General features: G+C 38.3%; 3 protein-coding genes, 12 long non-coding RNA genes and 2 pseudogenes across 34 annotated transcripts; 10 read left to right on the top strand and 7 right to left on the bottom strand.

The window, feature by feature from the left end:
- Positions 1-23,727: 23,727 nt before the first annotated feature.
- On the bottom strand, positions 23,728-64,106 carry LOC125384865 (A disintegrin and metalloproteinase with thrombospondin motifs 14-like). 14 transcript variants are annotated; one of them, XR_007223686.1, is made up of 7 exons: positions 63,946-64,097; positions 40,275-42,646; positions 39,141-39,603; positions 35,397-35,925; positions 34,618-34,742; positions 33,188-33,423; positions 23,951-23,986 (listed from the first exon to the last, which is right to left on the bottom strand). XR_007223686.1 is itself a non-coding variant. In XM_048404936.1 (6 exons), the coding sequence occupies exons 3-6, from the start codon at positions 34,132-34,134 to the stop codon at positions 23,771-23,773; spliced, it is 591 nt and encodes a 196-aa protein (XP_048260893.1). In that variant the 5' UTR covers positions 34,135-34,149; positions 34,618-34,742; positions 35,397-35,621; the 3' UTR covers positions 23,728-23,770. The 14 variants fall into 14 exon arrangements, 10 of the variants coding, with proteins under 10 accessions (XP_048260893.1, XP_048260901.1, XP_048260892.1 ...); XM_048404936.1 differs by lacking the exons at positions 39,141-39,603; positions 40,275-42,646; positions 63,946-64,097 and adding exons at positions 24,261-24,321; positions 34,057-34,149 and having other exon boundaries at positions 23,728-23,986; positions 35,397-35,621; XM_048404944.1 differs by lacking the exons at positions 39,141-39,603; positions 40,275-42,646; positions 63,946-64,097 and adding an exon at positions 34,057-34,149 and having other exon boundaries at positions 23,728-23,986; positions 35,397-35,617.
- LOC125384903 lies at positions 26,742-95,787 on the top strand. Its single transcript, XR_007223753.1, has 2 exons — positions 26,742-27,658; positions 95,280-95,787. It is a non-coding gene; the product is annotated as an uncharacterized LOC125384903 (long non-coding RNA).
- On the top strand, positions 57,529-58,796 carry LOC125384889. Of its 2 annotated transcripts, XR_007223733.1 has the most exons (3): positions 57,539-57,739; positions 57,932-58,570; positions 58,738-58,796. It is a non-coding gene; the product is annotated as an uncharacterized LOC125384889 (long non-coding RNA). The 2 variants fall into 2 exon arrangements; XR_007223732.1 differs by lacking the exon at positions 58,738-58,796 and having other exon boundaries at positions 57,529-57,739; positions 57,921-58,465.
- Positions 60,405-63,504, top strand: LOC125384884. The gene is made up of 4 exons (XR_007223726.1): positions 60,405-60,464; positions 60,543-60,851; positions 62,975-63,114; positions 63,230-63,504. It is a non-coding gene; the product is annotated as an uncharacterized LOC125384884 (long non-coding RNA).
- Positions 95,788-120,181: 24,394 nt separating the features above from the next.
- LOC125384867 lies at positions 120,182-122,618 on the top strand. Its single transcript, XM_048404946.1, has 3 exons — positions 120,182-120,695; positions 122,025-122,085; positions 122,360-122,618. The coding sequence occupies exons 1-3, from the start codon at positions 120,334-120,336 to the stop codon at positions 122,573-122,575; spliced, it is 639 nt and encodes a 212-aa protein (XP_048260903.1). The 5' UTR covers positions 120,182-120,333; the 3' UTR covers positions 122,576-122,618.
- Positions 122,619-148,237: 25,619 nt separating this feature from the next.
- Positions 148,238-168,861, top strand: LOC125385014 (annotated as a pseudogene).
- LOC125384898 lies at positions 154,179-154,694 on the top strand. Its single transcript, XR_007223748.1, has 2 exons — positions 154,179-154,436; positions 154,517-154,694. It is a non-coding gene; the product is annotated as an uncharacterized LOC125384898 (long non-coding RNA).
- Positions 168,862-170,836: 1,975 nt separating the features above from the next.
- On the bottom strand, positions 170,837-182,543 carry LOC125384882. Its single transcript, XR_007223724.1, has 3 exons — positions 182,495-182,543; positions 182,185-182,266; positions 170,837-171,316 (listed from the first exon to the last, which is right to left on the bottom strand). It is a non-coding gene; the product is annotated as an uncharacterized LOC125384882 (long non-coding RNA).
- Positions 182,544-198,390: 15,847 nt separating this feature from the next.
- On the bottom strand, positions 198,391-224,851 carry LOC125384894. 2 transcript variants are annotated; one of them, XR_007223742.1, is made up of 4 exons: positions 224,595-224,851; positions 224,302-224,455; positions 203,818-203,864; positions 198,391-198,443 (listed from the first exon to the last, which is right to left on the bottom strand). It is a non-coding gene; the product is annotated as an uncharacterized LOC125384894 (long non-coding RNA). The 2 variants fall into 2 exon arrangements; XR_007223743.1 differs by lacking the exon at positions 198,391-198,443 and adding an exon at positions 203,134-203,158.
- Positions 224,852-224,856: 5 nt separating this feature from the next.
- On the top strand, positions 224,857-258,431 carry LOC125384871. Of its 5 annotated transcripts, none has more exons than XR_007223706.1 (4): positions 224,868-225,027; positions 254,458-254,556; positions 254,762-255,365; positions 256,631-256,922. XR_007223706.1 is itself a non-coding variant. In XM_048404957.1 (4 exons), exons 2-4 carry the CDS (start codon positions 255,318-255,320, stop codon positions 257,945-257,947), a joined length of 498 nt encoding a protein of 165 aa, XP_048260914.1. In that variant the 5' UTR covers positions 224,887-225,027; positions 254,762-255,317; the 3' UTR covers positions 257,948-258,431. The 5 variants fall into 5 exon arrangements, 4 of the variants coding, with proteins under 4 accessions (XP_048260916.1, XP_048260914.1, XP_048260917.1 ...); XM_048404957.1 differs by lacking the exon at positions 254,458-254,556 and adding an exon at positions 257,678-258,431 and having other exon boundaries at positions 224,887-225,027; positions 254,762-255,378; positions 256,631-256,797; XM_048404958.1 differs by lacking the exons at positions 224,868-225,027; positions 254,458-254,556 and adding an exon at positions 257,678-258,431 and having other exon boundaries at positions 254,762-254,935; positions 255,024-255,378; positions 256,631-256,797.
- On the bottom strand, positions 225,579-234,409 carry LOC125384875. The gene is made up of 4 exons (XR_007223712.1): positions 234,350-234,409; positions 233,963-234,271; positions 225,859-225,992; positions 225,579-225,743 (listed from the first exon to the last, which is right to left on the bottom strand). It is a non-coding gene; the product is annotated as an uncharacterized LOC125384875 (long non-coding RNA).
- Positions 242,689-243,432, bottom strand: LOC125384900. The gene is made up of 3 exons (XR_007223750.1): positions 243,279-243,432; positions 242,915-243,202; positions 242,689-242,747 (listed from the first exon to the last, which is right to left on the bottom strand). It is a non-coding gene; the product is annotated as an uncharacterized LOC125384900 (long non-coding RNA).
- On the bottom strand, positions 243,503-243,964 carry LOC125384901. The gene is made up of 2 exons (XR_007223751.1): positions 243,748-243,964; positions 243,503-243,553 (listed from the first exon to the last, which is right to left on the bottom strand). It is a non-coding gene; the product is annotated as an uncharacterized LOC125384901 (long non-coding RNA).
- Positions 258,432-259,656: 1,225 nt separating the features above from the next.
- Positions 259,657-262,809, top strand: LOC125384883. Its single transcript, XR_007223725.1, has 2 exons — positions 259,657-261,317; positions 262,212-262,809. It is a non-coding gene; the product is annotated as an uncharacterized LOC125384883 (long non-coding RNA).
- On the bottom strand, positions 260,978-263,239 carry LOC125384885. The gene is made up of 2 exons (XR_007223727.1): positions 262,753-263,239; positions 260,978-262,668 (listed from the first exon to the last, which is right to left on the bottom strand). It is a non-coding gene; the product is annotated as an uncharacterized LOC125384885 (long non-coding RNA).
- A 6,303-nt stretch (positions 263,240-269,542) lies between these two features.
- On the top strand, positions 269,543-288,035 carry LOC125385013 (annotated as a pseudogene).
- On the top strand, positions 272,809-273,336 carry LOC125384897. The gene is made up of 2 exons (XR_007223747.1): positions 272,809-273,078; positions 273,159-273,336. It is a non-coding gene; the product is annotated as an uncharacterized LOC125384897 (long non-coding RNA).
- Positions 288,036-288,358: the final 323 nt, after the last annotated feature.

The raw sequence follows: 288,358 nt of genomic DNA, 5'->3' as shown, positions 1-288,358 counted from the left end.
TCAAAGAAGTGAGCAGTATGAAAGACCGTTGCATGGAGCAAGATTTATTGCTAAAAGCAATAAAGGTAGAAAAAATCGTAGGAAAAGCAGCTCAAAGTATCCGCAACATCCCCATTGAGTGCTACAGTGATCTGTACAACGCACTGAGGAACAATGTGGCAGCTCAAGTGACTTCGGAAGAATATCGGGAACAATTAAAAGAGTTGAGACAGGGACGGGAAGAATCGGTGCAGAGTTTTAATATTCGGTTCAGAAGAATACTCAACCGTTTACTGTACGCAGTAACCAACGAGTACCCACAACCACTGCTACGCAAGCTAATGATCGAAGAAACTACAAAGAAGATTGTCCGTGTGTACCTAAAGGGACTCAGGCGCGACATAGGCCGAACATTATTAATCATTGAACCCGTGAATCTTGAAGAAGCTGAAAAGAAAGCAGCCGACTTAGAACGCTACTCACGAGAAGAACGGCAAGCCAATTGGTCAAGTAGTCGCTTGCCTTCCGCTAGTAATCGCCTCAACAATCAATCAATGCAGGTTTTTTTTTCTTTTTTTTTTTTTTTATTTATTAGAATATTTACAATCAATTCTCGTTGAGAATTTTCAGTAACTTAATTTGGCGTGGTACAATGACATGGATTATAATAGCTTTATATTGTTGATTCTAGTAGAACTAAGGATTTAATCTAGAGGGTATTTTCTTTTTAGTCTGCGGATCTGGTCCGTCGTGTCCAGTAGTTGGGTGACTAGTGGGTTGTGGTGGTTGTTGACTCTTGTATTATATCTGCTTCTGGACTTGTGTATTTCATCTTTGACTGTAGGTATCTTGAGGTCACGGTGGATTGTTTCGTTGGTAACATACCAGGGTGCATTTAATAGGGATCTTAGCGTTTTCGATTGGAAGAGTGGGAGCATTTCAATGTTGGAGTTACTTGCTGTTTCCCATAGTTGGATTCCGTAGGTCCAGACAGGTTTTATTACGGCCTTGTAGAGGGTTATTTTGTTCTGTATGTTTAGTTTGGAGCGTCAGCCCGTGAGCCAACAGAATTTTCTTAGTTTTTCCTTTAGTTGCTTTGTTTTTTCCGAGATATGTTTTTTCCAAGTTAGCCTTCTGTCCAGGGTCATGCCCAGGTATCTTATGGAGTCCTTGCTTGGGATTATTGTGTTGTTAATGGTGACCTGGGGGCAGGTTTGTTTTCGGAGCGTGAAGGTTATATGGGAGGATTTTTTTCGTTTATTTTAAAACCCCATTTTTGGAACCACTTTTCCATGGCGTCGAGACTTCGCTGGAGAGTGGATGAGGCAATTGCCGGGTCTGCGTGGGTAGCTAATAGTGCTGTGTCGTCGGCAAATGTTGCTATTGTTACCTCGTTTGATATGGGTAAGTCGGCAGTGTAGATGGAGAATAGTAGGGGTCCGAGGACACTACCATGCGGTATGCCGGATTCTATTGGGAATGTTGCGGAAGTGGCATCTAGACATTTAACTATGAATTGTCTGTTGGTTAGGTAGGATTTTAGGATGGAGTAGTATGGGTGGGGTAGGATTTTTGTAAGCTTGTAGGGTAGCCCTTCATGCCATACTTTATCGAATGCCTGTTGGATGTCTAGGAATACCGCTGAGCAGTATTTTTTCTTTTCAAGGGTTTGGCTGATCATGTGGGTTATGCGGTGGATTTGCTCTACTGTTGAGTGTTGTTTTTGGAAGCCGAATTGGTGATCTGGGAGTATTTTCAATTCTTCTAGGAGTGGAAGGAGACGATTCGTGAGCATCCTCTCGAATAGTTTAGACAGGGTAGGTAAGAGACTGATTGGGCGATAAGAGGTGGTTTCATATATTGGTTTACCGGGTTTAGGGATGAGGGTGATTAGGAGGATGAGTGCAATCCCTTTTATGGGAAGTTCATTGATTGCTTTATTTCCTATTAGGTCGTGACCTGCTGCTTTCTTGGGGTTTAGGCGACTGATTGCTTCTATGATCTCTGCAGAAGTGAAGGGTTCAATAGGAGGGGACATTTGGAAGGGAGTGTGCAGGTATTCGGTGACGTCCGCTGCAGCTATGGAGGAATGGGGTTGGAATACTTCAGTCAAGTGTTTGGCAAATAGGTTGGCTTTTTCTATAGGGCTACGCGCCCATCCACCCTGCGGACGGCGGATTGGAGGTATTATTTGTGGGGGGCGCGTGAGTTTCCTGGAGGCTTTCCATAGTGAGTAGTTAGAGTCGGCTGTGGGGGGGATCAAATGATGGCGGCAAGCAGAACGGACACGTGCCCGTCGCTCCGTAGGCATAACCGAAATATCTGGGTATATTAAAGAATTCGGGCGGAAAGTGCACGCAAGTGAAGTTTCTAGTGCTCCGGAATGAGTGGGAACACAAGAGATAGGTGAGCTCGCTGGTATAAAAGCGAGAGAAACGATTGAAAGTGCTGTGTGTGAAAAGTGAGGTTAGGGGCAGAGCGGAGGCCATCTTGGGTCGCGCGACGGAAGCGCCACCGTGCGGGCTATCTGGGTAACCAAGGAGTGGTGGAGAGCGCCCCCGTGGAGGGCCAATCAAAACTCCCCGCGTCGAACAGTGATAGTGACATTGCGAATTTTAGAAATATCCGGTCATCAGTCATACGTCTGGCGATTTTACGACGACATCGGCAAGTTTATTTAGGAGACGAATCGCATACACGCGGAAGGATACAGTGGGATTATACGACGACCGGCTACGTCGAAGGTCATCCATTTCAAACATACATACATATATATGTCGGAGATGAAAGAACGCCGGAGCTCCTCCTTGGATTCGCGGGAATACCGCAACTCTGTAACTTAGATTAAACAAATGCCGCTCCGATTGTTCGAGATTTATGATCATGAGCTTGGGCTCGAGGCGACAATCAGTCGCCGAACGTAGCCGCGGTCAAAGGGATGAACGTTTTATCTAACAAAGGCACAGAGTAACTCTATACCTCTCCTTAAAAGAAATAGTCGTAGCGATACGTGGCAGTAAATACTTCAATAGTTTCTATGCCGCGGCCCGCCACACGCAGATTTTGTCCTGCGGGTAAGATGATCGCCGGGTGTCGGCATGCCTTTGTGGGGTATGTTTAGCTAACGTGAGGACCCGCTATAGATCTTAAGATTTAGTCAAGCGAAGTCCATCAAATAGACTTTGTTGCAACTACGGGAAGATAGGAGAACCCTATCCTCCACGAGCGTTGCCCCCCCGTCAACAACCTCCCCTCAAGGGCGGCCAGCATCTCTTTCAAAACGCCGATATGGAGATCGACCAATTAGCAACAGCGCTAATTTCCCTCACCTTTGGAACGAAAGCTTTCTTTGACGAATCCGAGGATCTCATGTCCTTAGACCCACCCATTATAGTTTTCCTCGACGACATCGTCGAGACGGAGAGTCATTCTTTCCTACGATCTCATCGACGAATGACAGTGCCACCTTACAACCAGTGAATACCTCACATCTAGTTAACAAAGAGTTAGACTTGAGCTGTGCGAGAACATACGTTTACCATCCCGTGACCGCGGATTCGTTTCGAACCTAAGGTCATTATCACTAGTGCTACGAGTGCTTAATCTTGTTAATAAGCCCGTGCTAATAAACTCTCCGTTGTATCACGACAATGGTTAATTCTAATGAAAATTCATTAAACGCCCATCTCCATAATCCTGACTCTAATCCGACATATATATATATATATATGTATATTAAAGATACAAATACAATATGGACAAGTACTATAAGGTAAGTAAACTTACGGCTCAGGGGGTTTCGGAGTTTCCAGGCCCCGTCGGGGATTCGAGTACCGTCCCAGGCTCGACCTGACGGTCACCCAGCGACTGGATGAACGGCGAGGGGAAGGTCGATCCCAGGGCCTCCCCTCGTTCGGTAAACACGACCGGGGACCAAGAAACACCTGTAGTTGTCACAGAGGAAAAGATGTGCAAGAAAAGCACAAGAAGATACCTCGAATTTGATGAAGACATCGCGGGAATCATCGAGGATGTCGAGATGCCAATGCAGGCACTCAAGGAAAAGACACCACCCACCGAAAAGGCGACCCGAATCGCCAAGGAGAAAATCTTGAAAGGTGACAAGATCACCAGATATATGAGAAAGTCCCCAGTGGAGGGGAGCGCGTGCAAGACAACGAGAAGCCTGGCCAGGAGCCAGCCGATGGCAACGAGGGACGAAGCGGCCAGCACCTCGGAGCTAGACACACCGGCGGAAATGTCGGACAGTGGCAGCGAAGCGGCGGCACCAAGGGAATGTCTCAGGAGGAAGGCCATGGCGAACAGAGCAACGGCCGAGACCAAATGCAATGACGAGGACAGTATCGTCATCAAAATGAGCGAATGGAAGGCGATGACGGAAATCATCACAGAAGTCTTCCGCGAAATCCAATGCATAGGTAGCAGACTCTACCTCATGAGCAAGAAGGATACCGACATCAAGAAAAGGAGGGACGCTATCAGTAAAAAAGCGATCAAGCTCCACTCGATGTTGGACGAGATGAGGCTCAAGAGGAACGCTAGGACAGTCACGGCCACCAGGATGACCACCCCTCCGGGGAGGAGTGAGGAGAAGGAAGGAAAGTGGAAGGAGATATCGCCCGTCGAGGGGAAGGGCGACACCAAGAGAAAGAGACCAACGACCGTGGAGGCCTCCTACGCAGGAGCCTGTGCCGGCAACAGCTCGGCAAAACTGACTACGGACTGCACGGACAGCGATGTAAAGGAAGACTGGATCCCTGTCCGCGGAAGGAGAGGAAAAAGAACGGACACCCCGACGGTGGTCAGGAAGGCGAACGCAGAAAGGGCGGCATTGGATAAGCCAAAGAGGCCGGAGGGACCGAAGAGGATACGTAACAGACCCGAAGCCATCCTCGTCAAAGTAGGGCAAGACAAGGAATGGATCCAGGTCTACAAAGACTTGATGGGGGCAAGGGAGACCCTAAAAGAGAGCTGTGGAATAAGGAGGACCAGAACAGGTGACATTCTGATCGAGCTGAAGGCAGGTAGCAACCCCAAAAGGACCGCGGCGGATATGAACACGGCGATAAGAGGCAAGGTGAGAGCGCTACCAATGCGCGACAAGACCTCCGTAGAAATCAGGGATATAGACCCGCTCGTAGGCAAGGAAGAACTAGCCAGGGAGATAGTAATGCAACTGGGCATAAGCGACATCACTGAGGTCGAAGTAAAGACCCTAAAAATGGCGCCGTGGGGCACCCAATCGGCAATAGTGACGATACCGAAAGCCTATCTGGCTAAAGAGGGGGCGAGCCGAAAGATCAGAACCGGCTTGACGATAGCCTCGATAAAGGCACTACCCAATGTGGTAAAGTGCTTCAGATGTCACATGTTCGGGCATATCGCGAACAAATGCACGGCGATAAGCCCTGGAAGGGAGATTTGCAGGAAGTGCGGAGCCAAAGACCACACGATAGCTGCCTGCGTCGACGCACCCTGCTGCTCCATCTGCAGCAAGGAGAAAGGAGTGAAATTTGACCACGTAACCGGATCCCTGGCTTGTCCAGAATATAGAAGGCGGTTGAAAGCGAATAAATGAGGATACTGCAGATAAACCTCAACAGATGCAAGCTGGCGCAGGACATGATGCACCAATGCGCGATCGAACTTAGGCCGGATATAATAATAATTTCCGAGCCGAACAGACAGCTACCGCACTGGTTTAATGACACCAAAGGAGACGCCTCGATATGGGACACACTCCTCAATGGCAAACTGCCTGATGAAACAACAGAGGTCAAGAGCGACGGGATAGTGGGCGTCCGCGTTGGCGACGTCTTCTGCTTCAGCGGATACTGTTCGCCCAACATAAATAAGCTAGCATACTCCAAATACATAGACACGCTGTCGACTATGACGAAGAGCGTTGCTAGAAGACACGACAAGGTCGTCGTGGCCGGAGACTTCAACGCAAAGTCAACCTGTTGGGGAGGATCGACCACAGACAAGAGAGAGAGAGTCTTAATGGAGGCACTCAGCGGCCACCGGGTGTTTCCATTGAGGCTCTAGGAAAAGTACACCTTCTTCATGAACGGGAAGACGAGCTTCCCCGACATAATAAGCGTATCCAACAAGGTCAGCGAGATACACGCCGAAAGCGCGGTCTTGGACAAATACTCGGCCTCGGACCATCTGTACGTGCTCCACAGGTTTAAGGCGAGGAAGACCCGAACCGTATCGAAGTTCTACAGGTACGTGACCAAGGACATGTCGCCGGAGGAGTTCCTGAGCAGATTCGACGACACACTGAAGAAGGAGGACTTCAACGCGGCTATGGAGAGGATGGGGCCGAGCCCTTGCAAAAGAGCATCGAAGGTAAGTGCGAAGGGATGCTAAGGAATCGAACGGTGCGGCGTGCTGCAAGTACGCGAACTACTGGTGGAACCCGATGATCGCGGAACTGAGAGCGCAGGCGCACAAAGCGCTCAGGAAGGTGACGAGAGAAAGAAAGAAGAATGCCGGCAACACCGAGCCCCTCGTCAGCGCCTTCAAAGAGATCCGTAGGCAGTTAAAAAAGGAGATCGCCTGTAGCAAAAAAACAGCTTGGGCAGAATACTGCAAGATACTGGAGAGCGACCCTTGGGGCAAACCCTATCGCACGGTCATGAAGAAATGTAAAAGCAAGGGACCAACAAACGACATGCCGATCGACATGGTGAAGGCAGTCCTACAGAGGCTATTCACCCTGGGACACGGACCCCCCCCCCCCCATTATGAGGGCCGCGAAGAGGCAGAGACCGGAGAAGAAGGAGATATTAGCCTCAGCGTCGCCATCGGCGAAGGCGATGTCGTCGATGCCGCCGGAAGAATGAACTCCAAGAAGGCTGCAGGAGTCGATAGTGTGCCGGGCGAGATCGCGAAGCTGGTAGCGAGTCACAGGAGCGAGCTCGTGACAAGGGCGTTCAACGGCATCACCGAATCAGGAAGGATCCCAGACTGCTGGAAGACGGCCAGAGTAATACTGATAAGGAAACCAGTCTCCCTAACGCGTACCGGCCGATAAGCATACTCCCAACCATGAGCAAGATCTGGGAAAAATGCTTTAAGAAGATCATCGAGAGATGCATCGGAATGGACCCGTTCCATCGGAGTCCATCGTAACTTACGGAGCACCGGTGTGGGCTAGAGCAGCGAATACAGATAAGAACAGGAAAAAGCTGAAACGAGCACAACGAACGGCCCATAACAACGACGGCATACCGTACCGTCTCCCAAGCGGCACTTTGCGTGTTGACCGGGAATCTCCCGATTTACATAAAGATAAAGATGCTCGGAGAGACCTACGAGAGGAACAAGATCCATGGGTCCAGGATTGGCACGGATGACGGCTCCAAGCTGAAGGAGGAACTGGAGGCGATTCGCAAGAAGGCCCAAGAGGACTGGCAGAAGGAGTGGAACAACTACAAAAAGGAAAATATCACAAAGAAGCCAATACCGAGTGCGCTGTTATTTACCAAAAAGAAGATGGACATCGATCACCACACCATGCAGCTGCTAACCGGGCATGGGAGCTTCGGTGTCTATAGGAAAAGGATTGGCAGGGACAGCGACAGCAACTGTCTCGACTGTGGAGACCCGAACGACGATGCAGAGCACGCCCTCTTCGCGTGCCCGAAGTGGACGGACAGAAGGATCGAGCTGGAGAACGCTCTGGGCGGGAAGATAGACGTGGGCAATCTGATCGCCACGGTGACTGCCAAGGACGAGAGCTGGAATAAATTCAGGCAATTCTGCAAGACCGTCATGTGTCACAGGAGGGCGACAGCGAGGGCCTGGGAAGAGGCAAGGAGGAGAACGAGTGAAACAACAACTACGCGGAGCAATGAGGGCAAGAACATGAAACAACGGAAAACCGCAGAAGGAGACCAGCCCAGTATCCTGAACTGGCTGAGAGGACGACATGAGCAGTAACTGCCCGAAGAAGTAGATACAACGGGGCACGAAAGGACAACCCTGACGACTGCCGACTGGTTTTACCGGGGTTGTCTGCCCTCTAAGCGGAGGAAGAAGGAGGAGGAGTTTTTAGTGGTTATGGCAACGACATCCGACCGACTCCCACTTAACCCAGTGATGCGGGTCACTGGGCATGCGTAATAGCATTTTCCCCTCCCCACACAAAAAAAAAAAAAAACAGTCGTCTGTGGGGGACATGCTGGCGAGATATTTGTGAAAACGGTCATTATTGTAGTTTTTTATGGTTTTGGATAGTTTTCTAGTTGCGTTGTTTAGTTTGCGTTTGTCCTCCGGTGTTCTATGGGTCTGCCATATCCTTCTTAGGATATGGCAGACCTACGTTTTTCGGATCTACGTTTTTCTGCTATTTTTTTTAATATGTACTGGGGGTATTCGTGATTGCTGATGGACGTTATTGCCGGTGTGGAGAAGCGGATAGCGTTTATTATGCTCGTGTTTAGGTATTCCATGGCTGCTTCGATTTCTTCATTGGTTTTTAGTGAAGTTGAGGCTGAAGTTGTGTGTGTGAAGATTTCTCTAAAGAGCTGCCAGTTGGTGTGTTGGTTATGAGTGGAGCCATTAGGTGTATTCTCGATGATAGTTGAACTGATTGTTACTATCACGGGGGAATGGTCAGAGGAGAGATCAGCCGAGGAATTGATTTGGACGTGTCTTGACGAGATATTTTTAGTTATGAGGATATCAAGGAGATCGGGTATTTTGTTTGTGTCGGTGGGCCAGTGTGTGGGTTCGTATGTGGTAAGGTAGTTGAGGTTGTTGGTTATTATGCTGTTGAGGAGGTTTTTGCCTCTTACTGTAACCAGTCTGCTACCCCATTGGGTGTGTTTAGCGTTGTAGTCTCCTCCGGCTATAAATCTGTTGCCCAGGGTGTCCAGGAAGTAGTCGAAGTCTTCTTTGGCGATGGAGTGTCTGGGAGGGCAGTATACAGCTGAAGTGGTGATTGTACCATGACAGTCTTCTATTGCTACGTTTGTTGCTTGGAGGTGGTCTTTCTGGAATGGTGGAAGTTCGTAGTGCTTCATGTTTGATTTGATTATGATTCCGGTGCCGCCGTGGGCCTTTCCGCTGGGGTGTTGGGTATGGTAGAACTTGTATCCGTTTATGTTCAGGTAGTTTTTGTCGGTGAAGTGGGTTTCAGATATGAGCATTATATCGATTAGCTGGTGTTTTAGGAAGAGTTCTAGCTCAAGTGTGCGTTGCGCTAGACCGTTGGCATTCCACAGAGCTATGCGTCTTGGTTTTATTTTGTGTCGGGGCGTATTAATTTATCCATGATGAGTGTTAATAGCGATAGCAAATTGTTTATTTGCTCTGATTGTTTCTCTATTAGCTTTTCAAGTCTAGAGACGTTGTCTGTATTAGGTGAGGTGGGGGCACTATTATGGGGAGGATCCCTGTGGCTATTTGGTGTATTTTTAGTGCCTTGTACCGCTTGGGCATAGGAGTTTGAGGGAGTGGTGAGTTTGACAGGGCTGGGTGTTTGATTGGTTGGGGGGATTGGGGTAAAGATGAATTTCGGCGAGCTGGGTGTTTGGTGATTTACCTCTTTTGGTCTAAGTTTGGGGTATTTGTTTGAGTACAGAGTTTTGTAGGCTGCGCAGCCTTTGAGGTTGGCAGGATGGTGACCTTGACAGTCGATGCACTTCGCTGGGGTTTCCGGTGATTTCCTGCACTGGTCGGTGGGGTGTGTACCTGCACATTTGACGCAGCGGAAGGTATGGTTGCAGTATTTCTGCGTGTGCCCGTATCTTTGGCACCTTTTGCATTGCACTATCTCCTTTTTGATTTGCGGTGATTCGAATTTTACGATGGCGTTCATTAGGCGACTGATGTTGTAGATTTTCTTGTTGTTGGGTTTCTGTTTTAAAGCGATGAAGAATAGGGATAGCGGGTCTTTCGTGACTCTATGCCTTATGTTGCTGACATTGGTGACTTCGTGGCCGAGTTTCGATAGTTCTATTTTTAGTTCGTCGATGTCTGCGAAGTGGTGGATGTTTCGTAGCACCACCCGAAAAGGTCTTTCTTTTTTGAGTTGGTAGGTGTGGAAATTGGCGTTCGGGGCCCTAAGTGTCTTGGTGAGCTTCCTGTAGGCTTCTGGATTCGTCGGCAGGATTTTTACCTGGTTGTTGGTTATCTTCAGGTTGTAGTCCTCCTTGGAGATATCTCTCTCTAAAGACTTGGTCATTGTCTGGATGTTGATGACATCATTAATAAATATTTGTGGGGGAGGGGGGCTTCTCTGTGCATGGTGGTTAGGTGGCGAGCCTGCGGTTTCCATGGTGTCGTTTGTGGATTCCAAAATTGCGAACCTGTTGTGGGTGTTAATTTGCGTTGATGGCTGTTCGTTCGAGTTTGTGTCTGATGGTTTGGTTTTGCGTTTTTTCGCCTTATTGGCGTCGTTGGCACGGTGGGATCTGCTGAACTTCTGCCACGGGGGGAGTAGCGCGGGTTAGTGATGGGTTTGCACAGGCGAGCCTGGTCGTGATTGTTGGGCCATCATCGAGCTAGCTATTTCAATATGAATAACTAGTCGTGAGGCTATGGGGCAGGGATCGGGTTGGGGTTAGGTGCGTAGGCTTTTCTTCTCTCTGGCGGATAGGAAACACTTGGGAAGATAGGAGCACGTTGTGTTCACTTTCGACGGTTGGGTGACACGTGTTACTTTCGAACTTCACTGGGCACTAGAGACACGTCTGCACGCTTCGGCACTCGACAGCGAACTGAATCAATGCAGGCAAGACGATCTAATACACTATCTAGATCGCCTAACGCACCAGTAGCTCAGAAACCTACCACATTCGACCGAGTAGAGAATGGGCCACCCGCTAAACGCGCGCAAATGAAGTGTTTCAAATGCGGAAAGCTGGGACACATGGCTAGCAAATGCCAAAATTTTCTACAACCGAGCCAGTACGACCGACCACCCGCAAGAATTCAAGCAGTCCAGGAAAGGGACGAAACACGAGAAGTAACATCGAACCAGAGTATAGACGAACCGCGCGAAACATACGAGTCAACATCACCACAGGAAGATTACTCACGATACCTTTGTCAACCCGAACCACAGAGCGAGTATTTCTGGTCGACATAGGAGCAGGGATAAACCTAGTGAAACGTAACAAAACTGTCAACGCGATACAAATAGGGCCTAGACAAAAATTTTCTATGGGACGAGAAAAATACGAAACGAACGAATTTTTGGACAAGACCACATCTTTCACATAGTACCGGACAACTTCCCAATCATCGAAGACGGAATCATTGGGCTACCATGTTTAGAGAAATATAACTACTCAATATCCAATGACAGAATCCGACTAAATGACAAAACCATTTTATTTCAGAAACCAATACAATTAACTCCCGGAGAAAACAGAGTTCAAACAATCTATCTGGAAGGCAAACCAACTAAAGTATGTTTTGTCAACACTGGTGAGCAAAACATTGAAATTTCTAATAATATTCAAAATTCCCATGATGTTTCCAACGTATCAAAACTAAAAAGCCTAGTGAGAACAGATCACATTGAAAAGCCAATCCGCGGAATCCATAGAAAAGATGATTCTCCACTACGTTGACATCTTTAATTTAGAAACCGACCTTTTGCCCTGTACTAATTTAACCCAGCACACAATTTCATTAACCAAAGATAAAATCATTAACACACGATCGTATAGACCACCGGAATGTCATTGAGACGAAATTTCGCGACAAATAGGAGACATGTTAAAGAAAAATATCATAGAAGAATCCGATTCCCCTTATAACTCTCCGGTATGGGTGGTTCCGAAAAAATTAGACGCCTCAGGAAAACAGAAATGGAGAATAGTCATTGATTTTAGGAAACTAAATGAACTCACGGAACAAGACGCTTATCTTTTACCTGACATAGACGACATTTTGACACAACTAGGAAACGCGAAGTTCTTTTCGGCGCTTGATTTATCCTCAGGATTTCATCAAATTCCAATGAACGAGAAATCCAAAAAATATATCGCTTTTTCGACAGCGCAAGGCCACTTTCAGTTCAATCGAATGCCATTTGATCTTAAAAACGCACCCGCTCCTTTTCAAAGATTAATGGACAGAGCCTTAACTGGACTTGCAGGAAAATATTGCCTTGTTTATTTGGACGACATAGTGATATTCGGAAAAACGATTCAAGAACATAATGAAAACCTCACGATAGTATTTCAGAGACCCAGAGAATTAGGACTTAAATTGCAACCGGATAAGTGCGAATTCGTAAAACCGGAACTAGAATACTTAGGCCACGTAGTTTCAGCCGAAGGAGTTAAACCAAACTCCAAGAAATTAGACGCTGTAAAAAACTTTCGATTACCCCGCAATGCCACGGACGTTAAATCATTCTTAGGTTTAGCAGGTTATTACCGCAAATTTATTCGGAATTTTTCTAAAATCGCGAAAAGCCTTACAGACTTAACAAAAAAGGACACATCATTCCATTGGACTGACAAACACCAGACTAGCTTTGATACTTTAAAGGACAAACTCTGTAATTTCCCAATACTAGCTTATCCGGACTTTAACAAAACCTTTACCCTAACCACCGACGCAAGTAACGAAGGACTAGGAGCAATACTGTCACAAGACGGTCATCCTTGCTGTTACATTTCAAGGACACTAAACCCACCCGAACGAAACTATACCACGACGGAAAAGGAACTCTTGGCCATCGTATGGGCCGTGAAAAGACTTAGGCAATACTTGTTAGGACGACGCTTCATTATTCGAACCGACCACCAAGCCTTTAAGTGGCTACACAATTGCAAAGACCCCTCTAGTCGACTGATTCGTTGGAGACTTAGACTCGAAGAATACAACTATGAAATCGAATACACAAAGGGTAAAGATAATACAGCTGCAGACGCCTTATCTAGGGTTCACGCGGTAACTCGCAACGAAATAGTTAATCTCGATCTATTAATTGACCACATTAATTCATTCAACGAATGGAAAAACAACAACGAAAACCCGAAACTCTTAGAAATTAAACCGAATGATCAAACATTTTACCAATTAACTCGAAACGATTTAAGAGAATACGACGAGACACTTTGGATCAGAAAACTTTACAAAATTCTTAAAAATACAACAAAAATCGACATAGGAAATAACGATTTCACTGAATTAGAGAACAGTTCGCTGTTGAGTGCCGAAGCGTGCAGACGTGTCTCTAGTGCCCAGTGAAGTTCGAAAGCAACACGTGTCACCCAACCGTCGAAAGTGAACACAACGTGCTCCTATCCTCCCAAGTGTTTCCTATCCGCCAGAGAGAAGAAAAGCCTACGCACCTAATCCCTACCCGAACCTTGCCTCATAGCCTCACGACTAGTTATTTATATTGAAATAGCTAGCTCGATGATGGCCCAGCTATCACCACCAGGCTCGCCTACACAAACTTACAACTACCCCGCACTACTCCCCCCGTGGCAGAAGTGCAGCAGATCCCCACGCGCCAACGACGCCAATAAGGAGAAAAAACGTAAAATTGAATCACCAAATACAAACTCAAACCAACAGCAAACAACACAATTCAACACCCACAACAGGTTCGCAATACTAGAATCCTCAAACGACGCCATAGAAATCGCAGGCCCGCCACCAAACCAACAAGCACAGAGAAGCCCCCCTCCCCCACCAATATTTGTTAATGATGTCATCGACATCCAGACAATGATCAAGTCCTTAGAGAGAGATATCTCCAAGGAGGACTACAACCTGAAGATTACCAACAACCAAGTCAAAATCCTGCCGACAAATCCAGAAGCCTACAGGAAACTCACCAAAACACTTAGGGCCCTGAACGCCAACTTCCACACCTACCAACTCAAAGAAGAAAGACCTTTTCGGGTGGTGCTACGAAACATCCACCACTCCGCAGACATCGACGACCTAAAATCCGAATTATCTAAACTCGGCCATGAAGTCATAAATGTCAGCAACATAAGGCATAGAGTCACGAAAGACCCGTTATCCCTCTTCTTTATTGACCTAAAGCAGAAACCCAACAACAAGGAAATATACAACACCAGCCGCCTAATGAACGCCATCGTAAAATTCGAACCACCGCAAATCAAAAAGGAGATAGTGCAATGCAAAAGGTGTCAAAGATACGTTCACACGCAGAAATACTGCAACCATACCTTCCGCTGCGTCAAATGTGCAGGAACACACCCCACCGATCAATGCAGGAAATCACCGGAAACCCCAGCGAAGTGCATCCACTGTCAAGGTGACCATCCTGCCAACTACAAAGGCTGCTCAGCCTACAAAACCCTGTACTCCAACAAGTATCCCAAACTTAGAACAAAAGAGGTAAATTACCAAACACCCAGCTCGCCGAAATTCACCTTTACCCCAATCCCCCCAACCAACCAAACACCCAGCCCTGTCAAACTCACCACTCCCTCAAACTCCTATGCCCAAGCGGTACAAGGCACTAAAAATACACCAAATAGCCACAGGGATCCTCCCCATAATAGTGCCCCCACCTCACCTAATACAGACAACGTCTCTAGACTTGAAAAGCTAATAGAGAAACAATCAGAGCAAATAAACAATTTGCTATCGCTATTAACACTCATCATGGATAAATTAATACGCCCCGACACAAAATAAAACCAAGACGCATAGCTCTGTGGAATGCCAACGGTCTAGCGCAACGCACACTTGAGCTAGAACTCTTCCTAAAACACCAGCTAATCGATATAATGCTCATATCTGAAACCCACTTCACCGACAAAAACTACCTGAACATAAACGGATACAAGTTCTACCATACCCAACACCCCAGCGGAAAGGCCCACGGCGGCACTGGAATCATAATCAAATCAAACATTAAGCACTACGAACTTCCACCATTCCAGAAAGACTACCTCCAAGCAACAAACGTAGCAATAGAAGACTGTCATGGTACAATCACCACTTCAGCTGTATACTGCCCTCCCAGACACTCCATCGCCAAAGAAGACTTCGACTACTTCCTGGACACCCTGGGCAACAGATTTATAGCCGGAGGAGACTACAACGCTAAACACACCCAATGGGGTAGCAGACTGATTACAGTAAGAGGCAAAAACCTCCTCAACAGCATAATAACCAACAACCTCAACATACGAACCCACACACTGGCCCACCGACAAAAACAAAATACCCGATCTCCATGATTTCCTCATAACTAAAAATATCTCGTCAAGACACGTCAAAATCAATTCCTCGGCTGATCTCTCCTCTGATCATTCCCCCGTGATAGTATCAGTCAGTTCAACTATCATCGAGAATACACTTAATGGCTCCATTCATAACCAACACACCAACTGGCAGCTCTTTAGAGAAGTCTTTACCCACACAACTTCAGCCTCAACCTCACTAAAAACCAATGAAGAAATCGAAGCCGCCACGGAATACCTAAACACGATTATAATAAACGCTATCCGCTTCTCCACACCGGCAATAACGTCCATCAGCAATCACGAATACCCCCAGTACATATTAAAAAAAATAGCAGAAAAACGTAGACTAAGAAGGATATGGCAGACCCATAGAACACCGGAGGACAAACGCAAACTAAACAACGCAACTAGAAAACTATCCAAAACCATAAAAAACTACAATAATGACCGTTTTCACGAATATCTCGCCAGCCTGTCCCCCACAGCCGACTCTAACTACTCACTATGGAAAGCCTCCAGGAAACTCACGCGCCCCCCACAAATAATACCTCCAATCCGCCGCCCGCAAGGCGGATGGGCGCGTAGCCCTATAGAAAAAGCCAACCTATTTGCCAAACATTTGTCTGAAGTATTCAAACCCCATTCCTCCGTAGCTGCTGCAGACGTTACCGAATACCTGCACACTCCCTTCCAAATGTCCCCTCCTATTGAACCCTTCACTTCTGCAGAGCTTATAGAAGCAATCAGTCGCCTAAACCCCAAGAAAGCAGCAGGTCACGACCTAATAGGAAATAAAGCAATCAAGGAACTTCCCATAAAAGGGATTGCACTCGTCGCATCAATCTTTAACGCTATCCTCCGCCTTCAACACTTTCCCAAGACTTGGAAAATCTCACTAATCACCCTCATCCCTAAACCCGGTAAACCAATATATGAAACCACCTCTTATCGCCCAATCAGTCTCTTACCTACCCTGTCTAAACTATTCGAGAGGATGTTCACGAATCGTCTCCTCCCACTCCTAGAAGAATTGAAAACACTCCCTGACCACCAATTCGGCTTCCGAAAACAACACTCAACAGTAGAGCAAATCCACCGCATAACCCACATGATCAGCCAAACCCTTGAAAAGAAAAAATACTGCTCAGCGGTATTCCTAGACATCCAACAGGCATTCGATAAAGTATGGCATGAAGGGCTACTCTACAAGCTTAAAAAAATCCTACCCCACCCATATTACTCCATCTTAAAATCCTACCTAACCAACAGACAATTCATAGTTAAATGTCTAGACGCCATTTCCGCAACATTCCCAATAGAATCCGGCATACCACAAGGTAGTGTCCTCGGACCCCTACTGTTCTCCATCTACACTGCCGACTTACCCATATCAAACGAGGTAACAATAGCAACATTTGCCGACGACACAGCACTATTAGCCATGGAAAAGTGGTTCCAAAAATGGGGTTTTAAAATAAACGAAAAAAAATCCTCCCATATAACCTTCACGCTCCGAAAACAAACCTGCCCCCAGGTCACCATTAACAACACAATAATCCCAAGCAAGGACTCCATAAGATACCTGGGCATGACCCTGGACAGAAGGCTAACTTGGAAAAAACATATCTCGGAAAAAACAAAGCAACTAAAGGAAAAACTAAGAAAATTCTGTTGGCTCACGGGCTGACGCTCCAAACTAAACATACAGAACAAAATAACCCTCTACAAGGCCGTAATAAAACCTGTCTGGACCTACGGAATCCAACTATGGGGAACAGCAAGTAACTCCAACATTGAAATACTCCAACGCTTCCAATCGAAAACGCTAAGATCCCTATTAAATGCACCCTGGTATGTTACCAACGAAACAATCCACCGTGACCTCAAGATACCTACAGTCAAAGATGAAATACACAAGTCCAGAAGCAGATATAACACAAGAGTCAACAACCACCACAATCCACTAGTCACCCAACTACTGGAAACGACGGACCAGATCCGCAGACTAGAAAGAAAATACCCTCTAGATTAAATCCTTAGTTTCTGCTAGAACCAACAATATAAAACTATTATAATCCATGTCATTGTATCACGCCAAACTAAGTTACTGAAAATTCTCAACGAGAATAGATTGTAAATATTCTGATAAATAGAAAAAAAAAGTGATACATGTTTCGATGATTGAGCCGTTAAGCGTGACAAAGCGATGGAATTGTTTTGCACAGAAATTCTGGTTCTAAAATTATGTTAGGGATTCTAGGGCGTAATAACATCTTGGAACGCAAAGTTATCGATGTGTCGATGAAAGTTAAGCGAGCTTTATCGAAGCACACGTTCGAGACTTTGGGCGATTGCTAGGAATACGCGTAATGTTCTTTTCTGTGAGCTGAAAAGTTGGACGACTATAAAATGCGTTTGTAGAGGATTTCAAAGCGGAAGAAGAGGCAGATTATTTAATACATAATATCTTGCTTTATAATATATCTAATATCCTAATAATTAGATGAACGTAATACAAATGTTTAGAATCAGAAATTATCTGTTTATATAGAGATCTGTTTGATGCAAGATCTAAAATCAATCAAATCGGATTGTATGGATTGTGTATTTGTCTGTGTTAATCCTTTGACGTCGATACCAACGATGTATATAGCGAATGGCGGTTATCAGCCAAGATTATGAGCACGTACGCAAATAGACTAGAATATTTTGCAAGAATGAAATGTCTTGGTATGGTACGCTTGAATCTATCTATCCAAGTCAAAATAAGTATAAAAATCGCGTGGCAATCAACATATTAGAAAAAAAAAAAGAGGAGAAACAGATGCTTCTGATTGTTTTTTAGTGCATTTTCATAAAATCTTCTAAATGTTTAATTCTCATAGAATAAAAGGGAGAGTATACGTTTGAATCTCAGCAGATTTTATTAATTCTTTGAAACCATAAATACAATATGAGTATTACATCAATTTTAGTTCATACATGTAACAACATATTATTCTGCACGTAACAGTTACATTTAATGAAACATTTACTTATAAATAAATCCATATTCTCTACTAAACGTTCGTTTATTAATAAAACTGCCATAATCGTCCACGCATTGTTCGCTTCCTTAATTATTTTTCAAAGTATAACGATAATCAATGATGCAACAGAAATATCACATAACATCCCAACAATCTTACATGAGATTTTAGCTGTTTTTACTATACAAATTAAGTCATTATTAAAATAAGTCATTATAATAATATATATATGTCGGAGATGAAAGAACACCGGAACGTTCCCTTTGGAACTTTGGGAAGACCCCTAGTATTGAAATTTAGATTTCACCATAGCCGTATTAAGAAACTGTTGTCATTCGATCCGACTGTATTTATTTGAGATTTAGGATAATGAGCTCGGGCTCGAGGCGACAATCAGTCGCCGAACGTAGCCGCGGTCAAAGGGATGAACATTTTGTCTAACAAAGGCATGAAATAATTCTATAGCTCTTCTTAAAAGAAATACTTGGGACAGGGCACGACGGTAAACGTTTCAATGGTTTCTGCCCCGTGGCTCGCCACACGCAGACTTTGTCCTTCGGGTAAGATGATTGCCAGATGCCAACGCATCTTCACAGTATATGTTTAGCTGGGCGAGGACCGGTTACGAATATTAAGTTTCAATTATACAAAGTCTTTCAAATAGACAAATAGCCTGTGCCCCAACTACTGGAAGATAAGAGAAATCTATCCTTCCACGAACGACGCTTCCCGCTAGCAAATTTTTCCAAGGACAGCTAATATCTTTCTCTAACCACCAACATGGAAATTGACCAATTAACAGCAACGTCAATTTCCCTCACCCTTCGAACGGAGACTTTTCTCCGCGAATTCGATGATCTCGTGCCCTTTTTTTTGCGTGGGGAGGGGAAAATGCTATTACGCATGCCCAGTGACCCGCATCACTGGGTTATGTGGGAGTCGGTCGGTTGTCGTTGCCATACCCACTAAAAACCCCTCCTCCTTCTTCCTCCGCTTAGAGGGCAGACAACCCCGGTAAAACCTGTCGGCAGTCATCAGGGTTGTCCTTTCGTGCCCCGTTGTATCTACTTCTTCGGGCAGTTACTGCTCATGTCGTCCTCTTAGCCAGTTCAGAATACTGGACTGGTCTCCTTCTGCGGTTTTTCGTTGTTTCGTGTTCTTGCCCTCATTGCTCCGCGTAGTTGTTGTTTCGCTCGTTCTCCTCCTTGCCTCTTCCCAGGCCCTCGCTGTCACCCTCCTGTGACACATGACGGTCTTGCAGAATTGCCTGAATTTATTCCACCTCTCGTCCTTGGCGGTCACCGTGGCGATCAGATTGCCCACGTCTATCTTCCCGCCCAGAGCGTTCTCCAGCTCGATCCTTCTGTCCGTCCACTTCGGGCACCCGAAGAGGGCGTGCTCTGCATCGTCGTTCGGGTCTCCACAGTCGAGACAGTTGCTGTCGCTGTCCCTGCCAATCCATTTCCTATAGACACCGAAGCTCCCATGCCCGGTTAGCAGCTGCATGGTGTGGTGATCGATGTCCATCTTCTTTTTGGTAAATAGCAGCGCACTCGGTATTGGCTTCTTTGTGATATTTTCCTTTTTGTAGTTGTTCCACTCCTTCTGCCAGTCCTCTTGGGCCTTCTTGAGAATCGCCTCCAGTTCCTCCTTCAGCTTGCAGCCGTCATCCGTGCCAATCCTGGACCCATGGATCTTGTTCCTCTCGTAGGTCTCTCCGAGCATCTTTATCTTTATGTAAATCGGGAGATTCCCGGTCAACACGCAAAGTGCCGCGTGGGAGACGGTACGGTATGCCGTCGTTGTTATGCACAGGGCCGTTCGTTGTGCTCGTTTCAGCTTTTTCCTGTTCTTATCGGTATTCGCTGCTCTAGCCCACACCGGTGCTCCGTAAGTTACGATGGACTTCCACACATTGTAGTAGAGCCTACGAGCCAAGCTGGGCGGCCCGTTGATGTTGGGTAGAATTCCCCTAAGGGCTCCTATTAACTTGTCGGTTCTATTACACACCATCTCGATATGCGCACCGAACCTCCGACTGGAGTCGATGACGACTCCGAGATCTCGTGCCCTTAGGCACACCCATCATAGATTTCTTCGACAGCGTCACCGCGACGGAGAGCCACTCTCTCTAGTGCGATCTCATCGGCAATCGACCTGTCTTTCGTATACGTAATAATTGCCCCTTGCTCTAACATACAGTGTAACTTAGACGCTAACGAAGGGTAAAGTTCGTCATCCCGTTGACCGCGGATTCGTTATTGAGCCTAGGATCATTGTCATTTGCTTCTCGAGTATCTAATTATCGCGATTACTTGTCCAATTCCATCATAGTCATATTTGCACTAGTAAATATCTCCTCTATTGCATAACGATCACGTCTAGCGCCAATAGGGATTCGTTTCACGCCCTTAAATCTAACTCTAATCTTAACGCCAACCCGACATATATATATATATATACATACATATATATATTTTATACATACATACATATATCAATTTTTATACACACAATTATACATATTCATTTTCATTTAATATTTTCATTTAATAATTTAATAAACCTTCGTCCCGCAAAGGCAAATAAATTCACGCATAACATTTCTCTTCAGCGGCATTGTTCTAGGATTGTATTTGTTGAAAGAAGGATAGCATTAAGCGCTGGAATAAAGAATGACGAATCGTTATTCTTTAACCATCGTACTTAGACACATATTTATTGAGCTACTTCTATTTTAATCGAAGTCTAACATCCTCCATCTGTAGGCGTAAATATTACTGCCGTTGTTAATGTTATTTAAGTTTTACTACTGGAAAGGACATTTAAGTTTGAAGGCAGGCAAGTCTACTGTTCTTAAAGCTGACATTTAGACATCTAAGATTTTTTGTGTCTTTATTGACAAAAATATATTTGACTTTGCATATCCAAAATAAAGGATTTGCGTTATCTAAAATAAATAGATCATCTTTCTTTAGAAAATTCAATGTGGTGAAATTAGAATATGAGATAAAAGAAATACTATGCATACTTATTGTTCTTCTTAAAAATTAAAGGAATACTCATAATCCTAAAACATCCTTTCTATGTTGTACTAGATATATATACAATTAAAATGTGTAATAATGTGAATGATAAACTAGTTCGAATAATTATTTTGCTTAAACGTAAGTTAATTGAAATCAGATGAATGTTATACACGCATTATACCGTGCATTATGAACTATTGATTGATTGATGCTCATATTTAATTATTAACGAGAAAATTAGAAAAATCAAATTGAATTTAATCTGTCCTTCTTATATTTATTAAGATGAGTTCTGGGGCTTGAAACACTCGAGATTAGAAATTTTGATTAATATTTCACATTATGACTGGACGCTTGTTGTAATATCTTTTGTACGAGATACACTATACATACACAAGATCAAAATGGAATTTCGAAACGGTCGTATCGTTCAACAAAAATCTCTTTTATCTTTGATCCTCTTCATAAAAATGCAATTCTCCTTTACAGAACATCATATAACATTTATTGTACGATATATTGTTCAATTATATTTCGAAATTTTCAGCTTCGAATCTTTGTTTAATTATACTGTAGAATTAAATATCATGCGTTATTTAAATATAGAGATAGACTAAACTTTTGTCCACATTTATTAAAGCTGTATCAACTGAGATGTTTAAATTTGCGAAATTTCATGGACTTTTATATTTAATTTTTCATCATGAATCCCGCTTTGCGATACAATACATATTAGATTTATAATATCTTAAATTTACAGTACCAATGCTGATTTTATCTGAAACTACTTGTTTGCAAATGATATCTTTCTTCGTTGGAATTACCCTTCACTTATAAATTAATAATTATTAACATTGAACAGTATTGTTAAACTTCAATAAAAATAGGATCGATAACTAAATGTTAGTTAAAGAAACTTCCTATTACAGGTATAACAAATCATATTGAATTTTGTTTAGAAAACAATAATAAAAATGGGTGTCTTTTTGTGAAAATAATTTACAGCATATCACTCGACTTATTCATATAAGAGATATTAGTTTGTTTAAATACCCTGTTGCACCCTTTTATTCATTTTCAACCCAATTTTTTCACAACATTAAAAAATATTTTAAGCCTGAAGAAAAACACGAAAAACTTCTTATTAGCATGATTTCATGCTAAACATCCTCTTAAGATATTATAAATCTTTCTTGTTTACTAAAACCAGAGCCTAACTGAAATATACGAGTATCGCAACAGGATTAATCGTAATACATGATTAAATACAAGCAATATGTAAGCTATATTTTTACTTTTTACTTCAGAAATAAATATTTCACCAGCATCGTCTTTAGCTTAAGGAAAATAAACTTGTGAAATTTAATTTAAAGCTTCGTAAAACATGGAAATGTTGCAGGATAACAAATCAGAAAAGATATATTAAATAAATCACAGTTCAGGTATCTATAACATGTGATTCTCTTAACAAATCTGTTTCATTCATCAAGCAACTGCAAAATTTCCGTAAAATCAGAAGCGGTTTCACAAATTATAGGCATTCGTAAACATGATAGATAAGAGTTAGTATCGCGGCGTTTTAGAGTATCTATGAGCGTAATATGGAAAGTAAAAAGATGTATAATAAAAATAGTTCACTTTCCAAGCTATCACTAACATTGTAACGAATTATTATACATATAACGGCTCACGAAAGTACTCGGACGCTTACAGAAACTTTCCATGAATATTTTGTTGAAGTTTTTCATGAATTTCAAGATGCATTAGGCTGTCTAAAAAGTTTCTTTCGTTTTGTTCTATTACTACAAAATAGATCATACATAAATCGATAAAATAATATAAAACAAAAAGTGTCGTGCATCTATTATTTCCTTATGAAACGAAAGAAACTTTTGAAACAAATGTAAATAGGAATTATAAGATGCTTATTGATTACCATCGGTATTTGGACAGTTAATTATGTATTGTATAAATAAGTCACAATATTTTTAGTAGGAGCATTTTTATCCCTAATCAATCATATGTTTAAAAATACTCTTTACATTGTACATTAGTTTTTTGCTATGTGTACGTCTGGAATAAGCATCTTCTAGCTTCCATATATATATTTCCAAATTAGTCTCAATTTTTACCGGTGTAATCATGATAGACACGTCTCGTTACATTGAAGTGAAGTGAAGAAAAACACTAACAAACATAATATATATTCGCAAAAATCTTCTATCTAATATTTTCGTCAACTACTGTATACACATTTATTAGATATTTGTGTGAGATTAAAATCGACAGATACGATAAAAGAATATTGTAGAGGTATAGCAATAAGAAAGTACAAGGAAAGTATAGCTCGTTAATTTGAATTACACCAGATTGTCAGTCATCTATTAGGTCGTGTTAATCTCTGAATAAATTCTTAAATAAATAAGTGTTAATAAAGATAAAGATAAAGAAGTGTTAATGAAACTAGAGACACTTAACATTTATTAGCATTTGTTCTTCCCCATTAATTGTTGAATAGGTCCTTTAGGGAAGAACAGAGAGACGGTTCGCTGGATTCCGTCTGATTCCGATTTTGATTCTTGGTATTTGAAAACCAATTTGTCGCTTTGCCTGACATTGGTTTGTTCGGAGATACCGAGGGCTTTCCGCTCGACCCGGAAGCCCCCGTATCGTTTCCCTTTTGCGCCGTTAACATCTTCTCAATTGCGCTACCAAATACCTACGGACAAAATTGTTCTTATAAATTTATGAATATTATGTGTTTACGTATTTGAATGAAAATTTTTATGAAACGAGATTTCGCGTTAAAATACGTAATAGTAAATACGATAATTTACACGTTCTTTTTACCAAGATGAAAATGTATATATAAATGTACTTGATGTATATGTAAATAGAAATATTTATATGTAATATTTATATGCTTGTATTTAAAATATTTTCATGCTTAAAGAATAAAGGTCATAATGTTATAAATATTTAAATCCTTGCACCTCTCCTTTATCGCGTAAGAAAGAGAAACTAAAAGTTTCACTCCAGAGAATGAGCTTCGTTCTAAAACAAATCAAATAACATATATTTCAGTATTTAACTGTTATTTAATATTCCTAATATTCCTAATAATATTTAATATTCCTATATTATTAATATAGATGAGAAGTGGATAAGATAGTTTACAATCATTAAGTACAGTATCGCAGATCCACCATCAGAGATCAGTAATATTAAAATAAAATTCATGTTGGATTAAAAGTGTGGTTAAGTTGGGGCTAACCCCAAATTTGCAAATTTTGACCTAAGTCAAAAAGTGGCCATTTTTGCACCTCCTCGCGAACGAAAAATTCTTGTGCGACGTTTAAGAGAATTTATCAAAAAAAAAAAAAACAAAGAATTATTAGCATTTATACGAAATGTGACATGGAAGTTGAAAAAGATGAGTGTAGAGATGAAAAAATTAAGCAGAGGTCAAACTTAGGCGCTACACTTGATCTTCATTTTCTTTAAATTTTGATCCAGCTGATAAATCAGTAATTAAACCAAGGGAACTAAGTTTGAAATCAAGCGAATCTGAAATACTATCAGACTGTTGCTACGTGAGAACAATAGCCATCTTGTACTTCGTATTTGCTCGATTCCAAACTCTAATCGATATACCAACAGAATTTACCAGCAAAATAATTATTCAGAGATTCTGTCGGTAAAACAATTGAAGTTTAAAATCGAACGAATCCGAATTACTGCGAGATCGTTGGTGGCTATTGTTCTCGTAGCAACAAACTGATGGTACTTCAGATTCGTTTGATTTCAAACTACAATTGATTTATCAATAGAGTTGTCGAAGAATTATTTTGTCGATATCGGTGTAGAACAATAATCAACAACGATCTCGCTGTACTTCATATTTCCTCTATTACAATCGTCGATTCATTTACCAGCAGAGCATCTGAAGAATTATTTCACATGGATCATGTAGAAAAAAAACGAACACGAAAATGGAACTGTAATAACATTTTCTATTCCTTGCTGAGAGCCGTTCTTAAACATTTTTCCCTTCGCAAGAAGATCGGAAAATAACCACTTTTGACGCTCTGTTTTTATCCCATATGAATTTTATCTTTAATATTACCGATTGATAATAATGTCACTGCGATATTGTCCGCAATGATTGCAAATTATCTTCTCCACGTTTCACCTATATCGATAATACAGAATATCAATCAACAATTATTTAATTTCACGTTGTTGTTGACTTTATTAATTTTTACGATAAAGTGCATTCTCTGGAAGAGATTTTACGATTTACGATTTTCTTTTTCATTCCTCCTTTCACCTACGATGGCTCTTAAACAAGAAACGATATCGTAACGAGAAATACAACTTACCTGAGCGTCCACTTTGGTTCCACTAGTGTTGTCCCATACGACTTTGTGTTTGTCCCATACGACTTCACCGCCTTCACTACCTTCGATTTATCCAACTTGAGACTTAAACTGGCCGTTACCAAATCTTCCGGCTTCTTCGACATCGGTTGGTGTCTCTTCGTGAACCAATTCGACGGTGCCATAAAGGTCGAAATAGCGGCTTTCGAGGATCCGCTAAGCTTACTTTTAGCTCCGTGCAATGTCGACACGTCGAAGCTGTTGGAACGGAAGCTCTTCGATCGACTTCCTTTCTGTTCGGTCGTTTTTCCGGGCCAGTTTGAAGAAATTCCCTTCAGATCTCCGGTTACCGTTATCCACTTCATATATAGAGTTTGAAATCTTTCTCAAAATTTTGAAAGGTCCTTTCCTAATTTCTTCCAGCTTATTTCTATTCATTCTGTTTCCGTTGTGGGTGAAGACCGTATCACCAATTTTAAACTCGTGTTCTCGTCTTTTTTTGCCGTACTTTTGTTTGTTGATTTCGAAATTTCTTGCTGAGTTTTTAAATGCTTCTTCTCTGTCTCTTTTTAAGTTTATCTTGTTCTCTGTTATTCCCTTAGGGATGATTTCGATCATTTTCCCATACAGTAAGTGATTTGGGGCAAATCCCGTTACACTGTGTCTGGTGTGATTGTATTCTTCTACGCTTTTTTCTGCGATCTTTGTCCAGTTTCTTTTTTTTTCGAATTGATCTTGCATCTGATTCTGTTTACTAATGTTTGATTTACCCTCTCGTTTAGTCCATTGGAGGATGGACAGTCTGTCGAGGTGAAAATTAATTTAATGTTTTTCTCTCTCGCGTACTCTTGAATTTCCTTGGATGTCATCGCAGGGTATCGGTCTGCAAGGATAATTTTTATGGAGTCAGTTTCTCCTGTCGAGTTTATAAGTTTTATGATATCTTCCGCGCGTTGTGTTTTCGATGTGGACATAAAAACAGCCCTTGAAAAGTGATTTATGAGTATATGCATATACTTCTTTGGTGAGTTGTTGTTGGAAAAACCTCGGACCGTATCGAATGACATTATTTCAAACGGTTTCCTCGCTGGTCCTAGTCTCGACATAAGCCCGATCGGTCTTCTCGTTCTGCTTTTATTCCTAATGCAAGTTTCGCATTGTTTGCAGAATTTGTCGACAATTCGGTCCATATTTTTGAAATAATAAAAGGATCGGATTTTTTTCAATATGTGATTCCTTCCAACATGGCCAAAGAAATCATGCACCGTCTTTATGATATGGTCGCCAAACTCTTGTGAGACGAATATACGTTGGCGTCCTTTAATATTTTAAAAAAAAATCTCTGATTTTTTTATAAGGTCTTTCGTATTTTTAATATCTTCTCTGTTTTCTTTCTGATCTCGGATTATATCTTGCTTTTTATAATATTCGCTACTTTCAAAACCTCTTCTTCGTTCTCAAAACTTTCTAAGACGGGGTTCCTGGATAGTGCGACTGCCTCTATGTTGTGTTTTCCTGGTGAGTAGATGATTTTGAAGTCGTACTGCGATAAGTAGTGCATCAGGTCTCCAAAAGTTTCATCGGTTCTTGCTTTGATTCTCATTGATTCCAACGGTTTATGGTCTGAAAGGACAGTGAAGTATCTACCGATTAACTAATGCTGCCAGTACTGAATCGCCTCTTTGATAGCAAGATATTCAAGGTGGATTGCTTTGGTAAGCGATTAGTATCTGCGAATTCGTAGAATTCGTGGATAATTCTCGAGCTGTTTCGTGCGTACGCGATTTTAAGTGGCACGCAAACAGGTGCACCTATTCGCGTAGCGCAAGAAATGTATCACGGAGGTCGTTGCAGGTAATATCCATCGACAGACGGGACAATTCGGGTGCACAATCTATGCCTATGACTGTGCAGTAGGGCATACTCTTCTCGACCACTTGTCTGGCGCCAACCACCACTATTGTCTCGCGAAGGCCAAGCTGTAAATCTTCGTTGCTTATACCGTTTTCTTGGTGAGTGTTAATTTTTTTCTTATTCGATGGTATAATAATACCGTTATTACGAGGTAAAAGTTTTTGGATGTGTGATTTCTTGATTGAAGAGACGCTATCATTATTAAAAGTTTGAATATCCCGCCACTAGCGAGGGAAACATAATACAGAATGATTCTTTCATTTGCTTACATTCGATTTCTTAATTTTACTCCTATTCTCCTTTTTAATTCGTAATTTAATTGTGAGGACATATGCTATGGAGCAATTTTTGTTACATTTAGCATCGTTGCTTTATTTGTTAAGACTGTTGAGCAATACGATCGTTTACTTTATTTACTGCCTTGTTTGCTATTATTTTACTTTTAAAGACAGGTATTTTGGAAATATAAACTTCTACATATTGGTATAATATTGATATACTTAAAAATGTCGTTTAGTGAATAGGAAAATAGGACACTGAAGGTTTAACTAATTGAAAACGATTTAGTTATTGAAGATAGTACTTGCTGAGCAAATGGATCGCGAAGTTGTCATAATGCTACAAATGATACACGCTTCAAAGAGAATTCAAAGTTTCCTTAAATTGTGATAACTTTTTGACAGTGAAGTACAGTTGTTACCTTGTGTGAGATAGAAAACTGCATAATCGACTGGAAGTTTCTGTACGAGATATTGAAACATCGATTATGTTTTACGAGTTTTCCAAACAATATCGAATCGTTACATATTTCGTATAATTTCTGCTCGTCGTAAATTCGTAATAAAACGAATAATTTGATAACGATCGCAAATTTCTTCTTTTTTATTTCAAACTTATCTTTCTTATTTTCCCTGGCATAAAAATTAAAGTAATATTAACATATACATACTAACACGATATATACAAGGCGAGTTACTTGAGAGTTTGAAACGAAATATTTTTTATATTTTTAAATATATCGAAAAATGTTTCGGATAAAAGCTGAACTGAAATTCTGCGTGCAAAAATTATTAATTCACTTACGTCGAAGAAATATTAGTTTAACAGATATTTTAATTTTTATTTAGTGAAATTTATCGTACGAAAGACAAGCACGAAGACAAATACGAAAGTAGCGTCTTGTGTCTTTCCTTGTCTCTTATACCTAAAATATTTACTAAACTAATGGTTTTTCGATGCAAGTAGGTTAATAAATAACATTTTATAGAGAATTTTGAGCTGCATCGATTAATGTATTAAGAACTGTGTGATTCCATTTGAAGATTCCATTTGAAACTTGTACAGGAGCGACGGGAAGCATAATATCGCCGACAGCCTCAAAATATTTATAACAGCCACAATGTGATCAAATCGCGAGTTTAAACGAATGATCCGTTAATAAATATCAGACGAAGCAGGGAATTGTTTTGACGGAAAAGTAATAAAAATTGGTTCAAGTTCGTGGAATTTTCCTTCCGATGCCAAAATACCTGATGGAAATATCTACGTTAAATTTTTGAGATTCGAAGCTTAGCGAAAGAAATAATTTGATTCTAACGACAAGTTCTTCGTGTATCATAATCTTTCATAAGCAGATTAAAACGAGTATTATTTAACAAATTGTATATTCGATGATATACATTTGATTTGTATAAATCGGTTTCGTTCGACAACTTAAATTCCAATATACAGGATTCTTTATTTTCGAGAAGATCGCGTTTGAAAATTTACCAAGCGTACTAGAACATGGCTAATTCTGGACTGGCTAATTCTACGTGTGAAAATAAACTGAGAATGTGGAACAAAATTTATTCGCAAGACGCTTTGTTTTCAAGAAAAATACATTTTTTTAATTTATCACGTAATGAGCCAAGTTCAAGTATACTTGGTAGGCAAATTTTCAATCTTGGAATCTCTTGAATACGAAGCGTCCTACGAACAAATTTTCCTCTATATTTCCCTGCCATTTTCTCTTTTCTCTTTATAATAAATATATTTCGATAAATTTATAATTATCGTTTCTTACTTTTACAGCGTGTCATACGAACGATACATAAACATAACAATCTATAATTTTCTGACCATCTAACAAGTCCACCTGCTATTTGTTTCTATTAAATTTCTATATATACATATTATTATAAATTTTCAAATTATTTAATTATGCAAGAGCAAGGTAAAGGATGATCTTGAAAAAAATTAATCGAAAATGTAAGACGGAGCATCCGCGTGCCAATGCTCATTCTTGAGAAAATCGATTTCGAAGATATATTGGCTATGCGAAGATTTGCCAAGGGTTTGAGCCGTAATATTTTCGACACTATTCATTATATCGAAAAATGCTTCGGATAAAAGTTTGATGGTTGTAAGGAGGACATATTTAGACGTTGCTAGCTTTTCTATAGGTGGTGGCGCAACCATCGTACTAAGGTCGACTTTGTTTCTTCAAATGGAATCACACAGTTCTTAATACATTAATCGATGCAGCTCAAAATTCTCTATAAAATGTTATTTATTAACCTACTTGCATCGAAAAACCATTAGTTTAGTAAATATTTTAGGTATAAGAGACAAGGAAAGACACAAGACGCTACTTTCGTATTTGTCTTCGTGCTTGTCTTTCGTACGATAAATTTCACTAAATAAAAATTAAAATATCTGTTAAACTAATATTTCTTCGACGTAAGTGAATTAATAATTTTTGCACGCAGAATTTCAGTTCAGCTTTTATCCGAAACATTTTTCGATATATTTAAAAATATAAAAAATATTTCGTTTCAAACTCTCAAGTAACTCGCCTTGTATATATCGTGTTAGTATGTATATGTTAATATTACTTTAATTTTTATGCAAGGGAAAATAAGAAAGATAAGTTTGAAATAAAAAAGAAGAAATTTGCGATCGTTATCAAATTATTCGTTTTATTACGAATTTACGACGAGCAGAAATTATACGAAATATGTAACGATTCGATATTGTTTGGAAAACTCGTAAAACATAATCGATGTTTCAATATCTCGTACAGAAACTTCCAGTCGATTATGCAGTTTTCTATCTCACACAAGGTAACAACTGTACTTCACTGTCAAAAAGTTATCACAATTTAAGGAAACTTTGAATTCTCTTTGAAGCGTGTATCATTTGTAGCATTATGACAACTTCGCGATCCATTTGCTCAGCAAGTACTATCTTCAATAACTAAATCGTTTTCAATTAGTTAAACCTTCAGTGTCCTATTTTCCTATTCACTAAACGACATTTTTAAGTATATCAATATTATACCAATATGTAGAAGTTTATATTTCCAAAATACCTGTCTTTAAAAGTAAAATAATAGCAAACAAGGCAGTAAATAAAGTAAACGATCGTATTGCTCAACAGTCTTAACAAATAAAGCAACGATGCTAAATGTAACAAAAATTGCTCCATAGCATATGTCCTCACAATTAAATTACGAATTAAAAAGGAGAATAGGAGTAAAATTAAGAAATCGAATGTAAGCAAATGAAAGAATCATTCTGTATTATGTTTCCCTCGCTAGTGGCGGGATATTCAAACTTTTAATAATGATAGCGTCTCTTCAATCAAGAAATCACACATCCAAAAACTTTTACCTCGTAATAACGGTATTATTATACCATCGAATAAGTAAAAAATTAACATTCACCAAGAAAACGGTATAAGCAACGAAGATTTACAGCTTGGCCTTCGCGAGACAATAGTGGTGGTTGGCGCCAGACAAGTGGTCGAGAAGAGTATGCCCTACTGCACAGTCATAGGCATAGATCGTGCACCCTAATTGTCCCGTCTGTCGATGGATATTACCTGCAACGACCTCCGTGATACATTTCTTGCGCTACGCGAATAGGTGCACCTCTTTGCGTGCCACTTAAAATCGCGTACGCACGAAACAGCTCGAGAATTATCCACGAATTCTACGAATTCGCAGATACTAATCGTTTACCAAAGCAATCCACCTTGAATGTCTTGCTATCAAAGAGGCGATTCAGTACTGGCAGCATTAGTTAATCGGTAGATACTTCACTGTCCTTTCAGACCATAAACCGTTGGAATCAATGAGAATCAAAGCAAGAACCGATGAAACTTTTGGAGACCTGATGCACTACTTATCGCAGTACGACTTCAAAATCATCTACTCACCAGGAAAACACAACATAGAGGCAGTCGCACTATCCAGGAACCCCGTCTTAGAAAGTTTTGAGAACGAAGAAGAGGTTTTGAAAGTAGCGAATATTATAAAAAGCAAGATATAATCCGAGATCAGAAAGAAAACAGAGAAGATATTAAAAATACGAAAGACCTTATAAAAAAATTAGAGATTTTTTTTTAAAATATTAAAGGACGCCAACGTATATTCGTCTCACAAGAGTTTGGCGACCATATCATAAAGACGGTGCATGATTTCTTTGGCCATGTTGGAAGGAATCACATATTGAAAAAAATCCGATCCTTTTATTATTTCAAAAATATGGACCGAATTGTCGACAAATTCTGCAAACAATGCGAAACTTGCATTAGGAATAAAAGCAGAACGAGAAGACCGATCGGGCTTATGTCGAGACTAGGACCAGCGAGGAAACCGTTTGAAATAATGTCATTCGATACGGTCCGAGGTTTTTCCAACAACAACTCACCAAAGAAGTATATGCATATACTTATAAATCACTTTTCAGGGGCTGTTTTTATATCCACATCGAAAACACAACGCGCGGAAGATATCATAAAACTTATAAACTCGACAGGAGAAACTGACCCCATAAAAATTATCCTTGCAGACCGATACCCAGCGATGACATCCAAGGAAATTCAAGAGTACGCGAGAGAGAAGAACATTAAATTAATTTTCACCTCGACAGACTGTCCATCCTCCAATGGACTAAACGAGAGGGTAAATCAAACATTAGTAAACAGAATCAGATGCAAGATCAATTCGAAAAAAAAAAAGAAACTGGACAAAGATCGCAGAAAAAAGCGTAGAAGAATACAATCACACCAGACACAGTGTAACGGGATTTGCACCAAATCACTTACTGTATGGGAAAATGATCGAAAACATCCCTAAGGGAATAACAGAGAAGAATTGGTTCACGAAGAGACACCAACCGATGTCGAAGAAGCCGGAAGATTTAGTAACGGCCAGTTTAAGTCTCAAGTTCGATAAATCGAAGGTAGTGAAGGCGGTGAAGGAAACGTTGGGTAAAAAGTACCCTAATAGCGAGGTCAAACACAAAGTCGTATGGGACAACACTAGTGGAACCAAAGTGGACGCTCAGCTAAGTTGTATTTCTCGTTACGATATCGTTTCTTGTTTAAGAGCCATCGTAGGTGAAAGGAGGAATGCAAGAACGCACATAATACGCAAAAATCTATGGCAGATTCAAAGTACAGTACTCGTTGTGATATTCGGTAAAGATAATAAGTTCTCCTATGGAGATTTCATTTTTCAAATTATTCTCGTAAAAGTACGTATTTGCATAAATAAATAGCACACGGTCTCTACGTAAATACCCAGGCCAGTTATAAATATTTCAGTTTGCCAACGATATCCCAACATGTAGGACACTCACATGTGTGCTACTTCGTGAGCGATGATAAAGGCGCTGGTCGAGCCTTCGTCTCGATTTAACGCGCACGATCTCGCGGGATAGCATACTCCTGACACAGGTGCGTAACCGGAAGGACCTCGTATATCTAATGGCGTCAACCATACAGCAACATCGTGATTTACGTCTTTCGAGGACAGCATCTTTCTGTTCCATTTGTTCACGTTCTCGAGAGATCGTCTGGCATCGCCACGGCGGACCTACGACAACGTTTAATATTTTCTTAATAAAAGCTAGCAAATATTACCAATATATTATATTTATTATTACATCATACATTATATACTATATATAAATATTCGTCAATGATAATAAATATATGTGCAAGTAATCGTGTTGTTGATTGTAATCAAATGTAACTTGTAACGCTATTAGTATTTTAATCTTCCTGAAAAATGTTGAAATGTTGATTCAACAGCAGAGAAGAATAGCAGAAAAAGAAAAGTAAAAGGAATCGCAAGTGTCGTATGTCAATGATATTATCATAGGTCTATAACATTAAATTAAGATTCTTAAGAGATGAAAAAGGTTTAATAGTCGATTATACAGATATTTCGGATACACGATAAATGCGAGGTTTGTCAATGATCCGTGAAAATTGTTTGTTTGGAAATTTGTTTCCAAGGGATCGTTCACGGTTGTCCAATTTAACAAAATGGAACTCGTTGCATTTTATCGATCTAAAACGTCATGCGCAGATATTTTAACCTATATAATTTATATACCATACACTGTACAGATAAGTAGAAAATAAAATAATTGACACTCGCATATGCGTATCTCAGATAGTTACTACTTTAGTTAAATGATTTAATTTAATGGAAATCGCTTACCATAACGTCTCGTTTTTCCGCGTATAAAATCATTCGTACGATCACTAGAATCATGTTGGATTCGAGCGACGGGTCCATGTAAATTGCACTGACCTAGGATTAAAATACGTACGAAAATGTAACAGGCGTTAAAACAGTATTACAGCCTTACAAATAAATTATTATTCAAAACTCTCGTAAATACATCGTATCTTATATAATTTTCCTAAAAAATTAATTTTATTCGTTACATTTATCTTAGGAAATGTACGTTATTAATCTCAACAGCATTGGAAAACCAATTACCGAATGGCTGAAATTAATCGATTACAAAATTCTATTACGGATAAATTATTCGCTGAACTTTTTAAAAGATACGTGTAAGCTTTGAACAGTGTAAACAGAAAATACAGAGCTTCCATCCGAGTATACGATCGAGATGTTTGAAAGCAAGTAGCGTACCTTGAAAATACAGAGATACGCATAACTCTGCCCTATGTTTCCCGGTTGCTTGCGTACATGTGTAGGAGGAGGTATTCTATATCTAAGTATAATAACAGAATTTCGTTTGGTATTACTTACGATGTTTAAAGGAGCCAAGGTATATTGCTGTACTCGAATTCCATGAAAATCTACCACGGAGTAATCAGCAGCTATTCCAAGCTCTAATCATCGTGGCGGCGAATCCTTAGCAGTTGGTGTTTTCTCTAGAAATGTCTTATCTTAGAAATCGACTTATCTTCCACGAAATTAGAAAGTCTACTCGACTCGACTTGATAGCTTAAACGCATGATTATTAAAAGCATAAATTAATATCTACGAGCAAGTATTCGTGGAATAATTATTATGATATAAATAATTATTTCAAAAGTATAATTTCAAAAATATCAATTCGGTATCACCGTGAATTTCATCCTGCAAATTTCTTTAAAATTCTTGACAAATTTTGGTAAACGTATTCCTCCAGCAAATTTGTCTATTTTTCTATTTTTTTACATTAAATTAGGCAAGATAGATAAAGATTCGTGCAATGGACAATATACATATGTGTAATAGACAGGGAATAATAAAATAAATTAAAAACAGCGAAATATAGATGAACGTGTAGAAGATCAAGCGAGAGTGGAACGCAATAGGGAGAATAATTGTAAACCGAGTTCCTTTTAAGGCTGAAGATAAGCTATTCTTATATTACATGCTGTTATTATTACTTTTGTACACGATAGATTGGAATATCAGTACAATTTCTTTCTTTCAGTAATATTCGATGATTCGTTAATTTATTAACCGCTATATTGTACATGGTAAGTAGAAAAGCAACGATTGTACAAGAATGGCATTTGGAAAAATATTTGACTTACTTGATAATCTGTTCCTTTGCCATTTAGGACCAGAGAAGTATCCAATTTCCTCGGGATTTGTTATTTTATATAGGTTGGGGTTGATAATCAATCTCGGATCCACTCGGATTGGTTATCACACCTTTTATTTTCTCTCTTATACAAAACACCAAATCACACGGCAAACGTCTAAACTCTCCCAATGCGTCTTAGCAATTGAGGCGTGGTCGACTCCTATGACAAAAGAGCGTAGTTAGGAGTCGTACCAACATAACCCTAGTAACCTTTTAGTAACTAGCGGTCATACCAACTGAGCATTTCTCAACAGTATTTACGTCGATCGATAATTCTTCCACTATTGTATCGTTGTATTCTGTGGAGACATCGTCTTTTTCATCGTACAGAATCAATTTCTCAGCTTCTGGGTATTCCACGTCGAAGACGTCACCGGAAAGATTATAAAATCCCTGAACATCGTGGCATAAGGAATCGCGTTTTCTTCGTTTCGACTTTCTCTTACTTTCTTCAACTTCAAATTTATTCGATTTCCCTGTAACCGAATTATCAACGTTTTACCACGTTTGCCTGTCTTATCTTCGCTATTCTCGTTACGGATAAAATGAAAAAATAGTTGCAAAATTTCTGAAATTGTAAATACGACCAGACTGGAACGTATCGACGACATATACGGTGTCACAAAATTGTGACAAGTCAATATTCCAGTTGTTAGTTTGTTGAATTTACGCCGCCGCTGATTAAACGTATCACGCTTTAATAGAAAATTCAATTTCCCAGCGGGGAAAATGGAATTTTGCGCTAATTAAAGTATTGCGCTTTTGTACAAAATTCCATTGTTTTCTGTTACCCGCGAAAATGCAATTTTACGACGGACATTTCAGACAAATTTCCATCAGACGGCTTTCCATCCGTAAAAAAGAATGCTATCTACAAAAGTGTCAATGGAAATTGATCAAAGTAACGTCAAGCAAACCCGTTTAAACAGCGAGGTAAATAGACCAATTGCTTTTAACAAAACCTGTATCGTTGCTCTTAACCGTTTCACTTTTAAATATCTATCGGCGCTGTTCCTCATTAAAATTTCGATTTAAATCGAACGAGAAATACAGCGTAACACTTGGAATTTTCTATCGTTTCTCAACCATACTTCGAACATTTACGTCGCATTCTTCGATTCATAGGATCGCGATGTTGGATTCTTCGATTTCGATACAAAAACGTTTCACAGCTTTCGACGCGGGCAATTTAATTAAGAGAACAAATAATTTGTTTATAAACTGCCAATTACGTGCCTTGAATTTCCGATATATGCAATAAATTTCATTGCTACTTGACCTAAGTGGGTCATAAAGTTGCAACCGTGTAAACCGTGCCACGTAATTTTATTGCATTCAATTTTCTACGTTTCCAACAATTTATCAAATTAGAATTTATCCGCGCATCGTCCGAAATTTTTCATAAAAATTGATTAATAATAGTAGATATATAGCTCCTCGTATTCGTAAAACAGATTTTTAATCTGTAAACAACGAGTCGTGGTAATTACAATACGATCGATTTTCAACTTAGCAAAATTTGTTTACATTTCACATTCACATCCAGATTGTATTTCCTTTGTAATAAATTAATTATATAATTAAATAAATTTATTATTCGAACCGATATTCAGATACAGTTCGAGTATACTTGATAAATTTTCAGACTCGATTCTCCAAGTCGAAAATGAGAACGTTTTATCCTATACTTTTTCTTCATTTTTCCACAAGGATTCGCGTTGTTCTCGATTTCAGACGTTGTTCCGTTGCATCCTGTATATACGGGGTGTGCCAAATTTAAACCGTCAAATTGTAAGGAGTTGATTTACAGACAAGAAGAAGAAGAAGAAGAAGGAAGAACTTTATATAATGTTCGTCAACGGACGTTTCTTTACAGAATTACAAACGAGTATCGTTCGTACGAAACAGGTAACGACGCGTTTTCCATCGCAGCGTGCAAAAGTACGCTGTATTATCGTGTCAGCGCAGTTGCATGCTTTTTATCATGCGACAACAAGCCCGTCTCGTTAATAGCTACAATAATGATACAATGAAAAATTATTATCTGGTATGTTTGATTGGTCGTTGGAGAACGTTGTCCGTGTGCTCGGATAGAAGCCTGACATCGATCAACGATGGGAGTAATACGATCTCGTACACACAGTTGCTAACAATTCGATCGAGTTGCAAAAACCGCGTGTTTTTACTCGTTGCGCTAGTTGTTCACGCGAACTCGCATCTCCAGAATAAACCTTCCGTTTTACAGTTACGAAACCATAAATACAGAAAAGAAAACGCAGTTCTTGAAACTCTGACGAAACGCTGATAATACGGTCAATTGTCGCGTACCGTGGAATGGAAAATTCGTCGTTACTTGTTTCATACGTACGATACTTGTTTGTAACTGTGGAAAAACGCGTTTATTGCCCAGCTTCGTACGACATGTTTTTCGGTAAATATTTACAAAGCGGACAATCTCGCCATATTCAACGGCTTTGAAATATGTTTGCCAAGGCTAATATTCCGAACAACTTTTTCCTGTAATACTCTTTACCGTCGCTCTGCTTTCCGCGATATTCGCAGCAATTTCTGTCTCGACGACAGCGATGATTTCGTAGTTTCGCTTTTCTCGATATCACTGCTAAAGCTTTTCCTACCTCGAATAACGACGCAAAGCTTCGTATGAATCGTATCTATCCTGTTACTTGATACGCGAATTTAATTCGCGGTAGCCTCAGTGATGTTTCTTCCCTGTGCGAGTTGAAAATGATTATCAGAAATGCATATATATGTAGTATCGTGGACAAAAGGCCTAAGATATCTGCCGAATCGTAAACAATGTCGCGAGAACCGCGGCATCGTCGGGTACATCAAGGTGTCGTCGGTCCTTTTTAAGTGGATAGTTTCGTGGAAAGTGCCCGCGTGACCCTGGCCACGGGCGTTTCGGAACACGTGTCTCGAACGGCGGGAAAAGACAAAGAAACGTTAAAGTCAGTATTAGTTGAGAAGCCGGAGAGGACGGATGCAAAAGGTGTGCAGAGTGTGAATTGAGAAGCGAGAGCATGGGAGTGTAGAAGCCGAAGAGTGTGAATCGGGAAGTCGAAAGCCGCGTCTGAAAATAAGACGTACGACAGCATTGTAATTATTTCCTTGCTTCGAATATTATTAATTAAATCAAAACATCATTACTTGTCCTTTCCTCTAAGACCCATTAAGATACTACATATATATATAAATGTACGGACATCAACGTCCGAGACGTTCGTCCATGCCAAACGGTAACGCGTACAGGAAACATTTGTTCAAAATGACTTTGACTTTAGCTAAATTTTCAAATTGGAATTAGCTAATGGTCGTTCGCTTTGTAAATGATTATTTCTTTTTCTTCTTTTTGCCTGCAGATTAAGCCCTCCCTGTTTGACGGTTTAAATTTATTAAATTAAATTTATTAAACCGAATATATATATATATATTCGTTTGTACTACGATTACTCTCATACTCTATGTATGGTATTATCATATCGACGCTATCAGTTCTTACAGTATCACGATCAGAGTCAATTTTAGAATAGAAGGAGCAATTAACGGCGGATCGCAAAGTAAGAAGCTTATAACATAATTGGCAAGGAAGTCGGTAAATCGATCAACCAATCACCTACATCCAACCGTCTAACGAAAGATGAAAACCCATCGCGATAACGATCCTTCTCACCTGCAGGATTTTCCGGATTCACAGACACGAAGCTCGAATTATTCCTGATCGACCACCACTTTTCGTTTTTCGGCTGAAACATCACATGCTGGCCATTCGTCAGCGGCTGAACGAAGAACGATCTCTGCCCGATCAACATCAAGGCGTACACTTCTTCTTTGCATATCGTCACGACGACGAAGGAACTCGCGTCTCCTTCCAAGCTGCCTTATCGAAGATCGCAGTTCGCCTTGGCGTTACGTCGCTCGGACTTGGTTTTACCCTGGCGCACCCAATTCACGGTGAAATTCGACGACAGTATCAATCGATCGTTGGCCATGGTCCTTAAGGTCCAGTTGCTGATCTCGAGGAACACCGCCTCTTGGTGGAGATACTCGCGCCAAGTTTCTCGGTCTTCGTGGGTCGATCTTCTGTTCCGCGCGCTCTCATTCGGGATCACTCGAGGGTAAACGATCTCGTACTCCTGCAAGCAGGTGGTAACTCGCGTCGATTAACGATTCACCACCAGTAAAGTAACCGGGAATGCAGCAAACTAGTAGTCGGTAGAACGAAGCGGAACGTAAGTGGAGCGAGCGATAAGAGCGATCGCGACAATCGCACGCCTCGCCGTGCGATTCCCACGCGAACGAATCATCAAATTCGAGCCAAAGATTCTCACTAACTCGAAGATTCGCGCCAGTATTTTCCACGCGCGCGTCACAGAAATTCGAACGACTTTCGCGAAAAGGACGGAAGGATAAGACGATCGATCGGATCTCGGGTCGATCGCGATACCCCCGGACAGAAGGTTTCGAGGAAAAAGTGGAGTAGACGCGACGAAGGAGCGTCGTGCAGCAACTGGTGGCCAATTTTTCCACCACGTGGCACCACGTGGAAATTTAAACGTTTCCCATGAAAATGATGCACCATCGGTGAAAGTAAAATACGATAATTAATCGGTCGTCGAGTCGAACGTGATATTCCGGATAAAATTTTTCGATGAAAAAAGTGGAGTAAACGCGACGAACGAGCTTCGCGTTACGACTGGCAGCCACATGGACGGATGAACGCGGCTGGAAACGCACGCGAGTGCAGCGGCGAATTGTGCGTAAGAGTAAACGCGAACGCGAGACTGGAAAAAGCACCAGCGCTTACCGCCCGCTGAAGTTCTAATAATGGCAGCTTTATGTGCAATCACCGAGAAACGAGGATGCTGGCGAACGCATTGTTCGACCCCGACCGAGACGATTTAACAAGGGCCGAGGATTTCATCTTGAACGTTGCTCTCGTCCCCACCAGAATTCTTCGCTTTCCCTTGAACCGCGAACTCGAGAATATCGTATTCAGTAAGGCGACGAATCTAATGAACGGGAATTAAATCTGTTCCGACAGCTTCCTTTGCCTGGATGAAAGAATAAGTACGAGAGATAAATTATGTCAGATAATGCACAGTGAGTGACTGGCAGAAAAGTCATATCTACTTACGTGTATGAATTCTAAGTAAAATTTATATTAAACATTTCTTTTTTTGCCTATTACACACTTTTTTTTCTATTCTACGATATCTGTCACACGTTTACTCGTCTCGTCGATTAGAATTCAGTTTTATAAAATTACAGCATTTCTTCTTCAAATTTTCTTCAGGGCTTTCGATATTTGCGATGCTGAGTGCGTGGTGGCTGTGCAGCTACAGCTAACAATATCCTGTATATCAGTATCTTTTATAATCTTATACAGTGGCTGTGAAAAGGTATTTATATGCGTTAGGTTGTCCCAAAAGTTTCTTTAGTTTTATAAGGAAATATAATGTTATTATTAATGAATTCTGTACGAATAAAATAAAATGGATTCTATTACTACAAAATAGATCATACATAATTCAATACAATAATATGATACAAGAAATGTACATTTATTATTTCCTCACAAAACGAAAGAAACTTTTATGCCAACCTAATGCTAATACTTACGTATCTCTATCTTTTTCAATTTTTTTTCATCAGCCGTTACATTTCACTTTCAACTAGTGTCAATAGTTCATAGTCATACGATAGTACTATCAAGTGACGCGAAATTTATCTGTCCATCTGCATAGTGGATGGTTTTCGACCAGTGACTTTAAGCGATTTTCCACTTTCTTCGTATTTTTGCTTAGATTCCGCTTCGCTTAAAAAGATTCACATGTATCGATATGAAAATTATTGGAAGATATTCTAACAACTTGCAAGAGTATTCAAGAATTTTTGAGCACACTTTTTAAAACACGAGAACGTAAACAGATATTGCATGATCCTAAACGATCCAGCGTGTAAATGTCGGTAAGGCTTTTGCAGACAGAGGACAATTAATATGTTTCAATTAATATAATTGATTAGCACGCTGGGATAAACAGAATAGTAGAAATAATACAGAAATACTTTTTGTAGCCACTGTAAGTAGCTGTTGGGTACAGTATTGTTCAAAAGTAGACAGACGCTCGATTACTTTTGGCAAAATGTACTTTACTCGCAAGATTATGCGTAAATGGACTGCAAAATTTCATAACAGTTAAACGTAAAACGGACAATAGCCTACGTTTTGTAAAATGGTTTATCGAAATTAGGAGATAAAGAATTTCAGATAAGTAAGAGTGTAAAAAAGAAGAGAAAGATGGTTTTAATATTAATTTGAAAAATATTAAAAGGGACATTTCTGATTTTCTTATCCGTTGATAAATTGTTGTTTGAATAATTGCTTCTTGGAATAAAAAATATTTCTTTCCATTTTATTTGCGTTTTACACGACGAGATGAATGGCAACGAACGAGATGCAAAATGAGAGATGCTTAGCATCGAGGCATTACGCGTGGGCGATAGATTAGTACTGACTCTTCAGAAAGAAATTACATTACGCTTAACGACGATCGTTATTCTTTCCTGGAATGGTTTTATTTCCTCTTAACAAGGCGATGTCGTCTCACGTTTTCTACGAAAAACAAAAAATTCCATTCTTTGCCTTAGTTTTCATTATATGCTATCGCACGATAAATCATATCCCTTTGTTCACGGATGTGGAAATTTAATTAAAACCGATTCCTAGAAACGAATATGCGTTTTCCATTGGAACAAAACCCTATATCCCGTTAGAACCTTCCAGGAATTCAAGAACTTTGTAATTTTCCGTTTGACGATGTCGGATCTACATTCAACCTAAGCTCTCTCGATTTCTACGAAAATGATAACACGCAGATTTCCAGGATGCTGTTGAAAGAACAGAATGCACGAGTATAAACTGAATGCTTTCATTTAGGCAGTGTAATTACGTTAATTGGTTACAGCTGTAAACGCGCTGGTATAAACTATATAGTTTAAGCGATTTAGTAGATACCTGATCTCGCGTTTCCCTGTTTCCAGCGAAATTTTAGTATTATAAACGGAATGCGGATGTTTGTGCGTTTGAGAGAAATGTGGGTGTGTATAAACGTCCAGGTTGTACACTCGTGTTCACGAGTATCGAAAAATATGCCGATCGTTAAAATTGTTCGCTTCCTGCAAAATAATCAAAATAATTGGAAACCAATCGGAGGATACTTAAAAATTAAAGTAAAATAAAAAGAAAATTAAGGTATAATTAATAAAAGAATATTGTACAGAGATCGTACGAAGGAATTTAAATAAAAGTTGTGTACAATTTTCTAATGTTATGTGTCCACGAGAAAATTCCCATTCTATTGGGTTTTCCCAAAAATTTCTTTCCTTTTATAAGGAAGTGACAGATGCACATCATTTTTTGTTTTACATTATGATCCATTTTGTTCTATTAGTAGAAAACGGATCATACAAAATTCAATAAAATAATATAAAAGAAAAAATGTTGTGCATCTATTATTTTCTTATAAAACAGACAGAGACTTTTGGAACAACCTAATATGTTTCTCATTGACATCCTTGGGAATTAAGTAGAGGATAATGGAAAAATGGAAATCGATAAAAAGTATTTATTATTATATTATTTATAGAGTTTTAATGAGTATTTTTCTTTTTAGGAAAGTTTGTTACTTTATACAATTTATTGGTAGTGTATTGCTATAACAATTTTTCTAAAATTTACAATTTAAATTACATTGGTTCGTTGAACGATCGAGTAATAACTTAGCAGTGTTTTAAATCTCATTCTCGTAGATTTGATTGTATTCGTAATTATTATAATTATGAGCATCGTATTCTTAAGAACATCCCCTTTTTATATTATCAATTGTTCTTTGATTTATCGACATCATTAGAACGAGAACATCATTATTATTTTCTTATTTCTGAGCTTCGTATTATCGATATCGTCGTAATTTTATTGACTTATTAATCAATATTCATCGTAATATTATTATGAAACACATAATGAATGAAACTCCATGTACACATTTATAAAATGAAAACAGCATTTTCATTGGTAATGCGACAAATCTTATGTATCGTGTTGTTGTGTAATATTACAGTGTATGTTACAATGTACGTATAAACGCGTTAATGGAACCAATTATTCTCGTCGGCGACTAAATGTGATTCACGATCGTGTGTTACTTCGTCTGCAATGTCAGGACGGATACATGATAATTGTTAATGTAATTTGTAATACTAAAGCTAGAAACAGATCGATCCCTCTTATCGTCAGATCGTTCGCAGCACCGGTACCGATATTGCAAAACGATTTCTCGCAGCAAGTGGTGCAAGCGGAGAGTTTTGTTCGTTCACCGACCACTATACATCCGGAGTCGCATTTGTCAGTACACTTTCTCTCCACCGACCAAGTTTGTGGACTAGACATTGAATCTCCGGTGCTGGTAGTGTAAGAAAATCGCTTTACCTGAAGAGAAAGAAGCAAACGTGAAAGGAATATTTGCAGATTTTAAACTTCGGATCGCAAGAGACACTCGTACGCTAAAATATAGTATTTCTTTTAATTTTGTCCGAGTACGAGCTCATTTTGGGCAGCATTAAACCACGAACTTGAAAGTATCGAGCGAAAAGAGAAAAAAGAAGACTGAAAAGGAAAGATGAGAAAGAATTCTACATGTACGTAGAATGATTCTTGATACTAAAATTAAATTAATATTTGCAACAATTCCTTGTTTCACTCTGTATGACATTTCACATTGGAACTTGTAACGAACACGAGTGAGTGTGAACGTAACATATTTTTAGTCGAGGGAATATCAATTTTCCAGAATATCTCGCATCATTTCCAGAGAATACGGTTCGTTCATTGTTAATTCGGTCGGCTAATATCGATTGCGGATTTCGTAATATTTTTGCCGTGTATGTGCAAACTGTACAATTATATCATATCCAACATCATTGTTGATTACCAATAAATAAGAAGAACAAATAAAAAATTGCATTTGCATATTCCCTCAAATGTGCACACCATGTACATATGTTCCTATAAAGCGGATTCAATTTCAATAAAGTACGTAATTATTATGAAACTGAATTGATCGACTATATTGAACATTTGCAAACACTAATCGCGTTATGAACGAAATGAAACTGTGTCTCTATCTTGAACAGCCTTCTCTCGCTCTCGTGTTGACGATAACTAATATCGCTTTTAGCTAGCTGTTTGCTATATTCTGTTTGCTTTAAAAGCACGCGATCAAAGCAAAATATCAAACATCTGCTGAAACACGTGCGTGACCTGTGTATAATCAACAAGCGTTCGAATCGCTGTTATCATTTGTCATTACCATACAGGTCCTTTTATCACCAGTGCACTTGTGCCCGAAAGTGGTGAAGTTTCCGGTCAGATTGGCGCATCTCTCTCCATCTTCCATTGTATCACACTGATGACACCATAAATCGTTTGCTCGTTCCGACGCTGCGTGAGTTCGATGTTCCGTAGTTAACAGTTGGCCTGATCATCGGACTCAATCAACCGACAAATACGTATTAATTAATAGAAATCGTGATTTATCCTAGATTTCTAAAGATTATTAAAATCGACGTAGGAATCGGACGTAAGACGTTGGGCAAATCGTTGTCTACTTTATAAGTAGCTTCGCATCTTTCTCTCTTTTATTTCTTAGAAATTACTTCCTTCTACTTCTTCCTTTCTTTCATTTTTCAAACAAATGTGTCGTGCTTTCATTAACGTCAGATTTTTGTACATTTTTGTAAAAATAAATAGATATTAGTCTTGACATTTACAGACACATCGGCGATATGCGTAAGATGAAATTTCGTCGCGTTCGTTGACAAGATTGCTAGGAAGCTTATCACGGAAGAAAAGTGAATTAAATGCACCGTGTACGATGATCGTTGTTTACACGATTCGTAACACAAATGGCTAACACCTACGAGTGATGGCTTCAACAGGTGCACTTTCCTCTATATGCAGTTTATATGTAGAGGAAGATCTTCGCTATAAATAGACGAAACATCGTTCCTTCAGACATCTAGTGAAAACTCCCTCAACGAAACGCGCTCCTAAAACGCAACTTGCTCGTAAAACAAATAGGGTCATGTAACTGAAAGGAACCTCGAGAAAGAAAGAGAAAAATGGGAAGAAACAGAAACTTCCATTTTCCATTACAGAAACGCTCTTTGTTGAAAGAAAAATTCCTCAAATTAAAAATTCTCAAAGACGAAATACCGCCATTGTCTATCCTGGCAAATTATCTTCCGTCTTAACCAGTTACCTACTCTTGACGAGTATACTCGTCACGCGTAAAAAGCAGTTTTTGCTGTTTAAACTGCAATTTCAGCGAAAACTAAAATATATTCGTAAATTTGAAGACGTTTCGACCATTTGGAAGCCAGGACCAGGTAAAACGAACAAATGAAGAGATATAAATAATTATTATGAAAAAAGTATAATACAGCGTGAACAAAGTAGTTGTTCTGTCCTTTCTAACGCATTTTAGTCGCATTAGTCGCAACGGCTAACTGGTCAATACATTGTCGAGTCGATCAACTTTGGTATTCCGATCGTATCGACGTGAAAATCGGCGTGACGAATAAGGCGCAAGAATCGCTTTCTTCTCTCGTAAATACCGAAGATGGACAACGCGTATCGGCGAATTTTTAATTTCAGAAAAATGTAATTTGATTCGTGGCGAAACGTGTGAGAAACGCGTCGAATTAAAGAGGCGAAATGCGAGGCTTATCATTGATGCTTACGACCATGGAGATAGACGCGACGATCAGGAAGTACGTGACAGGGTACATGTATCGGCCATGTTGATAACGTCTAGCGCGTCACATTCGAAAATAAATTCGGCTGTTTAAATTGCGATCGGCTGATGTCCTTGGCGCATTGATCGCATGCTGGTGTATGGCGGCGAGCGCGTTGCAACGCAAAACGAGCGGATTTGGGTACAATAGACAGCCATATTGAGAATAGCCAGAGTCTGCGCTGGATGGGTACAGCTGCTCCAGAAACCTTGAAGCCCATGGAAAATCAATATCCATGGCAGCCGGAAGGTCCTGTTCGTTCAGCGGGAACGTTTGACGTCAAAGTTTCTGCGCATTCGCATCACACCCAGAAAAAAGAAAATTCACTGTCACTGAATCAATGATTTGTCGACACCGCAACTAAAATTCAACTTACAATGCCTCGAAAGCTAAAATAGTCCGACACTCGCCGTAAAAATATCTTTCGTTTCGTACGTTCATTCGAACGAAATAACTCGTCTGCAACTGTGGACCGAACCATTTGAATTTTGCTCGACGAGTTAGAGGAAATCTTCGAAATGTGTTATTTAAATCTTCGTTACAGGTCCAGCTAGAAAAGTTGTAAAAAGCTACCTTTACTTTCTTCTTCGCTATTCCGACTAATTGTACTTCTTTCAACATTTCTTTACACGTAACCTATTGTTTCAATAAAATTGTACAAAATGCACGTGATACGAAGGAAAATATAAAATATACAAAATACTCTTTACTTCTCTTTTTTTTTTTCTTTTCAATTATATTCTCAAAAATATGAATTTGCATCAAAATCTACAGTCTAATTAGAATATTAGAAATAATATTCAGACAGACGATGTATATAAAGGAGATACAAATTACGACGATGAGAGAACTCGCAAGATATTTGTATCTGTGAAATTGCAACTGTTGCGTCGATAAATATCTACGCCGATTAAATTTTTGATACACTTCGGATTCTCATCGGAAAACCAGTAATAACATATTTCTATTTCGTAATATATTTCTGATATACAGAGGATGCTCTCAGAAAAATATACACCCACTTTAATTAAATGGTATCGTGAAATTGCTGCATCGTATTATTACAATTTTTATACAAATCTTCCTTTCCTTCAATTTTGTGTACATTTCGGATGTATTCCTTTCTTTTAATCCTATTAATGGATCGATAGATTTAATTTTATAAAATTGATTTTTTGAATATTTATACATTCCATATCTTTTTAAGCACCACGTCACATGATTCTTTCGGTAGAAATAACTGCGTAAAATTACATTTTCTCTGTACCTGAGAGCTTTTGCGCGGTGAATTTTATACGATCGAAGCCCCTTTTTCGAGTGGCATGGGTGCTTCGGCATGGGAAAGTGCCTCTCCATTATCGTTTTAGCTGGCTGTTTCCATTTGTATAAAATCGTCGTTATTATCGTCTTTATCACAACGAAACCATCCCATTACATCAGTGTATTTAAGGTTTCCCCACAGTTACCCCATCATTCGAGCAATCCACGTGCTTTACATAATTCTCAATATCACGTTTCCATTTTCTAACATCTGTAGCTTTTCCTATAGTTTTTCCAACGTCACGTACTCTTGATGAATTCTATCGCCGATTCTTACACCACCTCCCACGTTTTTAATTAAATTGTATTTTCTTTCTGTAGGACTGGAACGTTGTTAGTTTCATACCAAATTCTTATTTATCGGAATTCTATTCTATCGAACAGAGAAAAGAATGTGTAGATTTTTTAAAAAGAAACTTATCCGTCACTGAGAAATGTTAGGTTCGACTGATAAAACGTACAGACACCAGAGTATTCGTGGGAGCAGTCGAACGTCAACGATTCTACGATCTCGGCATATTCCACCTCAAACGCGATTCCGTAAAATTCAAACTAATCGTCCAGCGAGCTATTCCATGTTTTCCAAACTGAACAGATCGTGAGCATCGGCCAGCGATATGGGAAATGAAGATAATTTCCAATTGTTCGTAACATCTGACGATCATTCGACTTAAAACATAGTTCTCGCGGTCGCGGCAAACAAGTTACGCAGGCAATTTGTCAGCTGTCGAACGAGAGAGCTGGCTGGTTGTACTGCGTTGAAGCAGAGCGATTCGAAGAACGGGAGAGACGCGAAAGGGAAGCGTTCGCCGAGAATACATCCGTTTCGTCTTTCTCGTTAGACGGTGGAAATGAATTGGCGATTTCACCATGAATACTACAAAGGAAGTTAACGCTGTAACTGGCGCGAGTTTCGCGCGCGATCGACCAACGTGTAATTAAAATGATAATCTTAATAGATCCTCATGGACAAAGATAGCGAGGCTGGCAGTTGGCGAAGCGAGCTAAGCAAATAGCGAATTATATCGCGTGTTATAACTGGATCGTGGAAGTTTGCGCATATTTTTACACTGATAAATTAACCCTGCTGCTGATCCTCTAATATTTCTCGTTCCATCTCATCTATTACAAATAACAGATACGTAAGACAACATAGGAAAATATATAAGTAAATAGTATCGCGAATAATTACGAATAATTGCGTTCATTTTCGTTAAAGGTAAATTATATTGTATTTACGTGCCAAGGATAGAACTGAAATTGCCGCTGATATTGATTTATTCTTGTTAAATTTCAATGTCAGAATAAAAAAGTTTAGCAGTTAGCCGTTGCGACCTCTTTGAAAAGCGTGTACCTAAAAGTGTGTCGCGAACAGTAAGCGATGGCGAGTATACTCGTCGAACACGGAGTACGGGTGGCTGTTATAATATAGAATTAAGTTGTTACGAAACGACTGTTTTATTTTTCAATTTAGTACTGACGGGGCTCGTCGTAACGTAAAATACTGCCATCTCTTCGTGACGAGTATACTCGTGGAAAACAACCAATTGGTTAAACCAGGACCAAATCACGATACCGTTTAAAGATGAAATTTGTAGAATGGTTAGAGTTAGAGAATATCGGAACTTTGTATTATTATAACGTTTACCATCGCTGCGCTCTCGATATTAACCCTTAACTGCTGCTCTGGGACTCCCAGACGATATAAACATCCGCGTAACTTCGCTCTCGAGCAACGCGTGATGTCAAGTGTCTTGGTAATTTTCAATTAAGTCGCCCCTTATCACTATAACTTATAACTTCTGATCTTTGTTCCGTATAGGAGTAATTGAGAACGTACAACTTTCCTTTCGCTTTGTTTCGTCTTGTCCATTATGGATGAAAATGCGATTATAGTTACGAAACGAATCATTCTTCGTTGATCGCGATACAATGGAAATGTTTACAGCGAACGTTCCCGAGTGCTTCGAATAAAGAAAGAACGATGCAATACGATATTCTTTGACTTATAAATAACTTTCCTTTGAGACCAATCCGTGGATCAATTTTCTGGCTCCGCAGACGCAATGTTACACGTAATCCTAGGAATCGTGAAGTTTTCAGTCTTTTCTAATATTATTTTTCAACTTGAAATTCAATCTATTGGACGTAGGAATATTTTTACTGTAAACTATTAGAAAAATGTCCATCGTTTAATCGACGAGCATCGCGAGAGTAATATCCAGGCTTTAAATTCTAAAGGCTCGTTACCGTACAACTGTAGTAGGCAACGTCGTTGCTCTAAACACGTACGTAATTTTGTTCACATTGTATAACCGATAACTATTTTCTTTTTATTATTTCTTTTTATTCGAATGTCCTTCAGCTTTCGCTTTACCACCGTACATCATCCCTACGTCATGCACCGATACTATTTTTCTTTTACACAGTGACACTTACTTCTCTGCTTGACCATGCGATCCTGATCATCATGCAAATGGTCTAAGACTGTTGTCGTGATACTCTACGGAATAACTAAAATTGTTGTATCGTTCTAACACGTTATAGATTTTATTAGAGAGGAACGTTTACTCGATAGAAGACTCAGATTCATGAAATAAGACACCGGTTTTCCCTGACGCCACTTTACGATATAAATAATTAAACTTTTTCTCCCTCGTATATGGAAAACTTAAAATACTTTTCCTGTATTATCTATGCCAACTCTCCTGTCAATTTCGTTACTAAAATAAATGTTACAGTTATCAGCAATAATCGCCTGCACTCGACTATACGTTTCTTTAATTAAAAATTTATCAAAGCGAAGTCTTCGATTCTTTAAATTCTGCAAAATTTGATGAAACGCGCAATGACTCGAAACTTCTGACGAGTAATGTACGCGAAAGACTCTGTATACTCGTTAGGTCGTTCCTCAAACGAGAAACAGATCGAACTGTTCGCGTTCGAGTCAAACGTAAAGGGAAAAGATTAAATTTCCTAACTTTCCGTCGATAGGATCCTCATCGACGTTTATGACAGTTGACTTTTCTTAATTAGCGAAGCTTCAAGCTTTCGATATTTCCAAGTTTCAATAATTCTCATTCTCCGTTCGCCTTTCAATGACCGTTATTAGCGTGAGCGTGTGTCAATAATGAAAGCGAACGATGCTCTTTTGAACCTTCCTTTCCTCTTCCATTCGTCTTCCTTTTCAGAACGGAATAATGGCTAGATCTACTTTACTCGTTGCGCTGATTTAACGAGTGCGTGTTTATTCTCTCTTTATTCTTCGTCTGCTTCTGCCCTCGCATCTGTTGAACATCGATTCGATTGCTGAACTCGACTGTGTGATTCTCCTATCAGGAACGACATTTGCGTCGGAATATACATGTTACGGTCGTTCTTTAAAATTCTTCTAAATTAAAAGTTCCTTAAAACTCTCCTAGCTGCAAAGTTCTTCTCCTGAAAGAGTCGCGGTAAACGTGGATATCTGACGTTACGCGTTCGTTAACGAGCATCTCTTATGTCAAATATTACAAAGCAACGATTTACCCAAAATATAGAAATATCTTCCGAAATAGCGGACTCATCGTTAGATTATTAGATCGCGGATGTTCGTGCATTTGTGGGAATTTTAAAAATGCAAAAGTCCATGAAACGTTTAGGAAACGTAGAGGATGAAATAAATCTTATCTATATATATCTTGAATATGTTTGTGTATGAATATCTTATGATTTGTGTGTATGAATATCTATATCTTTGTGTATGAATATGAATATCTTTGTGTATTTGCTACGATATAATTATTAAAAAGAAGAAGAAACTTTCAATCATGAGAAAGATGGAATATAATGAAATATATTCAGACATTGAATAAAAATTTTTATTTTCATTTCGGAAGATGGAACGAACACGAAATATGCAGCAAATTTTGCGAATATTTCAAAATGAAGGAACTGCGCAATTATAAATATTTGCAAGTTAATTGCACTTAATATGGAACACCTGACTTTAAAAGCTTCCCAAAAACAGAAACATGCTTTTCTTTTCAATTGCTTTCGAGAAATTAATAAGTCCTTTCTGTGTCGCTTTATAAATTCTTTTAACATCGATATTACGTTTTTTCCTAATATTAAATTCTAACAATTTCTTACAATTTTTCAGCTGAAAGTTGTATTAAAATAATTTTGGCAACCGCTGAAAATTGTTGAAATTGTTGCACCAAGAGCGTAATTTCTGGGAAAAAAGGGTCGATGAGAACTCAAATCCTTCCGGGACTGTTTTACTCGCTCTATTAAACAAACATGTTTAATGATAAATCATGCAAAAAGTAATATTTTTTACGTTCATTATTTAACACGACTCTCAGAAAAATTTTATAGGCTGTCAAACGTAACAATCAACTGCATTCGAACAACATGCTTTCATTTTTAAGGAAATGTTTCATTTATTATTTGCGTTATTACTTTAATAAACGTTTGCTATACCGTTAACGTTCATATCTATAAACCAACGTTTACTTACAGCTTTACCCTTACATAACGTCAATCTTCGAAAGAATTACGGATTTTTATTATACAATATATTAATCTTAGTTATTATAACGTTAAGTTATTAGCAAAATTACAAGATTGAAGTTACCAGAAGAAAAAAAGCGAGGTGTTCGTTTCCTCTTTTACAAATATAGAAGAGGAAGGTTGCTTAAGAATGATTAAAACGTAAAATGAAATTCTAATTAAATAAACGCCGTATTACCATTTTTCTACTATAGTTTCGAGTAAATTCCGCGCACTAATCGTATTTCTCTACGGCACAATAACAACATTCTGTTAATCAGCCTTTGAAATGTCACCGCAAATGTTCCATGTGCAACGTGATTCCGTGTATTCCGTGATAATTTTCTTAAACTATATGAAGTTAACGTTTATAACATTCTATAAAGTAATAAGCAAACTAAATGAATAGCCTTCATCACGCTGTATATCCTGTTTGCATATTTAATATCAATATCAAAGCTTCCATGCAAAAAGATGTTGTATTTTGCAAGCGTATTTTATTACCGAGTGCATAATAATTCATTAACAATCCCCACGATTTATCGTCACAGTACGAAAGTACGTTCAATAATTTACATTCTGTTTTTAAACAGGCTGTTGTAGCTATACTTTGTTTTCACGTATTTCAAGTAAACATATCATCGATAAATACACCAGTACAAACGCTATTATATCGATGCAAACGTTAAAACATTTTCATCCTGGTGAAATGTATTTGGTACATCAATTTTAGCGAATTCAATTAATGTATGACGAATGTTAAGCATTTACTTTGATTCGTTGAGTTTTAAGAATGAAATTAATTAAAATTTCCTTCAATCAAGGTAGATGTAATTTTAACAGAAAATTCCATTAAATTTCTATAAGTATTTCTAATGGTTACTCTTATGCCTATAGATAAAAATTAAAAAGCAAACTATCCTATAAAAATTAACAGATAAGATTATTTTTTCCTGTTAATTTCTATGCCATAATTGCCTCTTCGATTCCCTATTTCTCTACGATTTATTCGTCTCGTACACAATTTTAACGTAATATTTCTAACAACAGACAGAGATACTTAGTTAGATTTAACACGATTCTTTTTTTCGCTTTTGTTAAAAAATTATTCGCAGACCGCAGCTCCTCCTTCGATAAATTTTAATTCTCATTACGTATACGTACATAAAACGTAGCGAGTACGAAACAATCACAGAATAACGTGATGTTTTAATAAGTTCTGATAATAGATGCATCATTAAATATGTAATTGGAAATGGTTGTTAATCGCGAGCATTAAATAATAATGTAATTTGAAAATAAATTAAATTCGATATATTTATACCGAATATATTAAAGACGTTTTAACATCGACATATTCAACATTTACTACTATTTCCCAGGCACAATATCTTCTTGTCGTTACGTATTTGAAACCTCCGTAATATCTGAATTTATTTTAGCGGACACAGCAGTATGTAAAAGTTACATTAATGAATAAAAAAATAAAAAAAACAACAAATCGCGAGTATCTTCGTTAACTTACAAGATACATATTATTAAATATCCAAAGAACAATTCTAAACAATTTTGCAGAAATAACATTCCAAACAAATATAATACTTATTAATTGATATATTAAATTCGTCGGATGCAATTTTTTAATCGCACATGAAACAAACGTATATTTCTCATTTCGTTGAATTGTTTTCTACATTTAAATTATTCCTGGATAGATGAGAATTATACGAAACTCACGAAATAAGGAAATAAGCAAAATAAAAAGAAAAAAAGAAGAAAAAAGAGAAGAAACTGGTAGATTTCACTTATCGTTAAACTTATATTCTTAAACCAAGTTAAACTTAGTTCGCCATCTTCGTGATATCACGCAATTCAACAAACTGTCAGATGCAAATACAACGTTAACATAGAATTGTAACGATAAAAGTTATATTCGAAGTTATGGTGATCTCTTCTGCTATGACTCATCATTGTGCAACTGTAACTTATACCATTAACAAATCTGTATTTTCAGCCACGTTTCTAACTATAATCGTACATTCCATGTACATAAGTAATGTCCACATTGAGGAACGTATAACGCTTAGTTAATAAATTCGAAACCACATCGTTCGCGTGTAGTCCACGTGAACTATATTTGAATTGTGTTAAAATGGCAATTTGTAAATTTTATACGTCATATCGAAGGGATTAAGGATATTGAAGGAGAATACATAAATATTCGAGTCGCGTACATAAGTCTTAATATTATAATAATAAATAATAAGTCATAAATAAATCATAAATTTTCATAATCTTAGTACGTTATTGATCTACGATATAGTAAAAGTTCTATACAATAAGTAATAAGCTTTATACAATAGCTCGTGGTTGATAACTCCGCGTTAAATACAATTTATGGCAACAAAATTTTATCCTATTCTAACAGTTCGTGGAAATAAAAATCGACGGACTTATGCAACTTCCAGTTGGCGAACAAATTAACGCAAGTTTCCAACGAATGAAACGCGAATAATGAAATTACACGAATACCGAGGAACGAACTTTAAAATTCCTCGTATCGATCGAATCGACTGTTATTCATTGAATTTTCCAGGATCGCTAAAATAGGCTAAATCTCACGGACCAACGAATTTCCGACGATATGAAGGAATTAGGTAACGTTGTCGGAGAAGAGTGCGCGAATGTAATACAATACCTTGGAAAAGTAAAACGTTTCTTTTAATAATGTAAATGGGCTGAAAAATATTGCGGCAGAAGCGAGCAATTACTGATTCTACGTGAAAAACCGAGTGGAAAATGTGGAATAAAATTTGTAAAAATTTCAGTACACCGGTCAAATCCTCAATTTCGATCCTCGGATGAAAAAAAATTAATTGTGATAAATCATACCAGGTGTTTTTCCTATCTTTCTTATTTTTCACGTAGAATCACAGTCTGTGTTTCTATTCGATCTATTGGCCAAAATCTATAAAATTCACGTGGCGATCAACGTATCGATGCATTCTGTCAATTAAAAAAAGAAGATATAGCATAACGTAGAATAATCTTTTTTATTGCGATAGTGATGGAAATTTCATTATCGAGATTAATCGTGACCTTGTTGAAAGTGTGATCGGCGCTATAACGAAAGAGTAGTTAGGCGAGCGGAATCACGGCGTGGAATGGAAAAGCGTGAGAAAGTAGTCTCATAATCGAAATTCTGTCGTATTTTACAGCGAGGATAAGAACTACTCAAGCGACAATCGAATGTCACTTAAGCGCTCTGGAGATGGAATCAATTAGTACTTGAGTGGCGTTAATTCTTGCGCAAAGATCAATTCTCGCAAATTATTCGAAAAATAAGGATTAAAAGGTTTTTACATAGGGAAGCGTAGGATTGAAGCTTAGGATTTAATTTTGACGCGAATAAATGAAAGTTTAAGAATCGAGATTTAATTGAAATAAAAGTAGGATCGTTAAATTAAAAAACGTGAATAATTCTCAATTTTTGTCGCATATGAAGTATAGACACAAGTCTTTCAAATAATAAAATATTTAACCAACGTTGAATATTTAACTATAACGTGAAAGTAATATAAATGTAAATGAATATCGAACATTCTGAATTATAACACCAATTAATCGCATGCTAATTAATATTTATGAATCATAAGCGAAACACGATGGAAAATCGAAATTCGATATATATATTTCGAACCGTAAAAATAAGATCAGTAGAATGAACATGAGTTGGTGTACACTAGTTTTTTATTAATTGAAAAATAATAGATACGAATAGTAATAATAATGGAATATTTCTTAATTAACTTTTTCATTAATAGATATTATGTTTACATATATACAAATAAATATATAATATAACAAATAATATATATGTTATCAATTTAGGATATGAGTATAAAATTTCTCACCATGTCACAAATTTTCCCGAACGTTATTTTTCGCATTTGAACTTGCAGTTGGATACTACGACTATATTTCTTATATCTATTTACAAGTTTAATAAAACTATTTTACGCTATGGCTTCGCTTGTTACTTACGGCTTCTTCAAACCAAGCGATTAAGAGATGGAATAAAGCTGAAATTACGTGATATAATATGCGCGTATACTTGGTGTGCCTGACATTGCGAGCATCACACTACTTACAAAGGAGATTTTACCTTGTATAAATCATACTTTTATTTTGGCAGCATAATAAATTTTATCCGATTACTTGAAAGCTGTTTGTATTCCGAGTTATTAAGCATCGTTATAACAACGAATGGTGTTGATAATTCTCTAATTTATTTAAATTTCCAAATTAACATAAAGTGTTACGTAATTATTTTATAAATGTCTTAAAACGTTATGAATATTAGTTTATATATAATCTTCCATTAGAGAACGTGGGCAGATGAATATTAAACTTTGATGGAACGCATCTAACGATGAAATATTACATATCTATGAAATTCATCTAAATGATTAAATATCAGATATCTATGGTATTCATCAAACGATTGAATATCAAATAATATAAAGTAAATATAAAATAACAGTTAGCAACATTTAGATATTATGGATTAATTGAATTAACTTTTAAATCGAAACACAAACGTGTTAACTACAACCTGCGGATTAAAGCGATTAAAACTTTTTCCTTTTTTTTTACTTTTTTTTTGATAGGAAAACTTCAATCAATACTTTTGTGTAAGCCTGTGAGGTAAGCCTCGACTTCTAAACTAACTTCGTAAGCTATAGAACTAAAAGAGCATAATCGTAATGTGATACGAATAGTCGGAAGAAATTTAACATTTATTTAAAAACTATATATATGTATTTAAAAACCGCTATATTACAAAGTCTTTAACTATATTTTTATGAATCTGTATAGTTTTTTAGAATTTTAAAAGGATACATATATATATGCAAGCTCCCTAGATTTCATGTAGGATAGGGATTCTTTTTGTTTCGCGGGTAGCACGACAGGCTGTGTTTCACGGACAGACCGATCTTCCCTTGTTTTACGGACGACCATTTTAAGAAGCACGTTTTTCCCGAACGGACGGACAGAGAGTTACATTAGAGACAAACAAGGTTACGGAATAGTTATTTAAGATTTTAAAGACTGAAGAAGAAAGATCGGTAGCTGAGGACGTTGAAAATCGATTCTCAATTTTCAGGTAAATATTGTACTAAAGACTTGTTATTTCCCGTTTATATAATTATTGTTATTTATTGTTATAAACGCATATTAATTGTCGTTTATTTTTGTATTTTATTATTTACTTCATAATAAAAACTCGATTTTCAGACTACAGAATCGATCCCTGAATTATCACCAAATTACGATCTTACAAATCGATTTTCACTACGCCATGCCGTTAGAAGTGAAGCTACGTATCGCCATGAACGAGAACGCAAGGGGGGGGGGGGGAAATAGAATGCATAAGAATCCATAAGAAAACCAAAAGATGAAGTATGTGATGTCTTTCCTCCAGAATATCAAGCAAGAGATCATCATCCGCGGTTATTCAGTTTATCGATAGTGAAGAAAGCCGCAAACAACTTAACCAAGGTAAGCCATTACAGAAACATTGCACTCACGATGGATGACGCAACGGCAGCGTCATACATCGGTACAAGTTTAAACTTCGTGTTTCGAGATATTTACTTAAAAGAATCGGAGATCATCCCCCCCACAAGGAAAATAAAGACCGAAATCGAAAAGCCCAATCTTCAAATAGAAACATTATTAGAGATCTTCCAGAAACAAAACATGCATGAGAGAGAAGGCACAGACTTTGTCATAAAACAATTTGATGGAACGCAAAAAGCCACAGATTGGAGTATGAAATATTCATATTTCACATAAGCATCCCTTCCATACTCTAATATGAGTATGAAACCGAATACGAAAAATACAAAATCCAAACTGATGAAAAAAGGATCAAGAATTTGAAGAAATATTTGGGAAAAATAGCATCAGAATGGTACCAAGCAAATCTGCTGAAGGATGAAGAATACAACTGGGAAAATTGGAAGGTGGCAGTTCAAAAAGCTTGTGGCAATAAAGGTTGGTCTGCAGTACGATACACTTATAACTTTAAATACATTTCAGGTTCATTCACTGAATATGTCATAAAAAAGGAATGATTAATATTGGAAGTAAGGAGGAAGACTTCTGAAGAGACATGGATAAATCTAATTGTTATTGGATTACCCATACACATTCAAGATAAAATCGATAAAGAAACAGTACAATCAACAAATGGCTTAATCAGATTCTTGGGGCAATATCAGACAAAGGGAAGAAAAACACAAGGGAGTAACACAAGATTGGACAGAAAGCCAGAGCCACTGCCCAAGAAACAACCTTGTGTGATTTATGAAGCACTGAATTTCCCAGGTCTATTTCACCCAATAACAACTCACCAAAGAAATACATGCACATACTCATCGATCATTTTTCAAGGGCTGTTTTTATGTCCACATTGAAAACACAACACACAGAAGATATCATAAAACTTATAGACTCAACAGGAGAAACTGATTCCATAAAAATTATCCTTGCAGACCGATACCCAGTAATGACATCCAAAGAAATTCAAGAGTATACGAGGAAAAGGAACATTAAATTAATTTTCACCTCGACAGACTGCCCATCCTCCAACGGACTGAACAAAAGGGTAAATCAAACATTAGTAAACAGGATCAGATGTAATTCAGACAAAAATAAGAGAAACTGGACAAAAATCACAGAAGAAAGCATAGAAGAAAACAATAACACCAGACACAGTGTAACGGGGTTTGCCCCAAATCATTTACTGAATGGAAAAATGATTGAAATCGTCCCTAAGGAAATAATGGAGAATAAGATAAACCTAAAAAGAGACAGAGAAGAAGCATTCAAAAACTCAACAAGAAATTTCGAAATGAACAAACAAAAATACGATAAAAAAAGAAGAGAACATGAATTTAAAATCGGTGATATGGTCTTCACCCATAACGGAAAAAAAATGAATAGAAATAAGTTGGAAGAAATTAGGAAAGGACCTTTCATAATTCTAAGAAGGATTTCAAACTCCATATATGAAGTGGATAACGGTAATCGGGGATCTGAAGGGAATCTGTTCCACTCCCCATTCGAGGGGCGGTGTAAACTCCCTAGAGTTCATGTAGGATAGGGATTCTTTTTGTTTTACGGGTAGCACGACAGGCTGTGTTTCACGGACAGACCTTCTTTTGTTTTATGGACGATCATTTTAAGAAGCAAATTTTTCGCGAACGGACGGACAGAGAGTTACATTAGCGACAGACAAGGTTACAGAATAGTTATTTAAAACTTTAAAGACTGAAGAAGAAAGATCGCTAGCTCAGGACGTTGAAAAGCGATTCTCGATTTTCAGGTAAACATTGTACTAAAGACTTGTTATTTCCCGTTTATATAATTATTGTTATTTATTGTTATAGACGCATATTAATTGTTTATTTTTGTATTTTATTATTTACTCCATAATAAAAACTCGATTTTCAGACTACAGAATAGATCCCTGAATTATCCCCGGATTACTATCTCACATATATGTACATATTTGTATATTAATATATATATATATAGAGAGAGAGAGAGAATGTTACAAGGAAGTAATCTAAAACTTTGTAAATTTGTAGTACATGTTTAATGAGAGAAGTATAAAATATCTGATAAGCGTAGATCCAAAAATTAATCCTATTTATTTGATATACCGTACTTTTTATTTAACATTTAAATCGAACCCTCGATAGAATAGATAGAATAAACGTGTCCAATAAAATAATCTCCTCCATCATCTGATTTGAATTCAACGAATTTTTTTTTATGAATACACATAGAGAGAAATCTACCTATTGTGGACACACGTACAAATCAATAAATAATGCATGTCGTGGAATATCGGCTACAGAAGGAATAAATAGAGAATTATGTATTATCCACAGATGGCAGTTATACAGTGACTACGAAAGGTATTTAAATAATATGAATATAAATACATGATACATGTATTAAACTTGGTATTATTTAATGGTACTTTCATACGATTATAAGGATTTGATTTGAAATATAAAAGCTGATAGGAAAACGGTTCATTGGAAAATATGGACACGCGCAAATATTTTCTCGTGCCCGCAGTATATTAAAACAGAAAGTCAAATGAAATATTTCTTATCAATGGCGAAGGATATTTTTCTCTTCTTCTTGACCCAGCAATTGGATTTCATCAATATTATATAACGTTGATTAAAATTTCCTTTTCTCTCGAGTGAGTACTATAAGATCACAAAATGACATAGATCTTTTCTTTGCAACTTGCTGAATATAAAACTGCGTCCTTTTACAGGCAACCATGTATATTCCAAGCGTGATGAAGGGATTAGATCATCGTATCGTAAATTATGCTTACTTCCAACCCCAAAGGCAGACTTTCTATGTGCTTGTCTCTTTGCTTCGAGGGCCAGCGAACTCTTCACTCTATATGACAGAAACAGCCTAGAATCCAGGGGGAAATTTGAAAGTCAATCAAGGAAGGAACTGCAAGATGGACAGAGCAAGGTCTCGTAGAAATGTATGAGATTCGTTTCTCGCAAATTACGAGATACGGAAACGTTTAAAGTCATCTACAGGCGGAAATCTGTTCAAGACAGTCGCGGTAATGTTTCGACGTTATATGTCATTCGTTAAGCCAGCTATTATTTAAATATGTTCTTTGAAATTAAGTAAAATCAAAGTAGCTGAAAAAGTACAGCTGATAAAATTACGTTCAAAACGTGAATGAACAATAATTTTTACTTTCGTTACGCTGTTATTATCGATTATCCATTATTTCTTATGGCAAGAAATGGGAACGTGCTTAATTTACGATAAAAACGAGAAACAATACGTAAAATATTTTTCACGATAAATTATTTTCATATTGTTTGAAATAATTTTACGCTTCCGCGATATAAGTGGCGAATGTAATTGAACAAGAATCATTTTTGATAAATGTAACAGATATATACCGTATATATATATGCAAAATATATTGTAACGTGTTAATTCATAAAGTTACGTAAAATTATTGGAAATCTATGTGGTATGTTTAAATGTAGGTATGTTTAAATATTTCATTCATGTTTTTATTCCATTGAATTGCAAGTTATATAAAATCATTTCATTAATAGTATAGTTCAATGATATAAGAATTGCGAATTAAGAATATTGTTTATTAGTGATATAAATAATTAAATTAGTAATAATGTATACTTAACACGTTCTTGTATTTTGTTATTAAGGTAGAGTTAAATGGTTAAAGAATTAAAATTATTTCAATCTCAATCTCATGTTTTAGAAGGGAAAACTATAATTTTTGTTCTTAAAACATATCATCCCCTAATAGTCTGCGTTCGAATCATGATTATTCTAAAAACCACTATGATTGTGTTATTGAAACAACGTCATCAACTAGTTTCTTAAAGTACGTAGATGCTATTGAAACAAACTACGTACATGCATAGTAAGTTTATATGAATATTAAACATAAGAAACTTGGTTTGACTTGATTTGGCTGAAATCAGCTTGTCGACGTGCATCATAGAAATAAGTCACGTCGATCAAAGTTGTAGCACAATATCTATTAGACTGTCATTAAAGTCATCCTTGGTACATTAATAGATGGTATCATACAGTTAAACGACATGTCATAATATTCTTTCATCTAAACCATAGTAGCAACAGACTGTTTCCTACAGACTAGAGGTATTTCATGGGACGATCATATAAATTCTTAAATACAATAATGTATAATACACATACATGAACCAAGTATAATACATACATGAACCAAGTCTGTAAGCATAATCTATAGACTATAATAAATAAGTGAAACATTTTGAATTCTGTATTAGATTTGAAGAAATCTCGAATAAATCAAAAGATATTAAATACTACAAAACTGTGAGCATTATTAAGGATTAGGATGTGATTTTTTGAAAGATATAAATATAATTTATGAATAGTTTCAAAGATGAAGGTGAAAGAAATCTGTAACAAGAATTAGTCCCTTAAGGAAACGTTAATTACTTTGTTACTGTGGAAACACTTGTGGATTCTTCGTTATAAAACTAACAATTATCTTTTATCTAAAGGATATGTTATAATACAAAGATTCTTAAAATTATTCGATGGAATATCCTATTGATATTAATGCTGATTACCTACTTTTTAACCTATCATTTACAAAGAACAGTTTATTTATCGAAGCTATAAACTTTTTTGTCCACTTCTGAGCTTTCATCGAAGATTTATGACGTACATGGTGCAATAATGCCTAATGCGATTCTCTTTAATATCCCATATTTCATACATTCTCGTACCGATTACACAAATTGTTTGAATTCAAGAAACATGAGATCACTATACCGGTATAAATTTGTTATTTACTTGATCTGAAATATCCTTTCAAGTTTGAAGTGAAAATGAAATTCTTTCAAATAATCTTTGACTTAAAGATGTTATTTATAGTTTCGCGTTTATCGATATTGATTCCCTAAATTTAACTGATTTTATATGTATATTTATTTTACGATTTAAGCATTACATGTTAGTTTAAGTATCCTTTACATACCAGCTACTTGAAATCCATTTAATTTCATGTAACTTAACTAATTACAGAACAAGGTTTAACTTTTACGTTAACTAAGCTCAAAATGTCCATGAAGCATGACTTGTTTCTGGAAAGTCATTTAACTATTTTAACTAACGAAATGTATAACGAAACCTATCGATTTTCAGAACTTTATAATATAATGGAATCGTTTTACATATTTGCGGACAAACAACACAACACAGTTTTCGTCTATGAATATGAAATAAAAAATTTAAATAAAAATTATATTAATCCTTTCGGTACGAGTTGTTTTTTAACATCGATGGTACGAATAAAGCAGTAAAGCATGTGCGTGACCTGAAAACATTTCCGGTCTTTTTATAACGATTGTGAACAAATAATGTACAAATAACCTTCAAAACTATAACGTATGTTTCCAGATAAAGAAAATAATCACAGACTTCGCTGGATGCATAAGCATTCATAGACAACATCAATGGAATTTTTTCTGATGAATATGTACTTCTCCTGTAGGAAAGTATGAGATGACTCGTTTGTTTGTAAGAAATGTTCAAGAGCAGTTATGAAATCGTTTACGGATTTCACTACGTTTTACATATTCGAAACTTTCCATCTTTGCATTTCTTTTCTGTCTCCCCTTTCTCATGAATACTTGAATACATGATTTTTTCAAATGTAATAAAAAAAAAAAAAAGAAAAAAAATGCTAATTCGTATATTACAAAACTTCACAAAAATAATCGTAAGAATCTGTTCTATTTTTTCTCGTATATTTCCTTGTTTGGAAAAAGGAATAATTTATGACTTGTAATTTGTAAAATTACGCTAATAATATCAGTTTACTTGTACAAGATGGCCACCATACACATATTTGTCACATTAGAAAATATAGACCTAACCAAACAGGAATATTACACATTACAAGTTAACGTACATATATATGTAGTATCTATTTACAAGTATCGCAGATTACCTCTTGAAAAGTAAGAAAACATAAAGACTAAAGTAAAGTTGTAAATCTAAACTACAGTTCAAATTATACAAGACATGTAAAGCTTCTCTTGAAACGTTAGGTGCGTACTTCGATATACAATATAAAGAAACATAGCCCGCGAAAAAAGTTATATAGTACATACCATACAGATCCCTCGCCATAACTTTGTCAATATGCGCAACGAAATCGGTAATTTTCGCGCCATCACTCAAACACCGTTTCTCTCGCTTTGGATAATTGAATCAAATCCAGATCGTCCATGTTTACAGCGAAGCAACATGTGATACCGCCAAAAGTGCTTTCCACCCCCTCGCATAACTGACATCGGCCGTCCGTGGAATCAACGGAAGGATTTTGAACGTTGGAGAATGCGTAACGCTGATTGGCTATTGAGCTCCGGGGGTCGATCGTAGAAGGGGACGCCGGGTCGCAACGAGCCTCACAGTTCGACTGTGCCACCACTTCGACTGTGAACGCGATAGGAATTGGATCGTCTATTCTACAAAGCTCCTTTATCTTTTGCAACAATTACATTCGAATGTCTTTTCAAGCGCTAACGACATAATCGACGTTTGGTAAGCGATTAGTAACTGCGAATTCGTAGAATTCGTGGATAATTCTCGAGCTGTTTCGTGCGTACGCGATTTTAAGTGGCACGCAAACAGGTGCACCTATTCGCGTAGCGCAAGAAATGTATCACGGAGGTCGTTGCAGGTAATATCCATCGGCATACTCTTCTCGACCACTTGTCTGGCGCCAACCACCACTATTGTCTCGCGAAGGCCAAGCTGTAAACCTTCGTTGCTTATACCGTTTTCTTGGTGAGTGTTAATTTTTTACTTATTCCGTGGTATAATAATACCGTTATTACGAGGTAAAAGTTTTTGGATGTATGATTTCTTGATTGAAGAGACGCTATCATTATTAAAAGTTTGAATATCCCGCCACTAGCGAGGGAAACATAATACAGAATGATTCTTTCATTTGCTTACATTCGATTTGTTAATTTTACTCCTATTCTCCTTTTTAATTCGTAATTTAATTGTGAGGACATATGCTATGGAGCAATTTTTGTTACTTTTAGCATCGTTGCTTTATTTGTTAAGACTGTTGAGCAATACGATCGTTTACTTTATTTACTGCCTTGTTTGCTATTATTTTACTTTTAAAGACAGGTATTTTGGAAATATAAACTTCTACATATTGGTATAATATTGATATACTTAAAAATGTCGTTTAGTGAATAGGAAAATAGGACACTGAAGGTTTAACTAATTGAAAACGATTTAGTTATTGAAGATAGTACTTGCTGAGCAAATGGATCGCGAAGTTGTCATAATGCTACAAATGATACACGCTTCAAAGAGAATTCAAAGTTTCCCTAAATTGTGATAACTTTTTGACAGTGAAGTACAGTTGTTACCTTGTGTGAGATAGAAAACTGCATAATCGACTGGAAGTTTCTGTACGAGATATTGAAACATCGATTATGTTTTACGAGTTTTCCAAACAATATCGAATCGTTACATATTTCGTATAATTTCTGCTCGTCGTAAATTCGTAATAAAACGAATAATTTGATAACGATCGCAAATTTCTTCTTTTTTATTTCAAACTTATCTTTCTTATTTTCCCTTGCATAAAAATTAAAGTAATATTAACATATACATACTAACACGATATATACAAGGCGAGTTACTTGAGAGTTTGAAACGAAATATTTTTTATATTTTTAAATATATCGAAAAATGTTTCGGATAAAAGCTGAACTGAAATTCTGCGTGCAAAAATTATTAATTCACTTACGTCGAAGAAATATTAGTTTAACAGATATTTTAATTTTTATTTAGTGAAATTTATCGTACGAAAGACAAGCACGAAGACAAATACGAAAGTAGCGTCTTGTGTCTTTCCTTGTCTCTTATACCTAAAATATTTACTAAACTAATGGTTTTTCGATGCAAGTAGGTTAATAAATAACATTTTATAGAGAATTTTGAGCTGCATCGATTAATGTATTAAGAACTGTGTGATTCCATTTGAAGAAACAAAGTCGACCTTAGTACGATGGTTGCGCCACCACCTATAGAAAAGCTAGCAACGTCTAAATATGTCCTCCTTACAACCATCAAACTTTTATCCGAAGCATTTTTCGATATAATGAATAGTGTCGAAAATATTACGGCTCAAACCCTTGGCAAATCTTCGCATAGCCAATATATCTTCGAAATCGATTTCCTCAAGAATGAGCATTGGCACGCGGATGCTCCGTCTTATATTTTCGATTAATTTTTTTCAAGATCATCCTTTACCTTGCTCTTGCATAATTAAATAATTTGAAAATTTATAATAATATATATATATAGAAATTTAATAGAAACAAATAGCAGGTGGACTTGTTAGATGGTCAGAAAATTATAGATTGTTATGTTTATGTATCGTTCGTATGACACGCTGTAAAAGTAAGAAACGATAATTATAAATTTATCGAAATATATTTATTATAAAGAGAAAAGAGAAAATGGCAGGGAAATATAGAGGAAAATTTGTTCGTAGGACGCTTCGTATTCAAGAGATTCCAAGATTGAAAATTTGCCTACCAAGTATACTTGAACTTGGCTCATTACGTGATAAATTAAAAAAATGTATTTTTCTTGAAAACAAAGCGTCTTGCGAATAAATTTTGTTCCGCATTCTCAGTTTATTTTCACACGTAGAATAGCGTCCTGTCGATTGTTTACTCCTCTTCGGTCCAGAATTAGCCATGTTCTAGTACGCTTGGTAAATTTTCAAACGCGATCTTCTCGAAAATAAAGAATCCTGTATTTTCGAATTTAAGTTGTCGAACGAAACCGATTTATACAAATCAAATGTATATCATCGAATATACAATTTGTTAAATAATACTCGTTTTAATCTGCTTATGAAAGATTATGATACACGTAGAACTTGTCGTTAGAATCAAATTATTTCTTTCGCTAAGCTTCGAATCTCAAAAATTTAACGTAGATATTTCCATCAGGTATTTTGGCATCGGAAGGAAAATTCCACGAACTTGAACCAATTTTTATTACTTTTCCGTCAAAACAATTCCCTGCTTCGTCTGATATTTATTAACGGATCATTCGTTTAAACTCGCGATTTGATCACATTGTGGCTGTTATAAATATTTTGAGGCTGTCGGCGATATTATGCTTCCCGTCGCTCCTGTACAAGTTTCATTCGTACCCGAATAAAGTTCCCAATTACACGACGTACAAGATCTCGTAAAGTTTTCTTAATTCGTTATCAGCCAACGTCGTACTTTTCGCGAGAAGAACTCGCAAGACTATTATTTCCGCTTTGCGAATCTATTTATCCGACGTGGGAATGTCTAAACTCTAAGTAAAGCGAGAAAGCTTTCTTCACCGTATCCGTAGTCGTACAACGAACAATTTTATTTATGAATATCCGCCTTGACAGTTTGTCTAAAAGATGTTCGTCCTTCAATTTTGTTACAAACGCAAAACGTTTCTTTCTTCGCTTCTTTTCCTAATATTCCGCTCGTGCTTATATACTTTAAGATAGCAGTTGCAGCAGTTAATGAAAAAAGTTGTTTGCAACTATACCTCGATTAAAATCGCTCGAGATATCGTAAGGTTCTTCTTGCATACGATAAATATTGGGTTGGCATCTATGTGATTGCGAATTTTGTCAATACCACCTAATGACAAAATTCACAATCGCTAAGTTGCCAACCCAATAATAGGCAAGCGTCTAATATTAAAAATAACAACTTATAACGTTGTTTTCTTGCAAATTCCGTTCGTTTTTCATTACCAATTTTCATGGTAGGCGGATCGTACACGATGAGGCGTGTATGGCGTTAGGTTGTCGTCGGTGATAGTAGTAGTTGCCGGCTGTAGATGTCGCTGCTGGAACGCTGCTAATTATTCTTTTTATTTTGATGCGTGGTAGGAAAATAGGATCACGGGCGCCGGGAATCGAACCCGGGTCCCGAACGTTCGAAACCTAGAGCGCTAACCACTTCTTTTTTTTTTTTTTTTTTATCTCTGTTTATTTGTTCCAGGTTATTTACATATTTTTTTACATCATTTTTTTCCAGAATAAACGCTGAATTCTAATTGTAGGGTGGTACAGGCAAGAGTACCGATACGCGGCGGTACGACGTAGCCATGCATTATTACATTCTTTTCTCTTTTTTTTTTTTTAAGATTATTATTGTTAAATAAAATAAAATTAAGCCGCTGTTGCGCTGTGCCTATGTACGATATTTTAATTTATGTCCTGAAAGCCTGGACGCAAAAACAGGACAGTTCGCTAGCCTATTAGGGAGGGGTTGGGAGGGGATGGACTGGGAGGAGCGGGGAGGGGTGTTCTGTGGGATTAGTATAATATTTGTTTATCTATTTACATATTTACATATTTACACTTTGATTCGGTGAGCGTTGCCGTTCTGTGGCTCTTTATCTTGTTGTTTTTGTTGAGAATTCCGTATCCACCAGTATTTTTTTGTGTTTTTTCTGTGTTTGTCTTCTGTATCCTTTTGGGGGAGGGCCATGTTGTATCTCCACCTAGTGTCTGCCGTGCGGCCATCTAGGTTTTCCTCGTATTGAATAGATTTCATTCCTATTTTCCTTTGCATATGATAAATTATGGGTATGTTGTTTTGGTCTTGGAGATAGTTTTTTTCGTCTAGGTATAGAAAGGCTTCGGGGGGGATGTAGCCTGTTAACAGAGTGTTTTTGAAGTATGCGTCGTTTGGGTATAAGCAGCCGAAGATTAGGCTGTTTTCTTTGATCTTCGCGGCTTGCGAGAAGTGATTTCTCGTTAGTTTTAGGATGTGACAGTCGATGCGGTGGATGTTGGCTAAGTCGTATATTTTTTTATTTTTTACGTATTTTCTGTATCCGCTGTGTTCTGATCTGTAAATGCTCAGGCAAGCTCTGATGCATTTTCTTTCAAATATGCGAATTTTTTCCATTATTGACGCAGGTATGTTGTACCATATTGGGCAGTCGTAGGTTATAATGGGTCTTATTAGCGATTGGTAGCACATGATTTTTACTTTGCTATCGAGAAGTCTGGAGTAAAACAGCCTTTTTGTATTCCAAAAAGCTTTGCTGGCTTTGGAGAGTTGGATTTCGATGTGTTGCTTATAATTTAGTTTTTCATCTATGTTTATTCCTAGGTATTTTACGCAGTTTTTGTGTGGTATGAGGTTCTCTTCGTTTGCTTTTTCTTTTAGGCGGAATTTCCTGACTTGTTCCCTTTCTGCTGGGCCGATTTTGCTTGTTCTGGGTCTGAATAGTATGGTTTCGCATTTGCTTGCGTTAATTTTTAGTTTCCATGTATGATAGTAATCGCTGATTTTGTTGAAGAGTTCTTGCAATTCCGTTCTTATCGTTTTGGTTTTGCGGCCTGTTACGTAGATGATTAGGTCATCCGCGAAGGCTATGGAGCGTTTGTGTGTGGATGTGTTGAGGTTAAAGAGGTTTAGTAAGTCGTTATTGTAGATGCTGAAGAGTAGCGGGGAATTTACTGTTCCTTGTTGCAGGCCGTTCTCTATGGAGAATTCTTTGCTTGAAGTGTGCGGGCCGTCGGTCATTATGAAAGTTTTGTTTGTTACCATGTCCCATACTATTTTGATTAGGTATTCGGGGAAATTCTTTTTAATCATTTTATAAATGAGCCCTGGGATCCAGACGGTGTCGAAGGCTTTTTCGATGTCTATTAGGCAGGCGGCTACTCGCTGGTTTGCGTTAAGTGCCCAGCAGATATCAGACGTAAGTTTGTTTATTGCGTGGATTGTGGAGTGTTTGTGGCGGAAGCCGAATTGGTTTTCCGGGATTATCTTATTTTTTGAGCAGAAGGCTGCTAGGGGGTTGTTTATGATCATTTCGTATACTTTGCTTATGTTGGGGAGGAGGCTTATGGGTCGTAGGTTTGCAGGTGATGAGCCGTCTTTATTTTTTTTTTGTAATGGCTATGAGTTTGGTTTTTTTCCATTTTTTGGGGAAGTACGTGTTGTTTAGTGCATTATTAAACAGTACTGTGTAGTACCATTTTATTTTGTTTGGTAAGCGTTTGAGCGAGATGTTTGGGATGCCATCGAAGCCGGCGGATTTTTTGTTGTTTAGCGTGGAGAAGATTGTGCTTAGTTGATTGAAGTTTGTGAAGTAGTTTATTTCTGGGTCGGGCTGTTTGGGGTCGTCCGATGTGTTTTCGTTTGAGAATGTGCAGACTGTTTTATTTAGCGCTATGTCTTGTTTTATTTTATTTTTTAGTATGTTTGTTTCGGCGATGATAATTCTGTTTAATTGTTCTCGGCCCATGTGTTCGTTTTGTGTGTGAGTTTTGGCGAAGTGGGTGCCGATAATGTCTAGTTTTTCCGTTGTTTTTGATATTATGAAGTTGCCCTCTGCGTCTTTGTTGGTGTTGTGTATCTCGATGCCTGCTTCTTGGATTTTTTTTTTTTTTTTTTTTTTTTTTATTTATTAGAATATTTACAATCAATTCTCGTTGAGAATTTTCAGTAACTTAATTTGGCGTGATACAATGACATGGATTATAATAGCTTTATATTGTTGATTCTAGTAGGACTAAGGATTTAATCTAGTGGGTATTTTCTTTTTAGTCTGCGGATCTGGTCCGTCGTGTCCAGTAGTTGGGTGACTAGTGGGTTGTGGTGGTTGTTGACTCTTGTGTTATATCTGCTTCTGGACTTGTGTATTTCGTCTTTGACTGTAGGTATCTTGAGGTCTCGGTGTATTGTTTCGTTGGTAACATACCAGGGTGCATTTAATAGGGATCTTAGCGTTTTCGATTGGAAGCGTTGGAGTATTTCAGTGTTGGAGTTACTTGCTGTTCCCCATAGTTGGATTCCGTAGGTCCAGACAGGTTTTATTACGGCCTTGTAGAGGGTTATTTTGTTCTGTATGTTTAGTTTGGAGCGTCGGCCCGTGAGCCAATAGAATTTTCTTAGTTTTTCCTTTAGTTGCTTTGTTTTTTCCGAGATATGTTTTTTCCAGGTTAGCCTCCTGTCCAGGGTCATGCCCAGGTATCTTACGGAGTCCTTGCTTGGGATTTTAAAGCCCCATTTTTGGAACCACTTTTCCATGGAGTCGAGACTTCGCTGGAGAGTGGATGAGGCAATTGCCGGGTCTGCGTGGGTAGCTAATAGTGCTGTGTCGTCGGCAAATGTTGCTATTGTTACCTCGTTTGATATGGGTAAGTCGGCAGTGTAGATGGAGAATAGTAGGGGTCCGAGGACACTACCTTGCGGTATGCCGGATTCTATTGGGAATGTTGCGGAAGTGGCGCCTAGACATTTGACTATGAATTGTCTGTTGGTTAGGTAGGATTTTAAGATGGAGTAGTATGAGTGGGGTAGGATTTTTTTAAGCTTGTAGAGTAGCCCTTCATGCCATACTTTATCGAATGCCTGTTGGATGTCTAGGAATACGGCTGAGCAGTATTTTTCCTTTTCAAGGGTTTGGCTGATCATGTGGGTAATGCGGTGGATTTGCTCTACTGTTGAGTGTTGTTTTCGGAAGCCGAATTGGTGATCTGGGAGAGTTTTCAATTCTTCTAGGAGTGGAAGGAGACGGTTCGTGAGCATCCTCTCGAATAGTTTAGATAGGGTAGGTAAAAGACTGATTGGGCGATAGGAGCTGGCTTCATATATTGGTTTACCGGGTTTGGGGATGAGGGTGATTAGTGAGATTTTCCACGCCTTAGGAAAGTGTTCAAGGCGGAGGATGGCGTTAAAGATTGATGCGATGAGTGCAATCCCTTTTATGGGGAGTTCCTTGATTGCTTTATTTCCTATTAGGTCGTGACCTGCTGCTTTCTTGGGGTTTAGGCGACTGATTGCTTCTATGATCTCTGCAGAAGTGAAGGGTTGGATAGGAGGGGACATTTGGAAGGGAGTGTGCAGGTATTCGGTGACGTCCGCTGCGGCTATGGAGGAATGGGGTTGGAATACTTCAGTCAAGTATTTGGCAAATAGGTTGGCTTTTTCTATAGGGCTACGCGCCCATCCACCCTGCGGGCGGCGGATTGGAGGTATTATTTGTGGGGGGCGCGTGAGTTTCCTGGAGGCTTTCCATAGTGAGTAGTTTGAGTCGGCTGTGGGGGACAGGCTGGCGAGATATTTGTGAAAACGGTCATTATTGTAGTTCTTTATGGTTTTGGATAGTTTTCTAGTTGCGTTGTTTAGTTTGCGTTTGTCCTCCGGTGTTCTATGGGTCTGCCATATCCTTCTTAGTCTACGTTTTTCTGCTATTTTTTTTAGTATGTACTGGGGGTATTCGTGATTGCTGATGGACGTTTTTGCCGGTGTGGAGACGCGGATAGCGTTTATTATGCTCTCATTTAGGTATTCCGTGGCTGCTTCGATTTCGTCATTGGTTTTTAGTGAGGTTGAGGCTGAAGTTGTGTGGGTAAAGACTTCTCTAAAGAGCTGCCAGTTGGTGTGTTGGTTATGAATGGAGCCATTAGGTGTATTCTCGATGATAGTTGAACTGACTGTTACTATCACGGGGGAATGATCAGAGGAGAGATCAGCCGAGGAATTGATTTGGACGTGTCTTGGCGAGATATTTTTAGTTATGAAGAAATCAAGGAGATCGGGTATTTTGTTTGTGTCGGTGGGCCAGTATGTGGGTTCGTATGTGGTAAGGTAGTTGAGGTTGTTGGATATTATGCTGTTGAGGAGGTTTTTGCCTCTTACTGTAACCAGTCTGCTACCCCATTGGGTGTGTTTAGCGTTGTAGTCTCCTCCGGCTATGCATCTGTTGCCCAGGGTGTCCAGGAAGTGGTCGAAGTCTTCTTTGGCGATGGAGTGTCTGGGAGGGCAGTATACAGCTGAGGTGGTGATTGTACCATGATAGTCTTCTATTGCTACGTTTGTTGCTTGGAGGTAGTCTTTCTGGAATGGTGGAAGTTCGTAGTGTTTGATATTTGCTTTGATTATGATTCCGGTGCCGCCGTGGGCCTTTCCGCTGGGGTGTTGGGTATGGTAGAACTTGTATCCGTTTATGTTCAGGTAGTTTTTGTCGGTGAAGTGAGTTTCAGATATGAGCATTATGTCGATTAGCTGGTGTTTTAGGAAGAGTTCTAGCTCAAGTTTGCGTTGCGCTAGACCATTGGCATTCCAGAGAGCTATGCGTCTTGGTTTTATTTTGTGTCTGGGCGTATTAATTTGTCCATGATGAATGTTAATAGCGATAGCAAATTGTTTATTTGCTCTGATTGTTTCTCTATTAGCTTTTCTGGTCTAGAGACGTTGTCTGTGTTAGGTGAGGTGGGGGCACTATTTTGGGGAGGATCCCTGTGGCTATTTGGTGTATTTTGAGTGCCTTGTACCGCTTGGGCATAGGAGTTTGAGGGAGTGGTGAGTTTGATAGGGCTGGGTGTTTGATTGATTGGGGGGATTGGGATAACTGTGGATTTCGGCGAGCTGGGTGTTTGGTGATTTTCCTCTTTTGTTCTAAGTTTGGGGTATTTGCTTGAGTACAGACTTTTGTAGGCTGAGCAGCCTTTGTAGTTGGCAGGATGGTCACCTTGACAGTGGATGCACTTCGCTGGGGTTTCCGGTGATTTCCTGCACTGGTCGGTGGGGTGTGTACCTGCACATTTGACGCAGCGGAAGGTGTGGTTGCAGTATTTCTGCGTGTGCCCATATCTTTGGCACCTTTTGCATTGGACTATCTCCTTTTTGGTTTGCGGTGGTTCGAATTTAACGATGGCGTTCATTAGACGACTGATATTGTAGATTTCCTTGTTGTTTGGTTTCTGTTTTAAGTCGATGAAAAATAGGGATAGCGGGTCTTTTGTGACTCTATGCCTTATGTTGCTGACATTTGTGACTTCGTGGCCGAGTTTCGATAGTTCTATTTTTAGTTCGTCGATGTCTGCGGAGTGGTGGATGTTTCGTAGCACCACCCGAAAAGGTCTTTCTTCCTTGAGTTGGTAGGTGTGGAAGTTGGCATTCAGGGCCCTGAGTGTCTTGGTGAGCTTCCTGTAAGCTTCTGGGTTCGTCGGCAGGATTTTTACTTGATTGTTGGTTATTTTCAGGTTATAGTCCTCCTTGGAGATATCTCTCTCTAAGGACTTGGTCATTGTCTGGATGTCTATGACATCATTAACAAATATTGGCGGTGGTGGGTGGCTTCTCTGTGCGTGATGGTTTGACGGCGGGTCTGCGATTTCCATGGCGTCGTTTGAGGATTCCAATACTGCAAACCTGTTGTGAGTGTTAATTTGTGTTGATGGGTGTTCGTTCGAGTTAGTGTTTGATGGTCCAATTTTGCGTTTTTTCGCCTTATTGGCGTCGTTGGCACGGGGGGATCTGCTGAGCTGCTGCCACGGGGGGAGTAGCGCGGGGTAGTGGTGGGTTTGCACAGGCGAGCCTGGTCGTGATTGTTGGGCCATCATCGAGCTAGCTATTTCAATATGAATAACTAGTCGTGAGGCTATGCGGCAGGGATCGGGTTGGGGTTAGTTGCGTAGGCTTTTCTTCTCTCTGGCGGATATGAAACACTTGGGAAGATAGGAGCACGTTGTGTTCACTTTCGACGGTTGGGTAACACGTGTTGCTTTCGAACTTCACTGGGCACTAGAGACACGTCTGCACGCTTCGGCACTCGACAGCGAACTGCTTCTTGGATGAGGGAGGCTTTTTCTGGAGGCAGTTTGAGGGGCGGGATGGAGTTTTGTTCCTTTGGTCTGAAAATTTGATTTATCTGCGGGAACATGCTAGCAGAGTCTTTTTTGGAGATATTTTTTATTTTGTTTGTCCAGTATTGATTTATAGAGTTTGCGAATTCTTGTTTTAGTTGTGATTTTATTTCGTGTAGCAGGTACTTTAGGAATTCTATGTCTTCTCTTTTGTCGTAAGAGTAGTTGTGTCTTAGGTAGTTTAATTTCGATAGTATGTAGCTTTTATCTCGTTGTAGTTTTTTTATTTTATAGTTTATATATGGCTCGCAGGAGTCTTTTTTTTTAAATGTCGGTACGGATTCTTGTAGGGCGATTTGTATATGTTTTTCTATTTCGTCTATGAACGAGTCGATTTGTCTGTCTGTTAGGTTGACATTGTTGTAGATTTTTAGGTCACAGTTCTGTTCGAGCAGGTTTTGGAACTTTTTCCAGTCTGTCTTTTTGTAGTTGTACCTGGGTGTTTCGGTCTGCGTTTCGAGTGTTAGGTAATCGGATGTGTTTTTGCTTATCTGAAATACTATGGCGTTATGGTCGCTGTCGTAGTCTATGGTTTTGAGAGTGTTATTTGGTCGTAAGTTTTGGAATTTTATTCGGGCGTCTGCTAGGCATATGTCTAGGTAGGAGCGTCCTTTTGGGTAAGAGGGTAGCTCGGAGCCATAAAGGTTTGTTTTGTAGAAGATGCTTTTATTGTCTAGCCAGGTTCTGACGGAGTTTCCTCTCGTGTTGTTTATTTCGTTTTTCCAGCTGGTATGTTTGGCGTTAAGGTCACCGGCTATTATGTAGTAGTTTTCCTGTTTGTCGAGCTGTAAAAGTTGGAAGAGATTGTCGAATTCGTCGTTAAATTGTTTCTGGTTTCCGTAGGCTGCGTAGGCTGCAGAGATAAATAAGTTTTCCTTATTGTTTATTTTTATTTTTATGATCGTCGTCTCTAGGATTTTGAAGTTTGTTATTTTGTCGTTTTGTATTGTTTTGAACTTCAGGGGGTTTTTTATGAGGATTGCCGTTCCTCCTCCTTGGGTGGCGTTTGGTCTGTCGTGTCTTATTATAGAGTAGTTTTTGTATTGCACCTTATGTCTATAGTTCAGTTTGGTTTCTGAGATAAGTACTATGTCGGGGGTTTCTTTCTTAATTAGAGTTAGTAGGCTGTATCTTTTTTGGTTTGAGATTAGAGAGTTGGCGTTTATTGATATGATTTTCAGATGTTTAACTTTTATCTGGTTTGTTTTCTGCTGTGATTGGTGGGCGGGTGTGTTTTGGCTAATCTTCGTCTATATTTTCGATGATGTTGAAGATGGAATCGATTCTTTCTTCATGCGTATTTAATGCTTTTTTGATTTCGTTTAGTTGGGTTTGTTGGTCGTTTAGTGCTTTTAAGATGCTTTTTTTGAAGTCTTCAATGACATTTATTATGCTTATTTGGGGTGCGTCTATTGTTGGGTTTGGGTTTTGTTTGGCTTGTGCCGCTAAGTTTGTTACTAGCGGGCTTGTCTCGTTTATACTTGTTTTTTGTTTTACTATATCCGCGAACTTTAGCTCGGGGACGTACTTACGGCTTATTTTGGCGATTCTTTCGGTTTTTGATGTTTTTGCTTTGGTGATTTTTTCATTAATCTTTTTCCGGAGTTCGACGAGTTTTGGACATCCTTTGTAAGATGCAGGATGTCCGTAGTTTTTGCAGTTTATGCAGTAGATTTTTTCTTTGCTGACTACTGCTTCTTTTTTTATTTTGCACTCACCTGGCCCGTGCGGTTCAGTGCATTTTACACAGCGATAATTTAGGTTACAGTTTTGTGCAGTGTGGCCTATTCGCTGGCATTTGTAGCACTGCGTGATATCGTTGTTTTTTTTTATTTTTTCCCATGCTATTTTTAGATAGTTGAGTCTGTTTATTTTTAATAGGTTCCCAATATTGCTATCGGGGGAGACTTGAATTATATAGATTGGGAGCAATGTGTTGTTCTCCCTTGATTTTCTTGTTGTGAATCGGGTCACTTTGGTGAAGTTGACTTCTTCGATATTCAGGGCTTTCAGATCTTCTAGTATTTCCGCTTCTGTGTAGCTGTTACCTAGACCTTTTAGTAGATACGTATGGGGTTTTTGAGATTTTGGAGTGTATGTGAAGTAGGCCGTGTTGGCTGCAGTCAGTATTTTTTTTGCATTTGTGTAGTCATTTATGTTTTGGAGGTAAAGCACATGCTTACCTGAGTGGATTCTTTTGATGTGGAAATTCTTGATTTTGAGTGAAGTTTCCATGAGTGCTATTGTATCTTTTGGGTCTTGTAATGTTATTTTGATGGGGGGTGGCCTAGCCCCTTTTGCCGATGTGGGGGGGTCTGCCTGTTCTTCAGCGGGGTGGCTGGGTGGCAGGCCTTTATAATTTTGGTTTTTCAGTAATGTTGAATGTTGAGGTGTTGTTGTTTTTTTTGGCGGAGCGGCGGGGGAGGTACTTGTCCGGGCGGCATTGTTTTTGTTCGTGGTTATCGGTGATGTGACCAGGGGTGTGGGCTGTCTGGTTGCTTTTTTCCTTAGTAAGTCGTTTTTTTTTTTTAATGTTTCGATGATAGTTTCCTGCGACTGCGGTGCGCAGGGGTCTTGAGCTTGGAGGGCTTCAAATCTATTTTTTATTGGGATTGCCATTGGTTGGGGGCTTCTTTTTTGTTTCATGTTTTCGTTTTTTTCGTGACACTCTTCTTGAGAATCGCTTTCTTTTTCTTTTAAATTTTCTTGTCTGATTTCTTTTTTGTTCCTGCTTATCAGGTTTGGAGGCGGATTGAGTTTCCGCGTCTTTTGTGCAGCGGGTCTTATGCTGCTATCTTTAATTATCTGTTGCTTTTCTATCTTCCTTTTGACCCCCTTTTTTGTCGGACTTATGGCGGATTCCGCCTCCTTGGTTTCAGTCTCATTCCTTTCCTCTTCTATTTTTGTATTGTTTGTAGTGTGGGTGATGTTATCACTATTTTTTCACTGCTTAGCACTCTTTTTGCTTTTTTTTTTTCACCGCTCTCTCACAGTATACTGTACACTGAATAGCTTGCTGCGCTCACTGTTTGGGCCTACGCCTGGTAGTCCCTTAGGGCCGAGAGGTCCGGCCTGCTCGGAGGATCACGGTCGACTGCCGACGCTAACCACTTCGCTACCGTGTCCGTGTTAGTTAGTGTCGTGTAGCGGTATTTGTTGTCGAGTGCCGCTACAACGATAATAACGTGGAGAAAACGTGAAGGGTAATCGTTTTACTAACTCGTTGCCTTAATTGGTTTACCTTAACTATGTTGGCTGTGTCAACCGATGATACGGGTTACGCTTATTTCATTGTTCACGCAACACGGTATAACGGTACATATCTGGAATCTGCATAGATGATTAGGGATGAATGTTATGGAAATTTCCAATCTAAACAACCCAGTCTTCAATGAGCATCGATCGATCGCATTTTAATGTCGTTAATTACGCGCAATTATATTAATGAAACTATCGTAAACCTTGTACAAATAAAAACAAAAAAGGATCAAGAAATTAATATTATTGTTACGATCGTTGCGCGCAAATATTACGTACAGTGGGTATTTTATCGTAAGAAGGAACATATTACTTTGTCCCAAAAGTTTCTTTCCTTTTATAAGGAAATTATTTAATTGTTAGTACATACGCATCTTCTAACGAATGGGAACAACTTCGAGTCACCGTAATCATCATATCGAATGGAGAAAAAAAAAGATCGAAAAATATATATATTGGAAACTTTGCATCTAAAATCTGATATTTATACGAACGTTGTAGCACGAAATTTAATTTCTCTTCTTTTTCCGGCTTCCGTAAAACGACTGCGTCTAAAGGACTTTCGAAACTTAATTATCCCGGTTGAATCTTTAAAGTAATATACATGGACTAACTTTTCATTGAAGACACCGGTAAGGAAGAAAATCGCCAGGAACTGGTAATTATTGAGCGCTTTCACAATGAGTAGACGGTCAGTTTGTCTAACTCCTTCATTCAAGGATAGCGGATACTCGAAGTGTTTCCTACTCCGGGGACTGTTATTGAAATGCTTGGAATTGCACGTATAGTTGCGCAGTTATGCGTTTAAGGGCCATTTCTGTCATCTCGATTTTTTTATTATCGTTGCACACCACCTTGCATGATTTTAATAATATTTAGACAGAAGAAAAAATATGAATAAGTATTCTTGTTATTATTTGCGTTATTAAGTCAAAATGGAAAATACCTTCGGTTCGAACAGTTGATTTTAATCAACTTTAGTTGAAATTCGATTTGTACTTTGGAAATTTTAATCGGTTGCAGAATATATAATATTAGAATATATAATAACGGATATAATATGCAAAGTTAAATGTATTCTACGTCATTGTCATTATTGTTATCGTGATCGGAGAATAATATTTCAAAAGACATGACGAATATATGGCATAGAATTTGTATTATGAGAGCGAAATGGAAAATACTTTTAGTTCGAAGGTTTGATTAAAATTCAAATTTCATTATGCTTGACGAATTTCCATCGATCGTAGAATATACAGCTAAAACAGATGTAACATCGAAAGTCAAGCAATATTCTACTTTCTCGTTTCGCTTGTTATCGTCATGTACAGCCTGGTAATATTTTTAAAACCATAGGACACATATAAATGAGATATAAATACGTAAGTGCGTTATTAAATCGAAATGGCAAGTACTTTCGGCTCGGATATCGATCAAAATAATATTGAGAGTGAAATGCAAGCTATGTGTATCACGCGTTATTTCAGCGCCAAGTTTCGGTGAAGTTGAACCGAAAAATTTGATTTCAACGCAAATCAAACGCTGGTTGGCCGTGTCAAACACATATCGCCGTATCCACTGTTTTGATCCGGTTATTTCATGCGTGATGACACACATGCAAAATTGAAAGTCCTTTACAACGTACGTACACAAGTGTCCCGTGTGCTTCTTATCTCTCCTTACGCATAAAACGCTATGTGTATATTTCGAAATATGAGAAACGGTTGATTTGTTGTGCAAAGTGCAACGTCACGTGATTTTTATCGAAAGGTATAACCATACCAGATATGACGTTACAGAATAAAATACGTCGCGAAATACCATTACAGCGTGCTTGGTTTTATTTTCTAATCTTTTTATCCTAACTTATCCTAACTAACAAGCTCGTGCGTGTGCCTAGTAACGTAACGGTAGTAATACAGTTTTTACGTTCACTCGCATACGTAGCTTGCAACGTAGTATGCCTGAACTTTATGTTCAGACTGCTGGCCATAAACTCGATTTACAATAATTATCCTCCCTCTTGCCTTGTATTCTCGCTTAATCATACACACACACACACACACGCAAAACCTTATTTTTATTATTCTTTTATTTTATTCTTTTTTTGTTATTTTACTCTCAGTTTGCGATACGTAAAAGATTCTTGTAATTACGCTCCATCTAAGTGTTAGCCTTATACCTCTAACGTTATAAATAAATTCTTAATATCGAATCGATATCGCAGAAAAGGTAAAATATGGAACAGTCACATCGATTAACAGAACAGAAATTCAGTTGTTCGTAATTATCGAGATCCGAGCATCAAATTGTTTGACTACTTGATGATCTTATTTGCGTAAATATACAAAGAAAGACAGACGTCTGTCTCAGTGTGGTTCCGATCGTTCGGGATCTAAATCCAGACCTAAAACTGTAGGTTCATTCTTCGCCATGAGTTTCATAAGACAGTCGCTAACGAGCTCGCTAACCGAAAGGTCTGCGACTGCGACCAAATGTTCTGGAACCGTACGACTTTTAAAACGATAAGGATCGACGACGACGAAGACTGAAAATGCGAAATATATATGTCGGCTGGACGATAGGATTGGGGGTGGAGGTGTTGGATGAATCTTGGTTGATATTGGCCATCGATGCGGTGTAACAATGGTAGAGTTTATTGGCACAAGTGAGTGGTATTACAGCGTTGGTAATTAATCACAATGTTAGATACTCGCGGCGCTATGACAATGGCCTCGGGTCCGGTATCGAATCCGCGGTCAACGGGATGTCGAACGTGTATACTTCGTGGAAGTCTAAGTTATATTCAGGTCGCCACAGAACAAGCACTACGTACCGGAGAATTACTTGTATCGTCGTTAAAATCGTACGATAGAGTGTCTCTCCATCACGGTGACGCTGTCGAGGAAAACTACGATGGGTGTGTCTAAGGGCACGAGATCATCGGATTCGTGGAGAAAAGTCTTCATTCAGAAAGTGAGGGAAATTGGAGTTACTTAGTTGGAGGAAATAGGGGAAGGGTGCTAGCCGCCCTTAAGAGAAAGTCGCCATCGGGCCGCGTCGTTCGTGAGAAAAATAGACTTCTCCAATTTTCCCGTAGTTGGAACAAAGGTTGTTTGTCGGTTTGAAGGACTTTCGTTAAATAGATCTAAAGATTTATAGCGGGTCCTCGGGCTAGCCGAACATGTACTGTGGAGACGCACCAACATCTGGTAATCGTCTTACTCGAAGCATAGTCTGCGTGTGGCGAGCCACGGGACAGAAACCATTGAAACGTTTACCATCGTTACCATCGTTTACCATCGTATAGAGTTACTTCCTGCCTTGGTTAAACAAAACGTTCATCCCCTTGACCGCGACTACGTTCGGCGACTGGTTGTCGCCTCGAGCCCGAGCTCATTATCATAAATCTCGAATAAGTACAGTCGGATCGAATGACAACGGCTTTCTTAATACGGCTATGGTGAAATCTAAATTACGGTACTAGGTGTCTTCACAAAGTTCCGAGGGGAAGGCTCCGGTGCTCTTTCATCTCCGACATATATATAATGCGTTCGTTTAATAACGCACGCACATTCGTACGGTAAATACGTGAGGTTATTTGGTGCAGGATGTGTAGATGTTTAATAGTATATTTATTAACAATTCTCGTTTTTCCGACTCTTTACGTACAACTCTTGATTCAACAAATGTTTTCTTAATCCGATTCGTTTCTTTTTGTCGCCCTTTAATATCCCCACGACGCACGCGATTGGTGGGCGTCCGTGACCGTTGTCACGTAACAACGGTCGCGGACGCCTACCAACCGTGTGCGTAGTGGGGATTTTGAGAGGCGACAAAAAGAAAAGAATTTTAGTTTTCAAACTTTATTTTCGTCCACGACCATTGTTACACGACAACGGTCACGGACGCCCACCAACCGTGTGCGTAGTGAGGATATTGAGAGACGACAAAAAGAAAGGAATTTAATTTTTGCAACGTCATTTTCGTGCGTGACCGTTTACACGTGGCAATGGTAGCGGACGCCTACCAACCGCGTGCGCAGTGGAGATATTGAGAGACGACAAAGAGAAACAAATTTTACTTTTCCAACGTCCTTTCGTCCTTGACCGTTGACACGTGGCAACGGTAGCGGACGCCTACCAACCGCGTGCGCAGTGGGGATATTGAGAGACGACAAAAAGAAACGAATTTAATTTTTCCAACGTCATTTTCATCCGTGACCGTTTACACGTGGCAATGGTAGCGGACGCCCACCAACCGTGTGCGCAGTGGAGATATTGAGAGGCGACAAAAAGAAACGAATTTTATTTTTCCAACGTCCTTTCGTCCTTGACCGTTTACACGTGGCAATGGTAGCGGACGCCCACCAACCGCGTGCGTAGTGGGGATATTGAGAGACGACAAAAGGAAACGTATTTTCGTTTTCGAACGTCATTTTCGTCACGCCTTTTTCCAAATATTCGGCGGAGGGATTGTAGGGATATCAATGACTGGTTAGGCCTATTGGCACTTACGCTTCGATGTTATACTTGTATCGACGAAACCGTTGGAAAGTTTTGTTATCGCAGCTACATACGTAAGTGTTTAACACAGATTAACGATCGTACCTGATTAACACTAACTCTTACCAAATCTGACAGAGTCAAATGACGAGTTTGAAGGTTTCGTTTAAGTTTCATTTAAAATTGTACATTAGTCGTTATTTTTTCTTCTTCTTTTTTTGTTCATTCAACTTTATGTAAATTCTCGTATTGACAAAAATTGAGAAATCGAAAAATATAAGAATGTGCATAAAGTTAGACGAACGAAATGAATAAGGGCAAATGCACAATTTTAAATAAAATTTTCTATGTCGTTTCACCGGGCTTGGTAAGATTAGCGTTGAACAAGGACAAAAGTCGCCTTTATCCGTCTAACACGGCATTCTCTTCCCATTCTCATATCGCATCCATTTACACAGTAACGTACGACTCTCGTACTCTGTATCTCTATATCTTTATGGTTATTCCAGACTATGCCAACAATAGAAAGAAAGATTGGTTGCTGACGGCTCGTAACGTATAGCTGGAAAAGTTAGAATTGCAGAGAGCAACTTGTTAGAGTAGCGGCAATATGGAAGTTGTACTCGCGCAGGTAAACTTGGCCATGTAGAAGTCTGGGCTGGGTTATATCGTGTTCTAAACTCGAGTTACAGAGCTAAAATAACGTATCCGGACGTGTAGATGATTCGAGTTAAAGCAAGCTTTATTTTCACTTATAGGAGGCAGCGAAACGAAAGGAATCAAAGAAAATTGTTGCAGCCTCGTGCAGGTTTTTGAAGTCATAGGGGCTCGATCGTAAAACAAAATTCGTCGAACGAGCGGGTATTCTATTTACCTGATAAAGTTAAATATTATCGCCCGCGCTACAAAAGAAAAAATCTATTATCCATTTGTTCCTATCTCCACCATTTACATACACCGTTTTTGCAACGGTAAAATTCCTTTGCAAACCATTTTTGAACGAAAACTACGAACAATGTTTTCCGCGTTACTCTGACGCGCTTTTAATTCGCCTTTGTCGCTTTTGTCGCAGCCGCTAGCATTGAAATACGTGTCGCGGAAAGGTCGTAGTTGAAGCTGCGCAATAGTAAACGAAAAAAGGCGCGATATCGGTTCATGTTGTAGGCGATTCGGCGTAAACGCGTGGGAGAGATACCCTGCAACGATTGCCGTGCTTTATTAACTAGCGTAGAGAAGTTGAAAGCGAGAGAAAATTTCAGTGACATCGATGAACACCAGGCGGTATGGAATACGGGTCACGCTTATCCCGGGCATCGATTGGAATTACTCGCACGAGATACGACCACGGATAAACGTTTCGAGGAACTTTTCCGTTGTTCCCAGCGTCGTCTCCTCCGACTTGCGAAATCTTTCGTACTTTTTCCGTCGATGTAACGAGCGTAGTTTCGGTCCAATTGGAACAAGGGTCAAAGAAAGGAAGCGAAATTGCTTTTTGACTCTCGATGGCTCGCTAAATCGCGACCTAGCAAACAACGAATCAGCTTACGCGGAAATGCTGCATTTATGCATAAGAAGCGCGCAAGCCAATTTTTTCGAAGATAACTACGTTCAATTAGCATAGAATTAATATCGTAAGGTCGGAATTTTTTTCCTTTTTATATAAAATGAAAACTGGTATTTTTAACGAGACTTTTTACTCGAGCAGAAAGAACGAGATTGGTTGTTGGTTGAAGTAGCAATAACGATGTGACGATATCATCATTCGTTCGTTTCACTATTAATTTGGTGACGTTTTAACGACCAGGTATACCGGTTTCATGTTCTGTGCGAAACAATCAGATTGTGACGCGTATACGTGTGGGAAATGTTTAAAGATTCGGAAGATAAAAGAAGCGAGTAATAGAATTTAAGGATGCATAGAATTCACAGAATATGCAACGATATATAGGACATTCAAAGTATAATCTTCGTTAGGATATTTAAAAAGTACGACAAATATCTGTCCGGGTTTTAACACTTTAGTGTGACCGTAAAAATATAAATATTCGTATATCCACAATGTAAATATAAAAATTTCAAATAATATTTCTAAGTGATGTGGAATAATCGACTAGGAAGTAACAGTCGAAGACTGTTTGATGTACCCTTCTTGCGTGTCAGTATTGTTTCATAAAAATGAATTTAAAGGAAACTATTTGGAAATTGAGGTGGAAGATACCCTAAACTACGATAAAAAATACACACGTACACACTATTTATACATACGTACTGAGAGTGTTCCAAGGATGAAATGTTAAACAGCGTTGAATATTAAAACTATTTTAAAAATTAGAGGAAAATTAAGCCAGCTTACTGCTATTACTATTAGGACCGAGTATTAAGAACCAGATGTTACTAATCAGATGAATAATGAATGAACGAACAACGCAACGACAAGAACAAATTCTTTTTTTCGAATAAAGTCATCACACACACGCGCGCTTGTACGTTCACCTGAAGTATATAATAATTTATTATATTAATTAATAAGCCTATATACTCTACAATGATATAATTAGTTAATCGTTGAGCGTGGTATCGCAGGAAATGCGTGGACGAAACGTGCAAGTGCATGTTTATGCTCGAACGAGAAACTAAGTTTATCGAATAGTTGAAAATATTCCGCGAACCTATTCCATAGAATTAAATAAAACGTGGCTTTAAACGTTATAAAATTCCTTCTTCTTCTCGTCTATTCGATTTAAACCCGACTTTTTCGCGCCTTCTTCTCGAACGACAGTAAATTAGAGTTGGAAATATTTAACGTCTCAAATAAATAAATAAATAAAAACTAATCGAAATTCTGGATTGCGTGATTGTGGGAATAATTTTCCCAAGTATTGAAAATTCAGGCAACATAAAGAGCTTAATACGTAAAGATCGAAAGAATGATCGAAAAGTAAAATAGAATTACCTGTCTGTATTATTTATTCCCGAAACTAATGAACTAAATAGAAAGCGAATGAAGGTGAATTTCCTTTTGAAATTTTATCTCGCATGGGCAAATTACTCTATACTTTGTAGTACGTATACAGGAAATTCAATTTTCTTTTAAATGCAGTGCACGTAACCTCTGGTCTATCGAAAGGAAAAACCTACCTGAAGAGTTCAATTCTGCCATGTGATATTTAGACTCATTCTTCTTTCATACATTTTTTCTATATTTCCATTTTAACCTCGTTTCTCCTTTCTCCGCTACCGATAATTTCGCGTTTCTGTCTCCTCCAATGTTTCATCTGTCCACGATCTGTGCAGTGTACGGGTGTCTCGTAGAATTTGAATTTCAATGCGCCGACAATGAGTTACCTACCTGCGGCTTGGAAATTATTTTTCATCGTCCTATTCGAGAGAGTTTACGCAATAGGTAAATTTCGTTTGTTTCGATAAGTCGGTTAAATTAGAAGCGATGCATAATAAAATACGGGTAAAATGTTTCGGGCGAGAAAGACTCCGTGGAACAGCGATTAACCTTTCGCGATTGCATGTAGATTCGATGACGAACTCGAAGATTCTTTATATCGAATAACTTTTGAAGCCACCATCTATGTTTATTTGTTAAGATTCAGATTCAAGTGATCGACCATTTCTGATTTCAAAGAGATGGCTTGGCTTTCTTATTTAGAAGTTTTACATTCGATCTTATGTACGAAGGGAACGTGAATCTTTATATTACTGCAGGGAAAGCTTGAAAGTTGGGGAAAAGGTAATTTCGTATTCTACATTCACCTTTGTTCAATTCATTTCTATGTAAATCATTCCGCGACACAGATAATCGCAATAGAAAAGGACTGAAACTTCGATAAAAACAATGTCCCGACAATCCGATAAAAATTGTCTATGCAAAGATATTTAATGTTTTCCACGCCTTTCCTCGATCTAATGTTTGTTATCTAATTTTCTATTCGTGCATTTATTCTTCAGACTCGACGAAAAGATTCGCGGACATATATACACGTGGTTTCACGAAATTCTCGGGAAACCGTCCAATTTTCCAATCGTCAGAAAGATTCAGTCATTGATATGAAAATTGGTTTTGTTCCGCTTTCGAAATTTTTCAATTCGTCGTACTCGGGTTTATGAATCCGATTGGTCTGCCCCCAACAACCTTACGACGAATCGCTCGCTAGGAGACGCCTCCATAGATGTCGGTAGAATTCGTCCAAGTCAAAAATATCGGTGGATCGTCTACCCCCTGCGGAGCAAAACAGATTTCAAGAAAATTTTCTCCGCCCATTATCCAGCAGCGTTTCGTCTTAATGAACAGTTCAAAAGACTATTAATCAGAGGATACGCCGCACGAAATCCTTTTTACGATCCGTCTCACAGTTTGCTAACCGTCGCCAGTAACAAACTCCAATCTGTTCCACAATTAACTCTAATTTCAAGGTAATCTCCACGCTAATTTCATTTTGGCATTCTAAATCGTATCTCGAAATGGAAATCACGTCCGAATACCCGGAAGATATAGTTCGCGGATCATCTCCGCGGGAAACATCGACTTTCTTTATTAATTCGTGATTGAGACTGATTTGTGTGGTTCGCGTGCTGTAATTCTCCGTATGTGCGTATAGCGCACGCGTGTGTGCGAGATACGTGACGGGGGAAAAAATGTGTGGGCGAATGGGAAAGACAGGGGTGGTAAAGAAATGTAGACGCCCAGTGGTTGCAAACAGTATCCGTACGTCGGTGTATTTACTGCTTCATCTACGTTGGCGGATAAGGTGAGGCAGCTTCAAATTGATACATCACGAATTTTATTAAGTTTTCTTCTTTCTAAAATTTGTTCAAAATCGTCGACGATAGTCGTCTATTCTGTGGCACGTACGTGCCGGTGGCTGTGAAATTGCAGCAAGTCGTATACGATGGAGGACGAGAGGAAGTTTAAAAAAAAAAAAAAGGATAAAAGAAACGCGACAGTTTTAGAAAAAAAGAAAAGTTGTAATTGATAAGAAGAATTGGATTGCGAACAAGCTTGATACGGATGACTGTCTTCAACGTTGTTGGTGATGAAAGTCGCAATTAGTACGTAAGGTGCAGTTATCGTACACAGTTTTGTGAATTTTAAACTTCCCTTCGATCGCCGCTGTATCTCGTTTTTAGACGCGTTTCGACGTTCGACGTTCGGCGTTCGAGCGCGTTAAAAAGTATTTTTCCGACACGCAATAAAACGTTTCGTAAAATATACGATCTTCTAAAGTGAGATTTACGCGTCGTACAATTTTACGAGCAGTTTGTTCGAAAATGTGCCTCTTAAATGCTTAAATCACTTGCACTATTTTTAGAATTAATCGTATATTCTAGCTGCCGACTTACGATAATAAAAGATAATGGATTTTGTTGAAAAGACAACTGAGAAACGAACAGATTTATTCTTTTTATGTCGCATATATGTATTGTAATTTTGCATCATTACATTGTTACATTCTCATCTTCTTCGATAATGAAATTTTCTGTTCCGTACGCTTCAAAGGCTCCAAGGTATTTCGTGGTTCGATGAAACGTAGAATATAGCAGATCCATCGTGTCTTTACATTTTATCTTTTATCACTGACCTCTCACCTGCATATAATGTGGATTATAACGTTATTTTAGCATCCGCCTTTTCAGCGAAAGGTATAAAGCGCGAAACTCCTCTTCGAGATCCATCAATGTTTCCATAAAATATTTTGTATGGGGTATTACCATACACGACACTTTAAGCTTTATAAACAACGTTTTCTCACTCAGTTACATCATACGAGTTGCGCCATTGCCAAATGTTAGGCCGACATTAATAAAATTACAAGATAAAACAGTCGTTTCGTTGCAATTTCATTCTACGTTATAACAGCCACACGTACTCCGTGTTTGACGAGTATACTCGTCACCGTTTACCTTTTGCGACACATTCTAGGCACACGCTTTCAAAGAGATCTGGAAGAGCTGATTAATCGTATCATAAATTCACTTATCACTCTTTTATCGCTTTTTATCGAGCAATTATCACAATTTATTAATCACTGACAATTAGTCGGCTAAATGGTAACATGGACCGTTAGCATGGAAACGTAGAAGCATTTCAGCGTTCGCTGCGTACACGGGATTTATCGAGAAAAATACAAGTAGAGTAGAAATGCGTTTATTGAAACAAAACTTTAATTAACGCCCAATTAACGGAACGTTTGCTGGTATTATTCGAGCAAAGAGCGATACGTAGCGAGAAAAATTGGTAAGCTTCCATTATACGAACTCCAATTATATAAACTGTTCTCGTTTCCTGACAACTTTAGATAAATCGTCTTCCGCCGTATTTGTCGAACGCGGTTTAACATCCGCAGCGGTCTCTCTGAATCCCGTAAAAACTGTGAAATGGAAGAAACGCATTTTGATCGTTCGCCTGTGCAACAGAACGAACGTTTCTACGTCGCTTTTCTTATTAAATGGTTTCGTAGAAAGTATTACGTGTTTCGTAGTATAGAGCCTTTTAATACAGTGAAAATACGGTCAGTTTGAAAAATCTGCGTACATCTCTTGGATAGAAAAAATATTTTCTACGTAAAGACGCAGGCAGAGAGGCGTGTGCAGTTGTTTAAGCTGTAAGCTGTTTGATAAATGTATTTTTAATATCTTTCTCGATAAATCCTCGTACATAGAAATACTCCGAAATGCTTTCAAGTTTCTCTGCTAACGATTGATATTACATTTAGCCGACTAAAAGATTATGACGCGTCAGAACGCCTAGCGTTGCAGCGCGTGAAGTAGATGCGACAGGAACACGTTTACGCGTATACGGTAATAACTCTTAGTTAAATATCAACGTTTTCCTGACTTATCGCTCGTACGCAGAGACGAGCTCTGTCACGAAGCTGATCCTCGCTTTAAATTCTTACGTACTTCGACGATATGATTATTTAACGGGGTGTCCTGAATTAGAATGTTCTAAAACAGCGTCTTTTTGTGATTTTTTTTAGAAGGGAAAGAAAGAAACGAAGTTATTGAATTTTGAGGTGTGGCTTTATATATATTTAACGAATACAACAAATTTTTTTTAATGTTAACAAAAGAATTATATCAGATTTCTAATCGTCTTCAGTCGGCGTGAAAGATTCACCTTGAAGTAATTCTTGACTGAAATTTTTTCTTCTCGATGAACTAAAAAAGTTTGTCAAAAAGTTGATTTAAATAATTGTTATAGCACCTTGAAGTTTATTCTTTCTTCTTAAAAAACACATTTTTTTATTTTCCGCCTTTTTTTTTTAGTCCATCGAGAAGAAAAATATATAATAATTTAATCCTTTTTTGGTTCTTCGTTTCAGTGGAGGATCACGCCGATTGAAAAATGCAGCCCATGAAATAGGCTTAGAAATAATTTTACGCTGTTATAATTTTTCTTTTACTTTAAAAAGAAATTTTTTGTATTCGTTAAATATATATAAAAATATACCTCAAAATTCAATAACTTCGTTTCTTTCTTTTCCTTCTAAAAAAAAAAAATCACAAAAAGACGCTGTTTTAGAAGTGATTAACTTGCGATTTATCGTATATTTCATCTGTTGAAGTAACTTCATGAAAAATTCTACATCTTCATTTATGTATATCCATGGCCTGGAGACTGCTATTACGCAGATATATTGCAAATAAGGAGCGGCGCATAATATCCTACCCTTGAATGTATATTATGTTCTGGGTTGCAAGGTCTAGGAACAAAGAAACTAATAAACAGATTTCTCTTTATGTTCCCTGTAGCCTCTAGCCAAAGCCAGAAGCTTACCTTTTTTGGTAATATTCTTTTGCCATAAATTTATGAACGTGCTCCCTATCCTTCCATTTTCTAGTAATACTAAAAGATTAAGGATCTGAATCAGTATTATATTATATTTATACCTTTAATTTATACCTTATATTTATACCTTTAATCATTTCAGTATACTTTTCTATTACAAATTCATCCACTCGTTCTTCGATCAGTCAACGTCAAACTCAACATCATTCAAAACACGAATTAAACGACGAACGAGAAACGCCAGTTCTACGAAACATAGAAAAATAGAAACATTCCAATTTTTCTGATGAAACGTTATCGTTTCGAGTCAGGTGTTTCCGCTCGATGCGTAACATTTTTTACAATTGAAAGTGAAATTGTCGAGCATCGTTGAAAAAAAATTCCACGTCGCAGTATGTACGAGCAATTTCAGATAAACGCAGTTTATATTTTAATCGATGAACGGAGGCTCGATCTCGAGAACGTTTGTCGAAATTAATATTTGTAATCGTGGATTTCGATAATCCGAGAATTAGCTTTTACCTGATAGAAAAGAACTTAGTGGTAAAATATTGTTTTGTCAAACGAGAGGCTCTCTTTAAGTTTCAATCATATCGGCTACTTCGATTTCTTTATGTGACTTTGATATTAACCCTTTCCACTCTGAATTTTATTTCAATTTCGTTACCAGCAGCTCGCAACGCTTTTAAATTCAATTTGAAATTTACTTTAACTAAAAAAGAAGACAATTTAAATAAACAAAGGAAGAAACAAATTCATTTAAATACCAGTTTTATTCACACTAATGTCGTACCTTGTAATTTTTAAGTGTATGGTATATCTTGGAACAACTTCCAGGATGCAATCCTGGCTTTTTTTTCGCGCGTTTCACAAGAAAAGGTGGGTCTGAAAGAATGTCTAGTGGGACTCGACAAAGGAGTTTCTGAGATAAAAACTGATGTCGAGTCACACTCCACACAGTTACAATACAAAGGGTTAAATATGCCATGTATCGTTCGTGTACATACATAATTTTCTAATGTAATTTGATTAAATCCGCATGTTGCACGGTTGCACTTGATTGTCCGTGCGTTAAACCACCAAGATCAATTTACTGCCGGTATCGACATTAGTATTGACATTGCTAGTATTACGCTTGACGCTTTACGCGAGATCAAGATCATGATCAAGATCATGAAAATCTATTTCGTCTATTTTTTCACATATGCCATGCAATTTCACTCCTTATCGATATATTTCAATTTAACTTTATTCCAACTTGATCGTGGTGTTTGAAATTAGAGAAAAACGTAAAATAATAAACGGAAAATAATTCTAGTAGTTTCTTACAGTAATTTTCTAAAACGATGCTACGCAATTGATAAAAATATATAAAATAACGCGTAGGGCAACTGCTGTATCATTTTACCGTGTTGCTGATTTTATCGATATAGACGTAAATTCGAAATATCAAATACCTTGACAGGATATTCGACCGGTGATCAAGCTCCTATAAACTCGATGGTATAAACTCTTGGTAAATTATATCGTAAGCATTAAGAATTTGCTATAAATCGTTCGTCGTGCCGTAAAACGTATCAGTTACAGAGCTGATAAAATTTTTCCATCGACGAACGAAATAGACACGCGAATATTTATTCACTTGACCGTGTAACGCTGGCAATTTGCAAGTCGTGCCAAATCCGCCGACACGGTTTTGCCTCTTTCTCGCCATAAAACGCACGTGTCAAGAGATTCGTGTGACAATCGATTGCGTTGCTCTTGCTTGGTGATGTTAATCGTAATTAGAAATATGTGCGCACGAATAAATTTGCAAATAAAGCCAAGAGCAGCTTGCAGCTTGCAATTTCCGTTCCGTCGGCCGATACTGCGCGAACAAATCAAAGAGGACAACAGAGTCTCATAAACAAGCGAATCTGCTAAACAAGATCTAAAATGTTAAAAACACGTCGCTGATGGCCACGAGTGGTTTACTGTATATCGAAACTTTAAACTACGTTTCTAATTCGCGAGATGCGCGGGTTACTCGTGAGATAAACGAGATATAGTGGAAACTCATTGTCTAACTCGCTACAAGTTGCAAAGAAGAAGCCACTGATCATTACTACGACGTCGTGCACTGTGCACATTGATTCGTTTGAAACGAGGTCTCTTTATTTTTAAGCGAACTCTATTTATTACCGAACCGAGGTTTTACCAATCTACGCAATTAAATTTTTCCGTTTGCACGCGAAAATTTTATCCGTCGCTCGACCCTTGACCCAGACTAGTCGACCAAACTCGCGTTTCCGCAGGGAGAGACTTAGTCAAATTTCTCATCGACCGCTCAATCGACCCGTTTGTACCGTAACTACCCTTAGGTAACACGAAAACAGAGGTCCTTGTGCCCCGGAGTACCACAGCACAGCTATGTGCCTGACGATATACGCGTTAATAAGCCATGACCCATGCGCATTCTTGAACCCGATAACAGGATAGTTGCGTTCATGCGTAACATTAACATTCGTCATTTTTTCGATCAATTTACTTTATCCAATTCTATGGTATTCACGTTGCAACTATGAAAAGAATTTGCGACTGTTTAGTCGGTATTTTTCTTCTTGCTATTTATTACTCTTCCACCTTTTTTTTTCTTTTTGTACGTGAAGAAATCCTCATGAACACTCCGCTGCTGCTAATAATCGGTAACAGTAGAGTACGACAGGAGTGCTCCAGGAACCTTTCATGAATTGTCTTCAGTTGCACCCTTTTCCGTCGTCCTCTTGTTCGAGCCAATCCTAATAATTCTCCGACTGTTGAATTTGATGCTAGGGAGGAGGGGCATTGCCCCTAGCGTTATCCCCTGTTTTAGTCGTGGGTCCGTTGGGACGGCGATGAAGCGGTTCTAGGGCCGCCTGACCGCCATCCCCCTGCATGCGTTATCCTACAAGGGTGAGAGTTCTTCTTTCTCTCCCTTTCTGCTCGCTCGCAAAAGAGGCGGACAGCCTCGTATTCCTATGGTTCGCTCTCAACATCGTTTCTAGAATCGCCGAGGGTGTGTCAATCTTTCACCTATGACGTGCCGCAGGGAGTAGCTGTGTAGCTCCCACGCCGGACAAAGCTCCAACGCGTGCTGCGCCGTGTCCCTGCCCTCCCTGCTTTTTAAAATTCGCGATTTAAGATTTATATTAATTTATATTATATTTAAAATTTTCAACGTTCAAATTGAAATCTTTTTCGTTCTTCATTAAGTTTAGATTACTAGAAAATAATCGTAAATGCTGCTTTATAATCATATAATTCAAGTTGGAAGTGTGCACATACCTTACTATTATATATAGAATGAGCAAATACTGTTTACTAATATCTTCTACACGTTTCAACGATATATTCTGGACGTTTTGCTTGCGACGAAATAACGAATGCGACTGGTTTGTTGAAATAAACGAAGCCTTGTTATAATGCGTCGCTATCAATTGCGCCACAGTGGCCTCCCCTGACCACCAATAAGATAAATGGTCCATTGGGGAAAAATGTTGTCTTACATCGTCATTTTATTATTATTTTGCCATTATATGCTTGGAACAATAAAAATATTCCCGTGGCGTGCTGAGTGAAACATGTGATTTCGGCTTGTCAGTCAAAGTGTTAAGGAAATTGAGCTACTTCGTAGTAATACGTCGAACTATTTTCTTTTAATTACAAAAATTCCGTTTGTGTCTTGAAGTTTCGTAATAGACCTCCGTGGCCTGTCCGTGGTCCGTTGTGTTGATACGTCTTTTGCATATTCTCACACTGAGTTTCACATCTTGTACGTCTGTACGTTGTCAGAGTTTAGGCGCAGCGATAGTACAAGTAGTTAGAGGTACGTTCGAAGGTGAAGTTCAAGTTTCAAGCTTCGAGCTTAGATGTTCAGTAGGAGAGACGCGAAGGTCGTTGGTTGAAAGAGTAGACCATTGACGTAAACCAAGGAGAAACGTAACTGAAATTCTGTGCTACCCAGGAGAGCGAGGATGATGAGAAGGGAATATAAAACAAACATATAGGTTGCTGGCAAACTCGAGGGAACAATAACTCGCCTCGTTCGCGTCAATGTCGCCATTGGTACGCGGTTATTCCGCTTTTTGATCCTCGAATTGAATTAACGCGAAATAGCAGCCGAAAGCCTTTGTGATTGACGTGACTTTGAATAACAGCGAATAACAAAAATTCGATGCGACGCTCGAGCGCGTGGCAATGGGAGCAGAGGACGCAAGTACGTCAACAGCGGTGCAATTTAACAATTCGAATGTGGTGAAGTGCATGGAAACCTTTAATCCGAATAATAGCAAAGAAATAACTGCTGCTTCTTGCACGATTCTTGAGCGGCGTCATCGACCGTTAGCTCTATCGATAGCGTCCGTCGCGAAACAACAGTTTGCGTATTGTTCGTTAATAAAATAGCCGAGTATCGATTATCGTTCAACCCGGCGCGGCAATCTTTGACCCGCGGCCGGCATTATTGTCCAATTATTGGAGGAATTCGAGAATCGACGCAGCTTCCTATTGGCTTTGTTCGAATTTACATCCAATTCGCGGAATTAATTGGATTCATTCCTTCAAACGTATCTTCATTTATCTTCGATGTGCGAACGAGTTTCGCAACGTGATGGAGCGTACCTTGTGCTACTTCGTTTACCCCAACAGACACAAAACAGAACGATTCTATCGATCAACGAGGATGAGGTGCCTTTATTTCTTTTTTTTTTTTCCTCCTCGGTTTGAGCAGAGTAAAAACAGTGCGCGTAGAGTGCGTTTTGGCACTCGGTTCGGGGATCGGCAATCCATTAACGCTTCTCTGGCTCGTGTTGTTGCAGTTGTTTGCGATTCAAAGTGATTCGAGTTATCAAGCGACGTATAGTTTGGCGGCGTAGCCTGTACAGCTCTTAACGTACCAAGCTAAGAGTTCTCATAGAAATCACCTCGAGTGCCAAGAAACAAGTTTTTTCGCCAGCAGGAGAAAACTTGATGTAGTTCAGCCTTAACATAACATCCAGATTCACGAACGAGGGAAGCGTACGGGTAGAGAGGCGTGTGTGTGTGTCGGCTGTTACTTGCAAAGGAAATTCTATTCGTCGAGATCGATGGCATAGACGAAAGCTAAGAAACGATCGACCAATGTTTATTGAAATTTATATTCTTTTTTTACAGAAACGACGTTGCGACACAATCTTCCAGTGTGAGTGGTAGCTTATTCGGTAAGGGAAATCACAGTTAAATTTCATAATACGGTATTTTTATCGGTACGTAGAACGTTCTCCGGTAAAACATCAAAATTATTCAATTTTGCAATTTACAATGTTTTCTTCGCGCAAGTACCCTTCAAGTAAATTTATTAATTTACTGCAGAGATTACTCGCGTGTTTTTATTCTTCGAAAGAATTGCAAATTAAGCGTCTAACGCAATTTTACGTCGTGCATATTTATGCGCAACTGTGATACGAATTCAGAGGTTCGATAAGGAAAAAAAAGAAAAATGAAAAAATAATGTGTATTCTGTGCAACCACGGAGAAAGGAATATCCGTTGAACAACCAGTTTGTGAAATATCGATTGAATTTTTTACCGAATAACTTGCTGAAAATAACGTCAATTGTTTTAAAATTAATAAAATTTGTATTCCATGCAAAGATATTAAACCGATAGAAATGCCGATTTTATCTTGACGTTTTCCATTATTTTCAAAACAACTTTCTCAACAATTGTAGCCTGACCTTTTACGGTACACAGTTTAACCTTTATACGGTAACGCACTGTCGTAGAACGTATTTCGCGTCGTATAAGAAACAACAGAGAATAGATTTTCTGTTCGAAAACAATGAAAGAGATTTAATAAAAACAGTTTTATTATCGTGCAGGTACGAGAGACTTCTATCGTGAAAGCTATTTCACGAACATATTTACCATGGTGTACAAAACGGTGGAAAATTCAGGAGATAATTTTCACGAAAAAGAGATATATCACGTAGAAACGTATCATCGAGAAATATATATTAATTATCGTTTGTTCTAATAAATAATTAATAATTCAATTACGATACGCTTATGGTCGATTACAACTCATTCGAATATCTCGTAATGATTTAAACGAAGACGTTTAAAAGACATGCATTGCTCCTTCTATCAATTCGACCATCGTTAAGATTCTCTGAAAAAGATCATTCCGCGAGTATAAAAAATTACCTTCGTTAAGTTCACACCGTTCATCAAGTCCGTTAAGAAGTTCATCCTCCGAGGAAATGTTTAAGACAGGGGATCGAGGCAAAGCGTTCGATGAAAGGACAATTAAAGCGAACGCGTCCAATGAAAACATATCAAATCGAATTCGTTGTTAACTAATTTCTCGAATTATCGAAAAACATCGCTTTAATTGATTTTCGAACGAAATACATCGGTTCGAGGGTTTCAGGGTTTCAATTAGATTGCCGATGTTTAGATATTTATGGAAATTCGCGTAGCATGAAAAAAAAAAGTATACGCGAAACGTGAGAAGCGGAAAACACATTGTAGATGTGGCAATATCGATAGTGGACGAAACAAATTTTTATTTGGCTCGCATATTTTTATGGAAATTCGTAATTCCATCGATCCGAAATTTTATTAAAAAATATTTTTTATCGCTTCGATGAAGGTACGAATGAATTTACGCGTGAACACCCCTCTTAACGGGACCCAGAACTTGGCAGATTTGTCATCTATTTTAAAAAACCTTCCATCGTTCGATTTGATAGGCTGTTTCCCTTTTTGATCTGGTATTGAAATATTCCCTTTGCTCAGCCTGGAAGTGATCTCCAAGTCACGGAAATAAAACGATAAAAGAAAAACAGAGCGCAGATAAAATTTTCCACGAAACGTTGGACATGTCTTATGCCGTTAAAATTACTGAACCTGCTCGAACGAGCTGAATAGCTTTTTTCGCAGCTGTACGACAAGTTGCACATCGTTGCACGCCATTTGTCGCGATTAGCTGCCGCCGACTAATCTGGAGAATTTCGTACAAGTCGTTGACTCGCTGCTAATTAAGAAGGCAAAGTTGCCGAGTAAGACGTCCGAATTATCTCCCTTTCTTTTTTCCCTTTTTCTATCCAAACGAAACTGACAGTATCAAAAATGAACGTTTTGGCGGCGAATAAAAAAGCTGAAACTGCGTTCTTACTAACGCGATTCTTGTCGTGATAACAAAACGCAATTACTATGCACGCCGATTTATTTAATTTTGCTTCTCGTTGGAATTTCTGAGAGAAATTTTTAGTGATAGTGAAAGTAGCGCAGGATGACAGCTAAAACAACTTAAGGAAACTTCGACGAGTTAAAAAAAGGGCAGAAGTTTATTCTACGTCGAAGATAATACCGAGCTTAAGCGGGCTTTATCGCGATATCGTTTCGCGTCAAAATATTTTTCTCAATAACGTCAAAGTCTTACGTTCGTTTTTAAAATCCTACAATTTCGATTTTCTTAACGTTTCGGAAGATCGCAGAGGAGAAAAAGCGCAACAAGAATATTTTCATTGACCTTTCCGCTTTGTGACCACCTTGTAATTAAACGGAAAGATTTTAATACTCCATTTATTCCATTCCTAGGATTCCTGAATTCCATTCATAGGAAATTCGAAATGGAACACGAAAAAATATTTAAAATATATAAAGTAGCGTTTTTCTACAGCAATTGGTTGGTGAGGCAATTTTCAACCGAGATTCTACCTTTTTACATTCTCCAAAATATGGATCCGCGGTTTAATTAGAATTTATTGGGAAGAATATGCAGAAACACGATGCAAGGACGAGATACAAGTTACGAAAGGATTTGCGAGTAACTTACGAGTAGCTTAGCAGCTACGATCTGTGAAATTTCAACTTAGTAAATCTTCTACACGAGGAATAGCGAGAGACAGGAATTTTGCGGAATTGGTCTTATCGAACTTCGGCTTGGATTATTCGATAGAAAGAGTGACGATCTGTCGTGTGTAGCGGAAAAGCGTGTGAAGCTTTTCACAGAATCGTCGCAAAAGGAAACGATTATCGCGTGAATCGCTTCTCCGAGAAATCGAAAGCTGCATCAGACCTGTTTCGAAGAAAAAGAATTTAACATACCGTGTCCCTTATCGATCCGGAGCTTTCACGGGCATTTATCCGCCAACAAGAGAAAGCTTTCGCTTTCGATATTTCTATCGGGCGCGGTGTGCGTTGTCCTGGAAAACGGCCACGAGTTTAAAGCGTCGTTGAAATGCGTATTCGCAAGAATTGTAAAGATCAGATCGCAAGCCGAAGGCAACGGGAAGCCGATGCTGACAAATGATGTTCACCGTAATATCGTAACACGACGTATTGTACGGGATATCGACGACGTTGTGTTCGCTACCGATGTTTTCCACTTAGCTGTAATTAAATAAAAGCGGGGATGATCTGAAAGATCAACGACGACAGTCAGTGGCTCGTTCTTCAACGTTACAAGTTCTTGCGATTGTCGTTCATTTTCAAAAAACGAGATGCATAGAACAGTCGTCGCGTACGTTTTCTCTGCGTTTATGAGAAATTCGAAAACGAGTACACAGAGTGTACGAAATAATGCAGAAGCGTATAAAATATTCAAAACAGATATGAGACGCGTACAGGACATTCTTTCGCTGTCCAAAGTTGCTCTAAGGGGATGAAATTCACCGAGAATCGACCTACTTTCCGATTTTCCCTTATAGCTTTCAAGCCACAAGTATAGATAGAAAGAAACTTTTCGGACGAGAGTTACATCTTTCGATCAGCGCCTATCGTTCGATAAAAGTATCCGTCAATGTTACAGCAATAGCGGGAAATTTTCAGAGATAGATTTCACTCTCCGAGGGTGAATTGTGGCAGAAAATAAAAATTGCGCCATACGCATCCACGTATTCTCTGCGTGCAATTTCAAAGTTCCACAATTTGTTGAATTTACGCGTTGACGTGTGCCTGGTTAATGAAGCGCGTTTTTATTTATTTTCGTTGGAATATGTATATCGTGGTCGTTTTATACGTTCAAGAGAAATCTGAAATCATGCAGAAATGGATACAACGTGCTCATAACGTGTAAAAACGTATCGGATGTCGTATACGTAAACGTATAAAATATCTAAAGTAGAGTACCTGTTGCTTGTAACACCAGCAGGTTGTCCCCTAATCGTCTTTGTTTTACGAACATATCTTTTACGACAACGCATCTTTATACAAACACGAAAATTCAGTCAAACAATGCGATCTTCATCTTAATAGGACAAAATGGATCGTACGTAATTCGATAAAATAATAGAAAACAGATAAATGTTGCGCGTCTATGATTTCCTTATAGAACGAAAGAAACTTTTGCCACGATCTAATATAATATTTAACAAATAACGGCAACTTCCGGTTCAAGTGTCTCTCTTAATTATTTTCGTGGAAATATGAGCGCGCAATAAATATTCACAGTCTAGTTAGACATAGTACTGTGAGAAGAAAGTAATAGAATTTTTATCGCTATAAATAATAGATGCATATCCTTTATCACTGGTGGCATCCTAAATCATGCTAGTGGCTTTTGTCGTGTGACACAGCCTGGATATTTCTCTTCGGTTATTATCTGTTAGTCTGTATGTCCGGAGCAAGCTACATATAAAAATGTACGTACATATATACATACATACATACATACATACATAGTATATAGCAACGACAGGAAAAAGACTCGCAGCGATTATTTTTCGTTTGCCACGAGTCTATGAATCATTGGCGTTAGTCTGCTTATTCGACTGCATTTTCCGTGGTAGTTCGATGTGATTAGGATAGCTCGTTACATGGTCGAAACATTGTTGAAACTGCTATATGACCATGATATTACACAATGAGTGTGTAAAGATGAGAGAAAAGAGAGCGCGATAGGGAGAAATTTTGGATCTTTGTTGAAACGACCTTTTTCGTTTAAATAATATGTAAGTTTTTTATTTATTCAAAGATAGCTACGCATCTTTCCATTTACGTAAATCGATCTCTTCCATCTTCGTGAGTTAGATCTGTCGAAAGTTCTTTCGCTTTCTCGAGTTGGCAAGTTGGAAAAAAAAGAATCCCTGACATCGACGCGAAAAAATAATCGATTTGCCATAGAATGGTCATGTACAGTGAACGGCAATACTATCGCAACATCCTTCGCAATTGAATAATTTCTTCGTAAGGTCAGATCAAACGACTTGAGTTTTTGCGAGGTTTATTGTTATTGCGAGTTATTGCGAGGTAGAGGTTTATTTTTCAAACTTTCTTTATCTGGGTTTAGAGCAACGGAAATTGGAACATCTTTCGAAGATTCGCACACGTACAGAACGTTAAAAAAATAATTTATCCCGAAATCTTTCAACTTTCGATTCGCCTTTCATCTCTTCGATTCGCCATCTGAACAAATATTTCGAAAAATTCAAATCAATTTATATGCTCGTCCTTGCTTCTTTCATAACACGGATTACTATCATTTTGAATGAACATGTGCTTTTTTCGTGATTCGAATTAAAAGAATTAAACAAATCGGAACGTTGTTTTCCTTGTTGTAGCATTAACATTTTTATTGCGCTCGTAATTCACGATACTTAGGTTGCAACATACCGAAGCTCTTCTCATACTTGTATCGCATTAGGGGCAAATGTTACATGGTTGCAGAACCGTACAAGCAATATGCTGGAGACAAAGTGGGGTGGGATTTTATGTACCAAGTTAATGCTACATTCCGTTCTCGTTCACCCTAATGGGACGGCTTAATAAATATCATTCGATATATCTTGAAGGTTCCGCCATTTCTATCTGAAAGTTGTTCACCAAGGGTGGAAGGTAAATTATCGTTGACATTCCCTTCAATCTGACATAAGAGACACGAAGGGGACGAAAAGATTGAGAATTAATGGTCAATATGATCTTGTAGATGATTTCTAAAATGTTCTGAAAGGGAGATAGCGACTGAACCTATACTGAAGCTATACAATCTTTACATTTTTTTCGTGTTTAAAATTACCAATTTCTACATTTTACGTTTCCTTCATAAAATTAGAAACTTTCTTGACGAAGTTGCTAATAATCTACTTGGCCAGTCGACTGTTGCCACCTGTTTGGAAGACGTTTTCCTAAAAAGCGATGACGAGTATATTCAAACACAGGGTATGTGCAACTGTGTAGTATGGAATTAAGTTGTCAAATAAACTAAACCAGAATAACTAGTGAAATTGACTGGTTTTACAATTTTATTTTAAAATTCCTACTTCATGTTATATTTTTTTCCGCAATGATGTAATGACTTTTGCAACGATAACTAAAAGAATAATATAATGAATCTTGTTTTGTTTTTTATGTATTCAAACTCAAAATAATGTATCAAGGCTACCTATACCAATATCAGTTAAAATACCCGGTACTTGTCAAGGTGTAAAAGGGTAAAAGGGTCCCACAATCTGTTTCTCACAATCTGAATCCCAATTAACCAGTTTCCTCGTTTTGTACAACTTGCCACGCGTTCTTAAAATTTTTACTGCGTGTCATTCGATATAATGATAACATTTATCAGGAAGTGTATCAATCCTATTATAAGTGTATCAATCTTAGTTCAGGGATGATGGTCCCAGATGGATTAATAATCCCAAAAATGCACTACATAACATGGAATTCCTTCTGTAAGAAAGTAATAAATCACTAAATATAAAAATATTCCATTGTTACGTATTTTTTAAAGACCAGTCATTTTCGCTGGTTTTAGTAGAAATAGCTTCGTGTTAACTATCGGTAGTTCTAGCGTTAAGTTGTAACGAAACGACTTTTTTATTTTTCAACTTTATTGCCGAAAGTTATCGCAATTGAAAACAGCAAGTTTTAACTATTTTTTACGCACGACGAGTATACTCGTCAAAGACAATTGACTGATTAAGATATTCTGTATGAATTTACCATAGAATCTAAGCGGACTGACATCGATGATAAACGTACTGTCTTTTTCACCTTAAAAATATCTTCTTATTAGGTCTAAAATAATGAAAAGGGCAGGAAACTTTGTGAAACTGCTTCCCAGGTATAAAAAGAAGAAGATATAGGTGGGGGGGCGTCAAAGGTTTTTAGCAGGGAGCGTTTCAAAGTCGCCAAATAAAAACTTCGAATGTGGTAATTTTTTTTTAATAATAAAAGTTTTATCGATGCTATATCGTTTCTCCCTGGTGTCTTCTGTACGCTTTGAGACATTTATGACCATTCGTAGGTGAGAGTGAAAGTTAATGATATCTCGCTTACATCGGAACAGCGACTTTATCCCTTCAAATTTACAATTTCGATCTTTTATTTTATCTTGTGAAGTTTTATGCTTCCAGCGTGTAGAGAGGTGTCTTTGCATCTTCGACTTTGCTTCGATCAACGATCGAGAATTTTATCTTCTGCAATCAAGTTTATTAAGTTGGACCAACAGAAGAGTTGCTCCAGTATTACTGTTCCTTTGCAAAATATTCTAGATTTACTTATTCGTTTATTTTTATAATTATTATTTATCGATTATGTCTTATTTATCAAAATATTTCTTTGTAGTCAACAAGCGACACGAAGGTCATCGAATGAACAAACACGAACTTATCGTATTTGTGGTTTTCAAATATGCCGCTAATATTTATACGTTTGTTAGAAAATTTGTGCGTAGCACGGCGAAAATATGTGAATTATCAGAGGCAAAGTACTTTATTTAAGCTCCGTTCCGCCAATAATATTTACAATTATATTAATCTGTACGACAATCTGCGGTTTATTGATAAATTCTCGTTTGATAGATTTTGTATAATCGGACAGAAAGCTGGCAAAGGCAACGGAGAATTCGCAGAAGCGTTCAAAAGGGAATGTTACCCTCGTTCGTCAGTCTGCTTGTTAGCACCCCCTGTAAAATTAATGAGGAGATCGCCCAATAAGAAATAACTGCAAATTTACAGATAGGGTTCCACCCACGCAGTGTTTACCTTCTAATGAAATTTCCAAGAGATAATGCTTTCTTCAGACAATTCCTCGGACTATTCGCGCGTTCAATTTGTATAATTGCTTCCTATCAGCCAGGACAATTTATTACGACGCAGTTTGCTAGCGATTAGCTATCAAACTTAAACGAAACTATTCAGATCGACGCTTTGGTAATGACATTATCGATGATATATCATTCCATGATACGTGATATAATTAATTTATACGTTATATCAACGTATTATATTATTTTCATCGCGTTTCTCTACCTATTATGGTTGTCGGAGCATCCCATAAATAATTCGATTGATCGAGGAGCGAAATTTGCGACAATGGAACTCGTCTCCGTAGAAATTTTATAAGAGGAAAGTAGAACATTTCATAGGAAGACAGCAGGCAGCTGTGGAAAATGATAAGAACATTAAACGGATAGACTTAACCAGTTAGCCGTCTTCGACGAGTATAGTCGTCACGAAGAACTGGCAATATTTTGCATTACGACGAGCCCTGTTGGTAATAACATTAAAAAATGAAACGGTCGTTTTATTACAATTTAATTCTGTATTGTAGCAGTCACTTTGTGTTTGACGAATATACTTGTCGTTTCAAACAGATTGCAACAGCCTAATGTAACAACATCCCTGTAAGTGAAAACTTATAAGCGACTATTATTATTATTATTATTGTTGTTGTTGTTGTTATTATTATTATTATTATTATTATTATTATTATTGTTGTTGTTGTTGTTGTTGTTGTTGTTGTTACTATTACTGTTACTATTATTGTTATTATTATTATTGTTGTTATTATTATTATTATTATTATTATTATTATTATTATTATTATTATTATTATTATTATTATTATTATTATTATTATTATTATTATTATTATTATTATTATTATTATTATTATTATTATTGTTGTTGTTGTTGTTGTTGTTGTTGTTGTTGTTGTTGTTGTTGTTGTTGTTGTTGTTGTTATTTTTATTATTATTATTTTTATTATTATTACTATTATTATTATTATTATTATTATTATTATTATTATTATTATTATTATTATTATTATTACTATTATTATTATTACTATTATTATTACTATTACTGTTACTATTATTGTCTCAATTATTGTTTCTTGAAAATTTTTAAAAATTCAAATTTTCAAATTTTCAAAAATTTGAATTTTTGAATTTTTAAAAATTTGATAATTTGAATTTTTGAAAAATTGAAGTTTTAAAAATTTGAAAATTTGAATTTTTGAAAATTCGGATATTTGAATTTTTGAATATTTGAAAATTTGATTTTTTGAAAATTTGGAAATTTGAATTTTTGAATATTTGAAAATTTGAATTTTTGAAAATTCGAATATTTGAATTTTTGAAAATTTGAATTTTTGAATATTTGAAAATTTGAAAATTTGAATTTTTAAAAATTTGAAAATTTGAAAATTTGATTTATTGAAAATTTGATAACTTGAATTTTTAAAAATTTGAAAATTTGAATTTCTATTTTTGTTTCTATTATTGTTTCTATTTTTGTTTCTATTTTTGTTTTTATTTTTGTTCCTATTATTGTTTCTATTTTTGTTTCTATTATTGTTTCTATTTTTGTTTCTATTATTGTTACTATTATTGTTTCTATTATTGTTTCTATTATTGTTTCTATTATTGTTACTATTATTACTATTATTATTATTACCTTATTTCACGCATATTTATGTGCAACATAATATGAACAAAAGAAAGAAAGTTTAAAAACATTATTACCATTGCCAGTGCGTTATGGTTATAGCGTCATAAGAAGCAAAAAAGGGGAATAAAAAGCGTTAAAACGTCCTAACTTCAATTTCCACGGCAAATGAAATTGTTTACTAAAAGGTATAATTTACATCTCATGGCTAACATATGTACATGCTCGTTAATGAACGTTGCAACACCTGCTGGTTTTCTATAACATTAGAAAATAATTGATCAGGATTACTAGATAAATGATATGATAAAATAGAATTTTTCGGTATTCGTACGAACCAAGGATAGACGAAACGCTGAGTGAATGTTCTGAGTGATAATTTCATTTATTGTAATTTCTGTTTCATAAAAATCAATCTCTGCGTTTACTCGTTAAGTTTTTCCTTTTAAATTCGGACGTACATGAACGTTAAAGATTCTAAAGTTCTCCGTTATACCGTGATAACCGAAATGAAAATTCAGATTTCAATTTCAGAATCGAATGGCCTCTACTGTGTCTATTTATTGAAGGGTTAAAAATATGTTGACGATTTGTTCGGTTTATTTCGTATTTGTAAAATTAAATTTCCCTTTATCGAAATGGTTTGTGATTACGTGTAATTGCAATTGAAATGATCAAATGTCAATTCTCTTCTTTCCTGAAATTCATTTATCTTACATCGATCGACAACGTAAATGTCAGAGACTGTCGTTATAAATATCTATAAAACGTCAATGTAATGTAACGAGCGACGGATATATAGAAATTTAATTCCCTGTTATTTCTAGTTTTCCGAAACAACTGATAATAGCGACAGCGTGTAACGGCAATAAATAAAATAGCAGGCTATTGTATTTCGTTCTAAATTAAAAAAAAAAAAAGGATCAATGCAGCGGAGAGTATCGTTGAATTATTAATAAGTTGAAATGTTAATTTAACACATGCATCGAATTTAAGCTTGGCTCAAGTACGTTGTTGATTGGATTTTTAATTTGGTCCTTTATGGAACTAGGCTAATTAACCTGCTCAGTTTTTAATTATCATTCCTGATTACATTGCAACAGATTAGCTCTGACGATTTATGAAAGTTGTTCGTGTACTAAAATTAAAACGTTGAACGAAGATATAAAATATGCGGAAGGCGGCGAAGCTATAAGAAGTAAACAAGCGATGCTCTTTAATATTGATAATCGTTAGATTGTATTCTAATGATTAACCGATTACTTTAACGAAAGTGAATATAATACCTTTACTTTCGTTGCATTCATTATTACGTTTATATATAAAATTTGCTGCTATTAAATTCATTATGATAGTGAAAGAATAATTCCGCCGGAATATTATATCGAATTTCAACGTTAAATGATTATTAAATTATAAACGATGATAAACCATAATAATAAATTATGTCTACCACGTAGTAGGTACGAGAAACGTATAAAATTCTGTTCAACATACACATAATAAAATAATAGAATAAACGAATTGCTAGCTAATTGTTTCATTATAATTCGATGAATAATATCGTAAGTTAATTTCGCGTATATTCAATTACTGAAACACATTGTGTATAATAAGAAATTTTAACATCAAATTACCAAGTAATTTAATTTCTGATCTCGAGATAATCCGCGTGATATCCTCTTTATCCTATCGATATTAAATTTTCACGAAGAAGTTAATTTCAAGCGAATGGTAATATTAATCGAATGTTAAGCACGTATTCTTTGCTACGCTGTCGCAACGCTATGTTAATTTATCAAGTCGATAAACTTTTCGACCGGAACACGTAATACGCAAACTTTCACCAACTAATACGAGTTGCAAATTATTAACGCGCTATTCGTTTCTCTAACGTTATTAACTAAGAACTTGCAAATTTCTATTCAATTTCGAGCAATATACGCTGGAATAACGTTTGAGACGTTGTTAAAATTGGAAATTGCGATAAACGAATCGTTGACTTTTATCGCTTTTCTACTTACGTGTTACGGGTTTGTATTTGTCGAAAATTTCGACAATGTTCTGTCTATTAAAGAGAAATTACATTCGTCGTTCTCACATGTAAAGTTACTTCACCAATTAACATGGAACGCGCGTGTTTCGTAACACAGACAGCACTATCCTTTAAACCTTGCTGCGATAAATAGGTAATAATAATAATAATAATAAACCGATAATTAATACAATGTTTATGCTGTATAGAGTGTACTATATATCTATATAATAATCTATGTTTAATCTGTGCATTGAGGTTGAATGATAACTCCGACAAATGTGAATGAGAACTCCACGTGTGTAAATGAATTTCATTTTGTAGCCGACAGATGAAATTTAATAAATTATATATATAATTATATATATACTGACAAAATGTTATTTTCTATCTACTTTCTATTATCTAATTTTTATTTTAAAAATAACATTTTGCTAGTTTTAACTCGACTTAGTTCGCGAAAAAATCGAATTTGCAAATTTATCAAGTATTCTTAAACGACGGTATGTTCCGGAATAAGTAGGACTAGATAATCGACAGGAGGTGGTTTCACGTGTGAAAATAAGTCGAAAACGTAAAATAACATTTCTTCGTAGAACGCTTTGTTTCCCAGAAAAATAAATTTGAAAATTTCTCATTTATTCGTTAACATTTATTATCTCGAAAATGAAGCCTTAAACGGGAACATGTTACTCCACATTTTCGACTTGTTTTCACACGTAAAATGACCTCCATGTCGATTATTCAGTCCCGTCCAGTCCGGAATTACCCACGTTCCGGTATGCTTGATAAATTTTCAAACTCAATTTTCTCGACAACCACGTCGAGAATGCAAAAATTTTTATGCTATATATATTTCATTTATATTTCCACGAAGAATCACGCGGTGCTTGCTTCTTCGTATCACTCGGCCCGGGCTCCGTACATCAAACTTGCACGTTGAACTATCTCCGCTATTTTTGTCTTTCTCATATCTATCTACATATTAAAACTACGCTGAGACAACTTCTTTTTCGTCTTTTCGAGTTTCCTTTGAAACAAGAAATGGAGATAATTTTTATTACGAAAGTCGATAACGTCGCTACGTTGTATTTGGCGTTTAATATCGAGTACTTATTACGAAGAAACTTGCTCGAGTCCTAAATGAGTCGTGTTGTTTTTCATTGGGGAAATTGATAAACGACGATGTGGAAGTAAAATAGTCGACAGTTCTCGTTCGTGCAACATCGCGACGGTCGTTCAAACCACGCTGTTCTCGATACTGCAAACAACACGTGACGTCAAAAATGCATCGACGGTGTGACGTAGAATGTACACGTACGAGAGGTTGCATGCTTGGTGTGGGATGCAACACATGATGTGTAACGATAGCAACCTCTACGCTATACATGCTCGTATAAGTAAAACAACAAACAAACAAAAAAAAAAAAAAAAAGAAAGAAAGAAGAAGAAAGAAGCGGTCCGACATTGTAACTCCCTGTACGCTTTAACTTTGTACCTGTAAGGGTTGAACCGTGGTTGCGAGGCGATCGATAGACTATCTGAAGCTGCACTCACCAGGTCTTTGCTTTATTGGATATCACTCGATATCTTTCAAGAAATCGCATTCGAGTGTAGTCGATTGATTGGAGCGGAGGCCTGGCTCAAATCGCGTCTTCCTTCCGGCTGAATTTTGCGATACTACGCTTCGTCCGAATCTTTGATCGGTCCCTTTAACGCGCAACTTTCTAACTTTTATTTGCCTTCATTTTTCCCCACCTTTATTTAAGGATTTTTACTTAACGATTCCCTTCACGCAGCACGTGCTATCGCTTTTTTTTTCTTTTTCTTTTGTTTTTACTTATTACGTATATTTATTGCTCTTTTATCTCTTTCTTTGCCTGCTCGTTTCATTTCTTTATCTTTTATTTCTTCGTTTCTTTATTTCCCTTATTTCGAATATTCGCTGTGAACTCCTTCTTCTGACATTTTTTCCATCTTTTTATTCATTCTCGTTATTTTACATTATTTCGTTATACGTTGCCACGTCTCTTTCTTTCTGTTTTCACAGATTCCGCGTATCTTTCTGTTACCTGCTTGTCAATATCTATCGCCCCCGTGTTCATCGCATCATCTAAATCGCGTACAGTCTCGAGGCCTTTTCTTTCCGCTCAACGTAACTTGCTCCTTCTGCTGTCATCCAATTTTTTATATTCCTTTGCCGAGGATGACTCTATCGCTCTATTATCTGCGAACGACGTGTCTAAAGACAGTTCACGTGCAAGTCTCGTTCTTTCCTGCTTTTAAATGCGAAATTTTCAGATCCAAATGTTTGTGTTTAATATTATTACAGTGATCTTTTAGCGTGGCGTTAATTTGTTGTAGGAGCAAATTAAATTTCCTAGATAAGGGTTAATATCTGTTAATAATAATTTTCATTGACAATCTGACTAACAGACGACGGTAATTTTTTATCAATTTTCTGACGTTATCAATTTCCAGATATCGAGGCACAGGAAGACAAATTACTCGTCCGATTTAGCGCAATTAATTATTCGTCTTACTCTGATACAATAATTTACAACGTACAGTAATCGGAAATCGATCGTAATTTTCGTCGGTATAAAAACCGGGGCTGCTTGCAGCCTGTCGTTTAATGCACAAAAATATTTAATATTTCTGGAACTTTTGAAAATCATGAAAGTTTTACGACGCGAGAAATTGATGATGTTCGTAGTTGAATCGAGAACTTCAACCGCGATTTATGATTGTACACGTAGCTGCAAAGAGTTGGAAATAATTCACCAAGTTCAGTCAGAACAAATTGATCAAAATATAATTCTAGACGTATATAAACGGTAATATAAATTTCTTGACAGAAATTCGTTTTAAGAATTATAAATTCCAGAGAATGAAATTAAGAACTTTCGGGAACTTTGAATAATCGGAATGCAGCGTAAAATTCAAGTACGTCGAAGCATCGAAAGTTATTTTGATCACACGTCACCGTTTTATTAATCTTGACACCTTAAATCTTTGTATTCGTTATTTTACATATCGTAATTAAAGTACAATAATTAATTCTTAATTAATTTAATATATATCATAATTTATTAACATTTAATTCTTTTCCTTAATCATTGATGGAACACAGATCCATTTTTTTACTAAATAACAAAGAAATATTAATTTACTTTGGAAAAATTTATGAAACTATCCACCTTAGTAATAAGAAACATCGAACGATCATTGAAATACTCGCGTCTGACTAGTTACTGTCTAATACTACTTTTCAGGCTACACTGTATCTTCATTTGCTATACTTATACACTGTACAATTGTTATTATATATAATTTATATATATATATATATATATATATATATATATATATGTGTGTGTGTGTGTAGTAAACAAATTCTATCAACAATACAGGAGTAATATTATTTAATATAAACAACGTATATAATTTAACAGAGACATTGATCTTTTTTCGTAAGTTTGATTAATTTCTTATTTCTTAATTTCTTCTCACTTTTTAATTCTACTTATTCAAAACATATATATTTAATATAATCGATGCAGCTGCATAATGCGAAGCTTCATTAATTAATATCAAAAACGTTCATCGTTTTCAAACGTCAACTGTAAAAACAATAATAATATATAACAAATTATTAAAAAACAAAGTAGAATTGTAATTGACCATTGTTATAAAATTGATAGAAAACAAAATAAGTATGCGGGGAATTGAGAATTAGAATTAAAAAAATAATAAGATTAGTAACAATTAATTGTATCTTTCCATATATAACTTCTGCAGAGTCCTCTTCAACTTCGTCCCTGTAATTGAAAGCTCTGACTGACGTAGCCCATTTCTTTTGACCATTTTAGCACCGTCACTTAGAGGAGGATATTACTTTCTGTAAATACGTGAATTTCAATTTAACTTCGCAGCTGCGTAAAATGAACATGCAGATAATGCCGGACGTCATCTTCCATTTTACCGTACTTCACATTTATACACCGTTGCCTGCTAAAATGCTTTATGACTATCGGCAATTTTCTTTTACGATCAATACTTTATTAATTATTAAGAAGACAAAATGTCAGTGAAATCTTATTTCCAACGTACGTTGTCGGAAGTTTTGTCTCATTGTCTAATTTGTATTAATAATCAGCTATGTTTTCTTCTTCGTTATCAACCAAACAAAATATCATTGAAATTAATTTACAAGCACGTATTAATAAAGAAGTATGTTCGCTTTTATAGGCAATATCATATTAATTATTAACGGAACGAAATATCAATGAAATTTATTTCCAATTATTATTTGGCTGATTCGTTATGGTTGATGAACAGATACATATATAATACATTATTGTTAAACTTTTCAACAGGTAGTTCAAACTTCGTCAATCAACGTGTTGATTTACTCGTTTTGATGAAATTCCTATATTATTACGAGAAATTCGTTACATTATCCAATGAAACAAGCGATAATGTATTTTATATTCAATTAAAATTTTAACTAAATTCAATACGCGCGTATTCGAATCTGATAATGAAAACCGTATATATATCATTTTTAAGTGCTGTGCCAGGGAATAAATGTTTCAACTATGAAACTATCGCATGCAGGTTGTATTAAGAAGGTTAAAATTATTAAAACGACAACTGCTGGAAAAGCAAGAACTAAAACTCTCGTTCTACTCGCAGAATTTCCACCCGAAATACTTAAATCATTTTTCTCTTCAGAACCTAAAAACAGCATAAAGCTGGAAAGCGCACTACTCGAACATAGTTGGCGTAATTTTAACTTGAGAACGTTCGACTACATCGAAGTTCTTCGTTTAAAGAGGAATTCTCGAAGCATTAGCCGCCTTGCGGTTCAAACTTTTTCGAACGTTGTTGTTGTTGTATCCTCGTCATTTTTCACTGCCGGACGTGTATCAAATGCACTGCATTGGAACTATCGTTGCTGTAATATTGTAATATCGGGGAAAACCTTGATTAATTAAGAAAGTCTACTTGACCATGGGTCATCCACCTCTGTGGAACGTGTGTATACCGGAGCCATGGTACAAGAGGTTGCCAGTGTCACGTCGGAGACGCAAGAAATCACGAAACCGATAGATCGCCGGTGATCTTGTGACAACGACCATAGCCAAATAAAATAAATAAATAAAAAAATCCTACAATGTTAATATTTATAATCTAATATTAAGATTATTATATTATATCGTATTAATTGTTATATTACAATAGGAAAATTAGAAATCAATCTGGGAATTTACGTGGAAGTTACAAGCGAAGCTCCAAAATAACAACTACGTTAAATATTTTTACTACTAATATTTTACTACGTTAAAAGCCAGTTTTCAATTTCTCCAAAAGCGATACGATTCAAGAATTTTAATCGTTAATAATTCTGATTACGAATAATCATTACGAACGATTCGATTTGTTCCTCGGTCGCTCGATAATAATTTTAGATCATGGGAATTTAATTTGAAACAGTAATCAATGGAAGTGACCTGAATTTTTGTTCGGTTATCGAACAGTGACCATTATCAAGGAAAACCGAATTTTGCTTTGGTTACCGATAACCATTATCGATGGCGAAATTGATTTTCGATTATCGCCAAGCAATATCGATGAAAAAAATATTTTCTAGTCACATTCGACTATCGTCGATATTTATTGACATTGCTGATAATCGGTTTTCACTGGCAACGTAAAGAAGCCTAATTATAAAACTGATATGTTTTATTAAGCAAAGAAAAAGATACGAAAATGTACGAAACAAAGCATAAGATAAAAGATATCACGGTGCAACTGTTAATAAAAATATTCTACTGCGATATCATTCATCCTATTCGTTTCATATATTTTCATATCTTTTTGTTTGCTCGATAAAACACACAAGTTTTATGAATAACTGCGAACACACGTACTATTGGCTTGTTAACTAGGTGATTGCGGGTTTTGTCATTAGATGATATTGACAAAATTCGCAATCACCTAGTTTCCAACCCAATAATTATCAGTGACGTTAATAACGATTGATAATATAGCCAGTGATAATTGACAATGTAGAGCAAATTTTTGCCATCGATAATGGTCATCGATAACCAAAATAAAATTTTCTCGCCACGGATAACAGTTACTCGTAACAAAAAAAAAATATTTTAAAAATCCGGTCATTTATGTTGGTTATTGGTAACCAAACTGAAATTTCTCTCGTCGATAACGATTACCGGCAATCAAAAAAACTTTAATCCGTTTTAACGGTTATTCGCGATCAAAAATTTTTTAATTAAAAACATCAACCTTCATATCGCAACTCTACAAACTTCTCCTGTAACAGTTATGATGTCTTGTAATTGTAACATTTATGGCAAATATACATTTAGCGAAAAATTAGTATAAAGCGTGAATAGAAGTAGTCTTAAACATTACAACTGGTGATAAAGATCGTTTCGCTAAATATCGTGGCTTAACACAGCGAATAATTGACTGCTCAAATATTTTCATCGTCTTTGCGCGACGAATATTTTATGTAACTTCTGGATACGGTTTTGCAGAGAAATTAGAAATTTTAGAAATTTCACAATCATGTATAATCGTGGCTCGTCGTGCTGTTAATGAAGTTTCTAAATATTTCGTGTAATATAGGAAAAGTGAAAAGTTTCTAAGAGTCTTCGAGTATCTTCGTGCGTCTCTGTGTGCGTATAATCGAACGTCTTTAGATCGCGAACGTAGATCGAGGAAGAAATTGCCCGTCTTTGACCTGTTAGGCGGAGCAAAATTGTACGTTAAGAGATTAAAGACTGACACTTTCCAGGGTTACGAGTCATCTCACTCCTGCTCGGACAGTCGAGGAGGACGGACGTGTCTAGACGGTCATCCTCTCCAGGTATAAGTGAATAGTGAAAAAGTGCTCCAAAGTAATAGTGCTGCAAAGTGATAGTGAGGAGGAAATAAAATAACAATGCAGATACCAACTATAAACATAGCAACAAAAGGAGAAACATATTATATAAAAACCAAACAAATTAACATGGAGACAGAAGAAACAAAAGAGCATCGGGGAAGATAGCAATTCAGAACATGAAAGATACTACCAGGATGAAAGCTGGAAGCCAGTGAAGGCTAGCAAAAAACGTAAAACAACCACAGACACAAGTGCCATAGGAAACCCAGTCACAGAAAAGCAGCGATGGCTGCAAGAATTACCATTAAGTAACTCCTTCAACTCACTAACTGAAGAAATAGACGCTGACCCCGTAAGTAAAACCACTATCCAAACAAACCATATTACAAAACCACCACCAATCTTTGTCGAGGCCCAAATAATAGACCCGCTCATTGATCTACTAAATAATCTAGATGAGAAAAACAATTACACAATAAAGCAAACAAAATTGGATCAAGTAAAAATTCAAACAAACACACCAGAATCATTTAGGAAAGTTATAAAAGCATTAAAAGAAAAAAATGCTATCTACCACACGTATCAGCTTAAAACCGAAAGGAGCTATAAAATTGTCATAAGAGGATTGCATCCTAAAACCAACGTACATAAACTAAGCGATGAGTTAGCTAAAATTGGACATCAAACAAGAACAATAAACAATATAACAAGATTCGACACAAAGCAACCACTACCACTATTCTTAATAAAACTTGAACCCAGAATCAATAACAAGGAAATATATGATATCAAACAAATACTAAACACAATAGTAACAGTCGAACCACCACGACACAAAAAAGATATACCTCAATGCATGCGGTGTCAACAATACGGACACACTAAAAACTACTGCAACAGAAGCCCAGCCTGCGTCAAGTGCGCAAAAAATCACTTAACTGCACACTGCCCATATTCAGGAAAAATAGAAAAAGTTAAATGCTTCAACTGTAACGGAAACCACCCAGCCAGCTATAAAGGCTGTGAAGTAAGAAAACAACTACAACGAAAACTGTTCCCGCCCCTACGAAGCAGGACAAGCACTAACACACAAGCCCATCATGACAGCACAAAACCTGAAATATTACCAAATACAGAGCAAGCAATAAACACCAAACCTATCAGCACCAACACCATTGGTGGTCTAAGCTATGCTCAAGTAACCAGCCAACCAACACACACACATAACCAATACCACAGCAATAGTAACAACGACACTGCAGAAATCAAAGAACTGCTCAAACAATCCATAAAGAACACCGAAATGCTAACCAGAATGATAAGCGAACAAAACGCAGTACTCAAACAGCAAACCCAACAAATCACAGTCATGCTACAACTAATTACAAACGTGCTAAGCAAAAAATAAAAACGGACACTCTAAAAATAGCAGCCTGGAACTCAAACGGCCTACAACAACGGGCCCTCGAAACTAAAACATTCATATACAATAATAATATAGACATACTACTTGTCTCAGAAACACACTTCACTACAAAAAGCTATTTGAAAATACCATACTACACCATATATGATACCAAACACCACTCAGGAAAAGCTCACGGAGGGACAGCAGTGATAGTCAGAAACGATATCAAACATTATCTTCACAGCCAAGTTAACAAAGAATATTTACAAGCAACCACTGTTACAGTTCAAACTAGCAGCAACTACTTCCATTTGTCAGCAGTATACGTGCCTCCGCGACACAAAATAACAACACAAATGTGGGAAGAATACTTCCAAGATCTAGGGGACAAGTACATCGCAGCGGGAGACTACAACTCAAAGCACACGCTTTGGGGATCAATAAACATTACACCTCGAGGTAGAACACTGGAAAAATACATTAGAAATAATAACCTCAATATATTATCCACAGGAACACCGACACATTGGCCGACTGACCTGAACAAAAAACCAGATCTTCTGGACTTTGCAGTTACAAGGGGACTAAACACAAATAAACTAAAAATAACACCCAACCTCGAGCTCAGCTCTGATCATACACCCATAATAATTGAATACAGAAACAAACCAATTCACTATAGCAAACCAGAAACACTATGCAATAAAACCACCAAATGGCAAACTTTCAAAGAAATAATAGAAAGCAAAATAAACTGCAACATCCCGTTAAAAACTCCTGAACACATAGAACAGGCAGTAGCAACATTGACAGCAACTATTCAGGAAGCAGCAAGGACAACCACTACTCCCGAACCAACCAGCAGACAAACAATAACAATCCCGCAAGAAATACTCGACAAAATCAAAGAAAAAAGAAAAGCAAAAGCAAAATGGCAAAAATACAGAACCCGAGAAAACAAAAAACACTTAAACAAACTTGCAAAGGAAATAAAAAACAAAATAAAGGAGCACAACGATAACGAATTCGCAAAGTTCATAGGGACACTCTCCACACACGAGAACACCAACTATTCACTATGGAAAGCCACGAAAAAAATAAGGAAGCCAATAATACCCGTCCCGGCAATCAGAAAAGCAGATAACACATGGGCAAGAAGCAACGAAGAACAAGCTGAAGAATTCTCCAACCACCTCTGCAACACATTCACACCACACATTACCAACAACAGCAACCTCAAAAGTCATACGGAGGAGGATCCACAAACCACTGCTACCACAGCCGACAAGGAATACACCATACCTAAAACATCGGCACAAGAAATTAGAAACATAATTGATAAAACAAAAAACAACAAAGCGCCAGGAATCGACCTAATTAATGGTAAAATCTTAAAAAACCTTCCGCCAAAAGCAATAAGACTAATAACAGTAATATTCAATGCAATTCTAAGAATTCAATACTTCCCCAAACCATGGAAATTAGCACAGATCAAAATGTTACATAAACCAGGCAAAGACCCGCACCAAACTGCATCTTACAGACCAATATCACTGCTTCCAGTATTTTCCAAAATACTGGAAAAGATAATATACGACCGCATAAAACCAATAATAGAGACAAAAAAACTAATACCGGATCACCAATTTGGTTTCAGAAACAAACACTCCACGATAGAGCAAATGCACAGGCTTATAAACGAAATAATAGTAGCACTAGAAAACAAGGAATACTGCATAGCCCTTTTTATAGACATAGAGAAAGCATTCGATAAAATTAACCATGAAAGTCTACTACAAACAATTAGGAAACAATTCCCGGAGCAAATACACCACTTAATAAAATCCAACCTAAGCTGCAGAACCTTCGTAATAAAAATCAAGGACACACATTCTCAAGTTAAAGACATCAAGGCCGGGGTACCACAAGGAAGCGTCCTAGGCCCAATACTATACACATTATACACGGCGAACATACCAACAACTACCAACAGCACAGTATTGATATTCGCGGACGACACAGCTATACTAGTCAGGCATACTAACCCAGAAACGGCAGTCAAAATACTACAAGAACACATCGTAAAAATAGAAAATTGGCTACAAGAAAAACAAATAATAGCAAACCCCAATAAATGCAACCATATTACATTCACGCTACGGAAAAAGACACCACCAAACATCCTATTGAACGGCACGCATATAACGCAAACAAAGCATGTCAAATACCTAGGACTCCACTTAGATCAAACACTCACCTGGAAACTACACATCAAATCAATAGTAGAAAAAATACAGAAAACAAGAAGACAAATGCATTGGCTAACAAGCCGAAAATCCAAACTAAGCACAGAAAACAAGTTAAAAATATATAAAACGATCATAAAACCAATCTGGACGTACGGAATACCACTATGGGGGACGGCAGCAATGAGCCATATAAACAAAATAGAGGTAATACAGGCTAAAATCCTGAGGACAATAGTAAACGGACCTTGGTACGTCAGAAACGAACATATACGAAGGGACCTGGGAATGCCAACGGTCAAGGAAGAAATCAACAGATACTCCGAGAAATACAAATTAAGAATAGCAACACACATAAACCGGCTAGCTGCGGAAACATACAAAATCACAAATATGGACAGAAGACTAAAAAGGAAGCACCCAGCAGACCTTATAAAGGACATAACCTAAGAAACACGAGGATGGTATTACGCTGGGGGTAGCCACCAACATGCTAATTTAACCGTTAAAAAATTCCACCAAATGTCCAAATTGGACAAATTGTGAATTTTAATAAATAAATTAAAAAAAAAAAAAATTGCTGCCGTCCCCCATAACGGTATTCCGTACGTCCAGATTGGTTTTATGATCGTTTTATTTATTTTTAATTTATTTTCTATGCTTAGTTTGGATTTTCGGCTTGTTAGCCAATGCATTTGTCTCCTTGTTTTCTGTATTTTTTCTACTATTGATTTGATGTGTAGTTTCCATGTGAGTTGTGTATCTAAGTGGAGTCCTAGGTATTTGACACGCTTTGTTTGCGTTATATGCGTGCCGTTCAATAGGATGTTTGGTGGTATCTTTTTTCGTAGCGTGAATGTAATATGGTTGCATTTATTGGGGTTTGCTTTTATTTGTTTTTCTTGTAGCCAATTTTCTATTTTTACGATATGTTCTTGTAGTATTTTGACTGCCGTTTCTGGGTTAGTATGCCTGACTAGTATAGCTGTGTCGTCCGCGAATGTCAATACTGTGCTGTTGGTAGTTGTTGGTATGTTCGCCGTGTATAATGTGTATAGTATTGGGCCTAGGACACTTCCTTGTGGTACCCCGGCCTTGATGTCTTTAACTTGAGATTGTGTGTCCTTGATTTTTATTACGAAGGTTCTGCTGCTTAGGTAGGATTTTATTAATTGGTGTATTTGCTCCGGGAATTGTTTCCTAATTGTTTGTAGTAGACTTTCATGGTTAATTTTATCGAATGCTTTCCCTATGTCTATAAAGAGGGCTGTGCAGTATTCCTTGTTTTCTAGTGCTACTATTATTTCGTTTATAAGCCTGTACATTTGCTCTATCGTGGAGTGTTTGTTTCCGAAACCAAAGTTCCCAGTTGTGTCCTCCAGCTTTCAGTAGATTTGTTTGGTACCTCCTTTTTGCTGTTTTTCCTAGGTACTTTCTCAAACCTTTGACTTTTTCCTCATCGCTTTTTATTTTGTATTTTTTGCATTCCTCTTCATACTCTGATATCCAGTTTACAGCTTTCTCAGTACCTTCAAATCGTTCTATATTAAAGTTTATTTCCTCTATTTCCCTCTTATCTCGTCTTTGAAGGGACTCTAGAAGTTTTTCCATGTTCAGGTTGAGTTTCTCGATTTGCGTCTTTGTTTCTCTTGTGGGGGTTATTTATGTTCCCGTTAAGCAGTGTCTCGGAATTCGAAGTTTGAATCCGTATCGATATACAGTGTTGCTGGCTCGTCGTCTATTGTGAGTTTAATATTTCTATTGATGATATAATAATATATAACAAATAACAATAACAATAATAATATATAACAAATTATTAAAAAACAAAGTATGCGGGGAATCGATTCTCGATTTTCAGGTAAGCATTGCACCAAAGACTTATAATTTCCCGTTTAGATAATCATCGTTATTGATTGTTATAGACGCATATTAATTGTTGTTCATTTTTGTATTTTATCAAATCATTTCATAATAAAAAAAACTCGATTTTCAGACTTCAGCATCGATCCCAACCAAGATAGGCCAATATGGAAATATTAAATTCACAATAGACGATGAGACAGCAGCACTGATACCGATACGGATTCAAACTTCGTTTTCCGAGACATTGTCTTAGAGGAAACATAAAGAACACCCACAAGAAAAACAAGGACTGAAATCGAGGAACTCAACGTGGAAATGGAAAAACTTCTAGAGACCCTTTAAAGACGAGATAAGAGGGAAATAGTGGAAATAAACTTTAATATAGAACGATTTGAAGGTACTGAGAAAGCTACAAACTGGATATCAGAGTATGAAGAGGAATGCAAAAAATACAAAATAAAAAGCGATGAGGAAAAGTCAAAGGTTTGAGAAAGTACCTAGGAAAAACAGCAAGAAGGTGGTGCCAAACAAATCTACTGAAAGCTGGAGGACACAACTGGGAAGATTGGAAAGAAGCATTTCTCAAAGCCTTTAAGAATAAAGGTTGGCCGGCAATACGATATGCTTACAACTTTAAATACCTTTCAGGTTCGTTCGTAGAATATGCAATAGAGAAAGAACGACTAATATTGGAAGTAAAAAGGGAAATGGATGAAGAGGTGAGGATACACCTGATTGTCATTGGATTACCTATCGAAGTCCAGGACAAAATCGAAAGGAAAAATCACCTTCACAAAGGTGGGGACAAATCACTTACTGTATGGGAAAATGATCGAAATCATCCCTAAGGGAAAAACAGAGAAGAAGATAAACTTAAAAAGAGACAGAGAAGAAGCATTTAAAAACTCAGCAAGAAATTTCGAAATCAACAAACAATAGTACGGCAAAAAAAGACGAGAACACGAGTTTAAAATTGGTGATACGGTCTTCACCCACAACGGAAACAGAATGAATAGAAATAAGCTGGAAGAAATTAGGAAAGGACCTTTCAAAATTTTGAGAAAGATTTCAAACTCTATATATGAAGTGGATAACGGTAACCGGAGATCTGAAGGGAATTTCTTCAAACTGGCCCGGAAAAACGACCGAACAGAAAGGAAGTCGATCGAAGAGCTTCCGTTCCAACAGCTTCGACGTGTCGACATTGCACGGAGCTAAAAGTAAGCTTAGCGGATCCTCGAAAGCCGCTATTTCGACCTTTATGGCACCGTCGAATTGGTTCACGAAGAGACACCAACCGATGTCGAAGAAGCCGGAAGATTTGGTAACGGCCAGTTTAAGTCTCAAGTTGGATAAATCGAAGGTAGTGAAGGCGGTGAAGTCGTATGGGACAAACACAAAGTCGTATGGGACAACACTAGTGGAACCAAAGTGGACGCTCAGGTAAGTTGTATTTCTCGTTACGATATCGTTTCTTGTTTAAGAGCCATCGTAGGTGAAAGGAGGAATGAAAAAGAAAATCGTAAATCGAAAAATCTCTTCCAGAGAATGCACTTTATCGTAAAAATTAATAAAGTCAACAACAACGTGAAATTAAATAATTGTTGATTGATATTCTGTATTATCGATATAGGTGAAACGTGGAGAAGATAATTTGCAATCATTGCGGACAATATCGCAGTGACATTATTATCAATCGGTAATATTAAAGATAAAATTCATATGGGATAAAAACAGAGCGTCAAAAGTGGTTATTTTCCGATCTTCTTGCGAAGGGAAAAATGTTTAAGAACGGCTCTCAGCAAGGAATAGAAAATGTTATTACAGTTCCATTTTCGTGTTCGTTTTTTTTCTACATGATCCATGTGAAATAATTCTTCAGATGCTCTGCTGGTAAATGAATCGACGATTGTAATAGAGGAAATATGAAGTACAGCGAGATCGTTGTTGATTATTGTTCTACACCGATATCGACAAAATAATTCTTCGACAACTCTATTGATAAATCAATTGTAGTTTGAAATCAAACGAATCTGAAGTACCATCAGTTTGTTGCTACGAGAACAATAGCCACCAACGATCTCGCAGTAATTCGGATTCGTTCGATTTTAAACTTCAATTGTTTTACCGACAGAATCTCTGAATAATTATTTTGCTGGTAAATTCTGTTGGTATATCGATTAGAGTTTGGAATCGAGCAAATACGAAGTACAAGATGGCTATTGTTCTCACGTAGCAACAGTCTGATAGTATTTCAGATTCGCTTGATTTCAAACTTAGTTCCCTTGGTTTAATTACTGATTTATCAGCTGGATCAAAATTTAAAGAAAATGAAGATCAAGTGTAGCGCCTAAGTTTGACCTCTGCTTAATTTTTTCATCTCTACACTCATCTTTTTCAACTTCCATGTCACATTTCGTATAAATGCTAATAATTCTTTGTTTTTTTTTTTTTTTGATAAATTCTCTTAAACGTCGCACAAGAATTTTTCGTTCGCGAGGAGGTGCAAAAATGGCCACTTTTTGACTTAGGTCAAAATTTGCAAATTTGGGGTTAGCCCCAACTTAACCACACTTTTAATCCAACATGAATTTTATTTTAATATTACTGATCTCTGATGGTGGATCTGCGATACTGTACTTAATGATTGTAAACTATCTTATCCACTTCTCATCTATATTAATAATATAGGAATATTAAATATTATTAGGAATATTAGGAATATTAAATAACAGTTAAATACTGAAATATATGTTATTTGATTTGTTTTAGAACGAAGCTCATTCTCTGGAGTGAAACTTTTAGTTTCTCTTTCTTACGCGATAAAGGAGAGGTGCAAGGATTTAAATATTTATAACATTATGACCTTTATTCTTTAAGCATGAAAATATTTTAAATACAAGCATATAAATATTACATATAAATATTTCTATTTACATATACATCAAGTACATTTATATATACATTTTCATCTTGGTAAAAAGAACGTGTAAATTATCGTATTTACTATTACGTATTTTAACGCGAAATCTCGTTTCATAAAAATTTTCATTCAAATACGTAAACACATAATATTCATAAATTTATAAGAACAATTTTGTCCGTAGGTATTTGGTAGCGCAATTGAGAAGATGTTAACGGCGCAAAAGGGAAACGATACGGGGGCTTCCGGGTCGAGCGGAAAGCCCTCGGTATCTCCGAACAAACCAATGTCAGGCAAAGCGACAAATTGGTTTTCAAATACCAAGAATCAAAATCGGAATCAGACGGAATCCAGCGAACCGTCTCTCTGTTCTTCCCTAAAGGACCTATTCAACAATTAATGGGGAAGAACAAATGCTAATAAATGTTAAGTGTCTCTAGTTTCATTAACACTTCTTTATCTTTATCTTTATTAACACTTATTTATTTAAGAATTTATTCAGAGATTAACACGACCTAATAGATGACTGACAATCTGGTGTAATTCAAATTAACGAGCTATACTTTCCTTGTACTTTCTTATTGCTATACCTCTACAATATTCTTTTATCGTATCTGTCGATTTTAATCTCACACAAATATCTAATAAATGTGTATACAGTAGTTGACGAAAATATTAGATAGAAGATTTTTGCGAATATATATTATGTTTGTTAGTGTTTTTCTTCACTTCACTTCAATGTAACGAGACGTGTCTATCATGATTACACCGGTAAAAATTGAGACTAATTTGGAAATATATATATGGAAGCTAGAAGATGCTTATTCCAGACGTACACATAGCAAAAAACTAATGTACAATGTAAAGAGTATTTTTAAACATATGATTGATTAGGGATAAAAATGCTCCTACTAAAAATATTGTGACTTATTTATACAATACATAATTAACTGTCCAAATACCGATGGTAATCAATAAGCATCTTATAATTCCTATTTACATTTGTTTCAAAAGTTTCTTTCGTTTCATAAGGAAATAATAGATGCACGACACTTTTTGTTTTATATTATTTTATCGATTTATGTATGATCTATTTTGTAGTAATAGAACAAAACGAAAGAAACTTTTTAGACAGCCTAATGCATCTTGAAATTCATGAAAAACTTCAACAAAATATTCATGGAAAGTTTCTGTAAGCGTCCGAGTACTTTCGTGAGCCGTTATATGTATAATAATTCGTTACAATGTTAGTGATAGCTTGGAAAGTGAACTATTTTTATTATACATCTTTTTACTTTCCATATTACGCTCATAGATACTCTAAAACGCCGCGATACTAACTCTTATCTATCATGTTTACGAATGCCTATAATTTGTGAAACCGCTTCTGATTTTACGGAAATTTTGCAGTTGCTTGATGAATGAAACAGATTTGTTAAGAGAATCACATGTTATAGATACCTGAACTGTGATTTATTTAATATATCTTTTCTGATTTGTTATCCTGCAACATTTCCATGTTTTACGAAGCTTTAAATTAAATTTCACAAGTTTATTTTCCTTAAGCTAAAGACGATGCTGGTGAAATATTTATTTCTGAAGTAAAAAGTAAAAATATAGCTTACATATTGCTTGTATTTAATCATGTATTACGATTAATCCTGTTGCGATACTCGTATATTTCAGTTAGGCTCTGGTTTTAGTAAACAAGAAAGATTTATAATATCTTAAGAGGATGTTTAGCATGAAATCATGCTAATAAGAAGTTTTTCGTGTTTTTCTTCAGGCTTAAAATATTTTTTAATGTTGTGAAAAAATTGGGTTGAAAATGAATAAAAGGGTGCAACAGGGTATTTAAACAAACTAATATCTCTTATATGAATAAGTCGAGTGATATGCTGTAAATTATTTTCACAAAAAGACACCCATTTTTATTATTGTTTTCTAAACAAAATTCAATATGATTTGTTATACCTGTAATAGGAAGTTTCTTTAACTAACATTTAGTTATCGATCCTATTTTTATTGAAGTTTAACAATACTGTTCAATGTTAATAATTATTAATTTATAAGTGAAGGGTAATTCCAACGAAGAAAGATATCATTTGCAAACAAGTAGTTTCAGATAAAATCAGCATTGGTACTGTAAATTTAAGATATTATAAATCTAATATGTATTGTATCGCAAAGCGGGATTCATGATGAAAAATTAAATATAAAAGTCCATGAAATTTCGCAAATTTAAACATCTCAGTTGATACAGCTTTAATAAATGTGGACAAAAGTTTAGTCTATCTCTATATTTAAATAACGCATGATATTTAATTCTACAGTATAATTAAACAAAGATTCGAAGCTGAAAATTTCGAAATATAATTGAACAATATATCGTACAATAAATGTTATATGATGTTCTGTAAAGGAGAATTGCATTTTTATGAAGAGGATCAAAGATAAAAGAGATTTTTGTTGAACGATACGACCGTTTCGAAATTCCATTTTGATCTTGTGTATGTATAGTGTATCTCGTACAAAAGATATTACAACAAGCGTCCAGTCATAATGTGAAATATTAATCAAAATTTCTAATCTCGAGTGTTTCAAGCCCCAGAACTCATCTTAATAAATATAAGAAGGACAGATTAAATTCAATTTGATTTTTCTAATTTTCTCGTTAATAATTAAATATGAGCATCAATCAATCAATAGTTCATAATGCACGGTATAATGCGTGTATAACATTCATCTGATTTCAATTAACTTACGTTTAAGCAAAATAATTATTCGAACTAGTTTATCATTCACATTATTACACATTTTAATTGTATATATATCTAGTACAACATAGAAAGGATGTTTTAGGATTATGAGTATTCCTTTAATTTTTAAGAAGAACAATAAGTATGCATAGTATTTCTTTTATCTCATATTCTAATTTCACCACATTGAATTTTCTAAAGAAAGATGATCTATTTATTTTAGATAACGCAAATCCTTTATTTTAGATATGCAAAGTCAAATATATTTTTGTCAATAAAGACACAAAAAATCTTAGATGTCTAAATGTCAGCTTTAAGCACAGTAGACTTGCCTGCCTTCAAACTTAAATGTCCTTTCCAGTAGTAAAACTTAAATAACACTAACAACGGCAGTAATATTTACGCCTACAGATGGAGGATATTAGACTTCGATTAAAATAGAAGTAGCTCAATAAATATGTGTCTAAGTACGATGGTTAAAGAATAACGATTCGTCATTCTTTATTCCAGCGCTTAATGCTATCCTTCTTTCAACAAATACAATCCTAGAACAATGCCGCTGAAGAGAAATGTTATGCGTGAATTTATTTGCCTTTGCGGGACGAAGGTTTATTAAATTATTAAATGAAAATATTAAATGAAAATGAATATGTATAATTGTGTGTATAAAAATTGATATATGTATGTATGTATAAAATATATATATGTATGTATATATATATATATATATATATATATATATATATATATATATATATATGTCGGGTTGGCGTTAAGATTAGAGTTAGATTTAAGGGCGTGAAACGAATCCCTATTGGCGCTAGACGTGATCGTTATGCAATAGAGGAGATATTTACTAGTGCAAATATGACTATGATGGAATTGGACAAGTAATCGCGATAATTAGATACTCGAGAAGCAAATGACAATGATCCTAGGCTCAATAACGAATCCGCGGTCAACGGGATGACGAACTTTACCCTTCGTTAGCGTCTAAGTTACACTGTATGTTAGAGCAAGGGGCAATTATTACGTATACGAAAGACAGGTCGATTGCCGATGAGATCGCACTAGAGAGAGTGGCTCTCCGTCGCGGTGACGCTGTCGAAGAAATCTATGATGGGTGTGCCTAAGGGCACGAGATCTCGGAGTCGTCATCGACTCCAGTCGGAGGTTCGGTGCGCATATCGAGATGGTGTGTAATAGAACCGACAAGTTAATAGGAGCCCTTAGGGGAATTCTACCCAACATCAACGGGCCGCCCAGCTTGGCTCGTAGGCTCTACTACAATGTGTGGAAGTCCATCGTAACTTACGGAGCACCGGTGTGGGCTAGAGCAGCGAATACCGATAAGAACAGGAAAAAGCTGAAACGAGCACAACGAACGGCCCTGTGCATAACAACGACGGCATACCGTACCGTCTCCCACGCGGCACTTTGCGTGTTGACCGGGAATCTCCCGATTTACATAAAGATAAAGATGCTCGGAGAGACCTACGAGAGGAACAAGATCCATGGGTCCAGGATTGGCACGGATGACGGCTGCAAGCTGAAGGAGGAACTGGAGGCGATTCTCAAGAAGGCCCAAGAGGACTGGCAGAAGGAGTGGAACAACTACAAAAAGGAAAATATCACAAAGAAGCCAATACCGAGTGCGCTGCTATTTAACAAAAGGAAGATGGACATCGATCACCACACCATGCAGCTGCTAACCGGGCATGGGAGCTTCGGTGTCTATAGGAAATGGATTGGCAGGGACAGCGACAGCAACTGTCTCGACTGTGGAGACCCGAACGACGATGCAGAGCACGCCCTCTTCGGGTGCCCGAAGTGGACGGACAGAAGGATCGAGCTGGAGAACGCTCTGGGCGGGAAGATAGACGTGGGCAATCTGATCGCCACGGTGACCGCCAAGGACGAGAGGTGGAATAAATTCAGGCAATTCTGCAAGACCGTCATGTGTCACAGGAGGGTGACAGCGAGGGCCTGGGAAGAGGCAAGGAGGAGAACGAGCGAAACAACAACTACGCGGAGCAATGAGGGCAAGAACACGAAACAACGAAAAACCGCAGAAGGAGACCAGTCCAGTATTCTGAACTGGCTAAGAGGACGACATGAGCAGTAACTGCCCGAAGAAGTAGATACAACGGGGCACGAAAGGACAACCCTGATGACTGCCGACAGGTTTTACCGGGGTTGCCTGCCCTCTAAGCGGAGGAAGAAGGTGGAGGGGTTTTTAGTGGGTATGGCAACGACAACCGACCGACTCCCACATAACTCAGTGATGCGGGTCACTGGGCATGCGTAATAGCATTTTCCCCTCCCCACGCAAAAAAAAGGGCACGAGATCATCGAATTCGCGGAGAAAAGTCTCCGTTCGAAAGGTGAGGGAAATTGACGTTGCTGTTAATTGGTCAATTTCCATGTTGGTGGTTAGAGAAAGATATTAGCTGTCCTTGGGAAAAGTTGCTAGCGGGAAGCGTCGTTCGTGGAAGGATAGATTTCTCTTATCTTCCAGTAGTTGGGGCACAGGCTATTTGTCTATTTGAAAGACTTTGTGTAATTGAAACTTAATATTCGTAGCCGGTCCTCGCCCAGCTAAACATATACTGTGAAGATGCGTTGGCATCTGGCAATCATCTTACCCGAAGGACAAAGTCTGCGTGTGGCGAGCCACGGGGCAGAAACCATTGAAACGTTTACCGTCCTGCCCTGTCCCAAGTATTTCTTTTAAGAAGAGCTATAGAATTACTTCATGCCTTTGTTAGACAAAACGTTCATCCCTTTGACCGCGGCTACGTTCGGCGACTGATTGTCGCCTCGAGCCCGAGCTCATTATCATAAATCTCAAATAAATACAGTCGGATCGAATGACAACAGTTTCTTAATACGGCTATGGTGAAATCTAAATTTCAATACTAGGGGTCTTCCCAAAGTTCCAAAGGGAAGGTTCCGGTGTTCTTTCATCTCCGACATATATATACTATTATAATGACTTATTTTAATAATGACTTAATTTGTATAGTAAAAACAGCTAAAATCTCATGTAAGATTGTCGGGATGTTACGTGATATTTATGTTGCATCATTGATTATCGTTATACTTTGAAAAATAATTAAGGAAGCGAACAATACGTGGACGATTATGGCAGTTTTATTAATAAACGAACGTTTAATAGAGAATATGGATTTACTGGATAAATAAATGTTTCATTAAATGTAACTGTTACGTGCAGAATAATATGTTGTTACATGTATGAAGTAAAGTTGATGTAATACTCATATTGTATTTATGGTTTCAAAGAATTAATAAAATCTGCTGAGATTCAAACGTATACTCTCCCTTTTATTCTATGAGAATTAAACATTTAGAAGATTTTATGAAAATGCACTAAAAAACAATCAGACAAGATATAAGAACAATTTTGTCCGTAGGTATTTGGTAGCGCAATTGAGAAGATGTTTTTTTTTTTTTATTTATTAGAATATTTACAATCAATTCTCGTTGAGAATTTTCAGTAACTTAGTTTGGCGTGATACAATGACATGGATTATAATAGTTTTATATTGTTGGTTCTAGTAGAACTAAGGATTTAATCTAGAGGGTATTTTCTTTTTAGTCTGCGGATCTGGTCCGTCGTGTCCAGTAGTTGGGTGACTAGTGGGTTGTGGTGGTTGTTGACTCTTGTATTATATCTGCTTCTGGACTTGTGTATTTCATCTTTGACTGTAGGTATCTTGAGGTCACGGTGGATTGTTTCGTTGGTAACATACCAGGGTGCATTTAATAGGGATCTTAGCGTTTTCGATTGGAAGCGTTGGAGTATTTCAATGTTTGAGTTACTTGCTGTTTCCCATAGTTGGATTCCGTAGGTCCAGACAGGTTTTATTACGGCCTTGTAGAGGGTTATTTTGTTCTGTATGTTTAGTTTGGAGCGTCGGCCCGTGAGCCAAGAGAATTTTCTTAGTTTTTCCTTTAGTTGCTTTGTTTTTTCCGAGATATGTTTTTTCCAAGTTAGCCTTACGGAGTCCTTGCTTGGGATTATTGTGTTGTTAATGGTGACTTGGGGGCAGGTTTGTTTTCGGATCGTGAAGGTTATATGGGAGGATTTTTTTTCGTTTATTTTAAAACCCCATTTTTGGAACCACTTTTCCATGGCGTCGAGACTTCGCTGGAGAGTGGATGAGGCAATTGCCGGGTCTGCGTGGGTAGCTAATAGTGCTGTGTCGTCGGCAAATGCTGCTATTGTTACCTCGTTTGATATGGGTAAGTCGGCAGTGTAGATGGAGAATAGTAGGGGTCCGAGGACACTACCATGCGGTATGCCGGATTCTATTGGGAATGTTGCGGAAGTGGCATCCAGACATTTAACTATGAATTGTCTGTTGGTTAGGTAGGATTTTAAGATGGAGTAGTATGGGTGGGGTAAGATTTTTTTAAGCTTGTAGAGTAGCCCTTCATGCCATACTTTATCGAATGCCTGTTGGATGTCTAGGAATACCGCTGAGCAGTATTTTTTCTTTTCAAGGGTTTGGCTGATCATGTGGGTTATGCGGTGGATTTGCTCTACTGTTGAGTGTTGTTTTTGGAAGCCGAATTGGTGGTCAGGGAATGTTTTCAATTCTTCTAGGAGTGGGAGGAGACGATTCGTGAGCATCCTCTCGAATAGTTTAGACAGGGTAGGTAAGAGACTGATTGGGCGATAGGAGGTGGTTTCATATATTGGTTTACCGGGTTTGGGGATGAGGGTGATTAGTGAGATTCTCCACGCCTTAGGAAAGTGTTCAAGGCGGAGGATGTCGTTAAAGATTGATGCGATGAGTGCAATCCCTTTTATGGGATGTTCATTGATTGCTTTATTTCCTATTAGGTCGTGACCTGCTGCTTTCTTGGGGTTTAGGCGACTGATTGCTTCTATGATCTCTGCAGAAGTGAGGGTTGAATAGCAGGGGACATTTGGAAGGGAGTGTGCAGGTATTCGGTGACGTCCGCTGCAGCTATGGAGGAATGGGGTTGGAATACTTCAGTCAAGTGTTTGGCAAATAGGTTGGCTTTTTCTATAGGGCTACGCGCCCATCCACCCTGCGGACGGCGGATTGGTGGTATTATTTGTGGGGGGCGCGTGAGTTTCCTGGAGGCCTTCCATAGTGAGTAGTTGCAGTCGGCTGTAGGAGACAAGCTGGCGAGATATTTGTGAAAACAGTCATTATTGTAGTTTTTTATGGTTTTGGATAGTTTTCTAGTTGCGTTGTATAGTTTGCGTTTGTCCTCCGGTGCTCTATGGGTCTGCCATATCCTTCTTAGTCTACGTTTTTCTGCTATTTTTTTTAATATGTACTGGGGGTATTCGTGATTGCTGATGGACGTTATTGCTGGTGTGGAGAAGCGGATAGCGTTTATTATGCTCGTGTTTAGGTATTCCGTGGCGGCTTCGATTTCTTCATTGGTTTTTAGTGAGGTTGAGGCTGAAGTTGTGTGGGTAAAGACTTCTCTAAAGAGCTGCCAGTTGGTGTGTTGGTTATGAATGGAGCCGTTAAGTGTATTCTCGATGATAGTTGAACTGACTGTTACTATCACGGGGGAATGATCAGAGGAGAGATCAGCCGAGGAATTGATTTGGACGTGTCTTGACGAGATATTTTTAGTTATGAGGATATCAAGGAGATCGGGTATTTTGTTTGTGTCGGTGGGTTAGTGTGTGAGTTCGTATGTGGTAAGGTAGTCGAGGTTGTTGGTTATTATGCTGTTGAGGAGGTTTTTGCCTCTTACTGTAATCAGTCTGCTACCCCATTGGGTGTGTTTAGCGTTGTAGTCTCCTCCGGCTATAAATCTGTTGCCCAGGGTGTCCAGGAAGTAGTCGAAGTCTTCTTTGGCGAAGATCAGCCGAGGAATTGATTTGGACGTGTCTTGACGAGATATTTTTAGTTATGAGGAAATCAAAGAGATCGGGTCTTTCTGGAATGGTGGAAGTTCGTAGTGCTGAATGTTTGATTTGATTATGATTCCGGTGCCGCCGTGGGCCTTTCCGCTGGGGTGTTGGGTATGGTAGAACTTGTATCCGTTTATGTTCAGGTAGTTTTTGTCGGTGAAGTGGGTTTCAGATATGAGCATTATATCGATTAGCTGGTGTTTTAGGAAGAGTTCTAGCTCAAGTTTGCGTTGCGCTAGACCGTTGGCATTCCACAGAGCTATGCGTCTTGGTTTTATTTTGTGTCGGAGCGTATTAATTTATCCATGATGAGTGTTAATAGTGATAGCAAATTGTTTATTTGCTCTGATTGTTTCTCTATTAGCTTTCCAAGTCTAGAGACTTTGTCTGTATTAGGTGGGGTGGGGGCACTATTTTGGGGAGGATCCCTGTGGCTATTTGGTGTATATCGAGTGCCTTGTACCGCTTGGGCATAGGAGTTTGAGGGAGTGGTGAGTTTGATAGGGCTGGGTGTTTGATTGGTTGGGGGGATTGGGGTAAAGATGAATTTCGGCGAGCTGGGTAATTTACCTCTTTTGTTCTAAGTTTGGGATACTTGTTTGAGTACAGGGTTTTGTAGGCTGAGCAGCCTTTGTAGTTGGCGGGATGGTCACCTTGACAGTGGATGCACTTCGCTGGGGTTTCCGGTGATTTCCTGCATTGATCGGTGGGGTGTGTTCCTGCACATTTGACGCAGCGGAAGGTATGGTTGCAGTATTTCTGCGTGTGCCCGTATCTTTGGCACCTTTTGCATTGCACTATCTCCTTTTTGATTTGCGGTGGTTCGAATTTTACGATGGCGTTCATTAGGCGGCTGGTGTTGTATATTTCCTTGTTGTTGGGTTTCTGTTTTAGGTCAATAAAGAAGAGGGATAACGGGTCTTTCGTGACTCTATGCCTTATGTTGCTGACATTTATGACTTCATGGCCGAGTTTAGATAATTCCTATTTTAGGTCGTCGATGTCTGCGGAGTGGTGGATGTTTCGTAGCACCACCCGAAAAGGTCTTTCTTCTTTGAGTTGGTAGGTGTGGAAGTTGGCGTTCAGGGCCCTAAGTGTTTTGGTGAGTTTCCTGTAGGCTTCTGGATTTGTCGGCAGGATTTTGACTTGGTTGTTCGTAATCTTCAGGTTGTAGTCCTCCTTGGAGATATCTCTCTCTAAGGACTTGATCATTGTCTGGATGTCGATGACATCATTAACAAATATTGTTGGGGGAGGGGGGCTTCTCTGTGCTTGTTGGTTTGGTGGCGGGCCTGCGATTTCTATGGCGTCGTTTGAGGATTCTAGTATTGCGAACCTGTTGTGGGTGTTGAATTGTGTTGTTTGCTGTTGATTAGAGTTTGTATTTGGTGATTCAATTTTACGTTTTTTCGCCTTATTGGCGTCGTTGGCGCGTGGGGATCTGCTGCACTTCTGCCACGGGGGGAGTAGTGCGGGGTAGTTGTAAGTTTGTGTGGGCGAGCCTGGTGGTGACAGCTGGGCCATCATCGAGCTAGCTATTTCAATATAAAGAACTAGTCGTGAGGCTATGAGGCAAGGTTCGGGTAGGGATTAGGTGCGTAGGCTTTTCTTCTCTCTGGCGGATCGGAAACACTTGGGAGGATAGGAGCACGTTGTGTTCACTTTCGACGGTTGGGTGACACGTGTTGCTTTCGAACTTCACTGGGCACTAGAGACACGTCTGCACGCTTCGGCACTCAACAGCGAACTGTTCTCTAATTCAGTGAAATCGTTATTTCCTATGCCGATTTTTGTTGTATTTTTAAGAATTTTGTAAAGTTTTCTGATCCAAAGTGTCTCGTCGTATTCTCCTACATCGTTTCGAGTTAATTGGTAAAATGTTTGATCATTCGGTTTAATTTCTAAGAGTTTCGGGTTTTCGTTGTTGTTTTTCCATTCGTTGAATGAATTAATGTGGTCAATTAATAGATCGAGATTAACTATTTCGTTGCGAGTTACCGCGTGAACCCTAGATAAGGCGTCTGCAGCTGTATTATCTTAACCCTTTGTGTATTCGATTTCATAGTTGTATTCTTCGAGTCTAAGTCTCCAACGAATCAGTCGACTAGAGGGGCCTTTGCAATTGTGTAGCCACTTAAGGGCTTGGTGGTCGGTTCGAATAATGAAGCGTCGTCCTAACAAGTATTGCCTAAGTCTTTTCACGGCCCATACGATGGCCAAGAGTTCCTTTTCTGTCGTGGTATAGTTTCGTTCGGGTGGGTTTAGTGTCCTTGAAATGTAACAGCAAGGATGACCGTCTTGTGACAGTATTGCTCCTAGTCCTTCGTTACTTGCGTCGGTGGTAAGGGTAAAGGTTTTGTTAAAGTCCGGATAAGCTAGTATTGGGGAATTACAGAGTTTGTCCTTTAAAATATCAAAGCTAGTCTGGTGTTTGTCAGTCCAATGGAATGATGTGTCCTTTTTTGTTAAGTCTGTAAGGCTTTTCGCGATTTTAGAAAAATTCCGAATAAATTTGCGGTAATAACCTGCTAAACCTAAGAATGATTTAACGTCCGTGGCATTGCGGGGTAATCGAAAGTTTTTTACAGCGTCTAATTTCTTGGAGTTTGGTTTAACTCCTTCGGCTGAAACTACGTGGCCTAAGTATTCTAGTTCCGGTTTTACGAATTCGCACTTATCCGGTTGCAATTTAAGTCCTAATTCTCTGAGTCTCTGAAATACTATCGCGAGGTTTTCATTATGTTCTTGAATCGTTTTTCCGAATATCACTATGTCGTCCAAATAAACAAGGCAATATTTTCCTACAAGTCCAGTTAAGGCTCTGTCCATTAATCTTTGAAAAGTAGCGGGTGCGTTTTTAAGATCAAATGGCATTCGATTGAACTGAAAGTGGCCTTGCGGTGTCGAAAAAGCGGTATATTTTTTGGATTTCTCGTTCATTGGAATTTGATGAAATCCTGAGGATAAATCAAGCGCCGAAAAGAACTTCGCGTTTCCTAGTTGTGTCAAAATGTCGTCTATGTCAGGTAAAAGATAAGTGTCTTGTTCCGTGAGTTCATTTAGTTTCCTAAAATCAATGACTATCCTCCATTTCTGTTTTCCTGAGGCGTCTAATTTTTTCGGAACTACCCATACCGGAGAGTTATAAGGGGAATCGGATTCTTCTATGATATTTTTCTTTAACATGTCTCCTATTTCTCGCGAAATTTCGTCTCGATGACATTCCGGTGGTCTATACGATCGTGTGTTAATGATTTTATTTTTGGTTAATGAAATTGTGTGCTGGGTTAAATTAGTACAGGGCAAAAGGTCGGTTTCTAAATTAAAGATGTCAACGTAGTGGAGAATAATCTTTTCTATGGATTCGCGGATTGGCTTTTCAATGTGATCTGTTCTCACTAGGCTTTTTAGTTTTGATACGTTGGAAACATAATGGGAATTTTGAATATTATTAGAAATTTTAATGTTTTGCTCACCAGTGTTGATAAAACATACTTTAGTTGGTTTGCCTTCCAGATAGATTGTTTGAACTCTGTTTTCTCCAGGAGTTAATTGTATTGGTTTCTGAAATAAAATGGTTTTGTCATTTAGTCGGATTCTGTCATTGGATATTGAATAGTTATATTTCTCTAAACATGGTAGCCCAATGATTCCGTCTTCGCTGATTGGGAAGTTGTCCCGTACTATGTGAAAGATGTGGTCTTGTCCAAAAATTCGTTTCGTTACGTATTCGTTCGTTTCGTATTTTTCTCGTCCCATAGAAAATTTTTGTCTAGGCCCTATTAGTATCGCGTTGACAGTTTTGTTACGTTTCACTAGGTTTATTCCGGCTCCTGTGTCGACCAGAAATACTCGCCCTGTGGTTCGGGTTGACAAAGGTATCGTGAGTAATCTTCCTGTGGTGATGTTGACTCGCGTCGTTTCGCGCGGTTCGTCTACACTCTGGTTCGATGTTACTTCTCGTGTTTCGTCCCTTTCCTGGACTGCTTGAATTCTTGCGGGTGGTCGGTCGTACTGGCTCGGTTGTAGAAAATTTTGGCATTTGCTAGCCATGTGTCCCAGCTTTCCGCATTTGAAACACTTCATTTGCGCGCGTTTAGCGGGTGGCCCATTCTCTACTCGGTCGAATGTGGTAGGTTTCTGAGCTACTGGTGCGTTAGGCGATTCAGATAGTGTATTAGATCGTCTTACCTGCATTGATTCAGTTCGCTGTCGAGTGCCGAAGCGTGCAGACGTGTCTCTAGTGCCCAGTGAAGTTCGAAAGTAACACGTGTCACCCAACCGTCGAAAGTGAACACAACGTGCTCCTATCTTCCCAAGTGTTTCCTATCCGCCAGAGAGAAGAAAAGCCTACGCACCTAACCCCAACCCGATCCCTGCCGCATAGCCTCACGACTAGTTATTCATATTGAAATAGCTAGCTCGATGATGGCCCAACAATCACGACCAGGCTCGCCTGTGCAAACCCATCACTAACCCGCGCTACTCCCCCCGTGGCAGAAGTTCAGCAGATCCCCCCGTGCCAACGACGCCAATAAGGCGAAAAAACGCAAAACCGAACCATCAGACACAAACTCGAACGAACAGCCATCAACGCAAATTAACACCCACAACAGGTTCGCAATTTTGGAATCCACAAACGACACCATGGAAACCGCAGGCTCGCCACCTAACCACCATGCACAGAGAAACCCCCCTCCCCCACCAATATTTATTAATGATGTCATCAACATCCAGACAATGACCAAGTCCTTAGAGAGAGATATCTCCAAGGAGGACTACAACCTGAAGATAACCAACAACCAGGTAAAAATCCTGCCGACGAATCCAGAAGCCTACAGGAAGCTCACCAAGACACTTAGGGCCCCGAACGCCAATTTCCACACCTACCAACTCAAAGAAGAAAGACCTTTTCGGGTGGTGCTACGAAACATCCACCACTTCGCAGACATCGACGACCTAAAATCCGAATTATCTAAACTCGGCCATGAAGTCATAAATGTCAGCAACATAAGGCATAGAGTCACGAAAGACCCGTTATCCCTCTTCTTTATTGACCTAAAACAGAAACCCAACAACAAGGAAAGCTACAACATCAGTCGCCTAATGAACGCCATCGTAAAATTCGAATCACCGCAAATCAAAAAGGAGATATTGCAATGGAAAAGGTGCCAAAGATACGGGCACACGCAGAAATACTGCAACCATACCTTCCGCTGCGTCAAATCTGCAGGTACACACCCCACCGACCAGTGCAGGAAATCACCGGAAACCCCAGCGAAGTGCATCCACTGTCAAGGTCACCATCCTGCCAACCACAAAGGCTGCGCAGCCTACAAAACTCTGTACTCAAACAAATACCCCCAACTTAGACCAAAAGAGGTAAATCACCAAACACCCAGCTCGCCGAAATTCATCTTTACCCCAATCCCCCCAACCAATCAAACACCCAGCCCTATCAAACTCACCACTCCCTCAAACTCCTATGCCCAAGCGGTACAAGGCACTCGATATACACCAAATAGCCACAGGGATCGTCCCCAAAATAGTGCCCCCACCCCACCTAATACAGACAACGTCTCTAGACTTGGAGAGCTAATAGAGAAACAATCAGAGCAAATAAACAATTTGCTATCATTATTAACACTCATCATGGATAAATTAATACGCCCCGACACAAAATAAAACCAAGACGCATAGCTCTGTGGAATGCCAACGGTCTAGCGCAACGCAAACTTGAGCTATAACTCTTCATAAAACACCAGCTAATCGACATAATGCTCATATCTGAAACCCACTTCACCGACAAAGACTACCTGAACATAATCGGATACAAGTTCTACCATACCCAACACCCCAGCGGAAAGGCCCACGGCGGCACCGGAATCATAATCAAATCAAACATTAAGCACTACGAACTTCCACCATTCCAAAAAGACTACCTCCAAGCAACAAACGTAGCAATTGAAGACTGTCATGGTACAATCACCACTTCAGCTGTATACTGCCCTCCCAGACACTCCATCGCTAAAGAAGACTTCGACTACTTCCTGGACACCCTGGGCAACAGATTTATAGCCGGAGGAGACTACAACGCTAAACACACCCAATGGGGTAGCAGACTGGTTACAGTACGAGGCAAAAACCTCCTCAACAGCATAATAACCAACAACCTCAACTACCTTACCACATACGAACCCACACACTGGCCCACCGACACAAACAAAATACCCGATCTCCTTGATTTCCTCATAACTAAAAATATCTCGTCAAGACACGTCCAAATCAATTCCTCGGCTGATCTCTCCTCTGATCATTCCCCCGTGATAGTAACAGTCAGTTCAACTATCATCGAGAATACACCTAATGGCTCCATTCATAACCAACACACCAACTGGCAGTTCTTTAGAGAAGTCTTTACCCACTTAACTTCAGCCTCAACCTCACTAAAAACCAATGAAGAAATCGAAGCAGCCACGGAATACCTAAATGCGAGCATAATAAACGCTATCCGCGTCTCCACACCGGCAAAAAAGTCCATCAGCAATCACGAATACCCCCAGTACATATTAAAAAAAATAGCAGAAAAACGTAAACTAAGAAGGATATGGCAGACACATAGAACACCGGAGGACAAACGCAAACTAAACAACGCAACTAGAAAACTATCCAAAACCATATAAAACTACAATAATGACCGTTTTCACAAATATCTCGCCAGCCTGTCCCCCACAGCCGGCTCTTTTTTTTTGCGTGGGGAGGGGAAAATGCTATTACGCATGCCCAGTGACCCGCATCCCTGGGTCATGTGGGAGTCGGTCGGATGTCGTTGCCATACCCACTAAAAACCCCTCCTCCTTCTTCCTCCGCTTGGAGGGCAGACAACCCCGGTAAAACCAGTCGGCAGTCGTCAGGGTTGTCCTTTCGTGCCCCGTTGTATCTACTTCTTCGGGCAGTTACTGCTCATGTCGTCCTCTCAGCCAATTCAGAATACTGGGCTGGTCTCCTTCTGCGGTTTTCCGTTGTTTCATGTTCTTGCCCTCATTGCTCCGCGTAGTTGTTGTTTCACTCGTTCTCCTCCTTGCCTCTTCCCAGGCCCTCGCTGTCGCCCTCCTGTGACACATGACGGTCTTGCAGAATTGCCTGAATTTATTCCAGCTCTCGTCCTTGGCGGTCACCGTGGCGATCAGATTGCCCACGTCTATCTTCCCGCCCAGAGCGTTCTCCAGCTCGATCCTTCTGTCCGTCCTCTTCGGGCACGCGAAGAGGGCGTGCTCTGCATCGTTGTTCGGGTCTCCACAGTCGAGACAGTTGCTGTCGCTGTCCCTGCCAATCCTTTTCCTATAGACACCGAAGCTCCCATGCCCGGTTAGCAGCTGCATGGTGTGGTGATCGATGTCCATCTTCTTTTTGGTAAATAACAGCGCACTCGGTATTGGCTTCTTTGTGATATTTTCCTTTTTGTAGTTGTTCCACTCCTTCTGCCAGTCCTCTTGGGCCTTCTTGCGAATCGCCTCCAGTTCCTCCTTCAGCTTGGAGCCGTCATCCGTGCCAATCCTGGACCCATGGATCTTGTTCCTCTCGTAGGTCTCTCCGAGCATCTTTATCTTTATGTAAATCGGGAGATTCCCGGTCAACACGCAAAGTGCCGCGTGGGAGACGGTACGGTATGCCGTCGTTGTTATGGGCCGTTCGTTGTGCTCGTTTCAGCTTTTTCCTGTACTTATCTGTATTCGCTGCTCTAGCCCACACCGGTGCTCCGTAAGTTACAATGGACTCCCACACATTGTAGTAGAGCCTACGAGCCAAGCTGGGCGGCCCGTTGATGTTGGGTAGAATTCCCCTAAGGGCTCCTATTAACTTATCGGCTCTCTTACACACCATCTCGATATGCGCACCGAACCTCCGACTGGAGTCGATGACGACTCCGAGATACCTGATGCGATCGACCGTTTCGATGTCCGAGGAGCCCAACCTGAGTTTCACCACTCTCGGCACTCGCAAGCTTGTGATGAGCATGACCTCTGTCTTTTCTCTCGCCAGGGTGAGCCCGACACTCGTGCACCAATCGTTGGCGATCCTTAGCATCGTGTTGATCTTGGCGGAGGCCTCTTCGTTCCTCCCGACGGAACATGTGATGGCTAGCTCATCCGCGAAGGAGGTTGCTCTGACCATTGTCATGTTGTCGAGTCTCTCGAGCAACCGGTCGTATACCAAGTTCCACAGGAATGGTCCGAGGATGGATCCCTGCGGAACTCCCGCCGCCACCTCGTGATCCACCGTGCCGTGCTGGTTGCTCACGATGATTCTCCTTCCGGATAGGTAGGATGGATTTTTGACCATCCATGGCAGCTTCCTCTTGTCAAATTCCTCGTATATGCTCTTCCAGCTGAGCGAATTGAAGGCATTGCTAATATCCAGGGTGATCATCACGCAAATTACCTTCTTCTGTTTGCAGATGTTGGCAAACTTCATCTCCTGCGTGATGGCATCTACCATGGGGGGGGGGGTCCGTGTCCCTGGGTGAATAGCCTCTGTAGGACTGCCTTCACCATGTCGATCGGCATGTCGTTTGTTGGTCCCTTGCTTTTACATTTCTTCATGACCGTGCGATAGGGTTTGCCCCAAGGGTCGCTCTCCAGTATCTTGCAGTATTCTGCCCAAGCTGTTTTTTTGCTACAGGCGATCTCCTTTTTTAACTGCCTACGGATCTCCTTGAAGGCGTTGACGAGGGGCTCGGTGTTGCCGGCATTCTTCTTTCTTTCTCTCGTCACCTTCCTGAGCGCTTTGTGCGCCTGCGCTCTCAGTTCCGCGATCATCGGGTTCCACCAGTAGTTCGCGTACTTGCGGCACGCCGCACCGTTCGATTCCTTAGCATCCCTTCGCACGTATCTTCGATGCTCTTTTGCAAGGGCTCGGCCCCATCCTCTCCGACAGCCGCGTTGAAGTCCTCCTTCTTCAGTGTGTCGTCGAATCTGCTCAGGAACTCCTCCGGCGACATGTCCTTGGTCACGTACCTGTAGAACTTCGATACGGTTCGGGTCTTCCTCGCCTTAAACCTGTGGAGCACGTACAGATGGTCCGAGGCCGAGTATTTGTCCAAGACCGCGCTTCCGGCGTGTATCTCGCTGACCTTGTTGGATACGCTTATTATGTCGGGGAAGCTCGTCTTCCCGTTCATGAAGAAGGTGTACTTTTCCTTGAGCCTCAATGGAAACACCCGGTGGCCGCTTAGTGCCTCCATTAAGACTCTCCCTCTCTTGTCTGTGGTCGATCCTCCCCAACAGGTTGACTTTGCGTTGAAGTCTCCGGCCACGACGACCTTGTCGTGTCTTCTAGCAACGCTCTTCGTCATAGTCGACAGCGTGTCTATGTATTTGGAGTATGCTAGCTTATTTATGTTGGGCGAACAGTATCCGCTGAAGCAGAAGACGTCGCCGACGCGGACGCCCACTATCCCGTCGCTCTTGACCTCTGTTGTTTCATCAGGCAGTTTGCCATTGAGGAGTGTGACCCATATCGAGGCGCCTCCTTTGGTGTCATTAAACCAGTGCGGTAGCTGTCTGTTCGGCTCGGAAATTATTATTATATCCGGCCTAAGTTCGATCGCGCATTGGTGCATCATGTCCTGCGCCAGCTTGCATCTGTTGAGGTTTATCTGCAGTATCCTCTTTTATTCGCTTTCAACCGCCTTCTATATTCTGGACAAGCCAGGGATCCGGTTACGTGGTCAAATTTCACTCCTTTCTCCTTGCTACAGATGGAGCAGCAGGGTGCGTTGACGCAGGCAGCTATCGTGTGGTCTTTGGCTCCGCACTTCCTGCAAATCTCCTTTCCAGGGCTTATCGCCGTGCATTTGTTCGCGATATGCCCGAACATGTGACATCTGAAGCACTTTACCACATTGGGTAGTGCCTTTATCGAGGCTATCGTCAAGCCGGTTCTGATCTTCCGGCTCGCCCCCTCTTTGGCCAGATAGGCTTTCGGCATCGTCACTATTGCCGATTGGGTGCCCCACGGCGCCACTTTTAGGGTCTTTACTTCGACCTCCGTGATGTCGCTTATGCCCAGTTGCATTACTATCTCCCTGGCTAGTTCTTCCTTGCCTACGAGCGGGTCTATATCCCTGATCTCTACGGAGGTCTTGTCGCGCATTGGTAGCGCTCTCACCTTGCCTCTTAGCGCCGTGTTCATAACCGCCGCGGTCTTTTTGGCGTTGCTACCTGCCTTCAGCTCGATCAGAATGTCACCTGTTCTGATCCTCCTTATTCCACAGCTCTCTTTTAGGGTCTCCCTTGCCCCCATCAAGTCTTTGTAGACCTGGATCCACTCCTTGTCTTGCCCTACTTTGACGAGGATGGCTTCGGGTCTGTTACGTATCCTCTTCGGTCCCTCCGGCCTCTTTGGCTTGTCCAATGCCGCCCTTTCTGCGTTCGCCTTCCTGACCACCGTCGGGGTGTCCGTTCTTTTTCCTCTCCTTCCGCGGACAGGGATCCAGTCTTCCTTTACATCGCTGTCCGTGCAGTCCGTAGTCTGTTTTGCCGAGCTGTTGCCGGCACAGGCTCCTGCGTAGGAGGCCTCCACGGTCGTTGGTCTCTTTCTCTTGGTGTCGCCCTTCCCCTCGACGGGCGATATCTCCTTCCTTTTTCCTTCCTTCTCCTCACTCCTACCCGGAGGGGTGGTCATCCTGGTGGCCGTGACTGTCCTAGCGTTCCTCTTGAGCCTCATCTCGTCCAACATCGAGTGGAGCTTGATCGCTTTTTTACTGATAGCGTCCCTCCTTTTCTTGATGTCGGTATCCTTTTTGCTCATGAGGTAGAGTCTGCTACCTATGCATTGGATTTCGCGGAAGACTTCTGTGATGATTTCCGTCATCGCCTTCCATTCGCTCATTTTGATAACGATACTGTCCTCGTCATTGCATTTGGTCTCGGCCGTTGCTCTGTTCGCCATGGCCTTCCTCCTGAGACATTCCCTTGGTGCCGCCGCTTCGCTGCCACTGTCCGACATTTCCGCCGGTGTGTCTAGCTCCGAGGTGCTGGCCGCTTCGTCCCTCGTTGCCATCGGCTGACTCCTGGCCAGGCTTCTCGTTGTCTTGCACGCGCACCCTCCACTGGGGACTTTCTCATATATCTGGTGATCTTGTCACCTTTCAACATTTTTTCCTTGGCGATTCGGGTCGCCTTTTCGGTGGGTGGTGTCTTTTCCTTGAGTATCTGCATTGGCATCTCGACATCCTCGATGATTCCCGCGATATCTTCATCAAATTCGAGGTATCTTCTTGTGCTTTTCTTGCACATCTTTTCCTCTGTGACAACTGCAGGTGTTTCTTGGTCCCCGGTCGTGTTTACCGAACGAGGGGAGGCCCTGGGATCGACCTTCCCCTCGCCGTTCGTCCAGTCGCTGGGTGACCGTCAGGTCGAGCCTGGGACGCTACTCGAATCCCCGACGGGGCCTGGAAACTCCGAAACCCCCTGAGCCGTAAGTTTACTTACCTTATAGTACTTGTCCATATTGTATTTGTATCTTTAATATACATATATATGTCGGATGCACGTCAGGATTGTGGGTGGGGGTGTTCGGTGTATCTTCATTGGAATTAGCCATAGGTGCGGTGTAACAATGGTTGAGTTTATTGACACAAATTAGAGAGATTTGCAGCGTCGATAGATAATCGCAAGGTTTCGATATTCGCGGCACTATGACAATGGTCTCGGCTCCGGCAACGTTTCCGCGGTCAACGGATACTGGACTTTACCCTTCGTTTGCGTCTAAGTTACACTATATGTTAGAGCACGGGGCAATTATTTCGTATACGAAAAGACAGGTCGATTACTGATGAGATCGCGCTAGAGAGTGTCTCTCCGTCGCGGTGATGCTGTCGAAGAAAACTATGATGGGTGTGCCTAAGGGCACGAGATCATCGGATTCGCGGAGAGAAGTCTTCGCTCGAAGGGTGAGGGAAATTGACGTTGCTGTTAATTGGTCAATTTCCATGTTGGTGGTTAGAGAAAGATATTAGCTGTCCTTGGGGAAAGTTGCTAGCGAGAAGCGTCGTTCGTGGAAGGATAGATTTCTCTTATCTTCCCGTAGTTGGGGCACGTGCCATTTGTCTATTTGAGAGACTTTGTGTAATTGAAATTTAATATTCGTAGCGGGTCCTCGCCCAGCTAAACATATACTGTGAAGATGCGTTGGCATCTGGCAATCGTCTTACCCGAAGGACAAAGTCTGCGTGTGGCAAGCCACGGGACAGAAATCGTTGAAATGTTTACCGTCGTGCCCCGTCCCAAGTATTTCTTTTAAGGAGAGCTATAGAATTACTTCATGCCTTTGTTAGACAAAACGTTCATCCCTTGACCGCGACTACGTTCGGCGACCGGTTGTCACCTCGAGCCCGAGCTCACTATCATAAATTTCGAATAAGTACAGTCGGATCGAATTACAACAGTTTCTTAGTGCGGCTATGATGAAATCTGGGTTACAGCGCTAAAGGGGTCCTCCCACCGCTCCAAAGGGGAGGCTCCGGTGTTCTTTCATCTCCGACATATATATATATATGTCGGATTAGAGTCAGGATTATGGAGATGGGCGTTTAATGAATTTTCATTAGAATTAACCATTGTCGTGATACAACGGAGAGTTTATTAGCACGGGCTTATTAACAAGATTAAGCACTCGTAGCACTAGTGATAATGACCTTAGGTTCGAAACGAATCCGCGGTCACGGGATGGTAAACGTGTGTTCTCGCACAGCTCAAGTCTAACTCTTTGTTAACTAGATGTGAGGTATTCACTGGTTGTAAGGTGGCACTGTCATTCGTCGATGAGATCGTAGGAAAGAATGACTCTCCGTCTCGACGATGTCGTCGAGGAAAACTATAATGGGTGGGTCTAAGGACATGAGATCCTCGGATTCGTCAAAGAAAGCTTTCGTTCCAAAGGTGAGGGAAATTAGCGCTGTTGCTAATTGGTCGATCTCCATATCGGCGTTTTGAAAGAGATGCTGGCCGCCCTTGAGGGGAGGTTGTTCACGGGGGGGCAACGCTCGTGGAGGATAGGGTTCTCCTATCTTCCCGTAGTTGCAACAAAGTCTATTTGACGGACTTCGCTTGACTAAATCTTAAGATCTATAGCGGGTCCTCACGTTAGCTAAACATACGCCACAAAGACATGCCGACACCCGGCGATCATCTTACCCGGAGGACAAAATCTGCGTGTGGCGGGCCGCGGGATAGAAACTATTGAAGTATTTACTGCCACGTATCGCTACGACTATTTCTTTTAAGGAGAGGTATAGAGTTACTCTGTGCCTTTGTTAGATAAAACGTTCATCCCTTTGACCGCGGCTACGTTCGGCGACTGATTGTCGCCTCGAGCCCAAGCTCATGATCATAAATCTCGAACAATCGGAGCGGCATTTGTTTAATCTAAGTTACAGAGTTGCGGTATTCCCGCGAATCCAACGAGGAGCTCCGGCGTTCTTTCATCTCCGACATATATATGTATGTATGTTTGAAATGGATGACCTTCGACGTAGCCGGTCGTCGTATAATCCCACTGTATCCTTCCGCGTGTATGCGATTCGTGTCCTAAATAAACTTGCCGATGTCGTCGTAAAATCGCCAGTCGTATGACTGATGACCGGATATTTCTAAAATTCGCAATGTCACTATCACTGTTCGACGCGGGGAGTTTTGATTGGCCCTCCACGGGGGCGCTCTCCACCACTCCTTGGTTACCCAGATAGCCCGCACGGTGGAGCTTCGGTCGCGCGACCCAAGATGGCCTCCGCTCTGCCCCTAACCTCACTTTTCACACACAGCACTTTCAATCGTTTCTCTCGCTTTTATACCAGCGAGCTCACCTATCTCTTGTGTTCCCACTCATTCCGGAGCACTAGAAACTTCACTTGCGTGCACTTTCCGCCCGAATTCTTTAATATACCCAGATATTTCGGTTATGCCTACGGAGCGACGTGCACGTGTCCGTTCTGCTTGCCGCCATCATTTGATCCCCCCCCACAGCCGACTCTAACTACTCACTATGGAAAGCCTCCAGGAAACTCACGCGCCCCCCACAAATAATACCTCCAATCCGCCGTCCGCAGGGTGGATGGGCGCGTAGCCCTATAGAAAAAGCCAACCTATTTGCCAAACACTTGACTGAAGTATTCCAAACCCATTCCTCCATAGCTGCAGCGGACGTCACCGAATACCTGCACACTCCCTTCCAAATGTCCCCTCCTATTGAACCCTTCACTTCTGCAGAGATCATAGAAGCAATCAGTCGCCTAAACCCCAAGAAAGCAGCAGGTCACGACCTAATAGGAAATAAAGCAATCAATGAACTTCCCATAAAAGGGATTGCACTCATCCTCCTAATCACCCTCATCCCCAAACCCGGTAAACCAATATATGAAACCAGCTCCTATCGCCCAATCAGTCTTTTACCTACCCTGTCTAAACTATTCGACAGAATGCTCACGAATCGTCTCCTTCCACTCCTAGAAGAATTGAAAATACTCCCAGATCACCAATTCGGCTTCCAAAAACAACACTCAACAGTAGAGCAAATCCACCGCATAACCCACATGATCAGCCAAACCCTTGAAAAGAAAAAATACTGCTCAGCGGTATTCCTAGACATCCAACAGGCATTCGATAAAGTATGGCATGAAGGGCTACTCTACAAGCTTAAAAAAATCCTACCCCACCAATACTACTCCATCCTAAAATCCTACCTAACCAACAGACAATTCATAGTTAAATGTCTAGATGCCACTTCCGCAACATTCCCAATAGAATCCGGCATACCGCATGGTAGTGTCCTCGGACCCCTACTATTCTCCATCTACACTGCCGACATACCCATATCAAACGAGGTAACAATAGCAACATTTGCCGACGACACAGCACTATTAGCTACCCACGCAGACCCGGCAATTGCCTCATCCACTCTCCAGCGAAGTCTCGACGCCATGGAAAAGTGGTTCCAAAAATGGGGTTTTAAAATAAACGAAAAAAAATCCTCCCATATAACCTTCACGCTCCGAAAACAAACCTGCCCCCAAGTCACCATTAACAACACAATAATCCCAAGCAAGGACTCCGTAAGATACCTGGGCATGACCCTGGACAGGAGGCTAACTTGGAAAAAACATATATCGGAAAAAACAAAGCAACTAAAGGAAAAACTAAGAAAATTCTCTTGGCTCACGGGCCGACGCTCCAAACTAAACATACAGAACAAAATAACCCTCTACAAGGCCGTAATAAAACCTGTCTGGACCTACGGAATCCAACTATGGGAAACAGCAAGTAACTCCAACATTGAAATGCTCCCACTCTTCCAATCGAAAACGCTAAGATCCCTATTAAATGCACCCTGGTATGTTACCAACGAAACAATCCACCGTGACCTCAAGATACCTACAGTCAAAGATGAAATACACAAGTCCAGAAGCAGATATAATACAAGAGTCAACAACCACCCCAACCCACTAGTCACCCAACTACTGGACACGACGGACCAGATCCGCAGACTAAAAAGAAAATACCCTCTAGATTAAATCCTTAGTTCTACTAGAATCAACAATATAAAGCTATTATAATCCATGTCATTGTACCACGCCAAATTAAGTTACTGAAAATTCTCAACGAGAATTGATTGTAAATATTCTAATAAATAAAAAAAAAAAAAAGAAAAAAAAACCTGCATTGATTGATTGTTGAGGCGATTACTAGCGGAAGGCAAGCGACTACTTGACCAATTGGCTTGCCGTTCTTCTCGTGAGTAGCGTTCTAAGTCGGCTGCTTTCTTTTCAGCTTCTTCAAGATTCACGGGTTCAATGATTAATAATGTTCGGCCTATGTCGCGCCTGTCCCTTTAGGTACACACGGACAATCTTCTTTGTAGTTTCTTCGATCATTTGCTTGCGTAGAAGTGGTTGTGGCTACTCGTTGGTTACTGCGTACAGTAAACGGTTGAGTATTCTTCTGAACCGAATATTAAAACTCTGCACTGATTCTTCCCGTCCCTGTCTCAACTCTTTTAATTGTTCCCGATATTCTTCCGAAGTCACTTGACCTGCCACATTGTTCCTCAGTGCGTTGTACAGATCACTGTAGCACTCAATGGGGATGTTGCGGATACTTTGAGCTGCTTTTCCTACGATTTTTTCTGCCTTTATTGCTTTTAGCAATAAATCTTGCTCCATGCAACGGTCTTTCATACTGCTTACTTCTTTGATGAATTCTTCCACACCTACGTCATCGTCTCCGTTGAGACATTGGAATACAACGTATTGCATCCTTAACTCGTAGAGTGGAAAGAGTGGGTGGAAAATAGCCTCTTTCTTCAACCTCGGGTTGTTCGGTGTCGATGTGCGCAGGTGGGATGCTTGGAATCGTTAACCCGGTCGGTTCGCGTGCCCTAACCGTACTCCCGGTGCGATTAATCGCCGTCGATTCACTTTCGTTGCCTTCAGTAATGATGGAACCAGAATCATCGGTCGCAAGGGATCCGAACCCAGTCCGTAGCTCTGCGACGGTTCTCCTAATATTTCCGATTTCTGCTACCCAGCATCTATTTGTTTCGTCACTTTGCATAGACAAACGTAACATATCCTCTTGTAAACGGGCAATACTCTCTTGCTGTTTTTGAATGCTATCCAATATTGTTCGCAACGTTGGATCCGTTGAGGTAGAAGTTTGAGATTCGTTTGTCTTAGACATCTTCCTGCTTTCGGGCGAAGATGAGTCTTGGCTACTGAAGCTAGATTTTCTTTCACGGTAACGTACGAAGGAATCCAGTTTACCTTCCTTTGTCACTTCACTCGGTTCGTGATAGTTACTTCGTTGTTGCGGATGACCGTAGTCCCAAATAATTCTATCTTCCGTAGATGATGAATGTCTTTTGGTTTCCGAACAAACACTTTTCACTATCCTGGCAGTAATCGCCAAAAATGTCACGTAAAATAAAAAGCAGGAGGCTCGAACGAAAAGAAAAAATTAAGATAACAAAAAAACAAGAGAATTTATTTCTGAATTTACACTGACTGCGATTTTGTTCTGAGCTCCAGCCGTGACTTTCCAAGACTGAAGCTCTTACAATTTGACTTTCGGTAACATCTGTTTCTTCTTTGTTTGTCATCCCTCAATATCCCCACTACCCTGTAGGCGTACGTGACCGTTGTCACACTTCTAGGACATTCGGTGGAAGGACCGTTAGGATACAGGTGACTCATTAGGCACTTCGGCGATATACATTGTCGCCAAGGCCGCCACATCTCTATCTCCATCATCGGTCTATCGGATTTGAAGTATGCCGGTCGTGACAAGAGCAACGTTCAAGATGAAATCCTCGGCCCTTGTTAAATCGTGTCGGTCGGGGTCGAACAATGCGTTCGCCAGCATCCTCTTTTCTCGGTGATTGCACATAAAGCTGCCATTATTAGAACTTCAGCGGGCGGTAAGCGCTGGTGCTTTTTCCAGTCTCGCGTTCGCGTTTACTCTTACGCACAATTCGCCGCTGCACTCGCGTGCGTTTCCAGCCACGTTCATCCGTCCATGTGGCTGCCAGTCGTAACGCGAAGCTCGTTCGTCGCGTTTACTCCACTTTTTTCATCGAAAAATTTTATCCGGAATATCACGTTCGACTCGACGACCGATTAATTATCGTATTTTACTTTCACCGATGGTGCATCATTTTCATGGGAAACGTTTAAATTTCCACGTGGTGCCACGTGGTGGAAAAATTGGCCACCGGTTGCTGCACGACGCTCCTTCGTCGCGTTTATTCCACCTCTTCGGCGAAACGTTCCATCCGGAACGTCGCAATCGACACGAGATCGAAATTAATTATATTCTACTTTCTCCGATGGTGGATCGTTGTTGCGCGAAAGAAAATTAAATTCCTACGGCACGTGGTGAATAAATTGGCCACCAGTTGCTGCACGACGCTCCTTCGTCGCGTCTACTCCACTTTTTCGTCGAAACCTTCTGTCCGGGGGTATCGCGATCGACCCGAGATCCGATCGATCGTCTTATCCTTCCGTCCTTTTCGCGAAAGTCGTTCGAATTTCTGTGACGCGCGCGTGGAAAATACTGGCGCGAATCTTCGAGTTAGTGAGAATCTTTGGCTCGAATTTGATGATTCGTTCGCGTGGGAATCGCACGGCGAGGCGTGCGATTGTCGCGATCGCTCTTATCGCTCGCTCCACTTACGTTCCGCTTCGTTCTACCGACTACTAGTTTGCTGCATTCCCGGTTACTTTACTGGTGGTGAATCGTTAATCGACGCGAGTTACCGCCTGCTTGCAGGAGTACGAGATCGTTTACCCTCGAGTGATCCCGAATGAGAGCGCGCGGAACAGAAGATCGACCCACGAAGACCGAGAAACTTGGCGCGAGTATCTCCACCAAGAGCCGGTGTTCCTCGAGATCAGCAACTGGACCTTAAGGACCATGGCCAACGATCGATTGATACTGTCGTCGAATTTCACCGTGAATTGGGTGCGCCAGGGTAAAACCAAGTCCGAGCGACGTAACGCCAAGGCGAACTGCGATCTTCGACAAGGCAGCTTGGAAGGAGACGCGAGTTCCTTCGTCGTCGTGACGATATGCCAAGAAGAAGTGTACGCCTTGATGTTGATCGGGCAGAGATCGTTCTTCGTTCAGCCGCTGACGAATGGCCAGCATGTGATGTTTCAGCCGAAAAACGAAAAGTGGTGGTCGATCAGGAATAATTCGAGCTTCGTGTCTGTGAATCCGGAAAATCCTGCAGGTGAGAAGGATCGTTATCGCGATGGCTTTTCATCTTTCGTTAGACGGTTGGATGTAGGTGATTGGTTGATCGATTTACCGACTTCCTTGCCAATTATGTTATAAGCTTCTTACTTTGCGATCCGCCGTTAATTGCTCCTTCTATTCTAAAATTGACTCTGATCGTGATACTGTAAGAACTGATAGCGTCGATATGATAATACCATACATAGAGTATGAGAGTAATCGTAGTACAAACGAATATATATATATATTCGGTTTAATAAATTTAATTTAATAAATTTAAACCGTCAAACAGGGAGGGCTTAATCTGCAGGCAAAAAGAAGAAAAAGAAATAATCATTTACAAAGCGAACGACCATTAGCTAATTCCAATTTGAAAATTTAGCTAAAGTCAAAGTCATTTTGAACAAATGTTTCCTGTACGCGTTACCGTTTGGCATGGACGAACGTCTCGGACGTTGATGTCCGTACATTTATATATATATGTAGTATCTTAATGGGTCTTAGAGGAAAGGACAAGTAATGATGTTTTGATTTAATTAATAATATTCGAAGCAAGGAAATAATTACAATGCTGTCGTACGTCTTATTTTCAGACGCGGCTTTCGACTTCCCGATTCACACTCTTCGGCTTCTACACTCCCACGCTCTCGCTTCTCAATTCACACTCTGCACACCTTTTGCATCCGTCCTCTCCGGCTTCTCAACTAATACTGACTTTAACGTTTCTTTGCCTTTTCCCGCCGTTCGAGACACGTGTTCCGAAACGCCCGTGGCCAGGGTCACGCGGGCACTTTCCACGAAACTATCCACTTAAAAAGGATCGACGACACCTTGATGTACCCGACGATGCCGCGGTTCTCGCGACATTGTTTACGATTCGGCAGATATCTTAGGCCTTTTGTCCACGATACTACATATATATGCATTTCTGATAATCATTTTCAACTCGCACAGGGAAGAAACATCACTGAGGCTACCGCGAATTAAATTCGCGTATCAAGTAACAGGATAGATACGATTCATACGAAGCCTTGCGTCGTTATTCGAGGTAGGAAAAGCTTTAGCAGTGATATCGAGAAAAGCGAAACTACGAAATCATCGCTGTCGTCGAGACAGAAATTGCTGCGAATATCGCGGAAAGCAGAGCGACGGTAAAGAGTATTACAGGAAAAAATATTAGCCTTGGCAAACATATTTCAAAGCCGTTGAATATGGCGAGATTGTCCGCTTTGTAAATATTTACCGAAAAACATGTCGTACGAAGCTGGGCAATAAACGCGTTTTTCCACAGTTACAAACAAGTATCGTACGTATGAAACAAGTAACGACGAATTTTCCATTCCACGGCACGCGACAATTGACCGTATTATCAGCGTTTCGTCAGAGTTTCAAGAACTGCGTTTTCTTTTCTGTATTTATGGTTTCGCAACTGTAAAACGGAAGGTTTATTCTGGAGATGCGAGTTCGCGTGAACAACTAGCGCAACGAGTAAAAACACGCGGTTTTTGCAACTCGATCGAATTGTTAGCAACTGTGTGTACGAGATCGTATTACTCCCATCGTTGATCGATGTCAGACTTCTATCCGAGCACACGGGCAACGTTCTCCAACGACCAATCAAACATACCAGATAATAATTTTTCATTGTATCATTATTGTAGCTATTAACGACACGGGCTTGTTGTCGCATGATAAAAAGCATGCAACTGCGCTGACACGATAATACAGCGTACTTTTGCACGCTGCGATGGAAAACGCGTCGTTACCTGTTTCGTACGAACGATACTCGTTTGTAATTCTGTAAAGAAACGTCCGTTGACGAACATTATATAAAGTTCTTCCTTCTTCTTCTTCTTCTTCTTGTCTGTAAATCAACTCCTTACAATTTGACGGTTTAAATTTGGCACACCCCGTATATACAGGATGCAACGGAACAACGTCTGAAAGCGAGAACAACGCGAATCCTTGTGGAAAAATGAAGAAAAAGTATAGGATAAAACGTTCTCATTTTCGACTTGGAGAATCGAGTCTGAAAATTTATCAAGTATACTCGAACTGTATCTGAATATCGGTTCGAATAATAAATTTATTTAATTATATAATTAATTTATTACAAAGGAAATACAATCTGGATGTGAATGTCAAATGGAAATAAATTTTGCTAAGTTGAAAATCGATCGTATCGTAATCACCACGACTCGTTGTTTACAGATTAAAAATCTGTTTTACGAATACGAGGAGCTATATATCTACTATTATTAATCAATTTTTATGAAAAATTTCGTACGATGCGCGGATAAATTCTAATTTGATAAATTGTTGGAAACGTGGAAAATTGAATGCAATAAAATTACGTGGCACGGTTTACACGGTTGCAACTTTATGACCCACTTAGGTCAAGTAGCAATGAAATTTATTGCATATATCGGAAATTCAAGGCACGTAATTGGCAGTTTATAAACAAATTATTTGTTCTCTTAATTAAATTGCCCGCGTCGAAAGCTGTGAAACGTTTTTGTATCGAAATCGAAGAATCCAACATCGCGATCCTATGAATCGAAGAATGCGACGTAAATGTTCGAAGTATGGTTGAGAAACGATAGAAAATTCCAAGTGTTACGCTGTATTTCTCGTTCGATTTAAATCGAAATTTTAATGAGGAACAGCGCCGATTGATATTTAAAAGTGAAACGGTTAAGAGCAACGATACAGGTTTTGTTAAAAGCAATTGGTCTATTTACCTCGTTGTTTAAACGGGTTTGCTTGACGTTACTTTGATCAATTTCCATTGACACTTTTATAGATAGCATTCTTTTTTACGGATGGAAAGCCGTCTGATGGAAATTTGTCTGAAATGTCCGTCGTAAAATTGCATTTTCGCGGGCAACAGAAAACAATGGAATTTTGTACAAAAGCGTAATACTTTAATTAGCGCAAAATTCCATTTTCCCCGCTGGGAAATTGAATTTTCTATTAAAGCGTGATACGTTTAATCAGCGGTGTCGTAAATTCAACAAACTAACAACTGGAATATTGACTTGTCACAATTTTGTGACACCGTATATGTCGTCGATACGTTCCAGTCTGGTCGTATTTACAATTTCAGAAATTTTGCAACTATTTGTTCATTTTATCCGTAACGAGAATAGCGAAGATAAGACAGGCAAACGTGGTAAAACGTTGATAATTCGGTTACAGGGAAATCGAATAAATTTGAAGTTGAAGAAAGTAAGAGAAAGTCGAAACGAAGCAAACGCGATTCCTTAAGCCACGATGTTCAGGGATTTTATAATCTTTCCGGTGACGTCTTCGACGTGGAATACCCAGAAGCTGAGAAATTGATTCTGTACGATGAAAAAGACGATGTCTCCACAGAATACAACGATACAATAGTGGAAGAATTATCGATCGACATAAATACTGTTGAGAAATGCTCAGTTGGTATGACCGCTAGTTACTAAAAGGTTACTAGGGTTATGTTGGTACGACTCCTAACTACGCTCTTTTGTCATAGGAGTCAACCACGCCTCAATTGCTAAGACGCATTGGGAGAGTTTAGACGTTTGCTGTGTGATTTGGTGTTTTGTATAAGAGAGAAAATAAAAGGTGTGATAACCAATCCGAGTGGATCCGAGATTGATTATCAACCCCAACCTATATAAAATAACAAATCCCGAGGAAATTGGTTACTCCTCTGGTCCTAAATGGCAAAGGAACAGATTATCAAGTAAGTCAAATATTTTTCCAAATGCCATTCTTGTACAATCGTTGCTTTTCTACTTACCACGTACAATATAGCGGTTAATAAATTAACGAATCATCGAATATTACTGAAAGAAAGAAATTGTACTGATATTCCAATCTATCGTGTACAAAAGTAATAATAACAGCATGTAATATAAGAATAGCTTATCTTCAGCCTTAAAAGGAACTCGGTTTACAATTATTCTCCCTATTGCGTTCCACTCTCGCTTGATCTTCTACACGTTCATCTATATTTCGCTGTTTTTAATTTATTTTATTATTCCCTGTCTATTACACATATGTATATTGTCCATTGCACGAATCTTTATCTATCTTGCCTAATTTAATGTAAAAAAATAGAAAAATAGACAAATTTGCTGGAGGAATACGTTTACCAAAATTTGTCAAGAATTTTAAAGAAATTTGCAGGATGAAATTCACGGTGATACCGAATTGATATTTTTGAAATTATACTTTTGAAATAATTATTTATATCATAATAATTATTCCACGAATACTTGCTCGTAGATATTAATTTATGCTTTTAATAATCATGCGTTTAAGCTATCAAGTCGAGTCGAGTAGACTTTCTAATTTCGTGGAAGATAAGTCGATTTCTAAGATAAGTCATTTCTAGAGAAAAGACCAACTGCTAAGGATTCGCCGCCACGATGGTTAGAGCTTGGAATAGCTGCTGATTACTCCGTGGTAGATTTTCATGGAATTCGAGTACAGCAATATACCTTGGCTCCTTTAAACATCGTAAGTAATACGAAACGAAATTCTGTTATTATTCTTAGATATAGAATACCTCCTCCTACACATGTACGCAAGCAACCGGGAAACATAGGGCAGAGTTATGCGTATCTCTGTATTTTCAAGGTACGCTACTTGCTTTCAAACATCTCGATCGTATACTCGGATGGAAGCTCTGTATTTTCTGTTTACACTGTTCAAAGCTTACACGTATCTTTTAAAAAGTTCAGCGAATAATTTATCCGTAATGGAATTTTGTAATCGATTAATTTCAGCCATTCGGTAATTGGTTTTCCAATGCTGTTGAGATTAATAACGTACATTTCCTAAGATAAATGTAACGAATAAAATTAATTTTTTAGGAAAATTATATAAGATACGATGTATTTACGAGAGTTTTGAATAATAATTTATTTGTAAGGCTGTAATACTGTTTTAACGCCTGTTACATTTTCGTACGTATTTTAATCCTAGGTCAGTGCAATTTACATGGACCCGTCGCTCGAATCCAACATGATTCTAGTGATCGTACGAATGATTTTATACGCGGAAAAACGAGACGTTATGGTAAGCGATTTCCATTAAATTAAATCATTTAACTAAAGTAGTAACTATCTGAGATACGCATATGCGAGTGCCAATTATTTTATTTTCTACTTATCTGTACAGTGTATGGTATATAAATTATATAGGTCAAAATATCTGCGCATGACGTTTTAGATCGATAAAATGCAACGAGTTCCATTTTGTTAAATTGGACAACCGTGAACGATCCCTTGGAAACAAATTTCCAAACAAACAATTTTCACGGATCATTGACAAACCTCGCATTTATCGTGTATCCGAAATATCTGTATAATCGACTATTAAACCTTTTTCATCTCTTAAGAATCTTAATTTAATGTTATAGACCTATGATAATATCATTGATATACGACACTTGCGATTCCTTTTACTTTTCTTTTTCTGCTATTCTTCTCTGCTGTTGAATCAACATTTCAACATTTTTCAGGAAGATTAAAATACTAATAGCGTTACAAGTTACATTTGATTACAATCAACAACACGATTACTTGCACATATATTTATTATCATTGACGAATATTTATATATAGTATATAATGCATGATGTAATAATAAATATAATATATTCGTAATATTTGCTAGCTTTTATTAAGAAAATATTAAACGTTGTCGTAGGTCCGCCGTGGCGATGCCAGACGATCTCTCGAGAACGTGAACAAATGGAACAGAAAGATGCTGTCCTCGAAGGACGTAAATCACGATGTTGCTGTATGGTTGACGCGATTAGATATAGGAGGTCCTTCCGGTTACGCACCTGTGTCAGGAGTATGCTATCCCGCGAGATCGTGCGCGTTAAATCGAGACGAAGGCTTGACCAGCGCCTTTATCATCGCTCACGAAGTAGCACACATGTGAGTGTCCTACATGTTGGGATATCGTTGGCAAACTGAAATATTTATAACTGGCCTGGGTATTTACGCAGAGACCGTGTGCTATTTATTTTTGCAAATACGTACTTTTACGAGAATAATTTGAAAAATGAAATCTCCATAGGAGAACTTATTATCTTTACCGAATATCACAACGAGTACTGTACTTTGAATCTGCCATAGATTTTTGCGTATTATGTGCGTTCTTGCATTCCTCCTTTCACCTACGATGGCTCTCAAACAAGAAACGATATCGTAACGAGAAATACAACTTAGCTGAGCGTCCACTTTGGTTCCACTAGTGTTGTCCCATACGACTTTGTGTTTGTCCCATACGACTTCACCGCCTTCACTACCTTCGATTTATCCAACTTGAGACTTAAACTGGCCGTTACCAAATGTTCCGGCTTCTTCGACATCGGTTGGTGTCTCTTCGTGAACCAATTCGACGGTGCCATAAAGGTCGAAATAGCGGCTTTCGAGGATCCGCTAAGCTTACTTTTAGCTCCGTGCAATGTCGACACGTCGAAGCTGTTGGAACGGAAGCTCTTCGATCGACTTCCTTTCTGTTCGGTCGTTTTTCCGGGCCAGTTTGATTTGCTATCGTCCCGCGAACTCGGCGCTTCCTCGCCGCATCGGTTGATGTCCGTCGCGGAAGACGCTAACGAGCTTAGGATCGATATCAGATCCGTATTAGAGCAGACAATGCCCGCAGCACCGGAAACGGATGCACTCGCGGCTCTTGGCAGTTCCGAGACGCGCTTTCGGAGAGAAGACGTCGGCGAAACCGACGGAGTAGGCATTCCAGAGAATCGTTGTTTCGGCTGTTGAGTGTAACGTTGAGCGGAACTGTTACCCTCCAGCGGCTGTATTTCGTACACTTGCTCCGTCGACGTCCTGTACATCCTTAAGCGCACCTGGCAAACGGATTGCTTTTATTCGAAAGACAGTTTCTTTTTTATCATAATTCGTGCGTTATGATACATGTTTCGATGATTGAGCCGTTAAGCGTGACAAAGCGATGGAATTGTTTTGCACAGAAATTCTGGTTCTAAAATTATGTTAGGGATTCTAGGGCGTAATAACATCTTGGAACGCATAGTTATCGATGTGTCGATGAAAGTTAAGCGAGCTTTATCGAAGCACACGTTCGAGTCTTTGGGCGATTGCTAGGAATACGCGTAATGTTCTTTTCTGTGAGCTGAAAAGTTGAACGACTATAAAAGGCGTTTGTAGAGGATTTCAAAGCGGAAGAAGAGGCAGATTATTTAATACATAATATCTTGCTTTATAATATATCTAATATCCTAATAATTAGATGAACGTAATACAAATGTTTAGAATCAGAAATTATCTGTTTATATAGAGCTCTGTTTGATGCAAGATCTAAAATCAATCAAATCGGATTGTATGGATTGTGTATTTGTCTGTGTTAATCCTTTGACGTCCATACCAACGATGTATATAGCGAATGGCGGTTATCAGCCAAGATTATGAGCACGTACGCAAATAGACTAGAATATTTTGCAAGAATGAAATGTCTTGGTATGGTACGCTTGAATCTATCTATCCAAGTCAAAATAAGTATAAAAATCGCGTGGCAATCAACATATTTAAAAAAAAAAAAAAGAAAAGGAGAAACAGATGCTTCTGATTGTTTAGTGCATTTTCATAAAATCTTCTAAATGTTTAATTCTCATAGAATAAAAGGGAGAGCATACGTTTGAATCTCAGCAGATTTTATTAATTCTTTGAAACCGTAGCCGTATGATAACTGATAGCCGTATTAAGAAACTGCTGTCATTCGATCCGACTGTATTTATTTGAGATTTATGAAAGTGAGCTTGGGCTCGAGGCGACAATCAGTCGCCGAACGTAGCCGCGGTCAAAGGGATGAACGTTTTGTCTAACAAAGACATGAAGTAATTCTATAGCTCTTCTTAAAAGAAATACTTGGGACAGGGCACGACGGTAAACGTTTCAATGGTTTCTGCCCCGTGGCTCGCCACACGCAGACTTTGTCCTTCGGGTAAGATGATTGCCAGATGCCAACGCATCTTCACAGTATATGTTTAGCTGGGCGAGGACCTGCTACGAATATTAAGTTTCAATTATACAAAGTCTTTCAAATAGACAAATAGCCTGTGCCCCAACTACGGGAAAATAAGAGAAATCTATCCTTCCACGAACGACGCTTCCCGCTAGCAACTTTTCCCAAGGACAGCTAATATCTTTCTCTAACCACCAACATGGAAATTGACCAATTAACAGCAACGTCAATTTCCCTCACCCTTCGAACGAAGACTTTTCTCCGCGAATCCGGTGATCTCTTGGCACTCTCATGATCGTGCCCTTAGGCACACCCATCATAGATTTCTTCAGCGACAGCGTCACCGCGACGGAGAGCCACTCTCTCTAGTGCGATCTCATCGGCAATCGACCTGTCTTTCGTATACGTAATAATTGCCCCTTGCTCTAACATACAGTGTAACTTAGACGTTAACGAAGGGTAAAGTTCGTCATCCCGTTGACCGCGGATTCGTTATTGAGCCTAGGATCATTGTCATTTGCTTCTCGAGTATCTAATTATCGCGATTATTTGTCCAATTCCATCATAGTCATATTTGCACTAGTAAATATCTCTATTGCATGACGATCACGTCTAGCGCCAATAGGGATTCGTTTCACGCCCTTAAATCTAACTCTAATCTTAACGCCAACCCGACATATATATATGTCGGAGATGGAAAAGCACCGGAACCTCTCCTTGGATTCTCGGGAATACCGTAATATCGTAATTTAGATTAAACAAATGTCGCTCCGATTGTTCGAGGTTTATGATAGTGAGCTTGGGCTCGAGGCGACAACCAGTCGCCGAACGTAGCCGCGGTCAAGGGATGAACGTTTTATCTAACAAAGGCACAGAGTAACTCTACACCTCTCCTTTAAAGAAATAGCCGTAGCGACACGTGGCAGTAAATATTTCAAAGGTTTCTGTTCCGTGGCTCGCCACACGCAGATCCTATCCTTCGGGTAAGATGATCTCCAGATGTCAATATACCTCCGCAGTATGTTTAGCTAACTTGAGGACCCGCAATAAATCTTAAGATTTAGTCAAGCAAAGTTCTTCATTTAGACGAACAGTCCTTGTTGCAACTACGGGACGATAGGAGAAGCCTATCTTCCACGAACGATGCCCCCGTCAACAACCTCCCCTCAAGGGCGGCCAGCAGCATCTCTTTCAAAACGCCGATATGGAGATCGACCAATTAGCAACAGCGCTAATTTCCCTCACCTTTGGAACGAAAGCTTTCTTTGACGAATCCGAGGATCTCATGTCCTTAGACCCACCCATTATAGTTTTCCTCGACTGCATCGTCGAGACGGAGAGTTACTCTCCGGTACGATCTCGACGACGATTCAAGTAACTCTCGGATACGTAGTGATTGCCCCACGCATTAACATTGAGTACAACTTAGACGCTAAAGAAGAGTAGAGTTCGTCATCCCGTTGACCGTGGATTCGTTATTGAGCCTAGGATCATTGTCATTAGCTTCTCGAGTATCAATTTATCGCGATTACTTGTCCAATTCCAACATGGTCATGTTTGCACTAGTAAATATCTCCTCTATTGCATAGTGATCACGTCTAGTGTCAATAGGATTCGTTTACGCCCTTAACCCTAACTCTAATCGTAACGCCAACCCGACATATATATACATACATATATATATTTTATACATACATACATATATCAATTTTTATACACACAATTATACATATTCATTTTCATTTAATATTTTCATTTAATAATTTAATAAACCTTCGTCCCGCAAAGCAAATAAATTCACGCATAACATTTCTCTTCAGCGGCATTGTTCTAGGATTGTATTTGTTGAAAGAAGGATAGCATTAAGCGCTGGAATAAAGAATGACGAATCGTTATTCTTTAACCATCGTACTTAGACACATATTTATTGAGCTACTTGTATTTTAATCGAAGTCTAATATCCTCCATCTGTAGGCGTAAATATTACTGCCGTTGTTAATGTCATTTTAAGTTTTACTACTGGAAAGGACATTTAAGTTTGAAAGCAGGCAAGTCTACTGTTCTTAAAGCTGACATTTAGACATCTAAGATTTTTTGTGTCTTTATTGACAAAAATATATTTGACTTTGCATATGTAAAATAAAGGATTTGCGTTATCTAAAATAAATAGATCATCTTTCTTTAGAAAATTCAATGTGGTGAAATTAGAATATGAGATAAAAGAAATACTATGCATACTTATTGTTCTTCATAAAAATTAAAGGAATACTCATAATCCTAAAATATCCTTTCTATGTTGTACTAGATATATATACAATTAAAATGTGTAATAATGTGAATGATAAACTAGTTCGAATAATTATTTTGCTTAAACGTAAGTTAATTGAAATCAGATGAATGTTATACACGCATTATACCGTGCATTATGAACTATTGATTGATTGATGCTCATATTTAATTATTAACGAGAAAATTAGAAAAATCAAATTGAATTTAATCTGTCCTTCTTATATTTATTAAGATGAGTTCTGGGGCTTGAAACACTCGAGATTAGAAATTTTGATTAATGTTTCACATTATGACTGGACGCTTGTTGTAATATCTTTTGTACGAGATACACTATACATACACAAGATCAAAATGGAATTTCGAAACGGTCGTATCGTTCAACAAAAATCTCTTTTATCTTTGATCCTCTTCATAAAAATGCAATTCTCCTTTACAGAACATCATATAACATTTATTGTACGATATATTGTTCAATTATATTTCGAAATTTTCAGCTTCGAATCTCTGTTTAATTATACTGTAGAATTGAATATCATGCGTTATTTAAATATAGAGATAGACTAAACTTTTGTTCACATTTATTAAAGCTGTATCAACTGAGATGCTTAAATTTGCGAAATTTCATGGACTTTTATATTTAATTTTTCATCATGAATCCCGCTTTGCGATACAATACATATTAGATTTATAATATCTTAAATTTACAGTACCAATGCTGATTTTATCTGAAACTATTTGTTTGCAAATGATATCTTTCTTCGTTGGAATTACCCTTCACTTATAAATTAATAATTATTAACATTGAACAGTATTGTTAAACTTCAATAAAAATAGGATCGATAACTAAATGTTAGTTAAAGAAACTTCCTATTACAGGTATAACAAATCATATTGAATTTTGTTTAGAAAACAATAATAAAAATGGGTGTCTTTTTGTGAAAATAATTTACAGCATATCACTCGACTTATTCATATAAGAGATATTAGTTTGTTTAAATACCCTGTTGCACCCTTTTATTCATTTTCAACCCAATTTTTTCACAACATTAAAAAATATTTTAAGCCTGAAGAAAAACACGAAAAACTTCTTATTAGCATGATTTCATGCTAAACATCCTCTTAAGATATTATAAATCTTTCTTGTTTACTAAAACCAGAGCCTAACTGAAATATACGAGTATCGCAACAGGATTAATCGTAATACATGATTAAATACAAGCAATATGTAAGCTATATTTTTACTTTTTACTTCAGAAATAAATATTTCACCAGCATCGTCTTTGGCTTAAGGAAAATAAACTTGTGAAATTTAATTTAAAGCTTCGTAAAACATGGAAATGTTGCAGGATAACAAATCAGAAAAGATATATTAAATAAATCACAGTTCAGGTATCTATAACATGTGATTCTCTTAACAAATCTGTTTCATTCATCAAGCAACTGCAAAATTTCCGTAAAATCAGAAGCGGTTTCACAAATTATAGGCATTCGTAAACATGATAGATAAGAGTTAGTATCGCGGCGTTTTAGAGTATCTATGAGCGTAATATGGAAAGTAAAAAGATGTATAATAAAAATAGTTCACTTTCCAAGCTATCACTAACATTGTAACGAATTATTATACGTATAACGGCTCACGAAAGTACTCGGACGCTTACAGAAACTTTCCATGAATATTTTGTTGAAGCTTTTCATGAATTTCAAGATGCATTAGGCTGTCTCAAAAGTTTCTTTCGTTTTGTTCTATTACTACAAAATAGATCATACGTAAATCGATAAAATAATATAAAACAAAAAGTGTCGTGCATCTATTATTTCCTTATGAAACGAAAGAAACTTTTGAAACAAATGTAAATAGGAATTATAAGATGCTTATTGATTACCATCGGTATTTGGACAGTTAATTATGTATTGTATAAATAAGTCCCAATATTTTTAGTACGGGCATTTTTACCCCTAATCAATCATATGTTTAAAAATACTCTTTACATTGTACATTAGTTTTTTGCTATGTGTACGTCTGCAATAAGCATCTTCTAGCTTCCATATATATATTTCCAAATTAGTTTCAATTTTTACCGGTGTAATCATGATAGACACGTCTCGTTACATTGAAGTGAAGGGAAGAAAAACACTTTTCATTCAAATACGTAAACACATAATATTCATAAATTTATAAGAACAATTTTGTCCGTAGGTATTTGGTAGCGCAATTGAGAAGATGTTTTTTTTTTATTTATTAGAATATTTACAATCAATTCTCGTTGAGAATTTTCAGTAACTTAGTTTGGCGTGATACAATGACATGGATTATAATAGTTTTATATTGTTGGTTCTAGTAGAAACTAAGGATTTAATCTAGAGGGTATTTTCTTTTTAGTCTGCGGATCTGGTCTGTCGTGTCCGGTAGTTGGGTGACTAGTGGGTTGTGGTGGTTGTTGACTCTTGTGTTATATCTGCTTCTGGACTTGTGTATTTCATCTTTGACTGTAGGTATCTTGAGGTCACGGTGGATTGTTTCGTTGGTAACATACCAGGGTGCATTTAATAGGGATCTTAGCGTTTTCGATTGGAAGCGTTGGAGTATTTCAATGTTGGAGTTACTTGCTGTTTCCCATAGTTGGATTCCGTAGGTCCAGACAGGTTTTATTACGGCCTTGTAGAGGGTTATTTTGTTCTGTATGTTTAGTTTGGAGCGTCGGCCCGTGAGCCAAGAGAATTTTCTTAGTTTTTCCTTTAGTTGCTTTGTTTTTTCCGAGATATGTTTTTTCCAAGTTAGCCTCCTGTCCAGGGTCATGCCCAGGTATCTTACGGAGTCCTTGCTTGGGATTATTGTGTTGTTAATGGTGACTTGGGGGCAGGTTTGTTTTCGGATCGTGAAGGTTATATGGGAGGATTTTTTTTCGTTTATTTTAAAACCCCATTTTTGGAACCACTTTTCCATGGCGTCGAGACTTCGCTGGAGAGTGGATGAGGCAATTGCCGGGTCTGCGTGGGTAGCTAATAGTGCTGTGTCGTCGGCAAATGTTGCTATTGTTACCTCGTTTGATATAGGTAAGTCGGCAGTGTAGATGGAGAACAGTAGGGGTCCGAGGACATTACCTTGGGGTATGCCGGATTCTATTGGGAATGTTGGGGAAGAGGCGCCTAGGCATTTAACTATGAATTGTCTGTTGGTTAGGTAGGATTTTAAGATGGAGTAGTATGGATGGGGTAGGATCTTTTCGATCTTGTAGAGTAGCCCTTCATGCCATACTTTGTCCAATGCCTGTTGGATGTCTAAGAATACCGCTGAACAGAATTTTTTCTTTTCAAGGGTTTGGCTGATCATGTGGGTTATGCGGTGGATTTGCTCTACTGTTGAGTGTTGTTTTCGGAAGCCGAATTGGTGGTCAGGGAGTGGTTTCAATTCTTCTAGGAGTGGGAGGAGACGATTCGTGAGCATCCTCTCGAATAGTTTAGACAGGGTAGGTAAGAGACTGATTGGGCGATAAGAGGTGGTTTCATATATTGGTTTACCGGGTTTAGGGATGAGGGTGATTAGTGAGATTTTCCAAGCCTTGGGAAAGTGTTGAAGGCGGAGGATAGCGCTAAAGATTGATGCGACGAGTGCAATCCCTTTTATGGGAAGTTCCTTGATTGCTTTATTTCCTATTAGGTCGTGACCTGCTGCTTTCTTGGGGTTTTGGCGACTGATTGCTTCTTTAATCTCTGCAGAAGTGAAGGGCTCAATAGGAGGGGACATTTGGAAGGGAGTGTGCAGGTATTCGGTAACGTCTGCAGCAGCTACGGAGGAATGGGGTTTGAATACTTCAGACAAGTGTTTGGCGAATAGGTTGGCTTTTTCTATAGGGCTACGCGCCCATCCGCCTTGCAGGCGGCGGATTGGAGGTATTATTTGTGGGGGGCGCGTGAGTTTCCTGGAGGCTTTTCATAGTGAGTAGTTGGAGTCGGCTGTGGGGGACAAGCTGGCGAGATATTTGTGAAAACAGTCATTATTGTAGTTTTTTATGGTTTTGATAGTTTTCGAGTTGCCTTGTTTAGTTTGCGTTTGTCCTCCGGTGTTCTATGGGTCTGCCATACTCTTCTTAGTCTACGTTTTTCTGCTACTTTTTTTAATATGTACTGGGGATATTCGTGTTTGCTGATGGACGTTATTGCCGGTGTGCAGAAACGGATAGCGTTTATTATGCTCGTGTTTAGGTATTCCGTGGCTGCTTCGATTTCTTCATTGGTTTTTAGTGAGGTTGAGGCTGAAGTTGTGTGTGTGAAGATTTCTCTAAAGAGCTGCCAGTTGGTGTGTTGGTTATGAATGGAGCCATTAGGTGTATTCTCGATGATAGTTGAACTGATTGTTACTATCACGGGGGAATGATCAGAGAAGAGATCAGCCGAGGAATTGATTTGGACGTGTCTTGGCGAGATATTTTTAGTTATAAAGAAATCAAGGAGATCGGGTATTTTGTTTGTGTCGGTGGGCCAGTGTGTGGGTTCGTATGTGGTAAGGTAGTTGAGGTTGTTGGATATTATGCTGTTGAGGAGGTTTTTGCCTCTTACTGTAACCAGTCTGCTACCCCATTGGGTGTGTTTAGCGTTGTAGTCTCCTCCGGCTATGCATCTGTTGCCCAGGGTGTCCAGGAAGTGGTCGAAGTCTTCTTTGGCGATGGAGTGTCTGGGAGGGCAGTATACAGCTGAGGTGGTGATTGTACCATGACAGTCTTCTATTGCTACGTTTGTTGCTTGGAGGTAGTCTTTCTGGAATGGTGGAAGTTCGTGGTGCTTGATGATTGACTTGATTATGATTCCGGTGCCGCCGTGAGCCTTTCCGCTGGGGTGTTGGGTGTGGTAGAAGTTGTAGCCGTGTATTTTGAGGTAGTTTTTGTCGGTGAAATGGGTTTCGGATATGAGCATCACATCGATTTGCTGTTGTTTTAAGAATAGTTCTAGCTCAGATTTGTGCTGAGCTAGACCGTTGGCGTTCCACAGAGCTATTCGCATTGGTTTTATTTTGCTTGTGTGTTTATGAATTTGTCCATGAAGAGTGTGAGTAGTGACAGCAAGTTGTTAATTTGCTCAGTTTGCTTCTCGATAAGTTTTTCGAGTCTGGTAAAGTTGTCTGTGTTTTGTGGGGTGGGAATTCTATTTTCTGTGTGTACACTGTGTGTTTTCGAGTTGTTTACGTTTCCTTGCGTTGCCTGCGCATAGGATACTGTTGGAGTGGTGAGTTTTTGGGGTTTAGGTTCTTGTATGGTTATGTCCTTGGGTCTCAGTTTTGGATACTTTATATTATGTAGTGTTTTGTAGGCTGAGCATCCTTTGTAGTTCGCAGGATGCTCTCCTTGACAGTGGATACACTTGGCGGGGATTTCCGGGGATTTAGTGCATTGGTCAGTGGGGTGATTACCTGCACATTTTACGCACCGGAAGTTATGATTGCAGTATTTCTGCGTGTGGCCGTATCTTTGGCACCTTTTGCATTGTCTTATTTCTTTCTTTACAAGAGGTGGCTCGAACTTAACTATGGAGTTCATCAGCCGATTGATGTTGTAGATTTCTTTGTTGTTTGTTTTTTGTTTTAAGTCTATAAAAAATAAGGATAGTGTAAATTAAAAATAAGGATAGGAAAATAATAAACATGACTAATCTGAATAGTTTAATTGTCATCTTTATCCAAGACTCGCATAGTCAATCGAGCCATTCGGAAATCACATTGACCAATTCCAAAATTGAAAAGTAGAGAAAAGTAATTACAAGTATCGCAAGTGGTGAGACAATATGCGATAAAAGTGAAAAGATGAGCGTGGCGTTAAGCTCTAAGGAACTAGAGGTTTTGTGAGAATCAATCGTGTACTTGGACGATGAAATTGCGAAATTATGAGATTGTCCAAAGATGAAGTTGGTCAATTTGACTTTCGCCAGGCTCGATCGTCACTACGACAGTTCTCGCGTATCGAAACTATCTTGATGTTTGTGTCGACAGGTGAGACGAATGAGCGATCGTGGCGGAGAAGGATCAGGACCATCGCTGAGGGAAGCTACTTTCCTGTCCACCCTCTCTCAAACATCGGCTCCTCAGCTAGGTGGCTAAAGACATTCGGTCGTTACGATTGAAAGAGTGTCACCGACTTTGTTTGGCCGTAATCGTCGCGAATCAATCGCCGGTTTTCCTCTTGGAGGCGTGACCAGAATATTGCCGAGTCGTCGAGATCCAGAGTCTCTAGAATGTCCGCACCACCGAGCGGTAGAGGAAGTACGCACAATCTTCAGTTGGACATTATGGACGACATCGCAGACCTAAAAGCGAGGAAGGTAAGGATCTTTCGTTCATTTTAGCCGCTCTATCTCCGCTAGTTTGCAGACTAAGAAAAACCGAGTTTAAAGTTGACGAACTTCTATACGATCGTGCAAAGTTAAGATTTGAAAGAACCAAATATTCGTTGCTTTACAAATATACGTCCGTACAATCCGATTTGATTGATTTTAGATCTTGCATCAAATAGATCTCTATATAAACAGATAATTTCTGATTCTAAACATTTGTATCGCTTCTTCTTCCGCTTTGAAATCCTCTACAAACGCCTTTTATAGTCGTTCAACTTTTCAGCTCACAGAAAAGAACATTACGCGTATTCCTAGCAATCGCCCAAAGACTCGAACGTGTGCTTCGATAAAGCTCGCTTAACTTTCATCGACACATCGATAACTTTGCGTTCCAAAATGTTATTACGCCCTAGAATCCCTAACATAATTTTAGAACCAGAATTTCTGTGCAAAACAATTCCATCGCTTTGTCACGCTTAACGGCTCAATCATCGAAACATGTATCATAACGCACGAATTATGATAAAAAAGAAACTGTCTTTCGAATAAAAGCAATCCGTTTGCCAGGTGCGCTTAAGGATGTACAGGACGTCGACGGAGCAAGTGTACGAAATACAGCCGCTGGAGGGTAACAGTTCCGCTCAACGTTACACTCAACAGCCGAAACAACGATTCTCTGAAATGCCTACTCCGTCGGTTTCGCCGACGTCTTCTCTCCGAAAGCGCGTCTCGGAACTGCCAAGAGCCGCGAGTGCATCCGTTTCCGGTGCTGCGGGCATTGTCTGCTCTAATACGGATCTGATATCGATCCTAAGCTCGTTAGCGTCTTCCGCGACGGAAATCAACCGATGCGGCGAGGAAGCGGCGAGTTCCCGGGACGATAGCAAATCAAACTGGCCCGGAAAAACGACCGAACAGAAAGGAAGTCGATCGAAGAGCTTCCGTTCCAACAGCTTCGACGTGTCGACATTGCACGGAGCTAAAAGTAAGCTTGGCGGATCCTCGAAAGCCGCTATTTCGACCTTTATGGCACCGTCGAATTGGTTCACGAAGAGACACCAACCGATGTCGAAGAAGCCGGAAGATTTGGTAACGGCCAGTTTAAGTCTCAAGTTGGATAAATCGAAGGTAGTGAAGGCGGTGAAGTCGTATGGGACAAACACAAAGTCGTATGGGACAACACTAGTGGAACCAAAGTGGACGCTCAGGTAAGTTGTATTTCTCGTTACGATATCGTTTCTTGTTTAAGAGCCACCGTAGGTGAAACGAGGAATGAAAAAGAAAATCGTAAATCGTAAAATCTCTTCCAGAGAATGCACTTTATCGTAAAAATTAATAAAGTCAACAACAACGTGAAATTAAATAATTGTTGTTTAATATTCTGTATTATCGATATAGGTGAAACGTGGAGAAGATAATTTGCAATCATTGCGGACAATATCGCAGTGACATTATTATCAATCGGTAACATTAAAGATAAAATTCATATGGGATGAAAACAGAGCGTCAAAAGTGGTTATTTTTCGATCTTCTTGCGAAGGGAAAATTCCTGCAAAATGTTTAAGAACGGCTCTCAACAAGGAATAAAAAATGTTATTACAGTTCCATTTTCGTGTTCGTTTTTTTTTTTTCTACATGATCCATGTGAAATAATTCTTCAGATGCTCTGCTGGTAAATGAATCGACGTTTGTAATAGAGGAAATATGAAGTACAGCGAGATCGTTGTTGGCTATTGTTCTACACCGATATCGACAAAATAATTCTTCGACAACTCTATTGATAAATCAATTGTAGTTTGAAATCAAACGAATCTGAAGTACCATCAGTTTGTTGCTACGAGAACAATAGCCACCAACGATCTCGCAGTAATTCGGATTCGTTCGATTTTAAACTTCAATTGTTTTACCGACAGAATCTCTGAATAATTATTTTGCTGGTAAATTCTGTTGGTATATCGATTAGAGTTTGGAATCGAGCAAATACGACGTACAAGATGGCTATTGTTCTCACGTAGCAACAGTCTGATAGTATTTCAGATTCGCTTGATTTCAAACTTAGTTCTCTTGGTTTAATTACTGATTTATCAGCTGGATCAAAATTTAAAGAAAATGAAGATCAAGTGTAGCGCGTAAGTTTGACCTCTGCTTGATTTTTTCATCTCTACACTCATCTTATCTTCCTCGCTTTTAGGTCTGCGATGTCGTCCATAATGTCCAACTGAAGATTGTGCGTACTTCCTCTACCGCTCGGTGGTGCGGACATTCTAGACTCTGGGTCTCGACGATTCGGTAATATTCTCGTGACGCCTCCAAGAGGAAACCCGGCGATTGAATCGCGACGATTACGGCCAAACAAAGTCGGTGACACTGTTTCAATCGTAACGACCGAATGTCTTTAGCCACCTAGCTGAGGAGCCGATGTTTGAGAGAGGGTGGACAGGAAAGTAGCTTCCCTCGGCGATGGTCCTTGTATTTTCGAGCTATCGCGGGGAGACGCGGTCGTTAGAATACGCGTCAACGGGAGTCGTAAATTCTCGTTACGATTAGAATAATCGACACCACGAATAGTTCGATCCCCGTATTTCGGTTAGGATAATCGGGGTGGTTGATGCGGTATAACACTGGTAGTCACTGAGTTATAATAATGTATATTTCCAACACTTTATACAATCACACAAAGTAGTAACACCGTTGATTAAGATACAGATAACGAGAGAAGGGTTAGTCTTGGATGAGAGAAGGAGAGCTTTAGGCGCTCTAGGCCCTTGAGAGTTATAGGAACTGTCGGAGTTCTGGATAATGTGAGAGCCTTAGGAGACTCTAGGCCGTGTAGGCACGTTGAGAAATGATGAAGGAACTCTGAAAGATATAGGAACGGTGAGAGTTATAGGGATTATGGGAACTCTAGACACCGTGAGAGACGATCAAACTCTAAAGTTTTATTCTAATGTGAATGCGGAGGAAAGCTCGGTATGGGTGTGCCCTTTGACCGAAGAACGCGGATTCGTTGCTTACATTTTCAGTTAGGAAAGTGAGGGCAATGATCCGCGATGCTGATTGGTTATGACCAATGTTGGGAAGGAAGATAGGAGGAAAAAGCCTCCTACTAACTTGGGTCCTAGGCGACATTGTTTATGGGGAGACTCGGATTTTCCGTTAGGGAGATCTCCGCCTTTTTCGTTAGGCCACTACCCGCTTTCTCCGCAATTCTTAAGAGCACGTAATAAACCCAAGGACCCTTCTAAAGAACCAGCTGAAAACACTTCTGGAATTAGAAAGTCTTTTCTGGCAGACAGATTGACTCAAACCATGTGTGCGAACAATGCAGTTAGGATTTCACTTTATGGTGGGTCCTTAGGCCTAAGGAAGGTTCGAAGGACGGCACGTAGACCGTTGGCTGTCACGCCGCGCGGGATGGACTGCGGATGTGTTGCGCGGCGTAACAGTCCTGATCCTTCTCCGCCACGATTGCTCATTCGTCTCACCTGTCGACACAAACATCAAGATAGTTTCGATACGCGAGAACTGTCGTAGTGACGATCGAGCCTGGCGAAAGTCAAATTGACCAACTTCATCTTTGGACAATCTCATAATTTCGCAATTTCATCGTCCAAGTACACGATTGATTCTCACAAAACCTCTAGTTCCTTAGAGGTTAACGCCACGCTCATCTTTTCACTTTTATCGCATATTGTCTCGCCACTTGCGATACTTGTAATTACTTTTCTCTACTTTTCAATTTTGGAGTTGGTCAATGTGATTTCCGAATGGCTCGATTGACTATGCGAGTCTTGGATAAAGATGACAATTAAACTATTCAGATTAGTCATGTTGCTTCGTCAAACGATTTGAATTCAAGCAATTCGAAACCATTTTGTCAATGTGAACCTATTATTTTACCAATGTGAATCTGTAATTTTGCTTGAAATATCCTTCCAAGTTTTTATGATGATTCAGACTGGTCAAGTTACCTGAATCAAGCAACTATTTTCAAGTTACTTGAAACTATTTTGTTAACGTGTACAGTTGCTTGAATCAAGCAACTATTTTCAAGTAAGTTAGAATCATTTTGCCAATGTGAACCTGTAATTTTGTCTGAAATATCCTTCCAAGTTTTTATGATGATTCAGATTGGTCAAGTTACCTCAATCAAGCAACTATTTTCAAGTAACTTGAAACTATTTTATTAATGTGTGCAGTTGAGTGAAGCAAGTATTTTCAAATAACTCGAAGCTATTTTGTTAACGCGTACAGTTGCTTGAATCAAGCAACTATTTTCAAGTAACTCGAAACTATTTTGTCAGTGTGAAACTATATAGACACTAGTTAATTCCCATACACATATATAATGTATAATATATAATAAACAGAGCTATTTTTTCAGATCAGAAGGTACGATCAATCTTTTTCTTTAAATATATTATGCTGAAAAGATATAGAATGGATTCGGAAATACAAATAATTCCCTTTATTTAGCACACAACTGTTATACATATATCTTATACTCTTAAGACCTCAAAAACCTACTCGCACGCACGCTTGTTGTCAACCGACTCTTCCAGATACTTCTAACGACTGGCTCTTGTCTTTTGTCTCAACCAAGACCCGGACGTCCTCTGACGCTTACACACACATTCACATGTACAGTGTAAATGTATCATATTCCCAACATATGCAAACGTTGGACAACGTTATGTTTTGTTAAGCTAACAGGATACACTAAAAGTACATTATCAAGAAAGGGGATGTGGCCCGTAAGCAAGTATGTTCTTCTAGATATGACCATCAGACAGTACCTGTGATGCGGTTATCCCGGAAGTACATTGCGGAGTCGGTAGAGAGCGTTTCCTGACCTCTTGCCAGGGAGACAATAGATGAGGATTTAAGGGTGTCGAATCGGGATCCATGCAACGCGGAGGCGACTCGTTCCTTCGCCCTTCCTCTTCCTCTTCGCCCGATGTGCTTTCCTCTATGACGGTTTGAAGCTCGCCATAGTTTGCCTTCACATTCACATTCGGGCTTCTCATCTTGATTTAGGCAAATTCTCACTTGAACATAAATAAAACGTTTCTTCGTTGAAACCGTATCATAGTGGAGAACGATCGAACAGTACAAAAGAATGAATAAAAATAAGTCACATTTTTATTAATTTTCTTTTGTATCTAAAAACAAATCTGATAGATTCAAAGATACAAGATCTTTGAAAATATCGTATGGAATTTAATACTAATTTAGTGTGCAATTAAAAAATTACTATACTATTTTATTTCTCCTATATACATGTTGGAGATAAAAGGACATCGGGGCCTTTCTTTTGGAATTTTTGGGAAGACCCCCAATACTTTAGTCTAGACTTTTTATTATAGCTGCACTTAAATAATAAAACTCAGAAGTAGTTATTTATGATTTAATCCGACTATGTTTACCCGAGATTTATGACAGTAGGCTTGGGCTCGAAGTGACACAACTGGTCGCTAAACGTAGCCACGGTCATGGCATGGACGTTTTTGCCTAACAAAGCTATGGAGTAATTGTATAGATCTCCTTAAAAATATAGTTGACCCGAGGGGTACAGAGACGAGTATATAAGTGCAGTTCCATTTGGACTGAGGGAGTTCTACTTATACTGTAGACAAGTAAGTTGAGTTCTACTTATATCGTAGACAAGTAAGTTGAGTTACACTTGAATTGTGGACAAGTAAGCTCAGTACGACTTAGACTTTGGAAGAAGACGTATTTGTTATCCCTTTGACCGTGGATTCGTTATTGAACCTAAGATCATTGTCATTGGCATCTCGAGTATCTAACTGCCACGGTTACTTGTCAAACTCTGTACCATATCGGTACCAGTAAATATCATCCATATCGTATAACAACAATGGTTCATCCAAATGAAGATTCGTTACACGCCCCTAATCCCAATGAGAACTCGGGATATATGTATTTTTCTTTTCTTTTTGCTTAAAAGATTTCCTGTTTATTGTCACATTAGAATGTCAGATTCTTTTGGCACACGAAGGCTTCGTAAATATCAGAAAGAATATAGCGTGGAAAAATGTTGTTTTATTTTTAAAGTTCTACGCTTCGCTACTTTTTTCCTAGTACGTTCGCTTTAGCAATAACACTGACTTTTTCGCCCGTTAAAAACGGATTACGCAGACGCGCTCACGCAGCACGTGCCCAGAACGAATGTTGCGAGTCGATATTTTCTTTTGCGAATCGCTCTCGTTATTTCGTTGGAAATGTTACCGTGCGGATATCAGACAGCCATTGGAAGTTATTAGACGTTAAAATTTGGCGACAGCTTCGCGTATTCCACCAGTTTCTCGATATTCCCCTTCGAACCTACAAATTGCTTCCGTATCTCGCCAACAGCTAGTCCTCGTATCTTACGCAGACGTCGATTAGAAGTAGAATTTTCGATAAAATTTAAATTTCCCTTTTCAGTTCGTACTTCGATTTATGGACTCGTACATATGTTTTTCTCTTATATATTACGTGCATTTGCATATATATCTGTTTCTCTATCCCATGCGTCGTAGTTTTTGGATGAAACCAACAGCTTGTACACACGTGCAAGATTTTATTTTTCGTGATAAATCGAACAAGAATATATTCTTTCGTGCTTCTTAATTGAGTGACATTACACCAGGTGAATAATGTACTCGAATAAACGATTTTTCTTAATACTTATAAATTACGCGACGCGTTAACATTCAATTAATTCATAAAGGAAAGCATGATAATTATATGAATCAACTTTAAGAAAATAAGTGTAACTTTTAATATTAAATAACGAATAATAGAAAAGATGGAATAAATAAGTTAACAATAAAATGATAAACAATACGCGTTTGCTTATTTACAAAAATCAAAATATAAGCAGCTTAAGTAACTCAATATTTTATGGAACGTTCTTCAAAATCAATAACTACATTGTGTTCTTTCCATTCGAAAAAATTCTGTAACGTAATTTCCGCACTAAAGGACCTTCTATCGTAGCATTTTCGTCAGAGAATTTCAAATAATCTAGTTCTGCTTCGAAATCTTTTTATTACCTTTTTTTATTACGCCTTTGAATCCATCGAAAGATTTACATTAAAATTTTTACTTTGCCACTACTTTCTTTATGTCGCTGCATATCAATCATTTATTGAAGCTACTTCGTTCTAACGTGGCAATCATTCACCAGTTCAGCACAGGCTAGCGCACATTTTACGAGACGGATTTTCCATGCGTCGAAGTCGCAAATGTCGTTACACGTGTACCGGGGTGTATCGACAAATATCAAAGTCATACGAGTAGCATTGAATCGGTGGAAATATCGAATTTCGAAAGTTTGATTCGACGTGTCCAAGATACGAGATTCCAAGGAGAAAGTTCGCTCTCAGGTCGACGATATCGATTTAATATTACATGCGATTTATTTTCGTTCGCTGAATCAGTGAACTTTTACATTTCACGCGGTTCATCGGGCCGAATGATTTTTCTGCACACAAAGGGCTGGAAATTTGAAACATACTGTAGCCTAAACCGGTCGCCGGATTAAACTCGACGAAGCTTCGAATCGAGAAAAACGTGCAATCGTAATCTGGCTTTTACGAAAATGGACACAACGACGTTACCGGACAAATAACGAAATTCTTGTCCATTATTGAAATTCTATTGAAATTCTATTAAATCGCCAACTACGTTCTTATTGAAATTTTCATTTATTTCTTTTTAAACGCACGATCGAATTTATCGCACGCGTACTCTTCTGATTATATTCTATCGTTGATATTATTACGACGAACATTGTACATAAAAATTTAGAGAGTTACTATGCACAATATTTGATTTTTCCTCAATTTTACTTTAACGAATTTCGAGTTTTAGTTTACGTTACTTAGAAAGTTCGAATTTTCTCCGTTTATGGCAATACGAAACTATTAGGTCGTCCGAAAAGTTTCTTTCGTTCTATAAGGAAATAATGGATGCACATTTTCCGTTTTATATTATTTTATCGAATTACCTATGATCCATTTTGTTTTATCAAACTAAAGATCACAATGTTCGACAGATTAGGTTTTATGTTTGTATAAAAATGCGTCGTTGAAAAAGACGTCTCTTTGAAAGAAAGACACTTTCCGGACAACCCAATATACAGGGTGGTTGGTAACTGGTGGTACAAGCGGGAAGGGGGTGATTCTACGCGAAAAAAGAAGTCGAAAATATAGAATAAAAATTGTTCGTTCGAGGTTTTATTTTCGAGCAATTGAAAGAAAAGATTATTGTAGCCTTTCATACTTTAAAACAAACGAATGCGTTAGAAAGTGTTCATAGAAATTTAATTAGAAGAGCAGAAGTATGTGTTGGACAGAATGGGCAACACTTTCAGCAATTTTTGTAATAATAAACTTTATGATTACTTCATGTTATTTCATTATGTATTCCTAATTTTCCGTTACGGCAAAAACAAACTTAAACTGCGATAATATCCATCGAGACAACGATGTACAGTGAGGTCCGTTATAACGAGACGTGATAAAGTGCACGCGTACCGAGCGAAAATTCAAAGTCGATTTTCTCGAAAACGAAGCCTCAAACGAAAAATTTTTATTCTATATTTTCGACTTCTTTTTTCGCGTAGAATCACCCCCTTTCCGTTTGTACCACCAGTTACCAACCAACCTGTATAATATTACTGGAAACATTGTACTCGGACACAAGGTTTAATACGATGCTTTAAATAATAGAAGTTTCAGATGGAACGATAATATTGGTGTGGCAACTAAGTGATTGCGGATTTTGTCAGTGCCACCTAATGATAAAATCCGCAACCACTTAGTTGCCAACCCAATATAAAATATTAGGAGGAAAAAGTCCGAAATAGTAAAAGTTCGTGGTCGACTAAGTGCAGACCAGCATTTTCATGGCGATAAATTAAGTTGAAGCACAATATCATTAATTCTCGATGCTGCAGCGCTCGCCAAGTTTTATACCCCAATTTCGTCCTCGTTTCGACAAATGAAAATACTCCTGATGCTTTAAGAAAATTTCGAACTTTTAACGTTCGAAGAAAGAAACTTGCATATCAAGTAACGGTTCTCTCATATTTTCCTCAAACTCGAGAAAGTTTGTTAACGAAAGGAAGATACGACCGAGTGGAAACTGTGGACAGAATGAAAAATATCTAAACACCCAGAATAACAATCAATTACGAAATTACGAAGAAAAAGTCACACAAATATAAGTCGTGTAATAAATAAATTTCGTAAAACATCGATAAACATTGCTTTGTTTGCTGTTGGTTTGTTATCAACTAAACTGTACATGTAAATGATACTATATCGCGTTAATTTGAATCCAAATGTTCAAAGTTTGAAGAGAAATCGTAAGAAATTTCTACGTGCAACGTATTTTTCAGTTTTTACTTTTCCACCTTTTTATTTCCTTTTGCAATGCTTTGTTACGTTACGCGAGATTATAAAAGTTGAGAATCGCGCGGAATAAAACGAACAACAGTACATTTTACTTTCTCGTATAATCTCTATGAGAAAAACAAAATTGTAGCGTATATCGAAAAACAAATTTTCGTTCTGCGTAAAATCTCGAGAAATTCTTCCTTTCTTCGTCCGTGTCAGATGATAGACGAATGACGCATCAGATGACTCGTACGATTCCTTAGCATAGAAGAGTGAATTGAAATATTCACGAAGCGCGATGTACTGTTAACCAGTTAACCGTGGAATTTAGTTTTAGAAATCAACGTGAATAAAATGCAAATAAAAATAAACGACGACGAGTATACACGTCGAACACAAAGAAAATGTGTTACGTGTTCCTGTTATAAGTTTTACGACGACGTTAAACCAAAATGACGATGGCTTACATTTTTCTTCGAAAAAATGAATTATTTCCCACATAAAATGTTAAAATTGTAACAAAATAACAAAATTCGTAAACAAGAAAAATGTGAAAAGATAGAAGAAATTCAGTGGATCCTCCCAGTGTGGTATTTCTCGAAACAGAATATCGCACAAAGTGGCACTTGGCAAATCTAACACCAGCAACGTGAAGTGGATTCGATCAATGATATAACTGGTATAAAATTGGGGAAATGTTTTTTGATAGGAAGCGTAGGTTTTACGGTCGAACTCGTAGATGGTGGAGTAACTTTCGAAGCTCGTGTTCGTGGAATTGCATATTCGATAATTTATTCAACACACATTCGACCAAAAAACTGAATCGCATTATGTTTTCTGTATTATATTTCGATCGTTATCGGGGAATACCGGACACACGCAGTAAAACATCCACTCAATTTGCAAGCAGACAAAATTGCGTAAACAATTCGGGCATAGCCGATATATCGGTGAAAATAATCAACTGAGTTTATAAAAAGGAATACGTTGTACAGGGAATAACCGATATAACAAAGGAACAAATCCAATTTTTCAGTTTTACTGACAAAGCGAACCACTAAATAACATTCTTAGCGCTTCTTACTAAAATTTGGAATTTTTATGGTAAATGGTAATGTTTTATATTATACGACAGATGAAACACACCGAGATTAACATTTTTCTCGACCTGTTTAATTCATGAAACGCGGTTAACTGTTTAAAAACGCTATCGACGATAGCTTTTCGAAAGATGTATAAATAAAAGGAGGAGATAGAGCGAAATGAAATAACAACGAGTCGTTCGATTTCTCGTTATGTCGTGTTGTTAAGAAGCAACAGAAATGAAATTTCAATTTTCCATTAGAATCGACGGAAGGATCAAACGACGATACGGTAAGAGAAATCGCATGATTCCACTCAAGTGGCACCGTTTTGTCAACGCAGGCTAACGCGTGACCTTTCGTCGTTTCGATCAACATGGTTCAACATGGGTCATACCGCCTGTGCTGTCAGATGTTCAGCCAAATGGTTCTATTTTTTTTATTTATTTATTAAAATTCGCAATTTGTCCAATTTGGACATTTGGTGGAATTTTTTAACGGTTAAATTAGCATGTTGGTGGCTACCCCCAGCGGGGTACCATCCTCGTGTTTCTTAGGTTATGTCCTTTATAAGGTCTGCTGGGTGCTTCCGTTTTAGTCTTCTGTCCATATTTATGGTTTTGTATGTTTCCGCAGCTAGCCGGTTTATGTGTGTTGCTATTCTTAATTTGTATTTCTCGGAGTATCTGCTAATTTCTTCCTTGACCGTTGGCATTCCCAGGTCCCTTCGTATATCTTCGTTTCTGACGTTCCAAGGTCCGTTTACTATTGTTCTGAGGATTTTAGCCTGTATTACCTCTATTTTATTTATATGGCTCATTGCTGCCGTCCCCCATAGTGGTATTCCGTACGTCCAGATTGGTTTTATGATCGTTTTATATATTTTTAATTTATTTTCTGTGCTTAGTTTGGATTTTCGGCTTGTTAGCCAATGCATTTGTCCCCTTGTTTTCTGTATTTTTTCTACTATTGATTTGATGTGTAGTTTCCAGGTGAGTTTTTGATCTAAGTGGAGTCCTAGGTATTTGACATGCTTTGTTTGCGTTATATGCGTGCCGTTCAATAGGATGTTTGGTGGTATCTTTTTCCGTAGCGTGAATGTAATATGGTTGCATTTATAGGGGTTTGCTTTTATTTGTTTTTCTTGTAGCCAATTTTCTATTTTTACGATATGTTCTTGTAGTATTTTGACTGCCGTTTCTGGGTTAGTATGCCTGACTAGTATAGCTGTGTCGTCCGCGAATGTCAATACTGTGCTGTTGGTAGTTGTTGGTATGTTCGCCGTGTATAATGTGTATAGTATTGGGCCTAGGACGCTTCCTTGTGGTACCCCGGCCTTGATGTCTTTAACTTGAGAATGTGTGTCCTTGATTTTTATTACGAAGGTTCTGCTGCTTAGGTAGGATTTTATTAAGTGGTGTATTTGCTCTGGGAATTGTTTCCTAATTGTTTGTAGTAAACTTTCATGGTTAATTTTATCGAATGCTTTCTCTATGTCTATAAAGAGGGCTGTGCAGTATTCCTTGTTTTCTAGTGCTACTATTATTTCGTTTATAAGCCTGTGCATTTGCTCTATCGTGGAGTGTTTGTTTCTGAAACCAAATTGGTGATCCGGTATTAGTTTTTTTGTCTCTATTATTGGTTTTATGCGGTCGTATATTATCTTTTCCAGTATTTTGGAAAATACTGGAAGCAGTGATATTGGTCTGTAAGATGCAGTTTGGTGCGGGTCTTTGCCTGCTTTATGTAACATTTTGATCTGTGCTAATTTCCATGGTTTGGGGAAGTATTGAATTCTTAGAATTGCGTTGAATATTACTGTTATTAGTCTTATTGCTTTTGGCGGAAGGTTTTTTAAGATTTTACCATTAATTAGGTCGATTCCTGGCGCTTTGTTGTTTTTTGTTTTATCAATTATGTTTCTAATTTCTTGTGCCGATGTTTTAGGTATGGTGTATTCCTTGTCGGCTGTGGTAGCAGTGGTTTGTGGATCCTCCTCCGTATGACTTTTGAGGTTGCTGTTGTTGGTAATGTGTGGTGTGAATGTGTTGTAGAGGTGGTTGGAGAATTCTTCAGCTTGTTCTTCGTTGCTTCTTGCCCATGTGTTATCTGCTTTTCTGATTGCCGGGACGGGTATTATTGGCTTCCTTATTTTTTTCGTGGCTTTCCATAGTGAATAGTTGGTGTTCTCGTGTGTGGAGAGTGTCCCTATGAACTTTGAGAATTCGTTATCGTTGTGCTCCTTTATTTTGTTTTTTATTTCCTTTGCAAGTTTGTTTAAGTGTTTTTTGTTTTCTCGGGTTCTGTATTTTTGCCATTTTGCTTTTGCTTTTCTTTTTTCTTTGATTTTGTCGAGTATTTCTTGCGGGATTGTTATTGTTTGTCTGCTGGTTGGTTCGGGAGTAGTGGTTGTCCTTGCTGCTTCCTGAATAGTTGCTGTCAATGTTGCTACTGCCTGTTCTATGTGTTCAGGAGTTTTTAACGGGATGTTGCAGTTTATTTTGCTTTCTATTATTTCTTTGAAAGTTTGCCATTTGGTGGTTTTATTGCATAGTGTTTCTGGTTTGCTATAGTGAATTGGTTTGTTTCTGTATTCAATTATTATGGGTGTATGATCGGAGCTGAGCTCGAGGTTGGGTGTTATTTTTAGTTTATTTGTGTTTAGTCCCCTTGTAACTGCAAAGTCCAGAAGATCTGGTTTTTTGTTCAGGTCAGTCGGCCAATGTGTCGGTGTTCCTGTGGATAATATATTGAGATTATTATTTCTAATGTATTTTTCCAGTGTTCTGCCTCGAGGTGTAATGTTTCTTGACCCCCAAAGCGTGTGCTTTGAGTTGTAGTCTCCCGCTGCGATGTACTTGTCCCCTAGGTCCTGGAAGTATTCTTCCCACATTTGTGTTGTTATTTTGTGTCGCGGAGGCACATATACTGCTGACAACTGGAAGTAGTTGCTGCTTGTTTGAACTGCAACAGTTGTTGCTTGTAAATATTCTTTATTAACTTGGCTGTGTAGATAATGTTTGATATCGTTTCTGACTATCACTGCTGTCCCTCCGTGAGCTTTTCCTGAGGGGTGTTTGGTATCATATATGGTGTAGTATGGTATTTTCAAGTAGCTTTTTATAGTGAAGTGTGTTTCTGAGACAAGTATGTCTATATTATTATTGTATATGAATGTTTTAATTTCGAGGGCCCATTGTTGTAGGCCGTTTGAGTTCCAGGCTGCTATTTTTAGAGTGTTCGTTTTTATTTTTTGCTTAGCACGTTTGTAATTAGTTGTAGCATGACTATGATTTGTTTGAGTACTGCGTTTTGTTCGCTTATCATTCTGGTTAGCATTTCGGTGTTCTTTATGGATTGTTTGAGCAGTTCTTTGATTTCTGCAGTGTCGTTGTTACTATTGCTGTGGTATTGGTTATGTGTGTGTGTTGGCTGGCTGGTTACTTGAGCATAGCTTAGACCACCAATGGTGTTGGTGCTGATAGGTTTGGTGTTTATTGCTTGCTCTGTATTTGGTAATATTTCAGGTTTTGTGCTGTCATGATGGGCTTGTGTGTTAGTGCTTGTCCTGCTTCGTAGGGGCGGGAACAGTTTTCGTTGTAGTTGTTTTCTTACTTCACAGCCTTTATAGCTGGCTGGGTGGTTTCCGTTACAGTTGAAGCATTTAACTTTTTCTATTTTTCCTGAATATGGGCAGTGTACAGTTAAGTGATTTTTTGCGGACATGACGCAAGCTGGGCTTTTGTTGCAATAATTTTTAGTGTGTCCGTATTGTTGACACCGCATGCATTGAGGTATATCTTTTTTGTGTCGTGGTGGTTCGACTGTTACTATTGTGTTTAGTATTTGTTTGATATCATATATTTCCTTGTTATTGATTCTGGGTTCAAGTTCTATTAAGAATAGTGGTAGTGGTTGCTTAGTGTCGAATCTTGTTATATTGTTTATTGTTCTTGTTTGATGTCCAATTTTAGCTAACTCATCGCTTAGTTTATGTACGTTGGTTTTAGGATGCAATCCTCTTATGACAATTTTATAGCTCCTTTCGGTTTTAAGCTGATGCGTGTGGTAGATAGCATTTTTTTCTTTTAATGCTTTTATAACTTTCCTAAATGTTTCTGGTGTGTTTGTTTGTATTTTTATTTGTTCCAATTTTGTTTGCTTTATTGTGTAGTTGTTTTTCTCATCTAGATTATTTAGTAGATCGATGAGCGGGTCTATTATTTGAGCCTCAACAAGGATTGGTGGTGGTTTTGCAATATGATTTGTTTGGATAGTGGTTTTATTTACGGGGTCAGCGTCTATTTCTTCCGTTAATGAGTTGAAGGAGTTACTTAATGGTAATTCTTGCAGCCATCGCTGCTTTTCTGTAACTGGGTTTCCTATGGCACTTATGTCTGTAGTTGTTTTGCGTTTTTTGCTAGCCTTCGCTAGCTTCCAGCTTTCGTCCTGGTAGTATCTTTCATGTTCTGAATTGCTATCTTCCTGTCCCCGATGCTCTTTTGTTTCTTCTGTCTCAATGTTAATTTGTTTGGTTTTTATATAATATGTTTCTCCTTTTGTTGCTATGTTTATAGTTGGTATCTGCATTGCTATTTTATTTCCTCCTCACTATCACTTTGCAGCACTATTACTTTGAAGCACTTTTTCACTATTCACTTATACCTGGAGAGGACGACCGTCTAGACACGTCCGTCCTCCTCGGCTGTCCGAGCAGGAGTGTGCCAAATGGTGTTTGCATTTGTCGTAGATAAAACGCTTGGAAAACTCGTCGCGCGCTAGTGCGCTTCTCCGTTTTCGCATGAAATCTCCGACTTTTTTCTACTTTCCTAGTTTCCTATTTTTTCTTTTTATCCGTTCTATACGATTCACATCTGAAAGGTTATTCTTGCTGTACCGCTACTATTAGGTTGTCCGAAAAGTTTCTCTCGTTTTATGAGAAAATAATAGACGCACGTTCTTTCTTTTATATTATTTTGTCGAATTACGTACGATCCGTTTTGTTCTGTTGAGATAAATACCGCGATATTTCACAGACTTACTTTCACGTTTGTACGAAGGTGCACTGTTGTAAAAAATTCTTTTTGTGAAAGAAAGACACTTTTCGGGCAACTTAATACGTTGTGTTCGTTTTATAAAGAAATAATAGACGCGCGATGTCCTTTCCTTTATATTAGTTTATCGAATTATGCACGAACATAATAATAGAGATATAAGGAAATGGATCGCACCTAATTCGATAAAATGATATAAAACAGAAATTGTTGCTCATCTATTATCATTTTATGAAACGAAAGAAACTTCTCGGACAACCTAGTACATCGAACGACTACCGTTGAATAAATTCTCTAAAAACGAAAATGTTTTTAATCGAATTAAACGATCGAGATGGCTGTAATACTTTTGTAGGATTTTACGAATACTTACGGAGCGTTGAAAGTTCGATGTGCTCAAATACTTATAAGCGATTTTTCTTTCTCGAGACGATTCCCTTTCGTTCGCGAACAACCTGAAAATAGAAAAAATATCGTTAACGGGTGTGTTCATGGTAATCGTAACAACGTCGTTAACCGATTTATCGATGAATCGTTACGTGTGCCTTACGTTCTTTGCGAGATTCCACGACAAATATCGTTACGAGCGACTTAATCGAGTAAACGACGTGTAAAACGGTTTAAAGTTATTCCCGATATCGCAACTATAAATAGGGAAATGATATAAAGAACAGTGTTTTAACCTTTTGAGTGCTGTGGGCGCATATAGGTGTCTGGCGAAAGCTATCGGTGTGGACTAAGGACATATATATGCGTTTTCTGTAAGTGCTCGGCATGGACTAAGGACGCATGTATGGGTTTTTCAATTTTTCCGAACACCTATGCAGAAGTAATACTATTACGTTTGTGTGAAATAAATATAAATGCATTCCTTACGGCAGTAAACAAATGCCAAAAGTACCTCGTTATTGTTGAAGTGGTCACCACTTGTAAGAAAACTCTACATCTGGTTTTTTTAGTTTTCCCAAGCACTGAATTTTTCACACACAACTAAATTATTAACTCGTGGTATATTTATAAGGTTCAATAATGCGATAATTCAGGGATCGATTCTGAAGTCTGAAAATCGAGTTTTTTTTATTATGAAATGATTTGATAAAATATAAAAATAAACAATAATTAATATGCGTCTATAACAATCAATAACGATGATTATCTAAACGGGAAATTATAAGTCTTTGGTGTAATGTTTACCTGAACGTCCTGAGCTACCGATCTTTCTCCTTCAGTCTTTAAATCTTAAATCTTCAGTCTTCACAATCTCAAACAACTATTCTATAACCTTGTCTGTCTCTGGAATGTAACTCTCTGTTCATCCGTCTGGGGAACAAGTGCTTCTTCAACTGCTCGTCCGTGCAATAAAGGAAGATCGGAAGATCTTGTATCTTTGAATCTATCAGATTTGTTTTTAGATACAAAAGAAAATTAATAAAAATGTGACTTATTTTTATTCATTCTTTTGTACTGTTCGATCGTTCTCCACTATGATACGGTTTCAACGAAGAAACGTTTTATTTATGTTCAAGTGAGAATTTGCCTAAATCAAGATGAGAAGCCCGAATGTGAATGTGAAGGCAAACTATGGCGAGCTTCAAACCGTCATAGAGGAAAGCACATCGGGCGAAGAGGAAGAGGAAGGGCGAAGGAACGAGTCGCCTCCGCGTTGCATGGATCCCGATTGGACATCCTTAAATCCTCATCTATTGTCTCCCTGGCGAGAGGTCAGGAAACGCTCTCTACCGACTCCGCAATGTACTTCCGGGATAACCGCATCACAGGTACTGTCTGATGGTCATATCGAGAAGAACATACTTGCTTACGGGCCACATCCCCTTTCTTGATAATGTACTTTTAATGTATCCTGTTAGATTAACAAAACATAACGTTGTCCAACGTTTGCATAATATATTTAAATATACTCCTATTAGGTCATTTGTTGTCTGTATATTTTATCCTCTCTATCTTCTCCCCTTTCGCGTTCTCGGTCATGACGACGCGTAGGTTAACTCTCAGCGGCATGACGTGGCGAAAATCGATTTATAAGGTTCAATAATGGGATAATTCAGGGATCGATTCTGAAGTCTGAAAATCGAGTATTTTTTATTATGAAATGATTTGATAAAATACAAAAATGAACAACAATTAATATGCGTCTATAACAATCAATAACGATGATTATCTAAACGGGAAATTATAAGTCTTTGGTGCAATGTTTACCTGAACGTCCTGAGCTATCGACCTTTCTTCTTCAGTCTTTAAATCTTAAATCTTCAGTCTTCACAATCTTAAACAACTATTCTATAACCTTGTCTGTCTCTCTAATGTAACTCTCTGTCCGTCCGTCTGGGGAACACGTACTTCTTCAACTGCTCGTCCGTATTGATCTCTCCGTTAAACACAGCTTGTCGTGCTACCCGTAAAACAAAAAGAATCCCTATCCTACATGAACTCTAGGGATTTTACATATTTACTAAATTTAGTTTTCTAGTTTATTACCCAAATTCTAGTTAACTGTAAATTTCAATGTTTATAATAAATAATTTATGTGTATATTATAATTTTAATGTTTATAATAAATAATTAAAAATAACTAAAATATAACGCTCTTGAATCATTTAATCTCTTTCATTTTAATCATTTAAACTACTGTAACTTATTACGATTTGCGCTTTGAATAGTTAATCAACAGAGTTCAGTCTAACGAAAAAGTATTCCGTCCACAGCGATCGTCAGCGCTAGACACGCGCCGTCCGTACGGACGACATAGGCCGTGAGTATTCAGCACTCAAAGGGTTTATCGTCTGTGATAAAGCTTTTAGTTTCGAAAGCTCTGTTAAACTCGTTATGGTAAAATTAATAGACACTATAATCTTAACGAATTATCTTTTGTATTCGTAAGAGGCCCGACGATTTCTTTATTATGGGAAAATAATTTCAACGATATTTTTCGCTTTTAACGCGTTTGCAGCGCGTACGCGTATATCCTTGCCTGTTGCGCGTTATACGTTTTAACGTATGTGCATAATTTTCTATCTACCAAATACGCGCAGCTTTTAACGAAGCAGAGCGAAACGTTTGTAAAATTGAAATGTTAGAACGATGTTTCCGATAAAATTCTTTGTTCCCGGCAGGTTGAACTGCGAGACCGATGCGTTTAAAAGTGCAATTTTCGAGGAATTAAACGCACGAAATTCTGAATATTAGTTCCTTCGTTATGCCTTTGTCATATTCGTTTCTATCTTTATCATTATTCGACAGGTTATTCGCAACTCGTGCGACGAAATAGAAGGATATCCATACGTTGATCCAAATTTCTTCTTTCAATCATATAATTGGCTTTCTTTTGCATAAAACGATATTATCGAAACGTTATCATAGATATAATCTGGTTCTGGAAAAAATCGAAGAACGTCGTGTAAAAATCGATTTTAATTTAAATTGTCTTAAATATCCTTTAACGAATACGTCGTATTCTTTCGTTCTATTACGTTTAAATTAACAGTTATCGTCCTTTATGTCGGCCATTTCCTTCGTTTACGTTCTTTTTCACTTTCTACCGTAATAGATCAGCCACGGATAGTCCATTTCGACGAATAGTTTCTCTCGATCGACGTGGAAACCGTCGAAAAGAAAGATTTAGGATATTGTAGCCGTTCGCCGATAAGGAGCGCCATTTACGCCGAAGGAGATCCGTTCTCTTAGAACGTTCATAGAGCTCTGGGTCTTTTCGTTCTATAGGATTAATATAAATCTAGAAATTGTACAGCCCAACTTTAAGTCTATCGCAGCTTCGTTCGAACGACGCTACTTCGTCCTGTACTAATTTCGATTCCTCCGATGAAACGTGTATTCACAGCAAAGTACTTTTTTCTGTAATCTTATTATGGCTTGCGAAAGTGTTCGCATAATCTTGATCGTTCCGAGGTGACGCGTATCACACGAACAATAGAAAACTCGGAAAATACCGAAAGGAAGGATGATACCGGCGTTCGTACGGTAAAATCGTAAAATTGATTTCGATAACTTAACATCGTACGTGCGTTTCAGTTTAGTTGACTATTTGATCGATTAAAAGTTCAATTAATCTATTTACTTTGTTCGCGCGGTGCCGGCGTTAAAATTTCGAAAAAAAACGCTCAGTTAGGAGAAAGCTGGGAACACATCGTATAATACGAGACTCTTCACGGCCGAAACTTCATTGAGCTGGCGGAAATTTTGCGTAGGATCGCGTATTATGCCAAACATTTTGAAATCCCGTTAACGCTGTAACGAGACACGACTATCGTGATTATGTTCGTTACATCAGTTGCGACTCTTCAATTTTTGTACTTTCGAGCCTGTCCCTATTTTAACGATAATAAAACATATTTGTAACGTTGGGAGAAGAGGTTTAATCAAAAAAATTGAAACGAAAATGTGCGATCTTTTTTCATTTTCTTCAAAACGAAGGTATTCTCTAACGTTGTAAGAACGTAATTGGGTCGACCCACACATAACTCGAGCTGAAATGATCGAAAGGGCGTAGCAGGCTTTTTTTTATTTATTACAAGCATACAGTTTTGTCAGGTTCAGCCAAATATTAGGTTGCCCCAAAATTGTCTTTCCTCTACGAATATGTCTTTTACGACAATGCATCTTTATACAAACACGACAGCTAATCTGTCAAATGTCGTGGTCTTTACCTTAATAGAACAAAATGGAACGTACGTAGTTCGATAAAATAAAGGAAACAAGAAACGTCGTGCGTCTATTATTTTCTTATAAAACGAAAGACTCTTTTGTTGTACAACCTGATATTTGAACTATCGATAATTTTCGAGAAAGGTCCTGTAACTTCCATATACATTTTCCAATCCATTTCAAATTTTTCCAATACAATTGTTGGGAATATGATACATTTACACTGTACATGTGAATGTGTGTGTAAGGATCAGAGGACGTCCGGGTCTTGGTTGAGACAAAAGACAAGAGCCAGTCGTTACAAGTATCTGGAAGAGTCGGTTGACAACAAGCGTGCGTGCGAGTAGGATTTTGAGGTCTTAAGAGTATAAGATATATGTATAACAGTTGTGTGCTAAATAAAGGGAATTATTTGTATTTCCGAATCCATTTTATATCTTTTCAACAATACTCGCGTCTCGTTACAGCGCCAGCGAAATTTCCAAATATCTCGCATGACACGCATCGCACATTCGTGAAAACATTCCGTGATGAACGTTGGAACGCTTTCTCAAGCCATTGGGTATATCGCACCGAATAATTTCGAAATTTCACTGGCGCTGTAACGAGACAAAACTATGGTGATTATTATTATACGTGCAAAATGTGGAACAGATTTGAATATGTATCACACAAGTATCGGAAAAAAGATCATCGAATTATTGGAAAAACGCTAATTTTGTTCGCTACGTCGATAAGCCACGGTAAATAGCGAGATCGTTTTTGAGACTAATAGTGCGTTTAAAACTACTGTTCATACCGTGTGCTAATTTTTCACTAATACTAAATAAACTACGTTCGCAAGTAAATGTCCAAAATAACGTAATTTCCATCTGCATCGTCGGTTTCGTTTCAAATTTCACTGTTATAATTCTCGCAGCGATTCCTGTCTCGTTACAGCGTTAACAAACTTTCGGAAAGTGTCGCGTAATGCGCATTTGGAAAAATTTTCCGTTGCGAACGTTGGAATAGCAGCGCGAGCCACCGCGCAAACAGCGGGAAACAATTTTTCCTTGGGAAACTTGGAAGCTCGTGTCATCGTTTAGAACACGTACCTGCGTTGTGTTTTATCGATGTTCGGTACTTTGAAGTCTAAGTATAAACCTTGCTTGCACGGTGCAACTAATCCGTGACAAATCGAGCAAAGTAGAGGCTGCATTTCATCGAATCAAGGAACGTTTGACGTGTACACCGTGACATACAGAAACTTGTACATCTCTGAAAGCCAACGCTTTCATGTTTAACGATGAATGCTCAATTCTCAGAAACGATGCTGTCGTTGAAATTAAGCTAGTCGTTTCTGCCGGTGTACGCGGAATTTCCTTTCTATGGGTTCTCGCGTACAAAAGTGTTTATGTTCATTTACACCGTCTTTCTAAACGAGAGGTCTAATCAGTTTGTAGAGCCGATTTATCGGTTTCTGTGCGTACAGCTGCGTTACCGTTCGTCGAACGAATCATGCAAACCAGACAATTGCCCGATTTTAAGACGCGACGCGATAAACGCGAACAACTGGTTCAGTTGGACGACGATAATATCGATCAGAACGTTCTACGTAAAATTAGTTAGAAACGATCCGCCTGTTACGATCGAACTTGGGCTATTGGCATCGATTGTGGTAGTTACACTTGGCTAGCAAGTGTAATTAGAAGAATACGAATCCTTGGCAAATTAACAAATAGTTTCTTTCGAAATTTACTCTTAACCGAAGCATTTATCTTTTATACGATATCATACACAGCAACTGGTTTGAATAAATTCTCGTTCGTAAGTATTTTCGCGAATGCTGGTATCGTGCGAAACGTGATAATTAAAATTGCGGACTTTTAGCATACGCAATACACGCAAGAAGATATAAAATTGCACAAATATTTGAGATATAATTGTAGATGAAACTTTCAGCCTGAGATCCAATCGAACCGGTAGCCTTTCTAAAACCGATCTCTACTTTCAAATCAACTTTAAATTTCAGCCTGTTTTTATGAGAAAATTCTCAAACTAATATGATGTTCCTCGGAGAGCTCTTCTCTGCCTTCTCTTTCGCTCTCCACTCGTCTCCCCCTAGAGAACAGCGTAATAGGACTACGTGTGCTCGTAGTCGGAGACAAAATTGGCGTTCAGGTGATATTCTACGGGAGCTTATTTTTCTAGATGACTCGTAACCCTGGCAAGTGTCAGTCTTTATTCTCTTAACGTACAATTTTGCTCCGCCTAACAGGTCAAAGACGGGCAATTTCTTCCTCGATCTACGTTCGCGATCTAAAGACGCTCGATTATACGCACACAGAGACGCACGAAGATACTCGAAGACTCTTAGAAACTTTTCACTTTTCCTATATTACACGAAATATTTAGAAACTTCATTAACAGCACGACGAGCCACGATTATACGTGATTGTGAAATTTCTAAAATTTCTAATTTCTCTGCAAAACCGTATCCAGAAGTTACATAAAATATTCGTCGCGCAAAGACGATGAAAATATTTGAGCAGTCAATTATTCGCTGTGTTAAGCCACGATATTTAGCGAAACGATCTTTATCACCAGTTGTAATGTTTAAGACTACTTCTATTCATGCTGTATACTAATTTTTCGCTAAATGTATATTTGCCATAAATGTTACAATTACAAGACATCATAACTGTTACAAGAGAAGTTTGTAAAGTTGCGATATGAAGGTTGATGTTTTTAATTAAAAAATTTTTGATCGCGAATAACCGTTAAAACGGATTAAAGTTTTTTTGATTGCCGGTAATCGTTATCGACGAGAGAAATTTCAGTTTGGTTACCAATAACCAACATAAATGACCGGATTTTTAAAATATTTTTTTTTTTTTTCTGTTACGAGTAACTGTTATCCGTGGCGAGAAAATTTTATTTTGGTTATCGATGACCATTATCGATGGCAAAAATTTGCTCTACATTGTCAATTATCATTGGCTATATTATCAATCGTTATTAACGTCACTGATAATTATTGGGTTGGAAACTAGGTGATTGCGAATTTTGTCAATATCATCTAATGACAAAACCCGCAATCACCTAGTTAACAAGCCAATAGTACGTGTGTTCGCAGTTATTCATAAAACTTGTGTGTTTTATCGAGCAAACAAAAAGATATGAAAATATATGAAACGAATACGATGAAAGATATCGCAGTAGAATATTTTTATTAACAGTTGCACCGTGATATCTTTTATCTTATGCTTTGTTTCGTACATTTTCGTATCTTTTTCTTTGCTTAATAAAACATATCAGTTTTATAATTAGGCTTCTTTACGTTGCCAGTGAAAACCGATTATCAGCAATGTCAATAAATATCGACGATAGTCGAATGTGACTAGAAAATATTTTTTTCATCGATATTGCTTGGCGATAATCGAAAATCAATTTCGCCATCGATAATGGTTATCGGTAACCAAAGCAAAATTCGGTTTTCCTTGATAATGGTCACTGTTCGATAACCGAACAAAAATTCAGGTCACTTCCATTGATTACTGTTTCAAATTAAATTCCCATGATCTAAAATTATTATCGAGCGACCGAGGAACAAATCGAATCGTTCGTAATGATTATTCGTAATCAGAATTATTAACGATTAAAATTCTTGAATCGTATCGCTTTTGGAGAAATTGAAAACTGGCTTTTAACGTAGTAAAATATTAGTAGTAAAAATATTTAACGTAGTTGTTATTTTGGAGCTTCGCTTGTAACTTCCACGTAAATTCCCAGATTGATTTCTAATTTTCCTATTGTAATATAACAATTAATACGATATAATATAATAATCTTAATATTAGATTATAAATATTAATATTGTAGGATTTTTTTATTTATTTATTTTATTTGGCTATGGTCGTTGTCACAAGATCACCGGCGATCTATGGGTTTCGTGATTTCTTGCGTCTCCGACGTGACGCTGGCAACCTCTTGTACCATGGCTCCGGTATACACACGTTCCACAGAGGTGGATGACCCACGGTCAAGTAGACTTTCTTAATTAATCAAGGTTTTCCCCGATATTACAATATTACAGCAACGATAGTTCCAATGCAGTGCATTTGATACACGTCCGGCAGTGAAAAATGACGAGGATGCAACAACAACAACGTTCGAAAAAGTTTGAACCGCAAGGCGGCTAATGCTTCGAGAATTCCTCTTTAAACGAAGAACTTCGATGCAGTCGAACGTTCTCAAGTTAAAATTACGCCAACTATGTTCGAGTAGTGCGCTTTCCAGCTTTATGCTGTTTTTAGGTTCTGAAGAGAAAAATGATTTAAGTATTTCGGGTGGAAATTCTGCGAGTAGAACGAGAGTTTTAGTTCTTGCTTTTCCAGCAGTTGTCGTTTTAATAATTTTAACCTTCTTAATACAACCTGCATGCGATAGTTTCATAGTTGAAACATTTATTCCCTGGCACAGCACTTAAAAATGATATATATACGGTTTTCATTATCAGATTCGAATACGCGCGTATTGAATTTAGTTAAAATTTTAATTGAATATAAAATACATTATCGCTTGTTTCATTGGATAATGTAACGAATTTCTCGTAATAATATAGGAATTTCATCAAAACGAGTAAATCAACACGTTGATTGACGAAGTTTGAACTACCTGTTGAAAAGTTTAACAATAATGTATTATATATGTATCTGTTCATCAACCATAACGAATCAGTCAAATAATAATTGGAAATAAATTTCATTGATATTTCGTTCCGTTAATAATTAATATGATATTGCCTATAAAAGCGAACATACTTCTTTATTAATACGTGCTTGTAAATTAATTTCAATGATATTTTGTTTGGTTGATAACGAAGAAGAAAACATAGCTGATTATTAATACAAATTAGACAATGAGACAAAACTTCCGACAACGTACGTTGGAAATAAGATTTCACTGACATTTTGTCTTCTTAATAATTAATAAAATATTGATCGTAAAAGAAAATTGCCGATAGTCATAAAGCATTTTAGCAGGCAACGGTGTATAAATGTGAAGTACGGTAAAATGGAAGATGACGTCCGGCATTATCTGCATGTTCATTTTACGCAGCTGCGAAGTTAAATTGAAATTCACGTATTTACAGAAAGTAATATCCTCCTCTAAGTGACGGTGCTAAAATGGTCAAAAGAAATGGGCTACGTCAGTCAGAGCTTTCAATTACAGGGACGAAGTTGAAGAGGACTCTGCAGAAGTTATATATGGAAAGATACAATTAATTGTTACTAATCTTATTATTTTTTTAATTCTAATTCTCAATTCCCCGCATACTTATTTTGTTTTCTATCAATTTTATAACAATGGTCAATTACAATTCTACTTTGTTTTTTAATAATTTGTTATATATTATTATTGTTTTTACAGTTGACGTTTGAAAACGATGAACGTTTTTGATATTAATTAATGAAGCTTCGCATTATGCAGCTGTATCGATTATATTAAATATATATGTTTTGAATAAGTAGAATTAAAAAGTGAGAAGAAATTAAGAAATAAGAAATTAATCAAACTTACGAAAAAAGATCAATGTCTCTGTTAAATTATATACGTTGTTTATATTAAATAATATTACTCCTGTATTGTTGATAGAATTTGTTTACTACACACACACACACACATATATATATATATATATATATATAAATTATATATAATAACAATTGTACAGTGTATAAGTATAGCAAATGAAGATACAGTGTAGCCTGAAAAGTAGTATTAGACAGTAACTAGTCAGACGCGAGTGTTTCAATGATCGTTCGATGTTTCTTATTACTAAGGTGGATAGTTTCATAAATTTTTCCAAAGTAAATTAATATTTCTTTGTTATTTAGTAAAAAAATGGATCTGTGTTCCATCAATGATTAAGGAAAAGAATTAAATGTTAATAAATTATGATATATATTAAATTAATTAAGAATTAATTATTGTACTTTAATTACGATATGTAAAATAACGAATACAAAGATTTAAGGTGTCAAGATTAATAAAACGGTGACGTGTGATCAAAATAACTTTCGATGCTTCGACGTACTTGAATTTTACGCTGCATTCCGATTATTCAAAGTTCCCGAAAGTTCTTAATTTCATTCTCTGGAATTTATAATTCTTAAAACGAATTTCTGTCAAGAAATTTATATTACCGTTTATATACGTCTAGAATTATATTTTGATCAATTTGTTCTGACTGAACTTGGTGAATTATTTCCAACTCTTTGCAGCTACGTGTACAATCATAAATCGCGGTTGAAGTTCTCGATTCAACTACGAACATCATCAATTTCTCGCGTCGTAAAACTTTCATGATTTTCAAAAGTTCCAGAAATATTAAATATTTTTGCGCATTAAACGACAGGCTGCAAGCAGCCCCGGTTTTTATACCGACGAAAATTACGATCGATTTCCGATTACTGTACGTTGTAAATTATTGTATCAGAGTAAGACGAATAATTAATTGCGCTAAATCGGACGAGTAATTTGTCTTCCTGTGCCTCGATATCTGGAAATTGATAACGTCAGAAAATTGATAAAAAATTACCGTCGTCTGTTAGTCAGATTGTCAATGAAAATTATTATTAACAGATATTAACCCTTATCTAGGAAATTTAATTTGCTCCTACAACAAATTAACGCCACGCTAAAAGATCACTGTAATAATATTAAACACAAACATTTGGATCTGAAAATTTCGCATTTAAAAGCAGGAAAGAACGAGACTTGCACGTGAACTGTCTTTAGACACGTCGTTCGCAGATAATAGAGCGATAGAGTCATCCTCGGCAAAGGAATATAAAAAATTGGATGACAGCAGAAGGAGCAAGTTACGTTGAGCGGAAAGAAAAGGCCTCGAGACTGTACGCGATTTAGATGATGCGATGAACACGGGGGCGATAGATATTGACAAGCAGGTAACAGAAAGATACGCGGAATCTGTGAAAACAGAAAGAAAGAGACGTGGCAACGTATAACGAAATAATGTAAAATAACGAGAATGAATAAAAAGATGGAAAAAATGTCAGAAGAAGGAGTTCACAGCGAATATTCGAAATAAGGGAAATAAAGAAACGAAGAAATAAAAGATAAAGAAATGAAACGAGCAGGCAAAGAAAGAGATAAAAGAGCAATAAATATACGTAATAAGTAAAAAAAAAAGAAAAAGAAAAAAAAAGCGATAGCACGTGCTGCGTGAAGGGAATCGTTAAGTAAAAATCCTTAAATAAAGGTGGGGAAAAATGAAGGCAAATAAAAGTTAGAAAGTTGCGCGTTAAAGGGACCGATCAAAGATTCGGACGAAGCGTAGTATCGCAAAATTCAGCCGGAAGGAAGACGCGATTTGAGCCAGGCCTCCGCTCCAATCAATCGACTACACTCGAATGCGATTTCTTGAAAGATATCGAGTGATATCCAATAAAGCAAAGACCTGGTGAGTGCAGCTTTAGATAGTCTATCGATCGCCTCGCAACCACGGTTCAACCCTTACAGGTACAAAGTTAAAGCGTACAGGGAGTTACAATGTCGGACCGCTTCTTTCTTCTTCTTTCTTTCTTTCTTTTTTTTTTTTGTTTGTTTGTTGTTTTACTTATACGAGCATGTATAGCGTAGAGGTTGCTATCGTTACACACCATGTGTTGCATCCCACACCAAGCATGCAACCTCTCGTACGTGTACATTCTACGTCACACCGTCGATGCATTTTTGACGTCACGTGTTGTTTGCAGTATCGAGAACAGCGTGGTTTGAACGATCGTCGCGATGTTGCACGAACGAGAACTGTCGACTATTTTACTTCCACATCGTCGTTTATCAATTTCCCCAATGAAAAACAACACGACCCATTTAGGACTCGAGCAAGTTTCTTCGTAATAAGTACTCGATATTAAACGCCAAATACAACGTAGCGACGTTATCGACTTTCGTAATAAAAATTATCTCCATTTCTTGTTTCAAAGGAAACTCGAAAAGACGAAAAAGAAGTTGTCTCAGCGTAGTTTTAATATGTAGATAGATATGAGAAAGACAAAAATAGCGGAGATAGTTCAACGTGCAAGTTTGATGTACGGAGCCCGGGCCGAGTGATACGAAGAAGCAAGCACCGCGTGATTCTTCGTGGAAATATAAATGAAATATATATAGCATAAAAATTTTTGCATTCTCGACGTGATTGTCGAGAAAATTGAGTTTGAAAATTTATCAAGCATACCGGAACGTGGGTAATTCCGGACTGGACGGGACTGAATAATCGACATGGAGGTCATTTTACGTGTGAAAACAAGTCGAAAATGTGGAGTAACATGTTCCCGTTTAAGGCTTCATTTTCGAGATAATAAATGTTAACGAATAAATGAGAAATTTTCAAATTTATTTTTCTGGGAAACAAAGCGTTCTACGAAGAAATGTTATTTTACGTTTTCGACTTATTTTCACACGTGAAACCACCTCCTGTCGATTATCTAGTCCTACTTATTCCGGAACATACCGTCGTTTAAGTATACTTGATAAATTTGCAAATTCGATTTTTTCGCGAACTAAGTCGAGTTAAAACTAGCAAAATGTAATTTTTAAAATAAAAATTAGATAATAGAAAGTAGGTAGAAAATAACATTTTGTCAGTATATATATAATTATATATATAATTTATTAAATTTCATCTGTCGGCTACAAAATGAAATTCATTTACGCACGTGGAGTTCTCATTCACATTTGTCGGAGTTATCATTCAACCTCAATGCACAGATTAAACATAGATTATTATATAGATATATAGTACACTCTATACAGCATAAACATTGTATTAATTATCGGTTTATTATTATTATTATTATTATTACCTATTTATCGCAGCAAGGTTTAAAGGATAGTGCTGTCTGTGTTACGAAACACGCGCGTTCCATGTTAATTGGTGAAGTAACTTTACATGTGAGAACGACGAATGTAATTTCTCTTTAATAGACAGACAAATTTTCGACCAAATACAAACCCGTAACACGTAAGTAGGAAAGCGATAAAAGTCAACGATTCGTTTATCGCAATTTCCAATTTTAACAACGTCTCAAACGTTATTCCAGCGTATATTGCTCGAAATTGAATAGAAATTTGTGCAAGTTCTTAGTTAATAACGTTAGAGAAACGAATAGCGCGTTAATAATTTGCAACTCGTATTAGTTGGTGAAAGTTTGCGTATTACGTGTTCCGGTCGAAAAGTTTATCGACTTGATAAATTAACATAGCATTGCGACAGCGTAGCAAAGAATACGTGCTTAACATTCGATTAATATTACCATTCGCTTGAAATTAACTTCTTCGTGAAAATTTAATATCGATAGGATAAAGAGGATATCACGCGGATTATCTCGAGATCAGAAATTAAATTACTTGGTAATTTGATGTTAAAATTTCTTATTATACACAATGTGTTTCAGTAATTGAATATACGCGAAATTAACTTACGATATTATTCATCGAATTACAATGAAACAATTAGCTAGCAATTCGTTTATTCTATTATTTTATTATGTGTATGTTGAACAGAATTTTATACGTTTCTCGTACCTACTACGTGGTAGACATAATTTATTATTATGGTTTATCATCGTTTATAATTTAATAATCATTTAACGTTGAAATTCGATATAATATTCCGGCGGAATTATTCTTTCACTATCATAATGAATTTAATAGCAGCAAATTTTATATATAAACGTAATAATGAATGCAACGAAAGTAAAGGTATTATATTCACTTTCGTTAAAGTAATCGGTTAATCATTAGAATACAATCTAATGATTATCAATATTAAAGAGCATCGCTTGTTTACTTCTTATAGCTTCGCCGCCTTCCGCATATTTTATATCTTCGTTCAACGTTTTAATTTTAGTACACGAACAACTTTCATAAATCGTCAGAGCTAATCTGTTGCAATGTAATCAGGAATGATAATTAAAAACTGAGCAGGTTAATTAGCCTAGTTCCATAAAGGACCAAATTAAAAATCCAATCAACAACGTACTTGAGCCAAGCTTAAATTCGATGCATGTGTTAAATTAACATTTCAACTTATTAATAATTCAACGATACTCTCCGCTGCATTGATCCTTTTTTTTTTTTTTTTAATTTAGAACGAAATACAATAGCCTGCTATTTTATTTATTGCCGTTACACGCTGTCGCTATTATCAGTTGTTTCGGAAAACTAGAAATAACAGGGAATTAAATTTCTATATATCCGTCGCTCGTTACATTACATTGACGTTTTATAGATATTTATAACGACAGTCTCTGACATTTACGTTGTCGATCGATGTAAGATAAATGAATTTCAGGAAAGAAGAGAATTGACATTTGATCATTTCAATTGCAATTACACGTAATCACAAACCATTTCGATAAAGGGAAATTTAATTTTACAAATACGAAATAAACCGAACAGATCGTCAACATATTTTTAACCCTTCAATAAATAGACACAGTAGAGGCCATTCGATTCTGAAATTGAAATCTGAATTTTCATTTCGGTTATCACGGTATAACGGAGAACTTTAGAATCTTTAACGTTCATGTACGTCCGAATTTAAAAGGAAAAACTTAACGAGTAAACGCAGAGATTGATTTTTATGAAACAGAAATTACAATAAATGAAATTATCACTCAGAACATTCACTCAGCGTTTCGTCTATCCTTGGTTCGTACGAATACCGAAAAATTCTATTTTATCATATCATTTATCTAGTAATCCTGATCAATTATTTTCTAATGTTATAGAAAACCAGCAGGTGTTGCAACGTTCATTAACGAGCATGTACATATGTTAGCCATGAGATGTAAATTATACCTTTTAGTAAACAATTTCATTTGCCGTGGAAATTGAAGTTAGGACGTTTTAACGCTTTTTATTCCCCTTTTTTGCTTCTTATGACGCTATAACCATAACGCACTGGCAATGGTAATAATGTTTTTAAACTTTCTTTCTTTTGTTCATATTATGTTGCACATAAATATGCGTGAAATAAGGTAATAATAATAATAGTAATAATAGTAACAATAATAGAAACAATAATAGAAACAATAATAGTAACAATAATAGAAACAAAAATAAAAACAAAAATAGAAACAAAAATAGAAACAATAATAGAAACAAAAATAGAAATTCAAATTTTCAAATTTTTAAAAATTCAAGTTTTCAAATTTTCAATAAATCAAATTTTCAAATTTTCAAATTTTTAAAAATTCAAATTTTCAAATTTTCAAATATTCAAAAATTCAAATTTTCAAAAATTCAAATATTCGAATTTTCAAAAATTCAAATTTTCAAATATTCAAAAATTCAAATTTCCAAATTTTCAAAAAATCAAATTTTCAAATATTCAAAAATTCAAATATCCGAATTTTCAAAAATTCAAATTTTCAAATTTTTAAAACTTCAATTTTTCAAAAATTCAAATTATCAAATTTTTAAAAATTCAAAAATTCAAATTTTTGAAAATTTGAAAATTTGAATTTTTAAAAATTTTCAAGAAACAATAATTGAGACAATAATAGTAACAGTAATAGTAATAATAATAGTAATAATAATAGTAATAATAATAATAATAATAATAATAATAATAATAATAATAGTAATAATTATAATTTAAATAAAAATAATAATAATAAAAATAACAACAACAACAACAACAATAATAATAATAATAATAATAATAATAATAACAATAATAATAATAACAATAATAGTAACAGTAATAGTAACAGTAATAGTAACAACAACAACAACAACAACAACAACAACAATAATAATAATAATAATAATAATAATAATAACAACAACAACAACAACAACAATAATAATAATAATAATAATAGTCGCTTATAAGTTTTCACTTACAGGGATGTTGTTACATTAGGCTGTTGCAATCTGTTTGAAACGACAAGTATATTCGTCAAACACAAAGTGACTGCTACAATACAGAATTAAATTGTAATAAAACGACCGTTTCATTTTTTAATGTTATTACCAACAGGGCTCGTCGTAATGCAAAATATTGCCAGTTCTTCGTGACGACTATACTCGTCGAAGACGGCTAACTGGTTAAGTCTATCCGTTTAATGTTCTTATCATTTTCCACAGCTGCCTGCTGTCTTCCTATGAAATGTTCTACTTTCCTCTTATAAAATTTCTACGGAGACGAGTTCCATTGTCGCAAATTTCGCTCCTCGATCAATCGAATTATTTATGGGATGCTCCGACAACCATAATAGGTAGAGCAACGCGATGAAAATAATATAATACGTTGATATAACGTATAAATTAATTATATCACGTATCATGGAATGATATATCATCGATAATGTCATTACCAAAGCGTCGATCTGAATAGTTTCGTTTAAGTTTGATAGCTAATCGCTAGCAAACTGCATCGTAATAAATTGTCCTGGCTGATAGGAAGCAATTATACAAATTGAACGCGCGAATAGTCCGAGGAATTGTCTGAAGAAAGCATTATCTCTTGGAAATTTCATTAGAAGGTAAACACTGCGTGGGTGGAACCCTATCTGTAAATTTGCAGTTATTTCTTATTGGGTGATCTCCTCATTAATTTTACAGGGGGTGCTAACAAGCAGACTGACGAACGAGGGTAACATTCCCTTTTGAACGCTTCTGCGAATTTTCCGTTGCCTTTGCCAGCTTTCTGTCCGATTATACAAAATCTATCAAACGAGAATTTATCAATAAACCGCAGATTGTCGTACAAATTAATATAATTGTATATATTAATATAATTGTAAATATTATTGGCGGAACGGAGCTTAAATAAAGTACTTTGCCTCTGATAATTCACATATTTTCGCCGTGCTACGCACAAATTTTCTAACAAACGTATAAATATTAGCGGCATATTTGAAAACCACAAATACGATAAGTTCGTGTTTGTTCATTCGACGACCTTCGTATCGCTTGTTGACTACAAAGAAATATTTTGATAAATAAGACATAATCGATAAATAATAATTATAAAAATAAACGAATAAGTAAATCTAGAATATTTTGCAAAGGAACAGTAATACTGGAGCAACTCTTCTGTTGGTCCAACTTAATAAACTTGATTGCATAAGATAAAATTCTCGATCGTTGATCAAAGCAAAGTCGAAGATGCAAAGACACCTCTCTACACGCTGGAAGCATAAAACTTCACAAGATAAAATAAAAGATCGAAATCGTCGATCCATTTTGTCCTATTAAGATGAAGATAGCATTGTTTGACTGAATTTTCGTGTTTGTATAAAGATGCGTTGTCGTAAAAGATATGTTCGTAAAACAAAGACGATTAGGGGACAACCTGCTGTTGTTACAAGCAACAGGTACTCTACTTTAGATATTTTATACGTTTACGTATACGACATCCGATACGTTTTTACACGTTATGAGCACGTTGTATCCATTTCTGCATGATTTCAGATTTCTCTTGAACGTATAAAACGACCACGATATACATATTCCAACGAAAATAAATAAAAACGCGCTTCATTAACCAGGCACACGTCAACGCGTAAATTCAACAAATTGTGGAACTTTGAAATTGCACGCAGAGAATACGTGGATGCGTATGGCGCAATTTTTATTTTCTGCCACAATTCACCCTCGGAGAGTGAAATCTATCTCTGAAAATTTCCCGCTATTGCTGTAACATTGACGGATACTTTTATCGAACGATAGGCGCTGATCGAAAGATGTAACTCTCGTCCGAAAAGTTTCTTTCTATGTATACTTGTGGCTTGAAAGCTATAAGGGAAAATCGGAAAGTAGGTCGATTCTCGGTGAATTTCATCCCCTTAGAGCAACTTTGGACAGCGAAAGAATGTCCTGTACGCGTCTCATATCTGTTTTGAATATTTTATACGCTTCTGCATTATTTCGTACACTCTGTGTACTCGTTTTCGAATTTCTCATAAACGCAGAGAAAACGTACGCGACGACTGTTCTATGCATCTCGTTTTTTGAAAATGAACGACAATCGCAAGAACTTGTAACGTTGAAGAACGAGCCACTGACTGTCGTCGTTGATCTTTCAGATCATTTCAGATCTGATCATCCTCGCTTTTATTTAATTACAGCTAAGTGGAAAACATCGGTAGCGAACACAACGTCGTCGATATCCCGTACAATACGTCGTGTTACGATATTACGGTGAACATCATTTGTCAGCATCGGCTTCCCGTTGCCTTCGGCTTGCGATCTGATCTTTACAATTCTTGCGAATACGCATTTCAACGACGCTTTAAACTCGTGGCCGTTTTCCAGGACAACGCACACCGCGCCCGATAGAAATATCGAAAGCGAAAGCTTTCTCTTGTTGGCGGATAAATGCCCGTGAAAGCTCCGGATCGATAAGGGACACGGTATGTTAAATTCTTTTTCTTCGAAACAGGTCTGATGCAGCTTTCGATTTCTCGGAGAAGCGATTCACGCGATAATCGTTTCCCTTTGCGACGATTCTGTGAAAAGCTTCACACGCTTTTCCGCTACACACGACAGATCGTCACTCTTTCTATCGAATAATCCAAGCCGAAGTTCGACAAGACCAATTCCGCAAAATTCCTGTCTCTCGCTATTCCTCGTGTAGAAGATTTACTAAGTTGAAATTTCACAGATCGTAGCTGCTAAGCTACTCGTAAGTTACTCGCAAATCCTTTCGTAACTTGTATCTCGTCCTTGCATCGTGTTTCTGCATATTCTTCCCAATAAATTCTAATTAAACCGCGGATCCATATTTTGGAGAATGTAGAAAGGTAGAATCTCGGTTGAAAATTGCCTCACCAACCAATTGCTGTAGAAAACGCTACTTTATATATTTTAAATATTTTTTCGTGTTCCATTTCGAATTTCCTATGAATGGAATTCAGGAATCCTAGGAATGGAATAAATGGAGTATTAAAATCTTTCCGTTTAATTACAAGGTGGTCACAAAGCGGAAAGGTCTATGAAAATATTCTTGTTGCGCTTTTTCTCCTCTGCGATCTTCCGAAACGTTAAGAAAATCGAAATTGTAGGATTTTAAAAACGAACGTAAGACTTTGACGTTATTGAGAAAAATATTTTGACGTGAAACGATATCGCGATAAAGCCCGCTTAAGCTCGGTATTATCTTCGACGTCGAATAAACTTCTGCCCTTTTTTTAACTCGTCGAAGTTTCCTTAAGTTGTTTTAGCTGTCATCCTGCGCTACTTTCACTATCACTAAAAATTTCTCTCAGAAATTCCAACGAGAAGCAAAATTAAATAAATCGGCGTGCATAGTAATTGCGTTTTGTTATCACGACAAGAATCGCGTTAGTAGGAACGCAGTTTCAGCTTTTTTATTCGCCGCCAAAACGTTCATTTTTGATACTGTCAGTTTCGTTTGGATAGAAAAAGGGAAAAAAGAAAGGGAGATAATTCGGACGTCTTACTCGGCAACTTTGCCTTCTTAATTAGCAGCGAGTCAACGACTTGTACGAAATTCTCCAGATTAGTCGGCGGCAGCTAATCGCGACAAATGGCGTGCAACGATGTGCAACTTGTCGTACAGCTGCGAAAAAAGCTATTCAGCTCGTTCGAGCAGGTTCAGTAATTTTAACGGCATAAGACATGTCCAACGTTTCGTGGAAAATTTTATCTGCGCTCTGTTTTTCTTTTATCGTTTTATTTCCGTGACTTGGAGATCACTTCCAGGCTGAGCAAAGGGAATATTTTAATACCAGATCAAAAAGGGAAACAGCCTATCAAATCGAACGATGGAAGGTTTTTTAAAATAGATGACAAATCTGCCAAGTTCTGGGTCCCGTTAAGAGGGGTGTTCACGCGTAAATTCATTCGTACCTTCATCGAAGCGATAAAAAATATTTTTTAATAAAATTTCGGATCGATGGAATTACGAATTTCCATAAAAATATGCGAGCCAAATAAAAATTTGTTTCGTCCACTATCGATATTGCCACATCTACAATGTGTTTTCCGCTTCTCACGTTTCGCGTATACTTTTTTTTTTCATGCTACGCGAATTTCCATAAATATCTAAACATCGGCAATCTAATTGAAACCCTGAAACCCTCGAACCGATGTATTTCGTTCGAAAATCAATTAAAGCGATGTTTTTCGATAATTCGAGAAATTAGTTAACAACGAATTCGATTTGATATGTTTTCATTGGACGCGTTCGCTTTAATTGTCCTTTCATCGAACGCTTTGCCTCGATCCCCTGTCTTAAACATTTCCTCGGAGGATGAACTTCTTAACGGACTTGATGAACGGTGTGGACTTAACGAAGGTAATTTTTTATACTCGCGGAATGATCTTTTTCAGAGAATCTTAACGATGGTCGAGCTGATAGAAGGAGCAATGCATGTCTTTTAAACGTCTTCGTTTAAATCATTACGAGATATTCGAATGAGTTGTAATCGACCATAAGCGTATCGTAATTGAATTATTAATTATTTATTAGAACAAACGATAATTAATATATATTTCTCGATGATACGTTTCTACGTGATATATCTCTTTTTCGTGAAAATTATCTCCTGAATTTTCCTCCGTTTTGTACACCATGGTAAATATGTTCGTGCAATAGCTTTCACGATAAAAGTCTCTCGTACCTGCACGATAATAAAACTGTTTTTATTAAATCTCTTTCATTGTTTTCGAACAGAAAATCTATTCTCTGTTGTTTCTTATACGACGCGAAATACGTTCTACGACAGTGCGTTACCGTATGAAGGTTAAACTGTGTACCGTAAAAGGTCAGGCTACAATTGTTGAGAAAGTTGTTTTGAAAATAATGGAAAACGTCAAGATAAAATCGGCATTTCTATCGGTTTAATATCTTTGCATGGAATACAAATTTTATTAATTTTAAAACAATTGACGTTATTTTCAGCAAGTTATTCGGTAAAAAATTTAATCGATATTTCACAAACTGGTTGTTCAACGGATATTCCTTTCTCCGTGGTTGCACAGAATACACATTATTTTTTCATTTTTCTTTTTTTTCCTTGTCGAACCTCTGAATTCGTATCACAGTTGCGGATAAATATGCACGACGTAAAATTGCGTTAGACGCTTAATTTGCAATTCTTTCGAAGAATAAAAACACGCGAGTAATCTCTGCAGTAAATTAATAAATTTACTTGAAGGGTACTTGCGCGAAGAAAACATTGTAAATTGCAAAATTGAATAATTTTGATGTTTTACCGGAGAACGTTCTACGTACCGATAAAAATACCGTATTATGAAATTTAACTGTGATTTCCCTTACCGAATAAGCTACCACTCACACTGGAAGATTGTGTCGCAACGTCGTTTCTGTAAAAAAAGAATATAAATTTCAATAAACATTGGTCGATCGTTTCTTAGCTTTCGTCTATGCCATCGATCTCGACGAATAGAATTTCCTTTGCAAGTAACAGCCGACACACACACACGCCTCTCTACCCGTACGCTTCCCTCGTTCGTGAATCTGGATGTTATGTTAAGGCTGAACTACATCAAGTTTTCTCCTGCTGGCGAAAAAACTTGTTTCTTGTCACTCGAGGTGATTTCTATGAGAACTCTTAGCTTGGTACGTTAAGAGCTGTACAGGCTACGCCGCCAAACTATACGTCGCTTGATAACTCGAATCACTTTGAATCGCAAACAACTGCAACAACACGAGCCAGAGAAGCGTTAATGGATTGCCGATCCCCAAACCGAGTGCCAAAACGCACACTACGCGCACTGTTTTTACTCTGCTCAAACCGAGGAGGAAAAAAAAAAAGAAATAAAGGCACCTCATCCTCGTTGATCGATAGAATCGTTCTGTTTTGTGTCTGTTGGGGTAAACGAAGTAGCACAAGGTACGCTCCATCACGTTGCGAAACTCGTTCGCACATCGAAGATAAATGAAGATACGTTCGAAGGAATGAATCCAATTAATTCCGCGAATTGGATGTAAATTCGAACAAAGCCAATAGGAAGCTGTGTCGATTCTCGAATTCTTCCAATAATTGGACAATAATGCCGGCCGCGGGTCAAAGATTGCCGCGCCGGGTTGAACGATAATCGATACTCGGCTATTTTATCAACGAACAATACGCAAACTGTTGTTTCGCGACGGACGCTATCGATAGAGCTAACGGTCGATGACGCCGCTCGAGAATCGTGCAAGAAACAGCAGTTATTTCTTTGCTATTATTCGGATTAAAGGTTTCCATGCACTTCGCCACATTCGAATTGTTAAATTGCACCGCTGTTGACGTACTTGCGTCCTCTGCTCCCATTGCCACGCGCTCGAGCGTCGCATCGAATTTTTGTTATTCGCTGTTATTCAAAGTCACGTCAATCACAAAGGCTTTCGGCTGCTATTTCGCGTTAATTCAATTCGAGGATCAAAAAGCGGAATAACCTCGTACCAATGGCGACATTGACGCGAACGAGGCGAGTTATTGTTCCCTCGAGTTTGCCAGCAACCTATATGTTTGTTTTATATTCCCTTCTCATCATCCTCGCTCTCCTGGGTAGCACAGAATTTCAGTTACGTTTCTCCTTGGTTTACGTCCATGGTCTACTCTTTCAACCAACGACCTTCGCGTCTCTCCTACTGAACATCTAAGCTCGAAGCTTGAAACTTGAACTTCACCTTCGAACGTACCTCTAACTACTTGTACTATCGCTGCGCCTAAACTCTGACAACGTACAGACGTACAAGATGTGAAACTCAGTGTGAGAATATGCAAAAGACGTATCAACACGACGGACCACGGACAGGCCACGGAGGTCTATTACGAAACTTCAAGACACAAACGGAAGTTGTGTAATTAAAAGAAAATAGTTCGACGTATTACTACGAAGTAGCTCAATTTCCTTAACACTTTGACTGACAAGCCGAAATCACATGTTTCACTCAGCACGCCACGGGAATATTTTTATTGTTCCAAGCATATAATGGCAAAATAATAATAAAATGACGATGTAAGACAACATTTTTCCCCAATGGAGCATTTATCTTATTGGTGGTCAGGGGAGGCCACTGTGGCGCAATTGATAGCGACGCATTATAACAAGGCTTCGTTTATTTCAACAAACCAGTCGCATTCGTTATTTCGTCGCAAGCAAAACGTCCAGAATATATCGTTGAAACGTGTAGAAGATATTAGTAAACAGTATTTGCTCATTCTATATATAATAGTAAGGTATGTGCACACTTCCAACTTGAATTATATGATTATAAAGCAGCATTTACGATTATTTTCTAGTAATCTAAACTTAATGAAGAACGAAAAAGATTTCAATTTGAACGTTGAAAATTTTAAATATAATATAAATTAATATAAATCTTAAATCGCGAATTTTAAAAAGCAGGGAGGGCAGGGACACGGCGCAGCACGCGTTGGAGCTTTGTCCGGCGTGGGAGCTACACAGCTACTCCCTGCGGCACGTCATAGGTGAAAGATTGACACACCCTCGGCGATTCTAGAAACGATGTTGAGAGCGAACCATAGGAATACGAGGCTGTCCGCCTCTTTTGCGAGCGAGCAGAAAGGGAGAGAAAGAAGAACTCTCACCCTTGTAGGATAACGCATGCAGGGGGGTGGCGGTCAGGCGGCCCTAGAACCGATTCATCGCCGTCCCAACGGACCCACGACTAAAACAGGGGATAACGCTAGGGGCAATGCCCCTCCTCCCTAGCATCAAATTCAACAGTCGGAGAATTATTAGGATTGGCTCGAACAAGAGGACGACGGAAAAGGGTGCAACTGAAGACAATTCATGAGAGGTTCCTGGAGCACTCCTGTCGTACTCTACTGTTACCGATTATTAGCAGCAGCGGAGTGTTCATGAGGATTTCTTCACGTACAAAAAGAAAAAAAAAGGTGGAAGAGTAATAAATAGCAAGAAGAAAAATACCGACTAAACAGTCGCAAATTCTTTTCATAGTTGCAACGTGAATCCCATAGAATTGGATAAAGTAAATTGATCGAAAAAATGACGAATGTTAATGTTACGCATGAACGCAACTATCCTGTTATCGGGTTCAAGAATGCGCATGGGTCGTGGCTTATTAACGCGTATATCGTCAGGTACATAGCTGTGCTGTGGTACTCCGGGGCACAAGGACCTCTGTTTTCGTGTTACCTAAGGGTAGTTACGGTACAAACGGGTCGATTGAGCGGTCGATGAGAAATTTGACTAAGTCTCTCCTTGCGGAAACGCGAGTTTGGTCGACTAGTCTGGGTCAAGGGTCGAGCGACGGATAAAATTTTCGCGTGCAAACGGAAAAATTTAATTGCGTAGATTGGTAAAACCTCGGTTCGGTAATAAATAGAGTTCGCTTAAAAATAAAGAGACCTCGTTTCAAACGAATCAATGTGCACAGTGCACGACGTCGTAGTAATGATCAGTGGCTTCTTCTTTGCAACTTGTAGCGAGTTAGACAATGAGTTTCCACTATATCTCGTTTATCTCACGAGTAACCCGCGCATCTCGCGAATTAGAAACGTAGTTTAAAGTTTCGATATACAGTAAACCACTCGTGGCCATCAGCGACGTGTTTTTAACATTTTAGATCTTGTTTAGCAGATTCGCTTGTTTATGAGACTCTGTTGTCCTCTTTGATTTGTTCGCGCAGTATCGCCCGACGGAACGGAAATTGCAAGCTGCAAGCTGCTCTTGGCTTTATTTGCAAATTTATTCGTGCGCACATATTTCTAATTACGATTAACATCACCAAGCAAGAGCAACGCAATCGATTGTCACACGAATCTCTTGACACGTGCGTTTTATGGCGAGAAAGAGGCAAAACCGTGTCGGCGGATTTGGCACGACTTGCAAATTGCCAGCGTTACACGGTCGAGTGAATAAATATTCGCGTGTCTATTTCGTTCGTCGATGGAAAAATTTTATCAGCTCTGTAACTGATACGTTTTACGGCACGACGAACGATTTATAGCAAATTCTTAATGCTTACGATATAATTTACCAAGAGTTTATACCATCGAGTTTATAGGAGCTTGATCACCGGTCGAATATCCTGTCAAGGTATTTGATATTTCGAATTTACGTCTATATCGATAAAATCAGCAACACGGTAAAATGATACAGCAGTTGCCCTACGCGTTATTTTATATATTTTTATCAATTGCGTAGCATCGTTTTAGAAAATTACTCTAAGAAACTACTAGAATTATTTTCCGTTTATTATTTTACGTTTTTCTCTAATTTCAAACACCACGATCAAGTTGGAATAAAGTTAAATTGAAATATATCGATAAGGAGTGAAATTGCATGGCATATGTGAAAAAATAGACGAAATAGATTTTCATGATCTTGATCATGATCTTGATCTCGCGTAAAGCGTCAAGCGTAATACTAGCAATGTCAATACTAATGTCGATACCGGCAGTAAATTGATCTTGGTGGTTTAACGCACGGACAATCAAGTGCAACCGTGCAACATGCGGATTTAATCAAATTACATTAGAAAATTATGTATGTACACGAACGATACATGACATATTTAACCCTTTGTATTGTAACTCTGTGGAGTGTGACTCGACATCAGTTTTTATCTCAGAAACTCCTTTGTCGAGTCCCACTAGACATTCTTTCAGACCCACCTTTTCTTGTGAAACGCGCGAAAAAAAAGCCAGGATTGCATCCTGGAAGTTGTTCCAAGATATACCATACACTTAAAAATTACAAGGTACGACAATAGTGTGAATAAAACTGGTATTTAAATGAATTTGTTTTTTCCTTTGTTTATTTAAATTGTCTTCTTTTTTAGTTAAAGTAAATTTCAAATTGAATTTAAAAGCGTTGCGAGCTGCTGGTAACGAAATTGAAATAAAATTCAGAGTGGAAAGGGTTAATATCAAAGTCACCTAAAGAAATCGAAGTAGCCGATATGATTGAAACTTAAAGAGAGCCTCTCGTTTGACAAAACAATATTTTACCACTAAGTTCTTTTCTATCAGGTAAAAGCTAATTCTCGGATTATCGAAATCCACGATTACAAATATTAATTTCGACAAACGTTCTCGAGATCGAGCCTCCGTTCATCGATTAAAATATAAACTGCGTTTATCTGAAATTGCTCGTACATACTGCGACGTGGAATTTTTTTTCAACGATGCTCGACAATTTCACTTTCAATTGTAAAAAATGTTACGCATCGAGCGGAAACACCTGACTCGAAACGATAACGTTTCAACAGAAAAATCGGAATGTTTCTATTTTTCTATGTTTCGTAGAACTGGCGTTTCTCGTTCGTCGTTTAATTCGTGTTTTGAATGATGTTGAGTTTGACGTTGACTGATCGAAGAACGAGTGGATGAATTTGTAATAGAAAAGTATACTGAAATGATTAAAGGTATAAATATAAGGTATAAATTAAAGGTATAAATATAATATAATACTGATTCAGATCCTTAATCTTTTAGTATTACTAGAAAATGGAAGGATAGGGAGCACGTTCATAAATTTATGGCAAAAGAATATTACCAAAAAAGGTAAGCTTCTGGCTTTGGCTAGAGGCTACAGGGAACATAAAGAGAAATCTGTTTATTAGTTTCTTTGTTCCTAGACCTTGCAACCCAGAACATAATATACATTCAAGGGTAGGATAATATGCGCCGCTCCTTATTTGCAATATATCTGCGTAATAGCAGTCTCCAGGCCATGGATATACATAAATAAAGATGTAGAATTTTTCATGAAGTTACTTCAACAGATGAAATATACGATAAATCGCAAGTTAATCACTTCTAAAACAGCGTCTTTTTGTGATTTTTTTTTTTTTTTTAGAAGGAAAAGAAAGAAACGAAGTTATTGAATTTTGAGGTATATTTTTATATATATTTAACGAATACAAAAAATTTCTTTTTAAAGTAAAAGAAAAATTATAACAGCGTAAAATTATTTCTAAGCCTATTTCATGGGCTGCATTTTTCAATCGGCGTGATCCTCCACTGAAACGAAGAACCAAAAAAGGATTAAATTATTATATATTTTTCTTCTCGATGGACTAAAAAAAAAAGGCGGAAAATAAAAAAATGTGTTTTTTAAGAAGAAAGAATAAACTTCAAGGTGCTATAACAATTATTTAAATCAACTTTTTGACAAACTTTTTTAGTTCATCGAGAAGAAAAAATTTCAGTCAAGAATTACGAGGTGAATCTTTCACGCCGACTGAAGACGATTAGAAATCTGATATAATTCTTTTGTTAACATTAAAAAAAATTTGTTGTATTCGTTAAATATATATAAAGCCACACCTCAAAATTCAATAATTTTGTTTCTTTCTTTCCCTTCTAAAAAAAATCACAAAAAGACGCTATTTTAGAACATTCTAATTCAGGACACCCCGTTAAATAATCATATCGTCGAAGTACGTAAGAATTTAAAGCGAGGATCAGCTTCGTGACAGAGCTCGTCTCTGCGTACGAGCGATAAGTCAGGAAAACGTTGATATTTAACTAAGAGTTATTACCGTATACGCGTAAACGTGTTCCTGTCGCATCTACTTCACGCGCTGCAACGCTAGGCGTTCTGACGCGTCATAATCTTTTAGTCGGCTAAATGTAATATCAATCGTTAGCAGAGAAACTTGAAAGCATTTCGGAGTATTTCTATGTACGAGGATTTATCGAGAAAGATATTAAAAATACATTTATCAAACAGCTTACAGCTTAAACAACTGCACACGCCTCTCTGCCTGCGTCTTTACGTAGAAAATATTTTTTCTATCCAAGAGATGTACGCAGATTTTTCAAACTGACCGTATTTTCACTGTATTAAAAGGCTCTATACTACGAAACACGTAATACTTTCTACGAAACCATTTAATAAGAAAAGCGACGTAGAAACTTTCGTTCTGTTGCATAGGCGAACGATCAAAATGCGTTTCTTCCATTTCACAGTTTTTACGGGATTCAGAGAGACCGCTGCGGATGTTAAACCGCGTTCGACAAATACGGCGGAAGACGATTTATCTAAAGTTGTCAGGAAACGAGAACAGTTTATATAATTGGAGTTCGTATAATGGAAGCTTACCAATTTTTCTCGCTACGTATCGCTCTTTGCTCGAATAATACCAGCAAACGTTCCGTTAATTGGGCGTTAATTAAAGTTTTGTTTCAATAAACGCATTTCTACTCTACTTGTATTTTTCTCGATAAATCCCGTGTACGCAGCGAACGCTGAAATGCTTCTACGTTTCCATGCTAACGGTCCATGTTACCATTTAGCCGACTAATTGTCAGTGATTAATAAATTGTGATAATTGCTCGATAAAAAGCGATAAAAGAGTGATAAGTGAATTTATGATACGATTAATCAGCTCTTCCAGATCTCTTTGAAAGCGTGTGCCTAGAATGTGTCGCAAAAGGTAAACGGTGACGAGTATACTCGTCAAACACGGAGTACGTGTGGCTGTTATAACGTAGAATGAAATTGCAACGAAACGACTGTTTTATCTTGTAATTTTATTAATGTCGGCCTAACATTTGGCAATGGCGCAACTCGTATGATGTAACTGAGTGAGAAAACGTTGTTTATAAAGCTTAAAGTGTCGTGTATGGTAATACCCCATACAAAATGTTTTATGGAAACATCGATGGTCTCGAAGAGGAGTTTCGCGTTTTATACCTTTCGCTGAAAAGGCGGATGCCAAAATAACGTTATAATCCACATTATATGCAGGTGAGAGGTCAGTGATAAAAGATAAAATGTAAAGACACGATGGATCTGCTATATTCTACGTTTCATCGAACCACGAAATACCTTGGAGCCTTTAAAGCGTACGGAACAGAAAATTTCATTATCGAAGCAGATGAGAATGTAACAATGTAATGATGCAAAATTACAATACATATATGCGATATAAAAAGAATAAATCTGTTCGTTTCTCAGTTGTCTTTTCAACAAAATCTATTATCTTTTATTATCGTAAGTCGGCAGCTAGAATATACGATTAATTCTAAAAATAGTGCAAGTGATTTAAGCATTTAAGAGGCACATTTTCGAACAAACTGCTCGTAAAATTGTACGACGCGTAAATCTCACTTTAGAAGATCGTATATTTTACGAAACGTTTTATTGCGTGTCGGAAAAATACTTTTTAACGCGCTCGAACGCCGAACGTCGAACGTCGAAACGCGTCTAAAAACGAGATACAGCGGCGATCGAAGGGAAGTTTAAAATTCACAAAACTGTGTACGATAACTGCACCTTACGTACTAATTGCGACTTTCATCACCAACAACGTTGAAGACAGTCATCCGTATCAAGCTTGTTCGCAATCCAATTCTTCTTATCAATTACAACTTTTCTTTTTTTCTAAAACTGTCGCGTTTCTTTTATCCTTTTTTTTTTTTTAAACTTCCTCTCGTCCTCCATCGTATACGACTTGCTGCAATTTCACAGCCACCGGCACGTACGTGCCACAGAATAGACGACTATCGTCGACGATTTTGAACAAATTTTAGAAAGAAGAAAACTTAATAAAATTCGTGATGTATCAATTTGAAGCTGCCTCACCTTATCCGCCAACGTAGATGAAGCAGTAAATACACCGACGTACGGATACTGTTTGCAACCACTGGGCGTCTACATTTCTTTACCACCCCTGTCTTTCCCATTCGCCCACACATTTTTTCCCCCGTCACGTATCTCGCACACACGCGTGCGCTATACGCACATACGGAGAATTACAGCACGCGAACCACACAAATCAGTCTCAATCACGAATTAATAAAGAAAGTCGATGTTTCCCGCGGAGATGATCCGCGAACTATATCTTCCGGGTATTCGGACGTGATTTCCATTTCGAGATACGATTTAGAATGCCAAAATGAAATTAGCGTGGAGATTACCTTGAAATTAGAGTTAATTGTGGAACAGATTGGAGTTTGTTACTGGCGACGGTTAGCAAACTGTGAGACGGATCGTAAAAAGGATTTCGTGCGGCGTATCCTCTGATTAATAGTCTTTTGAACTGTTCATTAAGACGAAACGCTGCTGGATAATGGGCGGAGAAAATTTTCTTCAAATCTGTTTTGCTCCGCAGGGGGTAGACGATCCACGGATATTTTTGACTTGGACCAATTCTATGGAGGCGTCTCCTAGCGAGCGATTCGTCGTAAGGTTGTTGGGGGCAGACCAATCGGATTCATAAACCCGAGTACGACGAATTGAAAAACTTCGAAAGCGGAACAAAACCAATTTTCATATCAATGACTGAATCTTTCTGACGATTGGAAAATTGGACGGTTTCCCGAGAATTTCGTGAAACCACGTGTATATATGTCCGCGAATCTTTTCGTCGAGTCTGAAGAATAAATGCACGAATAGAAAATTAGATAACAAACATTAGATCGAGGAAAGGCGTGGAAAACATTAAATATCTCTGCATAGACAATTTTTATCGGATTGTCGGGACATTGTTTTTATCGAAGTTTCAGTCCTTTTCTATTGCGATTATCTGTGTCGCGGAATGATTTACATAGAAATGAATTGAACAAAGGTGAATGTAGAATACGAAATTACCTTTTCCCCAACTTTCAAGCTTTCCCTGCAGTAATATAAAGATTCACGTTCCCTTCGTACATAAGATTGAATGTAAAACTTCTAAATAAGAAAGCCAAGCCATCTCTTTGAAATCAGAAATGGTCGATCACTTGAATCTGAATCTTAACAAATAAACATAGATGGTGGCTTCAAAAGTTATTCGATATAAAGAATCTTCGAGTTCGTCATCGAATCTACATGCAATCGCGAAAGGTTAATCGCTGTTCCACGAAGTCTTTCTCGCCCGAAACATTTTACCCGTATTTTATTATGCATCGCTTCTAATTTAACCGACTTATCGAAACAAACGAAATTTACCTATTGCGTAAACTCTCTCGAATAGAACGATGAAAAATAATTTCCAAGCCGCAGGTAGGTAACTCATTGTCGGCGCATTGAAATTCAAATTCTACGAGACACCCGTACACTGCATAGATCGTGGACAGATGAAACATTGGAGGAGACAGAAACGCGAAATTATCGGTAGCGGAGAAAGGAGAAACGAGGTTAAAATGGAAATATAGAAAAAATGTATGAAAGAAGAATGAGTCTAAATATCACATGGCAGAATTGAACTCTTCAGGTAGGTTTTTCCTTTCGATAGACCAGAGGTTACGTGCACTGCATTTAAAAGAAAATTGAATTTCCTGTATACGTACTACAAAGTATAGAGTAATTTGCCCATGCGAGATAAAATTTCAAAAGGAAATTCACCTTCATTCGCTTTCTATTTAGTTCATTAGTTTCGGGAATAAATAATACAGACAGGTAATTCTATTTTACTTTTCGATCATTCTTTCGATCTTTACGTATTAAGCTCTTTATGTTGCCTGAATTTTCAATACTTGGGAAAATTATTCCCACAATCACGCAATCCAGAATTTCGATTAGTTTTTATTTATTTATTTATTTGAGACGTTAAATATTTCCAACTCTAATTTACTGTCGTTCGAGAAGAAGGCGCGAAAAAGTCGGGTTTAAATCGAATAGACGAGAAGAAGAAGGAATTTTATAACGTTTAAAGCCACGTTTTATTTAATTCTATGGAATAGGTTCGCGGAATATTTTCAACTATTCGATAAACTTAGTTTCTCGTTCGAGTATAAACATGCACTTGCACGTTTCGTCCACGCATTTCCTGCGATACCACGCTCAACGATTAACTAATTATATCATTGTAGAGTATATAGGCTTATTAATTAATATAATAAATTATTATATACTTCAGGTGAACGTACAAGCGCGCGTGTGTGTGATGACTTTATTCGAGAAAAAGAATTTGTTCTTGTCGTTGCGTTGTTCGTTCATTCATTATTCATCTGATTAGTAACATCTGGTTCTTAATACTCGGTCCTAATAGTAATAGCAGTAAGCTGGCTTAATTTTCCTCTAATTTTTAAAATAGTTTTAATATTCAACGCTGTTTAACATTTCATCCTTGGAACACTCTCAGTACGTATGTATAAATAGTGTGTACGTGTGTATTTTTTATCGTAGTTTAGGGTATCTTCCACCTCAATTTCCAAATAGTTTCCTTTAAATTCATTTTTATGAAACAATACTGACACGCAAGAAGGGTACATCAAACAGTCTTCGACTGTTACTTCCTAGTCGATTATTCCACATCACTTAGAAATATTATTTGAAATTTTTATATTTACATTGTGGATATACGAATATTTATATTTTTACGGTCACACTAAAGTGTTAAAACCCGGACAGATATTTGTCGTACTTTTTAAATATCCTAACGAAGATTATACTTTGAATGTCCTATATATCGTTGCATATTCTGTGAATTCTATGCATCCTTAAATTCTATTACTCGCTTCTTTTATCTTCCGAATCTTTAAACATTTCCCACACGTATACGCGTCACAATCTGATTGTTTCGCACAGAACATGAAACCGGTATACCTGGTCGTTAAAACGTCACCAAATTAATAGTGAAACGAACGAATGATGATATCGTCACATCGTTATTGCTACTTCAACCAACAACCAATCTCGTTCTTTCTGCTCGAGTAAAAAGTCTCGTTAAAAATACCAGTTTTCATTTTATATAAAAAGGAAAAAAATTCCGACCTTACGATATTAATTCTATGCTAATTGAACGTAGTTATCTTCGAAAAAATTGGCTTGCGCGCTTCTTATGCATAAATGCAGCATTTCCGCGTAAGCTGATTCGTTGTTTGCTAGGTCGCGATTTAGCGAGCCATCGAGAGTCAAAAAGCAATTTCGCTTCCTTTCTTTGACCCTTGTTCCAATTGGACCGAAACTACGCTCGTTACATCGACGGAAAAAGTACGAAAGATTTCGCAAGTCGGAGGAGACGACGCTGGGAACAACGGAAAAGTTCCTCGAAACGTTTATCCGTGGTCGTATCTCGTGCGAGTAATTCCAATCGATGCCCGGGATAAGCGTGACCCGTATTCCATACCGCCTGGTGTTCATCGATGTCACTGAAATTTTCTCTCGCTTTCAACTTCTCTACGCTAGTTAATAAAGCACGGCAATCGTTGCAGGGTATCTCTCCCACGCGTTTACGCCGAATCGCCTACAACATGAACCGATATCGCGCCTTTTTTCGTTTACTATTGCGCAGCTTCAACTACGACCTTTCCGCGACACGTATTTCAATGCTAGCGGCTGCGACAAAAGCGACAAAGGCGAATTAAAAGCGCGTCAGAGTAACGCGGAAAACATTGTTCGTAGTTTTCGTTCAAAAATGGTTTGCAAAGGAATTTTACCGTTGCAAAAACGGTGTATGCAAATGGTGGAGATAGGAACAAATGGATAATAGATTTTTTCTTTTGTAGCGCGGGCGATAATATTTAACTTTATCAGGTAAATAGAATACCCGCTCGTTCGACGAATTTTGTTTTACGATCGAGCCCCTATGACTTCAAAAACCTGCACGAGGCTGCAACAATTTTCTTTGATTCCTTTCGTTTCGCTGCCTCCTATAAGTGAAAATAAAGCTTGCTTTAACTCGAATCATCTACACGTCCGGATACGTTATTTTAGCTCTGTAACTCGAGTTTAGAACACGATATAACCCAGCCCAGACTTCTACATGGCCAAGTTTACCTGCGCGAGTACAACTTCCATATTGCCGCTACTCTAACAAGTTGCTCTCTGCAATTCTAACTTTTCCAGCTATACGTTACGAGCCGTCAGCAACCAATCTTTCTTTCTATTCTTGGCATTGTCTGGAATAACCATAAAGATATAGAGATACAGAGTACGAGAGTCGTACGTTACCGTGTAAATGGATGCGATATGAGAATGGGAAGAGAATGCTGTGTTAGACGGATAAAGGCGCCTTTTGTCCTTGTTCAACGCTAATCTTACCAAGCCCGGTGAAACGACATAGAAAATTTTATTTAAAATTGTGCATTTGCCCTTATTCATTTCGTTCGTCTAACTTTATGCACATTCTTATATTTTTCGATTTCTCAATTTTTGTCAATACGAGAATTTACATAAAGTTGAATGAACAAAAAAAGAAGAAGAAAAAATAACGACTAATGTACAATTTTAAATGAAACTTAAACGAAACCTTCAAACTCGTCATTTGACTTTGTCAGATTTGGTAAGAGTTAGTGTTAATCAGGTACGATCGTTAATCTGTGTTACACACTTACGTATGTAGCTGCGATAACAAAACTTTCCAACGGTTTCGTCGATACAAGTATAACATCGAAGCGTAAGTGCCAATAGGCCTAACCAGTCATTGATATCCCTACAATCCCTCCGCCGAATATTTGGAAAAAGGCGTGACGAAAATGACGTTCGAAAACTAAAATACGTTTCCTTTTGTCGTCTCTCAATATCCCCACTACGCACGCGGTTGGTAGGCGTCCGCTACTGTTGCCACGTGTAAACGGTCAAGGACGAAAGGACGTTGGAAAAATAAAATTCGTTTCTTTTTGTCGCCTCTCAATATCTCCACTGCGCACACGGTTGGTGGGCGTCCGCTACCATTGCCACGTGTAAACGGTCACGGACGAAAATGACGTTGGAAAAATTAAATTCCTTTCTTTTTGTCGCCTCTCAATATCTCCACTGCGCACACGGTTGGTGGGCGTCCGCTACCATTGCCACGTGTAAACGGTCACGGATGAAAATGACGTTGGAAAAATTAAATTCCTTTCTTTTTGTCGTCTCTCAATATCCCCACTGCGCACGCGGTTGGTAGGCGTCCGCTACCGTTGCCACGTGTCAACGGTCAAGGACGAAAGGACGTTGGAAAAATAAAATTTGTTTCTCTTTGTCGTCTCTCAATATCTCCACTGCGCACACCGTTGGTAGGCGTCCGCTACCATTGCCACGTGTAAACGGTCACGCACGAAAATGACGTTGGAAAAATTAAATTTCTTTCTTTTTGTCGTCTCTCAATATCCTCACTACGCACACGGTTGGTGGGCGTCCGTGACCGTTGTCGTGTAACAATGGTCGTGGACGAAAATGAAGTTTGAAAACTAAAATTCCTTTCTTTTTGTCGCCTCTCAAAATCCCCACTGCGCACACGGTTGGTAGGCGTCCGCGACCGTTGTTACGTGACAACGGTCACGGACGCCCACCAATCGCGTGCGTCGTGGGGATATTAAAGGGCGACAAAAAGAAACGAATCGGATTAAGAAAACATTTGTTGAATCAAGAGTTGTACGTAAAGAGTCGGAAAAACGAGAATTGTTAATAAATATACTATTAAACATCTACACATCCTGCACCAAATAACCTCACGTATTTACCGTACGAATGTGCGTGCGTTATTAAACGAACGCATTATATATATGTCGGAGATGAAAGAGCACCGGAGCCTTCCCCTCGGAACTTTGGGAAGACACCTAGTACCGTAATTTAGATTTCACCATAGCCGTATTAAGAAAGCCGTTGTCATTCGATCCGACTGTACTTATTCGAGATTTATGATAATGAGCTCGGGCTCGAGGCGACAACCAGTCGCCGAACGTAGTCGCGGTCAAGGGGATGAACGTTTTGTTTAACCAAGGCAGGAAGTAACTCTATACGATGGTAAACGATGGTAACGATGGTAAACGTTTCAATGGTTTCTGTCCCGTGGCTCGCCACACGCAGACTATGCTTCGAGTAAGACGATTACCAGATGTTGGTGCGTCTCCACAGTACATGTTCGGCTAGCCCGAGGACCCGCTATAAATCTTTAGATCTATTTAACGAAAGTCCTTCAAACCGACAAACAACCTTTGTTCCAACTACGGGAAAATTGGAGAAGTCTATTTTTCTCACGAACGACGCGGCCCGATGGCGACTTTCTCTTAAGGGCGGCTAGCATCCTTCCCCTATTTCCTCCAACTAAGTAACTCCAATTTTCCTCACTTTCCGAATGAAGACTTTTCTCCACGAATCCGATGATCTCGTGCCCTTAGACACACCCATCGTAGTTTTCCTCGACAGCGTCACCGTGATGGAGAGACACTCTATCGTACGATTTTAACGACGATACAAGTAATTCTCCGGTACGTAGTGCTTGTTCTGTGGCGACCTGAATATAACTTAGACTTCCACGAAGTATACACGTTCGACATCCCGTTGACCGCGGATTCGTTACCGGACCCGAGGCCATTGTCATAGCGCCGCGAGTATCTAACATTGTGATTAATTACCAACGCTGTAATACCACTCACTTGTGCCAATAAACTCTACCATTGTTACACCGCATCGATGGCCAATATCAACCAAGATTCATCCAACACCTCCACCCCCAATCCTATCGTCCAGCCGACATATATATTTCGCATTTTCAGTCTTCGTCGTCGTCGATCCTTATCGTTTTAAAAGTCGTACGGTTCCAGAACATTTGGTCGCAGTCGCAGACCTTTCGGTTAGCGAGCTCGTTAGCGACTGTCTTATGAAACTCATGGCGAAGAATGAACCTACAGTTTTAGGTCTGAATTTAGATCCCGAACGATCGGAACCACACTGAGACAGACGTCTGTCTTTCTTTGTATATTTACGCAAATGTAGTATCGTAAAAGGGATAGGATTAGGATAATTTAGGTTTGTAAAATTCTCCTAATACTATTTATTAAGATAAATAAAAATAACAAAGATTAATTGGACAGAGAACGATAAATGTTCAACTTGAACTAAAACACAAAAGTCTTATTCCGTTCAAATCACTCTCGCAACTCTATAACTAACAACTCGATCTCTCTACAACGCTAGCAACTCTACAACTCTCGTCTTTGGCATCTGCACTCGCACGCTCTCGCTTCTCAACTCATACTGCACTCCTCTTGCATTCGTTCTCGCTGGCGTCTCAATCAACTCTACCCTTAGCGTCTCTTTGTCTTTTCTCGTCCCATCGAACACATGTCCCGAAACCCCATGGCCAGGGTCACGCAGGCTCTTTCCACAAAACTGTCCACTTGAAAAGACCGACGACACATTGATGTACTCGACGGCGCAACGGCTCTCGCCACTTTGTATACGGTTCGGCCGCTGTCTTGGGCCTTTTGCCCACGATACTACACAAATAAGATCATCAAGTAGTCAAACAATTTGATGCTCGGATCTCGATAATTACGAACAACTACATTTCTGTTCTGTTAATCGATGTGACTGTTCCATATTTTACCTTTTCTGCGATGTCGATTCGATATTAAGAATTTATTTATAACGTTAGAGGTATAAGGCTAACACTTAGATGGAGCGTAATTACAAGAATCTTTTACGTATCGCAACTGAGGGTAAAATAACAAAAAAAGAATAAAATAAAAGAATAATAAAAATAAGGTTTTGCGTGTGTGTGTGTGTGTGTGTGTGTGTATGATTAAGCGAGAATACAAGGCAAGAGGGAGGATAATTATTGTAAATCGAGTTTATGGCCAGCAGTCTGAACATAAAGTATACTACGTTGCAAGCTACGTATGCCAGTGAACGTAAAAACTGTATTACTACCGTTACGTTACTAGGCACACGCACGAGCTTGTTAGTTAGGATAAGTTAGGATAAAAAGATTAGAAAATAAAACCAAGCACGCTGTAATGGTATTTCGCGACGTATTTTATTCTGTAACGTTATATCTGGTATGGTTATACCTTTCGATAAAAATCACGTGACGTTGCACTTTGTACAGCAAATCAACCGTTACTCATATTTCAAAATATACACATAGCGTTTTATGCGTAAGGAGAGATAAGAAGCACACGGGACACTTGTGTACGTACGTTGTAAAGGACTTTCAATTTTGCATATGTGTCATCACGCATGAAATAACCGGATCAAAACAGTGGATACGGCGATATGTGTTTGACACGGCCAACCAGCGTTTGATTTGCGTTGAAATCAAATTTTTCGGTTCAACTTCACCGAAACTTGGCGCTGAAATAACGCGTGATACACATAGCTTGCATTTCACTCTCAATATTATTTTGATCGATATCCGAGCCGAAAGTACTTGCCATTTCGATTTAATAACGCACTTACGTATTTATATCTCATTTATATGTGTCCTATGGTTTTAAAAATATTACGAGGCTGTAAAAGGAAAGAAACTTTTGGGACAAAGTAATATGTTCCTTCTTACGATAAAATACCCACTGTACGTAATATTTGCGCGCAACGATCGTAACAATAATATTAATTTCTTGATCCTTTTTTGTTTTTATTTGTACAAAGTTTACGATAGTTTCATTAATATAATTGCGCGTAATTAACGACATTAAAATGCGATCGATCGATGCTCATTGAAGACTGGGTTGTTTAGATTGGAAATTTCCATAACATTCATCCCTAATCATCTATGCAGATTCCAGATATGTACCGTTATACCGTGTTGCGTGAACAATGAAATAAGCGTAACCCGTATCATCGGTTGACACAGCCAACATAGTTAAGGTAAACCAATTAAGGCAACGAGTTAGTAAAACGATTACCCTTCACGTTTTCTCCACGTTATTATAGTTGTAGCGGCACTCGACAACAAATACCGCTACACGACACTAACTAACACGGACACGGTAGCGAAGTGGTCAGCGCTCTAGGTTTCGAACGTTCGGGACCCGGGTTCGATTCCCGGCGCCCGTGATCCTATTTTCCTACCACGCATCAAAATAAAAAGAATAATTAGCAGCGTTCCAGCAGCGACATCTACAGCCGGCAACTACTACTATCACCGACGACAACCTAACGCCATACACGCCTCATCGTGTACGATCCGCCTACCATGAAAATTGGTAATGAAAAACGAACGGAATTTGCAAGAAAACAACGTTATAAGTTGTTATTTTTAATATTAGACGCTTGCCTATTATTGGGTTGGCAACTTAGCGATTGTGGATTTTGTCATTAGGTGGTATTGACAAAATTCGCAATCACATAGATGCCAACCGAATATTTATCGTATGCAAGAAGAACCTTACGATATCTCGAGCGATTTTAATCGAGGTATAGTTGCAAACAACTTTTTTCATTAACTGCTGCAACTGCTATCTTAAAGTATAAAAGCACGAGCGGAATATTTGGAAAAGAAGCGAAGAAAGAAACGTTTTGCGTTTGTAACAAAATTGAAGGACGAACATCTTTTAGACAAACTGTCAAGGCGGATATTCATAAATAAAATTGTTCGTTGTACGACTACGGATACGGTGAAGAAAGCTTTCTCGCTTTAGTTAGAGTTTAGACATTCCCACGTCGGATAAATAGATTCGCAAAGCGGAAATAATAGTCTTGCGAGTTCTTCTCGCGAAAAGTACGACGTTGGCTGATAACGAATTAAGAAAACTTTACGAGATCTTGTACGTCGTGTAATTGGGAACTTTATTCGGGTACGAATGAAACTTGTACAGGAGCGACGGGAAGCATAATATCGCCGACAGCCTCAAAATATTTATAACAGCCACAATGTGATCAAATCGCGAGTTTAAACGAATGATCCGTTAATAAATATCAGACGAAGCAGGGAATTGTTTTGACGGAAAAGTAATAAAAATTGGTTCAAGTTCGTGGAATTTTCCTTCCGATGCCAAAATACCTGATGGAAATATCTACGTTAAATTTTTGAGATTCGAAGCTTAGCGAAAGAAATAATTTGATTCTAACGACAAGTTCTTCGTGTATCATAATCTTTCATAAGCAGATTAAAACGAGTATTATTTAACAAATTGTATATTCGATGATATACATTTGATTTGTATAAATCGGTTTCGTTCGACAACTTAAATTCGAATATACAGGATTCTTTATTTTCGAGAAGATCGCGTTTGAAAATTTACCAAGCGTACTAGAACATGGCTAATTCTGGACTGGCTAATTCTACGTGTGAAAATAAACTGAGAATGTGGAACAAAATTTATTCGCAAGACGCTTTGTTTTCAAGAAAAATACATTTTTTTAATTTATCACGTAATGAGCCAAGTTCAAGTATACTTGGTAGGCAAATTTTCAATCTTGGAATCTCTTGAATACGAAGCGTCCTACGAACAAATTTTCCTCTATATTTCCCTGCCATTTTCTCTTTTCTCTTTATAATAAATATATTTCGATAAATTTATAATTATCGTTTCTTACTTTTACAGCGTGTCATACGAACGATACATAAACATAACAATCTATAATTTTCTGACCATCTAACAAGTCCACCTGCTATTTGTTTCTATTAAATTTCTATATATACATATTATTATAAATTTTCAAATTATTTAATTATGCAAGAGCAAGGTAAAGGATGATCTTGAAAAAAATTAATCGAAAATGTAAGACGGAGCATCCGCGTGCCAATGCTCATTCTTGAGAAAATCGATTTCGAAGATATATTGGCTATGCGAAGATTTGCCAAGGGTTTGAGCCGTAATATTTTCGACACTATTCATTATATCGAAAAATGCTTCGGATAAAAGTTTGATGGTTGTAAGGAGGACATATTTAGACGTTGCTAGCTTTTCTATAGGTGGTGGCGCAACCATCGTACTAAGGTCGACTTTGTTTCTTCAAATGGAATCACACAGTTCTTAATACATTAATCGATGCAGCTCAAAATTCTCCATAAAATGTTATTTATTAACCTACTTGCATCGAAAAACCATTAGTTTAGTAAATATTTTAGGGTATAAGAGACAAGGAAAGACACAAGACGCTACTTTCGTATTTGTCTTCGTGCTTGTCTTTCGTACGATAAATTTCACTAAATAAAAATTAAAATATCTGTTAAACTAATATTTCTTCGACGTAAGTGAATTAATAATTTTTGCACGCAGAATTTCAGTTCAGCTTTTATCCGAAACATTTTTCGATATATTTAAAAATATAAAAAATATTTCGTTTCAAACTCTCAAGTAACTCGCCTTGTATATATCGTGTTAGTATGTATATGGTAATATTACTTTAATTTTTATGCAAGGGAAAATAAGAAAGATAAGTTTGAAATAAAAAAGAAGAAATTTGCGATCGTTATCAAATTATTCGTTTTATTACGAATTTACGACGAGCAGAAATTATACGAAATATGTAACGATTCGATATTGTTTGGAAAACTCGTAAAACATAATCGATGTTTCAATATCTCGTACAGAAACTTCCAGTCGATTATGCAGTTTTCTATCTCACACAAGGTAACAACTGTACTTCATTGTCAAAAAGTTATCACAATTTAAGGAAACTTTGAATTCTCTTTGAAGCGTGTATCATTTGTAGCATTATGACAACTTCGCGATCCATTTGCTCAGCAAGTACTATCTTCAATAACTAAATCGTTTTCAATTAGTTAAACCTTCAGTGTCCTATTTTCCTATTCACTAAACGACATTTTTAAGTATATCAATATTATACCAATATGTAGAAGTTTATATTTCCAAAATACCTGTCTTTAAAAGTAAAATAATAGCAAACAAGGCAGTAAATAAAGTAAACGATCGTATTGCTCAACAGTCTTAACAAATAAAGCAACGATGCCAAATGTAACAAAAATTGCTCCATAGCATATGTCCTCACAATTAAATTACGAATTAAAAAGGAGAATAGGAGTAAAATTAAGAAATCGAATGTAAGCAAATGAAAGAATCATTCTGTATTATGTTTCCCTCGCTAGTGGCGGGATATTCAAACTTTTAATAATGATAGCGTCTCTTCAATCAAGAACTCACACATCCAAAAATTTTTACCTCGTAATAACGGTATTATTATACCATCGAATAAGTAAAAAATTAACACTCACCAAGAAAACGGTATAAGCAACGAAGATTTACAGCTTGGCCTTCGGAGACAATAGTGGCGCCAGACAAGTGGTGGAGAAGAGTATGCCCTCCCTACTGCACAGTCATAGGCATAGATTGTGCATCCGAATTGTCCCCTCTGTTGATGGATATTACCTGCAACAACCTTCGTGATACATTTCTTGCGTTACGCGAATAGGTGCACCTGTTTGCGTGCCACTTAAAATCGCGTACGCACGAAACAGCTCGAGAATTATCCACGAATTCTACGAATTCGCAGTTACTAATCGCTTACCAAACGTCGATTATGTCGTTAGCGCTTGAAAAGACATTCGAATGTAATTGTTGCAAAAGATAAAGGAGCTTTGTAGAATAGACGATCCAATTCCTATCGCGTTCACAGTCGAAGTGGTGGCACAGTCGAACTGTGAGGCTCGTTGCGACCCGGCGTCCCCTTCTACGATCGACCCCCGGAGCTCAATAGCCAATCAGCGTTACGCATTCTCCAACGTTCAAAATCCTTCCGTTGATTCCACGGACGGCCGATGTCAGTTATGCGAGGGGGTGGAAAGCACTTTTGGCGGTATCACATGTTGCTTCGCTGTAAACATGGACGATCTGGATTTGATTCAATTATCCAAAGCGAGAGAAACGGTGTTTGAGTGATGGCGCGAAAATTACCGATTTCGTTGCGCATATTGACAAAGTTATGGCGAGGGATCTGTATGGTATGTACTATATAACTTTTTTCGCGGGCTATGTTTCTTTATATTGTATATCGAAGTACGCACCTAACGTTTCAAGAGAAGCTTTACATGTCTTGTATAATTTGAACTGTAGTTTAGATTTACAACTTTACTTTAGTCTTTATGTTTTCTTACTTTTCAAGAGGTAATCTGCGATACTTGTAAATAGATACTACATATATATGTACGTTAACTTGTAATGTGTAATATTCCTGTTTGGGGTTAGGTCTATATTTTCTAATGTGACAAATATGTGTATGGTGGCCATCTCGTACAAGTAAACTGATATTATTAGCGTAATTTTACAAATTACAAGTCATAAATTATTCCTTTTTCCAAACAAGGAAATATACGAGGAAAAATAGAACAGATTCTTACGATTATTTTTGTGAAGTTTTGTAATATACGAATTAGCATTTTTTTTTTTTTTTTTTTTTATTACATTTGAAAAAATCATGTATTCAAGTATCCATGAGAAAGGGGAGACAGAAAAGAAATGCAAAGATGGAAAGTTTCGAATATGTAAAACGTAGTGAAATCCGTAAATGATTTCATAACTGCTCTTGAACATTTCTTACAAACAAACGAGTCATCTCATACTTTCCTACAGGAGAAGTACATATTCATCAGAAAAAATTCCATTGATGTTGTCTATGAATGCTTATGCATCCAGCGAAGTCTGTGATTATTTTCTTTATCTGGAAACATACGTTATAGTTTTGAAGGTTATTTGTACATTATTTGTTCACAATCGTTATAAAAAGACCGGAAATGTATTCAGGTCACGCACATGCTTTACTGCTTTATACGTACCATCGATGTTAAAAACAACTCGTATCGAAAGGATTAATATAATTTTTATTTAAATTTTTTATTTCGTATTCATAGACGAAAACTGTGTTGTTTGTCCGCATATTGGTAAAACGATTCCATTATATTATAAAGTTCTGAAAATCGATAATTTTCGTTATACATTTCGTTAGTTAAAATAGTTAAATGACTTTCCAGAAACAAGTCATGCTTCATGGACATTTTGAGCTTAGTTAACGTAAAAGTTAAACCTTGTTCTGTAATTAGTTAAGTTACATGAAATTAAATGGATTTCAAGTAGCTGGTATGTAAATGATACTTAAACTAACATGTAATGCTTAAATCGTAAAATAAATATACATATAAAATCAGTTAAATTTAGGGAATCAATATCGATAAACGCGAAACTATAAATAACATCTTTAAGTCAAAGATTATTTGAAAGAATTTCATTTTCACTTCAAACTTGAAAGGATATTTCAGATCAAGTAAATAACAAATTTATACCGGTATAGTGATCTCATGTTTCTTGAATTCAAACAATTTGTGTAATCGGTACGAGAATGTATGAAATATGGGATATTAAAGAGAATCGCATTAGGCATTATTGCACCATGTACGTCATAAATCTTCGATGAAAGCTCAGAAGTGGACAAAAAAGTTTATAGCTTCGATAAATAAACTGTTCTTTGTAAATGATAGGTTAAAAAGTAGGTAATCAGCATTAATATCAATAGGATATTCCATCGAATAATTTTAAGGATCTTTGTATTATAACATATCCTTTAGATAAAAGATAATTGTTAGTTTTATAACGAAGAATCCACAAGTGTTTCTACAGTAACAAAGTAATTAACGTTTCCTTAAGGGACTAATTCTTGTTACAGATTTCTTTCACCTTCATCTTTGAAACTATTCATAAATTATATTTATATCTTTCAAAAAATCACATCCTAATCCTTAATAATGCTCACAGTTTTGTAGTATTTAATATCTTTTGATTTATTCGAGATTTCTTCAAATCTAATACAGAATTCAAAATGTTTCACTTATTTATTATAGTCTATAGATTATGCTTACAGACTTGGTTCATGTATGTATTATACTTGGTTCATGTATGTGTATTATACATTATTGTATTTAAGAATTTATATGATCGTCCCATGAAATACCTCTAGTCTGTAGGAAACAGTCTGTTGCTACTATGGTTTAGATGAAAGAATATTATGACATGTCGTTTAACTGTATGATACCATCTATTAATGTACCAAGGATGACTTTAATGACAGTCTAATAGATATTGTGCTACAACTTTGATCGACGTGACTTATTTCTATGATGCACGTCGACAAGCTGATTTCAGCCAAATCAAGTCAAACCAAGTTTCTTATGTTTAATATTCATATAAACTTACTATGCATGTACGTAGTTTGTTTCAATAGCATCTACGTACTTTAAGAAACTAGTTGATGACGTTGTTTCAATAACACAATCATAGTGGTTTTTAGAATAATCATGATTCGAACGCAGACTATTAGGGGATGATATGTTTTAAGAACAAAAATTATAGTTTTCCCTTCTAAAACATGGGATTGAGATTGAAATAATTTTAATTCTTTAACCATTTAACTCTACCTTAATAACAAAATACAAGAACGTGTTAAGTATACATTATTACTAATTTAATTATTTATATCACTAATAAACAATATTCTTAATTCGCAATTCTTATATCATTGAACTATACTATTAATGAAATGATTTTATATAACTTGCAATTCAATGGAATAAAAACATGAATGAAATATTTAAACATACCTACATTTAAACATACCACATAGATTTCCAATAATTTTACGTAACTTTATGAATTAACACGTTACAATATATTTTGCATATATATGTCGGGTTGGCGTTACGATTAGAGTTAGGGTTAAGGGCGTAAACGAATTCCTATTGACACTAGACGTGATCACTATGCAATAGAGGAGATATTTACTAGTGCAAACATGACCATGTTGGAATTGGACAAGTAATCGCGATAAATTGATACTCGAGAAGCTAATGACAATGATCCTAGGCTCAATAACGAATCCACGGTCAACGGGATGACGAACTCTACGCTTCTTTAGCGTCTAAGTTGTACTCAATGTTAATGCGTGGGGCAATCACTACGTATCCGAGAGTTACTTGAATCGTCGTCGAGATCGTACCGGAGTGTGGTTCTCCATCACGGTAACGCTGTCGAGGAAAACTATGACGGGTGTGCCTAAGGGCACGAAATCATCGGATTCGTGGAGAAAAGCCTTCATTCGGAAAGTGAGGGAAATCGGCGTTACTGTTAATTGGTCAATTTCCATGTTGGTGGTTAGGGAAGGGTGCTAGGCGCCCTTAAGAGAAAGTTCGAGAAGAGGAAGCGTCGTTGGTGAGAAAAATAGATTTCTCCTATTTTCTCGTAGTTGGGACGAGGACTGTTTATCGGTTTGAAGGACTTTAGTTAAACAGATCTTAAGATTTATAGCGGGTCCTCGGGCTAGCTGAACATGTACTGTGGAGACGCGTCGACATCTGGTAATCATCTTACTCAAAGAATAGAGTCTGCGTGTGGCGAGCCACGGGACAGAAATCGTTGAAACGCTTACAGTCGTGCCCCGTCCTAAGTATTTCTTTTAAAGATAGCTATAGGGTTACTTCATGCCTTTGTTAGACAAAACGTTCATCCCTTGACCGCGGCTACGTTCGGCGACTGGTTGTCGCCTCGAGCCCAAGCTCACTATCATAAACCTCGAACAATCGGAGCGACATTTGTTTAATCTAAATTACGACATTACGGTATTCCCGAGAATCCAAGGAGAGGTTCCGGTGCTTTTCCATCTCCGACACGGCCATTCTGACTATCACACGTCCTCGGGTGCAACTATAAGATTGAGTCTTCCTAACATTAGGTTCGGTACAATTAGCATGTCTACAATTTAACTTAATGTCTAAATAAGCTGAGGGTCCAGTGTAACAACAAAATTTTGTTCGGAGGTTTGACAACAAAAGGAATAGAAGAGAACATGAATTAGTAACGTTGTAATTAGGAGTAATTGGAAGTGCTAGTTGCATCCTGTGGGTTATCAGTCGGGTCATAACGGCGAAATGGACCAGTCTCGATTTCGCACCCCAATGGATCTCGTTTTTCTAGATCGCACGACCGCACCAAACTTCGTAACACTATAGCTCATGGTGCGCGTGAACACATCACTTGCCCCTTAGTCGAGCTTCATAACACTATAGCTCATGGTGCGCGTGAACACATCACTTGCCCCTTTACCAAGCTTCATAACTCTATAGCTCATGGTGCGCGTGAACACATCACTTGCCCCTTTACCGAGCTTCATAACGTACTCCGTAAGGTGCTACGGTCTTTGTGCTAAGGATCTTCCGAGATCGAGGTGCTCATGTCGTCGTGGTCACTGTTATTGCCGTCACTATCGACGTCCAACTCAGCGGGAACGCGACTGTCCGGCATTTTCCTTAATCTGTCGTGACTGTCTTTATACGATCGTTTGCCGTCTAGCGTTTTTAAAATATACCTATCTCCTTCCAAAATCTCGGTTATTACGAATGGACCCTTGAATTTTGGCTCTAGCTTGGTTTGGTTTCTTTTCTCGTTTTTGCGTGGTACGAAATCGCCGAGGTTAAACCTAACCACTTTAGCTTTGTTTCTATCAAATCTTTTTTTGCTGTACTGGGCTTTACTCTCTATGTTCTACACAGCCTGCTGTCTTACATCAGGGATATCGACTTCCTTTTCTTTGATATTGTCGGGTAGCAATAGGTCGTACGGTCTCGCTGTTCTACCGATTAGTAGTTGTAAAGGGCTCGAATTAGTCACGCGGTTGGTGGTGCAGTTCAACGCTAGCTGTATTTCCCCAATCGCGTCTTGCCGCGGCCGCCCGGTCGTTTCTACTGTCGTGAACGTATTTTCAATGTACGCATAACACGCTCTACCTGTCTATTGACTCTATCATCGGTCGCTATCGAGTGAACTTTAATTCGTTTGCTTTCGCAGAATTCTCGAAATTTATTACCCTTAGGACATCTTTCCTGATCTGCTACTATCCGGCAGGGACTTCCGAATAAAATATAGCGGGTTTAAGCGCTTTAATGGTGTTACGGAAATCTATCTTACGAGTACGATGCAGGTATACGAATTTAGTGAACACATCGATCAAAACAATGACGTACTCCTTTGAATCGCTTTTACCACTCAACTTGCCTGTTATGTCCATGTGGACCGTATGCCAGGGTATGCTGGTCTTAGGTATAGGACGTAGTTCGGCTTGTATCTTACCTGAACTAGCTTTCGAGACTTGACAAGCATGACAGTTCTCAATGAATCGGCGAACGTACTTCGCCATCCCTTCGAACCAGTAATACTCGTACAGTCTCTCGAGCGTTTTCTCCCAACCTAAGTGCATAATTGACTGGTGCACATGGTTAATAACAGACTATCTAAAACCTCTTAGGACTATAGGTAAACAAAGAGTCCTGCCTTTTCTTTGTATCCTACGGTAAAGAGTACCGGACCGTAATTCGTATGTATTCGCGATGTCTTCCGCGAGCTCATCGTTTTGCAATTTCTTGACGATTCCCAAGGTTTGAGAATCACGACGTTGTTCGGCTAACAGCTAGTATTCCGATATTTCGGCCAGATTGATTTCTTTCTCCGCAATTTTATCAATTTTACGGTGGTCTAAATCTACGGGGTTTCGCGAGAAGAAATCTACGTGGGCTGTCCGTTTACTTTCCAGATACATAATGTCAAAAACAAAAGTCTGCAAGTAGGCCCATCACCGATGGTCCCTGTCATTTAAATGTACTTTATTACTCGACGCTTTCGACGAGTCGCAATCCGTGACAACAAGAAATTCCCATCCATGTAGATAGTGACGGAAACGCTCGACTGCGTTTACGACTGCTAACGTCTCTAGTTCGTAGGAATTATACCTAGATTCTGTGAGGGTAGTTCTTTTGCTGTAATACTCTATTGCTTTGCCTTTACCTTCGACTTGATGCGTCAAAATCGCCCCGTAACTCTCCGAGCTAGCGTCAGTATGTAGTTCTATCGGGTAATTGGGGTCGAATATCATTAACACCGGCGCGTCGGTCAGGGCGGAAACTGCCTGTTGTCTTATTTTCTCGTGCCTATCTGTCCAAGTTATATTTCTGTTATTTGAGATGAGCGCATACAGGGGTTTCATCACCTGTGAGAATTTAGGGATGAACTTTCGGAAGTACGAAGCTAACCCTATGAACTGCCTGGACTGTGTGACGGCTGTTGGCACAGGTAAAGAGCTTAAGGTGTGTATTTTACCCGGGTTCGGACGAACTTCTTCGTTATGAATTACATATCTCAAATAGAGCACCGATGTCTTTAGAAAAGGAACAGTTCGCAATGTTAACAGAGAATCCTGCTTTTACGAGGGTATCTAATACGGTGTTCAATCTTCCTAAAGCTTGATCTATCGAGTCGGCAATAATTAGAACGTTATCGAAATAAATAACAACGTACGAATGAGCGAGGTTGCCTAGGGCCTTGCGAATGGCCCTCCGAAAGACGGACGGCGCAATTTTTTCAGTTCAACGGCATCGTTATCTACTCATATTGTCTGTCGGGAGTAACGAACGCTGTATACTCCGCTGAATTAGGATAAGTAGGAATTTGGTGAAACCCGCTGGCCATATCCAGGCTAATAAAATATCTCGCCTCTTGCAATCTCGCGACTTGATCCGCAATAAGGAGTAAAGGGTACCGATCCGCGACGGTACTTTGATTTAGTTCTCGGGGATCCACTCGTAATATATCTGAGCCGCTTTTCTCTTCACGAGTTACGTAGGGCTCGCGAATGGCGAATTACTAGGCCTTATGTTCTTTGCTTTAATTAAAACGCTTATTTTCTCACGTACCGCTCTTCGGTCCTCCTCACTAAATCTATAAGGACTTCCTCATACGGTGATGTTAGGATCAATTAATCGTATTTCTAACCAGCCTGTATTTACGCGAATACGTAGGGAATCCGTAACGAATGAATCTTTGAATTTGTCGAGAAGAGAAATTGATCGACTTTTATTATTACCATGTACATCAGTTTCAGCTTCATTAACGACAATCTCGTTTGCAGTGGTTTCATTACAGACATTAATTATTTTTGTTTTACACATAGCGAGGCTATTTTGTGTAATGTTACGTCAAAACCCAGACTTAGAGTTCCGCAACTAATCGCGATATCATATTTTAGATAACTATCAGCAAGGACATGAGAAATTATCTTCGATGCAAAAATCATTAATACACACGATGAACAAATGGGAGGCGTATGTTTAATACAAGTATTTCCTGCCCCTCGCATTACTAATATGTCAGTCATTCTTTTGCCAGAAATCTCGAGGCCACGGACTCTTTAATTAGTGAACGCTCGGCTCCCGAATCGGAGTAAAATGGAAACGACTCACCCAGATGACTTGATCTACCCGATGATGCTTCCAGTACGTAGAAGTCGACTCGCCACTCGTTATTGAAATTATGGTTTTCTTTCATAATCAGGTTGACAGTTGCGCCCCGTGCAGCGGGGTCGGAACGTGCGATTTTAAGGGTTAAAACGTGGTAGCGAAAACTTGTTAGGTTTCACACTCGATTTTGCACTAGCGACTGGGTTACTCGCGCACGATGGTCGTAAGTTCTAACACTGTTATAATCGGCACTGATCCCACTTCTGATGTCGGGTTGGCGTTACGATTAGAGTTAGGGTTAAGGGCGTAAACGAATTCCTATTGACACTAGACGTGATCACTATGTAATAGAGGAGATATTTACTAGTGCAAACATGACCATGTTGGAATTGGACAAGTAATCGCGATAAATTGATACTCGAGAAGCTAATGACAATGATCCTAGGCTCAATAACGAATCCACGGTCAACGGGATGACGAACTCTACGCTTCTTTAGCGTCTAAGTTGTACTCAATGTTAATGCGTGGGGCAATCACTACGTATCCGAGAGTTACTTGAATCGTCGTCGAGATCGTACCGGAGTGTGGTTCTCCATCACGGTAACGCTGTCGAGGAAAACTATGACGGGTGTGCCTAAGGGCACGAAATCATCGGATTCGTGGAGAAAAGCCTTCATTCGGAAAGTGAGGGAAATCGGCGTTACTGTTAATTGGTCAATTTCCATGTTGGTGGTTAGGGAAGGGTGCTAGGCGCCCTTAAGAGAAAGTTCGAGAAGAGGAAGCGTCGTTGGTGAGAAAAATAGATTTCTCCTATTTTCTCGTAGTTGGGACGAGGACTGTTTATCGGTTTGAAGGACTTTAGTTAAACAGATCTTAAGATTTATAGCGGGTCCTCGGGCTAGCTGAACATGTACTGTGGAGACGCGTCGACATCTGGTAATCATCTTACTCAAAGAATAGAGTCTGCGTGTGGCGAGCCACGGGACAGAAATCGTTGAAACGCTTACAGTCGTGCCCCGTCCTAAGTATTTCTTTTAAAGATAGCTATAGGGTTACTTCATGCCTTTGTTAGACAAAACGTTCATCCCTTGACCGCGGCTACGTTCGGCGACTGGTTGTCGCCTCGAGCCCAAGCTCACTATCATAAACCTCGAACAATCGGAGCGACATTTGTTTAATCTAAATTACGACATTACGGTATTCCCGAGAATCCAAGGAGAGGTTCCGGTGCTTTTCCATCTCCGACATATATATACGGTATATATCTGTTACATTTATCAAAAATGATTCTTGTTCAATTACATTCGCCACTTATATCGCGGAAGCGTAAAATTATTTCAAACAATATGAAAATAATTTATCGTGAAAAATATTTTACGTATTGTTTCTCGTTTTTATCGTAAATTAAGCACGTTCCCATTTCTTGCCATAAGAAATAATGGATAATCGATAACAACAGCGTAACGAAAGTAAAAATTATTGTTCATTCACGTTTTGAACGTAATTTTATCAGCTGTACTTTTTCAGCTACTTTGATTTTACTTAATTTCAAAGAACATATTTAAATAATAGCTGGCTTAACGAATGACATATAACGTCGAAACATTACCGCGACTGTCTTGAACAGATTTCCGCCTGTAGATGACTTTAAACGTTTCCGTATCTCGTAATTTGCGAGAAACGAATCTCATACATTTCTACGAGACCTTGCTCTGTCCATCTTGCAGTTCCTTCCTTGATTGACTTTCAAATTTCCCCCTGGATTCTAGGCTGTTTCTGTCATATAGAGTGAAGAGTTCGCTGGCCCTCGAAGCAAAGAGACAAGCACATAGAAAGTCTGCCTTTGGGGTTGGAAGTAAGCATAATTTACGATACGATGATCTAATCCCTTCATCACGCTTGGAATATACATGGTTGCCTGTAAAAGGACGCAGTTTTATATTCAGCAAGTTGCAAAGAAAAGATCTATGTCATTTTGTGATCTTATAGTACTCACTCGAGAGAAAAGGAAATTTTAATCAACGTTATATAATATTGATGAAATCCAATTGCTGGGTCAAGAAGAAGAGAAAAATATCCTTCGCCATTGATAAGAAATATTTCATTTGACTTTCTGTTTTAATATACTGCGGGCACGAGAAAATATTTGCGCGTGTCCATATTTTCCAATGAACCGTTTTCCTATCAGCTTTTATATTTCAAATCAAATCCTTATAATCGTATGAAAGTACCATTAAATAATACCAAGTTTAATACATGTATCATGTATTTATATTCATATTATTTAAATACCTTTCGTAGTCACTGTATAACTGCCATCTGTGGATAATACATAATTCTCTATTTATTCCTTCTGTAGCCGATATTCCACGACATGCATTATTTATTGATTTGTACGTGTGTCCACAATAGGTAGATTTCTCTCTATGTGTATTCATAAAAAAAAATTCGTTGAATTCAAATCAGATAATGGAGGAGATTATTTTATTGGACACGTTTATTCTATCTATTCTATCGAGGGTTCGATTTAAACGTTCGATTTAAATGTTAAATAAAAAGTACGGTAAATCAAATAAATAGGATTAATTTTTGGATCTACGCTTATCAGATATTTTATACTTCTCTCATTAAACATGTACTACAAATTTACAAAGTTTTAGATTACTTCCTTGTAACATTCTCTCTCTCTCTATATATATATATGTCGGAGATGAAAGAACACCGGAGCCTCCCCTTTGGAGCGGTGGGAGGACCCCTTTAGCGCTGTAACCCAGATTTCATCATAGCCGCACTAAGAAACTGTTGTAATTCGATCCGACTGTACTTATTCGAAATTTATGATAGTGAGCTCGGGCTCGAGGTGACAACCGGTCGCCGAACGTAGCCGCGGTCAAGGGATGAACGTTTTGTCTAACAAAGGCATGAAGTAACTCTATACCTCTCCTTAAAAGAAATAGTCGCAGCGACACGCAGCAGTAAATATTTCAATGGTTTCTGTCCCGTGGCTCGCCACATGCACATTCTATCCTCCGGGTAAGATGATCTCCAGATGTCAACATACCTCCGCAGTATATGTTTAGCTAACGCGAGGACCCGCAATAAATCTTAAGATTTAGTCAAGCAAAGTCCTTCATATAGACAAGCAGTCTTTGTTGCAACTACGGGAAGATAGGAGAAACCTATCTTCCACGAACGATGCCCCCCGTCAACAACCTCCTCTCAAGGAGGATATGGAGATTGACCAATTAGCAACAGCGCTAATTTCCCTCACCTTTGGAGCGAAAGCTTTCTTTGACGAATCCGAGGATCTCATATCCTTAGACCCACCCAATATAGTTTTCCTCGACGACATCGTCGAGACGGAGAGTCATTCTTTCGTGTGATCTCATTGACGAGTGACAGTACTATCTTATAACCAGTGAATACCTCACGTCTAGTTAACAAAGAGTTAGACTTGAACTGTGCGATAACATACGTTTATCATCCCGTGACCGCGGATTCGTTTGAACCTAAGGTCATTATCACTAGTGCTACGAGTGCTTAATCTTGTTAATAAGCCTGTGCTAATAAACTCTTCGTTGTATCACGACAATGGCTAATTCTAATGAAAATTCATTAAACGCCCATCTCCTTAATCCTGACTTCAATCCGACATCAGAAGTGGGATTCGGAACGGTTATGACGGTGAACGGAATGAGGGCCATTTTGCGTGGCCTAGTGGAGGAGCTGAATTTGAAGCCGAGTGCGGAACCTACCAAAACTGTGCTACCGGACTTTAACCCCGACATCCCGGGCGCCGATCCAGTCGCATGGTGTACCACTGCTGGTCTGATTATGAAGGACCACCCCCTACAAGACCGTTCGCTAGCCACCGCTTTGAGCAGTGCTCTGAAGGGTTCCGCAGCAAATTGGTTTTCGCAGGGAGTGTTCGACGAAGGCCTCACTTGGCCAGCGTTTACGGAACTTTTTACGACGCGTTTTGGTGGTAAGGATACAGCAACCTCGACACTAATGAAGATACTTAACGAACAACCACAGAAGGGCGAAAACACGGCGGCTTTCGCCGCTCGCGTCCGTTCCCTCATAGAGATGAAGTGGCAACATATAACCTTGCCGGAATTATTCAATGCTATCGCCTTTTATCGAGTGAAGTCAGTCGACCGGCGTATCGAACGAGTGGCACTCGAGAAGGATATCAAGACCAAGGACCAATTTTTAAACGAAATAAGAGTCTTCGCTCACGAGAAGAGGCCGGCGACAAGCAATACACCATCTAGCCCCGAAACCAAACGACACAAGCTGTCCGACCCCCGGAACAAGTGCCTCTACTGCGGTGCCTTTGGGCATGAAGTGGCGGAGTGCCGCAAGAAGGTGCGGACCGAGAAACGGAAGATACGACGTCCAGAAGGAGGCCGACAAGCTACATCGTCCAAGCCGGTTTGCTTCAAGTGTCAAGCGGAAGGACACATCGCCTCTGGTTGCCCGCTGCGGAAAGAGAGAGGAGACAGCAACGGCCAGGAACGTCGAGTCGAATTCTGCGTGGTGGAGGCCCCAACCGGTAAATTAAGCCTCCAGGGTGAGTCGTTCCCATTTTGTTTCGATTCTGGGGCCGAATGCTCGTTGATTAAGGAGTCCGTTGCCCCGAAATTTCCCGGCATACGAACGGCCGACGTAGTAGTAATGCGAGGGATAGGGAATACATGCGTTAAGAGTACGTCGCAGATTTTGTCCACCGTATGCATCAACGGTTTTGCGCTCGAGATAACTTTTCACGTCCTCCCCGATAGCCACTTAAAATACGATATCATGATTGGTCGCGAAATTTTGAGCCAAGGCTTCGATGTACATATTACGCGCGACAGTCTCAACATTTGCAAAACGAAAATAGTTAACGCCTGTAATAGGACCGTCGAAAACGAGATCGATCTCGGTGAAGTAGACACCGAGGTACTTGGTAACGATAAGGGCCGGTTAATTTCCATTCTCGAAAGGTTTAAAAACTCATTCATCACGGGTTTCCCACGTACTCGTGTAACTACGGGCCAGCTAGAGATACGACTAATCGACCCTAACGTCACCGTCCAAAGAAGTCCTTACAGACTTAGCGAGGAAGAGCGGAAAACCGTGCGGGAGAGAATTAGCGAACTAATTAAAGCAAACATTATAAGACCTAGTAAGTCACCGTTCGCAAGTCCTATGTTGCTCGTGAAGAAGAAGGACGGCTCGGATAGACTGTGCGTAGACTTCCGAGCGCTAAATAAAAATACGGTTGCGGATCGGTATCCCCTACCCCTTATCGCTGACCAAATTGCGAGATTGCAGAACGCGAAATACTTCATTAGCCTGGATATGGCCAGCGGGTTCCACCAAATCCCCATACATCCCAATTCAACGGAGTATACCGCGTTCGTTACACCCGACGGACAATATGAGTATGTAACGATGCCGTTCGGATTGAAAAATGCACCGTCCGTTTTTCAGAGGGCCATCTTTAACGCCTTAGGCGACCTTGCGTATTCTTACGTCGTCGTTTATTTAGATGACGTCTTAGTTATTGCCGACTCGATAGATCAAGCTCTAGAAAGGTTGAACACCGTACTAGATACTCTTGTGAAAGCCGGATTTTCGTTCAACTTCGCGAAATGCTCTTTTCTGAAAACAACGGTACTTTACTTGGGATATATAATCCATAACGGAGAAGTTCGCCCCAACCCGGGTAAAATACACGCCTTAAGTTCCTTACCCGCGCCAACGACCGTCACTCAGCTCAGACAATTCATTGGGTTAGCTTCGTATTTCCGTAGGTTCGTCCCTAAATTCTCGCAGATGATGAAACCCCTGTATGCGCTCACCTCAGGTAGCAAAAACATAACATGGTCAGATAGGCACGAGAAAATCAGACAACAGGTAGTTTCCGTCCTGACCGACGCGCCGGTACTAATGATATTCGACCCTAATTACCCAATTGAGCTACATACCGACGCCAGCTCGGAGGGCTACGGAGCGATCTTGATGCATAAAGTCGAAGGTAAAAATAGAGTAATCGAGTACTACAGCAAAAGAACTACCCCCGCGGAATCTAGATATCATTCCTACGAACTAGAAACGTTAGCAGTCGTAAACGCCATCAAGCATTTCCGTCACTACCTACATGGACGAGAATTTCTTGTTGTTACGGATTGCAATTCGCTGAAAGCGTCAAGTAACAAAGCGCATTTGAACGACAGAGTCCACAGGTGGTGGGCTTACTTGCAGACTTTCACCTTCGACATTATGTACCGAGAAGGGAAGAGGATGTCCCACGTAGATTTCTTCTCGCGAAATCCCGTAGACTTAGGCCACCGTAAAATTGACAAAATTGTGGAGAAAGAAATTAACTTGGCCGAAATATCGGAAGACTGGCTACTGGCCGAACAGCGTCGCGACCCGCAAATTATAGAAACTACCCGCAAACTACGAAACGACGAGCTCGCGGAAGATATCGCGAATACCTATGAGTTGCGCTCAGGTATCCTCTATCGCAAAGTGCAGCGGAGGGGTAGAACCCTCTGCTTGCCCATTGTCCCGAGAGGCTTTAGATGGTCCGTTATCAACCATGTGCATCAGTCGATTATGCACTTGGGTTGGGATAAGACGCTCGAGAAGCTGTACGAGTATTACTGGTTCGAAGGAATGGCGAAGTACGTTCGCAAATTCGTAGAGAACTGTCATGCCTGTAGAGTTTCGAAGGCAAGCTCGGGTAAGATCCAGGCCGAGCTACATCCTATACCTAAGACCAGCATACCTTGGCATACGGTCCACATGGACATAACGGGCAAGCTAAGCGGTAAAAAGGATTCCAAGGAGTATGTCATTGTTTTGGTCGATGCTTTCACGAAGTTTGTACACTTACATCATACCCGTAAGATAGACTCCTTTAACACCATCGAAGCTCTCAAGTCCGCTATATTTTTATTCGGCAGTCCCTGCCGGATAATAGCAGATCAGGGTAGATGTTTTACGGGCAAGGAATTTCAGGAGTTCTGTGAAAACAAACAAATTAAAGTCCACTTGATAGCGACCGGTGCTAGTAGAGCCAACGGGCAGGTAGAGCGTGTTATGAGTACGTTGAAAAATATGTTCACGGTAGTAGAGACGACCGGTCGATCATGGCAAGACGCGATTGGGGAGATACAATTGGCCCTGAATTGCACCACCAACCGCGTGACTAAAGCGAGCCCACTGGAACTACTAATCGGTAGGACAGCAAGACCGTACGACTTGTTACTACCTGATAGCGTTGAAGAAAGAGAAATAGATATCTCCGATGTAAGACAACAGGCGACAAAAAATATAGCAAGTAGCGCCAAACACGACAAAGAAAGATTCGATAACACCAAAGCTAAAATGGTTAGGTTTAATGTCGGTGATTTCGTATTGCGCAAAATCGAGGAAAGAAACCAAACCAAGCTAGAGCCAAAATTCAAGGGTCCATTCGTAATAGCAGAGATTTTGGAAGGGGATAGATATACTTTAAAGACATTAGATGGCAAACGATCGTATAAATACAGTCATGACAGATTAAGAAAAATGCCGAATAGTTGCGTTCCTGCTGAGTTGGACGTCTGTAGTGATGACAATGGCAGTGACAATGACGATATGACTACACCGATCTCAGAGGATCATTAACACTATGACTATGACATGTAACATAGTGTTTCCACACACAAGCCTAGTGTTACCATACACTAGCACACAAGCCTAGTGTTACCATACACTAGCACACAAGCCTAGTGTTACCATACACTAGCACACCAGCCTAGTGCGACCACACACTAGCATTCGATATTTCCACACAAGCCTAGTGCGACCACACACTAGCATTCGATATTTCCACATAAGCCTAGTGTGACCACACACTAGCATTCAGTGTCTCCATACACGCCTATTACATCAATGCACTCGTGTTCAGTGTCTCCATACACTGCACTCGCATTCAGTGTCTTCATACACACCTATTACGTCAATGCACCCGCACTCAGTGTCTCCACACACGCCCAGTGCGGTAATATGATCCAACAAACTGAGACTCGTCCGTGTACGAAATCGAAAATGATCTGTCATGTCATTACGGTCTGACTGGTAACTCACAAAATGCAACTGGCGCTTTGAATACCAATCATAATGCTACTGACTTTTGTGTTTTTTTTCTTCCCTACTTTATCATTGAACGTCCGATCGAAATTTCTGTTGTTAACCTGGGCCCTTGACCTATTTGGACAGTTAGTTAAGCCATAAAGAAACTAGTACAATATAATTTAGCTAAACTATAAAGGAACAAAATACTAGTTATATCAAGTTTAACATTAGGAAAACTCAATATTTTAGATCCACCCGAGGACGTGTGATAGTCAGAATGGCCGTGTCGGAGATGAAAGAACACCGGAGCCTCCCCTTTGGAGCGGTGGGAGGACCCCTTTAGCGCTGTAACCCAGATTTCATCATAGCCGCACTAAGAAACTGTTGTAATTCGATCCGACTGTACTTATTCGAAATTTATGATAGTGAGCTCGGGCTCGAGGTGACAACCGGTCGCCGAACGTAGCCGCGGTCAAGGGATGAACGTTTTGTCTAACAAAGGCATGAAGTAACTCTATACCTCTCCTTAAAAGAAATAGTCGCAGCGACACGCAGCAGTAAATATTTCAATGGTTTCTGTCCCGTGGCTCGCCACATGCACATTCTATCCTCCGGGTAAGATGATCTCCAGATGTCAACATACCTCCGCAGTATATGTTTAGCTAACGCGAGGACCCGCAATAAATCTTAAGATTTAGTCAAGCAAAGTCCTTCATATAGACAAGCAGTCTTTGTTGCAACTACGGGAAGATAGGAGAAACCTATCTTCCACGAACGATGCCCCCCGTCAACAACCTCCTCTCAAGGAGGATATGGAGATTGACCAATTAGCAACAGCGCTAATTTCCCTCACCTTTGGAACGAAAGCTTTCTTTGACGAATCCGAGGATCTCATATCCTTAGACCCACCCAATATAGTTTTCCTCGACGACATCGTCGAGACGGAGAGTCATTCTTTCGTGTGATCTCATTGACGAGTGACAGTACTATCTTATAACCAGTGAATACCTCACGTCTAGTTAACAAAGAGTTAGACTTGAACTGTGCGATAACATACGTTTATCATCCCGTGACCGCGGATTCGTTTGAACCTAAGGTCATTATCACTAGTGCTACGAGTGCTTAATCTTGTTAATAAGCCTGTGCTAATAAACTCTTCGTTGTATCACGACAATGGCTAATTCTAATGAAAATTCATTAAACGCCCATCTCCTTAATCCTGACTTCAATCCGACATATATATATATTAATATACAAATATGTACATATATGTGAGATAGTAATCCGGGGATAATTCAGGGATCTATTCTGTAGTCTGAAAATCGAGTTTTTATTATGGAGTAAATAATAAAATACAAAAATAAACAATTAATATGCGTCTATAACAATAAATAACAATAATTATATAAACGGGAAATAACAAGTCTTTAGTACAATGTTTACCTGAAAATCGAGAATCGCTTTTCAACGTCCTGAGCTAGCGATCTTTCTTCTTCAGTCTTTAAAGTTTTAAATAACTATTCTGTAACCTTGTCTGTCTCTAATGTAACTCTCTGTCCGTCCGTTCGCGAAAAATTTGCTTCTTAAAATGATCGTCCATAAAACAAAAGAAGGTCTGTCCGTGAAACACAGCCTGTCGTGCTACCCGTAAAACAAAAAGAATCCCTATCCTACATGAACTCTAGGGAGTTTACACCGCCCCTCGAATGGGGAGTGGAACAGATTCCCTTCAGATCCCCGATTACCGTTATCCACTTCATATATGGAGTTTGAAATCCTTCTTAGAATTATGAAAGGTCCTTTCCTAATTTCTTCCAACTTATTTCTATTCATTTTTTTTCCGTTATGGGTGAAGACCATATCACCGATTTTAAATTCATGTTCTCTTCTTTTTTTATCTTATTTTTGTTTGTTGATTTCGAAATTTCTTGTTGAATTTTTGAATGCTTCTTCTCTGTCTCTTTTTAGGTTTATCTTATTCTCCATTATTTCCTTAGGGACGATTTCAATCATTTTTCCATTCAGTAAATGATTTGGGGCAAACCCCGTTACACTGTGTCTGGTGTTATTGTTTTCTTCTATGCTTTCTTCTGTGATTTTTGTCCAGTTTCTCTTATTTTTGTCTGAATTACATCTGATCCTGTTTACTAATGTTTGATTTACCCTTTTGTTCAGTCCATTGGAGGATGGGCAGTCTGTCGAGGTGAAAATTAATTTAATGTTCCTTTTCCTCGTATACTCTTCAATTTCTTTGGATGTCATTACTGGGTATCGGTCTGCAAGGATAATTTTTATGGAATCAGTTTCTCCTGTTGAGTCTATAAGTTTTATGATATCTTCTGTGTGTTGTGTTTTCAATGTGGACATAAAAACAGCCCTTGAAAAATGATCGATGAGTATGTGCATGTATTTCTTTGGTGAGTTGTTATTGGGTGAAATAGACCTGGGAAATTCAGTGCTTCATAAATCACACAAGGTTGTTTCTTGGGCAGTGGCTCTGGCTTTCTGTCCAATCTTGTGTTACTCCCTTGTGTTTTTCTTCCCTTTGTCTGATATTGCCCCAAGAATCTGATTAAGCCATTTGTTGATTGTACTGTTTCTTTATCGATTTTATCTTGAATGTGTATGGGTAATCCAATAACAATTAGATTTATCCATGTCTCTTCAGAAGTCTTCCTCCTTACTTCCAATATTAATCATTCCTTTTTTATGACATATTCAGTGAATGAACCTGAAATGTATTTAAAGTTATAAGTGTATCGTACTGCAGACCAACCTTTATTGCCACAAGCTTTTTGAACTGCCACCTTCCAATTTTCCCAGTTGCATTCTTCATCCTTCAGCAGATTTGCTTGGTACCATTCTGATGCTATTTTTCCCAAATATTTCTTCAAATTCTTGATCCTTTTTTCATCAGTTTGGATTTTGTATTTTTCGTATTCGGTTTCATACTTATATTAGAGTATGGAAGGGATGCTTATGTGAAATATGAATATTTCATACTCCAATCTGTGGCTTTTTGCGTTCCATCAAATTGTTTTATGACAAAGTCTGTGCCTTCTCTCTCATGCGTGTTTTGTTTCTGGAAGATCTCTAATAATGTTTCTATTTGAAGATTGGGCTTTTCGATTTCGGTCTTTATTTTCCTTGTGGGGGGGGGATGATCTCCGATTCTTTTAAGTAAATATCTCGAAACACGAAGTTTAAACTTGTACCGATGTATGACGCTGCCGTTGCGTCATCCATCGTGAGTGCAATGTTTCTGTAATGGCTTACCTTGGTTAAGTTGTTTGCGGCTTTCTTCACTATCGATAAACTGAATAACCGCGGATGATGATCTCTTGCTTGATATTCTGGAGGAAAGACATCACATACTTCATCTTTTGGTTTTCTTATGGATTCTTATGCATTCTATTCCCCCCCCCCCCTTGCGTTCTCGTTCATGGCGATACGTAGCTTCACTTCTAACGGCATGGCGTAGTGAAAATCGATTTGTAAGATCGTAATTTGGTGATAATTCAGGGATCGATTCTGTAGTCTGAAAATCGAGTTTTTATTATGAAGTAAATAATAAAATACAAAAATAAACGACAATTAATATGCGTTTATAACAATAAATAACAATAATTATATAAACGGGAAATAACAAGTCTTTAGTACAATGTTTACCTGAAAATTGAGAATCGATTTTCAACGTCCTCAGCTACCGATCTTTCTTCTTCAGTCTTTAAAATCTTAAATAACTATTCCGTAACCTTGTTTGTCTCTAATGTAACTCTCTGTCCGTCCGTGCGGGAAAAACGTGCTTCTTAAAATGGTCGTCCGTAAAACAAGGGAAGATCGGTCTGTCCGTGAAACACAGCCTGTCGTGCTACCCGCGAAACAAAAAGAATCCCTATCCTACATGAAATCTAGGGAGCTTGCATATATATATGTATCCTTTTAAAATTCTAAAAAATTATACAGATTCATAAAAATATAGATAAAGACTTTGTAATATAGCGGTTTTTAAATACATATATATAGTTTTTAAATAAATGTTAAATTTCTTCCGACTATTCGTATCACATTACGATTATGCTCTTTTAGTTCTATAGCTTACGAAGTTAGTTTAGAAGTCGAAGCTTACCTCACAGGCTTACACAACAGTATTGGTTGAAGTTTTCCTATCAAAAAAAAAAAAAGTAAAAAAAAGGAAAAAGTTTTAATCGCTTTAATCCGCAGGTTGTAGTTAACACGTTTGTGTTTCGATTTAAAAGTTAATTCAATTAATCCATAATATCGAAATGTTGCTAACTGTTATTTTATATTTATTTTATATTATTTGATATTCAATCGTTTGATGAATACCATAGATATCTGATATTTAATCATTTAGATGAATTTCATAGATATGTAATATTTCATCGTTAGATGCGTTCCATCAAAGTTTAATATTCATCTGCCTACGTTCTCTAATGGAAGATTATATATAAACTAATATTCATAACGTTTGAAGACATTTATAAAATAATTACGTAACACTTTATGTTAATTTGTAAGTTATAATCGCTTTAATCCGCAGGTTGTAGTTAACACGTTTGTGTTTCGATTTAAAAGTTAATTCAATTAATCCATAATATCGAAATGTTGCTAACTGTTATTTTATATTTACTTTATATTATTTGATATTCAATCGTTTGATGAATACCATAGATATCTGATATTTAATCATTTAGATGAATTTCATAGATATGTAATATTTCATCGTTAGATGCGTTCCATCAAAGTTTAATATTCATCTGCCCACGTTCTCTAATGGAAGATTATATGTAAACTAATATTCATAACGTTTGAAGACATTTATAAAATAATTACGTAACACTTTATGTTAATTTGGAAATTTAAATAAATTAGAGAATTATCAACACCATTCGTTGTTATAACGATGCTTAATAACTCGGAATACAAACAGCTTTCAAGTAATCGGATAAAATTTATTATGCTGCCAAAATAAAAGTATGATTTATACAAGGTAAAATCTCCTTTGTAAGTAGTGTGATGCTCGCAATGTCAGGCACACAAAGTATACGCGCATATTATATCACGTAATTTCAGCTTTATTCCATCTCTTAATCGCTTGGTTTGAAGAAGCCGTAAGTAACAAGCGAAGCCATAGCGTAAAATAGTTTTATTAAACTTGTAAATAGATATAAGAAATATAGTCGTAGTATCCAACTGCAAGTTCAAATGCGAAAAATAACGTTCGGGAAAATTTGTGACATGGTGAGAAATTTTATACTCATATCCTAAATTGATAACATATATATTATTTGTTATATTATATATTTATTTGTATATATGGAAACATAATATCTATTAATGAAAAAGTTAATTAAGAAATATTCCATTATTATTACTATTCGTATCTATTATTTTTCATTTAATAAAAAACTAGTGTACACCAACTCATGTTCATTCTACTGATCTTATTTTTACGGTTCGAAATATATATATCGAATTTCGATTTTCCATCGTGTTTCGCTAATGTTTCATAAATATTAATTAGCATGCGATTAATTGGTGTTATAATTCAGAATGTTCGATATTCATTTACATTTATATTACTTTCACGTTATAGTTAAATATTTAACGTTGGTTAAATATTTTATTATTTGAAAGACTTGTGTCTATACTTCATATGCGACAAAAATTGAGAATTATTCACGTTTTTTAATTTAACGATCCTACTTTTATTTCAATTAAATCTCGATTCTTAAACTTTCATTTATTCGCGTCAAAATTAAATCCTAAGCTTCAATCCTACACTTCCCTATGTAAAAACCTTTTAATCCTTATTTTTCGAATAATTTGCGAGAATTGATCTTTGCGCAAGAATTAACGCCACTCAAGTACTAATTGATTCCATCTCCAGAGCGCTTAAGTGACATTCGATTGTCGCTTGAGTAGTTCTTATCCTCGCTGAAAAATACGACAGAATTTCGATTATGAGACTACTTTCTCACGCTTTTCCATTCCACGCCGTGATTCCGCTTGCCTAACTACTCTTTTGTTATAGCGCCGATCACACTTTCAACAAGGTCACGATTAATCTCGATAATGAAATTTCCATCACTATCGCAATAAAAAAGATTATTCTACGTTAAGCTATATCTTCTTTTTTTAATTGACAGAATGCATCGATACGTTGATCGCCACGTGAATTTTATAGATTTTGGCCAATAGATCGAATAGAAACACAGACTGTGATTCTACGTGAAAAATAAGAAAGATAGGAAAAACACCTGGTATGATTTATCACAATTAATTTTTTTTCATCCGAGGATCGAAATTGAGGATTTAACCGGTGTACTGAAATTTTTACAAATTTTATTCCACATTTTCCACTCGGTTTTTCACGTAGAATCAGTAATTGCTCGCTTCTGCCGCAATATTTTTCAGCCCATTTACATTATTAAAAGAAACGTTTTACTTTTCCAAGATATTGTATTACATTCGCGCACTCTTCTCCGACAACGTTACCTAATTCCTTCATATCGTCGGAAATTCCTTGGTCCGTGAGATTTAGCCTATTTTAGCGATCCTGGAAAATTCAATGAATAACAGTCGATTCGATCGATACGAGGAATTTTAAAGTTCGTTCCTCGGTATTCGTGTAATTTCATTATTCGCGTTTCATTCGTTGGAAACTTGCGTTAATTTGTTTGCCAACTGGAAGTTGCATAAGTCCGTCGATTTTTATTTCCACGAACTGTTAGAATAGGATAAAATTTTGTTGCCATAAATTGTATTTAACGCGGAGTTATCAACCACGAGCTATTGTATAAAGCTTATTACTTATTGTATAGAACTTTTACTATATCGTAGATCAATAACGTACTAAGATTATGAAAATTTATGATTTATTTATGACTTATTTATGACTTATTATTTATTATTATAATATTAAGACTTATGTACGCGACTCGAATATTTATGTGTTCTCCTTCAATATCCTTAATCCCTTCGATATGACGTATAAAATTTACAAATTGCCATTTTAACACAATTCAAATATAGTTCACGTGGACTACACGCGAACGATGTGGTTTCGAATTTATTAACTAAGCGTTATACGTTCCTCAATGTGGACATTACTTATGTACATGGAATGTACGATTATAGTTAGAAACGTGGCTGAAAATACAGATTTGTTAATGGTATAAGTTACAGTTGCACAATGATGAGTCATAGTAGAAGAGATCACCATAACTTCGAATATAACTTTTATCGTTACAATTCTATGTTAACGTTGTATTTGCATCTGACAGTTTGTTGAATTGCGTGATATCACGAAGATGGCGAACTAAGTTTAACTTGGTTTAAGAATATAAGTTTAACGATAAGTGAAATCTACCAGTTTCTTCTCTTTTTTCTTCTTTTTTTCTTTTTATTTTGCTTATTTCCTTATTTCGTGAGTTTCGTATAATTCTCATCTATCCAGGAATAATTTAAATGTAGAAAACAATTCAACGAAATGAGAAATATACGTTTGTTTCATGTGCGATTAAAAAATTGCATCCGACGAATTTAATATATCAATTAATAAGTATTATATTTGTTTGGAATGTTATTTCTGCAAAATTGTTTAGAATTGTTCTTTGGATATTTAATAATACGTATCTTGTAAGTTAACGAAGATACTCGCGATTTGTTGTTGTTTTTTTTTTTTTTTTTTTTTATTCATTAATGTAACTTTTACATACTGCTGTGTCCGCTAAAATAAATTCAGATATTATGGAGGTTTCAAATACGTAACGACAAGAAGATATTGTGGCTGGAAAATAGTAGTAAATGTTGAATATGTCGATGTTAAAACGTCTTTAATATATTCGGTATAAATATATCGAATTTAATTTATTTTCAAATTACATTATTATTTAATGCTCGCGATTAACAACCATTTCCAATTACATATTTAATGATGCATCTATTATCAGAACTTATTAAAACATCGCATCTCATCGAAGATCACGTTATTCTGTGATTGTTTCGTACTCGCTACGTTTTATGTACGTATACGTAATGAGAATTAAAATTTATCGAAGGAGGAGCTGCGGTCTGCGAATAATTTTTTAACGAAAGCGAAAAAAAGAATCGTGTTAAATCTAACTAAGTATCTCTGTCTGTTGTTAGAAATATTACGTTAAAATTGTGTACGAGACGAATAAATCGTAGAGAAATAGGGAATCGAAGAGGCAATTATGGCATAGAAATTAACAGGAAAAAATAATCTTATGTGTTAATTTTTATAGGATAGTTTGCTTTTTAATTTTTATCTATAGGCATAAGAGTAACCATTAGAAATACTTATAGAAATTTAATGGAATTTTCTGTTAAAATTACATCTACCTTGATTGAAGGAAATTTTAATTAATTTCATTCTTAAAACTCAACGAATCAAAGTAAATGCTTAACATTCGTCATACATTAATTGAATTCGCTAAAATTGATGTACCAAATACATTTCACCAGGATGAAAATGTTTTAACGTTTGCATCGATATAATAGCGTTTGTACTGGTGTATTTATCGATGATATGTTTACTTGAAATACGTGAAAACAAAGTATAGCTACAACAGCCTGTTTAAAAACAGAATGTAAATTATTGAACGTACTTTCGTACTGTGACGATAAAACGATAAAATACAACATCTTTTTGCATGGAAGCTTTGATATTGATATTAAATATGCAAACAGGATATACAGCGTGATGAAGGCTATTCATTTAGTTTGCTTATTACTTTATAGAATGTTATAAACGTTAACTTCATATAGTTTAAGAAAATTATCACGGAATACACGGAATCACGTTGCACATGGAACATTTGCGGTGACATTTCAAAGGCTGATTAACAGAATGTTGTTATTGTGCCGTAGAGAAATACGATTAGTGCGCGGAATTTACTCGAAACTATAGTAGAAAAATGGTAATACGGCGTTTATTTAATTAGAATTTCATTTTACGTTTTAATCATTCTTAAGCAACCTTCCTCTTCTATATTTGTAAAAGAGGAAACGAACACCTCGCTTTTTTTCTTCTGGTAACTTCAATCTTGTAATTTTGCTAATAACTTAACGTTATAATAACTAAGATTAATATATTGTATAATAAAAATCCGTAATTCTTTCGAAGATTGACGTTATGTAAGGGTAAAGCTGTAAGTAAACGTTGGTTTATAGATATGAACGTTAACGGTATAGCAAACGTTTATTAAAGTAATAACGCAAATAATAAATGAAACATTTCCTTAAAAATGAAAGCATGTTGTTCGAATGCAGTTGATTGTTACGTTTGACAGCCTATAAAATTTTTCTGAGAGTCGTGTTAAATAATGAACGTAAAAAATATTACTTTTTGCATGATTTATCATTAAACATGTTTGTTTAATAGAGCGAGTAAAACAGTCCCGGAAGGATTTGAGTTCTCATCGACCCTTTTTTCCCAGAAATTACGCTCTTGGTGCAACAATTTCAACAATTTTCAGCGGTTGCCAAAATTATTTTAATACAACTTTCAGCTGAAAAATTGTAAGAAATTGTTAGAATTTAATATTAGGAAAAAACGTAATATCGATGTTAAAAGAATTTATAAAGCGACACAGAAAGGACTTATTAATTTCTCGAAAGCAATTGAAAAGAAAAGCATGTTTCTGTTTTTGGAAAGCTTTTAAAGTCAGGTGTTCCATATTAAGTGCAATTAACTTGCAAATATTTATAATTGCGCAGTTCCTTCATTTTGAAATATTCGCAAAATTTGCTGCATATTTCGTGTTCGTTCCATCTTCCGAAATGAAAATAAAAATTTTTATTCAATGTCTGAATATATTTCATTATATTCCATCTTTCTCATGATTGAAAGTTTCTTCTTCTTTTTAATAATTATATCGTAGCAAATACACAAAGATATTCATATTCATACACAAAGATATAGATATTCATACACACAAATCATAAGATATTCATACACAAACATATTCAAGATATATATAGATAAGATTTATTTCATCCTCTACGTTTCCTAAACGTTTCATGGACTTTTGCATTTTTAAAATTCCCACAAATGCACGAACATCCGCGATCTAATAATCTAACGATGAGTCCGCTATTTCGGAAGATATTTCTATATTTTGGGTAAATCGTTGCTTTGTAATATTTGACATAAGAGATGCTCGTTAACGAACGCGTAACGTCAGATATCCACGTTTACCGCGACTCTTTCAGGAGAAGAACTTTGCAGCTAGGAGAGTTTTAAGGAACTTTTAATTTAGAAGAATTTTAAAGAACGACCGTAACATGTATATTCCGACGCAAATGTCGTTCCTGATAGGAGAATCACACAGTCGAGTTCAGCAATCGAATCGATGTTCAACAGATGCGAGGGCAGAAGCAGACGAAGAATAAAGAGAGAATAAACACGCACTCGTTAAATCAGCGCAACGAGTAAAGTAGATCTAGCCATTATTCCGTTCTGAAAAGGAAGACGAATGGAAGAGGAAAGGAAGGTTCAAAAGAGCATCGTTCGCTTTCATTATTGACACACGCTCACGCTAATAACGGTCATTGAAAGGCGAACGGAGAATGAGAATTATTGAAACTTGGAAATATCGAAAGCTTGAAGCTTCGCTAATTAAGAAAAGTCAACTGTCATAAACGTCGATGAGGATCCTATCGACGGAAAGTTAGGAAATTTAATCTTTTCCCTTTACGTTTGACTCGAACGCGAACAGTTCGATCTGTTTCTCGTTTGAGGAACGACCTAACGAGTATACAGAGTCTTTCGCGTACATTACTCGTCAGAAGTTTCGAGTCATTGCGCTTTTCATCAAATTTTGCAGAATTTAAAGAATCGAAGACTTCGCTTTGATAAATTTTTAATTAAAGAAACGTATAGTCGAGTGCAGGCGATTATTGCTGATAACTGTAACATTTATTTTAGTAACGAAATTGACAGGAGAGTTGGCATAGATAATACAGGAAAAGTATTTTAAGTTTTCCATATACGAGGGAGAAAAAGTTTAATTATTTATATCGTAAAGTGGCGTCAGGGAAAACCGGTGTCTTATTTCATGAATCTGAGTCTTCTATCGAGTAAACGTTCCTCTCTAATAAAATCTATAACGTGTTAGAACGATACAACAATTTTAGTTATTCCGTAGAGTATCACGACAACAGTCTTAGACCATTTGCATGATGATCAGGATCGCATGGTCAAGCAGAGAAGTAAGTGTCACTGTGTAAAAGAAAAATAGTATCGGTGCATGACGTAGGGATGATGTACGGTGGTAAAGCGAAAGCTGAAGGACATTCGAATAAAAAGAAATAATAAAAAGAAAATAGTTATCGGTTATACAATGTGAACAAAATTACGTACGTGTTTAGAGCAACGAAGTTGCCTACTACAGTTGTACGGTAACGAGCCTTTAGAATTTAAAGCCTGGATATTACTCTCGCGATGCTCGTCGATTATACGATGGACATTTTTCTAATAGTTTACAGTAAAAATATTCCTACGTTCAATAGATTGAATTTCAAGTTGAAAAATAATATTAGAAAAGACTGAAAACTTCACGATTCCTAGGATTACGTGTAACATTGCGTCTGCGGAGCCAGAAAATTGATCCACGGATTGGTCTCAAAGGAAAGTTATTTATAAGTCAAAGAATATCGTATTGCATCGTTCTTTCTTTATTCGAAGCACTCGGGAACGTTCGCTGTAAACATTTCCATTGTATCGCGATCAACGAAGAATGATTCGTTTCGTAACTATAATCGCATTTTCATCCATAATGGACAAGACGAAACAAAGCGAAAGGAAAGTTGTACGTTCTCAATTACTCCTATACGGAACAAAGATCAGAAGTTATAAGTTATAGTGATAAGGGGCGACTTAATTGAAAATTACCAAGACACTTGACATCACGCGTTGCTCGAGAGCGAAGTTACGCGGATGTTTATATCGTCTGGGAGTCCCAGAGCAGCAGTTAAGGGTTAATATCGAGAGCGCAGCGATGGTAAACGTTATAATAATACAAAGTTCCGATATTCTCTAACTCTAACCATTCTACAAATTTCATCTTTAAACGGTATCGTGATCTGGTCCTGGTTTAACCAATTGGCTGTTTTCCACGAGTATACTCGTCACGAAGAGATGGCAGTATTTTACGTTACGACGAGCCCCGTCAGTACTAAATTGAAAAATAAAACAGTCGTTTCGTAACAACTTAATTCTATATTATAACAGCCACCCGTACTCCGTGTTCGACGAGTATACTCGCCATCGCTTACTGTTCCCGACACACTTTTAGGTACACGCTTTTCAAAGAGGTCGCAACGGCTAACTGCTAAACTTTTTTATTCTGACATTGAAATTTAACAAGAATAAATCAATATCAGCGGCAATTTCAGTTCTATCCTTGGCACGTAAATACAATATAATTTACCTTTAACGAAAATGAACGCAATTATTCGTAATTATTCGCGATACTATTTACTTATATATTTTCCTATGTTGTCTTACGTATCTGTTATTTGTAATAGATGAGATCGAACGAGAAATATTAGAGGATCAGCAGCAGGGTTAATTTATCAGTGTAAAAATATGCGCAAACTTCCACGATCCAGTTATAACACGCGATATAATTCGCTATTTGCTTAGCTCGCTTCGCCAACTGCCAGCCTCGCTATCTTTGTCCATGAGGATCTATTAAGATTATCATTTTAATTACACGTTGGTCGATCGCGCGCGAAACTCGCGCCAGTTACAGCGTTAACTTCCTTTGTAGTATTCATGGTGAAATCGCCAATTCATTTCCACCGTCTAACGAGAAAGACGAAACGGACGTATTCTCGGCGAACGCTTCCCTTTCGCGTCTCTGCCGTTCTTCGAATCGCTCTGCTTCAACGCAGTACAACCAGCCAGCTCTCTCGTTCGACAGCTGACAAATTGCCTGCGTAACTTGTTTGCCGCGACCGCGAGAACTATGTTTTAAGTCGAATGATCGTCAGATGTTACGAACAATTGGAAATTATCTTCATTTCCCATATCGCTGGCCGATGCTCACGATCTGTTCAGTTTGGAAAACATGGAATAGCTCGCTGGACGATTAGTTTGAATTTTACGGAATCGCGTTTGAGGTGGAATATGCCGAGATCGTAGAATCGTTGACGTTCGACTGCTCCCACGAATACTCTGGTGTCTGTACGTTTTATCAGTCGAACCTAACATTTCTCAGTGACGGATAAGTTATGGTATCTGTTAATAATCGTTGAGATATCATTGCAATCAAGTAAGTGCACTGTATCATACGCGATAACGAAGTTACTCGATTATTCGAATGGTATGTACTGGGATTAGTTTCGATGGATGTTTGAATGATGACGGAATATTTGGCCAGCATAAGCACTGATCCCTTCCATGTCGATCGCGTTTATCGATATTTGATAAAGAGGTCGTTTGCAAATTACATTTACCGTCTACTGTTGCTCACGAAATTATTCCAACTCTGATACGTGCTTCTTTATAAATATATCGCGTGTGTACGTGTATGTTACATATTATATTACATATCGCATATTACATATTATATTGTATTTTAAGTAACAAGATATTTAGTGCGAGTGTATATTTTGCAGAAATTCCAAAAGTGATTAAACAGTCAATTATCCATCACATCGATGCGTCTCAATGTTCAATGGGACGGTATTTAGCGTCTAGAACATGTTGAAGATAGCTCTTTATGGTGTATCTCGTGGAGGAAATTAATTTCACGAAATTAATTAAACAGTCAATTATCTGTTGTACCGATACATCTTGATATTCAATGGAATAATTTTTGATATTTATTGTACGCTCGAAATACCTATCTATACTATGTACTATTTCCCCCCCCCCCCCCCCAAATATTCACCACAACTATTTTCTCTCTTTTACATTTGCACTTTCAGGATGATTTCAAATTCTACCAATGTGATCGGGATAGTCGTGTTTCGTTACAAAATGAACAAAATCCCGAAGTCTCGTGTAACGGGCTATAGGAGGCGTTGGTGCGTTCTTTAAAACAGAATAACTTTTCAAAAATTGAGTCAAACAATTTGTTTCTTTCCTTTTTTCTTTTTTTTTTTTTTTTTTTACGAGTTAGAAGCATTGGAAAGATTAACAATAGGTTACGTGTAAAGAAATGTTGAAAGAAGTACAATTAGTCGGAATAGCGAAGAAGAAAGTAAGGGTAGCTTTTTACAACTTTTCTAGCTGGACCTGTAACGAAGATTTAAATAACACATTTCGAAGATTTCCTCTAACTCGTCGAGCAAAATTCAAATGGTTCGGTCCACAGTTGCAGACGAGTTATTTCGTTCGAATGAACGTACGAAACGAAAGATATTTTTACGGCGAGTGTCGGACTATTTTAGCTTTCGAGGCATTGTAAGTTGAATTTTAGTTGCGGTGTCGACAAATCATTGATTCAGTGACAGTGAATTTTCTTTTTTCTGGGTGTGATGCGAATGCGCAGAAACTTTGACGTCAAACGTTCCCGCTGAACGAACAGGACCTTCCGGCTGCCATGGATATTGATTTTCCATGGGCTTCAAGGTTTCTGGAGCAGCTGTACCCATCCAGCGCAGACTCTGGCTATTCTCAATATGGCTGTCTATTGTACCCAAATCCGCTCGTTTTGCGTTGCAACGCGCTCGCCGCCATACACCAGCATGCGATCAATGCGCCAAGGACATCAGCCGATCGCAATTTAAACAGCCGAATTTATTTTCGAATGTGACGCGCTAGACGTTATCAACATGGCCGATACATGTACCCTGTCACGTACTTCCTGATCGTCGCGTCTATCTCCATGGTCGTAAGCATCAATGATAAGCCTCGCATTTCGCCTCTTTAATTCGACGCGTTTCTCACACGTTTCGCCACGAATCAAATTACATTTTTCTGAAATTAAAAATTCGCCGATACGCGTTGTCCATCTTCGGTATTTACGAGAGAAGAAAGCGATTCTTGCGCCTTATTCGTCACGCCGATTTTCACGTCGATACGATCGGAATACCAAAGTTGATCGACTCGACAATGTATTGACCAGTTAGCCGTTGCGACTAATGCGACTAAAATGCGTTAGAAAGGACAGAACAACTACTTTGTTCACGCTGTATTATACTTTTTTCATAATAATTATTTATATCTCTTCATTTGTTCGTTTTACCTGGTCCTGGCTTCCAAATGGTCGAAACGTCTTCAAATTTACGAATATATTTTAGTTTTCGCTGAAATTGCAGTTTAAACAGCAAAAACTGCTTTTTACGCGTGACGAGTATACTCGTCAAGAGTAGGTAACTGGTTAAGACGGAAGATAATTTGCCAGGATAGACAATGGCGGTATTTCGTCTTTGAGAATTTTTAATTTGAGGAATTTTTCTTTCAACAAAGAGCGTTTCTGTAATGGAAAATGGAAGTTTCTGTTTCTTCCCATTTTTCTCTTTCTTTCTCGAGGTTCCTTTCAGTTACATGACCCTATTTGTTTTACGAGCAAGTTGCGTTTTAGGAGCGCGTTTCGTTGAGGGAGTTTTCACTAGATGTCTGAAGGAACGATGTTTCGTCTATTTATAGCGAAGATCTTCCTCTACATATAAACTGCATATAGAGGAAAGTGCACCTGTTGAAGCCATCACTCGTAGGTGTTAGCCATTTGTGTTACGAATCGTGTAAACAACGATCATCGTACACGGTGCATTTAATTCACTTTTCTTCCGTGATAAGCTTCCTAGCAATCTTGTCAACGAACGCGACGAAATTTCATCTTACGCATATCGCCGATGTGTCTGTAAATGTCAAGACTAATATCTATTTATTTTTACAAAAATGTACAAAAATCTGACGTTAATGAAAGCACGACACATTTGTTTGAAAAATGAAAGAAAGGAAGAAGTAGAAGGAAGTAATTTCTAAGAAATAAAAGAGAGAAAGATGCGAAGCTACTTATAAAGTAGACAACGATTTGCCCAACGTCTTACGTCCGATTCCTACGTCGATTTTAATAATCTTTAGAAATCTAGGATAAATCACGATTTCTATTAATTAATACGTATTTGTCGGTTGATTGAGTCCGATGATCAGGCCAACTGTTAACTACGGAACATCGAACTCACGCAGCGTCGGAACGAGCAAACGATTTATGGTGTCATCAGTGTGATACAATGGAAGATGGAGAGAGATGCGCCAATCTGACCGGAAACTTCACCACTTTCGGGCACAAGTGCACTGGTGATAAAAGGACCTGTATGGTAATGACAAATGATAACAGCGATTCGAACGCTTGTTGATTATACACAGGTCACGCACGTGTTTCAGCAGATGTTTGATATTTTGCTTTGATCGCGTGCTTTTAAAGCAAACAGAATATAGCAAACAGCTAGCTAAAAGCGATATTAGTTATCGTCAACACGAGAGCGAGAGAAGGCTGTTCAAGATAGAGACACAGTTTCATTTCGTTCATAACGCGATTAGTGTTTGCAAATGTTCAATATAGTCGATCAATTCAGTTTCATAATAATTACGTACTTTATTGAAATTGAATCCGCTTTATAGGAACATATGTACATGGTGTGCACATTTGAGGGAATATGCAAATGCAATTTTTTATTTGTTCTTCTTATTTATTGGTAATCAACAATGATATTGGATATGATATAATTGTACAGTTTGCACATACACGGCAAAAATATTACGAAATCCGTAATCGATATTAGCCGACCGAATTAACAATGAACGAACCGTATTCTCTGGAAATGATGCGAGATATTCTGGAAAATTGATATTCCCTCGACTAAAAATATGTTACGTTCACACTCACTCGTGTTCGTTACAAGTTCCAATGTGAAATGTCATACAGAGTGAAACAAGGAATTGTTGCAAATATTAATTTAATTTTAGTATCAAGAATCATTCTACGTACATGTAGAATTCTTTCTCATCTTTTCTTTTCAGTCTTCTTTTTCCTCTTTTCGCTCGATACTATCAAGTTCGTGGTTTAATGCCGCCCAAAATGAGCTCGTACTCGGACAAAATTAAAAGAAATACTATATTTTAGCGTACGAGTGTCTCTTGCGATCCGAAGTTTAAAATCTGCAAATATTCCTTTCACGTTTGCTTCTTTCTCTTCAGGTAAAGCGATTTTCTTACACTACCAGCACCGGAGATTCAATGTCTAGTCCACAAACTTGGTCGGTGGAGAGAAAGTGTACTGACAAATGCGACTCCGGATGTATAGTGGTCGGTGAACGAACAAAACTCTCCGCTTGCACCACTTGCTGCGAGAAATCGTTTTGCAATATCGGTACCGGTGCTCCGAACGATCTGACGATAAGAGGGATCGATCTGTTTCTAGCTTTAGTATTACAAATTACATTAACAATTATCATGTATCCGTCCTGACATTGCAGACGAAGTAACACACGATCGTGAATCATTTTAGTCGCCGATGAGAATAATTGGTTCCATTAACGCGTTTATACGTACATTGTAACATACACTGTAATATTACACAACAACACGATACATAAGATTTGTCGCATTACCAATGAAAATGCTGTTTTCATTTTATAAATGTGTACATGGAGTTTCATTCCTTATGTGTTTCATAATAATATTACGATGAATATTGATTAATAAGTCAATAAAATTACGACGATATCGATAATACGAAGCTCAGAAATAAGAAAATAATAATGATGTTCTCGTTCTAATGATGTCGATAAATCAAAGAACAATTGATAATATAAAAAGGGGATGTTCTTAAGAATACGATGCTCATAATTATAATAATTACGAATACAATCAAATCTACGAGAATGAGATTTAAAACACTGCTAAGTTATTACTCGATCGTTCAACGAACCAATGTAATTTAAATTGTAAATTTTAGAAAAATTGTTATAGCAATACACTACCAATAAATTGTATAAAGTAACAAACTTTCCTAAAAAAAAAAAAACTCATTAAAACTCTATAAATAATATAATAATAAATACTTTTTATCGATTTCCATTTTTCCATTATCCTCTACTTAATTCCCAAGGATGTCAATGAGAAACATATTAGGTTGTTCCAAAAGTCTCTGTCTGTTTTATAAGAAAATAATAGATGCACAACATTTTTTCTTTTATATTATTTTATTGAATTTTGTATGATCCGTTTTCTACTAATAGAACAAAATGGATCATAATGTAAAACAAAAAATGATGTGCATCTGTCACTTCCTTATAAAAGGAAAGAAATTTTTGGGAAAACCCAATAGAATGGGAATTTTCTCGTGGACACATAACATTAGAAAATTGTACACAACTTTTATTTAAATTCCTTCGTACGATCTCTGTACAATATTCTTTTATTAATTATACCTTAATTTTCTTTTTATTTTACTTTAATTTTTAAGTATCCTCCGATTGGTTTCCAATTATTTTGATTATTTTGCAGGAAGCGAACAATTTTAACGATCGGCATATTTTTCGATACTCGCGAACAAGAGTGTACAACCTGGACGTTTATACACACCCACATTTCTCTCAAACGCACAAACATCCGCATTCCGTTTATAATACTAAAATTTCGCTGGAAACAGGGAAACGCGAGTTCAGGTATCTACTAAATCGCTTAAACTATATAGTTTATACCAGCGCGTTTACAGCTGTAACCAATTAACGTAATTACACTGCCTAAATGAAAGCATTCAGTTTATACTCGTGCATTCTGTTCTTTCAACAGCATCCTGGAAATCTGCGTGTTATCATTTTCGTAGAAATCGAGAGAGCTTAGGTTGAATGTAGATCCGACATCGTCAAACGGAAAATTACAAAGTTCTTGAATTCCTGGAAGGTTCTAACGGGATATAGGGTTTTGTTCCAATGGAAAACGCATATTCGTTTCTAGGAATCGGTTTTAATTAAATTTCCACATCCGTGAACAAAGGGATATGATTTATCGTGCGATAGCATATAATGAAAACTAAGGCAAAGAATGGAATTTTTTGTTTTTCGTAGAAAACGTGAGACGACATCGCCTTGTTAAGAAGAAATAAAACCATTCCAGGAAAGAATAACGATCGTCGTTAAGCGTAATGTAATTTCTTTCTGAAGAGTCAGTACTAATCTATCGCCCACGCGTAATGCCTCGATGCTAAGCATCTCTCATTTTGCATCTCGTTCGTTGCCATTCATCTCGTCGTGTAAAACGCAAATAAAATGGAAAGAAATATTTTTTATTCCAAGAAGCAATTATTCAAACAACAATTTATCAACGGATAAGAAAATCAGAAATGTCCCTTTTAATATTTTTCAAATTAATATTAAAACCATCTTTCTCTTCTTTTTTACACTCTTACTTATCTGAAATTCTTTATCTCCTAATTTCGATAAACCATTTTACAAAACGTAGGCTATTGTCCGTTTTACGTTTAACTGTTATGAAATTTTGCAGTCCATTTACGCATAATCTTGCGAGTAAAGTACATTTTGCCAAAAGTAATCGAGCGTCTGTCTACTTTTGAACAATACTGTACCCAACAGCTACTTACAGTGGCTACAAAAAGTATTTCTGTATTATTTCTACTATTCTGTTTATCCCAGCGTGCTAATCAATTATATTAATTGAAACATATTAATTGTCCTCTGTCTGCAAAAGCCTTACCGACATTTACACGCTGGATCGTTTAGGATCATGCAATATCTGTTTACGTTCTCGTGCTTTAAAAAGTGTGCTCAAAAATTCTTGAATACTCCTGCAAGTTGTTAGAATATCTTCCAATAATTTTCATATCGATACATGTGAATCTTTTTAAGCGAAGCGGAATCTAAGCAAAAATACGAAGAAAGTGGAAAATCGCTTAAAGTCACTGGTCGAAAACCATCCACTATGCAGATGGACAGATAAATTTCGCGTCACTTGATAGTACTATCGTATGACTACGAACTATTGACACTAGCTGAAAGTGAAATGTAACGGCTGATGAAAAAAAATTGAAAAAGATAGAGATACGTAAGTATTAGCATTAGGTTGGCATAAAAGTTTCTTTCGTTTTGTGAGGAAATAATAAATGTACATTTTTTGTATCATATTATTGTATTGAATTATGTATGATCTATTTTGTAGTAATAGAATCCATTTTATTTTATTCGTACAGAATTCATTAATAATAACATTATATTTCCTTATAAAACTAAAGAAACTTTTGGGACAACCTAACGCATATAAATACCTTTTCACAGCCACTGTATAAGATTATAAAAGATACTGATATACAGGATATTGTTAGCTGTAGCTGCACAGCCACCACGCACTCAGCATCGCAAATATCGAAAGCCCTGAAGAAAATTTGAAGAAGAAATGCTGTAATTTTATAAAACTGAATTCTAATCGACGAGACGAGTAAACGTGTGACAGATATCGTAGAATAGAAAAAAAAGTGTGTAATAGGCAAAAAAAGAAATGTTTAATATAAATTTTACTTAGAATTCATACACGTAAGTAGATATGACTTTTCTGCCAGTCACTCACTGTGCATTATCTGACATAATTTATCTCTCGTACTTATTCTTTCATCCAGGCAAAGGAAGCTGTCGGAACAGATTTAATTCCCGTTCATTAGATTCGTCGCCTTACTGAATACGATATTCTCGAGTTCGCGGTTCAAGGGAAAGCGAAGAATTCTGGTGGGGTCGAGAGCAACGTTCAAGATGAAATCCTCGGCCCTTGTTAAATCGTCTCGGTCGGGGTCGAACAATGCGTTCGCCAGCATCCTCGTTTCTCGGTGATTGCACATAAAGCTGCCATTATTAGAACTTCAGCGGGCGATAAGCGCTGGTGCTTTTTCCAGTCTCGCGTTCGCGTTTACTCTTACGCACAATTCGCCGCTGCACTCGCGTGCGTTTCCAGCCGCGTTCATCCGTCCATGTGGCTGCCAGTCGTAACGCGAAGCTCGTTCGTCGCGTTTACTCCACTTTTTTCATCGAAAAATTTTATCCGGGATATCACGTTCGACTCGACGACCGATTAATTATCGTATTTTACTTTCACCGATGGTGCATCATTTTCATGGGAAACGTTTAAATTTCCACATGGTGCCACGTGGTGGAAAAATTGGCCATCGGTTGCTGCATGACGCTCCTTCGTCGCGTTTATTCCACCTCTTCGGCGAAACGTTCCATCCGGAAAGTCGCGATCGACACGAGATCGAAATTAATTATATTCTACTTTCTCCGATGGTGGATCGTTGTTGCGCGAAAGAAAATTAAATTCCTACGGCACGTGGTGAATAAATTGGCCACCAGTTGCTGCACGACGCTCCTTCGTCGCGTCTACTCCACTTTTTCGTCGAAACCTTCTGTCCGGGGGTATCGCGATCGACCCGAGATCCGATCGATCGTCTTATCCTTCCGTCCTTTTCGCGAAAGTCGTTCGAATTTCTGTGACGCGCGCGTGGAAAATACTGGCGCGAATCTTCGAGTTAGTGAGAATCTTTGGCTCGAATTTGATGATTCGTTCGCGTGGGAATCGCACGGCGAGGCGTGCGATTGTCGCGATCGCTCTTATCGCTCGCTCCACTTACGTTCCGCTTCGTTCTACCGACTACTAGTTTGCTGCATTCCCGGTTACTTTACTGGTGGTGAATCGTTAATCGACGCGAGTTACCGCCTGCTTGCAGGAGTACGAGATCGTTTACCCTCGAGTGATCCCGAATGAGAGCGCGCGGAACAGAAGATCGACCCACGAAGACCGAGAAACTTGGCGCGAGTATCTCCACCAAGAGCCGGTGTTCCTCGAGATCAGCAACTGGACCTTAAGGACCATGGACAACGATCGATTGATACTGTCGTCGAATTTCACCGTGAATTGGGTGCGCCAGGGTAAAACCAAGTCCGAGCGACGTAACGCCAAGGCGAACTGCGATCTTCGACAAGGCAGCTTGGAAGGAGACGCGAGTTCCTTCGTCGTCGTGACGATATGCAAAGAAGAAGTGTACGCCTTGATGTTGATCGGGCAGAGATCGTTCTTCGTTCAGCCGCTGACGAATGGCCAGCATGTGATGTTTCAGCCGAAAAACGAAAAGTGGTGGTCGATCAGGAATAATTCGAGCTTCGTGTCTGTGAATCCGGAAAATCCTGCAGGTGAGAAGGATCGTTATCGCGATGGCTTTTCATCTTTCGTTAGACGGTTGGATGTAGGTGATTGGTTGATCGATTTACCGACTTCCTTGCCAATTATGTTATAAGCTTCTTACTTTGCGATCCGCCGTTAATTGCTCCTTCTATTCTAAAATTGACTCTGATCGTGATACTGTAAGAACTGATAGCGTCGATATGATAATACCATACATAGAGTATGAGAGTAATCGTAGTACAAACGAATATATATATATATTCGGTTTAATAAATTTAATTTAATAAATTTAAACCGTCAAACAGGGAGGGCTTAATCTGCAGGCAAAAAGAAGAAAAAGAAATAATCATTTACAAAGCGAACGACCATTAGCTAATTCCAATTTGAAAATTTAGCTAAAGTCAAAGTCATTTTGAACAAATGTTTCCTGTACGCGTTACCGTTTGGCATGGACGAACGTCTCGGACGTTGATGTCCGTACATTTATATATATATGTAGTATCTTAATGGGTCTTAGAGGAAAGGACAAGTAATGATGTTTTGATTTAATTAATAATATTCGAAGCAAGGAAATAATTACAATGCTGTCGTACGTCTTATTTTCAGACGCGGCTTTCGACTTCCCGATTCACACTCTTCGGCTTCTACACTCCCATGCTCTCGCTTCTCAATTCACACTCTGCACACCTTTTGCATCCGTCCTCTCCGGCTTCTCAACTAATACTGACTTTAACGTTTCTTTGTCTTTTCCCGCCGTTCGAGACACGTGTTCCGAAACGCCCGTGGCCAGGGTCACGCGGGCACTTTCCACGAAACTATCCACTTAAAAAGGACCGACGACACCTTGATGTACCCGACGATGCCGCGGTTCTCGCGACATTGTTTACGATTCGGCAGATATCTTAGGCCTTTTGTCCACGATACTACATATATATGCATTTCTGATAATCATTTTCAACTCGCACAGGGAAGAAACATCACTGAGGCTACCGCGAATTAAATTCGCGTATCAAGTAACAGGATAGATACGATTCATACGAAGCTTTGCGTCGTTATTCGAGGTAGGAAAAGCTTTAGCAGTGATATCGAGAAAAGCGAAACTACGAAATTGTCACGTAAAATAAAAAAAGAAATTAAAAAAAAAGAAACTTTATTTTTTACTTCGTTTATACACTTATAAGACACTTCTGAGCTCTAGGCGTGACCGTTCGAGACTGAAACTCTTACAATTTGACTTTCGGGGGGATCTGCTTCTTCTTTGTTTATCACTCCTCAATAATCCCCACTATCCTGTAGGCGTACAGGACCGTTGCCACGCTTCTAGAGCATTCGATGGAAGGACCGTTGGGACATCGATGACTCATTAGGCACTTCGGCGATATACATTATCGCCAAAGCCGCCATATCTTTATCTCCATTGTCGGTCCATCGGATTCGAAGTATGCCGATTGTGACACCATCCTGCCCGCGGTGTGTGTGTGTCCTGGTCTCTGGCGTGATTTACGTTACATACCCCCCTCCTTAGATTGATTTTGGTCCTCCAAAATCTTAGTGTTTCTTCAGGATTGTTTTATGGACTAAATGGTTAAAAGTGTGTTTTCTTCTTTGTCTTAATCAACAAAACAAAACAAAAACAAAATGCATAACAGCTACTTATGGAGAAGGTGAAGACCGTCCTGGAAAATAAGGTTTAATACGATTACCATGTATTTTCCTAATCGAGTCATTCACCATTATTTCGTAATAAGGGGTTTTTACTTTTTCAATGGTGTATGGCCCTAGCCATTCAGTATCTAACTTGTGTTTTTTATGATCATTATGAACTAATATCAAATCTCCTTCTCTAAAAATGGATTGAGGTTTAATAATTTTTTTTCTTTGATCTCTTTGGTATCTTTGTTTACTCTTCATTAGAGTTTCCCTGGCTTTAAGTAGCTTGGCATCCCATTCTCGTTTCCTGAAGCTGACCTCATCAGCGTATGTTCTTTGCGGATTTTGGGATATGGTAGATGGGAGATTGGCCTTGTGTCCAAATGTTAGTTCGAAAGGGGTATATCCAGTGGCATCATGAACCATAGTGTTATATGCTAGACACACAAAATTTAGGTTTTGATCCCATTCTGTTTCATTATCGTTTTGTATAGCTTTTAACATATCGGATATTACAGCATGTGTTCGTTCTAGGCTTCCGTTGGATTGTGGATGGAATGAGGTGGTTTTTATGTGTTTGATCCTAAATGCTTCTTCGTATCGTTGCATTAGCTCGCTAATGAAACTTTGTCCTCTGTCAGTTAATATACGTTTCGGTGCGGAGAATATATAAATGTAATGATTCAGTAAAGCATTCCAGATTGATTGGGTCTGTTGTGTTTTTAGGGGCACAAGTATTAAATATTTGGTTAGTTCATCGTGTATAGAGAGAATGTATTGGTTTCCTATCTTGGTCTTTTTCAACGGGCCTATCACATCCATAGCGATTTTGTCATTAGATTCTAACGGGGTGTCGGTTATCTGTGGTTCCTCCTTTCCTCTTATCCGAGTAGTCTTTGATGTTTGACATGTCGCGCAAGTTCCTATTCTGCCTTTTATTCTGTCTATTAGATGTGGGATATCATATTTGCCTCGGATTCTGTCGTACGTCTTTTGTATTCCGGGATGTCCTACCAAGTCATGATTTTCTTTTAGTACTTGTTCTATTTCCTCTTCGCTTAAACTCTGTATTGGTTCGTAAGCAAATTCTATGTCGTCGCGTTGGTCATTGAAAAATAAAAGAAATCTTTTTATGTGTGCTTTGTCTTGTGCGTTTAAGTTATTGTCTCCTATTCCTATCTTTCTATTTGTTTTAAGTATGTCTGATATTTTCTGTAACCATACGGTTTCGTCATATGGGCCCAGATATGGTTTTGTTAATTGGAAAAAGTTGTCTTTGTTAGATGTTAGTTTCAATAATTTTGGTATTTCTTCTGATTTTTCCCAGTCTCTGAATTGTCTTAATAAAACGTCAGTTTGTGTTATCGCGTGTACTCTGGATAGGGTGTCAGCGGCTACGTTTTCCTTTCCTTTTACGTACTCTATATCGTATTCGTATTCCTCTAATCTCAATCTCCATCGAATCAATCGACTAGAGGGGTCCTTGCAGTTGTGCAGCCATTTAAGGGCTTGGTGGTCTGTTTGAATTTTGAATTTGCGGCCTAATAAATATTGCCTAAATCTTCTAACTGCCCAAACGATGGCCAATAATTCTTTTTCCGTCGTAGTATAATTTCGTTCAGGGGGGTTTAATGTCCTTGAAATGAAGCAACAAGGGTGTCCATCTTGTGAAAGGATGGCTCCTAGACCTTCATTACTGGCGTCCGTTGTTAACGTAAATGTTTTCGTATAGTCGGGGTATTTTAGTACCGGTGCTTGGCATAGTCTTTCTTTTAATGTATCGAAGCTAAGTTGTGTTTTGTCAGTCCAGTGGAATTGTATGTCTTTCTTAGTTAGTTCCGTTAACGGTTTGGCAATTTTCGAGAAATTCCTAATAAATTTTCTATAGTATCCGGCTAACCCAAGGAACGATTTTACATCCGTAGGATTTTTGGGTAGTTTGAAGTTCTTTACTGCTTCTATCTTTTCAGGGTTAGGTTTTACTCCGTTTGCTGTCACTAAGTGTCCTAAATATTCCAATTCGGGTTTTAGGAATTCACATTTATCCGGTTGTACTTTTAGACCTACTTCCCTGAGTCTTTGGAGTATAATGGCTAAGTTTTTATTATGTTCCTCTATCGATTGCCCGAATATAATGATATCATCGAGATAGACGAAACAATGATTATTAATTAAACCTCTTAACGCGGTGTCCATCATTCTTTGAAAGGTAGCGGGTGCGTTCTTGAGCCCGAATGGCATTCTGTTATAGTGGAAGTGTCCTTGTGGTGTGCTAAATGCAGTGTACTTCCTCGAATTCTCATCCATGGGTATTTGGTGGAATCCCGAGGATAAGTCTAAAGCGGAGAAATATTTTGCGTTCCCTAGTTGCGATAGTATATCGTCAATGTCGGGTAATGGATATGCGTCTTGGTCCGTTAATTCGTTTAACTTCCGAAAGTCAATCACTATTCGCCACTTTTGTTTCCCCGACGCGTCGATTTTCTTTGGGACGACCCAGACGGGAGAGTTATAGGGAGAGTCGGAGGGTTCTATAATCTTTTTGTCTAACATTTCCGTCATTTGTTTGTTTATTTCGATTTTGTGGTGTTCGGGAGGACGGTAGGATTTTACGTTGATGATTTTATCTTCTTTCAATGTAATGGAATGTTTAGCAAGAGATGTACACGGTAATGTTTCACTGTCTAAATTAAATACATCCATGTAATAGAGAAGAATCTTTTCTATAGGTTCTCTGAGAGGTTTTTCTATGTGCGATAGTCGAATCGAAGATTTGAATTTTTGGATTTGATCTATGGTATTTGTATTTTCGATAATGTTAGAAACTTGAATTGAGGACTTACCACCATTGATAAAGCACACTGGCGTTGGCTTCCCTTCGAGGTATACAATTTTTTGAATGGTTTCTCCTGGTGCAAGGGTTGGTTCTTGTTGCAGCAGAAGGGTGTTGTTATCTAATTTCAATGTTTCGTTGGAGAGTTCGAATCGATATTGATTCAAACCGGGTAAGCCTAATACGCCATCTTCTATAATTGGGAAATCGTCATCTATTAAAGAGAAGTCTATTTTTTTGTCGAACAAATTCAATTTGACTTTGGAATTAGATTCGTATTCGGAATGTCCCATGCAGAATTTCTTCGTGTCTGGTATTGTTGTCTTTCCTGGGTAGCATCTTTGTTTAAGCAAGTTGATTCCTGCCCCGGAGTCAACGAGAAATCGCAATCCTGGTCGTCCTGGTAATTGTAATAGTATTGTGGGTAATCTTCCTGAGGTAGCATTGTTAATTCTGATTGTTCTTGAACGTGGTTTATTCCTGGAGGGGCTTTTCTTTGAGGCGGTATCGGAAAATTTTGGCATTGATTTGGAAGGTGTCCCAAACTTCGTAAAATTGTTCGTTCTTGGTAGAATATTTTGTGTGAGTGGAGTTTTATTATTTGTGTTACCTGTAATAGCGAGGCGATTGTCTACTGGATGAGAAGCCTGGTTACGATAAAATGGCGGGGCGGTTGTTTGTCGCGTCATTTGTCTGCGAGAGCTGTGCTCGCGAAAGTATCTTTCCATATTCATTGCTTTCCTTTCTGCTTCGATGAGATTTGGGGGGAGATTAGCCATTAGCGCCTGCCCTATTTCTGGACGAAGGCCTCTTACATAGTCGGTCACAGAGTCCATGTATAGTTGCTCGTTCATCACCCGTTGAGTTAGTTCGTCTCTATACTCGTTGGTAATGCTGTGTTGGAGTTTGTTAAAAACGCTTCGAAATCTGATGTTATAGTTTTGCACGCTCTCAGTTAATCCTTGCCTCATTCCTCTTAATTCGTCCTGTTGTTCTCTCACTGATACTTGCGCAGCTACATTACGTCTCAATGCTTCATACAGAGATTCGAATTCGGTAATACGAATATTGCGGATTGCCATTGCGGCTTTTCCTACAATCTTCTCTATTTTAATCATTTTTAGTAATAGTGTTGGTTCGCTACACATCGTTCTTACTTCTTGTATTTCATGAATAAAATCCTCCACGTCTATATCATCCTTTCCGTTTAATATCGGAATGCATTTTAATGCACTCTCAGCTTTTAGCTCTGGTTGCGTATATTGTTCAGGAAAAGTCCTTTCCCAGGATGGTTGAGGTGGTGTTTGAAGTAATGGGCGAGGTTCTCGAAGGACCGATTGATCTTTAGCGGTGTGAGTTACTTCGTCTACAGTTATTAGGGAACTGGCCTCCGATACATTTCCCGTTTTTGTGTTTGCTACAACTTCATCCATACGCAGTGTAAGCATACTCATTTGTTGGGTCAGTCTCTCATTTTGCTTCTGCATTGCATCAAGCAAAGCTTTAACTGTTGAGTCTATTCCGCTGTTAGTTAAAGCGGCGCTAACAGTTTCGGTTTTGTCTTCTCGTGGCGTTGCCATTGTTATACTAATTGTGCTGTCTGTTCTCGATCTGTATTTGACAAAAGAATCCAGGGCTTGCTCACCTTGATCGTTTAACCCGTAGGAAAGGTTCCGTTGCGGTGTTCCTTTGTCGAAACGTCGAAAGTGTCTGCTCTGTTACAGTGGTCCACTGATCCTCAATCTTCAAAGTTGACCGTAGCCCGAAATGCGTAATTTCGTTTTCTTGAAGTTGATGGATCCTGGCACGGATCGCCAAAATGTCACGTAAAATAAAAAAAGAAATTAAAAAAAAAGAAACTTTATTTTTTACTTCGTTTATACACTTATAAGACACTTCTGAGCTCTAGGCGTGACCGTTCGAGACTGAAACTCTTACAATTTGACTTTCGGGGGGATCTGCTTCTTCTTTGTTTATCACTCCTCAATAATCCCCACTATCCTGTAGGCGTACAGGACCGTTGCCACGCTTCTAGAGCATTCGATGGAAGGACCGTTGGGACATCGATGACTCATTAGGCACTTCGGCGATATACATTATCGCCAAAGCCGCCATATCTTTATCTCCATTGTCGGTCCATCGGATTCGAAGTATGCCGATTGTGACACCATCCTGCCCGCGGTGTGTGTGTGTCCTGGTCTCTGGCGTGATTTACGTTACAAAATCATCGCTGTCGTCGAGACAGAAATTGCTGCGAATATCGCGGAAAGCAGAGCGACGGTAAAGAGTATTACAGGAAAAAATATTAGCCTTGGCAAACATATTTCAAAGCCGTTGAATATGGCGAGATTGTCCGCTTTGTAAATATTTACCGAAAAACATGTCGTACGAAGATGGGCAATAAACGCGTTTTTCCACAGTTACAAACAAGTATCGTACGTATGAAACAAGTAACGACGAATTTTCCATTCCACGGCACGCGACAATTGACCGTATTATCAGCGTTTCGTTAGAGTTTCAAGAACTGCGTTTTCTTTTCTGTATTTATGGTTTCGCAACTGTAAAACGGAAGGTTTATTCTGGAGATGCGAGTTCGCGTGAACAACTAGCGCAACGAGTAAAAACACGCGGTTTTTGCAACTCGATCGAATTGTTAGCAACTGTGTGTACGAGATCCTATTACTCCCATCGTTGATCGATGTCAGACTTCTATCCGAGCACACGGGCAACGTTCTCCAACGACCAATCAAACATACCAGATAATAATTTTTCATTGTATCATTATTGTAGCTATTAACGACACGGGCTTGTTGTCGCATGATAAAAAGCATGCAACTGCGCTGACACAATAATACAGCGTACTTTTGCACGCTGCGATGGAAAACGGGTCGTTACCTGTTTCGTACGAACGATACTCGTTTGTAATTCTGTAAAGAAACGTCCGTTGACGAACATTATATAAAGTTCTTCCTTCTTCTTCTTCTTCTTCTTGTCTGTAAATCAACTCCTTACAATTTGACGGTTTAAATTTGGCACACCCCGTATATACAGGATGCAACGGAACAACGTCTGAAATCGAGAACAACGCGAATCCTTGTGGAAAAATGAAGAAAAAGTATAGGATAAAACGTTCTCATTTTCGACTTGGAGAATCGAGTCTGAAAATTTATCAAGTATACTCGAACTGTATCTGAATATCGGTTCGAATAATAAATTTATTTAATTATATAATTAATTTATTACAAAGGAAATACAATCTGGATGTGAATGTCAAATGGAAATAAATTTTGCTAAGTTGAAAATCGATCGTATCGTAATCACCACGACTCGTTGTTTACAGATTAAAAATCTGTTTTACGAATACGAGGAGCTATATATCTACTATTATTAATCAATTTTTATGAAAAATTTCGGACGATGCGCGGATAAATTCTAATTTGATAAATTGTTGGAAACGTAGAAAATTGAATGCAATAAAATTACGTGGCACGGTTTACACGGTTGCAACTTTATGACCCACTTAGGTCAAGTAGCAATGAAATTTATTGCATATATCGGAAATTCAAGGCACGTAATTGGCAGTTTATAAACAAATTATTTGTTCTCTTAATTAAATTTCCCGCGTCGAAAGCTGTGAAACGTTTTTGTATCGAAATCGAAGAATCCAACATCGCGATCCTATGAATCGAAGAATGCGACGTAAATGTTCGAAGTATGGTTGAGAAACGATAGAAAATTCCAAGTGTTACGCTGTATTTCTCGTTCGATTTAAATCGAAATTTTAATGAGGAACAGCGCCGATTGATATTTAAAAGTGAAACGGTTAAGAGCAACGATACAGGTTTTGTTAAAAGCAATTGGTCTATTTACCTCGTTGTTTAAACGGGTTTGCTTGACGTTACTTTGATCAATTTCCATTGACACTTTTATAGATAGCATTCTTTTTTACGGATGGAAAGCCGTCTGATGGAAATTTGTCTGAAATGTCCGTCGTAAAATTGCATTTTCGCGGGCAACAGAAAACAATGGAATTTTGTACAAAAGCGCAATACTTTAATTAGCGCAAAATTCCATTTTCCCCGCTGGGAAATTGAATTTTCTATTAAAGCGTGATACGTTTAATCAGCGGTGTCGTAAATTCAACAAACTAACAACTGGAATATTGACTTGTCACAATTTTGTGACACCGTATATGTCGTCGATACGTTCCAGTCTGGTCGTATTTACAATTTCAGAAATTTTGCAACTATTTGTTCATTTTATCCGTAACGAGAATAGCGAAGATAAGACAGGCAAACGTGGTAAAACGTTGATAATTCGGTTACAGGGAAATCGAATAAATTTGAAGTTGAAGAAAGTAAGAGAAAGTCGAAACGAAGCAAACGCGATTCCTTAAGCCACGATGTTCAGGGATTTTATAATCTTTCCGGTGACGTCTTCGACGTGGAATACCCAGAAGCTGAGAAATTGATTCTGTATGATGAAAAAGACGATGTCTCCACAGAATACAACGATACAATAGTGGAAAAATTATCGATCGACGTAAATCCTGTTGAGAAATGCTCAGTTGGTATGACCGCTAGTTACTAAAAGGTAACTAGGGTTATGTTGATACGACTCCTAACAACGCTCTTTTGTCATAGGAGTCGACCACGCCTTAATTGTTAAGACGCATTGGGAGAGTTTAGACGTTTGCTGTGTGATTTGGTGTTTTGTATAAGAGAGAAAATAAAAGGTGTGATAACCAATCCGAGTGGATCCGAGATTGATTATCAACCCCAACCTATATAAAATAACAAATCCCGAGGAAATTGGATACTTCTCGAGCAGATTGGATACTTCTACTACTAAATGGCAAAGGAACAGATTATCAAGTAAGTCAAATATTTTTCCAAATGCCATTCTTGTACAATCGTTGCTTTTCTACTTACCACATACAATATAGCGGTTAATAAATTAACGAATCATCGAATATTACTGAAAGAAAGAAATTGTACTGATATTCCAATCTATCGTGTACAAAAGTAATAATAACAGCATGTAATATAAGAATAGCTTATCTTCAGCCTTAAAAGGAACTCGGTTTACAATTATTCTCCCTATTGCGTTCCACTCTCGCTTGATCTTCTACACGTTCATCTATATTTCGCTGTTTTTAATTTATTTTATTATTCCCTGTCTATTACACATATATATATTGTCCATTGCACGAATCTTTATCTATCTTGCCTAATTTAATGTAAAAAAATAGAAAAATAGACAAATTTGCTGGAGGAATACGTTTACCAAAATTTGTCAAGAATTTTAAAGAAATTTGCAGGATGAAATTCACGGTGATACCGAATTGATATTTTTGAAATTATACTTTTGAAATAATTATTTATATCATAATAATTATTCCACGAATACTTGCTCGTAGATATTAATTTATGCTTTTAATAATCATGCGTTTAAGCTATCAAGTCGAGTCGAGTAGACTTTCTAATTTCGTGGAAGATAAGTCGATTTCTAAGATAAGACATTTCTAGAGAAAAGACCAACTGCTAAGGATTCGCCGCCACGATGGTTAGAGCTTGGAATAGCTGCTGATTACTCCGTGGTAGATTTTCATGGAATTCGAGTACAGCAATATACCTTGGCTCCTTTAAACATCGTAAGTAATACCAAACGAAATTCTGTTATTATTCTTAGATATAGAATACCTCCTCCTACACATGTACGCAAGCAACCGGGAAACATAGGGCAGAGTTATGCGTATCTCTGTATTTTCAAGGTACGCTACTTGCTTTCAAACATCTCGATCGTATACTCGGATGGAAGCTCTGTATTTTCTGTTTACACTGTTCAAAGCTTACACGTATCTTTTAAAAAGTTCAGCGAATAATTTATCCGTAATGGAATTTTGTAATCGATTAATTTCAGCCATTCGGTAATTGGTTTTCCAATGCTGTTGAGATTAATAACGTACATTTCCTAAGATAAATGTAACGAATAAAATTAATTTTTTAGGAAAATTATATAAGATACGATGTATTTACGAGAGTTTTGAATAATAATTTATTTGTAAGGCTGTAATACTGTTTTAACGCCTGTTACATTTTCGTACGTATTTTAATCCTAGGTCAGTGCAATTTACATGGACCCGTCGCTCGAATCCAACATGATTCTAGTGATCGTACGAATGATTTTATACGCGGAAAAACGAGACGTTATGGTAAGCGATTTCCATTAAATTAAATCATTTAACTATAGTAGTAACTATCTGAGATACGCATATGCGAGTGTCAATTATTTTATTTTCTACTTATCTGTACAGTGTATGGTATATAAATTATATAGGTCAAAATATCTGCGCATGACGTTTTAGATCGATAAAATGCAACGAGTTCCATTTTGTTAAATTGGACAACCGTGAACGATCCCTTGGAAACAAATTTCCAAACAAACAATTTTCACGGATCATTGACAAACCTCGCATTTATCGTGTATCCGAAATATCTGTATAATCGACTATTAAACCTTTTTCATCTCTTAAGAATCTTAATTTAATGTTATAGACCTATGATAATATCATTGATATACGACACTTGCGATTCCTTTTACTTTTCTTTTTCTGCTATTCTTCTCTGCTGTTGAATCAACATTTCAACATTTTTCAGGAAGATTAAAATACTAATAGCGTTACAAGTTACATTTGATTACAATCAACAACACGATTACTTGCACATATATTTATTATCATTGACGAATATTTATATATAGTATATAATGCATGATGTAATAATAAATATAATATATTCGTAATATTTGCTAGCTTTTATTAAAAAAATATTAAACGTTGTCGTAGGTCCGCCGTGGCGATGCCAGACGATCTCTCGAGAACGTAAACAAATGGAACAGAAAGATGCTGTCCTCGAAGGACGTAAATCACGATGTTGCTGTATGGTTGACGCGATTAGATATTACGAGGTCCTTCCGGTTACGCACCTGTGTCAGGAGTATGCTATCCCGCGAGATCGTGCGCGTTAAATCGAGACGAAGGCTTGACCAGCGCCTTTATCATCGCTCACGAAGTAGCACACATGTGAGTGTCCTACATGTTGGGATATCGTTGGCAAACTGAAATATTTATAACTGGCCTGGGTATTTACGCAGAGACCGTGTGCTATTTATTTATGCAAATACGTACTTTTACGAGAATAATTTGAAAAATGAAATCTCCATAGGAGAACTTATTATCTTTACCGAATATCACAACGAGTACTGTACTTTGAATCTGCCATAGATTTTTGCGTATTATGTGCGTTCTTGCATTCCTCCTTTCACCTACGATGGCTCTTAAACAAGAAACGATATCGTAACGAGAAATACAACTTAGCTGAGCGTCCACTTTGGTTCCACTAGTGTTGTCCCATACGACTTTGTGTTTGTCCCATACGACTTCACCGCCTTCACTACCTTCGATTTATCCAACTTGAGACTTAAACTGGCCGTTACCAAATCTTCCGGCTTCTTCGACATCGGTTGGTGTCTCTTCGTGAACCAATTCGACGGTGCCATAAAGGTCGAAATAGCGGCTTTCGAGGATCCGCTAAGCTTACTTTTAGCTCCGTGCAATGTCGACACGTCGAAGCTGTTGGAACGGAAGCTCTTCGATCGACTTCCTTTCTGTTCGGTCGTTTTTCCGGGCCAGTTTGATTTGCTATCGTCCCGCGAACTCGGCGCTTCCTCGCCGCATCGGTTGATGTCCGTCGCGGAAGACGCTAACGAGCTTAGGATCGATATCAGATCCGTATTAGAGCAGACAATGCCCGCAGCACCGGAAACGGATGCACTCGCGGCTCTTGGCAGTTCCGAGACGCGCTTTCGGAGAGAAGACGTCGGCGAAACCGACGGAGTAGGCATTCCAGAGAATCGTTGTTTCGGCTGTTGAGTGTAACGTTGAGCGGAACTGTTACCCTCCAGCGGCTGTATTTCGTACACTTGCTCCGTCGACGTCCTGTACATCCTTAAGCGCACCTGGCAAACGGATTGCTTTTATTCGAAAGACAGTTTCTTTTTTATCATAATTCGTGCGTTATGATACATGTTTCGATGATTGAGCCGTTAAGCGTGACAAAGCGATGGAATTGTTTTGCACAGAAATTCTGGTTCTAAAATTATGTTAGGGATTCTAGGGCGTAATAACATCTTGGAACGCAAAGTTATCGATGTGTCGATGAAAGTTAAGCGAGCTTTATCGAAGCACACGTTCGAGTCTTTGGGCGAATGCTAGGAATACGCGTAATGTTCTTTTCTGTGAGCTGAAAAGTTGAACGACTATAAAAGGCGTTTGTAGAGGATCTCAAAGCGGAAGAAGAGGCAGATTATTTAATACATAATATCTTCCTTTATAATATATCTAATATCCTAATAATTAGATGAACGTAATACAAATGTTTAGAATCAGAAATTATCTGTTTATGTAGAGATCTGTTTGATGCAAGATCTAAAATCAATCAAATCGGATTGTATGGATTGTGTATTTGTCTGTGTTAATCCTTTGACGTCCATACCAACGATGTATATAGCGAATGGCGGTTATCAGCCAAGATTATGAGCACGTACGCAAATAGACTAGAATATTTTGCAAGAATGAAATGTCTTGGTATGGTACGCTTGAATCTATCTATCCAAGTCAAAATAAGTATAAAAATCGCGTGGCAATCAACATATTTAAAAAAAAAAAGAGGAGAAACAGATGCTTCTGATTGTTTTTTAGTGCATTTTCATAAAATCTTCTAAATGTTTAATTCTCATAGAATAAAAGGGAGAGCATACGTTTGAATCTCAGCAGATTTTATTAATTCTTTGAAACCGTAGCCGTATGATAACTGATAGCCGTATTAAGAAACTGCTGTCATTCGATCCGACTGTATTTATTTGAGATTTATGATAGTGAGCTCGGGCTCGAGGCGACAATCAGTCGCCGAACGTAGCCGCGGTCAAAGGGATGAACGTTTTGTCTAACAAAGACATGAAGTAATTCTATAGCTCTTCTTAAAAGAAATACTTGGGACAGGGCACGACGGTAAACGTTTCAATGGTTTCTGCCCCGTGGCTCGCCACACGCAGACTTTGTCCTTCGGGTAAGATGATTGTCAGATGCCAACGCATCTTCACAGTATATGTTTAGCTGGGCGAGGACCTGCTACGAATATTAAGTTTCAATTATACAAAGTCTTTCAAATAGACAAATAGCCTGTGCCCCAACTACGGGAAAATAAGAGAAATCTATCCTTCCACGAACGACGCTTCCCGCTAGCAACTTTTCCCAAGGACAGCTAATATCTTTCTCTAACCACCAACATGGAAATTGACCAATTAACAGCAACGTCAATTTCCCTCACCCTTCGAACGAAGACTTTTCTCCGCGAATCCGGTGATCTCTTGGCACTCTCATGATCGTGCCCTTAGGCACACCCATCATAGATTTCTTCAGCGACAGCGTCACCGCGACGGAGAGCCACTCTCTCTAGTGCGATCTCATCGGCAATCGACCTGTCTTTCATATACGTAATAATTGCCCCTTGCTCTAACATACAGTGTAACTTAGATGTTAACGAAGGGTAAAGTTCGTCATCCCGTTGACCGCGGATTCGTTATTGAGCCTAGGATCATTGTCATTTGCTTCTCGAGTATCTAATTATCGCGATTATTTGTCCAATTCCATCATAGTCATATTTGCACTAGTAAATATCTCTATTGCATGACGATCACGTCTAGCGCCAATAGGGATTCGTTTCACGCCCTTAAATCTAACTCTAATCTTAACGCCAACCCGACATATATATATGTCGGAGATGGAAAAGCACCGGAACCTCTCCTTGGATTCTCGGGAATACCGTAATATCGTAATTTAGATTAAACAAATGTCGCTCCGATTGTTCGAGGTTTATGATAGTGAGCTTGGGCTCGAGGCGACAACCAGTCGCCGAACGTAGCCGCGGTCAAGGGATGAACGTTTTATCTAACAAAGGCACAGAGTAACTCTACACCTCTCCTTTAAAGAAATAGCCGTAGCGACACGTGGCAGTAAATATTTCAAAGGTTTCTGTTCCGTGGCTCGCCACACGCACATCCTATCCTTCGGGTAAGATGATCTCCAGATGTCAATATACCTCCGCAGTATGTTTAGCTAACTTGAGGACCCGCAATAAATCTTAAGATTTAGTCAAGCAAAGTTCTTCATTTAGACGAACAGTCCTTGTTGCAACTACGGGACGATAGGAGAAGCCTATCTTCCACGAACGATGCCCCCGTCAACAACCTCCCCTCAAGGGCGGCCAGCAGCATCTCTTTCAAGACGCCGATATGGAGATCGACCAATTAGCAACAGCGCTAATTTCCCTCACCTTTGGAATGAAAGCTTTCTTTGACGAATCCGAGGATCTCATGTCCTTAGACCCACCCATTATAGTTTTCCTCGACTGCATCGTCGAGACGGAGAGTTACTCTCCGGTACGATCTCGACGACTATTCAAGTAACTCTCGGATACGTAGTGATTGCCCCACGCATTAACATTGAGTACAACTTAGACGCTAAAGAAGAGTAGAGTTCGTCATCCCGTTGACCGTGGATTCGTTATTGAGCCTAGGATCATTGTCATTAGCTTCTCGAGTATCAATTTATCGCGATTACTTGTCCAATTCCAACATGGTCATGTTTGCACTAGTAAATATCTCCTCTATTGCATAGTGATCACGTCTAGTGTCAATAGGATTCGTTTACGCCCTTAACCCTAACTCTAATCGTAACGCCAACCCGACATATATGTACATACATATATATATTTTATACATACATACATATATCAATTTTTATACACACAATTATACATATTCATTTTCATTTAATATTTTCATTTAATAATTTAATAAACCTTCGTCCCGCAAAGCAAATAAATTCACGCATAACATTTCTCTTCAGCGGCATTGTTCTAGGATTGTATTTGTTGAAAGAAGGATAGCATTAAGCGCTGGAATAAAGAATGACGAATCGTTATTCTTTAACCATCGTACTTAGACACATATTTATTGAGCTACTTGTATTTTAATCGAAGTCTAATATCCTCCATCTGTAGGCGTAAATATTACTGCCGTTGTTAATGTCATTTTAAGTTTTACTACTGGAAAGGACATTTAAGTTTGAAGGCAGGCAAGTCTACTGTTCTTAAAGCTGACATTTAGACATCTAAGATTTTTTGTGTCTTTATTGACAAAAATATATTTGACTTTGCATATGTAAAATAAAGGATTTGCGTTATCTAAAATAAATAGATCATCTTTCTTTAGAAAATTCAATGTGGTGTAATTAGAATATGAGATAAAAGAAATACTATGCATATGATTTGATTGAAATTTTGAAAGTGTATAGACCCTGTTTTAGAAATATGAGTATTAATTCGGTAGACTATAAATTTATATTACAAAATTAACTGTTTTCTACTTTTGTTGTACTTTTCTTCTACTGGATTTCTGGACATTTTACTGAAAATGCTGGAGATTTTAAATCAGTAATTAATAAAGTGAATTCATAAAATAACTTTTAAACGCATTGCTATCTAAAGTACAAATTCTTACGTTTTTAAAAATATATTCTTATAGTTATTGAACGTACTTGAACGTACTTGAATCTTTACGTGTATGGTTAAAATATTTTGTCCGCATTTTATTCAGCCATTTAAAATATCAAAGCAAACTTATTTCAAGTGAAAAATAATCCTTATTCCTATAAGCAGTATTCATTACAAGAACTAATTTTACATATATAATCGTAACAAAAAAGAAACATTAAACAGGCATTTATAGTTATTGACATTTATTTTTTGTATGTTCATTTACGAGGAAATGGATTTCATATTTTTAACTATTGTGTACATGTATTGAATCTTATTGTTCTTCTTAAAAATTAAATGAATACTCATAATCCTAAAACATCCTTTCTATGTTGTACTAGATATATATACAATTAAAATGTGTAATAATGTGAATGATAAACTAGTTCGAATAATTATTTTGCTTAAACGTAAGTTAATTGAAATCAGATGAATGTTATACACGCATTATACCGTGCATTATGAACTATTGATTGATTGATGCTCATATTTAATTATTAACGAGAAAATTAGAAAAATCAAATTGAATTTAATCTGTCCTTCTTATATTTATTAAGATGAGTTCTGGGGCTTGAAACACTCGAGATTAGAAATTTTGATTAATGTTTCACATTATGACTGGACGCTTGTTGTAATATCTTTTGTACGAGATACACTATACATACACAAGATCAAAATGGAATTTCGAAACGGTTGTATCGTTCAACAAAAATCTCTTTTATCTTTGATCCTCTTCATAAAAATGCAATTCTCCTTTACAGAACATCATATAACATTTATTGTACGATATATTGTTCAATTATATTTCGAAATTTTCAGCTTCGAATCTTTGTTTAATTATACTGTAGAATTGAATATCATGCGTTATTTAAATATAGAGATAGACTAAACTTTTGTTCACATTTATTAAAGCTGTATCAACTGAGATGCTTAAATTTGCGAAATTTCATGGACTTTTATATTTAATTTTTCATCATGAATCCCGCTTTGCGATACAATACATATTAGATTTATAATATCTTAAATTTACAGTACCAATGCTGATTTTATCTGAAACTATTTGTTTGCAAATGATATCTTTCTTCGTTGGAATTACCCTTCACTTATAAATTAATAATTATTAACATTGAACAGTATTGTTAAACTTCAATAAAAATAGGATCGATAACTAAATGTTAGTTAAAGAAACTTCCTATTACAGGTATAACAAATCATATTGAATTTTGTTTAGAAAACAATAATAAAAATGGGTGTCTTTTTGTGAAAATAATTTACAGCATATCACTCGACTTATTCATATAAGAGATATTAGTTTGTTTAAATACCCTGTTGCACCCTTTTATTCATTTTCAACCCAATCTTTTCACAACATTAAAAAATATTTTAAACCTGAAGAAAAACATGAAAAACTTCTTATTAGCATGATTTCATGCTAAACATCCTCTTAAGATATTATAAATCTTTCTTGTTTACTAAAACCAGAGCCTAACTGAAATATACGAGTATCGCAACAGGATTAATCGTAATACATGATTAAATACAAGCAATATGTAAGCTATATTTTTACTTTTTACTTCAGAAATAAATATTTCACCAGCATCGTCTTTAGCTTAAGGAAAATAAACTTGTGAAATTTAATTTAAAGCTTCGTAAAACATGGAAATGTTGCAGGATAACAAATCAGAAAAGATATATTAAATAAATCACAGTTCAGGTATCTATAACATGTGATTCTCTTAACAAATCTGTTTCATTCATCAAGCAACTGCAAAATTTCCGTAAAATCAGAAGCGGTTTCACAAATTATAGGCATTCGTAAACATGATAGATAAGAGTTAGTATCGCGGCGTTTTAGAGTATCTATGAGCGTAATATGGAAAGTAAAAAGATGTATAATAAAAATAGTTCACTTTCCAAGCTATCACTAACATTGTAACGAATTATTATACGTATAACGGCTCACGAAAGTACTCGGACGCTTACAGAAACTTTCCATGAATATTTTGTTGAAGCTTTTCATGAATTTCAAGATGCATTAGGCTGTCTCAAAAGTTTCTTTCGTTTTGTTCTATTACTACAAAATAGATCATACGTAAATCGATAAAATAATATAAAACAAAAAGTGTCGTGCATCTATTATTTCCTTATGAAACGAAAGAAACTTTTGAAACAAATGTAAATAGGAATTATAAGATGCTTATTGATTACCATCGGTATTTGGACAGTTAATTATGTATTGTATAAATAAGTCACAATATTTTTAGTACGAGCATTTTTATCCCTAATCAATCATATGTTTAAAAATACTCTTTACATTGTACATTAGTTTTTTGCTATGTGTACGTCTGGAATAAGCATCTTCTAGCTTCCATATATATATTTCCAAATTAGTTTCAATTTTTACCGGTGTAATCATGATAGACACGTCTCGTTACATTGAAGTGAAGGGAAGAAAAACACTTTTCATTCAAATACGTAAACACATAATATTCATAAATTTATAAGAACAATTTTGTCCGTAGGTATTTGGTAGCGCAATTGAGAAGATGTTTTTTTTTTATTTATTAGAATATTTACAATCAATTCTCGTTGAGAATTTTCAGTAACTTAGTTTGGCGTGATACAATGACATGGATTATAATAGTTTTATATTGTTGGTTCTAGTAGAAACTAAGGATTTAATCTAGAGGGTATTTTCTTTTTAGTCTGCGGATCTGGTCCGTCGTGTCCAGTAGTTGGGTGACTAGTGGGTTGTGGTGGTTGTTGACTCTTGTGTTATATCTGCTTCTGGACTTGTGTATTTCATCTTTGACTGTAGGTATCTTGAGGTCACGGTGGATTGTTTCGTTGGTAACATACCAGGGTGCATTTAATAGGGATCTTAGCGTTTTCGATTGGAAGCGTTGGAGTATTTCAATGTTGGAGTTACTTGCTGTTCCCCATAGCTGGATTCCGTAGGTCCAGACAGGTTTTATTACGGCCTTGTAGAGGGTTATTTTGTTCTGTATGTTTAGTTTGGAGCGTCGGCCCGTGAGCCAAGAGAATTTTCTTAGTTTTTCCTTTAGTTGCTTTGTTTTTTCCGAGATATGTTTTTTCCAAGTTAGCCTCCTGTCCAGGGTCATGCCCAGGTATTTTACGGAATCCTTGCTTGGGATTATTGTGTTGTTAATGGTGACCTGGGGGCAGGTTTATTTTCGGAGCGTGAAGGTTACATGAGAGGATTTTTTCGTTTATTTTGGAGCCCCATTTTTGGAACCACTTTTCCATGGTGTCGAGACTTCGCTGGAGAGTGGATGAGGCAATTGCCGGGTCTGCGTGGGTAGTTAATAGTGCTGTGTCGTCGGCAAATGTTGCTATTGTTACCTCGTTTGATATAGGTAAGTCGGCAGTGTTGATGGAGAACAGTAGGGGTCCGAGGACATTACCTTGGGGTATGCCGGATTCTATTGGGAATGTTGCGGAAGAGGCGCCTAGGCATTTAACTATGAATTGTCTGCTGGTTAGGTAGGATTTTAAGATGGAGTAGTATGGATGGGGTAGGATCTTTTTGATCTTGTAGAGTAGCCCTTCATGCCATACTTTGTCGAATGCCTGTTGGATGTCTAAGAATACCGCTGAACAGTATTTTTTCTTTTCAAGGGTTTGGCTGATCATGTGGGTTATGCGGTGGATTTGCTCTACTGTTGAGTGTTGTTTTCGGAAGCCGAATTGGTGGTCAGGGAGTGGTTTCAATTCTTCTAGGAGTGGGAGGAGACGATTCGTGAGCATCCTCTCGAATAGTTTAGACAGGGTAGGTAAGAGACTGATTGGGCGATAAGAGGTGGTTTCATATATTGGTTTACCGGGTTTAGGGATGAGGGTGATTAGTGAGATTTTCCAAGCCTTGGGAAAGTGTTGAAGGCGGAGGATAACGTTAAAGATTGATGCGACGAGTGCAATCTCTTTTATGGGAAGTTCCTTGATTGCTTTATTTCCTATTAGGTCGTGACCTGCTGCTTTCTTGGGGTTTTGGCGACTGATTGCTTCTTTAAACTCTGCAGAAGTGAAGGGCTCAATAGGAGGGGACATTTGGAAGGGAGTGTGCAGGTATTCGGTAACGTCTGCAGCAGCTACGGAGGAATGGGGTTTGAATACTTCAGACAAGTGTTTGGCGAATAGGTTGGCTTTTTTTATAGGGCTACGCGCCCATCCGCCTTGCGGGCGGCGGATTGGAGGTATTATTTGTAGGGGGCGCGTGAGTTTCCTGGAGGCCTTCCATAGTGAGTAGTTGGAGTCGGCTGTGGGGGACAAGCTGGCGAGATATTTGTGAAAACAGTCATTATTGTAGTTTTTTATGGTTTTGGATAGTTTTCTAGTTGCGTTGTTTAGTTTGCGTTTGTCCTCCGGTGTTCTATGGGTCTGCCATACTCTTCTTAATCTACGTTTTTCTGCTATTTTTTTTAATATGTACTGGGGATATTCGTGTTTGCTGATGGACGTTATTGCCGGTGTGCAGAAGCGGATAGCGTTTATTATGCTCGTGTTTAGGTATTCCGTGGCTGCTTCGATTTCTTCGTTGGTTTTTAGTGAAGTTGAGGCTGAAGTTGTGTGTGTGAAGATTTCTCTAAAGAGCTGCCAGTTGGTGTGTTGGTTATGAATGGAGCCATTAGGTGTATTCTCGATGATAGTTGAACTGATTGTTACTATCACGGGGGAATGGTCAGAGGAGAGATCAGCCGAGGAATTGATTTTGACGTGTCTTGACGAGATATTTTTAGTTATGAGGAAATCAAGGAGATCGGGTATTTTGTTTGTGTCGGTGGGCCAGTGTGTGGGTTCGTATGTTGAGGTTGTTGGTTATTATGCTGTTGATGAGGTTTTTGCCTCTTACTGTAACCAGTCTGCTGCCCCATTGGGTGTGTTTGGCGTTGTAGTCTCCCCCGGCTATGAATCTATTGCCCAGGGTGTCCAGGAAGTTGTCAGAGTCTTCTTTGGCGATGGAGTGTCTGGGAGGGCGGTATACAGCTGAAGTGGTGATTGTACCATGACAGTCTTCTATTGCTACGTTTGTTGCTTGGAGGTAATCTTTCTGGAATGGTTGAAGTTCGTAGTGCTTGATGTTTGATTTGATTATGATTCCGGTGCCGCCGTGGGCCTTTCCGCTGGGGTGTTGGGTGTGGTAGAAGTTGTAGCCGTGTATTTTGAGGTAGTTTTTGTCGGTGAAGTGGGTTTCGGATATGAGCATCACATCTATTTGCTGTTGTTTTAAGAATAGTTCTAGTTCAGATTTGTGCTGAGCTAGACCGTTGGCGTTCCACAGAGCTATTCGCATTGGTTTTATTTTGCTTCTGTGCGTATGAATTTGTCCATGAAGAGTGTGAGTAGTGACAGCAAGTTGTTAATTTGCTCAGTTTGCTTCTCGATAAGTTTTTCGAGTCTGGTAAAGTTGTCTGTGTTTTGTGGGGTGGGAATTCTATTTTCTGTGTGTACACTGTGTGTTTTCGAGTTGTTTACGTTTCCTTGCGTTGCCTGCGCATAGGATACTGTTGGTGTGGTGAGTTTTTGGGGTTTAGGTTCTTGTATGGTTATGTCCTTGGGTCTCAGTTTTTGATACTTTATATTATGTAGTGTTTTGTAGGCTGAGCATCCTTTGTAGTTCGCAGGATGCTCTCCTTGACAGTGGATACACTTGGCGGGGATTTCCGGGGATTTAGTGCATTGGTCAGTGGGGTGATTACCTGCACATTTTACGCACCGGAAGTTATGATTGCAGTATTTCTGCGTGTGGCCGTACCTTTGGCACCTTTTGCATTGTATTATTTCTTTCTTTACAAGAGGTGGCTCGAACTTAACTATGGAGTTCATCAGCCGATTGATGTTGTAGATTTCTTTGTTGTTTGTTTTTTGTTTTAAGTCTATAAAAAATAAGGATAGTGTAAATTAAAAATAAGGATAGGAAAATAATAAACATGACTAATCTGAATAGTTTAATTGTCATCTTTATCCAAGACTCGCATAGTCAATCGAGCCATTCGAAAATCACATTGACCAACTCCAAAATTGAAAAGTAGAGAAAAGTAATTACAAGTATCGCAAGTGGTGAGACAATATGCGATAAAAGTAAAAAGATGAGCGTGGCGTTAAGCTCTAAGGAACTAGAGGTTTTGTGAGAATCAATCGTGTACTTGGACGATGAAATTGCGAAATTATGAGATTGTCCAAAGATGAAGTTGGTCAATTTGACTTTCGCCAGGCTCGATCGTCACTACGACAGTTCTCGCGTATCGAAACTATCTTGATGTTTGTGTCGACAGGTGAGACGAATGAGCGATCGTGGCGGAGAAGGATCAGGACCATCGCTGAGGGAAGCTACTTTCCTGTCCATCCTCTCTCAAACATCGGCTCCTCAGCTAGGTGGCTAAAGACATTCGATCGTTACGATTGAAAGAGTGTCACCGACTTTGTTTGGCCGTAATCGTCGCGAATCAATCGCCGGTTTTCCTCTTGGAGGCGTGACCAGAATATTGCCGAGTCGTCGAGATCCAGAGTCTCTAGAATGTCCGCACCACCGAGCGGTAGAGGAAGTACGCACAATCTTCAGTTGGACATTATGGACGACATCGCAGACCTAAAAGCGAGGAAGGTAAGGATCTTTCGTTCATTTTAGCCGCTCTATCTCCGCTAGTTTGCAGACTAAGAAAAACCGAGTTTAAAGTTGACGAACTTCTATACGATCGTGCAAAGTTAAGATTTGAAAGAACCAAATATTCGTTGCTTTACAAATATACGTCCGTACAATCCGATTTGATTGATTTTAGATCTTGCATCAAATAGATCTCTATATAAACAGATAATTTCTGATTCTAAACATTTGTATCGCTTCTTCTTCCGCTTTGAAATCCTCTACAAACGCCTTTTATAGTCGTTCAACTTTTCAGCTCACAGAAAAGAACATTACGCGTATTCCTAGCAATCGCCCAAAGACTCGAACGTGTGCTTCGATAAAGCTCGCTTAACTTTCATCGACACATCGATAACTTTGCGTTCCAAAATGTTATTACGCCCTAGAATCCCTAACATAATTTTAGAACCAGAATTTCTGTGCAAAACAATTCCATCGCTTCGTCACGCTTAACGGCTCAATCATCGAAACATGTATCATAACGCACGAATTATGATAAAAAAGAAACTGTCTTTCGAATAAAAGCAATCCGTTTGCCAGGTGCGCTTAAGGATGTACAGGACGTCGACGGAGCAAGTGTACGAAATACAGCCGCTGGAGGGTAACAGTTCCGCTCAACGTTACACTCAACAGCCGAAACAACGATTCTCTGGAATGCCTACTCCGTCGGTTTCGCCGACGTCTTCTCTCCGAAAGCGCGTCTCGGAACTGCCAAGAGCCGCGAGTGCATCCGTTTCCGGTGCTGCGGGCATTGTCTGCTCTAATACGGATCTGATATCGATCCTAAGCTCGTTAGCGTCTTCCGCGACGGAAATCAACCGATGCGGCGAGGAAGCGGCGAGTTCCCGGGACGATAGCAAATCAAACTGGCCCGGAAAAACGACCGAACAGAAAGGAAGTCGATCGAAGAGCTTCCGTTCCAACAGCTTCGACGTGTCGACATTGCACGGAGCTAAAAGTAAGCTTAGCGGATCCTCGAAAGCCGCTATTTCGACCTTTATGGCACCGTCGAATTGGTTCACGAAGAGACACCAACCGATGTCGAAGAAGCCGGAAGATTTGGTAACGGCCAGTTTAAGTCTCAAGTTGGATAAATCGAAGGTAGTGAAGGCGGTGAAGTCGTATGGGACAAACACAAAGTCGTATGGGACAACCCTAGTGGAACCAAAGTGGATGCTCAGGTAAGTTGTATTTCTCGTTACGATATCGTTTCTTGTTTAAGAGCCATCGTAGGTGAAAGGAGGAATGAAAAAGAAAATCGTAAATCGTAAAATCTCTTCCAGAGAATGCACTTTATCGTAAAAATTAATAAAGTCAACAACAACGTGAAATTAAATAATTGTTGATTGATATTCTGTATTATCGATATAGGTGAAACGTGGAGAAGATAATTTGCAATCATTGCGGACAATATCGCAGTGACATTATTATCAATCGGTAATATTAAAGATAAAATTCATATGGGATGAAAACAGAGCGTCAAAAGTGGTTATTTTTCGATCTTCTTGCGAAGGGAAAATTCCTGCAAAATGTTTAAGAACGGCTCTCAACAAGGAATAAAAAATGTTATTACAGTTCCATTTTCGTGTTCGTTTTTTTTTTTTTTCTACATGATCCATGTGAAATAATTCTTCAGATGCTCTGCTGGTAAATGAATCGACGTTTGTAATAGAGGAAATATGAAGTACAGCGAGATCGTTGTTGGCTATTGTTCTACACCGATATCGACAAAATAATTCTTCGACAACTCTATTGATAAATCAATTGTAGTTTGAAATCAAACGAATCTGAAGTACCATCAGTTTGTTGCTACGAGAACAATAGCCACCAACGATCTCGCAGTAATTCGGATTCGTTCGATTTTAAACTTCAATTGTTTTACCGACAGAATCTCTGAATAATTATTTTGCTGGTAAATTCTGTTGGTATATCGATTAGAGTTTGGAATCGAGCAAATACGACGTACAAGATGGCTATTGTTCTCACGTAGCAACAGTCTGATAGTATTTCAGATTCGCTTGATTTCAAACTTAGTTCTCTTGGTTTAATTACTGATTTATCAGCTGGATCAAAATTTAAAGAAAATGAAGATCAAGTGTAGCGCGTAAGTTTGACCTCTGCTTGATTTTTTCATCTCTACACTCATCTTATCTTCCTCGCTTTTAGGTCTGCGATGTCGTCCATAATGTCCAACTGAAGATTGTGCGTACTTCCTCTACCGCTCGGTGGTGCGGACATTCTAGACTCTGGGTCTCGACGATTCGGTAATATTCTTGTGACGCCTCCAAGAGGAAACCCGGCGATTGATTCGCGACGATTACGGCCAAACAAAGTCGGTGACACTGTTTCGATCGTAACGACCGAATGTCTTTAGCCACCTTGCTGAGGAGCCGATGTTTGAGAGAGGGTGGACAGGAAAGTAGCTTCCCTCGGCGATGGTCCTTGTATTTTCGAGCTATCGCGGGGAGACGCGGTCGTTAGAATACGCGTCAACGGGAGTCGTAAATTCTCGTTACGATTAGAATAATCGACACCACGAATAGTTCGATCCCCGTATTTCGGTTAGGATAATCGGGGTGGTTGATGCGGTATAACACTGGTAGTCACTGAGTTATAATAATGTATATTTCCAACACTTTATACAATCACACAAAGTAGTAACACCGTTGATTAAGATACAGATAACGAGAGAAGGGTTAGTCTTGGATGAGAGAAGGAGAGCTTTAGGCGCTCTAGGCCCTTGAGAGTTATAGGAACTGTCGGAGTTCTGGATAATGTGAGAGCCTTAGGAGACTCTAGGCCGTGTAGGCACGTTGAGAAATGATGAAGGAACTCTGAAAGATATAGGAACGGTGAGAGTTATAGGGATTATGGGAACTCTAGACACCGTG

The sequence above is a fragment of the Bombus terrestris genome, chromosome 4, assembly GCF_910591885.1.
Source record: "Bombus terrestris chromosome 4, iyBomTerr1.2, whole genome shotgun sequence".
NCBI lineage: Eukaryota > Metazoa > Arthropoda > Insecta > Hymenoptera > Apidae > Bombus > Bombus terrestris.
This window is presented reverse-complemented; position numbering and strand designations above follow the sequence as displayed.

What these genes read in the sequence shown, in the direction of transcription:
- LOC125384871 (XM_048404957.1), top strand. Translation starts at nt 255,318, where the DNA reads ATGTACCCTGTCACGTACTTCCTGATCGTCGCGTCTATCTCCATGGTC. An exon ending in CATGGTCGTAAGCATCAATG is followed by an intron (nt 255,379 to 256,630) that starts ATAAGCCTCGCA and finishes TCCGATGATCAG; the next exon opens with GCCAACTGTTAACTACGGAA. An exon ending in GTGATAAAAGGACCTGTATG is followed by an intron (nt 256,798 to 257,677) that starts GTAATGACAAAT and finishes CTTTCTCTTCAG; the next exon opens with GTAAAGCGATTTTCTTACAC.
- LOC125384865 (XM_048404935.1), bottom strand. Translation starts at nt 26,011, where the DNA reads ATGAAGTGGATAACGGTAACCGGAGATCTGAAGGGAATTTCTTCAAAC. An exon ending in GAACCAAAGTGGACGCTCAG is followed by an intron (nt 24,322 to 25,649) that starts GTAAGTTGTATT and finishes GATTTGTTTTAG; the next exon opens with AACGAAGCTCATTCTCTGGA. An exon ending in TCTTACGCGATAAAGGAGAG is followed by an intron (nt 23,987 to 24,260) that starts GTGCAAGGATTT and finishes TTTTGTCCGTAG; the next exon opens with GTATTTGGTAGCGCAATTGA.
- LOC125384867 (XM_048404946.1), top strand. Translation starts at nt 120,334, where the DNA reads ATGAAGTGGATAACGGTAACCGGAGATCTGAAGGGAATTTCTTCAAAC. An exon ending in GAACCAAAGTGGACGCTCAG is followed by an intron (nt 120,696 to 122,024) that starts GTAAGTTGTATT and finishes GATTTGTTTTAG; the next exon opens with AACGAAGCTCATTCTCTGGA. An exon ending in TCTTACGCGATAAAGGAGAG is followed by an intron (nt 122,086 to 122,359) that starts GTGCAAGGATTT and finishes TTTTGTCCGTAG; the next exon opens with GTATTTGGTAGCGCAATTGA.